This window comes from Haliotis cracherodii, unplaced genomic scaffold (assembly GCF_022045235.1).
Source record: "Haliotis cracherodii isolate W230 unplaced genomic scaffold, xgHalCrac1.p SCAF_10, whole genome shotgun sequence".
In the NCBI taxonomy this organism is placed as follows: Eukaryota; Metazoa; Mollusca; class Gastropoda; order Lepetellida; family Haliotidae; genus Haliotis; species Haliotis cracherodii.
Window position 1 is genome coordinate 34823322 of NW_027266265.1, and position 288358 is coordinate 35111679.

Here is a 288358-nt window from a genome sequence, read left to right on the forward strand (position 1 = left end):
AGCATTAAACACAACTCATGGACTCTGTCAAAACGTTTGGAAGATGTTTGTTTGTTTGTTGTTTAAAACTGCTCTCAGCAGTATTCCAGCAATATGACAGCGGTCGAGTCTGGACCAGACAATCCAGTGATTAACATCATGAACATTTATCTAAGCAACTAGGATACAGTGACATGCATCAACCAAGTCAGCGAGTCTGACCACCCAATCCTGTTAGTTGACTCTTACAAAAGCATAGTCCCATTTTGGGAGATGTATTGAAACAGTGTTATATAAGTATTATAAATGAGGGTGTACATATACTTTAAGGACCGCCTCCGTGGTCTTGTGGTAGAGCGTCCGCCCGGAGAGCGGAATGTCCGGGGTTTGATCCCCAGCCACGTCATACAAAAAGACGTTAAAAGATTGTACTTGTTGTTACCCTGTCTGGCGCTCGGCATTAAGGGGCTGAAACAAGGACTGGTCGGCTCGGAGTCAGTATACTGTGTCTGAGTGGGGTATTCATGTTAAACTGCGGCATAGTATCTCAGTGAGCTAGCACTATAAATCGGCATCAGTCCGGACTAGTACAAGCAGCCACAAACACACATACACCTGCATGCAAGTGCAATAATCTTGGACGTGACGTTAAACCAAATTTCACCTCACCTCGCATATATTTTAAGCTTTTGAGTAATTTTATAATGTTTTACATGTTACAGCAAAAATGATTATAATACAGAACTGTGTTATTTTTGCACTAGTATTCATCATGCCTACAAGGTATAATATTACATTATGGCTTAAGAACCAATTCATTTGACATGTAAATACGTTCTATCATTTGCCTACAAACCAAGAACAAAATATTTCAATATTAATTTTGTTCATTGACTCAAAAAATGAGTAACTTCCTTGTTTTTTTATTACAGGAACTGGATTTGAACACATGCCCAAAGCCAATGGTGTTTGTTCTTCATACATTCTTGTCATCCAAGGTTGCCAGACTGGGTCTCATTGCATAATAAGCATCTCATAAAATCAATAGGAGAAAATGAACAACCCTGCAGTACACAACTGCACATTTTCTGTGTCTGTGTACTGGACTGTACTATGATCTTTATCCTCCCTCTTTAGAATGATCTTATTGAAATCTTTTTACAAGATATTTTAATATTGTTTTTCAGTGATTGTTTCTACCATGGTGATATTATTTGTATGAGGAAACAAATGGATTGAAACAAATGGCTTACTCCCTGAGGACAGGGATTTGTTAATTTGGAGTTTAATTGTAGTTATTGTTTATATGTTTTCATAGTCTTTTGATTTGTAATAAAAAATATGTGAGGGAGGAATATGTACAAATAGTGATTTTTTTTAAGGTGAAAAGGATGATTTTTATACATTTTTCTAAAAACCAAGATTTAGTTATTAAGAGATTTTTTGCAGCATTTATAAATCAATGCTATTGGGTTTTTTGCTTTAGAAAAAACAAATAAGTATTTGTAGCCAATTGTTTGTCTTCAGTTTTACCTTAAAGCTTAGCAATGGCTTGTGTCTTCATCTACTGCTGCTTAATGTCATCAAAACCAACAATCAACCCAGAGATCTTTCATATTATACAAATCCACAGGTCCAAATGTTTCATATTTACATAATGTTTCTTTTATTTGAGCACCATTTTTCAAAGTAATTTTAAGGTAATCATTGCTATTATTTTCTTCTTTACAAGTTGCAAATTCATTAAGTATAGTTATGGAGTTTACGAAATCGTCGCATGTGAGTGTCTGCTATTGTTGACTGCCTGCCTGTAGTGTTCATGTCAGATTCAGTATCCAAATATTACCATGATTATGTTTGCAGCATTCTACTTGTTTATGTGCATAATATAGCATTTTGATTTAGAATTGCCTCCGTTCAGACCTGTTAATACCAAATCTTTTAAAAATCAGATCTTTTATGCTCTTAATATAATGCCTCTCTGCATGAAGGTCAGATAACCACTCCAAAGGAAGTCTCATTAGTTGAAGTGTCTACTCAACGTTAAGGCTTTAACATTCTCTGTATTAGTCGGTGAAGCATTCTCACAAGCATGTATAATTCTGAATCTCGAAAAAAACACTTAAATAGACAGTTCCAAATGTAAATAATAAAAACCACACCATCATATCATTGTTTCTTATCACCATGGAATCTACACCCATATCATGGAAGGAATAATTCAGTTCTGGGCAGGTTTTTTTGTGTGTTGATATTAAAAAATCTGAATTGAAGTGGTAAAACTTGGAAGTGGTCTATGTTCAGTAAGTGTTCAGGGTTCACCTGACTATGTTCTATGGAGGGTTTGCAGATCATCATACAGAGAAGTATCTATATATTATATTGGAATAAAAGATCTGACTTTAATAAGCTTGGTTGTTACCAATCGAAAGATAGATGGCATTCTTTGCAGAACAAAATAAAATAAACAGTAAATGAAAACAGTTTTTATTTATTCCTCGAGTAAATGAAACAATACAGTTTCTTCTAACTATCTTTTGGTTGTGACTATTATTTATGACTTTATCAAATGTATTTACATATTTTGCTTATAATAATGTTGGAAAGAGATCTTGTTATTTAATGTGACAGTGATTAGTGAATATACTTTATAATAGAAAACATAGTACATATATATTTATACTCCAATGATTTGATAAAGGATTAGAACAATATAAAAAATCTAGGTGTATTTCTTTGTGATATATGATAACGTTTTGTTTTAAGAAATTGGAAAATGTGAAAAGCATGTTCAAATTGTCTTACAAAAAAAGCTTGATCATGAATTTGTCAGCACATTAAATATTTATGATACCTGATTGTATTCAAAATATTTTTAGTATGTATGGCCAAACTCCTATTATTATGCTGAAAGTATGGAAATGAATGATTAACAAAAATTAGATGAATATGAAGAGTGTCCTCTTTAGTGTAGAAATACAAGCACATTTTCATTTTCATTAAAGTTGAGAAAGAAATGAACGTAATCCTGCAGGAATGTTAACTGAAGCAGGCTCTACCAGAGAACAAAGATTGTTTTTGTTTTAGCCTTAGTAACCATTTGTAACAAAACGTTTCTCTGCAGAAATTCTATTTTTGTAGATGAATTTGTTATCCCTCTGTATCTGAAGCTTTAACAACTTAACAGATATAGTATTTCGATGTCCGTGGAAGTATTTGCTTGCCAAAGAATATCCCTCTGCCTTATTGTATCCTGCTTGTGCTCTGTCGTGTGCTTTCATAATTATAAGCATCGTCAATACTTCACGGGTTTATTTGTATTCTGCATTCCTCCATCACCTTGAATACTGAAAATCATCAAATTAATGCAGAAACTGTGAGTGTCCTTGCCCACATCAATAAAGTGGCACGTTTCTTTCTGGCCATATTGGTGTATCTTGTCAGGTGCACTGCATATTTCCCAAAATTTATTTAATTTCATGATTTACTGTAAATATGTCCACTTTGTCCGACGAATCAAATCATAACTGGTTCTTGCGAGAAGGAAAACAGCATGTGCTCTGACCAATGAGTGCTCGGTTTACATGTACGAACAGATATATTTCTCCTGCAGTATGCGCTACAGCCTTACGGTCACCTCCTCTCCACATTTGCTTTTTGTTCCTACACTTGTAGAGTTCGGACAAACTTCATGGATGGAATAGAGTTGAGTTACACTTCCTTGTACTTGCATGAGCCTCCGGGGATTTATCTAGACCTGATCAGATGCCTATAGTCAGTTCCAAGTCTACAACAAACGTCAGTAAACACTCCCAAATTGGAATTAAAATTTCTTAATAATAGTCAACTAATGTTATGGCTTTAGCTTTGTATGTGGAAGAGGTGGCTTGCATTATACTGACAAGAACAGTTATGGTATATGCTTTTTTAGTTAGTTTTACATCATTGCATTGAATACAATGTTAGGACACAGTTTCAGAAAAAAAAATGAAAAATTTAAATTACAATTTTTTTACAGTTTTTTAACAATTTGCATTGCAAGGGCACTTAGTTTGAAATTCTAGATAAACCCCTCTCCACATTTCATTGCTTGACTTTAAATGGGACATGTTATTACCACACTGCATATCTGTCATACGTATTCACAGACGGAGGACGTAGTGTGTAGAAACCCATGAAGTATTGACGATGATCTATAAACAGTTTGATGATAGTGTTTTATACTATCAGCTTATGTAAGAAAGGAGGAAAACCTTTCAGAAAGATATGTGACGATCTTTTGATGATATACAGGATATATGCATGCATTTATTTTGTATTTAGTGAAAAAATACTGTAGTCATCTGCAGTAGGAATCATCAGTGAGTGAAGTACCAACCACTAAGGCTGGAACCACTCATGCATGCTCAACATGCTGGACATCTTCCCAAAGCAAGAGAGTTAACTGACTATAAAAGTCCAGTTTCCACCCTTGCTGAACTAGGCTTGTATTATTTCGTTACATTTTGGCTGAACTAACGAATCTATGAATAGACCAATAAAAATCGCGCAACGAAATCAAAATCCGCTTCGTAAACTGATTTTGGTGGATTGCAGGATTTGCAAAACGTGCAGTACCAACTCGTTGTCAACATATTTTCCCAATATTTTCATGTTTTTAATCAAGGTGCTCACGTGATTTGATGCACTTCCCGATGTAAGACCCATTGTGTCACAATATAGATCTTGGTTATCGACCAGATCGTCTTGACTGGGCGCCGTCGTTTTGTTTTAAACAAATGCAAGTCATATGAGAGGTGGAATCTGATTGTTCCATAGGAGAGGCTAAGAAGGGACATAACTTGTAACCACTGGTGGCGCTACGATCGAGCCCAGGAATTCCAGCCTAGTTCAGCAAGGGTGGAAACTGGACTTTTAAAGTTGGTTAACTCTCTTAGCTCAGGAAGATGCATGCTCGATGCCTGTATTGTTTTGAAACTAAGGTTTGCCAGAAAATACTTAATTAATAGAACATTTGGCTTTTCTTGTTCAACAGCATGTGTTTGTCTCATCTTGTCAAATTTGACGTCAACCATATGTGTGTATCACAACAAAGACCAAATGCTTATTTTTGTTTGGAGAGAATGAAGTGAACATCACTTTGCATATTGGAATATTCTTGTGAAATTCCACTTGATTTTTTCATTTGGGGTGTTGAAATCACTGTTTTTAGAGGAACTCTTTCCCCCCTGTGTGCCATTATGGAATATTTTGCCTGCACATTCATGTAACCAGTATTTTGCAGATGTGTTGTGACCATATACATGTGTTGGGTATGTTCGTTATTTCCTTAGCAATGTAGTCATCTGACTCAATGTTAATATGTTGGCTTTCTGCGAATGCTGTGAATTTTTTCCCCTAGAAAATATTTAAATTATTTTTGCATTGTGAACATCAATAGCACTGCATAAAATAGGACGATCAATATTTACTCAAATTTTTAATTTTAATAGTCACCTAAAGATCTCAAAAATCAATAACTATCATTATATGTAATCGTTTCTATTATGCACAAGTCGATTACATATCTGCCAGTAGCCAGTACTCTATTAGCAGCTGTGTGTATGATAGACCTATATGTACTGTTGTATATGAAATATGTAACAATTATGTATTTTGAAGGCTTATATATGCTTAAATCAATCAAGTCCAAATATGGTGCTGAACTACATGTAGCATTTGACTGTTGTAAGGTTGTCTGTATGTATTTAGTCTGGTATTTATTATGCTGTGTTCGTTATACAATGTATTGTAGTGATAAGAGCCTTGGAACCAGAACTGATGGCATATAGAGCAGAGATAAATCTAGGCCAAAGGATTAGGACTGCTCATTTAGACCATGTTATGATTTAATGGGGGATTATCCTGCAAAATACAACTGTCACTTCTTATCCGTGTTTTTAAGAATTGATGTGTTTATGGAGGTATTAAAGTTAAAAACGTGCATACTGTGTAAATATACATAGCAGATTTTACGTTTATACATGTACCTCCATAACTGCAAATACACATAGAAGACAGTTATTAATGAATTAGTCAACATTAATAACTTCACAGAGTTCTTATTTATTCATAGCACAAAAGACCCGTGAAGATCCGGGGTAGAATAGGTCTTCAGCAACTCATGCTTGTCGTTAAAGGCGACTGTGCTTGTGTAAAGAGGTGCCTATCGGGATCGGGTGGTCAGGCTCGCTGACTTGGTTGATGCATGTCATTGTATCCCAATTACTTGGATCGATGCACATGATGTCAATAATTGGATTGTCTGGTCCAGACTCGATTATTTACAGACCGCCGCCATATAGCTGGAATATTGCTGAGTGTAGCGTTAAACAACAAACAAACAAACATAGCACAAAAGTAGCTGCAGACAAAAATGTGAAATCAGTGACATCGTTCAGCGCCTATATACAACACAAGCCATGCCCATCCAAATATCACGCTGTAGACAGGGTGTCATATTTTCAGTATATTGAAACATAAACACAAAGAGAATTGCCAATCAAATGCCATGAAATCACTGGCCATTTATTCCGTAATGCATGACCAACTGACATTGAAATATAAGGAGACATAATATGCTTCCGATGTATGTAAAAATCCACCGCTAAAGTCAATGAGAAGGATATTATCAAAGCAGCTAATATTAGAGGTTAAGATCCTGTGACAATATCATCATCCTAAAATGTGTTTCAGAAGAGAATATTCAGCCGTCAATTTACCAAGTAGGGCGTCTTAAGTGCATCCAAAGATGCTGACGTAAGTTAGGATGTCTCTCTTCCCCTGGTTCATAAAGGAAGTTCCAGAACCTAGACTTATCTCTGCTGGAGGTCCATGATTCCATGGGTCATCAACTCAATCTCATTAAAATCAGATCTTAGTTTTCGCTACTGCTAAGCAAAGATCTGAGGACATCCCATTACGGGTCACGTCAGAACGACCTTTCGCGAACTTTGACCAACCAATGAAATGACTGACAAGAAAGCGACATTAGCCAATCAGAATCCAGCTTTCTTGAGCTTTACGATACTAGTTTCAAACTGGTGACTACGCTTCGAAACATATTTTGACGTATTCTCGATTAATTTTAAAACGGATCAAACGAACATTCTGGAATGGCTTATAGATTGCCTAGATTGTATGGATATAATCATATAACCGGTAACTGTCGTTCAGAATACCCTCTGTTAAATATTTCTTGGTTGCATGATCAGAAAACTCACTCCGACTGTCACTTTCATGATCTGGTAAGCGACGCTCTGATTGGTTGGATTAAAGGTCGTTCTGACGTGACCTGTAATGGGATGTCCTCAGATCTTTGTTCAGCGATAGCAAGAACTAAGAGATCTGATTTTAATGAGATTGGTCATCGACTAGTCTGGTGAAACTGGATCACATATAATCAATGTGTATCACCAGCGTTGGACAAATATACCTGTCAAGTTTGAAAAGAGCATCCTGTCGGGGAATAAATGTTTGGATCAGATATTACTGATCAGATTACCTTTTAAGAGCTGTGTCAAAATACATACATTTGACACAGCTTCAAGGATGGGTGTATGTAAACGATTACTACGAATTCCATTGGAGTTATCTCCTTTGTAACTGATGCCAGGATGTGGATGGACAAGAGAGTATGTTGTGCAAACATTGGTGATACAGTGTAAAGATGTATATTCACATGTTATATGTATTTACTCCACTAGTCAATCAATGAATTTATTGTTCAGATTGTTGTGTTTCATTATATTTGTTTTGTGTTGTGTATTATGCTTTTGTGTCGTTTTGGTTTGGTATTCCGGGACCGAACATTTTATCTGCAGAGGTAGGATCTGGGATGTTCATGCAAGACTATTTGGGGTCATTCTTTGAATGCATGCAATTTCAACATATTCAATATGTTTTAATATGTAATGCAAAAACTATGGTTTTCTGTGACAATATTAAGTCTATTTATTTGGGTTTTTTTGGGGGGGGGAGAGATGTCCCATTTTGTCTTTTTTTAAACTTTGCCTTCTTCAGAATTGAAATGGACAGTCCCTTATGAAACTATAATATTTCATCAATGGTTTCAAATTTTTCAAGAATGACTTTACAGGTCTGTTTGAAAGTATTTGTGTCTTCTAATTAGAACCTGTACTAGCATCTTCCCAAGGCAAGGAAGTTAACTGACTCTGAGATTTCTGAGATCGATCATAGCGCTACCAGTGGCTATGACAAGTTATGTCACTTCTTTGCCCCTCCTATTGGCCTGTCAGATTCCACCTCTCTTATCACTTGCATTTGCTTCAAATAAGACGATCTAATCGATGATCAAGATCTATATTATAATAACACGGGTCTTACCTCGCAAAGTGGATCAATCATGTGAGCACATTGATTGAACACATGAAAAGATTTGTAAAATATCTGTCCTTTGCAAATCATGCAGTCGGCTGAAATCTGCACGTTGAATGCCATGTTGTTTACGAACCAGATGTTGATATCGTTACACAATTTGGATTGGACTATGCATAGACTCACAAGTCCAGCCAAAATATAACTCCATAATTCCAGCCTGGACTTTTACAGTCAGTTAACTCCCTTGCCTTGGGAAGGTGCTGTACAAGATGTACCTAGATCACCTTTATTCATACAATGAGTCAAACTGAATGTATGGCATCTTCATGGCAAGGGTCATATCGATACAGTGTGTCATGTTGGTGATTCATGGATTTATATATCATACGATCATGCATGTGGGGTTGTGTCATCACCAGGAGGATCTCTAACCATCTCATTAAAATCAGATCTGCAGAGAAGTCTCATATAACAGATCTGATTTGAATGCGATTGACATTTTAAACAAGTAGTTGTTTATGAGGTCTGCTCGTAATCAGTGAACAGTTATACACCTGGACAAAAGTTAAGCAGCGCTACATTTTTTTTCATATCTCATATTTTTTTTGTATCTTTTGGAAAAAACTACATGTGACATTTATCTCATGTGATCAATGTTTACGGTACCAGTATTACCACTGATGCTTACTGAAAGGTTGATACAAGGACTTGGTGGTCCCCCTGATGGTTGCAAGTTCTCAGCTAAAGTTTGGAGCAGAATTCTAAATGGTCTCTAATAACGATTGCCATGGAACAAAAACAAATATGGCATGAGAAAATCCATTTAAATTTCCACATTACAATACGAGTAATATTATCAACAAAAACAAATGCGTTTCGTCAGAAAATTAATACATGATCCGATTTTCAAAATGGCTGCAGTATGGGGAAATGGTTAGTCGGTGCTTGGCGTTTCTCCAGGTGCATATGATCAGTGTATCAATGTTCTACAGGACATGCAGGACCTACTCAAGATGTGACTTTTGTGAAACTACACATCATAGCTATAAGTTATGTCTAATGTATATAAGGCATGTCTATATAGGCATTGTTTTCTATTACTTGGTTGATCACCTGTATTTTATGATGGCTGTGGCTTTGTTCCCATATAAAAACGCTAGAAGTTTCCTCACACAGTTCACAAAAATGCCAAATGAATATTAGAGCATAACAAAACAGCATGTGTGGTCACGAATAATAGAGCATTTGAAATTTGATTGTTTGAGGAATGAGAGAGGTGTTTATCTGACAAATCAGAGTTACTTCCCTTACCATGTTGAAGTCCTTTGGATTAACAGCATCTTCAACCACACTTGTGAAATCCATTAACCAAGTAATAGAAAATAACTGCCCAATTGGACATCCGTTAAATGTGCTGACGCAGCTGAAGTGTCTGAGTGTCTGAGTTTTCCCAGCTCTCTGAACTGATGAGCTGGAAGTTGGACTCAATGAGAATTAACAGCCTGGTGAGACTTGTTAATTTGACATCTAAAATCTTTATTGTATATTTAGGTACTGTATGAAATTTTTCATTTTCAAAATCCTTTTATACAATATTATGAAGATTAATTGATTAATTGTCCCAAATATTCAAACCAGTGAAGCATTGATCAAACCAAAACTTGGATCAGTTGCTCAAACATGAATTCATTAGTTGACTGGATATATAACTTCTTTTGCCCTTCCATCATGTCAGTCAAAATGAAAATGTAGAGTTCTGCTATTTGTCGACAAATGGTAGCGTCATATCTTCCACCACATCAGGATGTGTATCGCGGGTTTGTTACTTCCTTGTCTTCCAAATACAGGTAGCTTGTATGCATCATCTGAAAGTTCTGACCATTGTGTACATGTTCACACCTTCGTGCGCGGGTTAACTAGTGGGTCACCTTCATCTGGACTGATGCACAGGACAGTGTACGATGCAGTCCTTGTTGCAGATGTTGCCTCTTGGTCATGGTCATTTCCTAGTGGTGACCACATGGCTTCAATGATGGTCATATTTGGCTGATGATGTGCCATGTTTGGCTGATGATGTGTCATGTTTGGCTGATGATGTGTCATGTTTGGCTGAATATATGCCATGTTTGGCTGATGTTTCATGTTTGGCTGACGATGTGTCATGTTTGGCTGGTGATGTGTCATGTTTGGATGTTGAGATTATGTGTTTGGCAAAAGTGTTCAAATCGTGTACAAAACATATGGTCAGCCAAAAAAGGAAATTATCATGATTATCCTTGCAGTTCACTGCACCACAAACCTGTGATCGTGGGTTTGAATCTCAGGTTTGCACTGATGATGATTCAAGGTTTGTCAGCACTGTAGGTTTCACCAAAGTGATAAACATCTAACACCTGCATCACTGGGGCTTTCCTCAGACATCAAGCTGACATGCCATGATATAACTGAAATATTGCTAGCTGTGGTTATAACCAGCATTATGACCCAGATGAATCTTTTTTTCATCTCAACTTTTCCGGGCTCCCTGAGCTGAGAAGTCACATACAGAATAGTTATTTTATCAGAATGTGTTGACATTTATATTTTCTCAGAAATGTACACAATATGTTCAAATTTTCAGATGAAAAATACATTGTTACTTGATCAAATCTGCTGAGAGGGTTTTTTAATTGCAATTTTTATACAAGAAACATATCAGTTGCACTAAAATCATGTTACTAACGGCTGGTATGGGCAATATTTATTCTAGATTTAGCAAACACCATGGTAACAGATTAACACCCATTCACATTAGAATTTCATTTAGCAGTACTAAACAAATTAAAGAATCACAATCAACTCAGGGAACTCCTTCCGACCAATTGAATAACAACGTACAACATATCAGAAGGGACAATACAATACAATAATACCCGGCTGTTACTAATGTCCAGATATAGGCATGTGAAATAAGGGTAAGACTTTTTATTAATCCGTTCAGACCCTGAAATTAGTAAAGAATTATAATTATTTATGACAATTCTTTTTAATGGTTTAACAACTAGGTGTTGTCCCCCAATAACTGACATATAATTTGTAGCTGTTCATGTGATGAAACCACTACCATGTACCCACTGACAACTCCTAAAATTAACGTTGCTTCTTGAAATCCGAGTCAACACTCTGGCTGATGCTTCGTACATTTGCGGGAAATGGTTGTATAGAATGATGATGTCAAAGCATCAACCAGCAACACTGAAAGCAGTAACCTCCCATTAAAACATGTTTACTCTTCGGTCAGTGATAGTTTATTATAAATAAATATATATGGAAGTTTCCCCCTGATTCTAATCAATATCCAATCTCATTAAAACCACATCTTAGTGCTCCAGCACGTAGATTTGATTTTGATGAGATTTGATGCCGATCCTCACAATACCTGTACTCCTAGGTGTCATCAGTGGTTAACTTCTACAACATGCTTCACTTTGGATGATACCATATTTGCCTTAATATGCACCCTGTACAAAATTGATAAAGGGGTCGCTTAGGCTAAAAAAAATAATAGTATTGGTTCTCGGGCACCGTCCACACCATAAAGTTTTGCTGCATGTTTCTTTTTTATTCCCATTTAATTTATTTTTTTTTAATCCTTAAATATTCCAAGTCCCATGGTAGTCAAATACTGTTTTCCAGTATTTTACTCAAGGCCCTTTTCCAGGTTGATTGTACAAAACTGTTTATTTGGTTACATACTAGTTTGAACAACAACAAAACAAACAAAAACAGTGCCCACCCGCATTATATTTTCAAATGTCATTGCCTGAGAACAAATTCTTTTATTTTTTTAAGCCTTATTAAAACTACTTTGTGTAAAATTGGATTTCCTGAGCAAAAGTAGTTCAAACGTTGAGGAGACTAAAACTTCTTCGATAATGGTCACCTGGCAATCATAATACACTCATTTAAGTACAAAACCTGGAATGTACATGCACAAGAAATATGTTTGATCATAGTAGGCAGCATTTATATAGATTACTTACATATTGGTGTATAAAATTGGTCGGGCGCTTTCTGAAGCAGGGCACTCGATGCGGAGAATATGTTAAAGCTGGTGTGCTATAACTGAAATACTGTCTCAAAGCGGTATGAAACCTTCCTTAATCAAAACTTTCTTTCCAAACTTCTTTAAGTTTTACTAAATATCAACCACATTTCTTCAGGTATGCTCAGCCCATGCTCATAGCTGTGATCTTCAATCAGAGGATTCAGGTCCTTAATGTAAATCAAATGATTTTCTTCCATCCTTTGTGCCTGTATCCTGTCTTCACAGCCAGTTCTGTCAAATAGAAGAGCAGGTCCATGGAAAAGTCTCATTTTTCAAGATGGAATGCATGTATGGGCTGCTAGCTGTAATCATGTGGTAATATTAAGCCTTAGCAGTTTAGCAATAGGATTATAGCATTCAATAACAAACCACTAGTTTTAGGGGTCAATGACCAAGGCTGAGGGGCTTCAACAGACATGTTGTCCAGGACCTGTTGGTTTTAAGTCTGTTAACAGAACTCACCCACTCACTGCCTCAACAAAAGAAGTGAGGTAAATAAGACCAACACCTGATTTTTTTCTTAGTTCCCCATGTACTGGCAAGCACCCACCACAAAGACTAGATCACTGCTACCATGTCACCAACCTCCTCTGACCCATCCTCGTATCCAGGGCCCATTCCACAAAGCTATCTTAGCGCTAAGACTGTCGTAAGCCTATGTTACAGTATGATAACTGTAGCGTTATGATCGCTTTGTGAAACGGGACGCTCGGTATTACTTCTCCATTCAATGTTGATAAATACCTTGGAACCATTTGCTACCATAGATTTATTTTGAGACCCATTTGAGTAACTCAACGCTAATATTAGCCGTTCAACAAGTGAGAATTCTGTGCTATGTTAGATATAGAAGCGACATGAGTAAAATCACTTCCTAAATGAAGCTATGGTGGAGAATGGGTCCAGGTGTTTATAATCATATGGATTTGCTACCCTGGATGATCCAGGACCCATCACAACCAAGGATTGTTTACTTACCAACCATTTTCTTTTGTCTTGTGCTAGTGTTCTGTTGTGTTCACCTGTGTGGTGTTCCCGTGTTCCTCTAGTGTGGTTTTGTTGTGTTCACCGTTTGTACACTAGCCCGTCATAATGATAGCTGTACGTCCCTGTTGATGGCTCAGTGCATTATTACTGCCATCGAGAGAATGAACAAATAATAAAATGTAAACTGGTATAAAATTTATTTGTTTTCTTTTCATCTCTTTCTTTGTACTTTATTGGATAACACAAGGAACATTTGTTTAACGCTGCAACAACGTGCATCACTGTGGCCTGGAAATAATGTGGACCAGGCAAACCAGTGATTGATATTTTGAGCAACAATACATACTGTCAGAATATGATGACCAATCAACTAATTCGCCGAGTCTGACCACCTAATCCATTCAGTCGATCGTATAGTGAATTACGTTTAAAACGAACACGAATTTAATGATTCGATGGATATAACAGGTTTTTGGGGTCCCATCCATTTGCTGTATATATATGCTTTTAACGAACTACAGTTATAAAGAACTAAAATTAGTGGTCTCATTCAGTTTATTATAACCATAGTTTACAACAACCATCCGTTACAACAGACTATGAATATGACGTATGACAACATAAATAATTGCTTATGCTATCAAACACTAACCTAAACCAGAATTCCCAGGGTGCAACATCATGTAGTCATGGAGACTGGTTTACAACACATGATGAGAGCCCAACAATGATTATTGCACCGCAATGGCACTGACATAGCTAGTACTTGGAATCAGGGTTTTGCCAAGTCCGGGTTCGAGTATTTAGACTGGCTGGAATACTCGTGACTGTGACAATAAACAAAATCCACTCTAGCTCCTTAACCAGGAACCCACGAGTTAGAATCGGTCTTCAGCAACCCATGCTTGCTGCAAGAGGCGACGTTTACAGTCAGTTAACTCCCTTGCCTCGGGAAGACTGTGAAGATGATGTACCTAGGTCACAATGAGTCAAACTGAATGTATGGCATCTTCATGGTAAGGGTTGTATTGATACAGTGTGTCATGTTGGTGATTCATGGATTTATATATCATACGATCATGCATGTTGGGTTGTGTCATCACCAGGAGGATTTCTAACCATCTCTTCAGCAACCCTTGCTTGACGTAAAAGGCGACAATGCATGTCGTAAGAGGCGACTAATGCTCGCTGACTTATTTGATGCATGTCATCGTATCCAAATTGCATAGATCGATTTTCATGATGTCAATCACTGCATTGTGTGGTCCAGACTTGATTATTTACAGACCACCATCATATACAAAGCTTCAATATTGCGGAGTGCGGCGTTCGACAACAAAAAACACAAACTTAGCTACATGAAGTGGTTGAAGACAATGTTTATGCTTATACGGTTGTCATATCGTGATAACGATGTATTGGTAAATCCTCAATATCGATACTCTATTGACACAAATTATGAATATCGATACTAAATTACTAATTCATTGTTACAGAAACATTCACATATATTAAGATGACCATAGCAAAGACAGACAATGAGAACACAGAAATTCAATTTTAAACATTTAATGGACTGGCCCAGTTCATATTTAGCACTAAATTCCATGTCTACATGTCATTTGTTTTGTATCTATCCACACACAATAATGAATCCTATGTAATTGATATTGGGTGAGTCTATATATCAATACTAAAATGTCCAATCAGTGACGCCCATATGGGAAACCATCTAGAATTTATGAATACACTAGAGTTCAAACAAGAACGATAAAGACATGTTATCATGGTCCTGTGTGGTGAATAGGACCAGAGACCGATTCTACAAAGCGATCTTAGCGTTACGACTGTCATAAGCCTATGTTAAAGTATGGGAGTTACGATCATCTTACCGTTAAGATCGCTCTGTGGAACAGGGCCCAGGGGATTATCATAAATAGGGATAGTTATATCTCTCCATAAACAAAACTGATTCTCATAATATGTCAAGAGTTTATATAAATAAGATGACATCTGATTATCCCTATCAAAAGTTGAATAGTATATAATACAATGACCCAACAATATGTTTGCTTCATCATGACAACATCTCAGAATCATTTCAATGTTGCCTGTTTCGGTATGGCTTTATCCATATGATACACTGGATAATTGAGGTTCCAAAACAATATCTTCATACAACAATAGACGTAAAACAACATTCGATCTGTGCATTCCCTATTGAATTCCATTGATAGTCTGTCCTACACTTCCATTCGAACCAGGTGCATCCCGGCTTTAAGATTAACTTTCTTCAATAGCACCCCTAACTGGCCTCCTGGGCCGATCTCGTAAGTCTTCGGGAATTGTCTCCCCTGGTCGCGTGCATACAGCACATGCATTGTCTGTTCCCACTTGACGGGCTTGCACATCTGTTTGGGTAACAAGTCGATGACACTGCCGGCGTTCCTGTACCTGGCAGCGTTCACATTGTTGTACACAGGAACGCGAGGTTTATTCAGCTCCAGCCGTTTCAGCTTGGCCTGGAATGGAGCCTTGGCTGGATCCATGAGATTGGTGTGGAAGGCTCCACTCACTGGGAGCCATTTTAGGCGACGGATGCGGAAATCTCGGTGATTCTGCTCTAAGAAATTCAGTGCCTGGATGAAGAGAAAGAAATAGACTTACCTCACAGAACACTGCATGACTATCTGAGCTCGAGATAAGCTGCATTTTGGCATAAAATACGCATTAAATGTGCTTTAAATAAAATGAAAAATATGCAGACAAATCAAATCCTCACGTATCAAATATGCCAGAAAAACTATAAATACGCTATAAATACACTTAGTGACAGTTACATTCGGTGAAAACCTGTGCTACAAACATTGCCAATTGAAAAGCACATCGTGCCTAGTCCATGTACATATTGTGTCTTAAACAGTCGCTGATCAGTGATTAAGGAAATAGTGCCTTTCTTACAATGCTATGTTTCGTAACAAAAATGGCTTCCCGGAGAGGGAGACGCAAGCAGACGCAGACAGATAAACTACTATGAACATAGTTTTAAATGATTTACAGGGATTGCATGAAACTTGCTTTCAAGTAAAAGTACCGAAATATCAAGAAACATGTGGGTAAAAAAATTTGAAAACCCTCTAAAAATTGTGGATACCTGATCAAAATCAAACCCCTGGGTAGAATACCCAAATAACCAAAGGCTTATCTACAGCTCTGAGGTTGGTTTCCTCCATCACCCAGGAGTACATGCAGCCATGTCATGTCTTGTCATGTCTTGTCATGTCTTGAGATAGTCAACATGGTCAAATAATGAAATGAGCAACCTTCGCAAATCACGCTAGTCTGTTAGCCCGAGACTACTAAATTGTGCTTAGGATATGTGAAAACCCAATGATGGTAGTCCTCATTGACTGGTAGCATTTGAGGCCTTAATTGTGAGTGAGTGAGTGAGTTTGGTTTTACGCCTGTTTTAGCAATATTCAAGCAATATCACGACGGGGGACACCAGAAATGGGCTTCACACATTGTACCCATGTCGGGATTCGAACCCGGGTCTTCGGCGTGACGAGCGAACGCTTTAACCACTAAGCTACCCGACAGCCCCCCTTAATTCTGAACCAGTTGCCAATGTTTGAATATTGCTACAAGCTGGAACTTAATAAAACTGACCGAAAATGTAAACACAGCAAACTTCTTTGTCTCGTTCAAACAGGACTAGCTACAAACTCTGAGGCAGTAAGTTTCCACTAGTCCTCTGGACTAGTCTTTTTCTAAATTAAGGGTGTTAACTGACGATAAGAGTCCAGTTACCACCCTTACTGAACTTGGCTGGAATTTCCAGGCTCGATCGTAGCGCCACCAGTGGCTATTACGAGTCATGTCCCTTCTATGTTCTTCCTATTGATCAATCAGATTCAGATGAGAGTGAGTGAGTGAGTTGGGTTTAACACCGCTTTTAACAGTATTCCAGTCATATCAAGGCGTGTCAGCTTAATGTGGGAGGAAAGCCCAAAGTGATGCAGGTCTCAGACGTTTACCACTTCGGTGAAACCCACGGGCATGGGTATGGTGCTGACAAACCTATAAACATAATCGGGGCGAACCGGGATTCGAACCAACAATCATAGGTCTCTGGCGTGCCTAAGGGACGCAACTCTGCACAGCGAATCGCTGCGCCTTAGACGACTGGGCCACCCGTGCCCCCTGGTTGCATGAGAAATATTGCTGTTTGTGCCATGTTATAAGAGTGCTCATTGGTCTTAGCACTCGTTGGTTTCCCTCTCACTGGAACCTTCATTTGTCGTTTAAAATAGCCACTACAACGCAAAGCAGCTGTATGTCTTCACAGGTGATGGAGGTACATAGTATGGGGTACTGACGATGTTCAAAGCTTGGCATACTTTATTTATAATTATTTGCAACTGTTAATTTGTCCAAACTTCAGCTTCACTTGAAATATTCCAGGTTTACTCACCTCCATATTTCCTGCAACAACTTTGCATTCTGGGTAGAGATAGTTGGCGATGCTACAGACGGGGTTCTCCATGTGCAGCTTCACGCGACAGTACTCCTTGGCAGCATGGAGGGCGAAGTTGAGCTTGGTGTCGTGCCCGCAGAACACTGTCATCATACCACTCGGTGTCTCTTCTGATGCTTTCTGCATCGCCTCAGCTCGCACCTTCACTAGTTCTACAGCTGAAAAGCATGGCAAAAAGTAGTAGAAATTTCCCTCCGTGGTGACATTTTAAGTGTGTAGGTTCCACAATTAATTTGCAGTAATAGCACACTTGACTAGAACTGTTTGTCACTTTAAGGCTATGAAAATTTGTAAGTTAGTATCCAAAAATGTAAACGATCAATAACCTCATTTTAGGCAAAATCCAACTTATTGACTTAGAAATGCAAAAACATCTGGTTAACAAAAGGCACCAGTTCAACTCTTGTGTGTATACACAGTTTTATAAAGAAACAATAAACATTTATATTCGGATCTGTCAAACTGGATGTGTCGACCTCCCGGTTGTCTCAAACTCATTTGGGAGTCCCAAGCTTCCAAATTATGCATAAAATTCCCCTGATGTCTCAAACCATTTAAAAAAACAAAACAATGCCCACACACTCGACAAACCTTCAATTCACCTCTCAAACAGTTGACTGACATCACTGCGATTGACGCATCACAAAAATTCACATGCAGGATACCTTCTAACAACATGCCAATATCCAATCAATCCCAATTAACAAGCACTCCTTACATCAATGGTGTAAGCTGATTAATGCATACACATCGGCAAGTTACTTAAGTGTTATCACATGACTGCCGATGACATTAAAATTGAGAAATGAGTAAAAATGATTAATATTATGGTTGTGAAATAACTTGACGTCAGTCCAGATGGGAACAGTGAGATCGATGATGCACCTGAGTCACCTTCCCCTTCACTACCAGCAGCCAGGGCACTTAAAATCTATTTTCGATTTCGGAACTGGCAATAATCTCCCATAATCTGTTTGGTTTTCGAAAATTCACTATCTAAATTGTCTCAAACCCTGGATAACTCGAACTTTTTCCACATCCCTATGAGTTCAACATAGTGAGGTTTGACTGTATGTATAAAACAGCCTGTGATAACATGATACAATGTACCAAAACACTCCCAACTTGGCCCATTGTGACATGACTATCAAAAGTACATCTTATGATCAAATCATAATCAGAAAATATTTCCTGTTGATGTTTCAGGTTTTGCAGATATAATCCTTCTGATTCCAGTTTAGTTTCCCTGTACACAGATATTTACCATCTTCAAATGTGAGCACCTCAGCAAAGACTAGAGCCGACAGCTCTCCAACACTGAACCCAGCTGTGCCAACACATTTGTCATCCACCTGTTATAACAGAATGAGTGAGTATGAGTTTTATGCCACTTTCAGCAGTATCACAGCAATGAGTGAGGTGAAATGGGATTTAATGTTGTGAGTGAGTGAGTGAGTTGGGTTTAACGCCGCTTTTAACAGTATTCCAGTAATATCGCGGTGTGTCAGCTTAATGTGGGAGGAAAGCCCGAAGTGATGCAGGTCTCAGACGTTTACCACTTCGTTGAAACCCACGAGCACGGGGATGGTGCTGACAAACCTAGAAACATAATCGAGGTGAACCGGGATTCGAACTCACAATCATCGGTTTCTGGCGTGCCCAAGGGACGCAAATCTGCACAGCTAATCGTGGCGCCTTAGACGACAGGGCCACCCGTTTCCCCATTTAATGTTGTGTTCAAAATTATGACACTTACATGATATTGATGTTTATGCATGTCATTGTATCCCAATGCGTAGATTGATGCTCATGATGTCAATCATTGGATTGTCTGACACAATTATTTACAGACTGCCATCATATAGTTGGAATATTTGCTGAGTGTGGCATTAAACAACAATAAAACAGTTATTGTTACCTGTTAATGATGCACTCGGCCACAGTCCAGCTATATGATGATGACCAGGAAATAACTTGAGTCTGACCAGACAAACCAGTGTTTGATATTATGAGCAACAACTCACATTGTCAGAGTACAAAAACATGCCATCAAGTAACTGAATCTGATCATCCGATCCATTAAGTTGCATCTTATGACCAGCATAGGTTGCTGGGGTCCTATTCTGACCCTGATGAGGTGTCAGTACAATGAATATTTAAATGACAGATAGATATTTTATTACATCTCACCTCATTACTTTCTTTACACACAAAAATAAATAAAATGTGTATTAAAATAAATCAAATTAAAACAAAAAACCTAAGGGCTCCTATGTTGGGAATTATGAAAGACAAATACATAAATACCATGAACCACTCACAAATAACAAATTGGTCATTATATTCATATCACAGGAACTCGATATTGGTCAGTAAATAAAAATATATACCCCCTATCTCTACTTACATATAGGGGGTATATATTCTTATTTACTGACCAATATCGAGTTCCTGTGATTCATATAAAGTTTGATAAGATATCGCAAGTATTGAGTGTCCCTTCAATAGACATTACCTCTGGATGTATCTCCCTTAACTTAATCAGTGCTGCAAGGGAAGTAACCAATATGGCTGGTTGGCAAAAGACCGTTTTTCTTAACTCCTCAAAGGGCCCTTTCAAGCATATCTTCAAAAGATCATAGCCCAAAATGCTACTGGCTTTATCAAACAGGTCTTTCACACCTGGGTATGGCAGTAATTCCTTTCCCATGCCAACAAACTGACTCCCTTGTCCTTGAAAAAGCACAATTGATGTTAAAGATGGATCGATGACTGGCCTGTACGCTTTGGTACTTTGTAGTCTCTTTCTGTTATCATAGCTCTTGATATCGGATGGAAATTCTGGAGGGGAATCATCTGACAAAGTTACTGATTCTCGAACAAGTTCAGACACTTTTTCTGGTGAGTGCTTCTCCTCATGAATAACAGATGCATCTGGTGTGCTCTTTTCTGAGAAGGATATTTCATATTTTGTTTCTCCAGCATTCAGTTTTGTCAACTTCTTCAAAAATCGTCTTGGAATCCTTGGTTCAGTACTGCCGTGATCATCCTCGCTAGAAAAGGTTCTACTAAATAAAACAGTTTTTTGATTCCGTGATTTTATCAATGAACTTGTGCATCTTAGGTGTAAACAACGGTATGTGAATCTACAACACGATCCCATGTTAAAACAGGTGGGTATACCTTGTTGTTTACAAAAGACCCTCTACAAACATGAATTTGCACCGCATGGTAATCTTCAGTTGGTTGGAGTATCAATATTTTCCATGTGATCTCTTGACATTCACATTTGTAAACACATGTGCGTGTGCCGAAAGTGCGTCGTTATCGTAAAGCGGTTCCATTCATACATTTTACGACATCAAGGTTTATTTGTAAGTGTGCCTCTGTAGATACTTTTACGAGCTTTACGTTACATAAATGTTCATCTAATGATAATGAAGAACTAACAATCGTGAATTGTAAATATTATTTCCGCTATTCTGTTTTGCACTTTACGACTGTCGTTGGGTCAAGTGTAAAAGCAAATCAGGAATTTACACGTGAATAATTCACAAATCACACTTTTTTCGTAAATGCCAAAAATATGTTCTGTATGACCAGTTCCATGGGCCAACATTGTTTGTGGATATTAATAATGTGACTCTCGATCGTAATTACGCACAAAATTTGTACTTAAACGCGTGTTATACGTATGTTAAAATGTTTCTGAAGCATACAATACGACTCATCCTCGGTCAAACAGTCATTTGTTCTTTAGATTTCTCTATGCAGTGATAAATGAGACCATTAATTTAGGTCGTGAACATTTTTTTATCTCCTCATGGCACCAGGGCGGTGGGGTAGTCTATAGCGGTTAAATGTAAATTGGCATGTCAAGCTGAAGGCCGGGTTCGACCCCCCAAACCCCCCCCCCCCCCCCCCCCCCCCAACCCCAACCCCCACCCCCACCCCCACCCTTCACACACACACACACACACACACACACACACACAACCAACAGGGGTACAATATGTGGGAAGACCAGTTCCGACAGAGAAATATACATGATATACATTGGGGAATATATATTAGGAAGAAATAAGGATTAATTTCATGGCAGATTTTTTAATTGTGTTATTGGCGATTTGAATGATGCTCCGTTTTAATGTTTATTATTCCCTATTCGTTTATACAATCAAAACAACACAGATTCGATTTGATATCATACAATATTTATTGATACCACAAACTTGTTTTTTAGATATTTTTAGATCGAAATTTGGGATATCAAACATTAATGCTGAATTTTAGATATAAAAATTCGAATTTGTGATATCAATATATCTCCTTTTCAATTTCCACATGAAATGACCTTGGCTATCTGTGGAGTGTTTTATTAAAAGAATGTCATGTTTAGGATATTTGATAGAAAAATGTGTTAAACACAAACACAAAGAAATATATCCATAGAGTTTCACGCGTGACAGACATCAAAATAAATATTGCTGAGTACACAACACAACTCGGCATTCAGATAAATCATTATTCAATTTTCGTAATAGAATCCCAGTTCGCCCTTCACATGAAATCCTTTTCCCGCGAAATATACCACGTGACAGCTTTGTGTGTATTCCGCGGGAAAGTGTGTCGTGGAAGAGAGGCTGTACGATTTGCAATGTGAGTGAAAGTTAGATTTCTTTGAATTTGATCAGTGATCAATATAATTATATGCCTTCTCTTACTTGATATAGGTTAATTTTGCAAATGGAACTCATCGATCGTGCTTGTCAGTGATCAGTTTTGTTGTGGTAGCTCCAATATTTTCCTCAACTTGTTGATTTTGTTTCCTTCGTCAGCCATCGAGCGTGGTTGGGCTATGACGTGAAGTGCAAATTAAATATATTTCAACTAATAGATTTGTTTGATTGTGTTGGTTCGTTAACTCGTTCGATATCACTATCTCCCTCACTAAGTAATGTCTTTTGAGATAACCGAGAGTGTTTTCATAACTTAACTGTTGCTTTGATACCCAGACTGATGTTTGTATAAGGAAGCAATCGAGACGAATGCGCCACCTCAAGTTAATTCTTGACTCTAACGCTATGCTGTATTCTTGTGAAGATGTGTGAGCTGTTACTTTCAGCATTTATGGTTGTAAATAGAAAACTGTTCACGATCCTATTTGTAGTTCTTTCATGTTGGATAAATAATTCCAACGAATAATTTTTATAGTTTCTCAGACCCCAACCCCAACAAAAATCCTAAGCCATACATCATGATTCGTTGTAATGGTCCAGACCTACACTGAAAATGGATGATAACTTTGTATTACAGAGTTGCATTATGAGTATCATAAGGAAGAGAATTTATGGACGTCAACTTCTTTATTATGAGGAACACATAATAAAGAAGTTAAGTTCCCCCAGAGCTTCAGATAAGCTTTTGGTGTTGTGGGTATTTTACCCATGCATTATAATATCATTGGGTATCAGTAATTCTATCTGGGTATTCAAATTTCTTTTACCCACTAGTTTTTACACATGTGGGTATTTAAGTTAAATATTTAAAAACACTATTCATCTAGTCCAGTGTAGTCCCTGCAAACTGTTGTCGTATGGGTTCGAGAGCTTTATAGGACTAAAAAATACCACGATAATTCCACGAGAAAGTGTGATGGCAAATGATCATGATGTAACTGTCATCATGGAGTTTGGCAAGGTTGACAGAATGCCCGTTTATAATTTCAAAATAAGTTGCTGATTTGCAAATCAAATACGCAGGGTTACTTCACAATATTTTGATAATACGCACAAGTTTTATTTTTGTAGCGTATTTGTAATGTTCGTTGCATATTTGATATGCTTGGATTTTATTTTACTGCGTATTTCTGCATTTCTGATGCATATTTTACGCAGATGCGTGGTTTATCTAGAGCTCTGTCCTCATAATTATGATAATAAAGAAGTTGACATCCATAAATTCTCTTCCTTATAAGTATCACTTCTAAATGCCTTCCAGAGACTTGAGTATTGTTTGTTTATGCTGAGAATAATGAAATTCTAATTGTTTTCCCACCAAATGTAGTTATTGTAGAATAACCACTTGTCCAATATGTGCTGTGGACTAGTTGTATGGATGATCAAAGGTGTCTCCCCAGGATAACAGGTGAAAGAATACCAATTTTGATAATGAAAGGTTTCTTTAAAAATACCAGTATGAATATTCCTTACATTTTGGAGCAATTTTATTATCTGATTAATAGTCACAGAATAGGTTCCTGGTTGACATCGATGCAGGTTGTGATGAGCTTATCATACTTTCAGAACTGAAAGAAAACATGTCATCCCCTACGACACCCCGTCGACGTAGCAAGCGAGGTCGCAGCTCTGAGCCTGGCAGCCCCACTGAGAGCGAAGATGCAGGGCAGAGAACGCGTAGGTTTTCAGCTGTCTGTATGAATACATTGTGTTGGGTAGATGTGATGTCTGTAGTTTCTCATACCAAATAGACGATTGAATAATTTGATTGTCTTCGATTCATAGGAAATATGAGTGACATCCCCTTTACTATACGGGAGTCCCATTGGGATTCCAGGTTCGAATAGGTCCCCACAACCTATTGTTCTTGCAAGAGGCGACCAAATGGATTGGGTGGAAAAAAAACGGGGGGACTTGCTACACAGATTTCTGGAATTTGTAGGTTAAAATAGCTCAAACAAAGATAATATGTGAAATTTATTCCCAGATGTTAAATATGTTTTGTGATGCCTGTTTCCTTTTGTGATAAAGACATTTTGCTCTCGGGTAAAACACTGGGTTAGGTGGCTACCTGACACACCAGTAATTTTGGGCATAAAGAGGTCGGCACCACTTTGTCCAATTTACCCATAACTGACCTCAATTAGATATTAGATTTGTATTTCACCCACAAATATTAGTTGCTGATATATATTGTTCTTTCTTTTAGCATCTCGTAGAAGCACACGATCCGGGGCTAGTACACGTAAGTTGCAAGATCTTTTCTAAAACCTGTTTACTTCTGTAGAAAGGAACAATCTGCATTGAATGCAATGTTGATGTATCTCTGAAAATAAAAAATAGAAATTAGAATTTAAAAATCCCAATTGAAAACAAAATGATTGTTTTTCCGATTAATCTGGCAAGGGAAATTAGTTAAAAATTCTAGATAAAATCCTGCTATGTTTCAGCCTCTTCCACACGAGGCAGCGCCAAGAAGTCTGCCAAGAAGACTGGAGAAGGTTCCTCGCCACCATCCCGCCGCCGCCGAGTTGATGCCTCCCCCGGCAGCGACCTCGCACCCATGCCGTCCTCACCCCCCTCTGGGCAGGCTGGGGACGAGAGTCTCTTCTCAAGTCCTAAGAATGGGAGTAAGTTAACAATTTGATCATATTTGAGAGTCTGGCTCAGACTGCTGTTAAGTGTAGTGTTACGTGATGATTTCCAGATTGATACAAAAAGGTCAGCTCAGAAATTGGTTTGTACAGAACTAAATTGGGAAATCAGTATGTAACCATGACAACCACTCTCTGTTACGAATAATCAACAACACTCTCAAATCTCCAGAATATTTTCACTGTTCTTGTGAATCCAGAATAGAGTTAAAAGCTGGTAGGAATCCTGACTGCATTTGTCGGTAGATAAGATGCAAGTCAAGTCATAAGAGGCCTCTATTCCACCCCTGCCCTGTGTAAATACAGCCAGCCTCTTAGAAACTGCTACAGCACAAAACTTCTTGGAACGATGAAATCTGTGCAGAGTTTATCAACAACCAAGGGCAGATAACTCTAAATCACACTTCATGTCACAATTTGCAACTACAGCGCTTGATATTCTACGAGCCACTCGGACATTTACTGCCACTGACAATTAGATAAACCTAACAGATCTACTGCCACACAACATTTGTTTCTGATATGGCTGAAAAGAACTTGTTGATACTTGTTTGATTTCAAAAGGGCTGACTAAAATTTGGATCTTGGTTAAGCACTTGACTCGACTGACAGTGTCAATTTCAACCTGACTTGCTATCAAACCAGTTTTTGCTCTTGTGATATGATTCATAGTTTGCTGACTGTGTAAAACTCAAGACATAATTTCACAATATTCCTTTTAATTTTCAGTTCCTACAAGCGAGATCGATTTGAGCTCTCCTCTTAACTATGGCACCCCAAGTTCCCGGGGCGGTATTGGCACTCCCCGCACTCCAGGGCTCGGCCAGACCCCGGTCAGACACCGATCGGACATACGGAGCAGCAAGAAAATGAAACAAGTGGCAATTGGAGGGTCCGAACCTTCTGTAAGGAATCTATAGTTCACACAATATTCAGAAAATGTTTTTACAAATTCACTCAATTCCCCTTTGAAACTGTTCTTCACCTTTCTCAACATTCTCTATATCTGCAGGACTCGTATTTTGGAAAACGTACACTAACCCCTGGATCTATTCTCGTGGTTCTCACGATCTAAAATTAGACACCCTTGACCTTAAAAAAAATCGAGGGGGCAGTGGTGGCCCAGTCGTCTTAAGGCGCAGCGTTATGTCCCTTGGCCACACCAGAAACCTATGATTGTGGGTTCAAATCCCGGTTCGCCCTGATTATGTTTCAGGGTTTGTCAGCACCATACCCGTGCTCGGGGGTTTCACCGAAGTGGTCAACGTCTGAGACTGCATCACTTCAGGCTTTCCTCCCACATTAAGCTGACACGCTGTGATGCAACTGGAATACTGTTAAAAGTGGCGTTAAACCCAACTCACTCACTCACTCACTCAAATAAATCGGTTGTGATGCCAACCATTACTCTTTTGGTGTAAAAGTTATACCCTAATCGCGTGGATCATTGCTCATACTATCGATCACTGGATCATCTTGTCCACTTGATTAATTACAGGATGCTGGAATATTGCTGAGTGCGACGTTAAACACCAAACAAATGCTTTTTAACGAATGATTTCAAGTTCCCGAACCCATTCCATGTTTTGTAGGAACCTACTCGTGTGACCAGCGAGCTTGGCACGGACTCGAACAGTGGCCCTCAGTTGGTTATCTGGGGAACGGATGTGGACATTGAACAGTGCAAGGACAAATTCAAGCGTTTCATCACCAAATACATCGACCATGACGTCGCAGATGATGAGCAGTTTGCAGGGATGGATATCAACGAACCATACTATCTGCAGAGATTGGCTGAGGTACAATTGATGTCCATTCAATTATTTGTGAATTCCAAATGTCTAAGAATTAGGTTCAGTTTCAATTTCTTTCTATAGATGTTCACCACAGTGTAAAAGTATCTGGGTTTTGTAAACACATTTCATGATATGGATTCTGTAAACAATTCATTTTAAGGATTGTGTAAGCATTTCATTATATGGATTTTGTAAACTCATTCCTGTTTTGGTGGGGGCATGGGTGGCGCAGTGCAATTCCCTTACCAGAGTTGTGTCCCTATGGCAGTCCAGAAACTTATGATGGTGGGTTTTGTACTCGCATTTCGCCCCGATTATGTTTCTAGGTTTCTCCGCACCATACCCGTTAGCGTGGGTTTTACCAAAGTAGTAAAGTCTGAGACTTGTATCATTTCGGGCTTTCCTCCCACATCAAGCTGACATGACGTGATATAACTGGAATACTGTTCAAAGTGGCATTAAACCCACTCACTCACACATAATGATTTTATAAACATCTTGTTTCAGTTATATAATCTTTTGAACCCATACAGTGAAACAATTTTGTTAATGATTCTGTCCTTATTGAGGAGAACAGGTGCTTGTTGTAAGGGTGACTTAATTAGAATGGTCATCATACGGGGAAGAATGGGGCGTTGCTCATGATATCAACCACTATTTTGCCTGGCCTAGATGTGATTATGTACAGGCCCCCTTGACTTTGCTGGAGTGGTACAGAGGTGCAGTACTAACAAATCTTATCAGGAACATTTTTAGTCTAACATGCAATGCAGCGTTGAACACATCCGTTTCAGATCAATGCAATTGGAGAGCCATTCCTGAACATCAACAGCAAGCACCTGCAGGAGTTCGACACGGAGGTGTACCGTCAGCTGGTCAACTACCCACAGGAAGTCATTCCCACATTTGATATGGCTGTCAATGAAATGTTCTTTGAAAAATACCCAGATGCTGTCCTTAACCATACCATCCAAGTCAGACCGTTTAATTCTGACAAGACGAAAAACATGAGATCACTCAATCCTGAAGGTATGTTTGAAGGGTGGATACTGAGGGAATGTTGAGTTTTTCTTTTGTTTTTTTGGGGTTTTTTTTTAGCTGTGTTTTTTTGGTGGAGACCATTCTAATACATTGTTGAAATGTTGATGTTTGCAGAATAAATTTAGAGTTATGTCCCTTGTCCTTGACACACAGATTTATATAATTTTATACAATTTTTATATACTTTTTATATAATTTGTATTCCTTCTCAGACTATGACTAAGAAAATCTGTGATCCAACAAATAAATGAATCGTGGACTAAGATTAAAAAATATGTGCACTTGTTTGTTTCAGATATTGACAAGTTGCTGACAATCGGAGGAATGGTGATCCGACTGTCGTCTCTGATCCCCGAAATGAGAGAAGCGTTTTTCCGGTGTCATGTGTGTTCCAGCTCCAAGTCGGTGGAGATCGACCGTGGCCGTATCGCGGAGCCGACTCTCTGTACCAACTGCAACACCAACCACTCCTTCACACTGGTGCACAACCGCTCTCAGTTCAGTGACAAACAGATGATCAAGCTCCAGGAATCTCCAGGTAAACGTCACTTGTGTCTGATAACCCCTCACAGGATTCCAAAGCAGAAAGGTTGACAGGTCACCAGTACCAGTGGCTTGTCGTAAGAGTAGTACCAGTATGTGATCTGAAGGATTGCCCTCGTTCCTGCATCCTCCCGAGGCAAGGGAGTTAATTGACTGTTTAAGTCCAGTTTCCACCCTTGCCGAACTAGGTTGGAATTTCTAGGCTCAGTCGTAGCGCCACCAGTTGCTATTAAGAATTACGTCCCTTTCATGTCCCTGCTATTGACCAATCAAATCCCACCACATATAACTTGCATTTGCTTCAAATAAAATGGCATCACACAGTGAAGATGATCTGATTGATTATCATGATCTATATTGTAATGAAACAGGTTTTACTTCATCAAATCACATGAGCACCTTGATTAAAAACATCCTGTTGTCGACAGAAATCTGCACAGTACTGGATGTCAATTTCGCAACACGATTTTGATTTGCCTGTGTATAGACTTGTAAGTCCAGCCAAAATATGACTCCACAATTCCAGCCTAGTTTGGCTGGACTTTTAAAGTCAGTTAACTCCCTGCCTCGGGAAGATGTCAGTCCTGATGTCATGGATCAGCTACATTGTACAAATATGATTATCTACTGACCGACACAAATATGTTGGAATATAGCTGGCATTGAACAACAAACATTCTGCTGTTAAATTTCAAAAGTTAAGGTATGGCTGTCTTGGGCATTATGTCTGTGGCAGTCGGGTAGCCTAGTGATAAAAGCGTTCGCTCGTCACGTCGCAGACCAGGGTTCGATTCCAGACATGGGTACAATGTGTGAAGTTCATTTCTGGTTCTGCAGGGATGTTGCTGGAATATTGCTAAGAATAGCATAAAACCATACTCACTCACTCACTCGTTTCTGAATTATGTCTCCCCCAGAATGGAGGGAGACATATTGTTTTTGGCACGGTTCCCGTCGGCGTCGGCGTTCCCACCGTTTCCGGACCATAACTCAGAAACCGTTTAATATTTTTTCGCGAAACTTTGTATACACATTAACCCAGCACTGAAGTGGTGCCTTTTGTTATTTAGAGATTTTTGACATTTTTATTTTTTCTCGTTTCCATGGAGATAACTTGAACATAGGCTCTGAATGGGGGTAAGCTTTGTTTCCGGACCATAACTCAGAAACCATTTAATATTTTTTCGCGAAACTTTGTATACACATTAACCCAGCACTGAAGTGGTGCCTTTTGCTATTTAGAGATTTTTGACATTTTTATTTTTTCTCGTTTCCATGGAGATAACTTGAACATAGACTCTGAATGGGGGTAAGCTTTGTTTCCTGACCATAACTCAGAAACCATTTAATATTTTTTCGCGAAACTTTGTATACACATTAACCCAGCACTGAAGTGGTGCCTTTTGCTATTTAGAGATTTTTGACTTTTTTATTTTTTCTCGTTTCCATGGAGATAACTTGAACATAGACTCTGAATCGGGGTAAGCTTTGTTTCCTGACCATAACTCAAAAACTGTTTAATATTATTTCATGAAGTTGTAACATATTAACCAAGTCCTGAAGTGGTGCCCATTAGTTGTTTGAAATTTCTAGGAGTTCTATTTTTTCTCTGTTATTTAGTAATGGAGGGTGGGAATGAAGAGATGGGGTTTAACGTGAAGTAAACGAATGAATGGGGGTTAGGGGAGTGGGGGGAGACATACGAGTAAAAACACTTTCTTGTTTCTACTGGTATACTGGCCTACCGGATGAAATTAAAGTAAGCATTTCTATTCCAGTTATTTCTGATGACACGTAAAACCGATCCTGTGCTGTTAAATCCTGAAATGAAATGTTTTGTGTTGACAGAGGACATGCCCCCTGGTCAGACTCCCCACACAGTCATCCTGTATGCCCACAACGACTTGGTGGACCGGGTCCAGCCTGGCGACAGAGTGACCGTCACGGGCATCTACAGGGCCACACCCCTCAGGGTCAACCCCAAGATGAGGAATGTCAAGTCTGTGTACAAGACGCACATCGATGTCGTCCACTTCCGCAAGGTGGATCAGAAGCGGCTGCGAGAGGTGGATGAGGAGGATGGGTAAGGGATTATCAGATACATCCAGGGTACTTCATTGCTAAATTCATGTTGCGCAACATGCATGGGTTGATTTAACTGCCGGCCCGTTAGCCCATGGCCAGTTATAATTTCAAAAGTCTTGCTGAAATGTAAAGTAGATGGCCCATCTGGTCAAACAAAATTTGACCCCTTCTCTGTCTATGGTCTCTGCTCGTGAATCATGAGGTTGTGTGAATGGTTAACCCAACTCAGATATATCCGTATAATCTTGGTAGAATGACACAACTGGTGGCTATTCTGTAATGTATTCAACAATGTCTTTATTTGTTCATAAATCGCCACGAAATGAGGCAATTGTGTGTGGTGAATGTGTTCGCATAATCTTGCTCCATATTTCAGCAATGAAGCCCGATTCCCTGAAGAGAGAATAGAGCTGATTAAGGAGCTGTCAAAGAAGTCGGATGTCTATGAGAGACTGGCCAGGGCAATAGGTACACCATTAACTACTTCCAGTGTTATATAGCCGTGTACTGCCTCCGTGGTCTGGTGGTAGACAACGGAAGGTCGTTGGTTCGATCCCTGGCCGCATCATACCAAAGACATTTAAAGATTGTACTTGTTGTTACCCTGTCTGCTGCTCGTCATTAAGGTGATGTAACAAGACTGGACGGCTCAGAGTCTGTATACTGTGTTTGAGTGGGGTTCTCATGTTATGGCCTGGTATCTCAGTGGGCAAGCACTATAAAACTGACTTTAGTCTGGTCTGGTACAAGCAGCCACACACGCCCACATGTTGCTATATAGTAAGACTGAGGCAAAGGCGCTATGGAAGTTAGTAATTATTGACTCATTGATAGTTACACATCACAAAACTTGAATCAGCAGCTATCAAATTGGCTTTAAAAACTTGAACAAATCTTGCTGGTCTGTTATTGGTCAGGGCTGTTCCCCACGTCTGATTTTTGGTCAGGGCTGTTCCCCATGTCTGATTTTTTCTTTTTTTTTGGCAAATAAGACTTGTTTGGTTTAATGCTGTATAAACAGTATTTCAGTTCTATCAGCTTGATGTAGGAGGAAAGTATGAAGTTATGTAGGTCTTAGATGTTTACCACCTGGTGCTGACCATACCAAAGACGTTAAAAGATGGTTCTTGTTGTTGCCCTTGGTGCTTGGCATTAAGGTGCTAAATCAATACTGGTCGGCTCGGAGTCAAACTGCGGCAGGGTATCTCATTGGGCTGGCATTATTAAGTTGGCATTAGTCTGGTCTAGTACAAGCAGACACGTGGCTGTCTTAAGTGGAATGATCTGCGATGCGACATTAAGCCCCATTTCACCTCACCATGTAGCAGTGATGTATCGAGACATGCTCAATGGCAGATATTTGGACCTAAATCAGCAGCAAATGTAAGTCAAATTCCTCAAGTCCCAGTATCATGTTTATGCGTATACTATTACAGTGGCAACTGAAGAGATGGCTCTGTAGAGTTGACTCTTTGTAGAGGCCAACACTTTCTACACGCAGAATTATTTTAAAACAAAACTATGAAATTTGTGATGCTCAACTTGCCATTAATGTCTTGCCAAAACGTACAGTTGAAGAGTCAGAGTAAATAAATGTAGAGTTATGCCCCTTTATCCTTCATACAGTCTTTTCCAAAATTACTTCCCTTGAAGCCTCCAGCAGATGATTTCGGCAAATTCATTTTTTTGTTAATGGCGAGGTGAAATGGGGTTTATGTTGCGTCCAAGATTATTGCACTTGTGCGTGCTGGTCAGGACTGATGCTGATTTACAGTGCTAGCCCACTGAGATATCATGCCGCAGTTTAACAGGAATACCCCACTCAGACACAGTATACTGACTCTGAGCCAACTGATCCTTGTTTTAGCCTGAGCACCAGACACTTACAACAAGTACCTTCTTTTGGTATAACGTGACCGGGAATCAAACCCCGCACCTCTGCGCTACCACTAGACCAATGAGGAGGTTGTTTTGTTTTAATGATTAGTTTTAAAATTTGTTAATGATTCAGGAGAATGTCCTGTAAAGACATTACCATTGCCTTCAGCAACATGTCAGAACTAATTAGTCTGATTACGGCACGGAGATACTTTTAATGCAAAACCCTGGCGTACTTGTTGTATCCTTGTCTACACAATGTCTTCTCTCTCCAGCTCCCAGCATCTACGAGAACGAAGATATCAAGAAGGGCATCCTGATGCAGTTGTTTGGCGGATGTCGGAAGGATTTCACAAACTCTGGCAGAGGGAAGTTCAGGTAATAAACTCTCCCCCTCCCCATCCAAATCCTACTCCCCTTTAACCCTGGAACAAGTTTGTAAGCATTCAAGGCTGTGTTGGGGGCCTGGGTGGTCCAGTTGTGTAATGTGCTGCAGTTTGATGTGCAGAGTTGCGTACCTTGGGCATACCAGGAACCTATGATTGTGGGTTTGAGTCCCAGTTTGCCCTGATTATGTTTCTAGGTTTGTCAGTACCATACCCGTGCTCGTGGGTTTCACCGAAGTGGTAAACGTCTGAGACCTTCATCACTTCGGGCTTTCCTCCTGGGCTTGAATCCGCCCTGAATATGTTGCTAGGTTTCTCATGCCCATGATCATGGGTTCCAAGAAAGTGGTAAACATCGAAGACCTGCTTCACTGCAGGCTTTGCTCCGACTTCAATCCAAAACATCATATAACTGGAATACTGTTGAGAGTGGTGCAAAACTCACTCACTCCAGACCTGTTGAGCCACGATTCTCACTCCAAACCAACTTGCACACGCAGACAACCATTATCTTTTGAGCTCCCTTTAAATTTACTGCCCCATATCAGATATAAAGCATACATGAAGCACAATACGAATACTTCTATTAAATAAACATGTGGCATACAGTTAAAAATCCAGTGCACAGAATCCTGAAAGCTTTGAGCCTTGAACACAGTGCACTATTTGATATGTGTGCTTAAATTTATCCATGGGTTAGATTTGATTTGGTAAGTTGGGTAGCCTAGTGGTTGAGGTGTTTGCTTGTCGCACCAGTGACCCAGGTTTGATTCCAAACATGGTACAATGTGTGAAGTCCCTTTCTAGTAATCCGAGCTGTGATATTGCTGCAGTATTGATGAAAGGGGCATAAACCCAACTCAATCACGAGATTTGATATTTAGTGTCACCATTAGGTTTACAGTAAGGTCCCATGGACTTTATTCTTAATTTTGAACACAACTTTGATTATTATATTATGTTATTTAACTTTCACTATTGTCTGTTCTTGCCTTCAGATCTGAGATCAACATCTTGCTGTGTGGCGACCCCGGTACCAGCAAGTCACAACTTCTGCAGTACGTCCACCACCTGGTACCTCGAGGTCAGTATACCTCCGGCAAGGGGTCAAGTGCTGTAGGTCTCACAGCGTATGTCACAAAGGACCCAGAGACAAGACAGTTGGTTCTTCAAACGTAAGTTTATTTGCCTCCTTATAAGGTCGGGAACGCAGGGTAGTTTAAAAAAACATGGCTCACACTGTGCTTGTGCACAACATCGTAAAGTACTTGGTGACCCCACATGGAGCATTGTTTAAATATTGATGATAAACTTTTATCACTTCCTCAGAATGATGTAACAAAATACCCTGCAATGTTTACTGAAGATGCAGATAATTTGTTGTCCCTGAATGTTTGTGCTGATTATATGTGATCATAAACTGATAAGATATGTTTTGCAGTGGCGCATTGGTGTTGAGTGACAACGGAGTGTGCTGTATTGACGAGTTTGACAAGATGAATGACAGCACTCGCTCAATTCTTCATGAAGTTATGGTACGTAGTCAGTTGTGAGGAGCATTGCTAGTGTTGTGAGAATTGCTAGTGTTGTGTTACTGTCATCAATAGTGTTGTCAGAAGATATTACTGCGTATTGGCTGTCATAAGTTCAGCTTGCTTGACAACAATTGTACCAGACTTGGTATATTGACAAGAGGTACTAGTTTCTCTTTCGTTTCAACAGGAGCAGCAGACACTGTCCATTGCCAAGGCTGGGATCATCTGCTCCCTGAACGCGAGAACGTCAATCCTGGCTGCAGCCAACCCGGTCGACTCCCAGTGGAACAAGAACCGCACCATCACTGAGAACATCCTGCTGCCACATACCCTGCTGTCCAGGTGAGCTATTGCAAAACCAGGGCGGAATCAGGGGCAGAATAGGCCCTAAATACCCCTTTTGGGGATTCTGCTGTAGAATTGGTCTCCAGTACCCCATGTTTGTCTCGCTGTGGGGATTTCAGGGCAGAAGGGGGGCACGGGTGGCCCAGTCGTCTAAGGCGCAACGATTTGCTGTGCAGAGTTGCGTCCCTTGGGCACGCCAGAAACCTATGATTGCGGGTTAGAATCCCGGTTCACCCCGATTATGTTTCTAGGTTTGTCAGTACCATACCTGTGCTCGTGGGTTTCACCGAAGTGGTAAACGTCTGAGACATTCATCACTTCAGGCTTTCCTCCCACATTAAGCTGACACGCCGCGATATAACTGGAATACTGTTAAAAGCGGCGTTAAACCCAACTCACTCACTCCAGGGCAGAATAGGTCCCCAGTACCTCTTACTTGTCTCCCTGTGGGGATTCTGGGTCAGAAGAGGTCCCCAGTACTCCCTGATTGGTGTATTATCTGTATGAGTCACTCTATCAGGTTCTTTTGCTTTTCAGATTTGATCTGATCTTTTTGATCCTGGACCCTCAGGACGAGCTGTACGACAGACGACTGGCCAACCATCTTGTATCTCTCTACTTCAAGAGTCCAGAAGACTCCCAGGACGAACACCTGGTATGATAAACACAGGGAGGGAAGGGGCACAGTATCCTCGCACTGCGGTTCTTGGAGTAGGGTTGTATTCCTTTGTCCTTCCAGGATCCCCAATATATTCCTGGGTCTGTAAGCACAAAAGACAAAATACTCACGGATGAACAAGCTACGTCACTCTGAGCTGTCAATTTTCCATACGCTGATATGACTGAAAAAAGGTTAAATGAAGCTATAAGCTTGTTCACCCTCACTCTTTTCAGTGCCCTTCTAGCGCTCTGGTCCAAGCTGGCAAACCCCACACATTTGTTTATTGGTCTCCAGGAACCTGTGCTTTTCCTTAGAGGCGACTTGATAGGCCAGGTTCAGAGACTTAGAATATTTACAGACTGCTGTCAGAAGCCAATTTTCCGGTGACCCCCACTGTGATATTGCTAAAATATTGCTAAAAGCAGCATAAAACCATACTCACTCACTCACTCACTCACTCACTCACTCACTCACTCTTTGGTACTCTGATTCCAGCTGGCAGATTATTCAAGTGTTTTGAAAGTCAATTTAAGGAACAGGATTTGATTAAGATTATGGATATGACTCTCAAGGCAGTGTCAGACAGTCATTCAATAGTGATTAGTGAAAAGTCGTAAAAGGTAGCATTGTTACACATGCAATTAGTCTGAAAATGAATTAACGACAGAGTTGAATGGTGGTTCCCCTGATATGGGGGTTCTCGGTTAACCTTCCTTTGGTGTGGGTGCAAAGTCTGTGCTGCTAAAACTCAGATATGATGTGTCTTATTATGTCCCTTGTACGCCTGCTAGGCAAAGGTAGTGAACCGACAAAAAAAGTCCAGTTTACACCTTTGCCGAACTAGGCCGGAATTATGAGATATTTTAGATGGACTAAGTCTATATGCCTAGTCCAAACAAAATCTCGTAACAAAATCAACATCCTGTTCGTAAACTGCAGTGCAGATTTCGGTCGATTTGCAAACCTGTGTTACCGCCCACTCTGCATCAACAAAAAAGGTCCAAATGTTTTCATGCTTTTAATCAAGGTGCTCACATGATTTGATGCACTTCACGAATAAGACCCGTTTTACTACAATATTGATCTTAATAATCGATCAGATCGTCTTCAGCGGGCAATGTTGTATATGAAACAAATGTAAGTGATATGAGAGGTGATAGGGACATAATAGCCACTGGTGGCCCTACGATTGAGCCCAGAAACTCCAGCTTAGTTCGACAAGTGTGGACACCGGACTTTTACAGTCAGCTAATGTCCTTGCCAGAGGACACACCGTGATACAACTATCTGAAATACTGTTTAAAGTGGCATAAATACCAGACTTATTGATGACATGCTGTCACCCCAATTCTGTCTCCAGGACATGTCTATACTGAAGGACTACATCGGGTACGCCAAGCGCTACATCAACCCCAGGATTGACGAGGATGCTGGTCAGGCCTTCATCCAGGCGTATGTCGAGATGAGGAAGGTCGGCAGCAGCAGGGGCCAGGTGTCCGCCTACCCTCGGCAGCTGGAATCTCTCATCCGATTGGCTGAGGCACATGCCAGAATGAGGCTGTCGGAGACTGTTGAGGTGGCAGATGTTGAAGAAGCACGAAGGTGAGGAATCGTTCAGAAGGGGTTTTTTTTACCCGGAAATTTTTAAAACCATTTCATAAAGAGTCAGTTATCAAAAAGAGAAATCACAGGGTTGTGGGCCATTTCAATATGGTTTCAAGAAGAGCATGTGTCTTCAGTTTGTTATGAGGGAATTTAAATGGAGTTTAATGGCATGTTCAAGATCATTCCTGTTATATACAGCATTGTATGTGTCTGCTTGTACTAGTCCAGACTTATACTGGTTTTATTTTGCTAGACAATTGAGATACCATAGTGTAGTTTCAACATAGATACCCCAATCAGACTCCAAGCCAAACAGTCCTTGTTGTCCCTAGAGGTTACACACAACCAAATGTTTTCCCATAGACTTCTTTAGTAATGTTATATCTTTTTAAAGAATCACTAAGCATTCAACAGCTATTACCTGTACGTGTGTGCACAGTTTGGCCTTAGAGCAGCAATAAAAAAAATTAAGAATGACTGGCTTAGCCAGCTCCTTTTCCGAGTACAGGAAGCTAAACACACCACCCCCAGTTTCGCACCAAATGTCACCTACTTGAAAATAGCTATGGTCACATTCAGCATAAGTCATCATGTTGAAAAAGACAGTACTAAATATAGAAAAACAGGGTCAGTTTTAATAACTGGATGGATGTTCATTTGAAAGACATAAAAATCTTACAGAATATCCTCCAATCACAGCCTGCAGATATATCTCGATCTGCACTGAAGGCTCCCTGTGAAAGCCGCACTGTCCAAACTGGTTCTGATTTGGTGTAGTAGAACCTAGAACGCCGAGCTCCTGTCATGGTAACAAGTACCATCTTTTTTTTATCTTTGGGCAGACAATAAGATAACTGGGCAATGGTTATTTTTAAATAGTCAGTTTAGGATATGGCAAACTGATATAGATTATGCAGTATTCAAGGGATACACGTAACATCACATGCTCTCACAAGTGCCCCGTTTGTTTCCAGGCTGTACAAGGAGGCTCTGAAGCAGGCTGCAGTGGACCCGTCGACAGGCAAGATCGACATCTCCATCCTAACCACGGGCATCAGCGGTGCTGCTAGGAAACGCAAGGCGGAGGTGGCACAGGTGTTGAAGAAACTGATTCAGTCCAAGGGGAAGGTTCCAAGTCTCAAACATGGCAAGCTGTATGAAGACTTCAGGGACAAGTCTGACATTGTAAGTTTTATTTTAGCTTCATACAAAATGACGCATTGCTACTGTTTTTTTGGTAAATCTTAAAGAGACTCTTAATCCCTTACTTCGCTTGTCACGCTGAAGACTTGGGTTTGATTTCTAACGTTGTACAATGTGTGAAGCCCATTTGTGGTGTTCCCTGCCATGATATTGCTGGAATATTGCTAAAAGAGGCGTAAAACCATATTCACTCACTCTCTTACAGTGTTGTGTTTGAATTCAGAGGGGCTTTTAACCTTGATTCAAATACAAATAGGAAAAAACTTTGACCTGACAATAAAATCAGCTTAAAAAAATCTTAAAGAACTTGCAACATTTTTATTATGTAAATTATTTAATTTCAGCCAATCACACGAGACATGTTCGATGAAGCTCTCAAAGAACTACAAGATGAAGATTTCTTGATCGTCACCAACAAGGTCATTCGACTGTGCACATAACTGCCATGTCATTGTCACAAGATGACACTCAACCGTGAATTTGGGCCAGTTACAGTGTGACATGTCACATTAAAACGTGTAAATAATTGGAAAGCAGTGACAGCACTATCAGATGCAAGAACTGCTTTTCTCTGTACAGAATCGATCATGAATATTTGGATGTTCTCAGATACCAATTGCATTTACTTGTATAGAAATTGTTACTGAATTTAATGGATATTTGAAGTTTTTCTGATAATGTTGCATTTACCTGTATATAAACTTGTTATGGATGAAGTATTGTGGAGATGGTCCTCGGATACCAACATTGCATTTACCTGTAAAGCACCCAGAGTCTTGGGTATCTGTACATAGCTGTACATTCAAGCACTTTATGTTCCTGTAAAAGCGCTGATTGGAATAAATGACATTTAAATGGAATATGTGTGTTCTTAACATGTTATAACATTTATTTGTTGCTGTAGAAATAGTTGTGCACATTTGTGTTTCTGAAATAGTGCCTTTACTATTCAGAGTTGCATCCCTTGGTCCACCAGGCATGTTTCACCAGATTGCTAGATCCAATCTCATTAAAATCCGACCTAAGTTCTCGCTACTGCAAAACAAAGATCTGGGGACATCCCATTCAACCAATCTGAGCATTGTTTACCAGATAATGAAAGTGACAGTCGGAATGTGATTTCTAATCATGCAACCTCGAAAACTTTTAACTCTGAACGATAGTTGCGGGTTTAACAACTGAATTCATACAATCTAGACCATCTATTAGTAAACTTGGCACACGGACAGGTGAACTTCGAGAAGTTTTCAAATTTCCATGGCTGAAAAATGGTGGTTACTGAACAAACCTTGGCACACAGATAACAGTGACAGCCTTTGATGTGGATATATACTTGCCGACTAAAGAGCTGTAATGTTGTATCACATGCGACTCTATAGCTAATCGTGCACAAGACAAATGGTGCATCTGAAGTTTATAAATCACATGCACTTGAGTGATTGTTAAATTTGTCATTGAGTGTTGGAAACATTCTGTTTCTAAGGTTTGCGTTTCTTTTGGTAGGTGATCAGTTATTTGGACACCATTGCGAGGGATCACACACTACTTTATGTATTGCGGGAGATATTCTCTTGTTATGTTACATATATATTACAGTAACTAGTTGTTTGGGTTGAAATAGAAAGAGGGAAAACATTACTGGTCTACTCCCATCATTGATTCCGAGTTGAGTTACTTGCAAGGTTCGATCCCGGGATTCGAGGTTAGTTGTTAAACGCCACACTCCGTGTATTCCAGCCATAAGACATCAGTCTGTAAGTTATAAGTCCGAACCAGACGACCCAGTGATTGAGATCATGCATGGATCTATGCAATGGGGATATGATGACACATCAAGCAGATTCGCAAGCTTGACCCACCGATCCCGATGGTTATCTCTTACAAGACCTTTTGACCAATTCTAACTTGGATCTTCACAGGAAGGGATATTCCAGGTAAAGGTATCCAAAAACCAACGTTTGTCACAAGAGATGACTAAACGGTCAGGCTTGGTGACTTGATTGTCATCGTGCCATGCTAAGGATCACCACTTTGAAAGGTAATACATCAAATTGTGTGCATTCATTGAAATATCCAAAAGACATGTTTAAGGTGCTACACAATGCCAACACCTGTCCAAACTGTAGCATCAAGTAATCACGAAAACAAATTTATATTTAAAAAAGAACGAACTTGGTAGTGCATGTGTGATCCACGTGATGCAATCGCCGCCCCAACACAAATGTCAAATTGTTCGACTCTTCAGTGAGAGAATTGTAGAGTAGTAAAGGGTAATCTGCAGCTCGTTCCACGTGTTTAAAAGGGTTGAGATCAATGGTCTTCTGCTCTAAATAGGTAACCTGTGAAGATCAGGGGTAGAATATTTCTTCAGCTACCCATGCATGTCGTAAGAGGCAACTAACGGGATCAGGTGGTCAGGCTCGCTGACTTGGTTGATGCATGTCATGTATCCCAACTGCGTGGATCGATGTTCATGATGTCAATCACTGGATTGTCTGGTCCAGACTTGATTATTTACAGACCTCTGGAATATTGCCGAGTGCGGCGTTCAACAACAAACCAACCATGAGGACGAAGTCCGGGCCACTTGCACCAGCAAACAGTCTCACGTACACATCCTGAATGTCATCCCTGTAGCTCACTACCTCAGTACCTGTTCTTCTAGCTCTACTGATCTTATCCATCCACAGTGGTCATGTTCGGCTATAATGGAATGCTGAAATATTTCTCCTTGGGCGTGACGATCTTTGAGGTCTAGACTATGTTGATTCAGTCACAAGTACTGGAGCCTGATCTTCAGCCCAGTCCAAAAAGGTGCCTGACTGATGTCAGGTTCGTGGGATGCGAAGGCATGCCCTCTGTGACTGGATACCAGCCTCACAGACAGTCAGTAGAAACGCTAACACCGCTGGTGTGGTGGCAGTCACAAAGTTATAACGTCTTCCTGCCGTGGAATGCTGTCAATCACATGCATGTCGTTAAGTAGATTATCCAAACGTCTGGTTCCCAGTTTCAAACATGCCAATTCTTCAGTTGTCAAACGACGCTGAGGGGACATCAGTGCATTTAGCTTAGTTGCAAATGTTATGCTCTCTGATAATGATGTGCAAAGAATCTGTCAATTCATCCAAACACAGGTTTTTGAGCACATCTGTCTGTTCATCATGAAATTGAGGGCCTATAGGGACAATCGTGTGTACCGAGATATTTCAATCTTTATTTGTTCAATGATACTTTGAAATCATCAAACCTTGATCCTCAGCAAACTTTGAGGTGTATATTAGAGTAAATCTGGTCTAGACATGGTGATGCTATAATAGACTTGTAAAATTGTTGCTGCATAAGTCAATAACTAACACTATGCTTCTCTTGAGACTTTTATTCTGCCATCAGTATAAAAATATGACAGTTACAGATTATTGCAAAATTTATCATGTGTCTGGTATGAACTCTGGAATAGTGAAGGTGTTTTAAACTAAGACATCACAACCAAACAAAGGAAGCCATACATAACCTCAGTACTCCAGACCCCCAATAATACAGAAACCCTGAAATCAGGGCAAGCATGGATAACAACAAAGGACTTCTAGTTTGAGCAAAATCAACACATGCTGCATTTTGAGAACCTTTAATAAAATATACTACTCATGTTCTGATAAGGATATTGTTTCTCTTTCCATGATGCAACAAATTCTCACATCAGAATGATTATTATGTCTATCAAACGTTGAGTGGTATAATCAAGGGTCACAGCTGTTGCCTTTCTATTGAAGTGTAGTTAGTTAGCTGCCCTTGTGTACTTGGATAAGAAGAAAAATGGATGCACAAAGTGAAAACTGACAACCAATTTCAGTTACAATAGTTATAATGAAGTGAAGTGAAGCATTTTAAGCAATTTTAAATTGGGTGTCTGGTTTAGTGAGGGTTTGCTATACATACCGCAGCCCTCTGATGCCTCTGACCACCATATTACTGTAGCAATAATACAGGGCCTTTTACATAAATGTCACATGGAAAATAAATCCTGTTGACCTTGGTTTTTATGCACAATCCAATATAAAGTAGATAGTTTCTTGCATGGAGTCTTGCAACTGGGAATGTGATGATTTGGTTGTATCTACAAGAACATGGGATGTACATATGTAGGATGCTGATGAGGGCTGGGAGGAGTCCAAATAAATACCCAGGGGCCCTGTCACTGCTTCTCAAACTGACCCCGGTGACTCCTGCCCAGACCAACCCTTCAAAGTGACTAAGTTACCCTTTTGACCTCCTCTTCAAACTGACCAAGATCTCTCTTCCTCCCCGAACCAACCCCTAAAAATGACCAAGATCCCTACTCCACCACCTTTAACTGACCCAAGCCCCTTCTCAAAATGACCAAGATTACTGTTCCACCTCCTCTTCAAACTGACCAAGATCCCTATTCCTCCCCGAACCAACCCCTAAAAATGACCAAGATCCCTACTCCACCACCTTGAACTGACCCCCGCAACTCCTAAAAATGACCAAGATACCTGTCCCACCTCCTCTTCAAACTGACCAAGATCCCTCTTCCTCCACCTGACCCCCGCCTCTCCCAACTGACCCCTGCCACTCCCAACTGACCCCTGCCACTCCCAACTGACCCCCGCCTCTCCCAACTGACCCCCGCCACTCCCAACTGACCCCCGCCTCTCCCAACTGACCCCTGCCTCTCCCAACTGACCTGGATACCTGCTCACCTTCTTGAATCAATCCCCAAGCCATTTCTGGCACTATTCACTGGGCATTCGTTCTGTAATCATCACAGTGAATGCTACTTCCATACTTGTCTTAATAATGATGATTCATAATGAAAAAATATTTTCACAGCAAAGAATGTGCTGAGTCTGCAATGACTTTATTCATAAACATGGAAACAAAATTGTTATATTTCAAATCATTTCAAACTTGGGTGTATATAAACAGTATACATATGGCGACAAATATAAGCCAACTGAAGTCAATTTCTACTGGGTAGTATATTTTCTGAACCGTATCTGGGTCTTTCGTACCCATCCCAGCCCTGACAATCAACAGCCTGTGACAACATTCATTCAGATGTGAGGAACATGGCATCAATGAATCATTTCTCATTCAACAATCACAAATAACAGTGAACAACAATTGATAACAATGTCTGTTAAGAAATCGTAACGGTTAACATTCCATCGGCTAACTATCTGATCAGGCGTCGGAGTAATTCCTTGATTGGATAGTAATGAGGTGAAAATAACATTAAAGAAGGCAGAACGTGTTGCAGTAAATTGATATTTAATCCGTGTCTAAATTTGAAGCTGGGTTATTAGTTTGAAAACAGTTGAATGGGGAATTAGAAGCAGTCCCATCATAATTATTCAGAGGACTTGACCACTCACTACGAGTGAGTGAGTTGGGTTTAACGCTGCTTGCATGTTCTGAGTTCGCCAAGCACATTGAATCATTTCTAATTCCCACCTGTACATCCTGAGTCCAAACCTTCACGTTCTCCCGGTGACATTGCACCAGAGAAGTAAAAAATATGAACTCAAAAACTCCGTTCAAGTACCGGTATGTTGCTTGTGAGACATCAGTTTAGCTCTTTAATTATATCCCACAGCAAAGATTTCAATTTTGAAAATAATAATTAATGCCCTGGTATGTTTACTGGAATTAATTGATCAATTAATCACTTTTGTTAATATTGCCTGCAGTGGGATATGAGACAGCTACCATTTCTGACGCTGTTCACAATTCTCCCTCATGACTACTATTGTCCTAAACAATTTCCTAGTCAAACAGAAAGGAAGTGATTTTTTTATCAGGGTTCATTTGATGTCCAAAAAAACTTTTTTAAAAAATGGTAAAACAAAACTTAACCAATTAAGATGATTTCATATGAAGCATTTTTTTACTTCTGCAATATTTAAGATAGGCTCATCCCAAAAATCTAAAATATAAATTATTTTGGCTGAAATTTAATTGCTAACCCCCTCCTCCTGTCTTCATGGATACTGAACATTGCTGTTGACTAGGATTCTGATGAATGCCAACAATGCGAGACTTCACATGAAGAAAATGATTTCTATATACAGTTGTAAATAAAAGCAAGAAAACCCTTTCCATAAAGAATACGCAGATTCCCACTTCTTGAAGCAGACCAGTCATGTTAAATGTGTCCTTACTATATAGCAGAATCATGTGTGACATGTTTACAGAGAAAAAATTGACTATTTTTTAGCTTACAATGTTACCTGAATGAAGTGTTCACTTTCATGTCGCATTTTTATATACCCGTCTTTTCAAAAAGTTGTACCCTGCTTGCCGAGGCTGTCTAAAGTGCAGAAAAAAATTCTGCTGCTTACTTACCATCCCCACTTGATCTCTGCTGTTGATCTGGTAGGTGCTTCACAGTAGGGAAGGATGTCTAACCAGAGTGAGTGAGTGAGTTGGGTTTAACGCCGCTTTCAGTATTGCAGTTATATCAAGGCGTGTCAGCTTAATGTGGGTGGAAAGCCTGAAGTGATGCAGGTCTCAAGACGTTTACTAATTTAGGTGAAACCCATGAGCACGGATATGGTGCTGACAAATCTAGAAACATAATCATGGTGACGCGGGATTTGAACCCACAACCATAGGTTTCTGGCATGCCCAAGGGACACAATTCTGCACAGCAAATCGCCGCGCCTCAGACGACTGGGCCAACCGTGCCCCCAGTGTAACCAGAAACCATATTCGTTAACTATGCATTCAGTAATTTCACCAATACGGTGTGGAAATATTTTCTCAACTCAGTTCCGAGTCTGAGTGTGTTGGGTTTTATGCCGCTTTTATATCACGGCGTGTCAGCTTAATGTGGGAGGAAAGCCCAAAGTGATGCAAGTCTCAGACGTTTACCACTTCGGTGAAATCCACGAGCATAATCATAGGTTTCTGGCGTGCCCACTCTGCACAGCGAATCGCGGCGCCTTAGACGACTGGGCCACCCAGTCCGAGTCTGAGGTTTGCAAGATATTTATGCAATGCTTCCAGATGCAACAAAACACACCTGACTGCCAACTAACATGCAATTACACACAAAAATATCACATTTGCTTGTTACTTTGTACCCTGATGGAATCCAACATAGCTCTGACACCATGCTGATATTGTGGCCAAGAAAACAAGTTGCTCTGACTGCCGAGACACGTTGAACGTAACCTGTTAACAACGGCCAGAAATCGAAAAAGCGATGGCGAGAAATGTGTGATTTTTTATTTGCCTTCAAGTCTTTTTTCTCCCTCAGGTCAAACACCTATGGTTAATTAAAGTAGCAAGTTTGGGGATATAGTTGCAATATTCCTTGATTCAAATTGGGTTAACTCAGCATTGGGAATAAATTATTTTTGCCACCGACAACATCTTGCCTTATTTATTGATGAGCAGCACGGATCGTGATTTCAGAATTGTGTGCACACGGAATTCACCATACTATACAAAGCATGTGTCACAGACTGGTTCCTGACTGTCTGTGTGCTGCAACACTTTTATAACCTACATGTAGAGGAATTTTTTGTCATGATCTGCATGATCTTACAAATCTATTTTTACACAACACCTGGAAATGCCCTTTGAATCACAAAATATATCATTGCACGTTCGTCAACAATGTTTAATTTTGAATTTTAGTTCACCATATATATATACATAATCAAGAAGCTTGAAATTGAATCTTGCCCATTGGCTTTGTTAACAGGGCGATGTCTGTGCCAGGGCAACAGACATCAGTTGTAATCCAAGTCATTACCCTCACCATGATACTACACATTCTTTCTCAAAAGCTGATTGGCATTTAATTAAAAAATGCATGGACTTATTCTGAGGTAATTGCAGATTATGTTTTTCAAAGTGCTAGCAGAACCAGCTAGGTATGACCTCTAAAACCCCAAAGACCAACTCCTGAACAAAATGGTTCCCTTATTCAAGGTCATTTCCCTCACATGTCAAGGTCATTTCCCTCACATGTCAAGGTCATTTGACCAACAAATGTTCAACCTGAAGCTGTGTACGTATATAGAGCATATTTTCTAGTGTACAACTCTACCTTTTAAACGTCTGAAAAGACTGCCTGAGAAAACTTGAAATTTGGTTTGACTGCAATACTCTGTTAATCATTACTGTTTTGTAGGGAAACATCATTAACCTCACAGCAATTCTTCTGGTAAGATTTTAAATCTGGCGGGAATTTACTGAAAGTGGAAGTTCTTAAAAACTTTCTCCATTTCAAAAATGTTCCTGACAAGTTTTTTGGTTGCAGTCTCAAATTGTTGACATTAAACTGGTAGCTAAAGACCTGTATTCACATGATGATAAATTTCAGTTTTAATACGTTCCTTTCATGTGCTGTGGAAACGTCCCATGAGTTTATTTAATAAGTTGGAAACGTACACTTGTGTTTCAGGTAACAGATGTAACAGATATGGGCCGGTAGGAATTGTTTCAAATTTTATTAAATGGTTAACATGTATGACCAGTATAGAACTGAAGTTAGTTTCAATTTCTCTCAAATTTATAGAACAAAACAGGAAAGATAATATGTAGAAACATTCAATATAAAAAAAACCTTGATAGCTGTTTCCAGCTGTATTGGGTGGTAAGGGAGACAATGGGTCATCGGGTTATCTGTAACACAGGCATTTTTAATCTATGGCAGTAAGATTCATACATTCCCAAACACATGCTGCTCTCCCTTTGTAGTTTTCTACACATGATCTGATCAAGAGAGACAGAATGGGGTAACCTACTGTTACGAGTGTCGGCAAGTTGACCAATCTCGATCATTCTATCATGGATCTGTCTGGACAAAACATCAACAAGCAATCATTTGAAACAACACATCAACAAGGTCAAATTTTCTTTCCAGTTCACCAGAATTCAACAAATGTTTTCAATAAATTATAGACGTGGTACCATGATGAAATATACTACTCAAAAGAAGTTAAAAAACTATTTTTTCATAGGACTATAGTTAATCTGTCATGGTTGGTGGATAAAGCAAAAAGCAGCCTCCCAATGTGGATGTCCTTAACTTGTTTTGAGTAGTATATACTGATATGCAACTTATTAACCTATTAACATTACCCACAGGGCAAGGATATCGTTGTTATTGTTTCCAATTCTCCCCAATAATATTATTTTGGCTTCATAATGTTGGCTGGTACACACAAGTTCCACTGATTTTATTGTTTGCGAAGCAGCCGATGGCAATGTCATCATGTCATTGTCGCAACTAATTAAATATGACATCATCCACTGGCCATGACATCACAGATGGTCCTTGACACGTTTTTCCAACAGACTGACTTGTCATGATCCGGAACCCCATTTTTTAAATATTTTCTCAGATAAGAAATATTCAATAGTTAGATAACCTATTCGTACATCAGAATTATGGATTATCTGTCCCTCATGAAATAATGCTGAAAGTTCATCACCAAGGATCGGAACATACAAAATTAATTCACTTGGGAAAAATCCATAATTCATCCTAGCTGGTAGGTCATTCTGTAAGTCCATAGCTATACAATCTTTTCCTTCAAGGTCAAGGTTACATGGTCTGGAGTCCATTACAGTCTAGTCCATACACTGCCATGTATGAAGGGAGATATTGTTTCATCAAGGCCAGATTTTTCTTGGTTTACCAATTTTGATTTGGTTGTTTGGTAAAAAAAAAAGCATTATACAGGAGTTTTGTAATCATCCTAAAGTTTCATTTTAATCAGGTTATATAAAAAGTGAAAAAAATCTTGGCATGGTTTGGGTGCTTATAAATATTACATACTGGTATCTTAAATCTGACAGCGGCATGTCATTGTCATTTTTGTTGTCAAAGCAATCTTTACCATCTGCAGTTTTCAAAAACAATCTGATTTTATTTTGTTTATGATTTTTCAATTTCTAGGGTCGGTGGATCTGTAATCCAACAAAAAACATGAGGCTAAGTTTGCATAATTTGTACCTGCCAGATATATATTCACTGTAAAACTAGAGTTTGTAGACAATAAAACCTGCTGGGACTGACAATCGACTCAAGCTTTGTCTCCTGTAAGCCTTTTGAAACATTAATACAAACTAATTTCTAAGAGAGTGCTCCATGTTTTCGTGTTGACAAGTTTGAGCTTTAGGTGTGACATCTGTACCAGAACAATTATATATTCATGGTCGGGGTTGTTTTAGGGCAATGGTACCCTAAACCTGAATCCAGTTCTTAGTGCAGGGTGACTTGAATGAGATTATGTACAATCAATGAAAATCAATAAATTGAATATCACATTTGGATTTCTATCAACACAGGATAATTTCAAACCATGATATGTCATCTTGCATAGTGGCCAGTACTGCATAAACTGTGCATAATGAAAATTGGTGATAACAAAATCACATTCAAATATCAACAAGTAACTGCTCAACAAACATTCAAATAGAATTCAAATATGATCACATAACAACATATTCTTTGGCACTTAGTCAAGTCACGTACACGATCTGACTTCTAAGTTAAACAGCAATGGACGTTAAACTATGAAAACTCGAATCGTGTTTGGCGATTAATATATGTCACCATCTAATTCTCTCTACACCAAAAGGAAAAACATTTCTGCAATATGGTGTACACATAAACACAGTGACGTTGTAATTCCAATTCTTCTTGATATAATCTATATATATCATACAGTCTCCTTAAACCAGATCTTTAACTCCAATACGACACCTCTCTGTGTGATGACTTGGGGACACCTCCATATTTCCCATCAGGTGAACGTAGTAATCTTTATCATGTCTTCAAAGTTCTCAGTAGGAGTGAACAAACTCTGTATCTTTAAAATGAACATGACTGGGGAGTTCTGAATGGAAACTAATAAGTCAGCACTATTATGTTGTGGATATTTTTCACACTTCATTTCGATTCTGAGCGCCATAGCATCTGCACCACAAAGGATGTATTAACAAGGGTGTATTAATGATGATATACTTATGTTCTGTGGCGGTATTATTTTGTTGAGAATGAAATTTCAAAGCTGGCATCTGATTGGCTCAAGAACACAAAAATTATTTATTTTGATTGGGTGGTCAAATTTAACTCACGGTTCAACTGACACAACCTTCTATGGACGTGTCCCCAGACCTTCATTAAGAGGTATCAAATCGTAAAAGATCTGATTTTAAAGGGTTTGGTAACATATGCAAGCATTCTTTACACCAATGTTTAACACAGCTCAGTATTTGACAACCAATCTGTCTAAATAGACCAATGAGCTGTTTTCAATCCTTTGATTGGATGACATTTGCAGGTAAATCAAAGACATTCCAGCCTTTTTCACAGAGAAGAATACTTCTTTAAAATATGTGACAAACTGTGACATAAATTCATTTTAGTTAAATCTTGTTATTTAATAAAATGCCCCAAAAGGGAACTTTAAAAAGTATCAAACTCCACAGAAACAAGTCCACTAACCTCCCCTCACTGAGACCATGACAAGTATGATACTCACTAACATGGCCACAGGAAGATGACCAAGGAATCGGTCAATGCTTCCCCAAACCTTGACATAATTAACCAAAGAGGCTGTCTGCAATGTGTTATATCTTATTAGCACTGGAAGTTAAACTGATGTTTTAAACTCACTGGAAACGAGGAATCTAGTCTGTTATCCAGAGTTCATTCTAGGGTGCATGGGGGCCATTCTCTCTTGCTGAGGACGAGGTAGGATAAGGGCCCTTTTTGGGCTGAATGGAAATAAATTTTAGGTTGCTTGTAAAGTCTTTATCAACATCGAAAATATCTGCTGGGTTAAAGACTTGCAGATGTTCAAATATTTTATAAAATTCTTCCCGAAAATCTCCCAAATCTGCAGTTCATCACAATTTAGGCTTACATTATACATTCAGTGTGATGTCTAAACATACATGCGTCAGAAAACATTCATAATTTGTAAAATTCTTGCTAATTTCAACAATGATTTACATCCTGTGGGCCAAAGAGGGCCTATACACCTTGTCCTTTTCAAATGATGCACATTAAAATGACTGATACACCATAGTGACATGTCTCTTCCAACAACTCGACATTAAGTCACTTATTGAACAGACAAGCAGGAGTAGGAGCTTGCTTTCTACAGGGACGAAGAATGTGATAAGCTCAAAGTCATACACTATATTTGCTGGGATACGTTTTTGTTTGTTTGTTTTTTAACGCCGCACTCAGCAATATTCCAGCTATATGACGGCAGTCTGTAAATAATCAAGTCTGGACCAGACAATCCAGTGACTGATATCATGAGCATCAATCTACGTAACTGGGATACGATGACATCCATCAACCAAGTCAGCGAGCCTGTCCACCCGATCCCGTTAGTTGCCTCTTACGACAAGCATAGTCGCCTCTTACGGCCAGCATGGGTTGCTGAAGGGATACGTTCAATAAGGATCTCTGAATGTACAATATTCAGTTGGCCGTGGCCCACATTTAAACAAGTTTAGAATGAACACTGGATATCTAAACCCCAAAAGTTAAAAAAAGGTCCACAGACATGTCGGGATATGCAATACATACTAAACAATTTTTGTTAGGGATCATGAATATTATTGGGGATATTTTTTTTGTAGTGACGACTGACCATACAATTTAAAAAAAAATACAAACAAAATATTCATGATACCTAACTTATGTTCAATAGAGAAGTTATTTGTGAAATTCAACTGATCAGTTACTGTATACACTGTATTAAGCACTCTGTTCCAATAAGCACCTCCTGACCATCTGGTAGACAAATCTGTCACCGTCTTAATCACCCATAACAAGAGTCCGTACATCCCCCTATCTCCTCCCACCAAGTGCTCTGGGTGAATACAGTTATCAGTAAAGGACTATCTATCGGAGAGTGTCACGAAGGATTCATGCCTAGATGTCAAGTCATATTTATGTAAGAGAATACATTAACAACATGTGGAGCCAGAGCCCTCCTCGATGATCCAGAGTATATCTCCATCCTATTATTAACAGGTAAGACAGGGGAAGGAACTTTCGTGACCAACTCAAGTTATCCTGGGACAAGCTGAATAGTGACTCGTGCCCCTCTCGTGGCCAGTTTTGCGACTGGGTTTCGTCTAAGTACAAATGGGCATAGCTAAAAGAAATGTCAAATAGTTGCATAATGATCGTATATTTCCCCCAAATATCAGATATATTCCTCATGCTATTGGAAACTTACAGTATGATACAGTATGAACACTTTTAACTGTATCATGAGTATATTTTTAAAGGAAAGACATATGTAAAATCAAAAATTATTCCTGAGGATCTTTGAATGAAGTACTTGAAGTACACGAATTCCGATTGGTTTGTTGTATTTTCACACATAACATTCATTGATATGGGTTGAGTCTTCCAGGTGGGGCGGCCTAGTGGTTTAAGCGCTCGCACGTTATGCCGAAGATCTAGGTTCGATTCCCGACATGGGTACAATGTGTGAAGCCCATTGCTGGAATATTGCTGAAAGCGGCATAAAACCATACTCACTCACTCTTCTTGCAGGTTACGGAAAGGGGCGAGTAGGTGACGAATGGGCAAGGAAGTCCTTATACGACAAGACGCTCCTGTTGTATTTGAGGTGGCACGCAAAAGTCAAGTGAAGAACTGGTGATATCGCTCATTTATGAACGAACAGTGTAATTTGATTGAATGGTTATTTATAGCATCATGTCTCTTGAACCGTAGTCAGTTATAGTGGTGAATAGATCCACGATATTTATGATATTAAGATAGAGAAACATACCCTGGAAGGTCAAGGATGAGCAAGGACATGACATCTGAGGTTCGGCTTGCACGATCAGTTTTCACAATGTCCTTTGAACAACTTGAAACATTTATCCTCTAGGAGATACCGTACGTCATCACAATGGCTACAAAGACTGTATGACTATACATGGATTGTCAGTTTTCATCAAATGGTTCGGGTGAATCTAAATCAACACTTCATTGGCTCTCTCGGATTCTCTTCACCGCCCAACCTCCCTATAACAGACATCTCCTGTAGAGGAGTCTTAGAAAGAGCATGGGATTTAAATGAGATTAATTTCTGTATAAGTAAGTAGATTCATGACATTCAAGCCAATTCCATTTCCACACCAAACCTCGAACATTAAGTGGCTAAATAAACCAATCTCATTAAAATCAGATCCTAGTTCTCGCTACAGCCAGAGACCATATATGGTCTCTGCTACCGCTGAACAAAGACCTGAGGACACCCCATTATGGGTCACGTCAGACCGACCTTTCGCGAACTTTGACCGACCAATGGAATAACCAATCAGAAGGCAGCTTTCTCGCGCTTTACGGCACTAATTTCAAATTGGCGACTTTGCTTCGAAACATATTTTGACAAATTCCGATTAAAAATTTGAAACCTGAACAAAAAACATTCTGGAATGGCTAAGAGATGGTCTAGATTGTAAGGAATCAGTTGTTAAACCCGTAACTATCGTTTGGTATACCTCATATTGAAGTTTTCAAGGTTTTATGGTGAGAAATCACATTCCGACTGTCACTTTCATAATCTTGTAAGCGACGCACTGATTGGTCGGATGAAAGGTCGTTCTGACGTGACCCCTAATGGGATGTCTTCATATCTTTGCTTAGCCGTAGCGAGAACTAAGGTCTGATTTTAATGAGATTGCTAAATAAACCATCAAAACTACAATGTACATACAAAAATTACTTTCATAAAATAATGCAAGAATGAGTTATAAAATCTGTAAACATTTTTCAATTTCTGTGATGTATTATCTGTGTCTAATTGGGCATTATTACAACTTGTAAATATACAAAGGTAATTAAAAATGCATAACAATAACAAGACAACAGAAAACATAATTGATATATCAAACTATGAAAATTTCAGGAAGATCTAATTCTGGAAATGAAATGTGCAACATACTGACTCACCTTTGAACTGTATACCAATATATACTACTCAACATTTGCTAAGAACCTCACCTTTGACTGAAGATGACTTTTTTCGTCCTTGGCAAATCTTAAGTACATATGTTGTATATATAGTATGAAATGGTTGTGAAAGTTACCAGAACATACGCTAAAAAGGATCTATTTTTTTTTTTTTTTAAATAACAACCTGATCACAACCACAAAGGATGAAATTTTCAAATAAAAAATGTTAAATTATTAAAAGAAGGACTGATATTATTTGTTTATTTCGGACACATGCATAATTAATACACACGTGTATTTGATACTTGAAAACCTTACCCAAATAGCCAATTTCATTCCATATGTATCTCAATAATTTGAATTAAATCGATGATGACTAGGCACTATTGAAAGTGAAGTTCTTATAACGACCCTCACATATTTTTGTCACGAAAAATGCAGTAGAATCGACTTCCTTGCTTCTTATACAAATCACTGTTGTAATTTCCAGCACTTAATATATCACACATCTAATATCACATTCTTATTACAGCAGATTGTTTTCAATGAAAATGAAAAAAGAGTCCATTCTGTCGCTATAAATAATATCTTTATCTGTGAATATTTATTCAAGGGACATATGAAAGGGAGACAACTCTGAAATACTACACTGGAAGGGAAGTAACTCTGGTTTGATGTGTGCATCATTTGGAGGGAAACTCCAAGGATTTAGCTTGTATCTGTATCTAGTTGTCTTCTATCTTCAGATTTTCAATCTTCAGCATCCCATGCTTGGACTCAGCTCGATATTTAGCCAGATCTTTCCTAGTAACCATTCCCAGAGGCTGTGAAAAAATATGTTGATTGTTTGATTATTATTGTTATTAGACCAGGGTTCTGTTCCAAAAAGTGATTTTAGCACCAAGGTGATCGTAACTCCCATACTTTAACATGAGCTTAAGACAGTCATAGCACTACAATTTCTGTGGTAAGGAGCCCAGAACAATTTCTGTTTCAGCAAAACTAATTGTTGACGAGTTGAAAAATATATAAATAAAAATGCTGTGTCTCATTGAAAATATGCTGAACAAATTTGTAACAAAATTTGTAACATGTATATTTTTGTTTTTACTTTAATTTCAGGAGACAACCTTAGGATTTTTTTTCAAATGAATATTTTTATTATCCTACTTCTGACCAAGAAACTCTGTAAATCAAGGAAATTAATTCGTCTCAGTTAAACTAATTATGGTATAAAAATTCACAGTAAAATGATGAACATATCTCATCATCATGGACCTTATTATGGTTCTCACTAAGTGCAAACTTAATGGTGTCACATAATAGTTTCAATTCAAAGCACTTTTATGATTTTTTCCAACTGAACTTACTTCGCTGTTGTCGCTGACAACGAGTAGATGCCTCAGACCGAGACCTCGAAATATTTTAAACACTCTGGGCAGTGAGAAATTCTGAATAAACAAAAATACATATATACATTTACATAATCAGGTAATAATGAGTACCATATTTTGTCTTTTATTCAGCACTAATATATAACAAGTCATCAGAAAATGACAAATCCGTCCAGCCCCTCCCTCCCCAAATTTGAAAGAACAAATCATCCGACAGTTACTTCAAGTCAAACTTGATGAGAGAATTTCTGAGAAAATCTCTCTGTCCTCATACAAATGTAGTTATTGAGCTACCAAACAAATACCATTTAATTTGGATTTGGATCTTTGTATTTCTATGTCAGGTACACACCACTATGAACAGAGTTAAGTCAAACTTGTTGGCATGGAAACAGACAAAAATAAAAATTCTAAAAATCTAAAAAACTAGTTAAAGGCACCATTTGACAACCTGTTCTTTGTGTGTGCAAAGAAGCTTGAAGGAATACCCATTAGTTTTAGAGATATAGTCCAAAGTATTTTTATTTGCCTCACTTTCCCATCATTGATGGATTACAAAAATGAAAAAAATCAATTATAAAAAATATTCTTGTTTCAATTATCTTTTTAAATAATAACTGACCAAATGCATTGTATGTTGCCTCTTGCCAGAGCAATCATCTAATAAACATATCAATCGGTAGTGACCAAAATTAGTTCAAAGGTATTTGAAACTACAACATATTTTAATGATTTTTTGTTTGTTGTTTTACGCTGCTCTCAGCAATATTCCAGCTATATGACATATATATCCATGCATTTGGGATACGATGACATGTATCAACTAAGTCAGCAAGCCTGACCACCCGATCCTGTTAGTTGCCTCTTACGACAAGCATAGTCGCCTTTTACAGCAAACATGGGTTGCTAAGACCTATTCTAACCGGGATCTTCGCAGGATTGTGTCAAAATAGTTACTTGACAATTATATAAGCCTTCTGTGCTGCTGTTTCTGTAAACAAATCTGTTATACCCAAGAACATATGGACTGTCATGTACATATTCAGTCTTAGTAGAAGCCCTAAACTAATGACTTACAGGTTGGTCTAAAAGTTAGTTATGGAGTATTATTGGGACAGGGCGCTTAATACGACAAATACGGTACACATTGGAATCAGTCATGTTGCTTAAGTAGAGGTGAGGTGAAATGGGGTATAACATCGTGTCCAAGATTATTGCACTTATTTAGCGACTTGCATGCACGTGTATGTGTGTGTTTGTGGCTGCTTGTACTAGTCCGGACTGATGCCGATTTATAGTGCTAGCACACTGAGATACCATGCCGCAGTTTAACATGAATACCCCACTCAGACACAGTATACTGACTCCGAGCCGACCAGTCCTTGTTTTAGCCCTTTAATGCCGAGCGCCAGACAGGGTAACAACAAGTACCATCTTTAAACGTCTTTTTGTATGACGCAGCCGGGGATCGAACCCAGGACCTTCCACTCTCCGGGCGGACGCTCTACCACTAGACCACGGAGGCGGTCTGCTCAAGTAGATTCCAGACAGGCAGATAGGGTCAGTGACTTGCTGGTAACTGATGATTCACTGCTAACTCACCGGCCCAACAGTGTAGGGAGTTTTATTCATGAATGGCCGGAGATCTACGAGGTAATCTCTCTCTTCCTCCGAAATGTTGGCTTCAATCTCCTGAAAACAATCATTTTTGGAAATTACAAATCTGTTTCCTGAAAATGCTGGAAAAGCATAGCTATCCTAAAAAATATTCATTCACTGGATGTTGGGAATAATAATCTGTTGTGGATGTAAAACAAATTGTTTGACTCCTTCCTTTCAGAGAAGCAATGGTTTGTCTTGAAGCATTGACTGAAAGATATTCTGCCTCCAACCAAAGTCTCCTCTTCCTCACCTCAAACCCCAACACTGACAGAAACATTGACAAACTTACACTCTAACATAAATCTGATCCAATTTTGTTGAATCTAAACATAGCATTAAATTTCAAATTATGATGCCTTGAAAAACTTTGCCCTTATGTCATTAAAAACAGATTGTAGTGGTCGCTGCACTGAGGACATCTCATTAAAGGTCACAAGAGAATTTCCTTTTCCAAACTTTGACTGGCCAATGAAATGACTTTTAAGAAGTCAGCATTAACCAACCAGAAAGCAGCTTACTCGAGCTATAACTACAACTTTTAAAGTGGTGACTTACATTCAAGACTACTAGGACTAGGATAGGTAACTCAGGTTCTCGTGTCGGGTGGGTCATGAGTAGGACTCAGGTACCCACAGGAATACCCGGATTCGTGGTTAGTCACATGATATATAGTTTAATGACAAAAATGATCTAGAACTCTATGGTTACACTACAAGTCACTAATGTTAAATAATAAAACACACATATTGGAGAAATGTCAATCCCGTTGACAGTGGAAATGTGTACCTCTATTTTGGTTAGCTCAACTGGGTAAGGATCATCAAAATCTGACATCGTGACATCAGATGGCGGCAACATCCCTTCCGGGGCAAAGATCTAATGAAACAATAAACAGGAATAGAGGTTTGTAGTAAGTTTGCTGCTTTTGAAACAAATGATAATCATCCAGAACCTTTTTTATTACCTTTAGATTTGAAATGTATTGATGGCTACTGACATGGGATTTTCCTATTCAAAAATATCCTAAATGTCTATTTCATTCACTGCATAAACATTTAAATAATAGTAGGTCCATATCCTAACTTAAACTTGTCCTTGTTTGTTTGTTGTTTAACGCCACATTCAGTAATATTCCGGCTATATGACGGCAGTCTGTAAGTAATCAAGTCTTGACCAGACAATCCAGTGATTGACATCCAGAGCATCGATCTATGCAACTGGGATACAATGACATGCATCATGCACATAGCCATAGCATAGTCCTAACATGGATGGTAACTGCTCCATAGAAAAAGTGGTCAGTAATAACATATTTTGTTTGCATTATATTGAAAAAGTATGGTCGAAGAGTCAGTTTGAATATATCCAATTTCCAATATATTTTCCTGTTTCCTGTCATGATTCCTCATAATTTGTTGTCATTTGAAGATTTGAAGATTTTTCAACAGGTTTTACTTATAGTATTCTAATAATTCTTTTTGTATTGAGAGCAACAGAAAATTAGTTCATCTTTATAACCTTTAACTTATTTGGCGGAATGAAATCAACACTGCTGTTCACTTATTTATTTTCTCTCACATTTCATTGCTTTGGGGTCAGCAGGTTCAGAAAGAAGTTATTGATTTAAGTTGTGATTGGTAAAATGTACAACTGGCCAATGGTATATGTTGCATGTGCAACAAGAAGTCAATTATACAATATATATTGTATACTGGAAGGCGGTAAAATATATCATTGGAGTATGTTGACAATCAATTGGATAATGGATATAGTCAATAGTCAACCTGTCAATGACATAAATGGGTATAGTCATGGTATAAGATGTCATAATATAACTAGTAATAGTCAATAGTGGAAGCAGTCAATGATATTTACAGGTATGGTTAATAGTGCAAGGTGTCAATGACAGAAATAGCAAAATATAAATGTGCATGCTTTTAGTGATATAAATGGTTATTGTCAATAGTGCAAACTGTCAATTGTATAAATGTTTATAGTCAATAGTGCAAACTGTCAAATATATAAATGGTTATTGTCAATAGTGCAAACTGTCAATTATATAAATGTTTATAGTCAATAGTGCAAACTGTCAATTGTATAAATGGTTATTGTCAATAATGCAAACTGTCAATTGTATAAATGCTTATAGTCAACAGTGCAAACTGTCAATTATATAAATGTTTATTGTCAATAATGCAAACTGTCAATTATATGAATGTTTATAGTCAATAGTGCAAACTGTCAATTATATAAATGTTTATAGTCAATGGTGCAAACTGTCAATTGTATAAATGGTTATTGTCAATAATGCAAACTGTCAATTATATAAATGTTTATAGTCAATAGTGCAAACTGTCAATTATATAAATGATTATTGTGAATAGTGCAAACTGTCAATTATATAAATGTTTATAGTCAATAGTGCAAACTGTCAATTGTATAAATGGTTATTGTCAATAGTGCAAACTGTAAATCATATAAATGTTTATAGTCAATAGTGCAAACTGTCAATTGTATAAATGGTTATTGTCAATAATGCAAACTGTAAATCATATAAATGTTTATAGTCAATAGTGCAAACTTTCAATTATATAAGTGGTTATCGTCACTAATGCAAATTGTCAATTATATAAATGTTTAGAGTCAATAGTGCAAACTGTCAATTATATAAATGTTTATAGTCAATAGTGCAAACTGTCAATTATATATGTTTATAGTCAATAGTGCAAACTTTCAATTATATAAATGTTTATTGTCAATAATGCAAACTGTCAGTTATATAAATGTTTATAGTCAATAGTGCAAACTGTCAATTATATAAATGTTTATTGTCAATAATGCAAACTGTCAGTTATATAAATGGTTTATAGTCAATAGTGCAAACAGTCAGTTATATAAATGGTTGTCAATAGTGCAAAATGTTAATTACATACATGGTTATTGTCAACAGTGCAAACTGTCAATTTACCTTCTTTTTCAACAATGTTAACAATTGGTTCTGTAGAATGAGTCCTTTTAATTTTCCATGACGTAGATTCTGAAATGAAAGGTAGTAATAACCAAATGATCACATGGTGGGAATTACATATCAAGTAGATTGCTTCCAGTTACTGAAAATGAACGAAAGGGGATACCTATAGTTCATTTAGTGACAAATGCATATTACGCCCTGGGGTAGTTGTCACCAACACAGTGGTGGAGCTTTGGAGTCACACAGAACTGGTAGGAGATGAGGATCAGGTTCTGGTTGGGGACTGTTCTGATCATGGGATCAGGTTCTGGTAGGGGAAGGTGGTCTGGGATTAGTTTCTGGTAGGGATCGGTGTGGTCTTATGGATGGGTTCTGACAGGGGATGGTGATCTGGGATTAGTTTTTGGTAGGGATCGGTGTGGTCTTATGGATGGGTTTTGGCAGGGGAAGGTAGTCTTATCATGGAATTGGGTTCTGGCAAGGGATGGTGGTCTTATCATGGAATTTGGTTCTGGCAGGGGATGGTGGTCACCTTGGAGTTTAGTTCTGGCAGGGGATGGTGGTCTTATCATGGAATTGGGTTCTGGGAGGGGATGGTAGTTGTATCATGGAATTGGCTTCTGATAGAGGATGGTGGTCTTATCAGGGAATTGGGTTCTGGCAGAGGATGGTGGTCTTATCATGGAATTGGGTTCTGGCAAGGGATGGTGGTCCTATCATGGAATTTGGTTCTGGCAGGGGAAGGTAGTCTTATCATGGAATTCGGTTCTGGCAGGGGAAGGTAGTCTTATCATGGAATTGGGTTCTGGCAGGGGATGGTGGTTGTATCATGGAATTTGGTTCTGGCAGGGGATGGTGGTTGTATCATGGAATTTGGTTCTGGCAGGGGATGGTGGTCTTATCATGGATTTGGGTTCTGGCAGGGGATGGTGGTCTTATCATGGAATTGGGTTCTGGCAGGGGATGGTGGTCTTATCATGGAATTGGGTTCTGGTAGAGGATGGTTGCCTTATCATGGAATTGGGTTCTGGTAGAGGATGGTGGTCTAATCATGGAATTGGGTTCTGATAGAGGATGGTGGTCTTATCATGGAATTGGGTTCTGGCAAGGGATGGTGGTCTTATCATGGAATTGGGTTCTGGCAGGGGAAGGTGGTCTTATCATGGAATTGGGTTCTGGCAGAGGATGGTGGTCTTATCATGGGATTGGGTTCTGGTTGAGGATGGTGGTTGTATCATGGAATTGGGTTCTGATAGAGGATATTGGTCTTATCATGGAATTAGGTTCTGGCAGGGGAAGGTGGTCTTATCATGGAATTGGGTTCTGGTTGAGGATGGTGGTCGTATCATGGAATTGGGTTCTGATAGAGGATATTGGTCTTATCATGGAATTGGGTTCTGGCAGGGGATGGTGGTCTGGGATTAGGTTCTGGTAGGGATCGGTGTGGTCTTATGGATGGGTTCTGGCAGGGGATGGTGGTCTTATCATGGAATTGGGTTCTGGCAGGGGATGGTGGTCTTATCATGGAATTAGGTTCTGGTAGAGGATGGTGGTCTTATCATGGAATTGTGCTCTGGAAGGGAATGGTTTTCTTATCATGGGCTAATGTTCTTGTAGGAGACAGTGTTCTAATATGAGGTTCCAGTAGGGGATAGTGATCAGAGGTCACAAATATTGCATCTGGTGATTGTTTACACCACAGAATCACGTACCTTGGGGTCCGGTTCGATGATAGGGAAGCCACAGAATGTCTCCGTGGCCAGGACATCTACAATATTGCCTACAGTCTCCAAAGGCTGGAATGATAGCACGGGATGGCTCATCACCTCACTGTGGAGAACAAACACATCAGAACACCATTTTCATCAAGCAAGAGGTACAATGCCCAATTCAGCTGGGAATCCCTGGGGGATGAACAGAAACACTCTTCCATGAAGAGACAAATACACAAGGGCTGGCTGAAAAGTCCTGAACCTAAATACATTTATGTATATTACGCTGTACTCTCTTAACAGTTTGCACATATTTTGAACCATATATATGCAACCAGGATGCATATTTCTGCAGGCATAAACTTGATGAAGTCACTATTAAAGTCCATCAAAGTTAGACTCAGAACGTTCAACCACCCTTGGCATGTTTTGTGATAAAGTGCATTCCACCACTAACCTGGCCTTGACGTGATCACAGAGAGGCGGGGGCTCGGACACAAGGAGGGGGATGCCACTCACTTCCACATTCATGTCATACAAACCCTGAAGACATAAACAATGCATCAACAAAGGGTTCAGGTAGCTCACACTATTATTTTAATCAAGAAAATCAAAAAATTAAAACAAGACAAATAAATTGTTCGTACCCTAAAATTGTAAACTACATCAGTGTATTCTGACTTGTAAATCTGATCCATACAGTATGTAGTACTGAATTTGATGTACATGTCCTGAAAGGCCTTTATGTCTAAATATATAATTGACAGCTACTCTATAATGATACGTCTATGCTTGAAGATCTATGTGTCAGGCGAATCCTGAGTGAAAAAAGCCAAACAGAATACATATATTCCCACAATAGTACAACATCTTTGGTGTAGATACCATGGCATTCAGAAAGGTATAAAATATCCACAACAAAACAGTGCAGCCTTTATTATTTTCCATTCGGAACTGCCTGAATATATTTGTTTTCAAAACAAAAATAATTTAGAAGATTCGACCTTGATTAGCTGATTACAAAGTTTACCTGACGGGACCTGTGGACAGATTTGACAGATCTTCAGGCAGAGAGGTATTGTATCAAAGAAAAGATCCGATTTTAATGGAGATTTCTACTGGAGAGCTGCCGTAACACACTCACAGTTGTAAAGAAATCTCCCACCCACTTGGAGATCATCAAGGCCAGCATGATACAGAGACCAAAGGATATGTCTCCAGTACACTCCACGATGATGACAGTCAGACTGATCGTTGTACGGAGGATGCCACCTAGCTGGGCTGCTGCTCCTATTAAAGCATATTTGCCAACATCTTTGGCCTGAAATAAAGCAACAACTGCAAAAAAAAGGCTTCAAAGCAGATCATCCTTATACACTGAAACCGCTTTAATTCAAAATCATGGGCCATAGAAGATTTGCTTTTTCCATATTCCACAAGCGCAATACTGATATATACTACTCAACATTTGACAGGGATAACCTTATCTTTCCATGATACACAAAACTGACTTTTATATAATGTCAAGTGCATGTTGAAATAGAATGACATATTTGATTATCCCTATCAAAAGTTGAGGAGTATATATTCTTAACGTGATGTTAAGGAATCTTGGGGGACCAAAACGTTTAATGATAAAACAGTTCAAATCAATGAGGTCTCACGGTGTAAAGATATACTACCTTCATATTCAACTATTCAGATGGTTTTTAATCTCAAAATTGACTATTAATTCTGGGGACATGACTACACAAATAATCAATATGATTTGTCAATATATGGTCAGTAAAAGATTGGTTTGCAATATTAGCAATTTCCACATCTCTACTCACATGTTCAGCATGATCAAAGTATATAGAAACAAATCCAATACAGTAAGTGTACCAAATAACTGTTTCAGAGAATTCCCAGTTTCTATCATTTCTGTTCACTATCCCATATCAATTCTGTTTACTATTCCACATAAATCCTGTTCACTATCTGACATCAAATCTGTTCACTATTCCATATCAATCCTGTTCACTATCCCACATCAAATCTGTCCATTATCCCACATCAGTTCTGTTTACAATTCCACATCAATCCTGTTTACTATCCCACATCAATTCTGTTTACTATTCCACATCAATCCTATTCACTATCCCACATCAAATCTGTTCACTATTCCATATCAATCCTGTTCACTATCCCACATAAAATCTGCCCATTATCCCACATCAAATCTGTTCATTGAACTTTCTACATGATATCTTAAACTTTTAAACAAATACATATAAATAAATAGTCTGTACAAATAAATAAATAATATGTACTGAAGTGAAGAGCCCAATGTCGAAAACACCGTAACAGTAAACATGGACCCTGCAAAGAGATGCATGGCACAACCTGATTCAGACACACAATTTCCACAGAGAGTTTAGTGGTTATCTACACACAGTTTTCACACATATAAATGTGCAAGACAAAAACTTGCAAAATTAGGACATTAATGAAAGTAAATTATACTCTTAAATTCTAGGTAGACAGCATATATTAACACCAAAGCAGCTGGAAAACATGATTAATTTTCTTTCAATAATTAATCAGAAGAGAGTACGCAATTACTGAAGTTATTGAGATCAGAAATGTTTAGTGGAAACAACACATTAAAAGCTCTTATATGTTGTTATTAGGAACCTCGTTTAAATACAGTTGGACAATAGCTCTACAGACAACACGCATTAATTTTTCTAATTCATTATACAAGTTTCTAAAATATCAGAATAAAAAAAAGTGTAGCAATGACAATCCACCAATAACTCAGAGTAATGTTACATATTTCACATATTTTGTAAATCCCCATGACGAACAAATATCAAGATGCAGCAACAGTTGGGTCTAATTTTCAAGGCATAAAAAAGACACCTCAAAACTCAAACAGTTCAAGTGAAATCACAACACAGTTCTCAGTCACCTACTCATGCCGAAGACCCAGGTACGATTCCCAACATGGGTACAATGTGTGAAGGCCATTTCTGGTGTCCCCCACCGTGATATTGCTGAAAAATTGTTAAAAGTGGCGTAAAACCATACTCACTCAGTCACCTACATCTATAGGATCTAACCTAATATGAGGGAGATATTAGAGAACTAGGGGAGGAGGCTTCACACAGAAAATAAGCATTTTCCAATCAATTTTTACCTGACTTTTATAAAATTTGCAAAGTTCAGACCAGAAAACCGTTTCCTGGTGGCTCCAAACCACCCTTGCAGCCGAAGCGACATCATCAATATTTCATTGTCCTGCATACACTACACTCCTTCATCTCCTGTGCATAAACACTTTGGGATGTAGTTGCAACTGTTTACCAAGGAATCAACCACGGCCTGGTTCAAGTGGAAGGGAAACCAGAGAGGTCTCAGGCCAGCGAGCGCTTAGAGTAACATCGGAAATGTTTCTTGTGCACAGTGTGCCATAGTTTTGTGGTCATCAACCTAGCACTTTGCTTAAAACGACAGACAATGGTTGGGTTTGCACAAAAGGTTCATTTAACACCTGAGTGAGTGAGTGAGTGAGTGAGTATGGTTTTACGCCGCTTTTAGCAATATTCCAGCAATATCACGGCGGGGGACACCAGAAATGGGCTTCACACATTGTACCCATGTCGGGAATCGAACCCGGGTTTTCGGCGTGAAGAGCGAACGCTTTAACCACTAGGCTACCCGACCACCCCTCATTTAACACCTGGGACTTCTTCATGGATTCATTTCAATACCTGACGGAAAGAGACATGTATATATTTACAGGTGATGGAGAAACATGGCATATACAAGACTGGGAATGACTGACGATGCCAAAGGTAGAGCATGTTTGTTTATCATGCACTAAGCCTCGGATCCCACTCCACAAGTAATCTTGGTGCTACAGCAACATTATTAAGTGATTCCATATGAAGTCCAGTTTTATTCCCCAAAGGCAAAAGGTTTAATATGATGATAATGCATACCATGCTATGATCAGAAAAAAACATCACTGAAGACAGTAAGTCTGAAATTTCAAGGGGTGTGTCAAGAGCATATGGTCAAGGGGCATTTCAACAAGGGGATCAAAGAAGATTATGCCAAGAGAGTATGCTAAGGACTTCATATCAAGGGCTATGTCAAGAACATCATGTCAGGGGTATGCCAAGAACATATCAAGGGGTATGCAAAGAACATCCTATCAAGGAGTATGCCAAGAATGTCATGTCAGGGGTATGCCAAGAACATCCTATCAAGGGGTATGACAAGAGCACCATATCAATGGGTATGCCAAAAATATCCTGCCAGGGGTATGCCAAGAACATCCTATCAAGGGGTATGCCAAGAACATCCTATCAAGGGGTATGCCAAGAACATCCTATCAAGGGGTATGCCAAGAACATCCTATCAAGGGGTATGCCAAGAACATCTTATCAAGGGGTATGCCTAGAACATCTTATCAAGGGGTATGCCTAGAACATCCTATCAGGGGTATGCCAAGAACATCATGTCAAGGGATATGCCAAGAACATCCTATCAAGGGGTATGCCAAGAACATCCCATCAAGGGGTATGCCAAGAACATCTTATCAAGGGGTATGCCAAGAACATCCTATCAGGGTTATGCAAAGAACATTCTATCAGGGGTAAGCCAAGAACATCATATCAGGGGTATGCCAAGAACATCATGTCAGGGGTATGCCAAGAACATCATGTCAGTGGTGTGCCAAAAACATGTCAGGTGGTATGCCAAGAACATCCTATCAAGGGGTCTGCAAAGAACATCCTATCAGGGGTATGCCAAGAACACCATGTCAGTGGTGTGCCAAGAACATGTCAAGAGTGTTATGTCTGCTTAGTGACAGATTATTTTATCAACTTTATATTTTCATACAGTTCCTCAAAACATTCATCCTCATACTCAATCATTACAAGAATGTTTACAACCACAAATGTGTGTTTAATATAACACAGAACACGTTCCTCCCCATCCAAGGATGCACACTAAGAATAGTGATGTCACAAGTTTGTATGTACATAGAATTCTCCAGACTATCTGGCTCTTCTCAGAGTAAGACAAACATGTCACTGGTTTACCCTTCAAAATGGTATCGGGCAATGTTTGAGCTGCCAAATTTTAATGCCATGTTAAAACAGATTTTATTTCTCACTTTTGCTGAGCCCCTTGCAATGTTGAAAAGCAAAAAGTAATAATGCCATATATATATATATATATATATATGTTTTGTTTTATATTTGTTTTTCCATATCTGACAAAACTCTGACAAGAGATGTTAAAACTACTTCTTCTGAACCTTGTGTCTGGAGAATGACTTGTTTGTTTGTTTGTTGTTTCACACCGCACTCTGCAATATTCCTGCAATATGATGGCAGTCTGTAAATAATTGAGTCTGGACCAGACAATCCAGTGAATGACATCATGCAATTGGGATACGATGACATGCATCAACCAAGTCAGCGAGCCTGCACACCCGATCCCGTCAGTCGCCTCTTACGACAAGCATAGTTGCCTTTTATGGCATGCATGGGTTGCTGAAGACCTTTTCTACCCCAGATCTTCACGAGTATCTGGAGAATGAAGAGCTCCAAGCATAATTCTAATATTTGTTACTTTCTTAATAATACTGAACAAAACAAGTTTATAATGATGATGAATATTTTGGGGGATATTTTGATGAAATTTAGAGCTCAGTCTTCACTACAATAAAATATCCCCCCCAAATATTTATGGTTACAAACCTTTTTTGTTCAGTGAGTGAGTGAGTGAGTATGTTTTACGCCGCTTTTAGCAATATTCCAGCAATATCACGGCGGGGGACACCAGAAATGGGCTTCACACATTGTACCCATGTCGGGAATCGAACCCGGGTCTTCGGCGTGACGAGCGAACACTTTAACCACTAGGCTAACGACCGCCCCTTTTCTTTTTGTTCAGTATGGTTAAGATTTTGTTTGTATTGTGAAAAAAAGAATACATGGGGCGTCTCTTCAGTCAGTCAAGAACCTTTTAAAAAAAATAGAAAAATGTTTTTGTTGTAGTATAGAAAAGGATATTAGTGCTAAGATTTTGTGGTAAGCGATGGTGGAAGTTTCAAAGCCTAGGATTTTACGTTTTTGGAAATTATCAATACATTCATTAATGTGGAAGCAAACTCCAAACATGCACAAGAATTCATAAAATGGATCCAATGTATTAATGATTTCATTTATCATTCAATTAGCTGGGAATAAAAACTAATGCAAGTAACTAGACAATCAGGGAATTCAAGTTTAAGAATGAAAAATTTGGTGCCACATATTTCATTTCAAGCTCTGAAAAATTAACTCAATTCACTGGACAAAACAGCAACATACCAATAACATCAGTTAAAATGCTCCATGAAATTAATCAAAAACAAGGTGATTGTACAGATTAATTGCACTAAGAATAAACGAAAAAAAAGAAACTGTCCATTTTAGCACACATACTACCACAACCGAAAAACAAATTTCACCGTTAATATTGTGAACAGGCAAAAAATCAGGAACTTTTTTTGTCAACCAAAGTTTACATACAATACTTACCTCATTTTTCTGCATACCTTTCTTTATTGCCATATCTGTGGCATTGGCAAGTATTGTCTGACAAGTAATTAACAAATAGAAACACCATGTTTAATGTCATACGGAAGGAACCAGCAACAGTTGGCAGGCAAATAGTATATGACAAACATACACATACACGGTTTATTATAAAAATCTGCCTTATCATTCTCGGGTGTTCATGATATGAATGATGTTGGATGTGTTAGAGATTAATCATGTGCTATTTTTTGGTTGGCTGGTTTTAAAAAAAAAAAAAAAAAAAAATGTTCCCAATTACTGGAAAATAATTATTTTCCCTCAGATTTTACACACACACAAAATGTTCACTAGGCATGCTGGAAATATTGAGAAAACATGCTGTGAAAATGTTTAAAACTGTTTGTCTTCTTTCTGAGAAAAATAATTAGAATTTTTTTTAGCTGTGACTTATCCAGTCTTTAACAACAACGCTCTGGGCCCTATGCCCGCCTATCCCTTCCCCTTGCTACAAGCCATGAAACAATAGGTTTTTATTATTTTTGCATCCATTGTATTGTTTAAATATAGTATTTTATGCCAGGCTTTCTATTTTTAATGACTTTAATGATTTTTTAATGATTTATTTTAGTTTATTGGTTGATTTTTCTTAGGCATAAGACGGGGCATAACAAACTCAAAACATTGTCAGCTCTGTCATTTTGAAAGATGAATACTTCTTTGTAAGCTGTAAGATATTGATTTTGGAATCATTTCTTTTCACTGAAAATATTTGGGGGATTGGCTGAATTTAATAAAAAAATCCCTTCCTGGAATAGTTAAAGGGTCTTCAGACAGGCAAAAATAGAATTACACATTTCAGAGGCTGATGATATCCATCCTGGTGTAGATATCTGAACATTTATCAGGTAAGATCAGGAAAGAGATAACTTTCAGTTGTCTTTTACTTCCATTTAGTTCTACTTGTTTCCATGGAAATAGCAAAATCTATCTTATCATCAAACAGCACACCTGAAAGTTGATATCTGAGTTTTGGTAAAGAAGTATTGAGGTTTCGTTATTCTGAGACAAACACCAACATGATTTGAGTGGAAGTCCAACACACAGGAAAAATACATCACTTCTCTTTGGAAATAAACATGTACTCTGATATTTGCAGGTGAGTACTCGATGTCGAATTTCATTTGGAACCGTCAAAGTAATAATTATTGATAACATAAATAAGAAAAGATATTGGTAATTTTCAGTCACACATTTTCCTTGTATTCAAAAAGCTGTGAGAATTATACGTTAGTCCGGAATACTATGACATCTTGATACAAAGGATGATGTCATATGCTTCTATGACAATTACAGAACTGCCATGTTGGACTAACGCAAGCAAAAATCACTGAACTCAAATTTTATTCTGATAAGTATTAATCAAATGAAATATATATTGGATGCAGTAGTCTTGTTTCCATGACGAGTGCTGCATTTCGCAATACGCAGTGAATAGTCTTAGAATTCCGAGCTTTGAGTCCCATTCAACATCTTTCATCCAATCAAATTCCAGCACACACTCCATTTATTTAACAACTAGAAAGATGCTTGCACTACATGCGCACATAGAAGCATCCCCATCTCCACCTTGTCTTGGATGGCTGCAACAGTGCCTCAAGCTACCCTAATAGCACTTCAAGCCTAATGATATCACATCCGTTTTTTCAAAACTACAAGTCTAATGCAAGACAACGTTAACTATGTCGCGACCTTCTACGGAGGAGTCCTCAGAGCTTCATGCGCAGAGGTTGAGTATCTGAGAGGAACATCTCATCTAAATGAGCTTGAGAAATGTCGAACATCACAACACAGTTACACCTCAATATTACACCAAGTTTGTATTCGATCTTAGATTTTGTTTGTTTGTTGTTTAACGCCGCACTCAGCAATATTCCAGCTACATGATGGCGGTCTGTAAATAATTGAGTCAGGACCAGACAATCAAGTGACTGATATCATGAGCATCGATTCACACAATTGGGATAAGATGTCACGCAAGCCTGATCACCAATCCCGTTAGTCGCCTCTTACGACAAGCATCATAGTCTCTTACAACAAGCTTGCATTGATGAAGACCTATTCTAACGTGGATCTTTACGGTTGATGATACATGCTCATCATAAGTAATGTCTTTATGTTGACATAAATAATCAAAACTCACTGTCTGCGTGTATAATGCTGTGTATTTTCTAAAAGTGTGCAAGCGAAGAGGATGACAAGCAGGACACACTGTGGAGACACACAGTAGGAGGGCTGGGACGGGTAACTCAGGTACTGAGTAGGACCCGGGTACCCACAGTACTACCCAGACATATGGTTAGTCATGTGATTATATTGTTTAATGGCAAAAATTATCTTGAACTCTATGGTTACATTATAAGTGACAAATGTTCACATTCCTTCTGACTTTATATGTTTGCATAAAGTTAAGTCAACTTCAGAGTATGCATGACCAGATCGGTTCGTACTCGCATCTAAATACATTTTGACAGGTGTATGGTCAAACGTTTCCCCATCGGACATTTTGTACCCATCTCTTGAGACCAACAGCAGGTACCCGGGTAGTAAATTTGGACTCATCCAAGCCCTAACACACAGTATCACGGCTTCCAGGATAATGAAACATGTCTCTGTTTGATGTTTTAACAGCTTCCTTGAAGCTCAGATACCATTGATGTGAGGTGAGGTGAAATGGGGTTTAACGTCACGTCCAAGATTATTGCACTTATATAGCGACATGCATGCACGTGTGTGTGTTTGTGTGGCTGCTTGTACTAGTCCGGACTGATGCCGATTTATAGTGCAAGCTCACTGAGATACCATGCCGCAGTTTAACATAAATATCCCACTCAGACACAGTATACTGATTCCGAGCCGACCAGTCCTTGTTTAAGCCCCTTAATGCCGAGCACCAGACAGGGTAACAACAAGTACCATCTTTTAACGTCTTTTGGTATGACGTGGCCGGGGATCAAACCACGGACATTCTGCTCTCCGGGTGGATGCTCTACCACTAGACCACGGAGGGGGTCACCTTTAATGTGAATACAATAAATCATTGAACAGAGTACTTGAGTACAGAGCCTTGAATACACACCTGCCTTGAATACACACCTACCTGACACACATGCAAAATGAATGCTTCGAATAGACGCCAGATCAAAATCTCTAATCACAGATATTCCTTTAGGTTCTCAATAAAGTGATATTAAAACGAAAGCCATTCTCATACAAATGAAAACCACACACCTTTCATTCAAATTAAATATCTCATCTTCATGGAAATAAAAAGTGTTTTACCATAATTAAAAAAAAGATGCCTGCATTGAATAGACTGTTTGTGTAAGACAGCTCTGAAACAAACAGACGTCTTGGCAACTATTCAAAAATAATTACGGTATAAACAACAAATTGGATAGTAATGTTTATGACTAGATGCTTATCAGGCTAATGCCCCTTCTCCTAAATACTCATACTTAGGCCTTAGATTATCATCTTCCTGAGGCAAGGGCATTAACTGGCTACAGAAGTCCAGCTCTCCCCCTTGCCGAACTAGGCTGGAATAATGGCGAAATATTTGGACTAATGAGTATATGTGTAGTCCAGTCAAAATCGTGTAAATAAACCAACATCCAGTTCGTAAACTGTCGTGCAGATATTGGTCGATTGAAGGATTTGCAAAGCATGTATACCGCCAACTGGGCGTCAACAGATAATTTCCAAATCGTTTCATGTTTTTAATAAAGGTCCTCACATGATTTGATGTACTTCACGAAGAAAGACCCGTTTTTTTCACAATATAGATTTTGATTATCCATTAGATCATCTTGAATGGGTGCTGCCATTTTGTTTGAAGCAAATGCAAGTGATATGAGAGGTGGAATCTGATTGGTCAATAGGAGGAACATAGAAGGGACATAACTCGTATTGGCCACTGGTGGCGCTACGATCCAGCCCAGAAATTCCAGCCTTGTTTGGCAAGGGTAGAAACTGGACATACAGCCAGTTGACTCCCATGCCTCGGGAAGATGTAGATTATTTATTAGATGGTTTACTGACATGTTGGCCTAAAATTCAAAGTAAATCATATATTAATAACAATTTTCAACTTTTAGCTTAGTACTGCTACTAATGAATGAAAACCAATAGTCTTTACATTGGAAGATACCGAAAGAAAATTCATTGTTTCTTACCAACAGCAGTTCATCAATTTTGTGGGGTTTTATTCATCTCATGTCTTTTGTAACAATGAGACAGTTAAATATTTATCTTGTCATAAGTCATTTTATTATTTTCTAATTTCAGATTATTTTCATTTGGTCTCGTAAACCCCACCCAAAAACAATAAGGCCTTATGGTCTCTCAGATGTCTCAGTTAAGATTATATAAAAGAGTATTTCGATTATTCTCATAATTCTTAGATTTAACATACAGAATGAGATCAGCACACAATAATGACATATGGATAAAATAAGAGTATTTTGGCCTCGGTTTTCTGAAGAAACTGACTTGTTTGAAGATATTTTAATAAAAAATTAAAGGATTTCCAAGTATTTTAGCTTTCCAAATAAGTTACTTATTAATTATACATATTTACTTTATAATTCATGTCACATTTTTCATATATGGATCTTTGACACTATAGTTTTAGATTTAAAGGATTGTGACAGAAAATATCTTATGGATTCATGGTTTTCAATATGTATGCAAACACAACCATAAATATCCATGTATAAATAGTACACTGAACATCTTCTCTAGGATTTTATCCAAAAGATTTCAGAGATCTGTAAAGTCTGGAAGGTAATTTAAGGTACCGACGTTTACTACAATATCTGAAAAACTATTGGACCTACTCCAGTCAAAGTTGGTATGAAATTATTAAACAGTCATACATAACTGGATATTACATTTTAAGACAATTGGTGCATCTGGATGAGACCATTGGTAAGCCACTGTGTGGCAGGCGTTAACCCAGGTTTTGTCCAAATAGACAGGCTCATAGCCTTCTTCTTGTTTCTTTTTAATAGTGCGCAAATAATTGATACGCAAACGAATGATATCTGGTCGTTCTTCCAGACTATAGATCATGATTATTTCTGTTTGAAAGCTAATACAGATGAGGCAAGTTGAAGCTCACAATGCATCGAGTATTTCAATATAAAGTAAATAGAGAATTGCACCCAAGGGTCTTTCAATATCAAATATATCAACATGAGTCTATAAAAGTTTCAAACTCTGGGGCTTGTTGATATGGTTGATATCAAAAGACACGACTGTGGGATTTGAATTATCATTGGCAGAGAGATTAGCGATGTCATTTGATTGTGTCGTCATGGTAACACAATGTCACAATGGTCTGCAAAGCAGAGTGATGCAGTTGCATTGCAGTGAGATCAAATCTCATTAAAAGCAGATCTTAGTTCTCACTCCTGATAAACAAAGATCTGAGGACATTCCCTTACAGGTCACGTCTGAATGACCTTTTCCGAACTTTGACCAACCAATGAAACGACTAACAAAACTCATCATCAGCCAATAAGAAAGCAGTTTTCTCAAGCTTTCCTGCACTAGTTTCAAAGTGGGGATTTCCATTCAAGACTACACTTTGAAAAATATCCATTCAAGATTTAAAAATTGAACAAGAGAAAATTCTAATAAATGGCTGAGATTGTATGGCAGTATTTCCATCTGGGTATGAATTAGCACTGGGACGAGTCCAAATTTACTACCCGAGTACCCCCCCCTATTACCCGACCCTTCCTGGGTACCCACGGTAGGTCTCAAGAGATGTACAAAATGTCCGATTGGGAATACCTAGTTTCACTGTAGCCCTGGAAAAATATACTGTGATCTACACATAAAAACTATCTGGTCATGCAAACACTGAAGTTGACTGAAGTTTTATCTTTATTTAGATATAAAAAAAGACATACAGAAATGTTAACATTAGGACTTGAAGTCTCACGATCAAGTTCCAGATAATTTTTGTGGATAAAAGATACATCACGTGACTAACCCCGGTCCAGGTAGCCCTATGGGTACCAGGGTCCAAGTCGGTACACACCCGACCCGAGTTACCCGTCCCACCCCTAGTATCCATGTCCCTTCTGTTTCAAATCTGAAGTTGAGGATAGACAATGATTTTCAAAAAATCAGTCGTACAAGCCGTAACCATCATTCGGAACACCCCATGTTAATCTTTTCGAGGTTGCATCATTAATACGAACTGTCACTTTCCCGATCTGGTACACAAAGCTCTGATTGGTCGTATGAAAGGTCGTTCTGACATGACCCATAATGGGATGTTCTAAGGTCTTTATATAGTGGTAGCGAGAATTAAGATCTGATTTTAAAGACATTTCAGCGATAGCTCCAGTGAGATATTACTTGATCTCACCGAAGTGATAGTTCCTGTGGATGCCAGTTCTGGATGATAAATTCCCAAATCTACATACTAGATATTACTTCAAGCTGAAGCTGACACAAAGATACTAGTTTCATTCAATAACAGGGTCGGACACTTCACCCTGAAGACATACCTGTGGATGAAGATGATCTGAAGTTGTCGACCAAGCCTACAAAAATGTTTTTTGCTAAAAACCAATACTTACTGAAGTTTACAACTTAATTAATTTCACATGATTTTGTATTTTCATCCTCAAAAAAGGACACAGAATACTTTAAATTAAATTAAATAATAAATAATTTAATTATATATTTATCTCAAATCTCAACACTTTCGATATATAAAAACTTCATATAAGGATTCAAGCAACTCTTATTTAAATATGAGAACATATGAATAATTGTTAGTCACTGAAATGAAAATGGATGGCATTTCTAGTATGAGGGTATACTTAATACTGTAAGAGATATAAAATTATATTTTTATACTTAAGTTTTACAAAGATATGTTTTAAGGGAAGTATTATACTCACTTGATCAGGAAACATCTGTATAACACCCAAGCCGACCAAGCGGCCCCAAGCGGCGCCGATGGCCAGAGACGGAATAAACACACCACTGGATACACTCAAACCATAGGTCCACACTCCGAGCAGGAAAAACACTATGATGAACACAATAAGGGACACAACTCCGTATGACTCTGAAACAGGAAGGAGTTAGCTGAGGTGAAGCTGTTATCAAGAAAAGAGTTAGAGAATGGTGCTACACATAACCTCAAGCAATATTGGAGCTACTTAAGAAATCATACTTGCTTGATAAGTGCCCTGAGTGCTTAGAATATTGGAAAATGGGTCACTGTTTAAATACCTGCCTGACAAACCATCACAGACAGTCAACTCTTAGAGCATGCATGTCAGATGGATTATGAAGATATAGTCAACAAAATTTAGGATATGAACTTATATCTTGAGTAGCATAAAGAAAATAAACCAATATTGATATATCACAAACAAATTGCAATAATTATTCCGGGAAGATCAACGATGCATGTTTTTGCACCACATTCCAACTTTTTGGTCACACCATGCAAGGCTTAGAATATGCAGATTTGCATGATTTTAAGGATTCATGTTTCATGGCAAAAAAATTCCCAAACTACACAGCTTATTCGGCTGCTTGCACAAAGCAATCTTAGCGCTAAGAGTTCTGTAAGTCTATGTTAAAGTATGGCTGTTATGATGGTCTTAGCACTAAGGTTGCTTTGCTGGAAACTGTACTGGGCCCACTTGCACAAAGCAATCTTAGCGCTAAGACCATAGTAAGTCTATGTTTTTATATAAAGTATGGCAGTGATGATGGTCTCAGCACACAGGCTGCTTTGTTGGTACCTGGATAGGGCCCACAGAGTAACCTTAGCGCTAAGACCATAGTAAGTCTATGTTTTTATATAAAGTATGGCAGTTATGATGGTCTCAGCACACAGGCTGCTTTGTCAGTACCTGGATAGGGCCCACAGAGTAACCTTAGCGCTAAGACTATTGTATGTCTATGTTACAATGGTCTGAGCACTAATTAAGATCTCTTGTGGAAGTGGGCCCTGGTCAGTCTGGTGACTTTGTCAACTATCGTGCTTGTACACACTATTACCATTATGCTCAAATAACATAATCCTTCATGATGTAGATTCATGGCCAACAACAGAATTAAAACAAAACTAAAATCCTCCCTCCCTATACTGCCATGAGAAACAAGACACTTATTGTTATGTTGCCATGATGAGGCTGACTGACCTATGGGGTCATGTAGCAAGGCCTTAAGGCATCCCTCTGGCGTTGTAAGGAAGAGAGTGGACATGGCATTATGACCTTTCTCACAGAACATCTGCAAACAAACACACACAAATATAGCAAGGATTAACTGGCTGTTTGTCTCAGCAGAGAGGTTTAATGAGGTTTAACATCACGTCCAAGAATATTGGAACATGCCGGTTTTATAATGCTAAGCCCACTTAGATACGATGCCACAGCTTAACATGGACGCCCCACTCCGACACAATATACTGACTCCGCGCCAAACAGTCCTCGTTTTGTCCCCTTGATGCTAAGCACCAAGCAGAGTAACAATAAGTACCCCATCTTTAGATATTCTTTGGAATGATGCGGCAGGGGCTATCTCGGCAGAATGATTAAGGTAGCGGCATTATGGTTTTGCATCTGTTGATGAGATTATGCTTGGACGATCTCAGTAAAATCAGGTGATGTACTACAACATGATACTTCTCTGTATAAAGATCTGACAACCCTTCTATAGACGGTTATGTCATCAGAGTTCTAAATTCTTGGTACGAATGAGGAAAACATTCAGGCTGGCATATCTGATGTTTTGTATCTTGAAATTGAAGATAACCTATCAGTTCTGAATGTAAATAACAAAGGCTACATAATAACATTGTTGTGGTCTTTTTATACATCCTTTCATTTTTGAGCATCATGGCATTTCAACCCAATTGGAGTACAAATGAAAGAGTATTTGTGTATTGGCTCAAGAACCCACATATCGTTCATTTAGACTAGGTGGTCAAAGTAAACTCAGAGTTTACCAGATGCGGCCTTCCATGGAATGTTTGTCAGATCTTTCTGTAGCCATGTGAAGATCGAAATGAATTTGATGGCGTGGTGACTACAAGTGTTGTATAATTGTGTGTGTCTCACTTTTGATGTGATGGCGTGGTGAATGTACGGGTGTTGAATAATTATGTGTGTCTCACATTTGATGTGATTGTGTGGTGACTGTATCAGTGATGTATGATTGTCTGTGTCTCACGTTTGATGTGAAGACGTAGTGACTGTATCAGTGTTGTATGATTGTGTGTGTCTCACGTTTGATGTGAAGACGTTGTGACTGTATCAGTGTTGTATGATTGTGTGTGTCTCACGTTTGATGTGAAGACGTTGTGACTGTATCAGTGTTGTATGATTGTGTGTGTCTCACGTTTGATGTGAAGACGTTGTGACTGTATCAGTGTTGTATGATTGTGTGTGTCTCACGTTTGATGTGAGGGCGTGATGACTGTATCAGTGTTGTATGATTGTGTGTGTCTCACATTTGATGTGAGGGCGTGATGACTGTATCAGTGTTGTATGATTGTGTGTGTCTCACGTTTGTTGTGATGGCGTGATAACTGTATCAGTGTTGTATGATTGTGTTTGTCTCACGTTTGATGTGATGGCGTTGTGACTGTATCAGTGTTGTATGATTGTGTGTGTCTCATGTTTGATGTGATGGCGTGGTGACTGTATCAGTGTTGTATGATTGTGTGTGTCTCACATTTGATGTGATGGCGTGGTGACTGTATCAGTGTTGTATGATTGTGTGTGTCTCACATTTGATGTGATGGCGTGGTGACTGTATCAGTGTTGTATGATTGTGTGTGTCTCACGTTTGATGTGATGGCGTGATGACTGTATCAGTGTTGTATGATTGTGTGTGTCTCACATTTGATGTGATGGCGTGGTGACTGAATGGGTGTTCCTCGGTGCAGTCCTTGATGAAGAACATGAGGACAAAACCAATGATGGCGCTGATGACAGCTACAACGCCAGCCTCCAGCACCTTCACCCACTTCTTGCGATGCAAGTACCTGAAACAGAACAGTGTTTTCAGTCCAAGACAACCAAATCTTGTTTACCTCATCACAGAACCATCCATAAGTTAGACAAGTGAAGTGAGTGAGTGAGTATGTTTTTACAACACTTTTAACAATGTTCATGGCAAGGGACACCAGAAATAGGCTTGACACATTGTACTCATGTGGGGAATTAAACTGTTACAGTTCCTTCATTGTTCTGTTTGTTTTGTTTGTTTGTTTAATTGTTGTTCAACGCCGCATTCAGCAATAATCCATCTATATGATGGCGGTCTGTAAATAATCGAGTCTGGACCAGAAAATCCAGTGATTGACATCATAAGCATCGATACACGCAATTGGGATATGATGACATGCATCAACCAAGTCAGCGAGCCTGACCACCCGATCCCGTTAGTCGCCTCTTACGACAAGCATAGTTGCCTTTTACGGCAAGCATGGGTTGCTGAAGACCTATTCTATCCCGGATCTTCATGGGCCTTCATTGTTTTGCTTTGAATAGTTGAAAAATTGATCATGTGTCTATTTATCCTTTTTACCCCAGGGGTTGTTCAGAGACAACTATCAAAAAATATTATGCAGTTCTTACTTTTATAACAATTACCGGGGGGCACGGGTGGCCCAGTCGTCTAAGGCACCACAATTCGCTGTGCAGAGTTGCGTCCCTTCGGCATGCCAGAAACCTATGATTGTGGGTTCGAATCCCGGTTCGCCCCGATTATGTTTCTAGGTTTGTCAGCACCATACCCGTGCTCGTGGGTTTCACCGAAGTGGTAAACGTCGGAGACCTGCATCACTTCGGGCTTTCCTCCCACATTAAGCTGACACGCCGTGATATAACTGGAATACTGTTAAAAGCGGCGTGAAACCTAAGTCACTCACTCACTATAACAATTACCAACCCTAAAGATTTGGAAAATATCTGTTGACAATAAGTTGTCAGTACACATGCTTTGCAAATCCTGCAGTCAACCAAAATCTGAACAGCAGTTTACGAAACAGGAACGACAATTTCGTTAAGCAATTTTGATTGGACTATGCATAGACTCGTTAGTCCGGCCAAAATATAACTCCATAATTCCAGCCTAGTTTGGCATGGGTGGAACTGGACTTTTATAGTCTGATAACTTCCTTGCCTCAGGAAGATGGCCAAGAGAACTCTTTTTTTTTCAACTACTGAAACCTAGTTAATCAGTGCTACCTGATGAACAGATTTCTGGTACAGCATTACATCCTTTTGTGCACATAATACAAAATCAGAGAACATCTGGTATCCGAAACAGACTCCATTGCGCACAAAAGGCAAAACAGTGCTAAAAATCAAATAAATGGATCACTGAAAATCAGTGATGACACCAGGTGACTACAAACAATAATAAACAATATTGTCCTGCCTTGTCAGTAGCCACTCACACGATTTGCACAAAAAAGTATATTTGTTGCCTGACACTGCACAGAAGAACTCCTGCCATGTGACGCAGCCAGTAAGCAAACCAGACAATCAAGTGATCCTAAATATGTTCTGATAAACATCAGTGAGGATTTCAGATTAACACAGTCTGGACTTTGGTTGTCACTGTACGCAAATGCCAGAAAAATAAAAATTCCACAAAAACATGGTACACTATATTATAGCAGTCGTTAATTCATTATGTATCGTAATGACACAAGCTTACTAACTAAATAAATATGTTTTATGCAAAATGTGTCTTGTCCTTTGTTCAAATGTTACGCATTTCTCATGTCCCCGCCATGATATTGCTTGAATATTGCTAAATGTGGCATAAATCCATACTCACTCACTCAAATGTTATGACACATCAGTTAGGATTGATTGATGCTGATTTTCCTTACCGAGTACGGTAAACAACATACCTGTCATTAGCGACTCAAGGGCGGGCAACTCTATATTATCGGGTATGGCTATTTTGTGGTATATCACTTCCTGTCTTGGATTATGCATAATTAGTGTGCATACGACCTCGGTTGATAAAAACATATCATAAAAAAGTTAACATGTATACTTACAAGTAGCTGTCACATACCCCGTCCTGTTATCGATCAAGTTATGAAATATTGTCCTTAGATTTTCGTAAGTAAACAGCCGACGGGTATGGATTATGAGATTTACCGATAGAGTCATATTATACCTACTTTTGCCTGAAGACTGTAAGTTTATAGTTGAGCATGACAAACAAGGAGCCAGTAAGGCCTCCAAACACGGCCATCACAAGGAACACAGGGATCTCGATCAAGTCAAATGTTAAATTCTGAAACAAAGGAAAACATTTCTTGTAAGTTTTATGACATTCTTTTATCACCTTGAACATCAAATACACACTAAAAATACCTATCCAAAGTTGTTTTTTTCAAAGCTCTGTAGCTCACTCGAAGATATCCAGGTTCAACTGTAGGAGATAAACACACTGAGCTATGTCACCAGAAGATTTCGTAATAAAATTTGTAAACAAACACAGGAGGTTCCAGATGTTAAAATTAGCAACATCCAGGATATCAATTCTGCATATTCAAACACAACATACTATTGTTGTTTTTGCATTTGCAAAATTTCAATAGGCTCATCTGTAAATAAACAAAATAGAGCCATGGACACTGTAGCTCACTAGGATATGGCAACATTTAAAAATGTTAAAAGTGACAGCAATTTAACAAAAGTAGCAGTCATCATCATATATCCAAATATTTTCTCGACAGATAAAGAGCACTGATGATATTAAAACAAAACAAGAAACTACATTCCGCCACTGCTACATATTATGCAACAAACAAACAGCACTCATTTTCTTTTGGTGAAAAGTAACTTAAATAAATACAGTTTGATAATTTTCAGATTCACCATTACAGAAGACGTTTATGGCTCACAATCGACAATGCCAAAAATAGTTGAGACAAAGACAAAAATGGATCTAGGCCCCGTTCCACAAAGTGATCTTAGTTCTATGAGTGAGTGAGTATATTTTTTATGCCGCTTTTAGCAATATTCCAGCAATATCACGGCAGGGGACACCAGAAAATGGGCTTACACATTGTACCCGTGTTGGGAACCGAACCTGGGTCTTCGGCAAGACGAACCAACGCTTTAACCACAAGGCTTCCCTACTGCCACCTTAGCTTTATGACTGTTTTAAGTGAGTGTTAAAGAATCAGAGCTACTAGTGTCTTAGCGCGAAGATCACTTTGTGAAACGGGTCCCAGGCTTCAATAGAAACATCTACAAAGTCATGCCTGAACACTAATGTGAGCAGTAAACTGTTTCCAAGAGATAGATTAATCAAATTGTACTGCCAGTAAATGTGTTTTTATGAGGCAAGAGCGCAAGCATCAAGCTGGATTAGTAACAAGTACTGTCAGATATGCTTCGCACCATTAGGTGCTGACAAGGTAGATTTGATGGCCAAACGCTTCCGACAACATTGTTTAACACAGTCAGTTCTGTTGTATGTCTGGGTCACCTACCAGGTCGGAAAAATCAATACTGTCAACCGATTATATACTCACCAACAAAAGAAACGCAAACACCATACATGTTGGTTAAGGTACGAAGAATTACTCTTATTCAAGAGACATTAGATTGGTTCTATGCATATAACGAACATACTGTTATATTGTGTGAACCAACGCTCATGAACACATCACATGACTCGAGATGGACCATTTGTCACGTGCAGCATATCGTGATAAGAATAAAGACACGATGTGGTAATACTTTTCTGATTGTTAGTTTTGTCATTAAGTGGTACACATTGAAAACATCTCTTCTTGACGTACATACTTATGTATCTTTCTAGGGTTTGCGTTTCTTTTGGTGGTGAGTATACAATCCCCTATACCAATTTTAGTCCTCAATTTCACGTTCTAAACGTAATCATGTAATTCATAAAGTAAAGTTTTGTGTTAGAGCAATACACAGTTACTCTTTTTGAGACAAAATCTGTTTCATTTTGCAGATGTTGGGTCATTTGTTAATAAGCAGGAGGTCAAATAACTCGGGCCGTGTATTGGCAAAAAATCTAAATGCAATATATTGCGATACTGGTATCTGTATTGCGATATGTATTGCAATATATAAGATAGCTATGGGACAAATCGCAAAGAACGATGAAAAACAAAGCTTGGTCTATTTGACGATAAAACATTGTCATTGCTGGAGAATCGAACGTGTGCTCGCAACTTGATGACGTCGTATATATGACCACATTATTTTTGAGAGGGTGAGTGTCTAGACAGATGTTCCCCATAGATGTAGCTGGACTATGCAGATAAACCACATGGCCAAATGATCGCTTCCCAATGCGTGAGAGATATGACAATCGGTATAGAAAGAAAATATACAGGTAATCGAAGTGAGGATTGTGAGAATTCTAGGGAAATACCCACTTGTGCATAAAATGGACTTATTCGACCTTGCCGAGGTCAGATTCTTTTGAGAGAGTCATTATTACTTAAATACAGGTAAATATTTTTAAAGCTTTTACAATTTATCATCATCCTTAAAGAGGCTGCACATAATGTTGAAATCTCATATAAGAAATAAACGACTCGTGGTCGTTGTTTTTCATGCAATAAAACACACTGCAGGGATAATACACCACTCGGGGCTGTGACTCATGGTTTATTCTCCCTGCAGTGTTTTATTGTACAATAAACAACTCCGTCTCATCGCTTATTTCTTAAATATTGGGGCCTAAAGTGTTTGAAAGTGTTTGACACTTATTATACAGGCAGATCCTTTTGTCTACACACAAAAGAAAACATTACTTAGTATGGTCGCCGCTGTTGTGTAGTCATGGATACAGGGGAGATAACAAATGAGAGAAAAATCATTTCCGCCGTCAATTAATTTTGAAGGGAAACAGCCTTCATGAATGAAGGTTTTAGAAGGTTCTCTGTAGGTTTTAGTTTAAATGATACAACTAATAATGAAACTTGCTATATTTTTTTACCCCCCAAAAAACAGAACACAAAAAAAAATATTGCAATACGTATTGTTTGAATAGCATATTGTAGTATATGGATAATACAGTGCAGTCCTACAAACAACTAAGGTTAACTTCTTAATAAAAACTCTTGAAATATAAGTTTTAACAAAAAATACAAACAATCTTAAAGAATCTTTATTTTAAATCAAACAAAGCTCTCTTCTGTAAAACAACAAATCCATTTGGCTTTCAAAAAAGTGAATCTGTTCTGTGGAAACTCTCAGTGTGTCCAAGCAGCGCATTCTTTCAGCTACCTGGAGTCATAAGTTTCATTTCTTGTCTGTAAGCATCCCTTAAGTGCTTTTAGAGTGAAACCTTAAAGGGCATTATTAAACTACCTTTGAAGAGGAACGGGTTTTTTAGCAACTCTGAAAGTGACGGTCAAAATAATGACGCTTTGGTTTGCCTGAATCAAACATTTTTAATGGAACAACAAAATAAGTACATTTCCAATCACACTTAGCCTTAATATTACTATAGGTCATGGTAATCTTTTAAACAAGAAAATAACATTTTCTGGTCTACAATGCAACAAACAATTTTCTAATCAAACATCAGCTAATAGCTGGGGTTGTATTCTCCCCAGGGAGATGAGAATGAAAATCGCGTGCACACTGATCCATTGACCGGGGTAATAATAATGTAGCGCCATGAGCATTCACTTGGCGAATGGAATGTGGACCTTCATCATCATCATCATCATCATCATCATCATCATCAATAAATGTTTTCCACATCATCATCATCAATAAATGTTTTCCACTTCTTCAAATGAACACAGTCCAGTAACCATGTTCAGAGAAACTTGAAACTGCAATGTCCTTTCATCCATGTCAGCATCCCATCCCACTCCCAAGCAATGGTTGTCCGGTGCCTGTCCGGCCTTCCTACAACATTGCATGTGCAGCCCCTGGGCGACAAGTGCACTGCTACATGGCAGGCATACAATATTTATCGAAAAAACTAATCAACTGGCGACTGACTCCATGGATGTCTGTGAGAACTCTCCGAGAATGTACTAAAACTAACGACCTGTCCTCCCCCATGCATTGGAGCACGTACTTACCGGGAATGTATTAAAACGGACAAGACCTGGCGAGGAGAGGTGCGTGGGATGACCCTCGAAGGCACTTAGGAGAAAGTTGGTGGCAAAACATGCAATCATAGCGGAGAAGAACTGAAACAACAAATTAAGTCCACAACTTTAAAATGATAGTACAAACAGCAGTCTTACATGATGAGCAACTCCTGCGTATTTCACGCAATAATTTCCCGAAAAACTCGCAAAAGTTTTTAATACTAGTCATTACTGATGCAATAAATTTGCTGAGGCAACTTAATTTCAGAGTGAGTATTTACCACAAACCAACTTTCGTAATTAAATGAGATGGAAAACTTTCATAAAATAGAAACTTGGAAGGCATGACTCCAAAGTTCTGAAAATGACCCCTTCCAAAATGTAGTGAGTCATCATGACGCACATCTTTACAAGGCTTCGTAAAACCCTGTGACAGCTCTGTAAACACATTTTCAGGCAGGCACTCACTCACTCACTCATCCACACAAGCATATAAGGCTTTTTGAACTGAGGACTAAATGCACCAATTTTGGACACACTTATTCCTAATAGAAAATATTCCCAGACATACAATCTTAAACTACACTTTACATGCCTTATATTGTCCTGATCCTCTCTGCACATAAAAAAAATCTGTTTATTCCATGAGTGAGTGAGTGAGTGAGTATGGTTTTATGCCGCTTTTAGCAATATTCCAGCAATATCACAGCGGGGGACACCAGAATGGGCTTCACACATTGTACCCATGTCGGGAATCGAACCCAAGTCTTCGGCATGACGAGCGAATGCTTTAACCACTAGGCTACCCGACCGCCCCTTTATTCGATGAAAGGAGAAACTACAAAGTCATGTCAGTCTGGGGTGAGGTGTTAACACTGACCACTCTCCACACAAGTTCTGTGTTCCAGAAGCTTGCTGCCTCCTCCACGCTGAACAGCGTTCCTCCGACCGGGGCGCCGAACGCCGCCGACACGCCTGAGGCAGCTCCAGCTGCTACAAAGTCACGGATTTCGTGGTCCGACCGGAATTGGTCATAAATCTGAAAATGTCCAGAGATGACACAAACATCTTGTTACACTTGTTACATATCTACACATAATTTGTCTAGAATTTCAAAAATATTGACATTTCATTACATGAGACATCATTATAATCATACGTTGGCAATTCTATATAGGATGAGCCCTGGAATTGTGTTTGAGAAATTGTTCATGCCATGTGCGTAAAAACATATTATTAGCGCGACCAATTGCACAAAGATCTTTGTAAACATTAGAAATACTAACTTCCATCTGGGAATTTACTCCTTTTAATATCTTAAATCCAGTGACTGACATCATGAGCATCGAAACATCTTGGCGACTGGGATACGATGACATGCATCAACCAAGTCAGCAAACCTGACCATGCGACCCCGTTAGTTGTTTCTTACAGCAAGCATGGGTTGCTGAAGAACTATTCTCTGCCTGGATCTTCACAGGTCCCTTTTAACATCTAATGGAAAGTAAATATATCTTTATTGCCCACAGAGTACACTTTAGTCCATGAGCTACCTTCCCTGAAGTCTACTACAGTGCTGGAGTTACCTGCCCTGAAGTGCACTACAGTGCTTGAGTTACCTACCTTGAAGTGCACTACAGTGCTGGAGTTACCCACCTTGAAGTGCACTACAGTGCTGGAGTTACCTACCCTGAAGTGCACTACAGTGCTGGAGTTACCTACCTTGAAGTGCACTACAGTGCTGGAGTTACCTACCTTGAAGTGCACTACAGTGCTGGAGTTACCTTCCCTGAAGTGCACTACAGTGCTGGAGTTACCTACCCTGAAGTGAACTACAGTGCTGGAGTTAACTACCTTGAAGTGCACTACAGTGCTGGAGTTACCTACCCTGAAGTGAGCTACAGTGCTGGAGTTACCTACCCTGAAGTGTACTACAGTGATGGAATTACCTACCCTGAAGTGCACTACAGTGCTGGAGTTACCTACCCTGAAGTGTACTACAGTGATGGAATTACCTACCCTGAAGTGCACTACAGTGCTAGAGTTACCTACCCTGAGTTCCTTCTTCTTCTTCCCACACCAGTGTATCCTCCCCTTCCCCAGACCAGCCGCCATGATGCCCCCCGAGTGAGCCATGGGACCTTCCTGGAATAATCGGCACATCTCACTGGTACTGTTTATAAATTTGATCGGAACAGTAACTTTTATTACTTCAACCAACTATGATCAACACCTCCCAGGTCTATGCACACTGCACATTTATTTCACTATCAAGAATTATTTTAAATATTTTTGACAAAGACCTTTATCATGACAAGTTTAATCACATTAGGCTTCTGTTTGCATTTTTAACAATTATTGAACACAATAATGACACAATTTTGACACAAGTGAGTTGCTTTAGGTTTTTGTAATACACATTTTAACAGTTTTCTCACCTTGCCACATGCCAGACCCCCCAGGATGGACAAAATGACCCCTAAAACTTTGGAGATGAACCCCCCTAAGGTTAGCAGTCCTGGAATACGAACTCCGTTGAGGTAGGACTTGATTAATGGAATGCCACTGCCAGCTGCTTTGGGCTGAAAAAAAAACACATCAAAAATGAATAAATTGCTAAAATATACAGATGTTAGGTTCACAAACACATGATCTCTAATTTACTTCTCTGCTAACAAAAATACTATGAGAACAATTTCGAACAAATTGAATACTTGGCTTTCAGATTTATTATTCGATTCATTTGAGAGCATTGCTTTTCTTCAAGATTTTAATTTAGTTTTTTCAAATTTTGATGGAACGAGACTTGCTTATATGCTGTTTTTCTGAAGTATGGTAAAAAAAAAAAATCTAAAATATACTTTATATTAAAAAGTATGTACATCACGAACACGAAATATGTTAGGAGTTACCAGCCCTTGCCAGACAACAACCTATGTTGAAGACTGAAAATGACACAAATGTGACCCAGAACCAAAAGACTTATTGTAGCCTCCCTGAAATATTCTTAAAAATATTGCAAGCAGAATGCATGACTCACCTGGACATATGTTACAAGAGCAGCACCAAGAATTGTGATACCCAAGTTTATTCCACACCATATTAACACTGGAATGATGAGACAGTTCTCCTTGGAGCAGCGGTCTAGATCTGGACATGGCTTAAGGAATCCCAACTGAACTTCAACATAAACACCAACACACACATTGACATTTGTTGCCCCTGTTGTTGGGGGAACAGGTGACCTAGTCATATCAGGAGATCTATTTTTCTCTTCAGAGTTGCAGACCCGTGATGATTCCGGGGTTGAATAGGTCTTCAGCAACCCATAAAATTTGACTATGCTTGTCGTAAGAGGCGATGAGAGGGATCGGGTGGCCAGGCTCGCTGACTTGGTTGATGCATGTCATAGTATCCCAATTGCGTGGATCAATGCTCATGACGTCAATCACTAGATTGTCTGGTTCAGACTTGATTATTTACAGACTGCCGTCATATAGCTGGAATATTGCTGAGTGCAGCATTAAACAACAAGCAAACAAACAAATCAGAATTGTATCCCTTCAGTGTGCCTGAAAGTTATCATTGTGGGTTTGCACTGATTATATTCTAGGTTTGTCATCAGCAATCTGTTCTCATGGGTTTCACTAAAGTGGTAAATGTCTAAGACCTGCTTCATTTTGGGCCTTCCTCCATCAAGCTGAAACGCAGCGATATAACTGAAATACTGTTCAAAGCTGCATTATAACAAATGGACTCACTCCATTGTGGTAACAAAATATAATAATACCATATTTAGCGATCAGCCATGCCTGTTTAGGGTAATATTTACATAGAACAAACATTTGTTGTCAAAGTCTCTAGTATTCGACGTCAACATCATGATGTTTTGAATGGACAACATTGAAAATAGGTTGAATCTTGTTTGTGATCCAGATTCCAATAATTAATTTGACCTACCACAAGTATTCCAATGGCTTGGAGTGGATGGGACAGAGTAGAAAAGTAGTCATTCTTTCATCACATTGAAGACCTGCTCAGATCTGACACACTGCTGCATAGTTTGCATGGTGATCAAGTCTTGGATCTCCTGTGTATTTACTTGTTTGTGACACATTCACAAGACTGATTGACAACACTGAATGACACAAGGCTGAATGACACAAGACTGATAGACAAGAATTAATGACACAAGGCAGGATGACACAACACTGAATAACACAAGGCTGAATGAGTCAAGACTGATTGACACATGACTGAATAAGTCAAAACTGAATAACACAATGCTGAATAACACAAAACTGATTGACAACACTGAATTACACAAAGCTGGATGAAACAAGACTGAATGACACAATGCTGAATAACACAAGACTGAATGACACAAGACTGATTGACAACACTGAATGACACAAAGCTGGATGAAACAAGACTGAATGACACAATGCTGAATAACACAAGACTGAATAACACAAGACTGATTGACAACACTGAATGACATAAGGCCGGATGAAACAAGACTGAATGACACAAGCATGAATGACACAAGGCGGGATGACACAATGCTGAATAACACAAGACTGAATAACACAAGACCGAATGACACAAGACTGATTGACAACACTGAATGACACAAGGCTGGATGAAACAAGCATGAATGACACAAGCATGAATGACACAAGGCGGGATGACATAACACAGAAAAACACAAGGCTGTATGACACAAGACTAAGTTTCTCTACCCTTCTAACTTTGATGAACAAGATATTCAGTTTTTAGCTTTCTTTTTCTTTTCGAGCCTCTCTCATCAGAGATAAATTAACCTTATTCTGCTTCACCTAGCTCTCCTTCCATTATTTCAACAATATATCACAGAAAGTACCGCTAATAGGTTTCCCCACCTCTCCTTGAGTTGTTGCTGAAGCTGGGGCTGTTTACACAACAACAGGGTCTATAATTTCACCACCTCCACCAGGCATCTTCACCAACCATTAGTGCCCTCGTCTACCAACATTGTTCCACCTAACCTGTTAACAATTAGGTTTCTCCTTGTGAAAAACACCCTCCCACACTTGGCAGAGCACAAGGGGATGCTCAAGGTCATTGTTTATCTCCCCGTCTCCCAGAGATGTGCAAACTACTGTTGCTGCAAGAATGTCCCTGGCTCCTGCACCACAGAGCACCGTAAACACACAGCACCATAATCAGTGCCCTGGGCACTCAGAAAATTGACAAAGGAGCGGTCACTTATTAAACTCATACACAACAAGTTAAATTCAATGTCAGGGACCGAGTGGGAGAGAACAAATATCAATGGAACTTAAATTTTGGAGTTACATAATAGTTGAACATGGTGAATGACACCTTTACTTATATTTCCTGTTACAGTAAGCAGGAAATTTTTAAAAGATCCCCCCCCCCCCCTCAAAAAAAAATGTAACCCCTTCCTACACAGCCATATTGTTTGTAAATTAAAAAGAACTAATATATATGCAATAACGTGTCATTCAAAATTTGGAGAGCTAATAAAGATTTCTTGCAGACGTTGGTCGGAGTACTTTTGCTTTTGGAGCAGGGTGCTTAATGAGGCGAATACGGTACAGGTGGCAGGGTGTGTACCTGACACTCACTGGGGGGTGGCATCATGGATCCTCATCCATGTTCTACTCAGTGCCAATGTGCACTCATTACATAAATACCATATTTCCTCTGCTAAGTGTCCTGGCCTTAAACAGCAGTTTACTTTTCAATTTGGCCCAGATTGGAATGAGTGAGTGAGTATGGTTTTACGCCGCTTTTAGCAATATTCCAGCCATATCACGGCGGGGGAGACCAGAAATGGTCAGGAATCGAACCCGGGTCTTCGGCGTGACGAGCGAACGTTTTAACCACCAGGCTACCCGACCGCCCCCGCCCAGATTGGAGGCACAGCTTTGGACCTAGGACAAGGTGGGATGTTTAGTTAAGTTAACACTGTGACATTCAAAAGTAATTGGGGAAAATCGGTTAACAGAGGTCTGGTTCTTATTTCTAAACCTTACAGGGGGTCTGGGGAACTAAGAATTATTAAATATGATAAAATTAATAAACAATTTGTCCTCCGGTATAACAACAAAATCATTCACTGGACTTGCTGAGATGAAAAAATTGTTTGTCTTGTCTTTTCCAGAGAACAAAATTGTACAGTGTATATGTATGTTGTGACATGCTTTGTATCTGTTTGTTTGTTTGTTTGTTTGTTGTTTAACGTTACACTCAGCAGTTGCTGAAGACCTATTCTAACCCAGATCTTCACAGGCATAGACTGTATGTAGGGAGGTGACTTTCTGGTATTGTTGTGCCATGTTGTGTTTAATTATCTGCAGGTGTTGTGGTTAGTGTTGTGCCATGTTGTCTAATTTAGCGTTGTTCAAGACTAAAGACGGTCAGCATTGTGCTAAATGTTGTGCCAGGTTGTCTCATTCAATGTTGTCCAAGACTCAAGACGGTCAGCATTGTGCTAAATGTTGTGCCAGGTTGTCTCATTCAGTGTTGTCCAAGACTCAAGACGGTCAGCATTGTGCTAAATGTTGTGCCAGGTTGTCTCATTCAATGTTGTCCAAGACTCAAGACGGTCAGCATTGTGCTAAATGTTGTGCCAGGTTGTCTCATTCAGTGTTGTCCAAGACTCAGGAGGGTCAGCATTGTGCTAAATGTTGTCTTATTCATTGTTGTTCAAGACTCAAGACGGTCAGCATTGTGCTATATGTTGTGACAGGATGTCTCATTCAGCGTTGTTCAAGACTTTGACATGTTTTGTGTGCACAAGTGTGGGATATGAATGCATGGCATCACACAGAGATGGGTTCAGCTGGCATAGTGTCAACTTGTGCAATCGCTGTCACTGACTCACTGCCATCTTGGAAGGTAAAACATTGTTCCAGCTCCCACAAATACAATCTGTCAACATTGGCAACAGAAGATACGAGCTTGACAAACAGGCAGTCAAATAAGACGCAAATGATGTGCAAGTCCTGCACACAATATTCAATGTCATTTCTTCAAAGCACATGAGAGTTCTCTACCTGATTTGAAAAACACATACACACGACTCTACACTGCAAAGAAATGAGACATTATCAGGGTAATTAGATACCACAGAGTATGTTTGTTTGTGGTTTAACGTCGCACTCACCAATATTCCAGGCATATGACAGCGGTCTGTAAATAATCAAGGCTGGACCAGACAATCTAGTGATTGACAACATGAGCATCGATCTACACAATTGGGATCGATGACATGCATCAACCAAGTCAGCGAGTCTGACCACCCGATCCCGTTAGTCGCCTCTTACCACAGAGTATGTTTTGTGTACCCAAATATGTACTACTCAAAAGAAGTTAAGGAACACCCAATTTTTTCATGACTATAATTAATGTGTCATGACCATTAAAGAACACCCAATTATTTTTCGGAAGATAGTTAATCTGTCATGACCATGACAGATTTATTATAGCCATATGAAAAAAGTGGGTGTTCTTTAACGTTTTTTAGGTAGTATAAGTGGTAAACAAATCTAGCAAGTACATAATGGTGAGAGGAGAATGGCATGTCTTGTTTACTCCATGATGTCACAAGTAGTTTGTCTTCACACACAGTTGCCTTGAAGTTCATGGGCACAATGTCACAAACATAGCACTGTGCCAAGAGATTGTTGGCCATCAACAGTTTAAAATATCAACAAGGCAGCAATTAAAAAAGCTGTCAGCCTTGATAGTAAAACATGGAATGATTTGAGCAAAATATGATGTCACCTAAAGGAGAATAATACATGCCAAATTTCAGCGTCCTCATGCTGGCAATTTAAACTTTGCCAAATATCCCTATTGAAATAATTTAAGTGCAAGGTCAAAACAAAGTCAAAATTTAAAATGAATAAACCTCTACTTACAACACATGTACCAAATTTCATTTCATTTTTAAAACAAATAGCTGAGTAATGGCCATAAATAACTTTTACAATATGGCTGCAGAGGCGGCCATATTGAAAATCAGGTTTGAAACTCTTGAACTAATTGGGGTGTCAGTATTGGTGGGAAAAAGCTTCATAAGTCCATTGGTTTCTGAGAAGAAGATAGTTACAAAGCATGACGGACAATCGTACATGGATGATGGAAAATCATTTGATTTTCTGTCAGGTGAGCTAAAATTCAGTGTTCATTTGAATTTGTATGAAGGTGGATGGTGTGGTATGAATGGCTGCATCTGTCTTCTGAGGTATTTACCCAAAAAACTGTTGAACCATCAACTGAATCTCAAATCTTACAATTTGGACAATCCTCCACTCTCCCTCCCATCAGAGCCATCATCAACAACACGCAATGCATCATGTGCTAGGATACAGCTCTAGCTTGAATTCTCACAGGCAACAAGAAACATTTACCAAATCTGTCCAATAGCGCCATTGATTCCCCATGAGGAATAGATTTGATTCTCAGTTTTTTAAAGACCAGGAAACCATATAATTCACTCCTGCCCAAATCCCATTTAAGATTTATAGAAAGCAATTATTCTGTACAGGTCAAGCATCCTTGCTAATACTGTCCCATTTAAAGTAAAGCAGGCTAATTTGTGCTGCAATCAAAGGTCTAGTCTTGAGAGGCTGCACGTTTCGAGAGTTCAGGGCTGTGCCAAGCTTCTCGCCACGGTGGCTGTGTTATTATTCACCAGGGACACCTATAAGCAATAATTGATTTCCCGCACTTAATTCCCAGACTTGTACATCATTATGCTGGCAAAGTACTATAGTAAAAAAAAGCCTTTTAATAAGATTTTATCAATTCATCCAAATGATTAATCTAGTTTACTTACCACAAGTTTCAACCAGCACTAATCTACATGTTACCATCCCACTTAATCCTATACAACCAACACCTTATTTACCACATTCCTGTGCATTATGGAGAGAGTGAGTGAGTGAGTGAGTGAGTGAGTGAGTTGGGTTCAACGCCGCTTTTAACAGTATTCCAGTTAAATCACGGCGTGTCAACTTAATGTGGGAGGAAAGCCCGAAGTTATGCAGGTCTCAGATGTTTACCACTTCGGTAGAACCCACGAGCACGGGTATGGTGCTGACAAACCTAGAAACATAATCGGGGCGAATCGGGATTTGAACCCACAATCATAGGTTTCTGGCATGCCCAAGGGACGCAACTCTGCACAGCGAATCGCGGCGCCTTAGATGACTGGGCCATCCTTGCCCCCTTATGGAGAGAGAAGACCTGGTGGTTTGCTCCCCGGCCTCAAGATACCAAAAGATGTAAAAAAACTGTACTTGTTGTTACCCTGCCTGGTGCTCAGCATTAAGCAGTTATCATCCATGCAAATAAGACCGCCTCCGTGGTCTTGTGGTAGAGCGTCCGCCCGGAAAGCGGAAGGTCCGGGGTTCAATTCCCGGCCGCATCATACCAAAAGACGTAAAAAAACTGTTACTCGTTGTTACCCTGCCTGGTGCTCAGCATTAAACGGCTAAAACAAGGACTGGTATGCTCGGAGTCAGTATACTGTGTCTGAGTGGGGTATCATGTTAAACTATTCTGGCATGGCATCTCAGTGAGCTAGCACTATAGAGCTGACTTTAGTCTGGACTAGAACAAGTAGCCACACACTCACACACGTTGGTATATAATAAGACTGAGGCAAAGGCGCTATGGAAGTTGGTAATCATTGACTTATTGATACTTACACGTCACAAAATTTGAATCAGCAGCTATTACACTGAGCTATTAAGAATTTGAACGAAATTGGTCAGTTATTGGTCAGTCCTTTTAACCCACTTCAGATTTTTTCTTTCTTGGAAATAGTCAGAGTTTGGTTTAAGGCTCTATAAACAACATTTCAGTTACATCACGGCTGTCAGCTTGATACAGGAGGAAAATATGAAGCTATGTAGGTTTTAGATGTTCACTTCTTGGTGCTGACACACTTAGAAACATAATCGTGGTGCATCTATGATCACAGGTTTGTGATCGCAAGGGAGGCAATTCTGCACATTCTAAATGTCTGGACCACCTGCACAGAGAATCTCACCTACATAGCTTCCAAGATCAAATATATAAAGAAAAGTTAAAAAAGGTTACAAATATCTGAGGCTTGCCAAGCATATGTTATCTTTTATCAATGAGTCTTGATATATTTGAGCTTCGAAGACACGAGGGTGAGATCCTATTTCTTCTCCGAAATCATTCTGCCAACTTCTCAGTTTGTAAACAGTAATAATGTAATGTCATGAGTGTACAAGAATGGAGGATATTTCATGTGACGAGTGAAATATCATGTTCCTCTCATTGAGTGACGGGGGTAAAGGAGATATTTCCACGAGTGGTGTAGCGTCGAGTGATGTAGCCACCATTGATGTAGCAACCAATGAAAATATCTCCTTTTCCACCTCACAAGATGAGAGAAACATGATATTTCACGAAACACATGGTGAGGTGAGGTGAAATTGGGTTTAACATCGCGTCCAAGATTATTGCACTTATATAGCGACGTGCATGCACGTGTATGTGTGTGTGGTTGCTTGTACTAGTCCGGACTGATGCTGATTTATATTGCTAGTACACTGAGATACCATGCCAGAGTTTAAAATGAATACCCCACTCAGACACAGTATACTGACTCTGAGCCGACCAGTCCTTGTTCTAGCACCTTAATGCCAAGTGCCAGACAGGGTAACAACAAGTACCATCTTTTAACGTCTTTTGATATGACGGCTGGGGATCGAACCCCGGACCTTCCGCTCTGCGAGCATACGCTCTACCATTAGACCACGGAGGCGGTCCCGAAAAACATGGAATATCCTATTTATTATATACTTCTTGTGTAGTTGTCTACTGGGGCTTGGATGGGTAACTCGGGTACCCGGTTACCCACAGGTCTATTCAGACCCGTGGTTTGTCACGTGATATATTGTCTAATGACAAATATTCTCCAGAACTCTATAGTTACACTACAAGTCACTAATGTTCGCATTTCTTTCTGACTATGCACAAATTCCTTCTGACTTTTCATATGGTCGAATAAAGACATAACATAAGTCAACTTCAGTGTATGCATGACCAAATTGTTTAATACATGTATCTAAATACGTTTTGCCAGGGCTGTGGAAAAACAATTCCCAATCGGACATTTTGTACTCACCTCTTGAGACCTACATGAGGTACCCGGTTGGGGTCAGGTAATAGGAGGGTAGGTACCCGGGTAGTAATTTTGGACTCGTCCCAGCCCTATCGTCTACCAGAAAATTAAATTATTAGATTACAAATGTAAAACCTAGAAATGAAATTCTCCCTTCCTAACACACAGTGACGGTTCACAACAGCTTCTATTTGAGACAAAAAAAAGTAGTTTCGTGTTTTCAAAATCATAAAAAAATATAAACAAAAGTAGCAAAAAATAATTTGGGTCACGAAAATTCTGTATCATACATATAGATATGATTATATACAAAATCAACCTTAACAAAAAATATTATTGAAAACTATATGAGATCGCTGTTGGAAGCGAAAGAGTATACGCTGGTCAAGTAACAAAAATGGCGCTTTGCGAAATGAACAGTTAACAGAGTTAAATGAAAAATTTACGGTTTAAAAGGAAATGTCATTATTTTGCGTCGTCAATGTGGAGCTAACGTAAAAAGGATGTCAACAGTTGGTGTACGGCTAGACACTTACAATAAAGGGAGACAATCTAAGGGGAGGTAACTCTTGTATGACAATAGCCCCGTCAATATTATGTGTTATGTTCACTGCAATGAAAATATCACTTTTCTCAACTTCAGAAAACTCAGTCTTTCACACTGAAGTATATAATAAATTGCTAACCAGCTACAGTGGCAGAGAGAATAGTGATGTCATTTCATTGGGTTGTCATGGTAACCACTATTATGATGCCACAATGGTCTGCAAAGCATTGTGGTGCAATTTCCTTGCAGTGATAAATATCCTAGAAGACACTGTTTGATCTGACCCAAGTGATATCTCTTGCGGAAGCCAGTTTGAGACGATAAGTAGAGATTTCATCATGATAAGCATGCTGAAAATTAGTTATCATCCATGCACATAAGACAGCCTCAGTGGTCTTGTGGTAGAGCGTCCACCCGAAGAGCAGAAGGTCCGGAGTTCGATCCCCGGCCGCGACATACCAAAAGTCGTTAAAAGATGGTACTTGTTGTAACCCTGTCTGGCGCTCGGCATTAAGGGGCTAAAACAAGGACTGGTCGGCTCGGAGTCGATATACTGTGTCTGAGTGGGGTATTCATGTCAAACTGCGGCATGGTATCTCAGTGAGCTAGCACTATAAATCAGCATCAGTCCGGACTAGTACAAGCAGCCACACACACACAAACACGCACGTCACTATAGAAGTGCAATAATCTTGGACGCGACGTTAAAACCCAATTTCACCTCACCTCACCTCCACTCACCATGCACATAATTTCAGACACTGTTCATACATGGCATTTGCCATTACCAAATAAACATGAATGCCCGTTTATTTGGCTGTTTACATTACATATTGTAATACGAAACTAATGTTTTTAAACAGTAACTATTTTGGCACCAACATCAATAGGGCCTAATGGTGTTGAAAAACTCCAGAGATGCTGTTATTAGCCATACATAACTCAATTACAAGACCACCAGAATCTACATCAGCAACTGATGCTTTGTAAGTCAAGTGGATGGGTTATTGAGGGATAAAGAATTTTTTAAATATACCAAAGGAGTTCAAACTTCGTATTTGAATATTGAAATGTTATAATTTTTTAATACAAAACACCTATATCTATATTAGTAAAAAAAGAGTTAAAGATCACCCGATTCTTTCATATTACTATAGTTAATGTGTCATGCCATAAGTAGTATACACCAGGAGTGAGTGAGTTGGATTTAACACTGCTTTCTACAGTATTCCACTTATATCACGGTGTGTCAGCTTAATGTGGGAGGAAAGCCCGAAGTTATGCAGGTCTCAGACGTTTACCACTTCGATGAAACCCTAGAGCACAGGTATAGTGCTGACAAACCTAGAAACATAATCGGGGTGAACCAGGTTTCGAACCCACAATCATAGGTTTGTGGTGTGCCCAAGGGACGCAACTCTGCACAGTGAATTGCGGCGCCTTAGATGACTGGGCCACCCATGCCCCTTAGATGTAGAAGAATTTGATACATGCAAATGTAAAGTTTCCCGCCTGTAGACAGGTAACCATACCTCAGAAACTGACAATGATATAAACATATTTCACAACAGTCTCATTAAAATCAGATCTTAGTTCTCGCTACCGCTAAACAAAGATCTGAGGACATCCCCAGGTCCGTGTGGTGTGAGACCATCATAGGATAGTGTAAAAAGTCTTTGCACCATATTCATGAGAATGTTTCATACAAATATATGATGAATAATTGCTCAAAACTGACATAAATGTAACTGAGGTTTGATGTGGTAGGATTTCCGAAGAAACGTATAAATATAAATTCCACCCAGATGATTAACTGAAGTAAATTGTGAGTGTCCAAGACATGAACATAGGGACGCAAGGTAGTAGCACCTTCCGAGGCAAGGGAGTTTACGGACTTTAAAAGTCTAGTTTCCGCCCTTGCCGAACTAGGCTGGAATTACTAGGCTCGATCGTTGCGCCACCAGTGGCTATTAGCAATTATGTCCCTTCTAAGCCTCTCCTATGGACCAATCAGATTCCACCTCTCGTTTCACTTGTGTTTGCTTCACACAAAATGGTGGCGCCCAGTCAGGACGATCTGATCAATAATCAAGATCTATATTGTGATAAAACGGGTCTTTTACATCGCGAAATGCATCAAATTACATGAGCACCTTGATTAAAAACATTAAAAGATTTGGAAAATATCTGCTGACAATGAATTGGAGATGCACATGCTTTGCAAATCCTGCAATCGATCGAAATCTGCACGACAGTTTACCAACTGGATTTTGATTTCGGTGCGAGATTTTGATTGATATATGAATAGACTTGTTAGTCTAGACAAAACTTAACTCCATAATATCAGCCTAGTTCGGCAAGGGTGGAAACTCTTATAGTCAGTTAACTCCTTTGCCTCGGGAAGATGGGTAGTAGAGGAATGCGGCACACTTCACTTGATTTCAAACAACTTTACATAGTCACTGCATTGTACATGCTCAGTGCCCCTTTTCACAAAGCGATCTTAGTGCAATGACTTTCGTAAGTCTGAATTGAAGTATGGGACATACGATGGTCTTAGTCTATGTCTATGTTAAAGTATGTGAGTCACAATCGTCTCAGCATTACGACTGTGGTAAGTCTATGTTAAATTATGGTGGTTACAGTCGTCTCAGCGCTACGTCTGTCGTAAGTCTATGTTAAAGTATGTGTGTCACAATCGTCTCCGCATTACAACTGTGGTAAGTCTATGTTAAAGTATGGTAGTTACGATCGTCTCAGCGCTACGACTGTCGTAAGTCTATGTTAAAGTATGTGAGTTACGATCGTCTCAGCGTTACGACTGTTGTAAGTCTATGTTAAAGTATGTGTGTCACAATCGTATCAGCGTTATGACTTTTGTATGTCTATGTTAAAGTATGGCAGTTACGATCGTCTCAGCATTACGACTGTCGTAGGTCTATGTTAAAGTATGTGAGTTACGATCGTCTCAGCGTTACGACTGTCGTAAGTCTATGTTAAAGTATCTGTGTCACCAAAGTATCAGCATTATGACTTTTGTATGTCTATGTTAAAGTATGGTAGTTACGATCGTCTCAGCACTACAACCATCGTAAGTCAATGTCAAAGTATGTGAGTTACAATCAGCTTAGCACTTAGATCACTTAGTGGAACGAGTCCCTGAAGTAGATTGGGATTTCAATGCTAGATTGAAAAAAAATCAATAACTGTCATCCTGTGTGTATTTCTCACAAGAATATAAATGTCAGTTATGTGTAACACGCAATCTAAAAATTTGATAAACTTAATGATTCAAACAGCCATACTTTTTGTGGCCCACATGACTTGCAATGTAAATCATTTGCACCAATTCTCATAGTTTATGAGAACAGGACATAATATTTGCACTGGGGTAAACCCTGCAAACCCTATAAATGATTGATATAAATCGTAAATCAGTAACTTCAATGTTCTCATGTAGGCCACAAGGAAGGCCAGATCATCAAGAGAAAGAAAGAATCTCATCGTGATCATACATCTACGCGCAGCGATAAACCACACGACCAACCAGTACATTGCATCTATGAGCATCTGGTATCCCATTCAACATTCCAGCATACTTCTGCTGGTGGCAAATCGCTTAATAGAATACCACCAAACCCTTTCCGTGTCTGCTAGAAACTGCAGGCTGGCCAATCATAATAAAAGTCATATCAGTGTGGAGATGCTTACACTATAAAGACAAGAAGTGTCGGTGACATGGCCTCTACTCCTGAAACCTGTTACAAAACTATCCAGAATTACCAGCGGTGTGAGTTACTTCTGACAAGAGAAGCCATTATTTGCCTTCATCTGTGACACATACGGCATGAACTGGACCAGCAACAGAAAACTCTCCAAGTTCAACAATTGGTGTTGTTGTCAATCTCTTGGGCTAGAGGCTATATATATATATATATACAAACAACATTTTGCACTAGTCAGGGTCTCCTTATTCATTTCTTATATTTTGCAACTCTTTGATGAATAAGCTTTTAGAAACTACTACAAACAAGTTTTTGAAAAATATGTACATAGGAGAAAATCTCTGTCAAAAACAGCACGTTTTGCTCAATGTTTGTACATTTCTCGCCCAATTTGACCATTTATTATTTTTCTAATGACATTTTTTTCACGTCATTCGATAACTGGTATAATGATCAATAACTGTACTCAATTTTGTAACTGAAATTTGTAAATATAAAAGTCAATGACAGAGAATAACCTGTCTCAATTGATCACTGAAACAGATTCCACTGGGTGTGAAAGGCAAAACAGCAGTGAAAATTTCTATGAATGGATCAGTGAAAAATCAGTGATGACCCAGTGAAATAAACTAAACTAAAACAAAGTGACCCATTTCAAGTCATAACGCATAAAGAAACTTTTGCTTTTATTCACAAATAGGAAAGACTTCCACCCGTGTCTGGCCCTCCAAAAGTTATATGTGTATGCATTGTGGCCCAATCCTTTTATATATAATTTTGAGAGGGGGAAATATGTGCAGCAGTCTTACCCACGAAAATATCACAATATTATTTTCCTTCATTTAAAGGGAGAATGGATATTAGCAGGTTCTGGAGCTCACCTTGATGAACTTGTCTGCATTCTCACTAACAACACTTATATGTTTGCTCATCTATATTGGAAACACTAAATTGTTTTGAGAGAAATCTTAAACCCAGAAATGAAAATTGTAACAAGTGCTCCCCTTGAACACCCTGGGTCCCTCATAAATGAAATATACTCAAAGGTAAAAGTAACTGTGACATGGATTATATTATGAAGTTTTGGATTTGAACCAGAGAACAAAGAAGAAACGCAACAAGCAACCAAGTGAGGGACCGTCCCCTCAGACATTGTTCTTTCTATGTTATATAATTCCATACACAGCAGTACAATTGTACTTTTGCTGTTGAGTATATAATCAGGTGCATTTTGAGAAAGATGATACAATGAACCAGAGTAGTGAGTCAGTATTGTTTTATGCCACTTTTAGCAATATTCCAGCAATATCACGGCAGGGACACAAGAAATGAGCTTCACACATTGTACCCATGTTGGGAATCGAACCCGGGTCTTCGGCGTGACGAGCTAATGCTTTAACCACTAGGCTACCCAACCGCCCCCTGAACCACAGAAAACATGACTAAATGTCAGGCAATTTCAAGCAATCAGTGTTTGCATGTTCTTTTGTTTAATGTGACAGTCAGCAATATTCCTGCAATATCACATCAGAGGAATCAATTGAATTTGGAAAAAACAAACTAGTGATTGATATCATGAGCAACAATCTACTTTGTCAGGGTATGATGACCAATCAACCAAGGCACCAATCCTGACGTCAGATCCATTTGGTTGCCTCTTATAACCATAGATTGCTGGGTACCAATTGAAAACCATTGTTTACCAGAATCTTTACAGGGTCAAGCATTCAATGGGTATGTCATTAGAGTACAAGAGTACAGTAGAGGTGAAGGACAGCTGAATGCTTACTATGTTGGAAAGGATACGACTTTTGATTAACTCAAATTTATGGTGAGCTATGATTTCCACAATGATTTGAACTCCTGCTGCTAAGAGCGCTGTTCCGATCCCGACAAAGAACATAATGACCCAGCGAGACACTGCCTTGATTGTCAGGGCTTTCTGAAAACAATCAGGGTCATCATTACAAGAAGGATCTCTTGAACATATTACAGGAAATGCTTTAGGAACTGTTAATGGTCCCATTCCACAAATCAATCTTAGCCCTTCAACGATGGTAACTCCCATACTTTAACGTAGGCTTACGACAATGGTAGCGCTGAGATCACTTTGTGGAACGGAGACCTGGTATTTATCAGGGAATTCTTAGATGCTGAATTGCTGATCTTCAACCGCTAGTCCATATGAAAAGCCTGGGACAAAAACCCACTGGAAACTATAAATTCTTAAGCTACATAAAATAGTAATAATGGTATGAAAATTATCAGATTTGTTCAAATGATTGACGAGCCATGCTTCTTTCTTACACTTCCAAGTTATAACTTCTAGCATGTTCAGTTAAGTACACAAGAAAGGCTCAATGAGCGAATAAGGATGATTTTTTCAACTTCAAGACAAAATCTAACAATGAGCAATTCCGTGACCAACATGAATTTTTGTAGTGTCTTTATCTACATCCCCCCCAAAAAGTCAGTTTGGCTCAAAGGCTTGTTCATATTTATATTCCAAACACATGCTTCCGAGACCTTTAAAATCAGTTTTTCAATACATTTTTTAGCCTTAAGTTTACATTTCCTTTTGCAATTCCACAACATGCATGTGTTGAAATGAACAAATTCCAGTCCTCTATAATTTGAACATACCTGTTAACTGCCATAACAATTACTGAGAGGTTTGTTCCATAAATTATGAAGATGCTTTGGGCCAAAATGGGCCCTTATCATATTGTCCTTTGAACAAAAAAAATCTCAATTCAGTTTTTCCTAATGATACAGGTTTGTGAAGATGACTTGTGGTTCAATTACTCATGACCGAGAAAGAGAATATGGCTTTAAGTGTTACTTTTACTAATGTATTGAATGGAATGTTTAAAAAATCTCTGAAAATAATAACTTTTCAAACTACCCAGTTTTGCACAAACTTATGCATATTTTGCAATACAACAGACACTTAGTTAAAAAATCCTAGATAAAATCCTGTTGTTGCAACACTTCGTTAATAAAGAGTGATGTTGTTTACAAATTGTACAAAAAGTAATGTGGACCGACCTTGGACTTGTTCTTCTCATCTTCTTCAAGGGCAAGGTCACTCTCAATTGGATCATAATTAAGACTCTGAAGAGACAAAAATTATTTGAAAGAATTCAAACAGCAAAAATCTTTCACCAAGAGATAGAAACAATAAAAAAATTCATCCAAGCACTATGAAACACTGTCAGATGACATCTTTCATCTGTCACAGTAGCTATAAGAAGCCACCATTGATCGATACTCTGGAGAAATGCTTCACTGAAAACAAATGTTTGCTGGATTTACTGGAAGGACTAGAAAAATATTATTGTTCTGCTCTTCCTTTCTGAGAAAGAGGTTATTTGTTTCCACGCCAGTGGATCCTTAAGCATTCCAGTTATCATTCTCAACTCCCTGGGGAGTATACAACCCAATTCGTGTTTCCACCATCTGGTCAACTGTTACCATCGGACGAGTGGGTTCTTTTAAGTGCACAGGGTGTGTGTACTGTCCACTAGGGGTAGTGACAACACTGTAAAGACCTGTAAACATTGTTGATCCATGGGCTGAATAACAAATAACCCAGTCACTAGCGGGATATGATCTCAGCACCTGGCGCTCAAACAGACCGCTTGACAACACCGCCAATGACTGAGAAAAATGTGTTTTTAACATCAAAAGTCCTAACCAACTTCATCCAACCCCTTCTGAATACTAATGTTCCTATTAAAACTACAATACTGTAAACTCATCAGTAGAATTTTTACATCTTTTTAATTTCATTGGAAACTCACCTCCTTGTATCCTCACATTACATAGCTACAATGACTTGAGAAATGGCGGGGCCTGCATTTAATGGTACACTCAAAATATGTTTTTCACATCCCTTACAGCTTAAAATGAACACCAACATCTTTAACTAATACACAACAGCTGGAGAAAACATGCCTTACCTCCCATTTCGACACCAGTCTTTTTCTGAAGCGTGGAGAATTCTCTCCGTACTGTTTCATACGTTTGTGAAACTCCTGAAAGAAACGTAATTTATTATTAAAAATGTAATTTTACTGTCATCACTTACAGGCTGTAAAGTAAAAATGTGTTGAGCTAAAGTGGTTCACTGAAAGAATCAATCTTTCAGGTATTGTTTTTCTCCAACGTCATATACATATATGTGTTTATCATGTGTCATTAGGTGCATCTTCCCAAGGCAAGGGAGTTGACTGACTCTAAAAGTTCAGTTTCTACCCTTGCAGAACTAGGTTTATGCATAGTTCAATCACAATCTCGTAAAAACAATTGAGACCTGGTTCCCGTTCCTCAAAGCGATCTTAGCACTACGATGATCGTAAACCTATGTTAAAGTATGGGACTTACGATCACCTTAGTGCTAAGATCGCTTTGAGGAACGGGGCCCTGGTTCGTAAACTGCTGAGCAGTTTTCAGTTGCTTGCAGGATTTACACGTGTACTGTCAACTTGGCATCAACAGATATTTTCCAAGTCTTTTCATGTTTTTCTTATCAAGGTGCTCACGTGATGCACTCTGCAAGGTTAGACCTGTTTTTCTACAATACAGATTTTGATTATTGATCAGACTGTCTTGACTGGGATCCACCATTTTGTTTGAAGCAAATGCAAGTCATATGATAGGTGGAATCTGATTGGCCAATAGGAGGGACATAGAAGGGACATAACTCATAATAGCCACTGGTGGTGGAAGGATCAAACCCAGAAATTCCAGCCTAGTTTGGCAAGGGTGAAAACCGGACAGCCAGTTAATTCCCTTGCCTCAGGAAGATGCATCATATGCTGATGACAAGGAAAACTGCCTGGTTTGCCTGGCCCACTTTTAATTCTTTGGACACAGCTGGAAATTGAGAGAAATACACAAACGTGCAAGTTTTTATCCATTTGCTTAAAAACTAGTATTTTATTGAACAAAAAAAATGCATAACATGCAGAAACAGAAGCAACCCAGTTATTTTTTTCCATGGCAAAATGCCTGTACCAAGAGCACCAAGCCAGACAAATAGAACGCAACTACAGAAACCTATATACCAGATGGCTGTTCGTCTCCAATGTCATCACTTTACCCACAAGATGGTGCAACACCACGAAAGTAATCCAGAAGGTAATACAGTGTATCGAAAATGCTTTTCAGATATTTCTAGACCTTCATCATGACCTTGACCCTTCATTGGCTCACCTACAAACTTTAGGCTACAGGCTTCAGGAAACCTTGTTCAAGTCACTGGTTTCCCTTCAGTACCTGTGAATGTCTTACAAGACAAGGCGTCATCGTGTAATGTGGTAACCTCAAATGCAACCTTGACCTTCACTGCACACACACACAGAACTTAAAAAATAGGCACATTGCTCTGAAGCTCACCTGAATTATGACGAAATCATGTCAGCCCTGTTTACAATTTGATTGGAATTATTTGTAAACTTATCCAAAAGCATATTCTTTGCTTCTCTTTCACACCACAGACTTGGTGTGTCAAATTTCATAATGAAACATGCAGAAATGGCTGAATAATACATGAAGTTACATTTTCAAGATGGCCACCAAGGCATCCATGTTTAAAATCAGATCAGATCGGATCAAAAAAGGTGTATCCAATCAAACAGTTACTTGCACTCGAAACAAAAGTATCTACAGAAAAAGGTTTAGTTACATAGCTAAGTTCTTGCAAGTATGTGTGTACTGGTCTGGTTTGTTTGTTTGTTTGTTTGTTTGTTTGTTGATTGATGCAGCACTCAGCAACATTCCAGCTATATGACGAGGATCTGGAGTACAAACGTGTATTAACAAAGTTTAGAATTGGCTGTCATTCTTTGGGTCTACAGCATCTACGTAGGGTTGTATCAACAATAACCAAAGATAATGTTATGTCTAAACATTTTACGCAATTGAAGATGAAATTCATGTTGTATAGGTCTGTAAACATTATGAAGATGAGCATAAACTGTTATTACCTAAATTGTCAAATAAGCAGTATTATTCACTTAAAGGTTTATGTACTTCACCTGATATTAATGTATTATTGCCATTTACGAAGTTCATTTTAATAGCTATTCCTTTTATTAAGTAAGTTTGTTTATATAAGTCTGTTTATTATCATGTGGTAAATCAAACTATGAAGTTATAACCTATCTGTATGTTAATTCCATATGCCAGCAGGCTAACAACAACAAGTACCCCCTTGTCTTTCGGTTTGACATGGCCAGGATTGAACCAACGACTTTTGCTCACTGGGCCAACACACTATCCATTTGACCACGGAGCTGGTCCTTAATGGCTAAGTTAATATTTTTCGTTAATAAATAAACAACTCAACCATTGACAGGTGTACAAAGTCATATTCTATGATGTTATTGACATATATGTATCTTAAGTAATCAGGTTAGTGTATCTTGAAACATATACCGTATTCGACGTAATAAGCACCCCGCTCTAATAAGCGCCCCCGGAGATATTTGCTAATATATTGGCTAGTGAACAATCCTAATTAGCACCCCTTCCGATTGATCAATGTACACAAGACTTATTTATTCGTGTATAATACGTGTGTTATATGCATCCTTAATTGTGGGAAATTAGATTCTGGAAAAATATATCTGTCGTATATTAACATTTCAGGCTGTCAGCATAAATCACGAAATTTACGATCTTTTAACCCTGTTGTTTTTCAACCAAATAATATTCTAATAAGAGCCCCCTATTTCTAATTTTGAGAGCGACCTGGGCGCTTATTATGTTGAATATGGTATATATACTATGACTTTTGCATTGTTTTGAAACATGAAAAATATACAATCAGAAAGAAATGTATTGAAAAACACATGTCCGAAAAAAAGTATCCAATGAAAAAATGTGTTGAATAAGAATATCTAAGAACACTTCCATCAAAACTGCATAGTACAAATGAAACATATTTGTGGACGCACAATACATTTGAAATAATATGTTCCCGTTTTCCATACAAACTCAATGTAGTAATGGAGGTTGTTGGAATGATGCGGAGATAGGAAGAAGGTTAAACTGAAAGACTGACCAGACACTTCCTCCTGGATGATTTGGATACCCCCGATAACCTGCGAAACACATATCTGTCCTTCATCAATCGATCACAGCGGTACTTTTGGAATTTTTCCATTCTGACATAACTCTTGCAAAGAATATGATCTTATGATGGCGTTAGCAGTAACTTGTGTGCTGTGTCATTGCCCTCCCTTGACAACAGTGGGTTGTGTCTGACAGAAACTGTCTCAGTGCCAAGTTCCCAATGGCAATTACACCTCTTGTCAATCATGACTGTACCAGGTTTTCCTAACTTCGATGTTTGCTTCAGGAAACTTACCCTAGGACAAGGTTTAGGTTAAGGGTCTGTTTGGCCCATAATTTAAGAATTGCGTTAACTCTAAGAAATTAAGTAAGTTTTCAGTGATGTTATGAATGAGAACAAAATTTTGTTCATTTTAACAATATATTTTGGGCACTTCCCACCACACTCAATGTAACATTAAATGTGTCAAAAAGGATGATCTTAGAGGTTTCCAAGGAGATGCTTTATGTATATTTGAGTGAGTGAGTGAGTACGGTTTTATGCCGCTTTTAGCAATATTCCAGCAATATCATGGTGGGGGAAACTAGAAATGGGCTTCACACATCGCACCCATGTTAGGAATCGAGTGAGTGAGGTGAGTATGGTTTTACGCCGCTTTTAGCAATATTCCAGCAATATCACGGCGGGGGACACCAGAAATGGGCTTCACACATCGCACCCATGTCGGGAATCAAACCCGGGTCTTTGGCATGATGATCGAATGCTTTAACCACTAGGCTACCCGCTCGCCCCTTTAGTACATTTGAACATACAGAAGGTTTAGACCCAAGCCGATTTCTTAGAAGTAGGTAAAGATACAAAAATACGGTAAAATGATGCTCATGGCTAAATTTTCTCTTAAAGTTGACCACTTTTACATCATACTTGTACACATCATGTCAGAACTCTAGCGTGAGTGAGTGAGTGTGTGAGTGACAGTGATTAACAGTTTTTTTACCATTTTTAACAGTATTCCAGTTATATCATGGTGTGTCAGCTTTTAGGTTGCACATATTTTCATACATCTTGAAGGGACCGAGTTGAGTTTAAAGCCACTTTGAACAGTATTCAAGTCAATCACGACGTGTCAGCTTAATGTGGGAAGAAAGTCTGAAGTGATGCAGGTCTCAGACTTTTACCACTTTGGTAAAAATCACGAGAATGGGTTAGGCGCCGACACATAATGGAACCCACAATCACAGGTCAGTGGAGTGCCCAAAGGATGCTACTACGTACAGTGAATTATGGCTCTATCAGACTTTCCAGTGGGCCAAAATGAGTGCAAACGGCTGCATTTATTGAACACAAAACTGCCAATGATCAAACAGATAGCTAATTGTTATGATCAGTAAACAAAATACATATTTGTATCCTGTAGATGAAAGTAGCTTTGTTTTAACTTTATTATTATTTTATACTTTATTATACATTTTAAAATAAAATCTTGCTACAAACAATTAACTAGCCATTAAAATATCAGGAATTTTCAAATCATAATCGGGATTCCTAACATCAAATGAATACAATGATTAGTTTTCTTTCTACTGATATCAACCCTGACTTGTAGCTGGTCTAGAAAACACAGTGGAATGTTGTTATTCTGGATTCCATTCCCTGTGTAATAGTTTGGACAAAGAATATCCTGAATATTAAACGAAGGAATGGTTTCAGTGTAATTATGTCCAGTAGTTGTAATTAACAATTTAAGGTTTCTTTATAAATACCGCATTCACATTAATAAGCCCCCAAGGCACTTTGAAAATTAAGAAATGGGAGCACTTGTTAAAACCATAAACAGCAAGTTAAATTTTTGTCAGAAATCGAGTGAAAAAAATTACTTCAAACTTCAATGCAACTAATCAATTTTGAGAATAGCAACTGGGCATTTATATAAGCCTTCAACATTCATTTTTTAAAAACAAATTCGTAATATACATAAGGAGTTATGGACTGTCAAGGAAATTTTCAGTCTTAGCTGGGGGTGCTCATAAGGATGACGGGGGCACGGGTGGCCCAGTCGTCTAAGATTCGCTGTGCAGAGTTGCGTTACTTGGGCACGCCAGAAACCTATGATTGCGGGTTCAAATCCCGGTTCGCCCGAATCATGTTTCTAGGTTTGTCAGCACCATACCCGTGCTCGTGAGTTTCACGGAAGTGGTAAACGTCTGAGACCTGCATCACTTCGGGCTTTTCCTCCTACATTAAGCTGACACGCCGCGATATGACTGGGATATTGTTACAAGCGGCGTTTAACCCAACTCACTCACTCACTCATAAGGATTACCGTATTCAACGTAATAAGCGCCTCGCTCTAATAAGCGCCCATGGCCATATTTACTAACATATTGGCTAGTGAACAATCCCAATTTGCATCCCTTCCGATTGTATGTACACAAGACTTATTTATTCATGTATGATAAGCACCCTTAATTAATATTAATATCATGTATAATATGCACAGGTTCTTCTTTTATATCATTTCAGGCTGTCAGCATAAACCACAAATTTTACAATCTTTCAACTCTGTTTATGATCTCACCAAAATTATATTCTCATAAGAGCCTCTTATTTCTCATTTTGAGAGCACCCTGGGCGCTTATTACGGTGAATATGGTACTTACAGATTGTTCTAGAAGTTGGTCAGGGGTTTCTTAGTGGAGCAGGGTGATGAATATGGCATAGCAACTTTCTCAATGTCAGATACAGAGCATACTGATTTCAAATGTCTCTCAGAGTTAATTGAAATTGAAAATCAATCTTCAAGGATTAAGACATATGGGTGACAGTTTTCATTGACCATGTTTGCCACTGAAACTTGTACTGGAGAAAAATTAAATATTTTTAAGCATTGTAAATGTCTTTACTTGCAATGTAAAGATTCCTTTAACAATAAGATCAATACTGACTTAAAGGCAAACTAGATTCTGGAAAAAACTGGATTCAAGTTTTAAAAATAGCAACCTTCTTTGTCTGTTAATAATGTATTTTGGGTCATGGGTTGTTGAGTGAGTGAGTGAGGGTGAGTGATAGAGTGAGTGAGTGATATAGTGAGTGAGTGAGTGAGTGAGTGAGTGAGTGAGTGAGTGAGTGAGTATTGCAAAATGCTGCATCAGCAAGTTTGATCAAGTTTTTGGTTGGCATTTAAAGCCGCATTTAGCAATAATCCAGTTTTGATGGCAGCTTGTAAATAACCAAGTCTGGACTAGACAATCCAGTGATTGATATTGTGAGAAACTTCCATGCCGTCAGGATGAAATGACTCGCAATCAACCAAATCCCCGAGACTCATCCGATCCACTTGGTTGTCTCTTACAGCAATATTACCCAGCATCCCCTGGGAGCAGCTTCTATCAAGGAGGGAAGCAAGAATTGTCTGCAACAACCTCCGTGTTTGATGCATTAACGTTTGATTTACACAACACTGGAGGTGGTAGCCCTGTATTTATGATAGCTGTGACTCTACAATAACAGCCCAGCCCCGAGATAAGTCTCTTGTATATGTGTCGGGGAAGGATGTGAATGCCAGTTTCTCCAACAGATGTCAATAAAATATGTTCCCATCCCACCGGTTGCCAAGAACAGTGGTGTTACAAGACAGACTGAGAAATCTAGGTTACCATTATCCTTATACTGTCCATCTTCCCGAGGCAAGAGAGTTAGCCGACTATGAAAGTCCAGTTTCCACCCTTGCCGAACTAGGCTGGTATTATGGAGTTACATTTTGGCTGGGCTAACGAGTCTATGCATAGTCCAATCAAAATCGCGCACCGGTTCGTACACTGTCGTGCAGAGTTCGACGGATTACAGGATTTGCAAAGCATGTGTAATGCCAACTCGTTGTCAGCAGATATTTTCCAAATCTTTTCATGTTTTTAATCAAGGTGCTTACGTGATTTGATGCATTTCGCAATGTAAGACCCGTTTTATCACAATATAGATCTTAATTATTGATCAGATCGTCCTGACTCGGCGCCACCATTTAGTGTGAAGCAAACGCAAGTGATACGAGAGGTGGAATCTGATTGGTCCATAGGAGAGGCTTAGAAGGGACATAACTGGTGATACCCACTGGTGGCGCTACGATCGAGCCCAGTAATTCCAGCCTAGTTCGGCAAGGGTGGAAACTGGACTTTTAAAGTCAGTTAACTCTCTTGCCTCAGGAAGATGTATACTGTCAAAAGAACTCTTTTGTAAATCAGAACTGTTCAAAGATTGAATCTTTGGTGTTGTTTTGATCTCCAACACAATACCTCTCTACTAGGGCTGGAACGGGTATTTCGGGTACTCGGGTCGGGTGGGTACTGAGAAGGACCCGGGTACCCACAGAACTACCCAGACCCGTGGTTAGTCATGTGATAAATTGTTTAATGACAAAAATTATCTTGAACTATATCGTCACACCACAAGTCACTAATGTTGGCATTTCTTTTGGACTATGCACCCAGACGTTTATATATGTTTGAATAAAGACAAAACTTCATTCAAACCCAGTGTATGCATGACCAGATCGTTCTTTTCGTGTATTTAAATACATTTGGTCCAGGGTTATAGTCAAAATATTCCCAATCCGACATTTTGTACCCATCTCTTGAGACCTACAGCGGGTACCCTCGTATGGTCGGGTAATAGGTGGGTGGGTACCTGGGTAGTTAATTTGGACTCGTTCCAGCCCTACTCTCTGCGTGAAGATCTGACCACACCCCCATACTTTCTAATCAGCGTAAAGTCTTCTAATTACTCCGTACGAGTGCATGAAGCATTCAGACATTCTTATTTCTGTATCTCCAAAACATATATAATTGAGGAAATTTGTATGCAAGAAGTGTAATGCCAAGATATTATATTGTTGTGGCTCTCTCATTGTCTCTGAGCACATATTTGTTTTCTGGAGTGATTTTCTCTGGCAGCTTAAAACAATTTGAATTGATAGTAAAGAAATGATGCTGAATTGTGTTAGAAAGCTGACATCTGATTGGCTCACTTAAATTGGATGGTAAAAATTCAGTAAAAAATCTCATTTGATGTGATTTGGTGTTGTTTAAGAAATTGAAGGATCAGGTCTGTGCCGAGATGACCTTGGCATCATGCCGACAAATATGTACATTAGGTTGGTGGTCAAGTGTGTTCGCGTATATCAATCTGATTCATCAGTTCTTATCATCTAAACTAGCTTCCATTGGAGATGGGCGGTGGGGTAGCCCAGTGGTTAAAGCGTTCGCTCATCATGCTGAAGGCCTAGGTTCAATTCCCCACATGGGTACAATACCTGAAACCCATTTCTGGTGTCCCCTGCCATGACATTGCTAAATGTGGAATAAAATATTACTCACTCACTCCACAGGAGATATCCCTTCGGTGAGATATATAGATGATTACAAAATAAATCCCTGTTAGAAATAATATTTATTACAGTGAGTGAGTGAGTGAGTTGGATTTAACGCTGCTTTTAACTATACTCCAGTTATATCGCGGTGTGTCAGCTTAATGTGGGAGGAAAGCCCGAAGTGATGCTGATCTAAGACGTTTACCACTTCAGTGAAACCCACGAGCACAGGTATGGTGCTGACAAACCTAGAAACTTAATCGAGGCGAACCGGGATTCGAACCCACAATCATAGGTTTCTGGAGTGCCCAAGGGACGCAACTCTGCACAGCGAATCACGGCGCCTTAGACGACTGGGCCACCCGTGCCCCCAATATTTATTACAAGTGTATTTGAAATACATGAGTTGTAATAACAACATTATCTAATGATGAAGAGTGTACCAATTTATCAATCACTTTAAAATCAGATCTTAGTTCTTACGACCGCTAAACAAAGATCTGAGGACATTCTATTGTGTGTCATGTCAGACCGACCTTTCATGCGACGAGCCACACCTCGAACATTTAACACAGGGTATTCCCAACGACAGCTACAGGCTTTATGACTGAATCCATACAGTCCAGGCCATCTATTAGCCAAGAATTTGTCAAGATATCTTTCGAAGCGTAGCCGCCAGTTTGAAACTAAAGCCATAAAGCATGAGAAAGCTGCCTTCTGATTGGCTAATGTTGACTTCTTGTCAGTTATTCCTTTGGTTGGTCAAAGTTCACGAAAGGTCGTTCTGACGTGACCCATTATGGGATGTCCTATGATCTTTGTTTAGCAGCAGCGAGACCTAACTTCTGATTTTAATGAGATTGGCAATTTATTCATTATTCACTTGAACTTTTCAAATTATTGAAATTCTACATTGAAAAATGATGTTGCTGGTATAAGGATAGCATATGAATACAACATTCGATGCTGATGATTCGACCATAGACTGTTCTCTCCAAGTGCAACCAGGCAATACAGTGTACATCTGAGATCGATTATATGCAGACCTTTATAGTGATATTGTATGCAGGTAAACTGTAAAGTTTACCAGCAATATAATGCAACAAATGAAACAAAAAGGATTGTGGATGAAAATAGGGCGCGGTGTGGATGGCGCCGACGGGACAGTATGCATGAGCAGCATAGTTGTGGCCCTCCAGCGTGGCATGGCAGACGGGTATAGTGAGTGAGTGAGTGAGTATGGTTTTACGCCACTTTTAGTAATATTCCAGCGATATCACGGCGGGGGACACCAGAAATGGGCTTCACACATTGTACCCATGTCGGGAATCGAACCCGTGTCTTCGGCGTGACGAGCGAACGCTTTAACCACTAGGCTACCTGACTGCCCCCAGACGGGTATAGGAATGGGATGAGCGTGTGGTTAAGAGCCACTCTTCCCTTGGGAGGCACGGTTGTCGTGCGCGGGAAAAACGAGAGTTTAAGAAAGTTTTAAGAAAGAGAAGTTAAACAAGTTAGTAAACAAAGCCGCGAGCGATAGCGAAGATAGTGATAGAATTTAGCGATAAATTTGAGCGATACAAAGGAGAAGCCAAAAGTGATAGCGAGCACGGCACAATGCTTTAGTGAAAGGAAGTGACGTAGGGCAGAGAACGTAACGTAGGGAACATGAATGCAGCGGAAGTGACGTAGTTGCCATTGCTGATAAACACGGAAGTAAATGGCGGATTGCAGGTGCGAGGAGAATTTTGACTATTAGAAGTAGGGTTCCTTATAGGAGGAATAAGTGGTGGAATGTAAGATAAATGCTGCCTATAAACATCTAGCGAATTACTGCTAAATGTTATTATCAGAAAAGATAAGATGCAGATACCAAACACATGTTCACAAAAGCATCATCAAAAACATACCCAAGTTAGAAATATCTGCATTTAACAGAAATATCTAGTATTATAATATCAAACTCGGTTCAGTGTAGGCGAGGGGTGTCCGAGAAACGAGTCTTCGAGTCTTGTCATGCTGGCTTGTGGTTTCATGAGTTAGCAGACACCCCATTTGAATAACCATTACCAAAATTTTTCCCATCACTCTTGCATCATTGGTTACCATGACAACGAAATCAAATGACATTATTTATCTCTCTGTCACCGAAGCTGGTTAGCTGTACTTGACTTGATACTCAATACACTGGTTATTTCTGATTACAAATTGCGAAAGTCTTAACAATAGAATCTCAACCTTGTGTCTTGATATCAAACATATCAACACTTGTTGATAAAAAGTGAACAAAAACACCTCAGCAAGCCTGTTTTAAATTTTATTGAATCGTGTTGATATATTTCATATCAAAATTCACTCAGGGAATATTCTCTATATATTTCAATCTGATCATAAATATTTTATTTTTTGTTTGTTAATTTACTAATGCTTGACATAATAAAATGTGACATGTGAAAATTTATTTATTTTTAGCTGTGTCAGGTGATTTGGTCAGAGCAAATGATCAATACAAGCAGGAAATGACAAGAATGACATAGCTAACCTTACGGAAGTATCTTGTTGTATTCCATGTTAAAGTTTGGCATGTGTGGAATCTGTAGGTGAACAACATCGGAGGTCTGCCAGTCTTTGTGCAGCTGATGCTCTTTCAACAGTTTTTTGTGGAAAGAGTATGTTCATGTACTGTATTCATTTACAGCATGTTTGAGCGATGTTTCAATTTTCTATCAGAGTTATGTCCCTTAGCCATGCAAGGATCAGTTGATCATGGATTCAAATCCCAGATTTGCCCCTTTCAATCCTTGCATTAAGTCTCGCTGTACCCAAGGTTGCAAATGCTTGAATTTGGCAGTACAGCCTTAAAAGGGACTTGAAAATGTTTTATCGTTTAGTTCCAAATTCAATTTAGTGTGGTAAAAATCTACTAGTAGGCTAACCTAGCTCAACATGGAAAACACAGCATGTCTATCTCCTAAATGTTAAAACTATTATGTCTTTGGTAAAAATCTGTAAACTAAGGAATTTTTTTGTTTGAAATTAAATTTTAATGTTTTCTGGACATGTTGTTTGACTTGCTTGACATGTTCATCAGCTGATTAAATTATATTCCATACTTTACCAGGTGCTGTTATTAACAACATTTGAAATTGTCATCGTGAAAATTTACTTTGCAGTTCAAAGGCTCTGATATTACCAAAGGTGGCATAAAGTCTCTGTCAGGACTAAAATTGACTAAAACAGAATGACAAATATTCGTTAAAGCGTTCGCTTATCACGCCGAAGACCTGGGTTCGATTCCTGTCATGGGTACAATTTGTGAAAGCTAATTCTGGTGTCCCTTGCTGTGGTAATGCTGGAATATTGCTAAAAGCAGCGTAAATCCATACTTACTCACTCACTTAAAACTTTTTAATCGACAGGTGCTGATGTATTTCATATCAATAGACAGTTACGCGAGATTCTCTTAATTATAAAAAATCAGGACAAAAAGTATTATCCTAACAACTTCACTATTCACAAACACAATGTTTGAGGGCCCCGCTGCACAAAGCAGCCTCAGCGCTCGGGTGATCATAACTCCCAAACTTTAACATAGGCTTACAACAGTCATAGCACTAAGATAACTTTGCGCAACGGGGCCCAGGACCACTTCTTGCCCTTTCATAAGGTGTCATTCAAGGGGCAGAAAGAAGTCTTAAACAGTTGTGCGACAAAATGGATGTTGTTTTGATAAATATGATCAAACCTAATATATGTAATTAATATGGAATATATTTTGTACATGTTTTTCAAATTTGGAATTGAGAATAACAATATACTCATAAAAAAAGTATCTATACACTATACATAAAAGATTTCTGGGATTCAATCCTATTTCATGAAGTTTTTCAACCAATCAGAATGCAGCACACGCTCTCTTTCATTTTCTGATTTACTTGGTACTTACTTTGAACTTGGAAGACAGGAGCGCTGTAATACTGTTTTGAGTCAAGGTGTCCGTTGGTTCTGTTTCGCTGTCGGCAAAGTCGAACTGGGTAAGGGGAGTCTGAGGTCCGTTTTTGTTACTTGCATTAACAGGGCTAAGTTTGGGCAGTTTCGGAGATCGAGGAATTCGTGGGGAACGTGGAGCCCTGGATAACCTTGGTGACCTTTGATACTCATTCCGGTTCGAGTTGTAGATAGGAATCCGGATATGTGGGATCTGGAGATCATTCTGGTTCTGGATTGGTGATGTCGGACTGAGATCATTTTGGACTGGTGTTACAGTGAACTGAAAACACAATGGAACAGTTTCTTTGAATCAAATAAAACAGTCAATCATAATTTGTGTAAAAGTAAATATTTTGGGCTCAATGCAACTTTGAATAGCATTCCAGTCACATCACGGCATTTCAGCTTAATGTGGGAGGAAAGCCTGAAGTGATGCAGGTCTTGGACGTTTACCACTTTTGTGAAATCCACGAGGACGGGTATGGTGCTGACAAACCTAGAAACATTATCAAGGCAAAGCTGGGATACAAACCCACGAATCTGACTAAGGGAAAGCAACTCTGCACAGCAAATTCAAAAGCCTTCGATGACTAGGGCACCTGTGGCCCCCAATCACAATTAAACAGACAATATATTGAAACAAATTTATATCAAAATGGAATCATTTTTGACAGGTTCCTTTGACAAGGAAATAAAAATGGATTGGAATAATTTTGTTGAATTGTGGAATAACAAACAATCACACACACAGAAACAATACATGAAATGACACATGGGATGGTGTTTTTGGTGAGGTGATAAAAGGATAAGGTACTGGTAAAAAGTCCCTGTGACAGGAAAGTACAGTGAAAGCAATTAGTACTTCTGTGTTATACCATTCTGAATAAAACAGTCAAACACTTACCATAAACCATGCATTCAAACATTTACCCTCAACCATGCATTCACAGCCAACCACTCAGCATCAACCATGCATTCAGTTAACCATCCACCATCAAACATTCAGTCAGCCATTGACCATGCATTCAGTCAACAATTCATCATCATACATTCACCATCAACCATGCATTTAGTCAACCGTTCACCATCAAACATTCACAGTCAACCATTCACCATCAACCATTTTTGTTCTCATTCATGTCAACATATCTGCCAACTTTCAAAACAATTTCTAAACATTTTGCTCAATTCTTAAATTATGCAGATCCTGTGAGCCAAAAGGTTGCCTTATCCCACCTTGTCCTTTCAGGCTCAAACCCAGACTTAACTCCCTTCAAGCTAACACTCTACCTACTGAGCTACTGTATTCAACTTCTGCCCCACTCGGGGGCACGGGTGGCCCAGTCGTCTAAGGCGCCACGATTCACTGTGCAGAGTTGCGTCCCTTGGGTACGCCAGAAACCCATGATCGAGGGTTCGAATCCCGGTTCGCCCCGATTATGTTTCTAGGTTTGTCAGCACCATACACGTGCTTGTGGGTTTCACCGAAGTGGTAAACGTCTGAGACCTGCATCACTTCGGGCTTTCCTCCCACATTAAGCTGACACACCGCGATATAACTGGAATACTGTTAAAAGCGGGGTTAAACCCAACTCACTCACTCTGCCCCATTCATTCATAATGCATGTCTTCAGGTTACTTGAGAACGGACTCCACTTCATTACATCACTGACTCACATTAATGCATTGCATTTCGCCGGTATCAGCTGTTCAGCGCTGATCTAAGTAACATGAATGGAGCGAGTTCACTTTAATCTGCATGTGTTTGATAACAACAACATTTGTATTGGTGGAACTAGAGAGTCTAGTGATGTGTAAGCTTTCAATTGCAAAGAAATCCATTCCTTATCTTAACTGGAGAATATCACATCTGGGGCTCAACTGGTCGATAATAATCATTCAGAACCCCACCTTAGATGGAAGTCAATCTCGAAGAAACCTATTATGTTTGACTGCCAATTTTGGGACATTTTTAAACAGAAGTTAGAAAAAAGTTGATTCGATTTCACTAACTTTTAGCAGAAAGCTTTAGTTTTTCCTTTTAATCAAATTTTTGCAAGAATTTTAGTATAGTTTAGTGCTACATATTGGCCCGGTGTTCTGAATTTAATATAAGACTTTATCATCCAAAGATATATTTGAATGTTGATTGCAGTGATCAGCAGTCACTTGATTGGTCTAAAGGTAAGTATGGTGGTGATAAAATTGAGTTTTAACTACTTTGGTACTGTAAATCATTAAATTAATGCGTCTGCAAAAGAATAAGAATGCTGGCCCCTGGCCAAAAATGCGACTCAATATGAATGCAACACCCCCCTCCTCTCAAGCATTAGTGGATATGTTATCTAAATAAAATATCCTCTGTCAGGACATGCATGCGCCCTGGCTCGTGTCGGCTTTTGACTCAGTCGCAAAGAACAAACACACCGTGTTGCGTGGGTGGCGTCTGTCTGGACTTGCAGGTGTGATCAGTGATGACGTAAGTGAGTAGAACTCTTGTCTTGACCCGAGTAGTGACAATTCACAGGATGTTATTAGTGTCTGAATGACATTGTTTATATACTTGTTACAAGTGCTGCTCAATAAACAGTGATGTGGAATACATAGTTGTTTGTTTCCAGCGTATGTCTAAGTTGGTATTTCTGCTATCCAAAATGTCTTATCGTTGATATAAATGCGATGTTTAATAATGCGAGCCAAGACCACTGGCATTTTTTGCATTTAATTCACGCTCGCGTTAATTTCAAGATTTGCAGTATTTCATGAACCACATTCAGAACTTGGAAACCTTTAAACAACGCTGTAGAGTGCATTATGATCTGGAAGCGTACTCTTAGTAACTCTTAGTAACCGGGTGTTGACAATACGTAAACAATACTTGAACAATCAACAAGAAAACAACATTATCACTATCCCCAGCCATTAGAATTTTGTTTGTTCATATAGTCGTGAATAAGATAGAATTAATTGTTAACTATGAAAAGAATTAAGAGGCCTACATATCTTTAAGAAGAGATAGGATGGCTTCATGTCTGGAGATAATCTTATTTTCGAACTAACATGGATCAAGGGCTGTAACTGTATGCACCAAATCTAAAAAGATGAAGCAAGGGATGGAACTCTAGTAAATGATAATTTATGGCACCATGTGCATCTCTAAGATAAGCATGGAAACCTTCATTCATGTAACTTCAGTAGTTGCTGAGAAAACTTGTCCCCATTGCAGAATGTCCCTGAGTGAGTAAGTTCCTGAGTAAGTTCCTGAATGAGCGAGTAAGTTCCTAATTACACAACCGCAAGGTGTGAGCAAGTTCCTGAGTGAGTAAGTTCATGAATGAGTAAGTTCATGAATGAGTAAGTTCATGAATGAGTAAGTTCCTGAATGAGTAAGTTCATGAATGAGTAAGTTCATGAATGAGTAAGTTCATGAATGAGTAAGTTCATGAATGAGTAAGTTCCTGAATGAGTAAGTTCCTGAATGAGTAAGTTCCTGAATGAGTAAGTTCCTGAATGAGTAAGTTCATGAATGAGTAAGTTCCTGAATGAGTAAGTTCCTGAGTAAGTTCCTGAATGAGTAAGTTCCTGAATGAGTAAGTTCATGAACGAGTAAGTTCCTGAATGAGTAAGTTCCTGAATGAGTAAGTTCCTGAGTAAGTTCCTGAATGAGTAAGTTCATGAATGAGTAAGTTCCTGAGTAAGTTCATGAATGAGTAAGTTCCTGAGTAAGTTCCTGAATGAGCGAGTAAGTTCCTAATTACACAACAGCAAGGTGTGAGTAAGTTCCTGAATGAGTAAGTTCCTGAAATAGTAAGTTAATGAAGGAGTGCGTAAATTTCTGAAAAAGGAAGTAAGACCCTGAATGAGAAAGTGAGTGAGTCTTTGAGTGAGTGAGTATGGTTTTACGCCACTTTTAGCAATATTCCAGCAATATCACGTCGGGGGACACCAGAAATGGGCTTCACACATTGTACCCATGTCAGGAATCGAACCCGGGTTTTTGGCTTGACGTGCGAACGCTTTAACCACTAGGCTACCCGACCACCCCTTAGAGTGAGTCTTTGGATGAATGAGAACTTGAATGAGTGAGTGAGAATCTGAGTTAGAAAGTGAGTTGATGAATGGATTTCCTGAACAAGTGAATGAGACTCGTGAGTTTGTGAGTGAGTGGGCGAGTGGGCGAGTGGGTGAGTTCGTGAGTGAGTGGTTCATTTCCATGTGATCTTCAAACTGAAATTAAAGCTTCTCTTGCAGGTGAATGTACAAGAACGTGCCCCAGTTTCTGAGTATGTAGTAAAATACACACACACACACACACACACACACACACACACACACACAAACAACTGAAGTACAACGGAAACAATGCCACGAATAGCCATGGGAGTTAGTAATCAAATGAATTTTAAAAATTCTTTACAAATTTCAAAATTTCATTCAAAAAACGAATTCTATATTTTCATCACCATCAAAAGGAAAATCTCCCCAAGAATAAAACGATAAAACAAAGAATAATACACAAGGGATAAGACATTTCATAATCAAGGCAGTAATCATGCACTCAAAATGCCACATGGATAGAAAAACTCTGACTACTTCTGATGCAGGCTTGAAAACAATGTTATCTATAATTTATCAATTAATTATCGACATTGCCACGCAATACTCTACGCAATGTACAGATAACACGATCTCTACCAGGGATGTCCTTAGTCTTATCTCAAGCTTTTATTTAACACCAAATAATACATAAGGGACTCGGCCAATGAAAACAGAAAGCAGTAGGCAAAGACCGAAATACATTCCACTCAGCTGATCAACAGCTGATAACACTACCAGTTGGTGTCCCATGCATGTGAAATTAACAACTGTCATTCCATCAGCCGGGCCAGGGGAATATTTATTGTTTAAAACTTTACAGCTGTTTCAGAATTGTCTTTGATGATTTATTTCTGGTGATGCAAGTTGATTTATTGATATCTAAATGAAAACGATCTAATTTATTTTTTGTTGATATGAAATAAATGCTCTTTTAACTTTGATTTTTTTTCAAATTCGCTGCATTGGCACAATGTGTTAGAGCAATAATATTTGAGCTGAAGGTGAGGTGAAATGGGGTTTAACATGATGTCCAAGATTATTGCACTTATATATGGCGACGTGCATGCACATGTGTGTGTTTGTGTGGCTGCTTTTACTAGTCAGGACTGATGCCAATTTATAGTGCTAGCACACTGAGATACCATGCCGCAGTTTAACATGAATACCCCACTCAGACACAGTATACTGACTCCGAGCCGACCAGTTCAGTCCAGACAGGGTAACAACAAGTACCATCTTTTAACGTCTTTTGGTATGACATGGTCGGGGATCGAATCCCGGACCTTCTGCTCTCCAGGCGGACGCTCTACCACTAGACCAGGGAGGCAGTCTCAATAATATTTCATAAACAGCTTAATTCAAAATAAACAGATCAGCGTGAGGTTTAAAAAATCAAATCTACAGTTAACATACACTTACATAAAAATAGTTCTGTATTGATTGTTCAGTGACATTTTGTCTTTGTAGCGAAGTAAATCATAAATATGATCAATTTCTTGTTAATTGCCAGCATCATCCATAGTCTATGTTTGATAATATGCAGCCACACGCTAAGAAAATTTTTACTTATTAAAACTATACACAAGATAAATTTGTCGCTGATTGAGTGGTAGTGAACAAACTTTAATAGCTAAAGCACTGGTGAAACTTAAACACTGTTTTGATAATAGTCACCCGGCAATTATATACTCTATGCTGTTGTAAAATTTCGGTTTTACTAAGTGGCGCTTATAAAAATCACTTCCAAATAAATCAAGAAGTTGGACAGAAGGTGCTTATTTGAGAAGGGCGCTTAATAGAGAAACTACGGTAGGTGTTATTGTAGTCGTTGAAGAACACACACAAAACTTGCTTTGATCCAAAAAGAAAAATTAAAAAATGATATTTGATAAAATTGACAGTGATTTATATCAGCAAAGAGATAATAACAATTTCAAATAACTGTCCCTAATACAACTTTCTCAATACTAGACTGACCAAAGTGAATGAAGCAGCAAATGGGTACCCGGTAGGATGAGATGTTATTGTGAATGCAGAGGTGAGGTGAAATGGGTTTAACGTTGCATCCAAGATTATTGCACTTATATAGCGACCAGCATGTACGTGTGTGTGTTTGTTTGGCTGCTTGTACTAGTCCGGACTGATGCTGATTTATAGTGCTAGCTCACTGAGATACCATGCCACAGTTTAACATGAATACCCCATTCAGACACAGTATACTGACACTGAGCAGACCAGTCCTTGTTTTAGCCCCTTAATGTCGTGCACCAGACAGGATTACAACAAGTACCATCTTTTAACGTCTTTTGGTATGACGCGGTCGGGGATCGAACCCCGGGCCTTCCGCTTTCTGGGCGGACGCTCTACCACTAGACCACGGAGGCGGTCTGTGAATGCAGAACCTTCTGGTGCCTAACTTGAATGTATTGAGGTGAATAGAATATGAGCTGCTTGAACTGGTGTGTCATTGACTTGTGATTCACGTCTCACACTCACCAAGTAGCGCCAACTGAATGAACAAATACTCCAACTCATAACAATACAATTGCCAACAAAAGCACAAATCCCCATGCATTCGCTAAAACGTGATTTTAATATTTGGTTTACAAAGTGTCCCTTAAATTCAATTTCATATACAACGACAGCTCAATTAGTCAAAGAAGGTACATGATAACGAGGAGTTCACTGAATGCATCAGTAGAAGATTCAATACAAAGCACTTAACTCAAGTGTTCATGTAATCTCCAAACAATTACCACTTGCAAACAGTAGAGTCTCATATGCATGCAGAGTGTTTAATGTGATTTTGATGTTTGACAAGTAATATTGTCAATCCTTGGCAAACTCGAAATGGATATTGCGAAATCTCAGTTTCAAGAAGTATATTTTACGTGGAAATCTATAAAACCACAAGTTCTGTTTCAGGAAAGTACAAAATCAATTCCAACCAGTACTCATATCAGATGTTTTGAATAGTCACAAGCATCACAACATCCAGTGCCTGTACAAGAAAAGACACTATAAAATAAATATCATGAATTTTCAGCAGTTATAAAAAAGGAATTAGGGGATTCTGCTGCCTCACTGCCTGAACACAGACATATTGTTAAACTATGCCCGGCGAATTCATTAGTCTTGTTCTTGGAATAAAGTTATGAATAATAATAACATTAATAATCTATGATAGTTACAGACAAAAAGTATTGGACTCTGTGAACCAATATGAATTATTTACTGAAAGGAACAACTTTTACAGACAACCGGAGCCTTAACTTGACCTCTACATGACCTTGACCTTCAATGTTCAAGTCCATGAATATGATGCATGACATATGTAACAAATGAATTCACTTGAAAAAATTCAGCTAAAATGGGCAGATAGACTTGCTCATAAGTCATATAAAAAATCTATCATGCAGATACTATTTTCCTGATGAGTATCTATATATAGTGCTGAACACTGGAACATGCTGACAAGCAGGAAATACAGGTCGATACAAGTTGGCGAGTTTAGATTAAAAGTCACTTCACCATACACAATGAAAGCATAGACGCTACAAATCAGGAATAAAACCTGGCAGGTGCATGATTGCAGGAACGTGGAGGCAATCTTGTAAGTACAACTGGAGAATATTTCCCTAATAACTATTTATGAATAAAGGTTAGGATCAATTTTATTTCCATATCAATGAAAACTACCATTACGGGCCAACGCCAAAAGACATCATTACAAGGATTCGTTGTTAAGTTGGAGGACTGAATTTTCTCTAATTTCGTTTGTCTGAAACACATTTAACATCATTAATCAAATGTTTTTAAAGTTTCTATTACCGATGCTGTCTGTCATAGAATTTCAGCAATCAATTTTGATTTATCCACAGTCAAAGATACATATTGTTTGTCGAACATTTTCACAAAGATGTATAAGGAAAGTCATGACAGAGATCATTCATTCTGTAATAAGCAGTGACAGAAAGGAAGAGAGGCATCAATCAAAACAGCCTGATTTTATTATTATCCATAAGGAAATGTGGCATCTGACAGTATGGACACATTCACAAAGGGTTTCTTGATGTCCCTGTGACATCATTAAGACAGAATTAGGGGTTTTTCTTTGTTGTTCTGACAGAGATTGACGGAGGGACTTGACGATGAAATGTGATCATGACAAATCTGTGACATATTCGTGAAATATGATCACACCAGGCAATTGTTTTAATGGATCCGGTATTTGATTCTTGTGAAACTTGGACCTTCATCACATTATAGCTAGAATCAGAGGAATTTATTTGGATTTCTGTTTTGTTGGTGTGTTCAAGCCGTACAAGTCAATACAATAACCTTCCAAAACCTCAGAGGGATCTTGGGTTGTATAATCCCCAAGGAGCTGAGAATGAAAATTGAGTGCAAACTGATCCATTGACCAGGGTAATAAATGGGTTTATTATCATTATATTATTAATAATCAACCCTTTGGCGTGAAAATACTTGTATATAAGTCATTAGGACAAGAGACAACTAGTGTTGAAACTGTTGGCGTGACTGTTGAAATACAGACAACGAAAATATAAGAAACACTCCATCAGTTGTTTCTGAAGGTGTCGGAAGCATCACTTTAAGAACAGAGCTTAACCAGAAGCTCTTCTACAGCAAAGAAGGCTGAAGTCTGTATTCAATTATGGTAATTCCTGACAGGTGTCACCATGATGGAACATTTAAAGAACAAAATTACCATCCACACAATCTAAGACACTGAACGATTTTACAGAGACTAGTATTTATCAAGACATCAGCAAAACCAGGGTCTGTTATTCAAGGAGAAAGATGGAAACACTGTGCCGATCGATCTGTACACGCAAGTACACCTCTGGGAATATTGGTGATTATTTGCTCACGTACACTCGACACAAGGGAAACTGACTCGCTTAATTGGTTACCTCCCTTTGAAATAGTGATTAGCCATTATCAGGTTAATGTCTATCACATTGAACCACGTTGTGAGGCTTGTTATTTTGAAGTCCTCTTTAGGAAAGTAGTTTCTAATAGTGCACTTTCACTGAAGCCATCTGCTTTCTATGAAATCCATATTTAGGGATGTATATTTTTTAAAAACATTTTTATAAAATATCGGCAAATTGAGATTATTGATCTTGAAAACTATGTTTTGGTAAAGGTATGTATAAATAGAGTTACAAATTTATAAAATACAGTTTAATCATCAAAATTTTCAAATATTTCAAAAGTTTCAAACATGGATTCGATACCTGTAAACTTCATTCAAAACCAAATATGTTATGGAGAATTACAGCTATCAATCAAATCATTTAAACTGTGCCAGCAGAAAATACCATCAACATCTATCAGTTTGGTCAAGCGACCTGGCTGGTTATTGAACAGGTTTCAAAAAGAGAAGGAATTGAAAAGTCAAGTCTTAAATATACTCAACCTAATTTAGAATTCAAATTAGAAATCAACCAAGAGCAATGCTAAGGGACAAGAGGCACATGATGAAGGCACAAGATTGATGCTGAGTACCACCTGGGTTCTGCATCCCCATGCACACAAACCGCCTCCGTAGTCAAGTGGATAACTGTCTGCCCTGAGAGTGGACAAGGTCAGTAGTTCAATCCCCCTCCACATAATACTGAAAGTCATTAAAAGATGGTACTTGTTGTTACCCTGCCTGGCACTCAGCATTAGGGGATAAAACAAGGCCTGTCAGCCTGGAGTCAGTATACTGTGTGAGTTGGGTAGCCATATGTTGAACTGCAAGGGATAGTAGAAGGAACATAATCGTTCTCGCAGCACATGCTGTCATTAGAGATGTGGTGTGGTGAAATGGAATTTAATGTTGTGTCCAAGATTATTGCACTTATATAGTGACGTCCATGCACATGTGTGTGTGTGTGTGTGTGTGTGTGTGTGTGTGTGTGTGTGTGTGTGTGTGTGTGTGGCTGCTTGTATTAGTCCGGACAATAGCCAATTTTACAAAGCTAGCCCAATGAGATACCACACCGCAGTTTAACACGAATACTCCACTCAGAAACAGTATTCTGACTCCCGAACCGACCAGTCCTTTTAGCCCCTTAAGGCTGAGCACCAGGCAGGGTAACACTAAGTACCATCTTTAAATGTCTTTTGGTATGACATGGCTGGGGATGCTCTTCCACAAGACTACTTGTGCCCTTAGAATCGGGGTGATGACACGGCTATGGCAGCGAATGGGTTAGAGCACAAATGTTTTCAGGACATCAATTATATCCAGCAAACAGTTTCATTTCTTCGTAAATCATGAGGCAAAAGAATTTTTCCAGTATTTTGAGAAATAATTTAAAATATGTAACGGTCAGTCCCTATTGCTGTGAAGAGTATAATCTCCGACTGTAATAAATGCTTTGTAAAAACCATCCTGAAGCCATCTGACAACCTTGAGCTACAAATATCCATGTTCCCCAGCCTAATCAAACTTGAGCCTCTCTGTCCAAGTCAGCTGCGGTAATCAACTCGCAACACGTACATCACACTGTACAGAAAGCCAGGTTTTGTTCCAGTGATTAATGCCCAGTGATAACCTGCTCACATTAATCGTGTCTTTGTGTTGTCTGAGACAGCGTCTTCAATCACCAATAACTTGCTGCATTCTGGGTAATATACTGGGATTGGTGATACATGAGGGCGCCAGTGGCGATGTTGGTGGTGTTGAAGTTGGAGGATGTGCATGTAGATGATCCTTGTAACTCAAACAGGCTGATAGTCACACTAGTGGCAGTTAAATTTAAAGTTGATTTCTGAGATTATACCAATAAATATGAATATTGGCCAACCCTTAGTCTCTGAAAATATATCATTTTGATAGAAACTCCATTTAAATTAAAAAAGAAGTCCCAGTGAGATGGCAGATTTTGAACCTGAGAAAAATCTAGACTTGCTTCAAATAGCTTTTCCATTATCGAAAGGGCTAGTTGGGAGGCACAATAATATGGTAAAGGGACTAGGAGACAGAAAAATATGAATATATTAAATATTTGAGTGAATTATTTATTCTTGAATATGCCTGAAGTCTAGAATGAAAACAGACTTTAATGATTTTGTTTCTAAAAAACATTGGGTCAAATTGGAGCAAAATGTCCCATTTCAACATACCAATCCCACCATCTCCCACCACCCATCATCCAACCCTCCTACAACAAATGACTCACCCATTACCAGCTGTTTCAGTATAGTACCTCACTATCAGACACCAATAAGTGGAAATGCTTTGTATGATGAAATAACCATTTGCCATTTCCAGAATTCCTCTACACCTCCCCTCGAACACAAAACCAAGATTCTGAGAATCACCCACCTTTAATCAATTAAGCACTCCATCTACATGTTGTTTCTAAGGGGCATCCTGCCCTTGCTAAGTACAGACAATTCCAAACTAAACAGAGAAGTCTAACTCAATAAACAGAAGGGAATACCCTTGGTCTCCAATGAAGCTACTCTTCTTTCTGGAGGCGGCATCGACTGCTCGCTCTGTGCCTCCCAGCACAGCATCTCCAATACCAAGCTAACATAGACTGTATTAGTCGTGACATTTCACGGCATCAACACTGCCACCAAGATAATTTGAAACATTTCTGTTGTGATATCTCTGTATATTGAATCTTGATCAGGGATAAGCTCCAAGGGAATTACGGACCACTCCCAAGATAACTTAACACTTTATCATGACCAAAATCTTCATGGAGAATAACAAGGCTTCAGATAGTTTTGAGGATTACCCATAGGTTAGCATTTGCATAGGGTATTGATATTGTCTTGAGGTATTCAGCCAATGAGTCGTCCTTTTTTAAAAATAATTTTACTTATATACTGTTTCAGACATTTTCCTTGGCAAGGGAGTTAATTGACCATAAAAGTCTGGTTTCCACCCTTGCTGAAATAGGCTGGAATTCCTGAGTTAGGATTTGTCTGGACTAATGAGTCTATGCATAGTTCAATCAAAATCGTGTAAGGAACAAGGCATCCTTTTTGTAAACTGCCATGCAGATTTCACCATTTTCCATCAAATACAAATGAGATCAGAAGTGGAATATCCGGTCAATAAAAGTGAGTGAGTGAGTTGGGCTTAACACCGCTTTTAACATTATTCCAGTCATATGGCGTGTCGGCTTAATGTGGGAAGAAAGCCCGAAGTGAAGCAGGTCTCAGACGTTTACCACTTCTGTGAAACCCACAAGCAGTATGGTGCTGACATACCTAGAAACATAATCAGGGCAAATCACGATTCTAACCCACGATCATAGGTTTCTGGCATGCCCAAGGGATGCAACTCTGCACGGTGAATTGCGGCGCCTTAGACGACTGGGCCACCTGTGCCCCCGGTCAATAGGAGGGACATAGAAGGGACAAAACACATAATAGCTAGTAATGTCACTAAGATCGAGCCCTGAAATTCAAGCCCAGTTCGGCAAAGGTGGAAACTTGGCTTTTACTGTCAGCTAACTCCCTTGCATCAGGAAGATGGTTTCTGATGAATTTCGATAATTCATGTTGTTTGTTTGTTTGATTATTGTTTAACACCGCACTCAGCAATATCATAGCTATATGACAGCAGTCAGTAAATAATCAGTTTTGGACCAGACAATCCAGTTATTGACATAGTGAGCATCAATCTACACAATTGGGATACGATGACAAACATCAACCAAGTCAGTGCTCTCACCACCCAATCCTGTTAGTCTCCTTTTATGACAAGCATAGTTGCCTTTTACGGCAAGCATGGGTTGCTGAAGACCTATTCTACCCCGGATCTTCAAGGGTTTCTCTGTTCATCAGCTGCCCCATCCACATTCAAAAGTTCGAGAAATATGACAATCGGTATTAGGAGAAATGGTACAGACAATCGGCATCAGGATTGTGAGAATATGTGGGAAATACCGAACTTAACCCACTTGGTCTTAAATTGGATTTGTCTGACATTGCCAAGGTCACATTCTATTCAGGGAGTCATCATTATTAAATTTAAGGTAACTATTTTTAAAACTTGCCCATTTTCTCGACATCCTTATAGAGGCTGTACATTATGTTGATATCTTATATATTAACGACTCAAGATCATTGTTTATCATACAATAAAACACTGCAGGTAACAATAAAACATGAGGGGCTGCCCTGAGTGGTTAATTCTCCCTGCAGTGTTTTATTGTACAATAAACAACGACCATGAGTCGTTTATTTCATAAATAAACAGTGATACATGACTAAGTGACAATAAGAGAGTAGAATGACAGATTGAGCTGGGTTTAACGCCACTTTGAACAGTATTCCAGTTATAGTACAGCATATCAGCTTAAATTTGGGAAGCCTAAACGAATGCAGGTCTGAGACGTTTTCAGCAACCCATGCTTGTCGTAAAGGCGACTATGCTTGTCGTAAAAGGACAATAACAGGATCTGGTGGTCAGGCTCGCTGACTTGGTTGATGAATGTCATCATATCCCAATTGTGCAGATCGATGCTCATGATGTCAATCACTGGATTGTTTGGTCCAGACTTGATTATTTACAGACCGCCGTCATATAGCTGGAATATTGTTGAGTGTGGCTTTAAAAACAACAAACAAACAACATCATTCAGGGAATAGAGATCTGTAAAGTAACACAGGTGTGTAGGCTGAAAAGGTCAAATTTGGCAATAACAGTGTTGGTTCCTTAGTTTTTTTGTTTTATTTGCATATTTGTTCACAAGAAATTCAAAATTAATTGGGTAATAGTGATTTATCTTGTTTATGTTATGCAAACACTGAGCTTATCTGGAGCTCTGGAATACAGAATTAGTTTCATGATTAACGCTATAAAAGTAAATCGCAATTCACACTGCACCTCTCCTATAGGTATAAAAAGTGTTCACCAAGTTTGAAAAGAATCTCTGCAGAAGATTTCAAGTTATAGGTCACAAAAAGGAATAGCCTCAGATGGACAGACAGGTATAACTAGGATAATAATAAAAATAATAAAAATAATAAAAATAATAATAATACAAATACTACTACTACTACAACTACTACTACAACTACTACTACTACTACTACTACTAATAATAATAATAATACGCTTAATCACCCTGGTTTTGTAGTGCTGCATAATTTCAACGGTCGTCCAACCCCAACCCGCCAACTTCTACCTTGGATATTTTAATCACATTACAGAGCTTTTCCGTCAGCTCATCTGTTTGATTACTGTGTCAACATCTCACGCCAAGAATTATTAAGTAACAACATAGAAGATGCCCTCAGTTCTCTACTTAGGGATTAAGCCCTGGCAGAATATTTGTGACGTAATCTCTAATCTGCAAGGGCAACAGTGGGTTGTGGTAACCAAACAGGATGTTAGCAGTGCCGTACCCAGCCGGGGAGGGAGGAGATCCCCCCTGGATTTTTTATAGAAAACAGTTTTATTTGATTCATGAAAATACAAGTTGGTTACACTACGGCCTTGGTTAGTCATAAAAAGTAAGTAATAGTCATGAATTGTTATATTAATTATTCAAAATGTCAAGATCAAAGGTCGTTCCAAAAACTAAATGTATGCAAAGCTGCTGTCTAGTCTGTGATGGGCCAACATTTCAGCATCAACTGCGCTTGAACTGTTGGCACAGTGGAAACAGACAACATTTCTTAATAAACAGCCCTCTTCATAGCTTCTTAGCCAACTGTAGCTGCCAGTTGGGTCATCTTACCAACACGAACTTGATCCATTCATCTTGGACAGACAGACGAGGCGGAATCTGATGTAAGCTAACATTACTGGATCTAGTGGTTGTACATTTGGTACCATTACAGCAAATAATCGTACAAAATCAACAATCCATGTAAAATACAACAGATGCAACAGTTGCTCCTAAAGAGGATTGTGTTGGAAGCCATCGTGCAGCATTTGATTTCAGCTCTTGGGACTTTAAAATACTTTATTTGAATGTTATGAATTTCTTTCTTTCGGAAATGGACTTGATATATCCAAGAAAACTGATATTCCTAAAAATCAACTTTTTCACTATACTTGTTCTTTAAGAAATTCATTCTCAAAAACACTGTAGTTTACAAACACAAGTTTTTTTTCCATTACCTTCAAAAAGAAGTTATTTCACGTCAATATCATATTTTTGTGTTCCTCTTAAAGGAACTTAAAAAAAGTAACATAAGAAATCTTTGTCAGTTTTCATAAAAAGGTAGAGGACAAAGAACCTATATAAGTTAGATCTTTAATGAGCATGTTGCTTCAAGTAGGTGAGGTGAAGATGAAATGGGGTTTAACGTCGTGTCCAAGATTATTGCACTTATATAGCGATGTGCATGTACGTGTGTGTGTTTGTGTGGCTGCTTGTACTAGTCCAGACTGATGCCAATTTATAGTGCTAGCTCACTGAGATACCATGCCGCAGTTTAAAATGAATACCCCACTCAGACACAGTATACTGACTCCGAGCCGACCAATCCTTGTTTTAGCCCCTTAATGCCGACCGCCAGACAGGGTAACAACAAGTACCATCTTTTAATGTCTTTCGGTATGACGCGGCCGGGGATCAAACCCCGGACCTTCCGCTATCTGGATGGACGCTCTACCACTAAACCACGGAGGCGGTCCTTACTTCAAGTAAACTCAGGCCCACAAAACCCTAAGTGACATGTGTCTCTCTTGTCCTACGCACAAGTAAACAGCTGACTTAGCATTTTTTCTTCCCAGGTGCCCGAGGCCCTGAATTTGCCTTAGGCACTGCAGTTCAAGAAGGACTCTTAGACATCCTCATATCTGTCAGGATTCCTGGTAACGTGATCAGGTCATTGGGTACAGTGATGTGACTGTCAACTTTGTGGTGCTGAATTCTAAAGGTTGGCTCAACCACGTCACAGACCTGGCATTTCGTACTGTTCAGAAGGTGCCAGAGGCCGTGGCTCAGGCCAAAGGCACTGCAGTTCAAGAATGGCACTCTCAGCAATCTCAGAACTGGCAGGATTTGTTGGTAATGGGTTCGAAAATTAGATTAACTCTGATCCTCAGGGCTGGGAGTTTTTGTTAGTTTTGTTTCGTAAACAATCTCATTAAAATCTGATCTTAGTTCTCGCAATCGCTAAACAAAGATCTGAGGACATCCCATTAAGGGTTACGTCATAACGACCTTTCACCCAACGAATCAGAGCATCGCTTCCTAGATCATGAAAGTGACAGTCGGAATGTGTTTTCTAATCATGCAACCATGAAATATTTAACACAGGGTATTCCGAACGACAGTTACGGGTTTTATGATTATATCCATTCAATCTAGGCCATCTATATGCCCTTCCAGAATGTTCTTCTTATCAGTTTTAATTTTTTTGATTGAGAATATGTCAAAATATGTTTCGAAGCGTAGTCGCCAGTTTGAAACTACTGTTGTAAAGCTCGAGAAAGGTGCCTTCTGATTGGCTAATGTGGATTTCTTGTCAGTCATTTCACTGGTTGGAACAAATTTGCGAAAGGTCATTCTGAGGTGACCTGTAATGGGATGTCCTCAGATCTTTGTTAAGCGGTAGCGAAAACTAAGATCTGATTTTAATGAGATTGGTTTCGTAAATTAAATGTCTTCCATCACTGATATATAATTTGACGTTTAAGAAGGCATATATAACTTCTTTTCACAATAGGGGTGAAAGGATACATCGGTGCACCGGTGCATCGTGCGTTTTCATGTGATGATACGACACAGGATAGGTTTTTCTTTGTATCGATACAAGATGATACACTTGCTGAAATAAATTCCTTACTACTCATTCAATGACCCTGGCATTTTTGTCAGTCACATATAGCAAAATGTGTCATAATTAGCATTTCAAGTTCAGTACTAAAAATAGCCCTTACATGTGTTTACAGATAGCTTTTCCTTTTGAACCTGCTTTGAAATATTTCTTGTCAAGAAGTTTCCATGCGATTTGACATAAATATGTGTATGGCGATATTTATCATATCGTGACCTTGAATCGTGACCTTGCTGTATCACCCCTATTTCACAACCCACTTATTTTTCATGACATCCAACAAGATCATCTGTCGAATCCAGCTTTGGATGATCAATCCAACTCACTCACTCACTCATCACAGTAACACATGGAAGAAATAACGCATTCAAACACTCTAAAAAAAATTCTACATGAATTTGGAAATTAAATTCTGAATGGTAATCAGAGGTTTCAAATCACAACAACCATCTCTGTTTGAAACAGTTGAACTGGCATGAGTATCACCACAGGAGCTGATATTTATGGAGGATGATGATTCACCAAAAGTGTAATATGGTGTGACACCCAATTCTTTCCATCCTTTTCAAACCGATGAAGGTTAAAGACGGTCGTTTCTTCCAAGTGCTTGTCAAAAAACAAACAAAAGCAGATCAAAGGAAAATCAACAGAAGGCCACCCTTTCTACCAAACATCACTCAAGAACTTAATATGCCATCAAAACTAAACCTAAAGATGATATGTCTGTGCCAAGAGTTTGAAACGAGAGATGTTCCTATACAAGGTTCAACAGAAACCAGTGGGTTTTGTAACTAACACGATGGCTTACTTTGGCCATCTATTGTAGCCTACAAGGCCAGATGCCCCAGCTAAACGATTCCAGTAGAAATCAATACTTCACTTCTAGGGAACAAATAGAACAAATAAGTGAATTACACTGAAAAAAAAATACACCTTTTTAACGATAATGTGCTGTTTATTTTTTACTGAATATATACAAAGGCTCCTGGCAAATCCATTCCAGAAAGCTCTTCACCATTGCTTTCTTGCACATAACAAATCTGATCTGCTGTTTAAAGTCTCAGAAGTATCATGTCACATCCACTGTCAAAAGTGGAGCAGTATATATTTAAGAAATATTCTTATATGAGATATCAACATTATGTACAGCCTCTTTAAGGATGTTAATAAAATGTAAAACTTTACAAATATGTATTTGTACTGAAATAATGATTGAACCCTGAATACAATCTGACCTCAGCAATGTCTGACAAGTTCAGTTGAGGAACAGTTGGGTTTAGTTTTCGGATATTCTCACAATTTTCATGCTGATTTATTTGTACCTTTTCTGACAACAACAAATGTCATATCTCTCCTTTTTTTGGGTGCAAGTCTGCCAAGTCTGCATCAATGCCCAGCTACTTCAATGGGGAACATTAGACAAGTCAAAGAGCCTGACCACATGCCCAGTGCCCAATATCAACCAAATCAGTCTGACCACCCAATCCCCAATATCAGCCAAGACAGTCTGAACATCCAATCCCCAATATCAACCAAGTCATAGAGTTGACCACCCAATCCCCAATATCAGCCAAGACAGTCTGACCACACAATCCTCAATATCAACCAAGATATAGAGCCTGACCACCTTATCCCCAATATCAGCCAAGACAGTCTGATCACCCAATTCCCATATCAACCAAGTCATATCATATCAACCAGAGGTACTGGGGGCCTATTCTATTCCAAGAACCCCACTACAGGCACATGGAAATGACAAATTATACCTGCTTGATATTAAGGTGTTTCAAGGAGCTAAGCTATCACTCCAAATAACGGTAACTGCAGAGCTGCTGAGGAGCACAAGGCCACGCACACTCCTTCCAGCTCTTGTCTGTATAATTGTACCGTGAGTTACAAGGACCAGCAGGTCAGATGATAACCAGGAAAACGGTCTTCAGAACTCCTCCAAGCAGTCATAAAACATTAATAACTTTCTGAGATTACATGACCTTTTCTTCCAGACGAACAACTCTTCAAGTGGCAATAAAATCTGATCAGTCCTGACCACTATCAAAAGTTGGATCACTGCTCACTGCTGTGTCTAAGTACTTCCCACAGGGGCAGGGAGACATGAGAGCGGGCATCCCTGTGTTGGCGCTATCAACAAGAAGCATCACATCAGATAGCTCTTGATGAGATGAAACGAGGATATCAGATTCAGTAGGGTCTATGATAAATTTCATTCTTTGTACGCTTTATCAAGACAACAAGCACTGATTATGCTACCTGTGTCTCAGAGATCAACGTTCAAAAGCATTTGCTCGTCATGCCAAAGGCGTGGGTTCAATTCCCAACATTGGTACAATGTGTGAAGCCTATTTCTGGTGTTCCCCACTGTGACATTGCTGGAAAAATGCGAAAAGTGGCGTAAAACCATACTTGCTCGCTCAAGGAGACACCAGAAACTGTGTGACATAGTGAGTGAGTGAGTGTGTGATTGAGTGAGTGAGTTGGGTTTCACTCCGCTTTTAGCAATATTCCAGCAATATCACAACAGGACACCAGAGAAAAGGCTTGTCATTGTACCAATGTGGGAAATCAAAACCAGAACTTTGTCATGATGAGCGAACACTCTAACCACTAGGCTATCCCACTGCCCCGAGAGAATACTGGTAATGGATGCTACACACTCTACCATGTTACTATTCTGAATTTGTATGAACTGTGACCTTCTATGTGCAAGATGAGATTTGCATTTATTTCCTGTGGCCGATGTACAGGGTCCAAAATAGCTGCTGGCCCATTATCTCAAAGTTAGTAACATTTCTATCGGGATAGGTGAAATTTAATCCTACCTGTCAGGTAGAAAATTGAACTACCTGATACTGTATCTACCTTAACAGAGTAGATTTACTGTATTGAGAAAACATTAAGTTAGCTTCACTGAAAATCATTACAAGCACCACCAGCCCATCACACCTGTGGGGAGAAACAATTATTTGCGACACTGGTTATGTATCATGTTTTCACTCATTTAGATCTTTTTACCACCACAAAGTATGGATGGGTTTCCAGGGCTTCGGTCCTGCCCAACACTGAAGGACAGTGCACATGTATATTGTGTCTCCTCAGGCAAGTGACTGTTTGAAAAATGCCTCTTTTCACCCAGCAGTTAACGAGATGGTAGCATCTCACAGGCAGCTTGGATTGTGTACTCCCCAGGGAGCTGAGAATGAAAATCGAGTACAAACTGATCCATTAATGTAGCGCTTTTAGCATGCTTTAGGGTGTGGGTGTGGCACATTATAAATATGAATTCATATTATTATTATCATACTGACTCAATCACACAATCATGATCTGACTGTCCAATGTTCCTCACATACCATGATAACGCCTTCCCTGTGTGAATGCATGAGAAAATTACATTAACCACATCAGCAGTATTCATTTATTTCCTTTCCTAATGTAGCGGCCATAAAGTTAACAAGTCCCATGATGGGATTCTAACCACAGACCTTCTGATCAGAGGTCGGATGCCTTGTCCACATGACCAATGAGGTAAAATTGAGGTTAACCCCATCAGCAAGCAGACAAGGTAAGGATGTCATCTGTGGGATAACTCCATGCCCTGCTACACTGACAAGGTAAGGATGTCATCTGTGGGATGACTCCGCGCCCTGCTACACTGACAAGGTAAGGATGTCAACTGTGGGATAACTCCACGCCCTGCTACACTGACAAGGTAAGAATGTCATCTGTGGGATGACTCCATGCCCTGCTACACTGACGAGACAAGGATGTCATCTGTGGGATGACTCCACGCCCCGCTACACTGACAAGAGCATCATGAATGTGGATGAAGTTACACCATTCTCCATAAACTCATTCTTGTCATGCTAGGCGGACAAATCTATTTTTAGCCGACACCATCATGGGACATCCCTGTGTATGAGCGATATGTATGCACAGAGCTGGGTAATGAATGCAAAGTTGGAGGATATTCCTCACCATAACAAATAAATATAAATAAAAAACAAAGGATGGACAATAATTCATGCATTTAGTGAGTGAGTATGGTTTTACGCCGTTTTTAGCAATATTCCCGCAATATCACGGCAGGGGACACCAGAAATGGGCTTCACACATTGCACCCATGTCAGGAATCAAACCCAGGCCTTCAGCGAACGCTTTAACTGTTCATGCATTTAATTTTCCTTGACAGGAAGTAGACTGGAACAAGGTCCTCACCAGCAACCTTTCGGAAATTTCCCTGACATCCACTCCCAATGACTTGATGTTTCATGGAGAAGGCTTCACCCGTAGATGTCAGCCTATTACTGTAATAAAGTTACCCAAAGGGCTACACTGATCAGCCCTAATCTGTAGGTTTAAAAACAGGTCAATTGAGCAGACAAACCAGGGAAGTATTAAAGTCCATTATCGGTGCACTTTATGTCGTCCGTTAGCGTGTGGCCGGGGTCTACTCACACAATGTTCCTGGAATAAGGGGCTAATTCCTTGTATGATGGCCTGAAAGTGAACATCATCTTTGCACCACCACATGCAATAAGCAATGCTACAGTGGAATGTGTCAAAATGGACTTTGTCTAAGCCAGTTATAAATATTTCAGGGTTTAACCTTGACTTACAAAGGTCTGGGTCAAGGGGGCCCATAATAATAATTTTAAGGGTCCTTGCAGGCAATATGAGGGTTCTGTAAAGTAATGAAATGGGGTTGTGTACCGTATATTTTGATAATTACTTCAGTGCCTGGAATGAATGAATTATGGTGACTGGTCATGATTGATGGGTCAACTGACAGACAACCATATTAAACTGTTGATGCGCTGTAGGTACAATAAATATTATTGTGCATCAGGACGCAGTATTTTCTTTAAATTCTTGTCCATTCTCGATATTTGGGCGTGGCGTAAAACCCTGTTATTTCTTTCAACCTTATCTATTTTTCTCATTTCTGTATCCCTTCTATAATCTCATTAATCGGACCTGTTGAAATTAAGAAGTCTGGTTGTGACAGAGTTCACTGTATTCCAAGTATGGACAGTCTACCACACAGCCTGACCACGCAGTTCCAACCTTTGTCTGCTCTTACAACAAGCATGAGGTTTTAGGGTTCTATTTAACCCAGAATCTCCACATACCGATAAAAGTTAATAATCAATAAGAATGGCAACTAAAAATTGGAAAACTAAATTTTGAAAAAAGTTCACAAATGCCTTTCTTTATGATGCAATAGTTATAACTTGTTTGTTTGATTGTTTGTTGATTAAAGCTGCTCTCAGCAATATTCCAGCTATATGACGGCGGTCTGTAAATAATAGAGTCTGGGCCAGACAATCCAGTGATTGACATCATGAGCATCAACCCACGCAATTGGGATACAATGAGATGCATCAACGAATTCAGTGAGCCGATCCCGTTAGTCACCTCTTACGACAAGCATAGTCGCCTTTTATGGCAAGCATTGGTTGTTGAAGATCTATTCTAACTTGTATCTTCATGGGTTGGATATAACCAGACAGACAGGATGGAGACTTGAATAAGATGCATCCACTTGAAGAACTCCTGGATAGTGGTAGCTAGGGAACTGACAAGTCGACAAACATGGACTCAAGTGCTCATATCACAAAACAAGATCTGGACTTGAGTACCCCAATTTCAATGGTGACAATCGTGTTTTTCTCTCACTGTTACGAAAGTCAGTATGTATCCCCAGACACTGTACTCTTTATGGTATATAGGCTCCTTCAAGTTTACCACATACCGACTTAGACAGGACAGAGATGGGACAAAGATAATGACAGACATAGACAAAAAACTTCCGTGGTGACTTACAAAGAGGACAGAAGGTCCGGGCTTCTATCTCAGCCGCGTCATACCAAAAGACGTTAAAAGATGGTACTTGGTCTGCTCATAATCAGTATATTGTGTCTGATTGGGGTATTATGTTAAAACTGTGGCAAGGTATCTCACTGGGCAAGCAGTATAAAATCAGCATTCGTTCAGGCAAGTACACACGCAGCCACACACGCACATGCACGCATATCACAATATAAGTGAAGTAATTTTGAATGCAATGTTAAGCCGCATTTCCCCTCAATGTTAACCCATGAAGATTCAGTTTAGAAAAGGTTTTCAACAACCCATGCTTGCCGTACATGATGACTGTGCTTGCCGTAAGAGGTGACTAATGGTATCGGGTGGTCAGGTTCGCTGACTTGGTTGATGCATGTCATGGTATAACAATTGCGTGGTTAGATGCTCATGATGTCAGTCACTCGATTGTCTGGTCCAGATTTGATTATTTACAGGCCGCTGTCATATCGCTAGAATATTGCTGAGTGTGGCGTTAAACAAACAAACAAACAAACACTTCATCTGTCCAGCTGGATGTCTGACTGCACAAATAACAGGACATGGATATAATATGAGAACAGGGCACATACATACTTCCAGTACATTATACTTGTAATATTTGTAACACAACTTATCATACTGTTACAAATACTTTGTCATTTCTCTTCGCAGGGATTTATCTAGGATGCTCAACTAAGTGCGCCCCTGGCAGGCAAATTTGGAAAAATATTGTCATTTTGTACAAAATTGGGATTTTTTTAAAGTTCCTATTTAATTAAATTTCAAAGTATTTTGAGGTTTCATTTAATGCAACAATATGAAACAAGGCATAAAAACCTGTTCCTATTTATTGATCTTGCTGTAAGTGAATACAGGTTACTTCTACAAAGCCATAAAGTTAGTTATTAGTTATAAATATCAATACATTGTAACATGAATTGGGAAATGTTTAGTTACAAATTGGGAATTTCTAGTGACATTTGTTGCAGCGTTGGGGAATATCTGCCTCAGAGCAGGTCTAGATAAATCTGTGCTTCTGTTTACAACAGGCGAGTTTATTAGGGAATAGGAAATGGAAGTTATCTCCCCTGGTCGAGTACTTGACATGGGACTCATCTAAACCTGACCTGTACTTGAGTACTTGAGTACAATCTGACCTGCAATTTTTTTACATATGTGTGTAATAAAGTTCCTGAGGCAAGGGAGTTAACTGACTACAAAAGTCCAGTTTCCATCCTTGCCGAACTACGCTGGAATTGTGTGGCTTCATTTTAGCGCCACCAGTCTATGTCCCTCCTATTGACCTATCAGATTCCACCTCTCATATCACATGCATTTGCTTCAAATAAAATGACAGCGCTAAGTCAATACAATCTGCTTGTTAATCAAGATCTATATTGTAAAATACAGGCCTTACTTCGCAAAGCGCATCAAATCATTTCAGCACCTTGATTTAAAGCATGAAAAGAATTGGAAATAACTGTCAATGCCAGTTGATGGTACACATGTTTTGAAAATGCTGCAGTCAATCGAAATCTGGACGTTGAAATCCATGCTGTTTATGAACCGGATGTCTAGTTTGTTAAGCAATTTTGATTGGAGTATGCACTGCCTCGTAAGTCCAGCCAAAATGTAACTCCCAGAGTTCCAGCCTATATCGGCAAGGGTAGAAACTGGACTCTTACAGTGGGTTAACTCCCTTGCCTTGGGAAAATGTTGAACATATTCATAAGATTATACAACTTCACCAGGCCATACAATAAGATCCCTTAAATAGTCAACCATTGTCAGCATGACACTGACTAATTAATACACTACACTCCATCACCAATATCACATGTTGGTTTACTGAATGATGGTGACATGTGATTATTCTTAGTCAACTAATAAAATTAGGCCCTTTATAACCCAAGGAAGCAAATGAGATCTATTCCTTGCATGCACTTTATGCGAACCCAACTGTTGTCTGATATTGTCACAGTGAGTAGAGCAAATGGATGCAAGTTCAAGATTCACAATGCACCTAATTCTCCCAAGTGTATAATCATGCCGCTATACTATTATTACCCTGGGGGGGGGCGGTCGGGTAGCCTAGTGGTTAAAGCGTTCGCTCGTCACGCCGAAGACCCGGGTTCGATTCTCGACATGGGAACAATGTGTGAAGCCCATTTCTGGTGTCCCCCGCCGTGATATTGATGGAATATTGTTAAAAGCAGCATAAAACCATACTCACTATTACCCTGGGCAATTGGATCTGTGTGCACTTGATTTTCATTTTCAGCTTCCTGAGGAGTATACAACCCAACATCACCACCTCTTTCTACCAGGTACCAATTCAGGGAGGGGTAAGCAGTGGCATATTCTGAACAGTCACTTCCCTAATTAGACATCACATGATTACACATGCTTCAATGTCGGGCAAGACTTAGAACTCTCAGGAGTCATGCTCCCGAATATTCGCAGCCATCGAACTACTCTCCGCAAACAACATCGCCAAACAACATTCTCTTCCTTAACTTCACCTTATCTGTGTTCTGTGCTAAGGACTACATGCCATCACAACTACACCGAGTATACAAAACCAAAAGTTTGAAGGTAAGCTACTGAACCCAGGGAATATGGATATTTGGAAGTTTCATGTAAATGCTATTACTTCAGTCAGAGAAGAATATGTTTCGAAGCTGTCAGCAATAAAAACAATGCTTTTGATCACTTATTAAAAAAGTTGAGTTACTTCTTATAAGATGTTGCATCTAAAACCATCACATTGAGGGTGTTAGAGTAATTTAAAATAAGGTTTATATTATTCTGCTTATCTTATTGTGATTTTTGGCTCTGGTTGGTTGAATTCGGAAACCAAAACAATCAGTGTTGCATAAGTGTTAACCTTGAGGTCAATCTTGTCCAAAGAGACATTGGGAGTGCAGCAACTAGAGTTACCTCCCCCTGGATCCAATATTTGTTTGGTGTTCAAACATGCGCAATATACCAGCTATATGGTAGCAGTCTGTAAATAATCGAGTCTGGACCAGATAATCCAATGATTGATATCATGAGCATCGATCTACGCAATTGGGATAGGATGACATGCATCAACCAACTCAGGGAGCCTGACCACCCGATCCTATCCAATATTTCATACTAATTTCAAATACAGTTTTCAAATAAGAAATCAAACATACCAGAACCCAATATCTCCTAACACATCTGACAAATTCACAATGTAATTATTCTCAAGGTTCCCAACATTTAAAATATGAAGTAGTGTCAAACAACCTATCTGCAAGTCATCATTTACATATTCACTGTCATATCTATGCAAGCTCCTGTTGTCTTACCCTTTAATATGCATGGTATTTTTTCACGGCCGGCAAGTCTTCCCACAAAATATAACCATGGTAAGCTGTAACTTCATGTAATTGGTCCTGTGTGTGCTCTCTAGCTGTTCAATAATTCATCAGCTGTCACACAGCAGATCGGAGTGCACATCACTGAGTGGTGACAGATTTACATTATAATTTGGTGCTTGGCAGTTACAAATTACTGTAAATATTGACAAAACAAGACAATAGTCTGCTTTCTCTCAGCTGTACTGGGAGTCTGAGTGGGTTGTTACATTCCTGTCTACAGTTGTGTCCGTATATTCATGTCTGCAGTCGTGTTTGCATCTTCATGTCAACAGATAATAATTGATTCTGTTCTAACAACCATAGTTAAACAGACTTAAGACAGTCATAACAACCACACTTAAACACAGACTTGGGACAGTCTTAACAACCGCACTTAAACACAGACTTGGGACAGTCATAACAACCGCACTTAAACACAGACTTGGGACAGTCATAACAACCGCACTTAAACACAGAGGTAGGATGGTCATAGCAACCGCACTTAAACACAGACTTAGGACAGTCATAACAACCACACTTAAACACAGACTTGGGACAGTCATAACAACCACACTTAAACACAGACTTGGGACAGTCTTAACAACCGCACTTAAACACAGACTTGGGACAGTCATAACAACCGCACTTAAACACAGACTTTGGACCGTCATAACAACCACACTTAAACACAGACTTAGGACAGTCATAACAACCACACTTAAACACAGACTTAGGACAGTCATAACAACCACACTTAAACACAGACTTAGGACAGTCATAACAACCGCACTTACACACAGACGTAGGACAGTCATAACAACCACACTTAAACACAGACTTAGGACAGTCATAACAACCACACTTAAACACAGACTTAGGACAGTCATAACAACCGCACTTACACACAGACGTAGGATGGTCATAGCAACCACACTTAAACACAGCCTTAGGACAGTCATAACAACCACACTTAAACACAGACTTGGGACAGTCATAACAACCACACTTAAACACAGACTTAGGACAGTCATAACAACCGCACTTAAACAAAGATTATTCACACTACTGATTTACAATCTTCGTTGATATTGTTTATGTTTGTGTTGAGTATCTTGTCACAGACCATTAATCCATGCATCCATGCAAAATGGACTTTTGTCGCAAAAGTTTTATACAATATTTCAGTTCATCAATAACAACACTTATTGAGTATGCCACAATTATCTCCTTCCTCTGCAGTGTTGACAACACAGGTCACCATGGAAACCACAGCATGATTTGTACTTCATCTCAAGAGCTGCTCAGTGTCATGTGACCAGATGAACACAAGTCATGTTAAAATACAAACCCTTAATGGGCAGGTTTTGTTTGAAGTCTGAATTTTGAATCCAAAGACCATAAAATGACTGTTTGAACATGGGGTTCAGGGGGAGAATTCGACGCTAATGACAAATCAGCTTGACAGAGAATCGCTCTTTGATTGTTAATTCTGCTGGAGACACAAGAATTACATTTTACAAGTTCGTGATTTGTTAGGATCCATTCACACATGCACTTGTTTTTGATCTCCTGTTTTTTATGTCTTGGCATGATTGCTTTGTTGAATATGTGCAAACACATGTTGTGAGTGTGATGGATTTAACATCACCTGGAACACTATTTAAGAAATATCACAGCATGTCAGCTTTATGTGGGAGGAATAAACAAATTAAATGGGACAAAGTCATGTTTGTTTGTTTGTTGTTTAATGCAACACTCAGCAATATTCCAGCTATATGACGCCAGTCTGTAATCAATCGAGTTTGGACCAGACAACCCAGTGATTGACATCATGAGCATCGGTCCACGCAATTGGGAAACGATGACATCTATCAACCAAGTCAGCGAGTCTGACCAACCGAGCATGAACAAAAAAATGACACTTCTATTTTATCAATACTTTTTTCATAAATTTGAAAATTAATTAGAGACTACAGTAGTCTTTTATTTTATTGAGATTGGGTCATAAAAAAATGTTACATAAAATGGGGTGTCAGCAAGACCAATCCTCGCCACACACACTCCCCCAATGATAAATGGCCAGTCCCTCACCAGAACCCGAATTGTTATTTGCTAAATTAAAAATTATACAGAAACAGAATATAATAATACTTCAAACAATTCACTATATGTTAACAGATATTCAAAGGACTTGAAAAAATAAATTATCAATGGTGCTCTAAAATATTTTTAACTTTGTTTTTTTAGACTGCACTCAATGTCTGTTATTGATGATATTGATGCATTAAGGCGAGTAGTCAAACTACTAATGACACTAAAATAGGAAAATAATTACATTCAACACAATCAGCTTTGATAACAACTTTTATCACAAATAACTGTTCACACGCAACAATGAAAAACATTTCATTTCTGGGATAATCATCATTGCCGTGTTGTCAATCAGTCGAAAAATTTGTCATTTACATCAAGCAAAAGCTGTTTTCATCAATTAACTTGATAATGGATGTCGACCAACAAAATCTGAGAATGTTCCACAAGTAATATAGTTTTTTAGTTATGATTTAGAGGAATCTTATACATTCACATTGCATGAAAACAAAATCTTGTGATATCAATTTGAGCATGTTGTTTTTGCTGACAAGATACAAAAATACAAAAACTGCAAATTATAAAATGTCAATAATTCATGACATTGGATATTTCTCAAATAAGAATTAATAGAAAATCGAAAGCACTCACAATCAGGAGCCAAACTCCAAATGTATCAGAATGAGGTTTTAATCTGCAAGACCAATTATTTCTGGCATTTGCTTAACAAATATATAGGCTGAGAATTCATGATAGACAATCAGAAGAAAAACCAAAAAACTTAAATTTTAAATTAGGTTTCTATTAATAAATGCAAAACAAACATTTAACTTGTCAGAACAGAGTGCATGGGAGGTTGATGGTTTAATCTCAGCAGATTCCATTGTTTGTATACACCCACAAACATTTGCCGCAACAATTGGTGAGAACATTAAACAGTGTCGATTGGGGCCTGCCTGCTGGCTAAACTCGATTCAGGAGCCACCGGTTTGAGAAGTGTAATGGGTTTGTCCTCCAAACAGTTAACATACCGTTTTCGACGTAATAAGCGCCCAGGGCACTCTCAAAATTAGAAATAGCGGGCACTTATTAGAATATTATTTGGGTGAAAAAAAAAGGAGTTAAAGGATACATTTCGTGGTTTATGCTGACAACCTGAAATGTTAATATACGACAGATATATTTTTCCAGAGTTTAATTGCCCATAATCAAGGGTGCATATAACACACGAGTGCAAATTATACGCGAATAAATAAGTCGTGTACATTGATCAATTGGAAGGGGTGCTTATTGGGATTGATCACTAGCCAATATATTAGCAAATATAGCCATGGGCGCTTATTAGAGTGGGGTGCTTATTATGTCGAATACGGTATATACCACTTAAGTGTCCCAAGAAGAAATCCTAACTGTGAGCCTGCAGGGATCAAAGGTCATTTATGAATTTACTTATTGTTAACACAGTAAAATAATAAAATCACTGGCCAAGCATAATCTTTACTGACCAGGGTACTTTTGGCTCAAGACCACCCTTTAAGAATACCATACCACATAAAGACGAAGCCTTCTCAATTGAGATCATGTCAGTCATTTTTAAAACTGATAAATATTAAAAGCCTTAAACAAATGATATTTTTTCAATACACTGAGTCCAAACTAAGAATATTTGACCTAAACATCCTCATCATTATGAACTGATCAATTGTCTTCAATGAAAGACTGGATGGAAGTTCCTCTGAAACTTAAATCATTTCCTGAAAACAAATAGAAGATATGATGTTTGATGGTGATGTGGGTCAAAAGACGTGAAACCCGTGAAGATCTGGGGTAGAATAGTTCTTCAGCAACCCATGCTTGCCCTAATTGGCTACTATGCTTGTCGTAAAAGGCGACTTACGGGATGGGGGATCAGGCTCGCTGACTTGGTTGATGCATGTCATCGATCCCTATTGCGTGGATTGATGCTCATGATATCAATCACTGGATTGTCTGGTCCAGACTTGATTATTTACAGACCGCCGTCATATAGCTGGAATATTGCTGAGTGTGGCGTTTAACAACAAACTAACCAAAAGACGTGAGGTGAGGTGTGGTGAAATGGGGTTTAACATCAGGCTCAAGATTCCGTTCAATCAGACTGAGTATACCGGATCCAAGCTGACAGTTCTTGTTTCCTCCCCTTAATGCCGAGCACCAGGCAGGGTAGCAACAAGCACCAAATTTTAACCTCTTTCAGAATGACAGGCTGAGGATCGATTCACTGGCATTCCGCTCTCCGAGCAGACACTTCACCAGACTACAAAGGCAGTTGGGTTCCTATAAACCATGCTTGCTAACCTCACTTCTTCAATGCTTGACCATTACAAATAAATCATTCAGCTCCGTTGCCAGTGCTGGAGAGAGAGACGAAAAAAACACTCCATCAAAGGATGGGGTCAGACAAGCATGATATATAGATATAATTCATACAGAACCAAGCGTATCTGCAGATGCCAAATCCCCTCGCCTATTCATCACTTAATCTCAGCAACACATAAACACATCTGGAGACTATGGATTGCCTGTCAGAAAAGTCTGCTAAAGGGAGCTGTAGGATTTACGAACCACTTCTACATTTCCATTGATCTTAGAATGACACAGGAATTCATTTTGCAGAGTTGTGTCCCTTTGCTGCTTGGATCCGCTGACCATAGCTACAAATACCAGGTTTACCCTGATTATGATCCTTGGTCTGTCAGCACCGTACTTGTACTGGTCAATTCAGCAAGATGGTAAACGTCTACGACCTGTGAAACGTTCAGGCTTCCGTCCCGGACATGATACAACTAAATACTGTTCAATGCTGCATTAACATCTGCTCAATCACACTCACTCACAGCAACCCATGCTTGCTGTTTAAGGCGACTATGCTTGTCGTAAGGGGCGACTAACAGCATCGGGTGGTCAGGGATCGCTGACTTGGTTGATGCATGTCATCGTATCCCAATTGCGTGGACCGATGCTCATGATGTCAATCAGTGGATTGTCTGGTCCAGACTCAATTATTTACAGAGACGCCGTCACATAGCTGGACTATTGCTGAGTGCAGCGTTAATCAACAAACAATCAAACAAACAAGTTATAACTATTGCATGATAAAGAAAGGCATTTGTGAACTTTTTTGGAGGGTTAGTTTTCCAATTTTTAGTTTGCATTCTTAATAATGATAACTTTTATCGGTATGTGGGGATTCTGGGTTAAATAGAACCCTAAAACCTCATGCTTGTCGTAAGAGCAGACAAAGGTTGGAACTGCGTGGTCAGGCTGTGTGGTAGACAGTGGACTCTGTCCCAACCAGACTTCTTAATTTAAACAGGTTCGATTAATGAGGTTATAGAAGGGATACAGATATCGAGAATGGACAAGAATTTAAAGAAAATACTGCGTTCTGATGCACAATAATATTTATTGTACCTTCAGCGCATCAAGAACAGTTTAATATGGTTGTCTCTCAGTTCACCCATCAATCATGAACACAGTCCACATAATTGATTCATTCCAGGCACTGAAGTAATTATCAAAAAGTACAGTACACGACACCATTTCATTACTTTACAGAACCCTCATATTGCCTGCAAGGACCCTTAAAATTATTATTATGGGCCCCCTTGACCCAGACCTTTGTAAGTCAAGGTAGAACCCTGAAATGTTTATAACTGGTTTAGTCAAAGTCCATTTTTGGAATATTGCCGAGTGCGTCTTTAAACAACAAACAAACACTCACTCACTCCTACCAACCTGACGAGCGGCGAGTGTGTAGGGGTCGCTGATATATCATGGCTGCATTATTTTTGTAAATAATGTAACAAGAGACGGAAACCAGCAGCTGCATGATGTCACATAATTAGTTGATGAGAGAAACTAGAACGGTACATAAATAATCCATGCGGAAGCTCTAATTATCAATATGGACATTCAGAGTAGCGATCAACCCAAACACGCACACTAGTGAGACTAAGAAGATTGTTCTTAGATTTAAGGCCACACTTTCTTAATTCAATGTTTCACAAATTAATTCCAGCTTTTCCACGAAAGGTTGGTTGAAATAAAAATAAAAATAAATACCTATGCCAATCTTTTATTTATTCATATGAAAGTCATTCTGCCATGGAGTTAAAACTGCAGATGGCTTCTTGAATCACTAACAGTTATGTAGACATGGAATTTATATATAACATTTTATATTGCATAAGAGGATCTATACTACTAGAGGGAGACATAATAAAAATAAATCTTTTTATGATTGATTTATTTCTTTTCCAGCTGCTTTTCAGTGATAAAAAATATAAAATGTGTGGTCTAATCTTTTCTAAATCTTTAAGCAGAAGCATTATCAGGAAAAAGATAAAGACACCAGAAAAGGTAAATTAAACAATCATGTCTTGACTTGAACAATTAATTGTTGACATTTCCTAAAATTTTCATACTTAATGATCTTACATCAAACTAAATATTTGAGAAGTCAATTTAAGGGACAAGTCTGTATACGTTCAAATGTCTTTTGTGATTTGTTTTTATTTATTTGTTTTCTTAATTTTAATTAAAAAACAGCAAAAAAAAAAAAAAATCTTCAAACTCCATCCTCCAACGAAATCTATGAAATAAGAAATAATAAGAAACAACTATTCAGCTTTGTACTTTTTGAAAACAATGATGATCTTCTTTAACGTGTTATAATGTTCCAGGGGACGCTGTGAAGAGTTGTGTCCCTTAGGCGTGCCAGAAACCTATGATTGTGGGTTCGAATCCCGGTTCGACCCGATTATGTTTCCAGGTTTGTCAGAACCATACCCCTGCAGGTGGGTTTCACCGAAGCGGTAAACATCCGAGACCTGCATCACTTCGGGCTTTCCTCACACATGAAGCTGACACGCCGCGATATAACTGGAATATTGTTAAAAGCGGCCTTAAACCCAACTGACTCACTCACTGTTATAATGTTCCAGGATGTTCTGACTGTAGATGTCCGCAGATAGAAACATGACACAAGTTTAGACCAGCAGTGACCTTTGTTCCAGATGAGCTAACCTCCATTTCCAATAACCTTTTACCCAGTGTTATTCTGAATAGGTGAAACATTTTCATTGCTCATTTCTGTCTTTCACTTGTTTGCAAAGCATCACCGGCTGTCTAGACCTGGCTTGTGTTCGTGTGAAGCACATAATACAACCTATAATATATAAATTACAGCAATTTACCAGACTGTGAGACTAATGGACCAGACCAGCTAGTGTTCCTTTCCTGCCAGACAGTATTGTGTAAGTCCATTATTCACGACCTTGACACAAGAGACCGTAATTCTTACAGGCAAGAATAGTGATAATTGTAAGACTGCGAAACTGGATTTGTCAAAGGTCGCCTTCCAGCTTCACATAACTCATCGTTGAGCCTATCGTATTAAAAGGATCTTGAATGTTACTCCCTTATATAGATACTTCCGATTCTCTTTTTCTGAATTGTCTCATTGACAAGAACAAACACCTGATACCGGCACTCCTGTACATCATCAGACAGAGGAGCTAGCTACAGCTACGCTCGACCATCACCAGTCGGACACTTTGGTTTTTTTCTTTTCTTGAAAACAGAAATTGGGTTGGTGAAAAAAAAAAATGAACAAAAAACATGGACCATTCAATTATTCATTTTTTTTTTTAAAAGAAATATGTTCCCTATTGCGTCGACCATTCAATTTTTTACATTTTGTTTGAAAAGAAATATGTTTTTGGATGCAAAATCTATAAAAATTAAAATCTAATATTTTTCATATGTCATTTTTGTGAAATGTTACAAGGTTTTTGTAATCACACTTTTTATATGAATTATTTTTTGTGCCAGTGATTTGAGTACCGGTGTAACAGGCTGAAAAATCCCCCTAGCCAGTTCTTCCCCAGAGGAGGTTTAGCCTACGCTATTTCATCCCCGAGGAAGAACTGGCCTCGGGCAGACCTTCCTTTTGGAAGAAGTGTTTAGCCTGGTACACCAGTGAAGATATGGATAATAGTCATCATGGCTGCTTTTCTCACTTTGTGCCATCACTTTGTATCATCAGGAACACAAATTGTGATTCTGTTTATGTCTGATTACCTAGTTTGGTCATAATGAAAAGGCTTTAACTGGAATTTTATTTGTTTCCACATCCATGAATCTTAGGATCAGAGGCCTGTGAAGATCAGGGGTAGAATAGGTCTTCAACAACTCATGCTTGGGACGTGAATGAATGGATTGGGGGGTCACTCTTGATGACTTGGTTGAAAGCGTGTCATTGTTTCCCGATGGCAAGGACCATTGGTCATAATATCAGTCACTGGATTGTCTGGTCCAGACATAATTTTTACAGGCCATTGTCATATTTAAGCTGGAGTATTGCTGAGTGTGGTCTTAAACAACATACAAACCATCTAAGACCTGCATCATGGGCTTTCCTCCCACATCACTCCATGATATAACTGTCATACAGCTAAAAGCAGCATAACTCACATACTAACTCTCAGATCAGGCCAGCCCTAAAAATCTACACAGAATGATGCAAAGAGCAGTGTTCAGACTTGGAGATTCAGGCATTATTTGAACAGGTCGGCGGTATAATAAAATCACTTAGAAGAAAATATGTCCACCTCGGCTCCCATGTGGTCACGAGGCACATTGTTGTCATCACCGAGATGTTTCAAACATGATGTAAGCCAAACCCTGCACTGATCTGGAATAATGTGTTGTTTCTCTGTAAACTGAGCCAGCATTACCAGCATATGCATCCTTTAGTATGATCCTTCCATGAAATTTTCTCTCACAACATACCATATTCGACATAATAAGCGCCCCACTCTAATAAGTGCCCACAGCGATATTTCCTGATATATTGGCTGGGGAACAATCCCAATTAGCACCCCTTCCAAATTATCAATGTACACAAGACTTATTTTTAGTGTATAATACACACTCGTGTGTTATATGCACCCTTAATTATGGGCAAATAAATTCTGGAAAAAATATATCTGTTGTGTATAATACACACAGGCTTTTCTTTAGTATCATTTCAGGCTGTCAGCATAAACCACTAAATTTTCAACTTTTTTTCACCAAAACTTTATTCTAATAAGTGCTCCCTATTTCTAATTTTGAGAGCGCACAGGCGCTTAATGCAATTCTCCCCAAAAAGAGCTTGTGTCAGATATTAGGAAAATTAAATGTTTGAAGCTGCACTGACCAGATTGACATCATGAGTATCGATCTATGCAACTGAGATACGATGACATGCATCAACCAAGTCAGCAGGCCTGGCCACCAGATCCGATTAGTCGCCTCTTATCATGCTTATGGCAAGCATAGTCACCTTTTACAGCAAGCATAGGTTGCTATTAGGAATGGCAGGTGATACAAGCTGCGACTCTTTGGATCGGGTGGTCAGGCTTGCTGACTTGGTTGATGCATGTCATGAGACGTTTCCCAATTGGGATGCTCATGATGTCAATCACTAGATTGTCTTGTCCAGACTCGATTATGTACAGACCACTGTCATATATGACTGATTGTCTTGTCCAGACTCGATTATGTACAGACCACCGTCATATAGCTGGAATATTGCTGAGTCTGCGTAAAACAACAATGAATCGATCAATCATTACCAAAAGAACATCCTTAACTAGAACTTAAAAGACAAGCTTATTAGAACTCCCCACATGCCAACATATTCAGCTATCTTTTATAGAACCAGAACATCAAGGTCAACTGTTTGTTTTATTTACTGAAAATGAACCTCATATTTGACAACACCAGAAGTGGTCTCTACTTTTCCCGCAGTCACAATTCATGCACAGGATTCTGCTGAGTCAACATTTCCGTGAATAGCCCACCAGACGACTGACATATGCAGTTATATAAAAACTCATGCAATATCTATCATGCCACCAATTACTTCAATTACATCAATTTATTATTATTGTGCACTGGCGTGTCATAACAGGCTATGAGCACCCTCGAGGTATAACAAATACATAGTTGATGAGCGATATCATTCTTAATACACAAGCCACAACTCACATGATGAAGGTCTATGAACATCCCCACCTGCTGATACTGGACTGTCATTTGTCTAATAAACTCATCATGTTAATCAACAAATCACTAAATAATCTATCCATAGCAAAACTAATTTAGCGTAAAGCTGCATATATATACACCCAAGGGGTCAAGGGGTCTGAGGTTGGAGGTCAGGCTTTCATCGTATTGCGTTACGTTCAGTGCTCATATGAGCGAGTAACCACATGAGGGGATAAGTTAATTTGCTTGCTGTCATTGCCCAAGCATCTCCAGGGCTTCAACTTCAGGAACAGGATGATGCTTTGGGAATTTAACCCAACGCTAAACAGATTCCCTGATTGTTGCAGATGCTGATTGAACTGATACAAAATATTTTGCCATGATGTTATTGTTAACAAGTGGGTGTGAAGATTGCTTTCTAAATAATGAAATAGTGTTGCAATAGTTAAATCCACTATTGCGGTATGTTTGGAAATGTTGTATAACCATGGCAAAAGTTTTGTGATAGAACCGTCTGTACCGTCGTTTCAAATAATGCCTGAATCTCCAAGTCTGAACACTGCTCTTTGCATCATTCTGTGTAGATTTTTAGGGCTGGCCGGATCTGAGAGTTAGTATGTGAGTTATGCTGCTTTTAACTGTGGGTGAAAATCTCAACACCGTAACAATTTCCCACTTGACCTGTACATCAGTAGTTTGTTTGCAGAAATGTATTTTAAAATATTTGATTTCCTTTTCAAGACTATTCACAAGTAGATTACCTTTCTTCAAATGTAAAATGCTAAAAAAATGTACTTTCAAGTTAATATTTGTTTGTTTATAAGCAAATATTTTCTGGATTTACTAAAAACATGGCTGTCCCTCAGCTGGACCAGAATAAAAAATAATACCTAATCTATATCTAAATATTCTAAAAATGTAACAAATTTTGTTTTTCACACTCTCAAATGAACATTAATTACACGTATCCTATCATTATTATCTAAAACCTAATTGAAAAAAAATAAATTAGGAAAAAAAAGATGTCCCTCAAAAGGCACTCAACTCCGTTACAACGTACCAATACTAAAAAAATAACTGAGCTATGGGAGATAACTCTCATACGCTTCCTCTTTTGGCAACATGTGTATGAAGATCACCTGCTGGTGATAGATAGATGCCACATTTAGGTACAATGTTCAAGCCAATGACATCAAGATATGTCTGTTAAGTACAGTATGTTTTCTGAGCCTCAACTCTGTTACACTGTCTATAGATCTATATCTCATTCTAATTTCCTTCACTTTTCCAAGAGAAATTGGTTAGCAAGACCATGTTAGCAGTGAGTATTTTAATTTCCATAAAAAGCAAAGCATGCTGGGATATGAGCCATTTATAGTAAGGTTTCTCAACTCTGTTACACTCAACTCTGTAATGCTCTACAGCGTAACGGAGAGGAAAAATTTGTGTCATCTGCACAATTTCGATAGTTATTGTCAGTACATAGCTTTGTTCTTCAAGAATATTTTATTTTATTTTAACCCTATACCTGGCAAATAATTTTCCCACAGTCTGTAGTAAGAACTTTTTTTAAAAATAGTCACTCAGACTGCTCTGATGTTTCGGATGAACAAGATGTTTGGACCTGTGCAAAATGTGGATTTGATACTATTGATAACACTCTTTCAGACAGTGGACTAATTATTGAAGACAGAACTGTTGTCTTTTACATTGATGGGAGTGCCTGGCTATTGTGTTTTGGCTGCAGAAGGCAATTTCATTATGCATGTATAAACAACATATTTTCTGACAGTGTTGATATGATTGATCTGAGATTTGATCTTGAAGTTTTGTAACTATATTATAGTGATCTAAAATAGCATTTTAAGCAACTTTGTACTTTAGTACATTAGTAATTTAGTAGACCCATTTTTGTATGCCATTACTGCAGAAACTGGCTCATAAACCATGAGTACCAAAGTCCTGACAAGTAACACAACACAGTGCATGTGTTTTCACATTTCATCTCAAAAGGGATGAAAAGGTTGTTATTTTATGCTAGAGAGCAATAACAAAATATATGAGTTACAACTCCGTTACAACAAACTCAACTCTGTTACGTCAGAATTTTTTTAATAGATGACTTCTTTTGACAACTGACGGAAAACTTTGTTGTTTTTATGATTTTTAACTTTAGATTAGGATTAATGATAATATATGTTGTGACAAAAGATGAAAAATACTATATTTTGGATACCGTCTTTCATGTAAATGACTTTGTTGTCTAGGCAAACTTTTGAAATATGGAGCGAGCACTTACAAATGTCCAATCATACATTTTATTTAGCCAGTTTCCATTTGTTTAACACTGAATTGTATTCACACTTAATGTTAATTGCTGAATATGATTTTATATTTCAAAACAACCTAGCGCTATTAAAATTACTTTCCATTTTGTGATCCGTAACGGAGTTGAATGTCCTAGCAGATTAGGCTAATTCATTAATTATTTTCTAATTAATTAAACACATCACTGCACTGCATTGAACTAGAAAGTACTTCTCAAGTATCATATTCTCTAATATCGGTTTTGAGATTTTTACCCCTGTATCACAGTTATATCATGGAGTGATGTGGGAGGAAAGCCCATGATGCAGGTCTTAGATGGTTTGTTTGTTGTTTAAGACCACACTCAGCAATACTCCAGCTTAAATATGACAACGGCCTGTAAAAATTATGTCTGGACCAGACAATCCAGTGACGGATATTATGACCAATGGTCCTTGCCATCGTGAAACAATGACATGCTATCAACCAAGTCATCAAGCCTGACCAGCTTAGGTTTCTAGGGACCTATTCTTACCCAGAATCCCACAGATCAATTTTTACACCTTTATTACCAAATATTTCATGATATATTGGTGAAACTGCAAGAAATTCCATGTCTAGTTAAAATAATTATCATATAATTCACTTAAGTTGGCAGGCTCTGTTGGTAACTTCCTGTTACAGTCTAACTAAACACAACAAAATGTTTCAAATAGTCTTGACATTCCACAAACTGCATCTTCAAAAAAAATGTTCTGCTCACAGACTAAATAAATTCTGTTTTGTCATGTTAAGAAAACAACACATCCTTTAAGTGCTGAAAATTCTCTACAGAAACTCTTGACTACCCAAAACGCCAAACTGCTATCAACATTCTACTTTGTCTCTTATTCCACAATGGCTTAATTTGCCAAGACCTGGTTCAATGAGGCCCATGTCCTTCAAGTCAACTGTAGTTAATGTATTTAGTCAATTACAAAGTCCCAGCAGTAGACCTGTTCCCTGAGCCGGAAGTTTGCCTCTAAAGAGGGAATTTGAAACCAGAACTAGATATGTTGAAGAATAATGATGGCAATTGAAGCAAGCCTTGTGGAAAATGTACAATGTCCCTGGACTACCTTTCCTGTCCATTCATAACTAACAGTGATCAGCACTCGGTGTTCTTGGAAGGCAGAACAGTGTATTTAATACACTTTTATTAGACTCACCATGAGTCTTTTCCTTAGAGAACAAGGGATGATGGATCAGCTTAGTGTCCAGTGTTCATTAGTCATGCCAGAGGACTGGGTTTGATTCCTCACATGAGTACAATGCGTGAAGACCACTTCTGGAATACTGGGAAAAGCGGCGTAAAACCATCCCCATAAACTCACTTTAGTGCGTGAGTATGGTTTTACGCCGCTTTTAGCAATATTCCAGCAATATCACGGCGGGGGACACCAGAAATGGGCTTCACACATTATACCCATGTCGGGAATCGAACCCGGGTCTTCGGCGTGACGAGCGAACGCTTTAACCACTAGGCTACCCGACCGCCCCTAAACTCACTTTAAGAATAATACTTGAAGACATGCTCCATCTTGGACTGGAAAGCAATACTTTGTCTTCAAAATATTATTGTGAACCAAAGAAATATTTTTTTCATTCCTGAAAACAATTGTTATAAAGTTCTGTTGATCACCATCCCTTGGCTCTGGCTGCTATAAATGATATTAAATAATGAATCAGATTTAGTCTTGATTCAGATCCTTATAGTTTGTGGCGACTATGCTTGTCGTAAGAGGCGACAAAGTGGATCGGGTGGTCAGGCCCGCTGACCTGGTTGAAGCATGTCAACGATCCCAATGGCGTGGATCAATGTTCATGATGTCAATCACTGGATTGTCTGGTCCAGACTTGATTATTTACAGACTGCCGTCATTTAGCTCAGAAACAATATAGTCACTGACAAAAGAAATGTGAATACCATTGGATAATATATAAGAATTACTCAGATTCAAAAGATATTAGATTGGTTCAATGCATAAACAAACACACTGGTATGTTGTTTGAACAGACACTCATGAACGCATCACATGTGTCATCAGTAAGTTCATTGACTCGAGATGCACCATTTGTCTCGTGCAGGATTAGCGTGTAAAGTTTGGAAATCATGTGCAGCATATCGTGATAAAAATTGAGCCACTGTGGTAACACTTGACTGACTGTTAGTTTTGTCATTAAGTGGTACACATTAGAAGCATCTCTCCTTAACATAGATACTTCCCTATAAGGTGTATGGTTTGCGTTTCTTTTGGAGGTGAGTATATTATTTCCTGTTAGCATGTGGACAGTGTTAAACTGTTACCATGATCCAATAAATATGCAAATGAGGTCACAGAAACAGGTATCATATTTAGCAAGTTCTTGATCAATATGTGATGCCTATTTCCTAATGTTCACTCACTCACTCACTCAACCTGTGAAGATACGGAGTAGATAGGTCTTTAGCAAACCATGCTTGCTAAAAAAAGCGACTATGCTTGTCATGAGAGGTGACTAACAGGATTGGGTGGTCAGGGTCATTGACTTGGTTGATGCATGTATCGTATCCCAATTGCATGGATCGATGCTCATGATGTCAGTCACTGGATTGTCTAGTCAAGACTGGATTATTTTTGAGTGCGGCATTCAACAACAAAAATAACACTCACTGACTCCATAGCACCTGAGTGAGTGAGTATGGTTTTACGCCGCTTTTAGCAATATTCCAGCAATATCACGGCGGGGGACACCAGAAATGGGCTTCACACATTGTACCCATGGCGGGAATCGAACCCGGGTCTTCAGCGTGACAAGGGAACACTTTAACCACTAGGCTACCCGACCGCCTCCCGGTGCACATGAACTGAACAAGTTCAGACAATCAGATTTCCCACATTCTATCCATACCATCACAGGAAGATAAAATGTCTACATTCTTGATGAATCTAGTGTCACTCCACTTGCACAAAATCTTTAATATGTTTAACAGTGGATGTTTGTTCTAATTTCCAAAGAAAACACAGGTAAATTGATACGGCACTAATGAGGCCGAAATCAAAGGCTCCCGTATAGAGCATATCAATATTCCAGCTTCCTGTCAATCTTGCTCTTTATTATATCGCCCATCTACGGAGATCTATTTCAGGAACGACACACACAAGATACCGGAACATGCTGTATAACTATATGTACCATCACTGTAAGTAAATCAGATAACCAGGATCTGACAGCTTCGTCAATAAAAGCATCTCACAGGCTCTCTGTACCTGGTCTAGGAGGCTGGATGCATAGCTGGAACTCAAGGACTTGTCTGGATCAGGGCAGATATGAGGTCTGTTATATCTCATCTACACAATAAATTGTGAAATTAGGTTTATTTTAGAGATTATGGAGTCAGTCTGTTTTGGCAAAAAAGATTTGTGATGATCAGCCATTTTGAACTAAGTGAACTTCAACATGGCCTTGGCCTTTACATGTGAGTGAGTGAGTGAGTGAGTGAGGTTTTATGCCATTAGTAATATTCCAGTTTTATCATGGCATGTTATGGTGTCACATGGTCCTGTGTAGAGTGTTCAGATCACAAAATCGGGTGAGCGTGGGTCATGGAGTGTAGATGACTGTGTTCAGCAGCTTGAGTCTTGAGAGTTTCTAGGGCTTCGGTCCTGCCCCCACACTGACACACATGTTAGATGTGGTGTCTCTTTTGGCAAGAGACTTTGTTAAAACTATGTCTCTGTTCACCCAGCAGTAAATGGGTACCAGGTAGGATGAGATGGTAATGTGACTGTTGAGCTTCTCGTGCATCACAGACAGCTTGGGTTGTATACTTCCCAAGGAGCTGAGAATCAGAACCAAGTGCACACTGATCCATTGAGTCTGGTACATTATAAATACACTTAAAAAGACTTCTTCTTCATTATTAATATTGTTATTATCATTATGATTATTATGATTATGATTATGATAATTATTATTTACAGATTAAAATAACAAATGCAGCAAGGAGGATTTGGGTGATCCTGGCAGTCGGGCTGGTTAGGCTCATCATCAGCTCAGGGCCCTTGCCCCCTCTTCACGCAGCCCAGACAGCGAATGGGACTTCTCCCAGGAAGCGCTGCCTATTCAAACCCAGAACTTTTTGGAGAATGTGAAGACTCGCCAACACTGCAGCCTTCTGCATTATCCAGATTGTCAGAAATGCTGTATTCCTGGTAGCAAACCCGGGTACTCTCCCAATGTCAGTCAACAGATTGGAAGGTACCAAACCTGAGGCACCAAGAACAATGGGGAGTCAGACAACCTGGTCCTTGGGATGCGAGTGTGACACTTCAAAAGCGAGGTCCACACATTTGCCATGTTTTTCCTGAATCACATCAGCATCAAAAGAGACAGAAAATTCAATGATATAAATGATTTCATTGGATTTATCAAAAAGGACAAGATCAGGTTTGTTGGCCTGGATACATCTGAGGCTGTATACGGGCCTATTCCAAAGAATTTTGTATTTATCATTTTCCATGACGCCCTCTACATATTCTGGGTCGTACCATGGATGGACCTCTGTGTAAAAAACATATTTTTATTATTATTATCATTATTATTATTATTATTATTATTTGCTCCATATTATAAGCAGAGGACACTACAAGTCAACCTTGGAATACCCATTGAATAAAAAATCTGGCATTTACTTTTTGAAAGCAAGTCATTATCGCTTGCCAGTGTACTGTTATTATGTTGCAACCTCTTTCATTATCACATACTTAATTTTCACATGCTGACCAAAAATGTAACATATTGTTTTATTCTATATTAACTCTGAATATAAGAAATGTTCATGTTATAAATTATGTATCATGAATCAAATGTACCTGATGGCAAACATTTACAAAAAAAATAAATGAAACAAAAAAGTAGCCATGACACTTCAATTAAAATAATAAAGAAGTTTATTCCATAAAAAAAAATGTATACGAGACCAATAAGCTACACGATACAGCACGATAACGTCATCTTGATCGACAACAAATATACAATAATTAGTACCGATATACGTAAAGCAGAATAGTCATTAAATATGATCAAACTGTGAAGAAAGAAAGAAATTATCCATGATCAGCTGTGAATGTCTTGGAGATTGTTTGGTTACCATTTTTTACACTCAAATTGGTGGCAATTGGCTTTAATGTAAACAGAAACTCTGTCAATGCCAGCATAAGAGAGTAACAATTGTGCATTGTCGGAGCCTCAGGACCAAATTAACAAATCTGACAGAGAACATCCCCATCCGATTCCCAGGAATCAACACCAGTCCGTTATTGAACAAGGGTAACATGTGTTTCCATTCTGTGCAAATTGCATCTAGCATGCTGAAGAGCTTTTCTCAGACCCCAATCTCCAGGAAAGAAGGTTACAAAACATTTCAATATATCGATTCATTTTTTCTGATGGAAGCAAATGGCCCTGGAATGCAGGTGTAATTTGTTTACAAGCAAGTTCTTTCTTCGTTTCTGAGGTTTATGCAAACAATTACAGTTTATGGAACAGTAATGATTTTCAATTTCCTGTAACCTCTATTTTGAGAATCAGGGTAAATCAGAAATCAACCAGCCAATCCACCAGACACCTGAATCAAATATGCACTGGAAACAATTATTGGACACAACATCCGTCCTTAATTACCATTACCAGTGCAACCTATTTTGTGGAGGCAGGTCACATTGCTTGATTTTTAGCATGAGTTGGCAAACTGTTCTTGTCTATTTCTGAGTCAATGTTGTGCACCAGCTTGACTGAAAAATGGCAGACGTCAAGAGTCTGACAATTACTGACAAAAACTATTAAAATAATTGAACAAAAATTAATGATTAAACCAAATTTGTTTCTTTATTTGATATGATAAATTTCAGACATATTTTTAATGTCAGTCAATGTTATCTGCTGTTTTGTTGGCAAACCTCCTCTTAATTCTTTCACGGGAAAGTTAATAATGATGTGTTTGATTTGTAAACATCTTACATGATGTGTTTTTGCTTACTTACATTTTAAGAGTTTATTTTAAGAAAAAAAATTTAACTCAGAACTTGCACTACTTTCCCAAATCCTTATTTCAGGGAGTATTACAATCCCTTCTGTGTCTGAAAATGCTTCTGGATGTGCCAGGGGTTTATAAAATCTCCTCAGGTTACTCCAGATCCACCTCTGAGTTCTTCTGCCATCTCCCTTCCTTTCTCAGTCGTGCAACCAGCCCCCTAAGGTTTTTCACCATCTCCCTTCCTGTCTCAGTGGTGCAACCAGACCCCTACGGTTTCTCCGGCATCACCCTTACCGGTCTCAGTCGTTCAACCAGCCCCCTACAGTTTCTCCGCCATCTCCCTAACCGGTCTCAGTGGTGCAACCAGCCCCCTACGGTTTCTCCGCCATCTCCCTTCCTGTCTCAGTGGTGCAACCAGCCCCCTCAGGTTTCTCCGCCATCTCCCTTCCTGTCTCAGTAGTGCAACCAGCCCCTAAGGTTTCTCCACCATCTCCCTTCCTGTCTCAGTGGTGAAACCAGCCCTCTAAGGTTTCTCCACATCTCCCCTTCCTGCCTCTCTGGTTCAACCAGCTCTCAAAGGTTTCCGCTATCTCCCTTCCTGTCTCAGTCGTTCAACCAGCTCTCAAAGGTTTCCACCATCTCCCTTCCTGTCTCAGTCGTTCAACCAGCCCTCTAAGGTTTCCGCCATCTCCCTTCCTGTCTCAGTAGTTTAACCAGCTCTCTAAGGTTTCTCCACATCTCCCCTTCCCTGTCTCAGTGGTGCAACCATCCCTCCATGGTTTCTCTACCATTTCCCTCCTCGCTGGGTTGATGGCAAAATCAACTCCTCTCTGTTTGATGTTTGTTAATAAGATTACCTATGAATTATTTCCAACCTGCAATTGTCGCACTGCCCTCGCCCTGCTTCAGAACTCCCCAGCGACACCATAATTGCATGCATTCGTGATGAGCTCGTAACGGCACAGACCCTCAGCATAGCATGCACTAAGTGAGTGCAGGGAGGCCTCGGTTAAAAGCAACTTACGCATAATTTCTACTCTATATAAACATTTCTTCACGGGATAAAACTGGACACACAAGAGTCATTGATTGGATAATGAATTGACAAGTTCATGAAAGTGCACATTCCCAGCTACTTCTGTTTACATCATCATGTCAATATTTAGCTTCAGCAGAACTCAAGATAAGCTGTGTATTTGTGTAAAATACTCATAAAATAAACAGAAATATGCAGACAAATCAAATCCTAGAGTATCAAAAGAGCAACAAAATCTATGAATACACTATTGAAATAAAATTAATGAATATATTACATCTGTTAGATAAAATGATTGTGTATCAGCCGATTGCCAAATTCACTTACCGACAGTTACATTTGGGTGAGTGTGAGTGAGTTTGGTTTTACGCCGCTTTTAGCAATATTCCAGAAATATCACGGCAGGGGACACCAGAAATGGGCTTCACACATTGTACCCATGTCGGGAATCGAACCCGGGTCTTCGGCGTGATGAGCGAACGCTTTAACCACTAGGCTACCCGACTGCCCCGTTACATTTGGGAAAGCTTCTGCTACAAACATACTGATAGTTGCAAATTGAAAAGCACATCCTGCCAAGTCAATGTAAATTTTGTATCTAAATTAGTCGCTGATTGGTGATTACGGAAATAGACAAATTACTAAAAATGGCTTCCCGGAGAGGGAGCCACAAGCAGACGCAGATGGGTTTACTACTATTCACATAGTTTTAAATGATTTACAAGGATTGTTATGAAACAGGTTTTCAGTTAAATACCCAAATGTGAAGAAACAGGTGGGTAAAATAATTTTAATACCCTCTAAAATTTATGGATACCAAATTAAAATCAAACTTCTGGATAAAATACCCAAATAACCATAAGCTGTGTGGCTTCAGTGCAATGGAAATCCACAAGTTCTCTGATTCAGATGATGGAATTCAATGGAATTTCCAGTCAAGTCAAATTCCCAGATCGCCTGTCTCCATCAAATTCCATTCAAGGGCAAGAGAGTAAGATTAATTATGCTGTTTAGCCTAACTGTTTCAAATAGTGCAATCTTTTCAACATTAAAACAGACATTGTCAAAGACAAATTACCTCATTAAATTCATCAACTATTATGGGTACTGATGTTGGTTAGACAAATTGATTCTGGACACACACTTCTTACCGTTTTTCTTCAATGAGCCATTCAAAAGTTGGAGCCTAGCGGCACAATAATTGCATCACTTATTTCCGTACTAGTTGATTTTCTTCTCAGTGCTTTAAAGAATCCCAACAATATAACTTATAATGTCTGTAAAATACGACATAATAACACCCTTCGTGTGAAGATAACAGTATCATTTATCACCCACGATTCATTGTTGAGTCGAAATATTAAGCTGGCAATGATACATACTTTTACAATGGAAAGCAAGTCAGCTGTACGCATAATGGTGCTCAAATGTCATTGAAAAAGTGATTGACATGAATAAATGACGTTTGAATTATGCAAATTATACCAAATTATGTGTGTTAAAATCTAATGTCTCCATGACCAAAGCTGTATGTGTGACAGTGCTTGTGAGGCAGGATATGCTAATCTTTTCGCGAATATCTGGTGTCATCACTTTTGGATAGTTACTAATAAAAACATACCTATGATACAGTCGGAACAGTTCAATGGATACTGCTTAAAGTAGAGATTTCTTATGACTACGTACATGTATTTTGTTGCTTTCAATTACTCCATTTTTTGCAATATTCCAGCAAAAGGAGGCACCAGGAATAAACTTCACATTTCCTACCTGTGACAGGAATTGAACCCATGAGCCAAGTTACTGTGACGACAAACCTAGAAACACAATCAGGGTGATCTGGGATTTGAACATTCATACATTCCTGAAACACCTAAGGGATGCAACTCCGCATATAAATATGATGCCATAGGGACTAGGCTCCCCCATGATAATATTAGGGAGGACAAGTGAGTGAATTTTAATCCTAATGTTTGATATGTAATCAAGTAGTATAACATGTACCTTGGTACATACATGTACATTCGATTCACATCACTTCAATATATCACATCCTGACCTTTATATACTTCATAGGCTGATGACCCATGAAGATCCGGGGTAGAATAGGTCTTCACCAGCCCATGCTTGACGTAAAGGGTGACAAACGGATTTGGAGGTCAGACTCGCTGACTTGGTTGATTCTTCTCATCGTGTCCCAATTGGTTTGGATCCAGGCGATCATCGGATTGTCTGGTCCAGACTCAATTATTTACAGACCACTGCGGCGTTAAACAACAAACAAACAATCACAGGCTGCCTTTCATATTCCTTGTGCTGACTTCCTTATTTCACATGCTGACTTCCATATTCCTTCATATTAAATTATTGTCCTCACATCAGACATAACCATAACTTTTGAAACTATAACTGCCTTCACTCAAACACCACGCACACACACAACACCAATAAACGGCAGCTCAGTAAATAAACCATGGCAACAGTACCAACCACATGATGGAGTCCACATGGACATATCAGAATTTATATCTGCAGAATGTCCCACCATGGTATGAATTTCCCCCTCCACGATGCTCTCGAGGTCTGCATTAAATCAACACACTGTGGCAGAAGCTCTCAAAATTAGAAAGTCGGGCAAGCTCATATACTATACTAGATGCCACTAGCATCTCTCTCGCTTTTTGTGTTTTTTCATCATTCACAATGATGGTAATAAAACAATCCAAGCTGTTGTTATAAATTTTCACTTGGCTCCAAACTAATTTTTGTTGTTCGTTGGTTTGTTTGTTGTTTAATGCCGCACTCAGCAATATTCCAGCTATTTGATGGTGGTCTGTAAATAATTGAGTCTGGACCAGACAATTCAGCGATTGACAACATGAGCATCGATCCAAGCAATTGGGATCGATGACATGCATCAACCAAGTCAACGAGTCTGACCACCCGATCCCGTTAATCGCTTTTTAAGGCAAGCATCTATTCTACCCCAAATCTTTACGGGTCAGTTTTCTTTGTGTATTAGTCAGTCAATATGATAATGTGAAAAGAAATGTTATATTTCATATGTTTGTCAAGTTTTTATAAATGTTATCAACAAAGTACCTTTGTACAAATAGGTCTTGGAATCGTTTCAAACGATAGTCATTGACCTTGACCTTTAATAACAACAATGGTTACCAAAGGTTGGCCGTAAAAGTACATCTTTTTCCAACATGTGGAATTAACACATAATCGAAAAGTATTTTTTAACTTCAATAAATATTAGGTATGAGGAATATGGGTTCTGCTTTCTGACAAAGAGCTTCCCTTTCCTTTCATATAGTCTGCAGAACTTTCCGAAAAAAAATGACCCCCATCTCTTGTAAGTGTAACAGCTTATCAGCTTGCTGATTGGTTAACGTCTCTGGTCATATTTACAAGGCATCCACTCTCAGATCAGAAGATCTGTAGTTTGATTCTCAGCACAGGACTATTTTATGGCCACTACGTAAGTTGTTGAGTTCGACTTGCCCATTGACAGATGTGTTTTTCATTTTCACACAGACAGAAGTACTTAAAGTGTGGTTGATCAAACAGTGTTTAACACTGAGACCCTCACACGATGTCAACTATAAATCAGAATCCTGTATAAAACTCAAACTTCCTGTTGTAATATCACCAAGGGAGATAACCAGGGGAGATAACCCAAATCACAACAGGAAATGTAAAAAGCATGTACATTTCACCAGGGCTTACTGGTAGTGGAGGTCTCAAGTAAAACGGACAATCATTTGATGAGATGCATCTTTTTTGGAGAGCCAGTCTACATGTATGAAAAGTATCAAAACCAACAAACACCCCTAAACCCCACTGTCCGCTATGATAAGTGACCACTCACAAACAGGATTCGGCTGCTATGGTGGTTGTCAGTTAAAGGTCCTCATCATTCGTCTTCTCTGATTGTAAAATACCTAACATTCTGGCACAATGCTTCGGTTCTAAGACAAAGAGAGGCATCCAGACATCTGGTTTGCACCACTATAAATAGTCATTCCCTTCCTGCATCCCTTTTCAAATGCTATTTCCCCAACAACCATTTATTTTAATTTCTTCAGATTTACAAAGCACCTGCATGGTACAAACTAATATTAAATGTTTTTCCAGAATAACAAGTTTTGAATTGACAAGATTCCATATTTAAACTGAAGGTATTTTGTTGATAAAAAAAAGAAATATGGTTTCATTTCCAAACTAATTCTCTTTTTCGATTCAAACAAAAGCACTATAAGAGAATTCCTCTCAGCAAATTGTGCAAAAGTGAGATACGAGATATCACATAAACATCTTCACACAACAACTAAGTATGCAACAAACAAGCAACATAAAACAAATATCTTCCATAATGCAGACATGTTATAGTAATTTTCTCAGGCCAAAAAAGAAATGTATGTTTTCTATTTCAAACCATCCAAATTATTAGTAGCTAGTTTTTTACAGTTTTTGTTTTTTCCCCCTTTTTCCCTTTGAAAACAGCATTTCGCCGTGTGTCTTTAAAAGCCTGATGAAGATAATGACTGGTTCATCTTCAGTGAAGTGCGTCACATTATGGAATATGGACAGTGTCTGGATGGTGATGAGAGCTTTGATGCAACTCGAGAAGAGTGACAGTGAAGGAAATGTATTTTATTCAGTATGACACAGGGCACTTACAAAGATGTTCAGCTCTGCCCTTTTGAGTCTAAGTGAGCCAAGAAGAAGAATATTTCACCATTAATCCATCTTTAGTCAGTTCCACAATCACTGACCCAGATTATTTCCCCCTCAGCCCAGCCCTTACTGTAATGCATCAGCTCCAAAAGAGTGAGTGAGTGAGTTGGGTTTGACACCCCTTCTAACAGTATTCCAGTTATATCGCGGCCTGTCAGCTTAATGTGTTTATCACAGACGATTATCACTTCGGTGAAACCCACAAGCACGGGTATTCTGTTGACAAACCTAGAAACATAATCGTGGCGAACCGGGATTTGAAACCACAGGCTCCCATCCCATCTCACTGGGGCTCCCATCTCACTGGGGCTCCCATCTCACTGGGGCTCCCATCTCAATGAGGCTCCCATCTCACTGGGGCTCCCATCTCACTGGGGCTCACATCTCACTGGGGCTCCCATCTCACTTGGGCTCCTTTTCAATCTAAATGAAGCAGCTTGTTTCTATCAAAATAATTTATTTTCAGAGTCAAATACATCCTTGACCTTGAGCTTGATAACATTTAAATTCTAAATCAACACGGGTGTTTTCTGAATCATACTACACATTTTGTATGTTAATTTTACGTTAATCTTCATAACTTTTGCAGAAGAACATCCATCATTGGCTTCATCCTCATAATCATCATCATCATCATCATCATCACAAGGTACCATATTCAACATCGTATATAAACATTTCAGGCTGTTAGCATAAACCACAAAATTTATCATTCCACTGTTTTTTTCACCAAAATAATATTCTAATAAGAGCTCCCTATTTCTAAATTTGAGAGCGTCCTGGGCGCTTATTACTTCAAATACAGTATATCTTTTTTAAATTAGGAAGTTGAAGCTTTCCCTTCAGGCACCTCTGGAACATATTTTAACTGTTCCATTGGCATGCTAACACAAGCACCTTTGAGTTGGATGAGAATAAAGTTTAGGATCGGTGTGGTGAGGTGAAATGGGGTTTAATGTCGCGTCCAAGATTATTGCACTTATATAGTGACGGGCATGTACATGTGTGTGTTTGTGTGGCTGCTTGTACTAGTCCGGACTGATGCCGATTTATAGTGCTAGCTCACTGAGATACCATGCCACAGTTTAACATCAATACCCCACTCAGACACAGTATAATGACTCCGAGCCGACCAGTCCTTGTTTTAGCCCCTTAATGCCGAGCGCCAGACAGGGTTACAACAAGTACCATCTTTTAACGTCTTTTGGTATCACAGGGATCAAAACCCGGACCTTCCGCTCTCCGGGCGGACACTCTACCACCAGACCACGGAGGCAGTAGTTTAGGATCGGAGATTCCAGCTTAGATCAGTAGGGATACCAGAAAAACAATTATTATTTCATATGGCCTTAAGGTTTTTCCAATTTCAACATGCACATACAAAATTGTGTCATCCCTAATGCCCGCTCAGTGATAAGGTTTACGACTATTGCTCAATGCTCCATATCTTGGGGTGTTACTATCCAGAGCTCCTCTACATCACTGGTGCACCTGAGGGTGTATGGATAATTAGCTGGCGATGTTAACGAGCTCAAAGGAACAACATGGCAGATGAAATTCTTATGGCAGCAATCTATCAAGGCAATAACTGCAAAGATCAGAGGCTTGGACGATCTGAAGTCTATCTTATACACGTAATTAGTAATTAACCTCCTAAAACTATTTTAGAGATGCCAAGGTGTAGCTTGAAATAGACACTCAAGTGATTTGATAAACACCCTGATCACGGATGATGGTTAATTACAGAGATAGCATTTGTTTCGTGTGCATCAAAAAGTGTCAGAATAAAATGTTCAACAATCTTTTCTAACAGCTTGAGAAATTGGTATATTTTGAAATTAAACTTTCTCTAAGGTAATGCAATGAAAACAGAAAATTAATTTTGTATCAACATTTCACAATTAATTAACTTTTGCTAAAAATACAAAAGTCATGTATCCTACAAATATGTCAAAGAAATACATTAACAAAAATTAATGAATTTAAATCGGAGAACAAATTCAACAAACAGAATATAGTAAATAGGTTGAAAATAACTTTCTTGTGGAAAAAGCGTAAAGATTAACTTCCTTTAATGAGAAAGCTTGACATTGGAATATTATTCTCAAATGGGTTCAGGCCACAAGAAAACAAGATTCCATACGCTCATAAACATGAATAATTTTATTTTACAAATAATGTCTGAGTTATTAAGCTCTTGAACTAAATCGGAACTAAATTTAGTCCTCATAAATGTAACCAACACACAACATGACTACAAGAGACTTAATCAGAAGTAAGACAAGGAAACTAAAATTCAGAACTGAATTTCTCAACTTGATAGTAAATAAAAATATCGAAATAAGAAATCTTGAAATTGCTAATGCCAAAATGCTACAATAAACCTGTATAAGATCAATGTTCAATAAGCAAAAAACCTTTTTAAATTAACTTCTTAAATTAAAAGTTCATCTCTGTTAGACCTGTAATGACACCGATCTCACGTTATCACCCCAACCACAATTCTGTTGCTCCCTAACTAAATCTCACCTCATCATGGACCAGCTTCACCACAGAGAATGTTTTCAGTTCCATCTTATTGTAACTGTCCACCGACATGGTACCATTTTCCTGGCATTCACAAAAATGCTCCCATCGTGAGCTATTATCTGCCTTTAACCATCACAAACAAATGAAAAGATCACATTTAGATCCAGAGGAAGCGATACACCTCTGCTCAAACGTAGATCCATTATTAACTAGATGGTCCACGGCCGATTACGCGGCACAAGTGAATTCAGAGAGAACGCTACTGAACCCCAAGACAATTGGCCTTTGACTTGTCTATTTCGCTGCCAATCACATGCATCCCTCATCCATGGTGTTGTCATTCTTACCTCGACTCTTGTATATATCACAAATGAGTCTAAACGGAAGCGTGGTTGGAGTTAAAAAGATGTTCAATTTGCATGCATTCTTATACCGCTTCTCAAATCAATAGCCGCCGCTAATTACCGACATGTTTGATTTCAGAGGCATTCTCTTGAAGTTTACCACCGTGCATGGCACTGCTTCCTTGTCCATAACTGACCTATTCTGCAGAATGCTACCAACGAGGTAGATAGCGCAGATTGACTGACAGCAGTTTTGTTGCTCGTCACAAAACACTGAAGGAGTTATTAGTATAGCGTTGGAGGTATTTCAGTAAAAACCTATTGTTCCCTTCGGTCTCAGGGGCATCAATACACTAACATCATTTGGAGATGCAGGGAACTGATATAAAGCCTTTGATGACAGTAATTTCCTCAGAATTGGAAATAAAGTTGTCACTTTCATCAATAATGAAAAGTTACATTTTTACAAAATGACTCCAATCCAATTATGAAATATTTTTATAAAATTCAGGTATTAGTTTCTTTTAACCAATTGTGTTTAAAATTAAATTACACTCTTTTAAATTTAGGGGTATTTCAATAATTTAATCCCTGGTTGAAATAATATTCTTGAGATAAATTGTGAACAGCTTCTGCAACTTTCCTGCAATGTAATCAATTTCACTCCATTTCAATCAATCACACATACCTCCACTTTCTCCTGAAAGTTGTAGAATACGGCTGTCTGCATTCTGATTAAGAGAAACTCCTTCCTTTCACATAGTCCCCCAAACTTGGAATCCAATTTCAGAAAACGGACAAAATTTGAAGCAATCAAACCTATGACAAGTGTTACCGAGACTCAAAGTTTGTACAACTCCTAAAAAAATAAAGATACATTTCACACTGATTGACAGCTTTTTATGCACATGAACATGATCTTCAAGCCATGCCTTGCTCCAACAGGTTTCGTCAAATTCCAGTCAGCCAGTGACGCATTGTGCATATATCAATATACAGACATTCCCTTCACTATGATCCTCGGTCTGATGTGAAAAGCCTGCCTGGGTTGCATAAAAATCAATTCATTTTTTCCACTTCATCTGCGGTGAAAACACTACATACAAATGCATCTTTCAGCTTGCATTACCGGTATCACCGATTCAGAGTGAAACTGATCACTCTTTTAGATAAGTCCATTTCACAAGAACCATGGTAAAAACAGCCATTCATATAAGAGTTCAGATGAACAGGCACCTATGTTCCAAGTGTTGCCACCATTCCATATAAAAGAAAATGATCTCTATCGCTGGTAACGGTATGTGTTTATCTAAGATGGCTGTCAAGCCTAGCAAAGCACATAAGAGATACTACTTTTATTACTCCCCAAATATCAAAGGGGATCACAATTCTCATATGAAGAATTTTCTGTTAATGATGACACTAATGGCAATTGATACCATTATTTAAACTATTTAATAATCCATATAAAACTAACAGCAAAATGGTTACAATTCTCCGAAGAATTCATGAATTTTATGATATCAATTAAGACTTATGATACTTAGCAATTGTTTTCAATCTTCAATAAAAAAAAAAAAATTATAACTTTTATTTTATGAATGGGAAAACCAGAACAGTTAGTTACAATCCCACAAGAAAAGATAATTCTTATCATATGACTAATAACATCCGATACCTCAAACACATCCACTGAAAGAGTCACTCGAGAATGGCAAAAGTATTTGAAAATGCAACTAATATTGACAGGTAATTGGCATCTGAATTTCATCCCCCAGTTAATTAGATTGCTGGGCAAAAGAAAGTAAGTATACACTGGAACACTGGATTTGACCCAAATAGGACAATCGTTATCAAAACGTTACTAGGCTGAAAACAGTTGCTAAAAACATTTGCAGAGTTGAGGTTCAAAACACAACTATGATACCTGTATCAAATACATCACCATCGAAAAACCATTTTTTGTTTGTTTCATTTACCAAACATGGGTGTATCTTTTCTTAAGTTTACATCAATCCATCCATTACCACTATGCCCACAAATCTATATAAAAACTACCACATATACCACAATCTCATATGAAGTAGATGATAAACATGTTGTTTTTTTAATTTGAAAAATAATCTGTTTCAAAATTGGTCTTTTGCAACCCATGCATCGTAAGAAGCAACAAACAGGATCGGGTGGTCAGGCTCTCTGACTTGGCATGTCAACATATCCCAATTGCGTAGATCGATACTCATAACGTCATTCACTGGATTGTGTGATCCAGACTTGATTATTTACAGCTGGAATATTGCTGAGTGCATCATTAAACAACAAACAAACAAATCTTTTAGCATTGTGCCATTCAAATCAGGTCAAAACCAAAGCTATGGTAGCGCACAGGACCATGTAACTGATAATAATCATAAACAAACACGCAAAATTTTGTGCCTCGTATGCAAGTTTGTTTGTTATTATTATTTACATGGTCCTGTGGGTAGCAACACATCAGTGAAGGAATTGGTTACACACCATACTTCTGTTACTGGCGATGTACATTTCACAAGCAGCTGATATATATATCTGACCGCTCTTTCAACAATAGAGGGAGTATAGCATTGTTACTGAGCATTGTACAAATAGCGATAGAAAACATACCACCAGTGAATACGACCGATATACCCCGACAAATACGCCATGTACATAGGGAGTGAGGTGAGGTGAAATTGGGTTTAATGTCGCATCCAAGATTATTACACTTATATAGCGACGTGCATACACGTGTGTGTGTGTGTGTGTGTGTGTGTGTGTGTGTGTGTGTGTGTGTGTGGCTGCTTGTACTAGTCCGGACTGATGCCGATTTATAGTGCTAGCTCACTGAGATACCATGCCGCAGTTTAACATGAATACCCCACTCAGACACAGTATACTGACTCCGAGCCGACCAGTCCTTATTTTAGCCCCTTAATGTCGAGCGCCAGACAGGGTAACAACAAGTACCATCTTTTAACGTCTTTTGGTATGACGCGGCCGGGGATCGAACCCTGGACCTTCTGCTCTCTGGGCAGACGCTCTACCACTAGACCAGGGAGGCGGTCATGTACACAGGGAATTCTACATGGCAAGCAATATATAAAGGTAAAGAAAATTGCAGTCTTGGGGACAAATCCACCTGTTTGCAATTCTTGATCAAAATAGGTCCTCGTTGCCTCATGTTTCCATTAGCTAGAACCCTCATTTAAAACGAGTCGGCAGTTTCTTCATTCACACATTATATTCTTCAAAACATTCCCAAACCGCCTCCCCACTCCCAAAACCCAACTCCAAAAAAATACTTCAAAAAGACTGATCACATGAAAAATATTTACATGTACTCAGGGAATAAATTCAATATGAAAACACTTCAAAACCTAAAATAGTAAAATAGCCATGGAATTTAAAGTTAATTATTGTTTAAATAACAAACTTAACCCTTGGTATTTTGATAACTGTCCTCTGGCGACGTCAGATTGACATGGTATTTCTGTGTATGTCAGACCGACACAGTAATCACACATCTCAGAACAACTGCCAGTCTGAAATAACCAATCCTTTAAAAAAAATATAAGCCTTTCAGTATTTCAACAAACTTCAGATGAAAATATTGAAAAATGAGCACATATGCCTGAACGACAACAGAAAATGTCCATTAGCTCTTCAAAATGAATATTTCCATCAGGTAAACTGGCTCAATGAACAGCTAATTGAATAGAGTTACAATGTGTTCCATCCCATCTTCTGTCTCTAACACCATATTTTGACACCTTGCACCTAAAACCAACCTAAAAAGTCTGGCATTGATTGATGTACCAGGAATGCAATTCTCAGAGTTGAGTGAGAAGGGTGCTTCAGATCAGCAGGAGAAGATTGTTCTTCTCTGACAATGCTGATAATTATCCCAGATAAAACCTTCAGATCTTTGTTAACTAAAAAGAGTTATTTATTGTTTTTTCCTCCATTCTCAAAATCTCATAAAAAGATAGAGTATATCTAAAAAGTGCTTCTCGTGCCATTTGCGACCATAAGGAAAGAACCATTGATTATTTTTTGTTTACACAATATACCTGTGCAGCTCCATGAAAAGTGAGTATCTTTTTACCGGCTTCTATAAAACCCAACATTGTTCTGATGAATTGTTTTGCTGCTGAATCAGACTACCTGCCAGAGTGATTGCCAATGTACCTGTTAAAAGCTTCAATGAAAACAGGTTCTCTTTTTTCATCCATGTTCCTTAAAAAAACAGACAATGTATTGTAAGAAGTAATTCTTTTTCCATACAAGACCATAAGATTGTAACAATTGTCTCAAAACGCTTCACCATGATGAGTCTTTGTAAACACAATAAAACCAATTAGGTTATAGAAAAAAAGAAAAAAGAAAACCATCTCTGGTTTCAATGCATTTGCAAATAATATTCTGAAATTATTGATTCAGATAATGATTAGATTGTTTTCCAATGATGTCGTTAAAAGATTCTTTTTAAGACCATAACGAGCAGTATGAATGTTAATCCATGCACATTTAATGGTGATTCGCAGTCAATTTTCAAATAAAATGTAATCATACCACCGGTAATTCACTTTGACACAAACATTATTTTAATAGGAAATTTTTTTTGATAGGAGTTACTTTTTGATGATGGCTAAATTCTTTTATAGTCTCCACTGTCCGGAACCTGAACAAATGAATGTTGATAAAAGATATGCCTGTATGAAATACTTTTGGTCTAGGAATAGATATCTTGGTGTCAAAAACAAACACTTTGTTGTTTTGGAGGGAGGAAGCATATACCATCAGCATAAGAGCCATACACTGATGAATAAGTTCGCAGAATTGAACATATAGTTTCATGAAATGAAAAGTCTCTTTGAAACTGTAATCATTAGTTCCACTATAACTGATATAGATATGGCATAATGCAAAAGAAAAATGGAAGTTTCCACATAAATGTGAGGGATTTAGTCATTTTGCTGCAGGTAACAAAAATATTCCAAACCCTCCATACTGAGGCTTCACATGTGAGGGTCTATTTTGCTTGAGGGTATACCGCAAGAGTTCACACCTGGTAATATTTACATCCTGATGGGAACACACCTATTACTCTTGATCCTCTGGTTTCCAAACACAAACATGTTTTGGCATCATCAATACCCAGTGCCTCTGCATCTGCCATAACAAGACTTTCTTGACAACCGCTTACAGGAATGTTTATAACATTGGTAGGTAACTTTGATAAGTAAAGGCAGTTGTTGGTGTAACAATATTTACAGTCACTCACTGACTACATCTCAACACAAATGTTTAGTATTAATATGTATGTAGTCAGTGTGCATATCTGCCAATCAAAATACAAGCTTTTGGAATAAGTTCTAAAGAACCCAGCATCTCTCAGTAACTGTCAAACAGAAACTAGAGGAATGTTGATAATGATATAATTATCAACCACTTTTTGTAAAGAGTACTTTTGCAAACATATTACAAATAAATACTGGAAAATACTAAAAGAAGAGCCACAAGGTGTTTTAGCTTATCTACAATTCAGTAAGTGCACATAAATCTTCAAACACCTACACACAGACTCTGATAACAATGGGTTTTTGTGTAAAACAGGATATAATTTCTGAATACAGTTTGTTTCTTTGTTGTTTAACGCTGCACTCAGCAATATTCCACCAATATGCATCGGTCTGTAAATAATTGAGTCCGGACCAGACAATCCAGTGATTGACATTATGAGCATCGATCCATGTAATTGTGACATGATGACATGCATTAACCAAGTCAGTGAGCCTGACCACCAGATCCCGTTAGTCGCCTCTTATGACAAGCATAGTCGACTTTTTACTGCAAGCATGGGTTGCTGAAGACCTATTCTACCCTGGAACTTCACGGGTCAATTCTGAATTGATTATCGTCCAAGCAAGAAAACAATTCTTTCTTCAAATTTTATTTGATAAAGTCAATATGGCTGCCATTTTTAAATTTGAATCAGAGTTCCATGATCAATGTTAAAGATACTTCATGCGAAATGAAAGCACCAAAGGTGTTGTCATTGCAGAGCAGAATTAAGCATTGTTCAGGGCTCCATTCATATTTTATTTTGCATATATTTGAAACATCAAATTTAATATACTACCCAAAAGAAGTTAACGATGTGACCCCAGTTAATCTGTCACAGCCTTCCAAATATGGGTGTTCTTTAACTTGTTTTGAGTAGCATACCGTATTCGACGTAATAAGCGCCCCGCTCTCATAAGAGCCCACGGCGATATTTGCTAATATATTGGCTAGTGAACAATAGCAATTAGCACCCCTTCCCATTGATCAATGTACACAACACTTATTTATTCGCGTATAATACGTACTCGTGTGTTATATGCACCCTTAATCATGGGCATTTAAATTCTTGAAAAAAGTATCTCTCATATATAAACATTTCAGGCTATCAGCATAAACCACGAAATTTATCTGTCTTTTTCACCAAAATAATATTCTAATAAGAGCCCCCTATTTCTTATTTTGAGAGTGCCCTGGGCGCTTATTACGTCGAATATGGTAATGAAATTTGATGTTTCAGTGAGGTAGAAATATTCAATCGTACATTAACTAACTGACAGAGATGACAGCATTAATGAGTACCGATTTCCCCATTCTGCTCGTGAATTGGGCCAACTCTACTTAAACAATATAGATCTTGTCGAGCTGGTGTCCTATGATAATATCCCATGGGAATTGCCAATGATAGGTGACGTGCCCTTAACTTTGGGCAATCAGATCTATAAAGGAAAGAAGATAAGCCTTGGATGGCAGTAGGAATAAATTCCAGGTGAAAAACGTTTCCTATGCTTTGGGTGTAACAAATGAGTTTCTTTTGTTAACAGGCTAAGTTTCATGTCTGCACGACATGCTACCTTCAGGATTCTACTGCCGGAGGAACAAATCAAACAATCTGTTCAACTGGTCGAAGCTGATTGACTTAAAAAGGTTTTAGAGGTTGTCAATGAATGGATATATGCAAGAACAATGGCAGAAAGAAAAAACACAAAATAACCAAACAATACAGCGCATAAGCTTTTAATATGTATCAATGAAAAAATCATATGAAGTATCGCTAATAATTGAACCAAAAAAAACATGCGATGTCAAACTGAGTTTCATAATATGTCTTGTGATAAGGAAACTCACATTTTTTCTTCATTTCTCTCAAAAAAAAGGACAACCAACAGCCAATCTTAAATCATGGATGGTCCCTAATGAAGAAATGCTGAAAGTCCCCTGCCAAGATGTTGGTTTGGTTTGTTGTTTAACGCCACACTCAGCAATATTCCAGCTATATGACGGCGGTCAGTAACCAATCAAGTCTGGACCAAACAATCCAGTGATTGACATCATCAGCATCTATCCGCGAAAATGTACTTGTCGTTGTTTGTTGACATCATGGACAACGATCCATGCAACTGGGATACAATGACATTCATCAACCGAACTTGACCACCTCATCCATTCAGTTCCGACCAGCATGTAAGGAAAGGATTGTGATCATTTTGTGTGTAATCACTTGTACATGGAGGTACATGTAAGCATATTTGTGTATGGTAAATATCCCGCATGAGGATAAACATTGCATTTATAAGCTTTGACAATTATTTACCATCCAAAAGCACTCATCGTGACAACCTCTATTATTTTTGGTTTGTTTATGTTTGTTTGTTTGTTGTATGTTGTTTAACGCCACACTCAGCAATATGACAGCAGTCTGTACATAATCGAGTCTGGACCAGACAATCCAGTGATTGACATCATGACCTCTATTATTCCCCACAGGGTTAGAAATAACCGAAATCATAAATAACTGTATGTGCACCAGCGCAAATATCACTTCACGCGGGCCAGTGTATTGTTTACGCCATCCAAATGGCATTTTTGACGTCATTCGACAATTGTGGTTTTCTAAGATGGCAGTCGTGATCAGTGCATTTTTCTATAGGGGAGCTTTAAAGGATTAAGAACTAATGGGTATTAAGAAATTATTAAACTCACATATGTGTCATACTGATTTCACAAAACTTGTATAAGAATTCAGTAATTCCCTTGCTCTCGCTCGGGAAATAGAAGAATTCTGACACTCATTTCGTAAAATCAATATGACACACATGCTGGTATAAAACCTCTATTCATACAGGGATTTACTCTTGAATTCCAAACTAAGTGCCCTTGGCAGGCAAATTGAGGGGAAAATTGTGATATTGTTCAAAATTGGATTTTGTTCGTTTCTTCTTTAGTAGAGTCTGAGGAAATTGGACATTTTTAATTCAAACTTGGTATTTGTACTATCATTTGCTGCAGACTTGGGGAAACTCTGCCCTTGAGCAGCTCAAGAGAAATCCCTGTCCTATAATATAATTCTTAAATTCTATTTTGAAAAAGTATTCTCATCTCTCACAAACAGTACCTTTTGCAAGTTTTCCTGGAATGAGTGAGTGAGTTTAACGCCGCTTTTAGCAATATTCCAGCGATATCACAGCGGGGGACACCTTAAATGGGCTTCACTCATTGTACCCATGTCGGGAATCGAACCCGGGTCTACGGCGTGACGAGCGAACGCTTTAACCACTAGGCTACCCAACCGCCCCTTTCCTGGAATGAGTGCATTGATACATTATATCACAAGTTCGGTGATAAGTCAGTTAGACAACAGGCAATATAGTTCCTGTTGAAACTTGTGTTATATACACAGATTTCGGGTATTGTAGACTATTACTTTGATAAGGATAAACACATAGGAGTGAGTGAGTTGGGTTTAACGCTGCATTTAACAGTATTCCAGTTATATCGCGGCGTGTCAGCTTAATGTGGGAGGAAAGCCGAAGTGATGCAGGTCTCAAGACATTTACCACTTCGGTGAAATCTATGAGCACGAGTATGGTGCTGACAAACCTAGAAACATAATCGGGGCGAAACGGGATTTTAACCCACAATCATAGGTTTCTGACGTGCCCAAGGGATGCAACTCTGCACAGCGAACTGCGGCGCCTTAGACGACTGGGCCACCCGTGCCACCCTTAACACATAAGATGTAACAATATACTTCAAAGATAGACAAGAGCAATGACATGTATGTTTCTAAACACTGCAACTTGTACCTTCTTGACCTTTATTTGCATATGTATGAGCAAATGAACCAATCAGATACCGTTTTAATCAATTGGTTTATTCCAGCAGATAAAGCTAACCACAACAAAATACTGTACATACATTTGCACCAAACATATCCTTTTTTACTTACGATATACCCTCATGAGGATTTCAGGCTTATAATATCAACTAGTGGTTGTCTTGTTCAGACACGATTATTTACAGGCCTCCAACATATAGCTGGAATGTTGTGAGTAAACAACAAACAATTAAGACATAATGACAAGAGTCATCAGAAGACGACATATCCCCCCCAACCCCCACAAAAGCTTAACGCCGCACTCAGCAATATTCCACCTCTATGACTGTGGTCTTTGAATAATCGAGTCTGGTCCAGACAATCCAGTGATTGATATCATGAGCATCGATCCACACAATTGAAATCAATGACATGCAGCAACCAAGTCAGCGAGTCTGACCACCCGATCACAAAGTTGCTTCTTACCCGTGGTAATAAATGTACCAAGTTTGGGTGCAAAATCTTTCAGTGTTTTCAAGTTATGCTCTGGAAACAAAATACAGATGGATGGACAGATAGACAGACAGACCAGATGATGACTATATCTACCGCATTATATCCCGGGGGAATAATAATCGACTCAATCACACAAACAGTTAATTTATTTCACGAGGACAGTAAATAAACCAATAACATACAAAAGGTGATCATAGCTCATGCAAAGGACAGTGATCCCATTTACAAATGTTCACAATTGAGCTCATCCATTTAATCACAAAACTTGGAATTTTGAAATGATAAATTGGATTACAGGTCACTCCTTAAGCTGAGGTATTAGAAGTCGGCCATCTTGTAATGTCTCGCTTTCAAACTCAACTTTCAGACACTTGACTAAAATGCTAGTTCTCTCGCTAGTTTTTCTTCTTCAAATGTTGACTGTTCTTCTGGTGTGAATCCGCTTTGGCGAGATCTTGATGTATTGATCTCATTTGAACAAGATGAAGAGTTTGAAGCAGCTACGGTTTTAACAATGGTGTGACACTTCAGTCAAACCGATTTTTCTACAAAATGGTTGTTTTCGAGTACTTGCCTTTTCAGCAATTCATGTTATTTGATTATCAATTTTGGCGGCTGTGTAAGGAGCATGATTTCCGAAGATGGAGATTCAGCAATAATTGTTGTAGTTTTTATCAGAAATTTCTGTAAGACCCTAATGCACTTTCCTAGCTTAGCAGAATGACGACCTGAAAGTGATCAGGTGTATGTCATTCTTGAATGTCACTTGCATCAATCATCATTGTTGCCATGACAGCAACCATCATCAGTGTTTAGATTCGTAACCATGAAAACAAGGGCATCAGATCAAATTACGCTGTGTTATAAATATAAAAATCATTTACTACAGCCATGTGTTTATTATAAATACATCAAGGACTTGCTCGGATGAGTCTGTGATTTTGAATGTAGATACATGGCAAACTCATAGAGGCATTTCGATTGGTTGTTGTTTTCAAGCTCATGAGAGAGAAATTCTGACCTCGGTTAGTTATGAGAGATTGAGATGGTGACGACACTTCATGAGTGGTTAGTTATGAGAGATTGAGATGGTGACGACACTTCATTCATTCATTCATGAGTGAGTGAGTGAGTGAGTGAGTGAGTGAGTGAGTGAGTGAGTGAGTGAGTGAGTGAGTGAGTGAGTGAGTGAGTGAGTGAGTGAGTGAGTGAGTGAGTGAGAGGTTTTACACCACTTTTAGCAATATCCCAGCAATAGCACAGCGGGGACACCAGAAATGAGCTTCACACAATGTACCCATGTGGGGAATCAAATCCAGGTCTTCAGTGTGATAAGTGAATGCTTTAACCACTAGGCTACCCCACCACCCCTCTTCTGAAGTAAATCTAAGATGGTGAACGGGTCCTCGGTATATATCATACTAGAATAGAGATATGATACATTGGATGATCGTGGTTACACATTGATGTTATCTACGACACAGACAAGCAGTAACAAAATTAGAAAATCAAAATCTGTTTGTTGTGTAACGCCACACTCTATAATAGACATCTATATGACATCTGTCTGTAAATAATCAAGACTGGGTCAGACAATCCACTTATTGATATTATGCGCAATGAATCACGCTGTTGGGGTACAATGATTTGAATCAATCAAATTACCGAGGCGACCACAAATACCATCTGGACACCTCTTCCATAGGTTCTGGGTATCAATTCTAACCCATCTTCCCGAGGCAAAAGTGTTAACTGACTTTAAAAGTCTAGTTTCCACCCTTGCCGAACTAGACTGGAATTACTGGGCTCGACCGTTGCGCCACCAGTGGCTATTACCAATTATGTCCCTTCTAAGCCTCTTCTAAGGACCAATCAGATTCCACCTCTCGTATCACTTGCATTTGCTTCATACAAAATGGTTGCGTCCGGTCAGGACGATCTGATCGATAATCAATATCTATATTGTGATAAAACTGGTCTCACATCGCGAAATGCATGAAATCACGTGAGCACCTTGATTAAAAACATGAGAAGATTTTGAAAATATCTGCTGACAACGAGTTGGTGGTGCACATGCTTTGCAAATCCTGCAATCGACAGAAATCTGCAGGACAGTTTACGAACCAGATTTCACTTTCGGTGCGCGATTTTGATTGGAGTATGCATAGACTCGTTAGTCCAGCCAAAATGTAACTCCATGATACCAGCCTAGTTCGGCAAGGGTGGAAACTGGACTTTTATAGTGAGTTAACTCTCTTGCCTCAAGAAGATGATTCTAACCTGGAATCCAACCAAGATCTGTAATCACGATTCTGGCACAACAAAAAAAAAAGAGTAAGCAAATCCATGTATTTTTAGAGACTTACATCAGCAGAAGCACCAACCAATTCTGTCCCCTTCCCAGACAAACACACACTGCCATCACAAGAATCCCCCACAGGAAACGTAGGGCATGAAATCGACAAGTTTGGTGATTATCTTACGACTGACGTCTCTCGAGGAGCAATCAAATGCCAGGATACCAGATACACAATTAAAGTTTTTAGGAGGCTGAAGTCTTTTTTCCACAGCTTGGATTGTTTACAGGTTACTTAAATTAGGACTGTGTTAAATTATTCATGCTCCGATATCTGTGGGTCTTCATCAAGAGAGTTCCATCACCCTGTACAGTGTACACAGTACAGATGGCACATAATGTCACGATGACACCCGGCCATGACACTGCCGTGTTGCACTCAACAAAAGTTAAGCAAGGCCATGCCAATATATTTCTTGTTTTACAATGAGCTAACCTGAAGGATGTTTGTTTGTTTGTTTGTTTGTTGTTTAATGCTGCACTCAGCAATATTCCAGCTAGATGACAACGGTCTGTAAAATAATAGAGTCTGGACCAGACAAACCAGTGATTGACGTCATGAGCATTGATTGAGATCCATGACATGCATCAAATAAGTCAGCGAGCCTGACCACCCAATACCGTTAGTCGCCTCTTACGACAAGCATAGTCGCCTTTTATGGCAAGCATGGGTTGCTGAAGACCTTTTCTACCCTGGATCTTCACGGTTCTTCTGAAGGATGAGAAAGGCAGTGTTCATTTCAGACACTGGTAAAGTGGGGCTCAATGACTCCAACCTTTCTATGAGTTGGAGACATTCGATGAAACTAGGGGGCACACAAATATTATTTGACCATGAATTTGGAAATTACTTAGTTCTCATTGGTCAATCAGAGACTATTACCCTCTCTGATTCAAACAGCTGGTTTGATGGACACATCATCACAGAAGCTAATATAGATCGAATAGTACTTTTTTCAGTCATGGTCGGTAGGCATATTCAAATAATTATATCTACGATTATAAGTTACAAAATGCATGCTTGGGGTTACTACAATATTCAAAGGATGGGTGGCAATACATTTCATGCAGAAAACATGATAGAAATCTACAAAGAGAATGCATTTAGTTTTGAAGACAACAGAGGGCTTTTCTATATACGACAGTGACGTCATCTTTTGCATTACCGGTATAATTAACCGCGCTAAATTTAACATTTGAAACCTCACCCTGCACGTTCGGTTCCAAATTCAATTTAGTGTGTTTGGATCTACAGTTTACCTAGCTCTACATTGAAAACACGGTATGTTTATCTCCTAATTAAAACTTAAAGAATGTTACTGTTTTACTGTCCTTCACAAATTCAGTGTCACTTAATGTATTCCCATTTTCACTTATCACATTTTGTATATTCAGTGTTCTAGTCGAGTTAAAGAATTACACTTTCTTAAATTATTTTTTATCTGCAGCCATATTCTGACAATTTTTACATACCGTATTTTCTTGAGTATAAGGTGCACCCAAGTATAATGCACACCCCCCTCTAGTGAATTCAGTATTTTGGAAAAAAAAATTCAAATATAATGTGCCCAAAAAAATTTAAAATTACACCGTACCCTCTACAGCGAATTCCAGTGAACAGGTGATAAGAAACTTGGTCAGTACAAACAAGTTGATTTACTGTTTGAATTGTATTTTTTGTTTTGCTAGGCATTGTTTACATCCAGGGATTAACATTACCTTGCGTATTTTCTCGTAAACTAAGCCGGAAACAGCAATCAGCTGTCACTGTGCACAAGAGGATACCAAAAGCTATAGAACAACGTTGTCAGTCAAGAATGCCAGATGAAGCTGCAATTTCTGCAACATTCTGATTTTAGTTGGCTTGTTCTGCTGTGCATATGATAAATGCATGCAATGAGCAACACGACAGCGTGAGCACCCACTGTGTGATGTCATCACAGATTTATCTACGATGCTAAACTTACATGAGCCTGTGGCAGGAAAATTGGGAAAAATCCGTATTTTGTTCAAAAGTGGAATTTTATTACATTTCGGTTTTCTTAGGTTTAGAGGTAATTAGAAATTGCATTTAATGCCACAATATACAACAAAGCATTGTAACCTCGTCCTATGTATTGATCTTGCTGTAAGTGAATACAGGTTACTTCTCCAAAGCCATAAAGTTAGTTATTAGTTATAAATATCAACACATTGTAACATGGATTGGGAGATGTTCAGTTACAAATTGGAATTTTTTAGTGACATTTGCTGCAGACTTGGGGCCGAAATATCTGCCTCAGAGCTGGTCTAGATAAATCCCAGGTCGTAATACATGTTGCAGCAGTAGTAGCAGCATACAATTCCAGACTCCCGTGATTGGATTCGAGCCACAGACCTTCTGATCAGAGGTCGGATGCCTTGTCCACATGACCAAAGAGGTTAACCCCGTCAGCAAGCTGACAAGGTAAGGATGTCATCTGTAGGATGACTCTACATCCTGATATATAGTTATATCAAGCATTTAGTCATCATCAATTCCAAAGCAGGTTGTTTTGAAAAATATATATCGTTGTTGTATGTATTAAGGCAAATATTGGAAGTCGGACAAATCTGGACGCTTCATCCAATCCACCAATAGTTCTTTGTTATAATACTGACAATGAATATAAATGCAAAGTGAGTGAGTGAGTTGGGTTTAATGCCGCTTTTAACAGTATTCAAGTTATATTGTGTCGTGTCAGCTTAATGTGGGAGGAAAGCCCGAAGTGAAGCAGGTCTCAGACGTTTATCACTTTGGTGAAACCTACGAGCACAGGTATGGTGTTGACAAACCTAGAAACATAATTGGCGAGAAACGGGATTCGAACCCACAATCATAGGTTTCTGGCGTGCCCAAGGGACACAATTCTGCACAGTGAATCACTGTGAGCGCCTTAGACGACAGGGCCACCTGTGCCCCCACAATGCAAAGGGAAAAAGCATGGAAATTAATAACAAATAGATCTAATTGGCCACCGACCTGTTTGCGCAATTACAAACTGAATGCAAGTACCCGACATAAATATGAATGATATCAAGGAATAATCTGATAAATGTCGGCGCGTTGTTCAAAGTGTAATGCCATCTGGTGCTTTCACTCATCACATTTGCGTATATCTTTCCATAAACCAATAATAAATAAATACACCCAAGCCTGCTAACTGTCCATTGTTTCCTGATTTGGTGATAACAGAATGGGTGTGGCTTGTGTTGCACTTGTTAGCTTTGCGATATCACTGATTTCGTATATGTGTCAACAAAAACTAAATTGTTCTTGTTTGTTAAGTCTATCCTATGTTTGATGTAGCATTGTTTTGATTACAGTGAAGACTAATTGTTAAGTTAAGTGAAAGGTATTTGTTATCATGTCAAATAAATTTGTCTTCTCATAAATATTTTTTTTATATCAAGTTTGACCATATAAGAGCCTAAAAATTAATTTCAGGATTATGTCTAAAAAACTTGATGTTAAATCAGGGAATATGTATAATACCTGAAAAATTTAGGGATTATGTATATTCCCTGAGTGAATCAGACATTAAATATATTCCCTAAAAATTTCAGAGATTATATATATTCCCTGATTATACATATTCTCTGTAACACATATATTGTCTCTATCTCTTGTGTGTTAAAAATGAATAAATAAGCAGTATGTAAAGCTATTACTGTTGACATATTTATTTTTAAGAATCAACTTCAATATGTTTTTGAGTTACAAACTTAAAAACCTATGAGCACACTTTACCGTAAATCCTCATGTTTATACTTCCTTAATAAATGTGACAAACACACACGTACGTGCATGCATGCTGCTTCAGAAAAGCAATGACCTTGAACACGACATTCAACCTCACCTCCCCGCTTGCATGACTAAATACATAAGAATGGCTAAAATGAACGAAAAAGACCGATTTTACCACCTTCAAGAGAAAATCTAACTATCAGCAAGTGTGTGACCCAAGATGAATTTTGTACCATATGCTTGTATTGATTTTGTCTGCCTCTCCCAGGAAAATTAGCTTAGGTCAAAGACTTGCTCATGTTCAAGTAATAAACTACTGCTTTGTGAAAACCTCTGGAACGAGCCTGTCCTGTACATGTTATCCTGTACAGTTTTTGGTGCATGCAGTGTGTGAAAGAAGCAGCGGCTTGGTAGCACATTGCTACTTGTTCTTTCTGGCTAGTGAATATAAGATAGATCTATGTTGTCCAACTGGCTATTAATTTTCTATCTAGTGAGCTGCAATATATAATAAACCTTCCTGTTCCCTTGAAACAAGAGTTGAAAGAATACAACTATCCTAGCTCTATAGTTAACATAGACCTACGACTATCATAGCTCTATTTGTTAACATAGACTTACAACTAACATAGCTCTATAGTTAACATGACTTAAGACTATCATGGCTCTATAGTTAACATGACTTAGGACTATCATAGCTCTATAGTTTACACAGACCTACCACTATCATAGCTCTACAGTTAACATGACTTAAGACTATCATGGCTCTATAGTTAACATAGACTTATGACTAACATAGCGCTATAGTTAACATAGACTTACAACTAACATAGCTCTACAGTTAACAGACTTACAACTATCATAGCTCTATAGTTAACATAGACTTACAACTATCATAGCTCTATAGTTAACATGGACTTATGACTAACATAGCGCTATAGTTAACATAGACTTACAACTATCATAGTTCTATAGTTAACAGACTTATAACTATCATAGCGCTATAGTTAACATAGACTTAATACTATCATAGCTCTATAGTTAACATAGACTTACGACTAACATGGCTCTATAGTTAACATAGACTTACGACTAACATAGCTCTGTAGTTAACATAGACTTAAAACTATCATGGCTCTATAGTTTACACAGACCTACCACTATCATAGCTCTATAGTTAACATGACTTAAGACTATCATGGCTCTATAGTTAACGTGACTTACGACTATCATGGCTCTATAGTTAACAGACTTACAGCTATCAAAGCGCTATAGTTAACATAGACTTACGACTATCATAGAGCTATAGTTAAGTGAAGTGAAATGGGGTTTAACGTTGCATCCAAGATTATTGCACTTATGTAGTGACATGTGAGTGTGCGTTTGCAAGCACTTGTACTAGTCCTGAGTGATGCCGATTTATAGTGCTAGCAGACACATGAATACACCACTCAGTCACAGTATACTAACTCTGAGCCAACCAGTCTTTGTTTTAGCACCTTGATGCCGCCAGATAGGGTAACAACAAGTATCATCTTTTGGTATGACACGGCCTTGTTTCGAACCCTGGACCTTCCGCTCTCCAGGCAGACGCTCTACCACTAGACCACGGAGGCGGTCCTCTGTAGTCAACACAGACCTAGCTCTATAGTGAACACAAAATTAAAACTATCATAGCTCCATACATAACACAGACGTACAACTACTGGCTATTAACTACCAACAGTTTGTGAATCAGGGGTCTCTCCATCATAAATCTAAGAAGCATCAATCCTGACAATTTATCATGGTGTTTAAGGTGCAATAATGGTCAATAAGGCTACATATTCTATATTTTTCGTTTCACAGGCCTGCCGCCCCGACTGAAAGTAGCTTGAAAAGAAATAAATTCAACATAGAAAGACCCATTTTTATTATGTCTCTCGCTAGTAATATAGATCCTTATATGCAATATAAAGTGAGTGAGTATAGTTTTACGCTGCTTTTAGCAATATTCCAGCAATATCACAGCGGGGGAAACCACAAATGGGCTTCACATATTGTACCCATGTTGGGAATCGAACCCGGGCCTTTGGCGTGACGAGCAAACGCTTTAACCACTAGGCTACTTAGTGGTAGCCCTTATATGCAATATAAAAATGTATATATAAATTCCATGTCTACATCACTATCAGCGTTTCAAGAAACCAGGTTTAATTGAACTCCATCGCAGAGTGACTTTCACATAAATAAATTATTGTCATAGCTATTATTTTTATTTTCATTTTTATATTTAATTCGACCGACCTTGCATAAAAAGCTGGAATAAATCTGTGAAACATAAAATTTACAAAGTGTGGCCTAACAGGGCATGATGTATATACGAGATAGTTCAACTGTATAAAGGGGTTGTAATTAGTCAGGCAGAAAAAATATATTCCTCCCATCACTTGACTAAATTCTAAGACATGATGGAAACGGTTCTTGATGATGGAAACGCTCCTCCAAGACTATTCACCTCTACATTGTGACCTTGGTTCCTATTGGAGATGTTTTATTTCTGGGAAAACAAAATATACAAAGATTTAAATGTCAGAGTTTGATAGTCTGAGAGATTATGCTTGTGCCAAGAACGGCAGTACCAGGTCAAACATGATCAAACTGCTGTGTTAGCTGGCTTCGTAACCATGACGATAACTCATGGCTTCCCATAATATTTTGGGAGGAAGATCTACATACCAAGACAAACCAATTTCAGTTTGTATATAACATATGGTCTATAACAAATCAAACTTAAGAAAACATAAAATATAGGAATATGATGGTTGTTACAAGGTTAACTTCCTATACAATTGTCTTGAAAGAATGCCTAAAATGAAATTCAAAGTAACTGAGTTTCCAGTCAAAACCATTTTCACTTTTGTAATATTGACAGGAGGATTCTCAAAAAAACATGGAACTGATTTGCTCTGGTCAACTTTTATCAGTTCAATGGAAAGGGAATAGATTGGTTCTAATGTCAAGTCTCAAACATGTCACTGGTGCCAAACTCTGGACCTGTTGGTGCCAAGATGACGTGTTGCGTATGACAGATTCTGCCATTTGTCACTTTTGCACTTTGTATACTAGAGAATACTAGAAAATAGTTTTTTTCTATCACTTGGTAATTTTTTACACAGGAGATATAAAATATAAAACAAAACTCTACAACACAACTCTGTACACATTAAAACTGGTGTCAATCTCATGGCAGAGCTACTTTATATTTTCCATACGTCCAGCAGGCATTTGCCTGCTTCAATACTTTAAAAGGTGTAATAAAAAAAAGAAAGAATTTTTTTCTCTGTTGAATTAAGAAACAGTTCTTAAAATTTCACACAAGGCAACACACTTATTTTTTTTTGGAAGCTCACCAATAGGAGTTAAAAACTACGAACAAAATTTTTAAATAACATCAAAAATTAATTTCTTTTTTAAAAAACCATAAAAAATGAATTATTTCTAAAATATTAAAGATGTGTAAAGAGAAGAAAAGGATAAATGCTTTGTCATTGTTTCAGCTGTTTTTCTTGTCCAGTAAATTAAAGATAACAATTCACTTATTTACTTCACATTCCATAAGATTGTCCAACTTGAATCAGTTTGTTATCCAAATTATAAAAGGAGAAATATACACATGGCAACTGGAAAAATATAACAATGGCTGCTCACACTGAAACCAAAACAAGTTTCAATGCGGCGGAAATATTGCCAATGTGACTTTAAATTTTAACTCACTCTCTCCCGGTAATGGAAATATACTATAAAGTTTGAAAAAACACTATCACTTTTTACTTATTTAATTTACAAGAGCTGTACTTTGAGTGAACAGCACAAACCTGTTCAATTTAAGTATGGTACAATCGATTAAAGTCTTGTTCTGCTTCCAAACCAAGAGATTAATTGAACCTTTAAACCTGAAGCACTCACTTTGAAGTGCAACTTGAGAATGACAACACAATTTCAGCATCAGCACCAAAGAACTAAGGTAGATGAGGTCAGTACTGCTGATGAGTGAGAGTGAGTGAGTGAGTGAGTGAGTGAGTGAGCTTGTCTGCTTGATGTGGGAGGAAACCTCAAAGTGATGCAAGTCTTTGACATTTACCATTTGGGTAAAACCCATGACCAGTGGTATGGTGCTGACAAACCTAGAAACACAATCAGGGACAACCAGGATTTAAAACCAAACTGCAGATGAGTGAGTGAGCATGGTTTTACTCCACTTTTAGCAATATCAAGGCAGGGGACACCAGAAATGGGATTCACACATTGTACCCATGTCGGAAATTGATCCCAGGTCTTCAGCGTGAGAAGCAAATGCTTTAACCACTTAAGGCTACCCAACCACTCCAAACTGTAGATGAAGAATGACAAAATTACAGATAGAGGGTTCCTTATGTACAAGCTGAGCTAACTGCTGATATATTGCATCCTAATATATCTACAGATAATTAAAAATCACATTTTCTTCTAAGGCCAGTAGATAAAAAATAAAATAAACAATTCTCTTAATCAATATGGTAACGTGGTAGGCTTAAGCTAAAGATCATGGTGGATTTGAGGTTAATTTAAAAATATAAAAAATTTGCAATAAAACAAACAACACAACTAAAAAAGGTTCTGAAAATGCAGATGTACAAAGGTTTTTTACCTTTGCGAAAGTATCACTAACAAGCACAGACTCTGGTTCATAACCTTCAAATCAACAACCAATCAGACTCTTCTCAAGGAAATGTTTGCACAGATCTACATTGAAAATCATGGCTTCAGCCGAGCCCTCGTCGTATATTAAATGAAATCATGTGACTGTTATAGATGAGTTATTACATGTTTTCCTGGGTACTAAGATAGGGAGGGAAGTCCATAAGCTACAAGACGTTCCAGTTGTATTCGAGATGACAGGCAAAAGTTAGTTGATATAAGTAATATCTCTGCTGAATTCACTCATGCAAGAACAGTGCCATTTAAATGGACACCTATTTTTAGTGTTGTTTCATTAAAAGCAGATTCAAAACAAATTATGTTGGCTAAATGGGACTAAGGTAATTGAGATATAGTACACTGGATAATTCAACATGTGTTTCATTGTCGACTGTGAATTTAGATATAAGCTGCTTAATAATTGTGCAAGATAACCAAATTTTCAGTTTCATTAAGATTTCACATGCTTCCAACAATGGAAATCCAGGGACACGGGTGGCCCCATGGTCTAACTGCAGATATTTGCTGTGCAGAGTTGTGTCCCTTAGTAACAACAGGTTCCGGTGATTGTGGGTTCGAATCCATGATTCTCCCTGATCATAAACTTTGTTTGTCAGCACCATACCCATATAAGCCCATAAGAGGTATGGAGTGAGTGAGACAGTGATAATTAAACTTGGTATCAACAATTTGTCATCCGTTTGAGATGAACAGAAACAAAAACTTCAAACACATGTATCAACCATCCAAAGCTCCAGATAACTTTATCATGTTTATGAGCAATTGAGTATTTACTCTAGGGTTTCTATTTTAATTGGGTTATTACATTTTTCATTGGGTAACCAATATTTTTTCACTCATCTATTCATCAATCTATTGGGTTTTCCCCAAATTAGTTAACATTTTAAGATTTAAAAAAAATAATAATAATGTTTTAGATGTGTATAACTGTTTTAAATAAATAAGCTTGACCAAGAAAGCAAATTAGCTCGTAATTGTGTGTCGGAAATTAGCCCCTTAGTACGCATGCTGAAAAGGCTTCATTGGGTATTTACGCAAGCTGTTTTTATACATTTGAGTTTTTCATTTAATGCATGCATTTCTGTATGCAAGTTAATTGAAAGTAATTTGGTTTTGAATATATTTGGGGGGTATTTTATGCAAATACGTTGCTTATCTGTAGCTCTGACCATCCTAAATAAAAGCCCATTTATTATTACATTCAAATTTCACACCTATTCACAAGTCACACAGATTTCAAATGTTCTAAATAATTATTTGAGAGAGATTTCACTGCATATTTCCATATAAGATCACAAGATCAGAAGATTCAGCAGAAGCCAATGAAACTGGGTACAAGATTCCAACAGATATCAGCCCATCTCTTGGCTGTTAAGCCTTATTCTCACTTCCAAGCTCACAACAAATGAATCTTTGTCAGATTCTGGTATCACAAGCTTTGAACTCAAAAACACTCATCCTTGGAGTTAAATCCACCCATTGGCACTTCTCAGATAAAACAGTATCCCATCGTGGCTAACAGTATTACAGGGGGACCAAACACTATCAACAACACTGACTACAGGTTCTTAAAAGATGAAAATAGATAAACAGTTCATTCTTTATGAATTTCCCCTCTTGGCAGTTACATGCAGAGTTCCCGTACTCTAAAGATGGCCTCAATACTGCTTCAACTACTACTTTGACAGATTTAATGTTTAAGATGCTAGATCACTGTACCCTCGGAAATCAATAATTGAGATACAGCCAAACATCTTGAAAAGAGCCAGGCACATTTTCTAATAAGACTGTGGTTCGGTTTCCCATATATCAGACGTTTCAGCATTCCTGACCAACTGGTTGCTGATGAGAGAAGCCCTTAGATATCCTGTGCCCTGTTCAGAGAGGGACTTGTTATGTCAACACACTGACATTTGATGAGATTACCTTGGTGGAGCTGCTTAGGTTCTGGAACTGTTTGAAATCTTTTTAAGATTACCACCGTAGGAGAGTATGGTGAAGGTTAGATATTTATTGGTAGATGTGTTATATCATAACCATGGTCTTAAAAATATTACATCGTTCAGAGTGTTGTATGTTTTAGTCATGGATTTTGAAAATAGTAAAATTTATTTTCAAAATAGGAAATTTCAAGTTACTAAGTTGTAATTTCAAGACAATAAGTTGAAATTTCAAGATATGTATCGTTGAAATTTCAACTTAATATCTTGAAATTTCAACTTAGAATCTTGAAATTTCAAAACATCATCTTGAAATTTCAAGATTCTAACTCAAAAATTAAAAAAACCCAAATGGCCCTAAAAGGCTTCCATAGTTACCAGGAACGCTGCCTTAAGAAATAAAGTTTGCACCGACATCAAACATTTGAAATATTCCCTAAATGGTAAGCTTCAGCCAGGATCCACACGACAACCTGGTTCCTTACACATTCATATCAACTACTGTCATGTGGAACTTATTCTCAACGGTTCGTACCTGTCACAATACTCGTTCCCTACGCCCTTTGATATGGGCTGCTGAAAGCATTTGTTATGTTTACCTACCATTAGATGGATTTAAACAAGCGAAACTGTCATCCGACTTTGATGGAGATATTTGCTGCAGAACCTTTTCATCTGAATTTAACGCAATCGATAGGACAAACTAAGTGTGCCAGCTCGATCGACATAATTGCATGTCTCCGTCTGAAGAATAAATAGAAATGTCCCTTCAACGTACACTTAGTCTGTTTATTTAATAGCTGTTTTAAGGTAATCGCTCAGTGTGGTCAGCACTCTCTCCGTGAACAGCTTTTTGGGTTGTTGCATGTAATCGGTAGGATAGTTCGTGCAGTATTGATTTTTGTCTGTGCCGAGAGTCAGAGGAACGGCAGACGAAGATAAAACACATCCTCCACGGCTGATGAATGAACAACATTAACAACGACAGGCAATAGGAGACTGTCGATAAACCTGGGCCAAAGTTTCACACTCTGCATGAACATTTTTACTTTAAAAAACATCCAAACATGATTGATTTCAACTCTGAAACAGATTTTGTCACGAATGTACACCATGTAATATTAAACACAAGATTTAATGTACTTCTACATCCATAATATGTTTCTGTATCGTCTGGTTTGTTTGGGGGCCATGTTGCAAATGAAGTAGCAATTAGATCAGGCAAGGTGATTGTGTGAGGGCTTAATATTCCTTGCATTATATATTGTAACGGCATAACCGAAATAAGCCTGATGGTAAATCCTAATTTGAAAATAAATACTTTGTGATGTTGTACATGTGTATACTAAACAAAAAGAGTTAGGGATCATGAATATTTTATTGAGTGAGTGAGTGAGTGAGTGAGTATGGTTTTACTCCGTTTTTAGCAATATCCCAGCAATATCACGGTAGGGTACACCAGAAATGGGCTTCACACATTGTACCCATGTCAGGAATCGAACCCGGGTCTTCAGCATGATGAGCGAACGCTTTAACCACTAGGCTAATTTTTTTTTTTAGAATTTTTTTTTATAGTATTTTTTTATTGTATTCAAGATTGAGCACATAATTTCAATAAAATATGCCCAATAAATTCATGATCCCTTACACTTTTGTTCAGTATATTATAATAAGCCAAAGATAAATGTTCCTTCACAAAAGTAATCTGTACAAACATGCCCAAACATATGAACACACTTAATGCACAGTTTGAATCATGAAATAAAATTGAATGGGATGTGATAAAGTCTTGATTTATTAAAAAGAGGCAAACTGTCTAAATTCAATTCATCGAAGTCATGGCGAAATGACATTCAACTCATTTCAATCATGGAAGAACACTTCTTGATTGGACATCTATTTTAGCATCATGTCATTCACCCCTTGTTAGCACGACTCAAAATGAAGTTATGATTGTGAAAGGGTCCAGGATATATGCCTTTATAGAATGGAGATTAATACAGTGGATAATCAAGTGTTCCCTCGCCTAACATTCTTGTAAATTGCATAGGCGGTACACTTATACGTTAGTCTGGAAATCTCATCCCTAGATGATTACTTTGGGAAAGCCTTTATATGATCAAAGCAATATTACTGTGAATCCTTCATTCGTTCATCTGGAAACTTGTTAATCCAGATAATTGGGAATGGTACTGTCTGGATAAACAGGTTTCAATCCCACGGTGGGTAGTTTATAGATCAGGTAGCTACAATAAATTACGTCAATGCATATCGGAACTAATATGTGTAAGTAATATGTTGAATGGTTCAATGGCTGGAGACACAGGAGCAACAATGTATGTGAGTTATATCTAAATAAATATACAGTAAACTACGTTCATAACGAACACGTTATAATGAACTGACAGATATAGCTAACTGCTTTTTGGCTTGTCTATTTGCTGTATATCAATCTCATTAAAATCAGATCTTAGTTCTCGCTACCGCTAAACAAAGATCTGAGGCCATCCCATTACGGGTCACGTCAGACCGACCTTGCGCGAACTTTGACCGACTAATGGAATGACCAATCAGAAGGCAGCTTTCTCGTGTTTTACGGCACTAATTTCAAATTGGCGACTACGCTTCGAAACATATTTTGACAAATTCTCGATTACAAATTTGAAACCTGAACAAAAGAACATTCTGGGATGGCTAATAAATGGTCTAGATTGTATGGATTCAGTCGTTAAACCCGTAACTATCGTTCGGAGTTAAAGTTTTCGAGGTTGCATGATTAGACATCACATTCCGACTGTCACTTTCACAATCTGGTAAGCGATGCTCTGATTGGTCGGATGAAAGGTCGTTCTGACGTGACCCCTAATGGGATGTCCTCAGATCTTTGTTTAGCGGTAGCGAGAACTGAGGTCTGATTTTAATGAGATTGGCTGTATATATGCTTGGAATGAACTATGGTTATAACAAACTAAAATTAGTGGTCCCTTTGAGTTTGTTATAACCGTTGTTTACTGTAGTTCATTAAAAGAGCTTTAGGCAAACACTTTTGAACATTTTGAAGCAGTAGGCATATAGCAGTTAAGCATACCCCAGAACCAATTCTGAGCAACCGTAGTTAACTGTATTTTAATTATATTTTTATATTTTATCAGTATTTGGGAATATTTTCCATACAAGAATATCTCTAACAATCAAGCGTATATTATACATTGCACAACTTTTTCTGACATAACCTATCAAGACATTCATAAAACAGACTTCTTTATGCATATACATGGAATATACAGCGTATACACAACATACGTATACATAATCATGATCATGTATATCAGCCGATTATCTGCTGACCTTCAGCACTGTTTCCGTGTGGGGACACAAACAATGCTGACCACGCCGCCAGGGGTCAGATAATCAGGGGTCATTTAGTATTCTCTTTGATCTTCTATAAGCCTATTGTACATTCTCTTTGCAAGGGGCCTACTGTTGTAACTTCCAAGGACCTGTTCTCTCAGGTATATTTAGTACAACCTAAAATACCTCATGCTGTGAAGTATTAATATCCCTACTTCGGTCAGACCTAATTTGTAACATAATTTTATCAAAGAAGTATGCCTGCAGGATGACACTGTGTCACTTGTAATTGTGAAACTTTATACCTTCAGGATGACACTGTGTCACTTGTAATTATGAAACTTTATACCTTCAGGATGACACTGTGTCACTTGTAATTATGAAACTTTATACCTTCAGGATGACACTGTGTCACTTGTAATTATGAAACTTTATACCTTCAGGATGACACTGTGTCACTTGTAATTGTGAAACTTTATACCTGCAAGATGACACTGTGTCACTTGTAATTATGAAACTTTATACCTTCAGGATGACACTGTGTCATTTGTAATTATGAAACTTTATACCGACAGGATGACACTGTGTCGCTTGTAATTATGAAACTTTATACCGACAGGATGACACTGTGTCGCTTGTAATTGTGAAACTTTATACCGACAGGATGACACTGTGTCGCTTGTAATTATGAAACTTTATACCTGCAGGATGACACTGTGTCACTTGTAATTATGAAACTTTATACCTTCAGGATGACACTGTGTCACTTGTAATTATGAAACTTTATACCTTCAGGATGACACTGTGTTGCTTGTAATTATGAAACTTTATACCGACAGGATGACACTGTGTCACTTGTAATTATGAAACTTTATACCTTCAGGATGACACTGTGTCACTTGTAATTATGAAACTTTATACCGACAGGATGACACTGTGTTGCTTGTAATTATGAAACTTTATACCAACAGGATGACACTGTGTTGCTTGTAATTATGAAACTTTATACCGGCAGGATGACACTGTGTCACTTGTAATTATGAAACTTTATACCGACAGGATGACACTGTGTCGCTTGTAATTATGAAACTTTATACCTGCAGGATGACACTGTGTCACTTGTAATTATGAAACTTTATATCTTCAGGATGACACTGTGTCACTTGTAATTATGAAACTTTATACCGGCAGGATGACACTGTGTCACTTGTAATTATGAAACTTTATACCTTCAGGATGACACTGTGTCGCTTGTAATTATGAAACTTTATACCTGCAGGATGACACTGTGTCGCTTGTAATTATGAAACTTTATACCTGCAGGATGGCACTGTGTCACTTGTAATTATGAAACTTTATACCTTCAGGATGACACTGTGTCACTTGTAATTATGAAACTTTATACCTTCAGGATGACACTGTGTTGCTTGTAATTATGAAACTTTATACCGACAGGATGACACTGTGTCACTTGTAATTATGAAACTTTATTCCGACAGGATGACACTGTGTCACTTGTAATTATGAAACTTTATACCGACAGGATGACACTGTGTTGCTTGTAATTATGAAACTTTATACCGGCAGGATGACACTGTGTCACTTGTAATTATGAAACTTTATACCGACAGGATGACACTGTGTTGCTTGTAATTATGAAACTTTATACCGGCAGGATGACACTGTGTCACTTGTAATTATGAAACTTTATACCGACAGGATGACACTGTGTCGCTTGTAATTATGAACCTTTATACCGACAGGATGACACTGTGTCACTTGTAATTATAAAACTTTATACCGACAGGATGACACTGTGTTGCTTGTAATTATGAAACTTTATACCGACAGGATGACACTGTTGCTTGTAATTATGAAACTTTATACCGACAGGATGACACTGTGTTGCTTGTAATTATGAAACTTTATACCAACAGGATGACACTGTGTCACTTGTAATTATGAAACTTTATACCGACAGGATGACACTGTGTTGCTTGTAATTATGAAACTTTATACCGGCAGGATGACACCGTGTTACTTGTAATTATGAAACTTTATACCGACAGGATGACACTGTGTCACTTGTAATTATGAAACTTTATACCTTCAGGATGACACCGTGTCACTTGTTATTATGAAACTTTATACCGACAGGATGACACTGTGTCACTTGTAATTATGAAACTTTATACCGACAGGATGACACTGTGTCGCTTGTAATTATGAAACTTTATTTGAGAAAGATAAAACTTTGTCACTTTGCGATTATAGAACTGTTTTCACCTGTGGGTTAACACAATGTTAAGGAGAATTTGATACTAGTATTAAATAATATTGCCAGTCATCTGATTTTTGGTTGCATCATATCCAGATCATTTGTATTTTTACAAATATATGTATCAAAATATTTACTGATTTATGTCAATCAACATTTGCTTTCATAATTAAAAAGATGTGAGAATATTACTAAATGGATAGCTCAAAGTGATAATTAAAAATGGTAGTAATTATTATTGTTATAATTGTGATATTGATTATACCCGGAATGTCTGCAGTATACATCTTCATCTTCACATCATACAGATTCATTTTCACATGAGAAGTTCATTCCTTGATTGCAGTTTGACAAGTGTTGTGAATACGCCGTAGTACTTTACACTTTAACGTGTCTTACATTGGTAAAGAAACAAGAATTTATTTCCAGATGAGGATTTTACCCCACTTCGGTATTTCGCTACCTAACTTAAACATTACCATTATTATACCACATACATACAAATCTGCACAATACTCTTGACATCCCATACACAGGATACAATATCCACAAAACTGCATCACAGCAGAGCAGGAAGTGCACGTCGGCCTCCATCCAAGTTACCATCTGCAGTCTTGTGTACGTGTGTGTCATACATATCACAGGCGCACATTGTGTAAGGGAGATAACTGCATCTGGCTTATCTCCAGCCCATGCCATCGCTCTGGTGTAACAGTATTTGACATGTATATGATGATATCAGCAAATGCTGCCCATCTGAGTACATATGCACTTGTCCTATAATTGCGTAAAAATCATTTTGTATGAGGATGGGCGTTTTGTAAGAGGATGGGCGAAGATAGTAAAGGAAGTTCTTGCAAACATGAAAGGAATTTTGATTTCTTTCCTGTTGAGTCAAAAGAATAATAATTGCCTGACGCATGAACTGCAAGTTGTTGGCTGACATACTTTACTAAACGCTTGGCTGCACTTGAGATGGTATTGTACATTTTTTAAAGCCTTAAATGTTGAAACAGGAGTAAATGAAATACACAAGCCATTACTATCCTGAAAAATATATAAATTTTAGTCCTTCAAACTGCCTGTGGCCCCTGAAAAAATTACTCATAATATCTGAGTAATATAATCACTCAGAGGGCATTATGGGTCCGAATAGGTCAACACGAAGTGAGGTGAAATTGGGTTTAACATCGCATCAAAGATTATTGCACTTATACAGCGACACGCGCGTGCGTGCGTGCGTGCGTGCGCGCGCACTATCCGAACTGATGCTGATTTATAGTGCTAGCTCACTGAGAAACCATGTCGAGTTTAACATGAATACCCCACTCAGACACAGTATACCGACTCCGAGCCAACCAGTTATCGTTTTAGCCCCTTAATGCCGAGCGACAGACAGGGTAACAACAAGTACCATCTTTTAACGTCTTTTGGTATGACACGGCCGGGATCAAACCCCTGGACCTTCTGCTCTCCAGGCAGATGCTCCACCACTAGACCACAGAGGCCTACAAGACATCATGCTAGTTCATTTGTTTGTTTGCTTGCTTGTTGTTTAACGCTGCACTCAGTAATATATGGCAGCGGTCTGTATATAATCAAGTACAGTAATCATACAGTGATTGACATCATCAGCAACGATGTACAAAACTGGGATAAGATGGTATGCATCAAACAAGTCAGAGAGCCTGACCATCCGATCCTGATGTAGGATATGGATCGGTCGTGGCTGGGCTCAGCGACTTTGTTGTCATAGAACCCAAACAACATGGGCCATGAACAGGCTGTTATGTGGTATGTGAGATTGTTGCGGATTTACCGGTATATCTTGTTTGTTTGTTTGTTTGTTGTTTAACGCTGCACTCAGCAATATTCCAGCTATACAACGGCGGTCTGTAAATAATCGCGTCTGGACCAGACAATCCAGTGATTGACATTATGAGCATTGATCTAAGCAATTTCAATACGATGACATGCATCAACCAAGTCAGGGAGCCTGACCACCTGATCCCATTAGTCGCCTCTTACGACAAGCGTATTTTATGTCTAGTGATTGTCTGTGGCAGCAAATGATTGAGACACTTGTAAAATATGAAGTGATATCGGGCCCAGATTGGAATAGAAGCTTGATTTAGAGTGACAAATACAGAACAGCTTGATCATTCACATCTTCCCAAGGCAAGGGGAGTTAACTGAGTGTATAAGTCCAGTTTCCACCCTTGCTGACCTAGGCGGGAATTTCTGGGCTCAGTAGCGTCACCAGAGGCTTTTATGAGTTATGTCTCGTCTGTGTCCCTCCTATTGACCAATCAGATTCCACCTCTCATATCACTTGGAAAATAGCTGTTAATGCCAAGTTGTCGGTACTCATGTTTTGCAAATCCTGAAATCTGAATGGCAGTTTACAAACCGGATGTCATTTTGTTACGCGATTTTGATTGTACTATGCATAGACTCGTTAGTTCAGCCAAAACATAACTCCATAATTCCAGCCTACTTTGGCAAGGGTGGAAACTGGACTTTCATAGTCAGATAACTCCACTGCCTCGGGAAGATGGATCATTCAAAGATTTTCATGATGTGCCTGAGTTTCTATAACCCGTATAAGGGCAACACAAGGGCGGTTCAGGGGTTTTACGACCTGGCGTGCTCTTATAGATCTACTTTTCAAGCATGGAAGTTACACCTATCTAAAGCACTGTATTACTGTAAGCTTCCAACTGCATTCAAGAACGGAGCACATGCCTCTTTCAAGACATTCCACAGTAATTTGTATCTAAACGTGAGTGCACTGACATATTATAGGGCCCAATGCAGTTTGTGAAACCTGGAACTGTGTGTACAATACACACAATACAGTTTCTTAATTATCTATTGATATTGTAAGGCCATTTACTAACCTCCCAATTTAGTTCTCTACACACTAATTTCTGGATTATGCTTCATGTTGGAGGTAAATTGAGGTTTAACGTTTAACGTCCTGTCCAAGATTATTGCACCTATATAGCGGTATGCCGATTTTGTAGTGCTAGCCCACTGAGATACCATGCCACAGTTAAATACCCTATTCAGTCAGACACAGCATACTGACTCCGAGCAGACCAGTCCTTTTTTTTGCCCTGTAAAGCAAAGCGCAAGACAGGGTAACAACAAGTACCATCTTTTGGTAAGCCGCAGCCAGGGATTTGAACCATGGTTGAACCTCGGAGCTTCCGCTCCCCGGTTGGACACTCTTCAATTTGGAAATCACCAAATGCATAAACATGAGTGAGCAGTCATCAACACTGTAGGGCTGGGACGGGTAACTCCGATACCCGGGTTGGGTGGGTCGTGAGTAGGACCCGGGTGCCCACAGGACTACCTGGACCCGTGGTTAGTCACATGATATATTGTTTAATGACAAAAACTATCTAGAACACTATGGTAACACTACAAGGCACCAATGTTCGCATTTCTTTCTGTCTGTGCACCAATTCCTTCCGATTTTTCATATGGTTGAATAAAGATAAACCTTAATTCAACTTCAGTGTATGCATGACCAGATTGTTTAATACATGTATCTAAAAACGTTTTGCCAGGGCTATGCTAAAGATGTTCCAAATCGGACATTTTGAGACATCTCCTGAGACCTACAGACTCCTACAGTGGGTACCCGGGTAGTAAATTTGGACTCGCCCCAGCCCTAAAACACTGTCTTACTTGCTTTACTATTTTTTTGTTTCCAGGTTTCTACACTTGTGCAACTTGGATGGGTTAAGATTGTATAATTTTCGGCAAAGTCAAGTTGTTCTTTTTCTCAGCAACCCAAACATGAAACATCACTTGACCCATTATATTTATCACAAATGCCAACAATGTATCTAAAAGGGTGGGGAGTCCCTATCGATCTATCAGGTACTCTGTGCTTGTCAAACACAGGCACAACATGTGACGATCAGGTAGTGCAGAAACTGTTGGGGGCCAAGTACCGGTACTCAGTGGGGAGGAGCTTCATGTCAAAGTTGGCAACTGGACAGTTCAAGCAGGGTTTCAGATCAGTTCATTTTCTGGGACATTGACCGATTGTCATCCAAACACTTCTGAAGTAAAAGTAGTAACATAGAAGTCTGTTGTCAAAAGTTGATAAAATCTTTAAATTCCTGAGTCGTAGGTCTGTGAGAGAAAGCATCTCATGGTAGCAAATGTATAGTTGCATCATGGTTGTGGGGTTCGGGGGGTTCGGGGGGTTGGGGGGGGTTTATAGCGTTATCAGCTTGGAAATTGCATTGTGATGGGTTTGAGAAGTTGCATCATGCAGGATGACAAGAATTGGATTTGGTGTGAGAGTGGTAACTGAACAGCTGTACCATGCATTAGGGTAGAAAGGATTTCATGTGAAGGTCAAAATCTGCTTCATGTTCAGTGAAGGGGTTTTCACATGGTAGATCGTATTATAGTCTGGTGTAGACGTAAACTCGAAGTATTTTTTAGAGGTGATTGTTACATCAAGGTTTTTGATGGTATTTGACCCACTAGCTGAAACTATCCATTCTGCTGAAGTCATCTATCTGAAATTAATATCGGCACCATGCATTGAAATCAACCGACACTTGGAATTCAATCAATAGGATTTCCCTATTGGCCAACATGCCTCTTAGATCAAGCTCAACAGACGTGCAGTGTACAGCACAAACATAACAGTAAACGTATAGCAGTAAATGTATTACTGTAAACATAACAGTAAACGTATAGCAGTAAATGTAGAACAGTAAATGCATAATAGTAAACCTATAACAGTAAACCTATAACAGTAAACGTAGAACAGTAAACGTAGAACAGTAAACGTAGAACAGTAAACATATAACAGTAAACCTATAGCAGTAAACGTATAACAGTAAACCTATAACAGTAAACGTATAACAGTAAATGAATAACAGTAAACCTATAGCAGTAAACCTATAGCAGTAAACGTATAACAGTAAACCTATAGCAGTAAACGTATAACAGTAAATGAATAACAGTAAACCTATAGCAGTAAACCTATAGCAGTAAACATATAACAGTAAACCTATAGCAGTAAACCTATAACAGTAAACCTATAGCAGTAAACCTATAACAGTAATAAATGAACTTTAAGGTTATTGCGGCTATCAATATTCTGCCAGACAGTCCCAAGTAGCACCACAGCTTGAAACCACATCAGCACTTTTTACCTACTTCAGTTGAGCGTCGCACAAAAAACAGAAATACAAAGTGCAATCTCAGAAGATTGACTCCGTTCACTTCACAGACGCTTGCAAAGTGTTTAAATGTGAATCTCATATCAAAACTGCCCAGCAAAAGTTCTATTTAATATCTATTCCATTACATAGACTACATGTTGTCCTAGTGTGAGAAGAGCCCTGATAAACATCTGTGTCAGCATACGTCTTATTGGCCACGGTGGAGGGACACATTCCTGTGTCGATAGTAAATTTCTATCAAAGACACATCACTCCACGGGGTGTTTGTCTTGAGTAACCAAACTGATGACTATTTATTCCCAGCTCCTGGAGTGAGTGAAAAGTCTAAGCTTGTTCACAACTTTCTGAATATTTACACTCAAGATGGGTGTGTATCGCTTAATCACCAATAATAATAATAATAATAATAATAATATTAATAATAATAGTTTGTTTGTGTGTTGTTTAATGAAGCACTCTGCAATATTCCAGCAACATGATGGCAATCTGTAAATAATCGAGTCTGGACCAGACAATCCAGTGATTGACATCATGAGCATCGATCTACGACGTTGGGATATGTTGACACGCATATACCAAGTCAGCTAATGGGCTTCACACATTGTAACCATGTGGAGAATTGAACCTGGGCCACAATTAGAAGATCCTGGCATGGCTAAGGGATGCAACTCTGAAGAGCAAATAATGAAGACATAACTTACACATAGGGTGTGCTTTGTTTTTTTCTTTTATTTGTTGTTCAACACCACACTCAGCAATATTCCAGCTATATGATGGCTGTCTGTAAAGAATCGAGTCTGGACCAGATAATCCAGTGATTGACATCATGAGCATCGATCCATGCATTTGGGATGCCTGACCACCCGATCCCCTTAATCGTCTCTAACGACGAGTACAGTCGCCTTTTATGACAAGCATGGGTTTTTGAAGGCCTTTTCTACCCCAAATCTTCACGGGTAGTGAAGTCATTATAATCCTTAGTCAGTTCATGCTGTGGCCGACAACCCCATGTTCAGTGATTAGTTCCGCAGTTGTCACTTCTAGTTGCATCATGAAATTATTACTCAGTAGTTTTAGAGGGAATTTTCATCAGGCAATAATGCATAACCACTTAGGTCTGGTTTCCAGCGGGTGATTCACAAAACATATGTTGCTGAATAAAATTAATCTGAAGCAAATGATGCCGAGGAAATAATTTCCAGCCAGCATCCATGTAACATATGACGAGTTTGTATGGATATCTGCAGGCTATCACCTGACTTATGTAGACTGGAGTTGTCATGACTTACTGTACAGGACTCTGTCTGTGCGTGCATGTCTGTGTTGACTCTGTGTGTGTGTGTGTGTGTGTGTGTTGACTCTGTGTGTGTGTGTTGACTGTGTGTGTTGACTGTGTGTGTGTGTGTGTGTGTGTGTGTGTGTGTGTGTGTGTGTGTGTGTGTTTGATACATATCTCATGCTCACTCACACACCACACCCACACAACACAGACACGCACGCCACACATATTGACACATAGACACATACACCACACATATTGACAAATAGATACACACACACACCACATTGACACATACACACATATTGACAGACACACACACACACCACACATATAGACACACACACCACATATTGACACAGACACACACACACCACACATATAGACACACACACCACACCCACACAACACAGACACGCACGCCACACATATTGACACATAGACACATACACCACACATATTGACAAATAGATACACACACACACCACATTGACACATACACACATATTGACAGACACACACACACACCACACATATAGACACACACACCACATATTGACACAGACACACACACACCACACATATAGACACACACACCACATATTGACACATAGACACACACACACCACACATATTGACACAGACACACACACACCACACATATTGACACAGACACACACACACCACACATATTGACACAGACAAACACACACCACATATATTGACATAGACACACACAAAACCACACATATTGACACAGACACACACACACCACACATATAGACACACACACCACATATTGACACAAACACGCACACACCACACATATTGACACATAGACACATACACACCACACATATTGACACAGACACACACACACCACACATATTGACACAGACACGCACACACCACACATATTGACACAAACACACACACACCACACATATTGACACAGACACACACACACCACACATATTGACATAGACACGCACACACCACACATATTGACACAGACACGCACACACCACATATTGACACAGACACACACACCACACATATTGACACAGACACGCACACACCACACATATTGACACAAACACACACACACCACACATATTGACACAGACACATACACACCACACATATTGACACAGACACGCACACACCACACATATTGACACAGACACGCACACACCACACATATTGACACAAACACACACACACCACACATATTGACACAGACATGCACACACCACACATATTGACACAAACACACACACACCACACATATTGACACAGACACACACACACCACACATATTGACACAAACACACACACACCACACATATTGACACAGACATGCACACACCACACATATTGACACAAACACACACACACCACACATATTGACACAGACACACACACACCACACATATTGACACAGACACGCACACACCACACATATTGACACAGACACGCACACACCACATATTGACACAGACACACACACCACACATATTGACACAGACACGCACACACCACACATATTGACACAAACACACACACACCACACATATTGACACAGACACATACACACCACACATATTGACACAGACACGCACACACCACACATATTGACACAGACACGCACACACCACACATATTGACACAAACACACACACACCACACATATTGACACAGACACGCACACACCACACATATTGACACAAACACACACACACCACACATATTGACAGACACACACACACCACACATATTGACACAGACACACACACACCACAGATATTGACACAGACACGCACACACCACATATATTGACACATACACACCACACACTACACACACAGAGGATCCACCACTGCTGCATACTATTGTTTAGAGTGATGAGCACAACTCATACACGACAAGATTAAAGGGATTGGGGTAATTGGAAGTCAAAGCCAGTTTAAATCACATCATTCAAAACGCACATTATTTGTATGTAAATTGTATTATATATATCTATCTTGCAGTTGATGACAGCCCTAATTACCTAGCAGTGAATGGGTACCCGGTAGCGTGGTTTCACCTTGACCTAGAAAACTAGGGGTCCACAGGACCCCCAATTAGTCATTTCAAGGGTCCTACAGGAAATATGAGTGTCCTGTAAAGTAATGAAATGGTGTACTGTACTGTAAGATTTAGTAATTACTTTAATCAAAGGAACTTTATATATTCTTGTCAAGAGTTTGGTATAACATATATTATTTTCTGCATCCATTCTATATGTTTGTGAGTAATGGACGCATATATTTCTGCATCGCATAAAACCCACAGGCAGCTTGGGTTGTATAATCCCCGGGGAGCTGAGAATGAAAATCAAACACTCATCCATTGACTGAGGTGATAATTATGTAGCGTCATGAGCATTCGCTTGGAGAATGAAATTTATCGCAGTATACATTTTAATGACCATTATTATGATTATCATCATCATTATTATGATTATGATTATTATTTACAGACCCACCAGAGACAAAAAATAGGTTCCAGCTCATGGAACATGGACCTCCTTTAAACTACAAGATATTAAAAACAAACATAACATCCGAAATATTCTGTTGAAATGTTATATTGAAAACATAAACAATTTCTGTAACAAGCCCTTGGATGTTTTAGGAACTACATATAAGTATGTATACTGAAAAAACCATGTTGTGTCATACGACTCAGGAAATCAGATTATTATGGAATATGCTGGATTCATGCATCATCACAGTGAAAGCCAGCATCTGTTGTAGGCTCTCTCCATATTATCATGGCATTGACTTATTCATGTTACATGTATATTCTAGCATATGTGGTATAAAATTAAGTTAATTGTTGTATCAATTTTCATCCCACTTGTTCAGAACAACCTAAGGCCTTGTATTCATTTGATGTAAGCACAGGTGTTCCTTGAATCTATACCCCTGGCTATTCTGTTAGAAGCCTCATACCCATTCTATTGCTTCTATCTGAACAATATTTGTTTGTTTGTTTGTTGGTTGGTTAAACGCTGCACTCAGCAATATTCCAGCTAAATGACAGAGTTCTGTAAATAATCGAATCTGGACCAGACAATCCAGTGACTGACATCATGTGCATCGATCCACACAATTGGGACCAATGACACGCATCAACCAAGTGAGCAAGCCTGACCACCCAATCCCGTTAGTCGCGACATAGGTTGCATCTTAGTTGCATCTTACGACAAGCATAGTTGCCTTTAAGGCAAGCATAGGTTGCTGAAGATCTATTCTAATCCGGATTTTCACGAGTCTGACTCCACCCATAATAAACAAAGTTCCACATATCTTCATCTGCTAATCATTGCTACCTAATTATCACACAGAGTGAGTGAGTGAGTATGGTTTTATGCCGCTTTTAGAAATATTCCAGCAATATCACAGCGGGGAACACCAGAAATGCCATGGGCTTCACACATTGTACCCATGTTGGAATGAGAACCCAGGTCTTCGACGTGACGAGCGAACGCTTTAACCAATAGGCTACCCGACCGCCCCTATCACACAGAACTATTTTCACTATATCAACCAGATGCAAAATATGGACATAAATTGTAAATGGATCTAATAAAGCACATTTTTCAGTCCTGAAGGATGACAAAAGCAGGGCTTCATTTAAAGAACCTGACCAGACTTGCACCAGGTGCATGTTGATAAGAAAAAAAAACAGGTTCTTGTGTGGAAAAGTAAGGCCTAGTCAGACACAAATTTGAATGTTTTACCATGCACTGGGTGCATGTAGACATAAATATTAGGCATCACTTGTCAATAAAGGTTTGCGCTGGTGCAAGTTTTATATAGTTAAATTGAGCCCTGTAGAAGTAGGACTGTTTAAATCGTTAAAACTAATTAAAACTGTGGACTGCATGTTACAAACACTGGCATTTTTATTCTGGTAAATATACAACATCAACGCAAGAGAATAACCAGTCTTGATTATCCACCGAAACAGATTCCATTGGCTGTAAACAATAAATACACACTAAGTGCAGAATGTCTGTTGTGTATTTTTCCAATCTAAAATTGAATCTCAACAAGTTAAATTCTTCTAGCATGTTTTCATGCCCTGTACCATCTCAATTTATTGCTGAGAGTTAATTGTACCTAGGTAAATCTCTGATTATTATTTAATTCAACCAATGACTTTTAAGAGCCAAATTATGTTTCCTTTGAAAACAGTGTAATTCTTTCTTATAACATTAATTGTATCCTATTCTGTAGATTGAGATTCATCAAGGGCCTTCCATAATGTCTTCATGTAGAGAGAGTGAGTGAGTTGGATTTAATGCTGCTTTGAACAGTATTTCAGTTACATCATAGCGTCACCTATAACATGAAACCTGAAGCAGAAATTAATCTGAACCCACAATATATGCTTGTAAATAATCAAATCTGGGCCAGACAATTTAGAGATTGACATCATGAGCATAGTTCCACACAATTGGGATGTGATGACATGCATGAACCAATTCAGCAAGCCTGACCACCTAATCCTATTAGTCGCCTCTTACGACAAGCAGGGTAGCTGAAGACCTATTCTATCCCAGATCTTCATAGGTCCAACCCAATGAAGACATCAGTATAAACATGAACATCATTAACCACCCCAACACCATCACGTCATTGAACCTTGTAAACATAGATACTTAAAAAAGAATTCCAAAAATGATGACATTCATTCCCTTTTGAGCCAAATCCTAAAAACAAATCCCACAAATCACATTAAACCCTTACAACCGTTCAATAATCCAGGCTCACAACCATATCCTGGTTACACAGCTACCTTAATCTATGTCGAAGTATGGGAGTCCTGTCAATTGTAGGGCCACAATTGCCTTGTGAATAGACTCAGAATACTGAGAATTAAGGAACCGTCACCAGCAGTCTTTGACTGAAAGCCCTTCACTGTGGAACAGAGATAATACCGTATCTTCTCTGTACAGCCCCGACCAACTACCCACAGATAACGGCCATTGGTTTCAAGTGTTTTTGAGTGCTCCTCAAACCTTGATCCATTTATACACTGAAGGGCTATTTGCATTAAACATGTCACAACTATTGGCCTATATCTAATAGGTGTATATCACTGTAAGTGTATGCGACATCAACTTTTACCATAAGGGTGTTTACTTTCCTATGTTGGATGTTGATGGTGAGGTGAGGTGAAATGGGGTTTAATGTCTCATTCAAGATTATTCACTTATATTGTGACGTGTGTGTGTGGCTGCTTGCTGTCCAGACTAATGCCGGTTTTATAGTGCTAGCCCACTGAGATACCATACTGCAGTTTAACATGGATACCCGACTTATACACAATATACTGACTCCTCCCTGTCCTGTCTTTGTTATATAAAAAAATACCATGCATTAGAGAAGGAAACAATAAGTACCATCTTTTGGTATGTTTGTTTGTTGCTTAACGCAACACTCAGCAATATTCCAGCTATATGATGGCAGTCTTTACATAATCAAGTCTAGTACAGACAATCCAGTGATTGATATCATGAGCATCGATCCACACAATTGGGATCAATGACATGCTGCAACCAAGTCAGCGAGCCTGACCATCCGATCCCATTAGTCGCCTCCTACGACAAGGTGAGGTGAGGTGAAATTGGGTTTAATGTCGCGTCCAAGATTATTGCACTTATATAGCGACGTGCATGTACCTGTGTGTATGTGGCTGCTTGTACTAGTCCGGACTGATGCCGATTTATAGTGCTAGCTCACCAAGATACCATGCCGCAGTTTAACATGAATACCCCACTCAGACACAGTATACTGACTCCAAGCCGACCAGTCCTTGTTTCAGCCCCTTAATGTCGTGCGCCAGACAGGGTAACAACAAGTACCATCTTTTAACGTCTTTTGGTATGACGCAACCGGGGATCGAACCCCGGACCTTCTGCTTTCCGGGCAGACGCTCTACCACAAGACCACGGAGGCGGCTCCTATGACAAGCATAGTTATAGCAAGCATGGGTTGCTGAAGACCTATTCTACCCGGATCTTCACAGGTTAAACAGTCATGTAGATGGTCAGCTTATCATCCTGCAGGATTAGACAACAGAAACATCTCTACCTTGCATTCCATGGGAACTCGGCAGTCAAGGAACTATTCCATGACTGTCACTGATGTAGTTGAAAGATGTCACCAAATTTCAAAAATACAAATCCTTTAACTTTTCTTACATAGATAATTGCATTAGTGTAGTTTTAAGTCCTATTGTTATTGATAATCATCATTCTAATGACCAATTCACCAAACAAGATTTTGTGATATTTGTTTTAGCCATGATTTGCATAACAGAAACATGTGATAGTGAATAGCCCTTCATTTACAGACTGCACTTGATACCATATGACTGTGTCAACAGTCTTTTTGATACATTGAATTTGGTTACAAATCTTTCATTTGCAGTTGAGTAAAATATTGTTTTAAATATCTAAACATTATTGCAAATTTACCCCAGTCTTTACTACTCTTAACTTAGTTTATTTTCATTTGGTTTTTCATATTTAATCACAATTCTAATTAACAATATAAGTAAATCTTGATTCATATATCTAATTATTGTACATTGAAATGAAGCAAAATATTGCCACATGAATATAAACAGTAAACAATAATTTAACATATTATCAAGCTGTTGTGAGACATATTTTCTCAGCACTCAAAGACAACACAATTCCAGGCTTACAGATTCCCATACCAAAGAGCATGAGACCGTTTTGTTGATAAACAGATGTCTTGCCACTTTGGCAAAACATGGAACACTCAAGTCTGGAATACTTCCATGGCGAAAAACATACCTCATGTCACCTTAAACATTCTTATTTCACTATTTCGGTCTACTAGTGAATTTATGCACCTAACAATTACCTGCAAATACCGCCCCGTTAAGAATTATTTCAACCGACAAGAGAGTTTATGCTTTACCTCCGTATGCCACCATGCGTGTGCACTGTTGAAGAAAAAATATTCATCAACGCTCCCTGTATATTTCAACACGTCATTTAAACTGCGTGTCAATCAGCTGTGAAATGACTTTATATCTTCACAGTTTGACACATTCGGATAGTCCTTCCTGCATAATATTGATGGTGCCTTTCATACAATGTGTTTAACAGGGCGTTGAAAACGTGCACAGAATCACGCGAGGACGATAAAATCACCTGGCTATAAATATCCGTCATGATTTGCACGCTTTTCATGCTTGCCAAACAGTGTGGCAATACACAAACAAAAACAGCAGGAATTCTTGGATTCCACGTACAAACTATTTCTGTGTTCATACACACAACAAGCCTGGCTTCAAATAAACTCAACACTTTTAAATTGCGATGTCAATGTAGCAGATTGGCGGCTTTTGATCAACGCGGAGTTCCGATTGGGACAGAATATACTGCAGTGGCACCAAAGGGGTACGGAAGTCTTGGCGCCTCTTGCACGTGTTGCGAAGTGGCACGTCCCGCACGAAGCAATGACGGTTAAAAGCATGAATACAAAAGCACCCTACCTTAACTTTTTTGGGATCCTCTGCGTCGACAAGACTCGTTTCCCTGGTATCGGAATTAAGAAACTCAGTAACAATTGTAGTAGGAATGTCCCCAATTGACGCCATATTGTATATAGTCGATAGCCAAATCCAGTTCTGACATCTACACCTGAGTATTCATATCAGCTGTAGGCCTATAGTCCTTTTCATAATCACGGTCCCATATCAGCGATACAGCACTGTCGACTTCACTGTCCATTAAGAAGGGAAAGTACGCACACGTTTACGAAAGATAACAGTTCTAGGCCAGCGGTCACATGCGGCTAGCTGGGAAGAGGTAGCCCTCTTGGAGACACGTTTTGGCAAAAATGGCTGTGCAACTGTTGGTGTGACTTTCTCTGACAGGGCCGGATCATGGAGAGTCCTGTTCGTGCTTGGTAAAGTGGCCAAATCAGAACAAATGTTAATTATGATCATATTAACTTTGACAACGTAACAGTATTAGTTGCGAGAAGTGATCCATTTTGAAAGTGCTTAGTATGACTGACTTACACTAAGCTCTAGGCACTAATGCAATATTAGGTCATTTACATACATATCTAATGGCGCCCAACTGAAGCATTACAAAGAACATTTCGAACTCCCTATTCCACCATATGTCTGATGGATTTTGCAGGTACTTTCCAAACGTAAGCTTTGTGTTTCTTTATTTGTTGTTTAACGCTACACTCATCAATTACAGTTATATAACGGCGGTCTGTAAATAATGGAGTCTGGACCAGACAATCCAGTGATTGATATTATGAGCAACGATCCACGCCGTCGGGGCATGGTGACCTGCCACCCCTTCTTACGACCAACATTGGTTGTTATGGACCAATTCCAACCCGTAACCCATACCGGTTTCGACACATATACCTTTGTCGTGTGTTGGGTTCTATTCACTGCACTCTGAATGAATGCTTTTCGAGTTGTGATTCCGTGTCATTGCTTTGTATTGAAAATCGCATTGACCTTCAAGTGTCTTGCTTCTAAACAGAGCAGTGTTCGATCTCTTCCACATGTGTATAGACTATGTGAGTAAGTGAATGTTGTTCCACGCCCCACAGCACAGATATTAATCAGGGATGATGGGGTAGCCTAGAGTGAGTGAGTAAGTGAATATGGTTTTGCGCCGCTTTTAGCAATATTCCAGCAATATCACGGCGGGGGACACCAGAAATGGGCTTCACACATTGTACCCATGTCGGGAATCGAACCCGGGACTTCGGCGTGACGAGCGAACGCTTTAACCACTAGGCTACCCGACCGCCCGAGGTAGCATAGAATCTAAAGCGTTCGCTCGTCACGCTAAATGCCTGCGTTCGATTCCCGACAATATTTGAAGCCCGTTTCTGGTGTCACCCGCCGTATTATGGCTGGAATATTGCTTAAAGCGGCGTAAAACCATACTCACTCATCATAACTAAAGAATCTAGCCCCGCCTTTTGTTTTTATCTGATTAAGTGAATTTTGTATGACACCGAGTTAGCAATATTACAGACATATGACGGCGACCTATCCCTTTGATCGAGCTGACGATGGTTGATCTCGACTCGGCTACAAACGAACCATGCCGCCGTGGCTCTGAAAAACAATCAGCCATTTTGACCACCCGATCTCCATAACTCCTAACACATGCATGGATGCTGGGAACCTATTCTCACCCCGAATGCCAACTATGTTTGAATTAGGACAAAACACGCCGACAATTTACCTGGAAACATTCCCCGGTTCTGACAGTAGTATGCCATGGTGCAGTATCTTTGTTGATGCAGATGGCGTGTGCTTGTTTGGTTTCAAAATAGATGCGCAGCACTCTTTATGATCGTCACAAGTATGCATGTAAATATGATCAAATGACATCATACAGTGCAAGAGGGAGCATCTCAAAAATAGGTTATCAATAAAATTGCTTGTTAAACGGGATATTTATGAAACGTTTTTCTTCTGAAACCCTTGCCACTCGGATCCTCTCGGGTCCACTCGGCGTATTCGCTAACTACATAACAGCCCAGTTACAGTTGGACTGGGACGAGTCAAGGAATAAAGTAGCCGGAAGCGGTGATGTTGCATCGTAGGAGTCACTTGTTAATGCTAAATTTTACATTAATACTAATGAAAATTCCAAACAGGAGCGTCTTACCTTGTTTTCTGAAATGTTATCTCAGGTAATATATTTACCAGACGTTGCAATATATCTTTCAACGTTCATAAATACATGGATCTGGAATATACTTCCGGTACACGCCGATTGTGATTAAAGGCAACCCGAATCACAAATTAATAGTGGAGTTAAAGAATGATTTTTGCCGACACGGCCCCTTTAACTCATTTAAATGATATCAGAGAGTGCGTTTGATTTTTATTAAGGAAACAATGAGAGAGTGTTGTTTAATGCCGCTGCAATATTCCAGCCCTGTCAAGGCGGCCTGGCAATCCAGTGACGGAAATCATGAGCAGCGATCCACGAAATCGAAATGTTAATTCATCTCTTAACACAATTAACGGTTACATGGACACCATTTTTAATAAATACAGACTGACGCCAAGGGAAGACCATCGTTATGCCTTGCGCTGACAGATCAAGTATTATAATCAGAGTGAGTGAGTGAGTATGGTTTTACGCCACTTTTAGCAATATTCCAGCAATATCACGGCAGGGGACACCAGAAATGGGCTTCACACATTGTACCCATGTCGGGAATCGAATCCGGGTCTTCGGCGTGACGAGCCGCCCCGATTATAATCAGACTGGAGCTTGGATTCGGAACAACGGGTCTGGCGCAGAGAGTTGCGGCGCCGTTGACCAGAGGTAAACCCCGTCAGTTAACAAAATGACGTGAAAAAAAATCCTTTTTATTAGTGATCTTTGACATCCTGTCATCCGACATAAATCAATTGCATGCGCTCCATAGACGAAGAAGAAAACTGTTCGTGATGACCCCGGTCTAAGTGAAGATTATACTTCATGCACTTTAACTATGCCAAGGTTCACAAAGGCAAAGGTCAACAACTTCTGATACGCATGTAGTTCAAAGTTATCGAATACACACGCTAATGCTTATGATAGTAATCTGATCAACTGTAATACAAATCACTGACCACACGTAAACACCAGTCAGGGTAGAGGTAGGCTAAGAAGTAAGTAACACTAAGCTCATCCTATAATACCTTGGTAAAGCTATGTTGTTTGTTTGTTGTTGAACGCCGCAATGTTCCAACTACATGACGGCGGTCTGTAAATAATGGAGCCTGGACCAGACAATCCAGTGATTGACATCATGAGCATCGATCAGCGCAATTGGGATACGATGACAAGCATCAACCAAGCCAGCGAGCCTGACCACCCGATCCCGTTAGTCGCCTCTTACGACAAGCACATTAGAGTTGCGAATATAGCAATTGTATTCATCCTAATATAATGGAGATAAAATACACTGAATAATGTAGAATGCCGAGTTTTACTGTCGTGTTGTATGTGCTTAGCCGGGTATCACATTTTGATTGAGATCACATGTAGCAGACAATAATATGGACTCAGGATAGTTATAATTCCACGTGTATCGGCTTCGTCCTTATAGCGAGGAGTATGAGATAGAGGCATACTGTTTCGAACAGGTTTATCGTGATGTAATGTACTCCCAGGGTAAAGCGACAATTTCGCGTTTGACAAATGTGCTTTATTGATACAGAACTTAATGACTTTATATAATAATACTGGTGGCACATTATAGGTCAACGTTGAGTCAGTGAGTGAATATATGGTTTGCGACGCTTTTAGCAATAGTCCTGCAATGTCATGGCGAGGGACACCAAAAATTTTGCTTCACACCTTGTACCGGTTTGAGGAGTCGATCCCGGGACTTCGGCGTAACGAGCGAATCAGATAGTTGGGTTTAACGCTGCTTTGGAGCGGTCGGGTAGCCTAGTGGTTAAAGCGTTCGCTCTTCACGCCGAAGACCCGGGTTCTATTCCCGACATGGGTACAATGCGTGAATCTCATTTCTGGTGTCCCCCGTCGTGATATTGCTAGAATATTGTTAAAAACGACGTAAAACCATTCTCACTCACTCACTAACGCTGCTTTGTGCAGTATTTCAGTCATAGGGTGTCAGCTTGATGTTTGAGGAACTTATATCTTCTGTATCTTCAATCGGTCTCCGTGGTCCAGTGGATAGAGCGTCTACTCGGCGGACGGAAGGGCGGTGGTTCGATACCCTTGTCGCATCATATCGGATATCCTTGTTAAACTGTGGCATGATAAACCCGGACCAATACAAATAGTTTAACGCCAGCGCGCACACGCGCACACACGCACGCACGCACGCACACACACACACACACACACACACACACACACACACACACACACACACACACATATAAACGCATATGAACCTGCATCTTCAAATAATTCACATTCCACAGGAAAAAGGGAAATGACATGTTGCGTTTCTTATGTATTTCAGTATACGTTATTTATTTTGTATAGGTAACACCGTCCCAGTTACTCAACTATACATAGCCACCCGCTAAATATACACACAACAACGTGAATCATTTAGAAGCAATGAGATCGGAATTACTGAAGCCGAACGCCTTCAGTGATCAATAGCATTGACACTGCCAGCGAAAGACCGACAGTTCTCGCTCAACAAAGGTCTTGTGTGTACAAATCACAATATAATTCCAATTCAACGGCATTCCCACCTGCCGACAATGCTCTCAAATAGCGAATGTTTCATGGTAAGCAGATCGCTAGACTGTCTCACCTTATCATTTTCCCTCTCCCCAGCCCTTACTGTAATGCTATAGCCATACATGAAGCAAGTCTAGATTTTCCTCAGGTTCTGAATCTCCCATCACACTGGGCTCCATTTCAATTGCATGTAGATGCGTGTTACTATCAAAATTATATATTTTTAGAGACTAAGGGTTAGTCTAGCAGATCGCGGGGAAGATCACACATTAAGCTCGACAGGGGTGTAATTCGTGAGTGAGTGAGTTGGGTTTAACGCCGCTTTTAACAGTATTCCAGTTATATCACGGCATGGCAGCTTAATGTGGGAGGAAAGCCCGAAGTGATGCAGGTCTCAGACGTTTACCACTTCGGTCAAACCCACGAGCACGGGTATGGTGCTGACAAACCTAGAAACATAATCGGGGCGAACAGGGATTCGAACCAATAATCATAGGTTTCTGGCGTTCCCAAGGGACGCAACTCTGCACAGCGAATCGCGGCGCCTTACACGACTGGGCCCCCCGTGCCCCCCGTGTAATTCTAGATCTTGAAGTGGTTCTAGTTTTCACATAATGACAAGAGTGAGAACGTGAGTTTAGCATAACGCCACTTTGAACAGTGTTTCAGTGATATGACGGCGTGTCAGCTTGAGGCAGGAGAAATATCCGAAGCGATGCAGGTCTCAGACATTTACCACTGGCACGGCTATGAGCAAATCGAGGGATAATCAGGGATCCGAGATTCGAACCCAAGACTATCGGATATTCCTGATTAATACAAACACTTCTTGACTGAAACTAGAACGACACGAATACGTGTACGTTTGTACTACTGATTGTGTGACACTAGAATAACACTAGTATGGTTGTAGTATTGGTTGTGTGACACTAGAATAACACTAGTATGGTTGTAGTTATGATTATGTGACACTAGAGTAACACTAGTATGGTTGTAGTTATGATTATGTGACACTAGAGTAACACTAGTATGGTTGTTGTTATGATTATGTGACACTAGAATAACACTAGAATGGTTATAGTACTGATTGTGTGACACTAGAATAACAATAGTATGGTTATAGTACTGATTGTGTGACACTAGAATAACACTAGTATGGTTGTAGTTATGATTGTGTGACACTAGAATAACACTAGTATGGTTGTAGTTATGATTATGTGACACTAGAATAACACTAGTATGGTTGTAGTTATGATTATGTGACACTAGAGTAACACTAGTATGGTTGTAGTTATGATTATGTGACACTAGAATAACACTAGTATGGTTGTAGTTATGATTGTGTGACACTAGAGTAACACTAGTATGGTTGTTGTTATGATTATGTGACACTAGAGTAACACTAGAATGGTTATAGTACTGATTGTGTGACACTAGAATAACAATAGTATGGTTATAGTACTGATTGTGTGACACTAGAATAACACTAGTATGTTTGTAGTATTGATTGTGTGACACTAGAATAACACTAGTATGATTGTAGTTATGATTGTGTGACACTAGAATGTGTGTAGTGTTACAGGAATGACACTAGTAGTCGTATGGTTGTAGGATTGGTTGTCTGAAGATAGAATGACACTAGTATTAGTATGGTTGTAGTTTTGTTTGTTTGTTGGGTAACGCTGACATGCATCAAACAAGTCGCGAGCCATGACCACCCGACCCCGTTGGTCGCCTCTTTCGACAAGCATAGGGTCCTTTTACAGCAAGAATGGGCTGCTGAAGACATATTCTTCCCCGGATCTTCACAGGTCCTCAGTTTATATCCCGAAAAGCAGACTGCACGCACGGCGGTCTGTAAATAATCGACAATCCAGTGATTGACATCATGAGCATGCATCAACCACGTCAGCGAGCCTGAGCACCCGATCCCGTTAGTCGCCTCTTACGACAAGCATAGTCGCCTTTTATGGCAAGCATGGGCTGCTGAAGACCTATTCTACCCCGGATCTTCACGGGGGGACAAGCATGGGCTGCTGAAGACCTATCCTACCCCGGATCTTCACGGGGGGACAAGCATGGGCTGCTGAAGACCTATCCTACCCCGGATCTTCACGGGGGGACAAGCATGGGCTGCTGAAGACCTATTCTACCCCGGATCTTCACGGGGGGACAAGCATGGGCTGCTGAAGACCTATTCTACCCCGGGTCTTCACGGGGGGACAAGCATGGGCTGCTGAAGACCTATTCTACCCCGGGTCTTCACGGGGGGACAAGCATGGGCTGCTGAAGACCTATTCTACCCCGGGTCTTCACGGGGGGACAAGCATGGGCTGCTGAAGACCTATTCTACCCCGGGTCTTCACGGGGGGACAAGCATGGGCTGCTGAAGACCTATTCTACCCCGGGTCTTCACGGGGGGACAAGCATGGGCTGCTGAAGACCTATCCTACCCCGGATCTTGACGGGTCCTCAGTTTAGTACGCGGGCAGGCGCGTGATGTAATACATGGACAGAGTGCTATTTCCAGCTGCGCTAATGCCAGACTATTGTTGCAATGAACTCGTCTCAAGAAATCAGTACTTGTGTCATTCTAGTCTCAACCAAGTTTTACTGGAGCCATGTTGTACCACCGACATCTTCGAATGAAATCTAGCAGTTGTTTTGTAGTATCAATGCGGACAGGATTGACAGAATTTTAAGAAAAAAGAAGTTGAAATGTTGAAATGTCATTTGTGTTGCACAATCAGTACTAGTACCATACGAATACTTGTGTCATTCTAGTGTCACACAATCAGTACTACAACCATACTAATACTTGTGTCATTCTAGTGTCAGACAGTCAGTACTACAACCATACAAATACTAGTGTCAGACAATCAGTACTCCAACCATACTAATACTAGTGTCACACAATCAGTCATACAACCATACAAATACTAGTGTCATTCTAGTGTCACACAATCAGTACTACAACCATACTAATACTAGTGTCAGTCTAGTGTCACACAATCAGTACTACAACCACACTAATATTAGTGTTATTCTAGTGTCAGACAGTCAGTACTACAACCATACTAATACTAGTGTCAGTCTAGTGTCACACAATCAGTACTACAACCATACTAATACTAGTGTCAGTCTAGTGTCACACAATCAGTACTACAACCACACTAATATTAGTGTTATTCTAGTGTCAGACAGTCAGTACTACAACCATACTAATATCAGTGTCAGTCTAGTGTCACACAATCAGTACTACAACCATACTAATATTAGTGTCATTCTGGTGTCAGACAGTCAGTACTACTACCATACTAATATTAGTGTCATTCTAGTGTCACACAATCAGTACTACAACCATACTAATACTAGTGTCAGTCTAGTGTCACACAATCACTGGATTGTCTGGTCCAGACTCGATTATTTACAGACCGCCGTCATATGGCTGGAATATTGCTGAGTGAGGTTTAAACAACAAACAAACTACGTCACACCTGCCCACGCGTGCGTGCAGTCTACTATACGGAATGTAACCCACGGATAATCTGAAACACACCATGATAACTCCGTCAGGTCTGAGCGCGCTGCGCTGTCGCAGCAAGCAAGCCGCATCGTTGGAGTTACATCCTCTATTTGCTGTTGTAATCCAGTTATAGATCTGTTGCATATCAGACCCAGTGACTACACATGGATAAACATAACGTTGGAAGTGTACAACTGCCGTCCGGTGTAGATGAACAGTATTCAACGTGTCTCTGGTTTCTAATATGGTTATCGGCTTATCCGTTGTTCGAGACAAGCGATATGGGTTGCATCGGGTCACTATAGTTATAGCGTCTTGACAGCTGTACATCGAGTTAAGGGCCTTTCGAGTTAACGATGGTACAGAAGTAACAAACTGTTGACAGCTACAGTATTCATAATGTTAAAACTTGTAAGTATTTTAGATTGGACAATATTATGACAATAAAAATTTACTTGTGCATTCAATGTCAATTTCATGTACATGACAACATCAGCATTGGACGCACCTTAGTCTCCAGCATTCGAATTAACGTGGGTTGTCAACCCTCGTTAATTCGAATGCTGGAGACTGTCGGCAAATGTCGATCATTGGTGGTTCGAGACAAGCAAGAGGCGGTCTTAGATCATCACAGCAAGTCAATTCAGAAAAGGCGAGTGACGTCCCCTTGTTCTCATGGGCAGTCCCCATAGGGCTTCCAGGTCATCTAGGCCATCTGACACCTATGGTGGTCGTAAGAGACGAGTTACTGGATCGGGTGGTCATGTGACTTGGTTGATGACGTATCAGTGTACCTCGACTGGGTGGATCGTTGCTCATGATATTAATCACTGAATTGTTTCGTCCAGACAGGATTATTTACAGACCGACGTCATATAGCTGGAATATTGGAGTGCGGCGTAAATCAACAAACAAACAAATCCTATAGCTGTAACATTGCTGACTGCGGCGTCAAACAACAAGCACTCACTATAGTACACACACACGCACAATGACATAGTAAAACAAATGAGTTCATATCAACGAGGTTTACTTGTCCGACTCTTCAACCCAACAGATCCACATCCTTTTTGTTGTAACACATAAAGGTTTCATCAACATGACATGTCGAGTTCGAGTTAAAAAGTGTACACCAAGCACTGGAGTAGCCGAGTGGTTAAAGCGTTCGCTCGGATATCCGAAGCCTGGGTTCTGTTCTCAATCATGTGTGAACCAAAAGCTCAGCGCGTGATAGTGTTGACAAGGGGCCGGGGTAAAGCAACCTTTTCACCGTACAGACCCGTGAAGATTCCTTGGTTGGATAGGTCTTCAGCAACCCATACTTGCCGTAAAAGGCGACTATGCTTGTCGTAAAAGGCGACTAACGGGATCGGGTGGTCAGGCTCGCTTGATGGTTGATACAGGTCATCGATCCCAATTGCGTGGATCGATGCTCATGATATTAATCAATGGATTGTCTGGTCCAGACTCGATTATTTACAGACCGCCGTCATATTGCAGGAATATTGCTGAGTGCGGCGTTAAACAACCAACCAACCAACAACCAACCTTCACCGTACAATCTGCTGCAGCATTACATGAAGCAGAGACCATGGTCTCTGCATGAAGCAAACGTGCCTCCTTCAACCCAGCTGATGTCACCTTCCCAGGTGCAGTTACCGTTATCAGCTGACCTGCACACATAACGGGTTATCAGTGCAATGTACATGACTCCGGGCAGGGCCCGCTACACATGCAGCCGCTTACAGTGAACCAGCGCCATCTGGATTACATCACGATCTTCACACTTCTGATGTTATATTCTGTCTCGTCTTGATTTATGCGGGGTCTGTGAAATGTTTGGTCATATTCATCTTCATCATCTTTATCATCATCGTCGTCGTCGTAACGGGAGCAGGGGTGGCCCAGTTGTCTAAGGCGCCGCGATTCGCTGTGCAGAGTTGCGTCCCTTGGGAACGCCATAAACCTATGATTGTGGGTTCGAATCCCTGTTCGCCCCAATTATGTTTCTAGGTTTGTCAGCACCATACCCGTGCTCGTGGGTTTCATCGAAATGGTAAACGTCTGAGACCTGCATCACTTCGGGCTTTCCTCCCACATTAAGCTGACACGCCGTGATATAACTGTAATACTTTTAAAAGCGGCGTTAAACCCAACTCACTCACTCACTCACTCGTCGCCGTAACGTAAATGAACTTGTAACAGCCATTAATAGGGCGGAAGTCATGATTGGACACTGCTGGACAAAATAAAGTATACACTTGAAAATTGTATTTGTCTGAACAATACAACGTTATCGAAACGTTACTAGGGTGAAAACAGTCTCCGAAACGCTGCAAACTTCAGGTCACAACTATGATACCTGTATCAAATACATCCCCACCGAACAGTCATTTCTTGTTTGTTTCCTTCTTAGTGACCCATGAAGATCCGGGGTAGAATAGGTCTTCAGCAACCCATGCTTGCCGTTAAAGGCGACTATGCTTGTTGTAAGAGGCGACTTACGGGATCGGGTGGTCAGGCTGGCATGATGGTTGATGCATGTCATTGATCCCAATTGCGTGGATCGATGCTCATGATATCAATCACTGTGTTGTCTGGTCCAGACTCGATTCTTTACAGAACACTGTCCTATAGCTGGAATATTACTGAGTTAAACAACAAACCAACCAACCAACCAACCAACCATTTTATAAATATGTATATTTTCTTTTGCCCGGCGGTTTAGTAATTATTATGATGGTTGTTAAAATTTTAGCGGTAGTAAGATAAGTAGTTGGTATGTCAGGAACCTATGATCGTGGGTCCGATTTACCCTAATTATGTTTGTAGGTTCGTCATTGCCAGCCTTTGCTTTCCGTTGTGGGTTTCGCCAAAGTGGTAAACGTCTGAGACGTGCGTCTTTTCAAGCGTTCCTCCCATAACAAGCTGACGCGCCGTGATATAATATAACACTGTTTAAAGCAGCGTCAAACCCAACCCACTCACTCGCTCACTCATCAGTCGTGTGGCAATGATGACTAGTTTAACACATCAAAATAGTTGTAAAATAAGTTTTATTAACTCATTTCTCATTCGTTTTGAGCAAGACAAAAAGCTTCACGTGGATCCATTTCAATGACCTTTTATTCCAAGGTCATGACGCCAGTGCTGGTCGCGGGTTATTAGAATACCCTGATGTAAGTCACCAAACATATTAATCCATATTTACCACACTAATTAGAAACACAATAGCCAGATTTACGCGCAGGTATACATCGTGTACAGGCGTATGGTATTACAGCGAGTGGTCAAGTGGCCAGCGATTGACCCTGTTGTATCTGTCGTAAGATACACTGGCAATGACTGACGTGTACAAACAGCAGGCGTCTGGCAGATAGACAACACAGATTACAACAAACTGACTCGGGTAGCTGTCCTTTAGTTAGGCCACTGCTACCGTGTTTTGTTTCTTGGTGTTTCGAAATAGTCAATGAACTTCTGATTTTTCATTATGTGTGTGTGTGAGTTGAGTTTAACGCTGCTTTTATCAGTATTCCAAATATATTTCACGGCGTGTCAGCTTAATGTGGGAGGAAAGCCCGAAGTGATGCAGTCTCAGACGTTTACCACTTCGGTGAAACCCACGAGCACGGGTATGGTGCTGATAAACCTAGAAACATAATTGGGGCGAACAGGGATTCGAACCCACAATCATAGGTTTCTGGCATGCCGAAGGGACGCAACTCTGCACAGCGAATCGCGGCGCCTTAGACGACAGGGCCACCCGTGCCCCCTTTTCATTATGTGAATGAGTGAGTTGAGCGACGGGGGGCGCCAGAATGGGCATTACAGATTGTACCCATGTTGGGAATCGAACCCGGTGTTCGACGTGAGGAGCCAACGAGTTATCCACTTGGCTGTTCCACTGCTCCCATATATGTAAGTGAGTGAGTGGTTATTGCTTAACGCCGCATATGCTATCTTGAATCTATATTTGCGGTGAGCAATATGTACTTTGTAGCAAAAGTTGTAATGTAGTATTTTATTCACGTATGCCAGTTTTATAGTTTTAGCCCACTGAGACACCATACCACAGTTTAACATGAATACCCCACTCAGACACCGTATACTGACTCCGAACCGACCAGTCCTCGTTTTATCCTTTAATTACAAGAGTCAGGCAGGGTAACAACAAGTCCCATCTTTAACGAATTGGCGTATAACGCGGCCAGGGTTTCGAACAACCGGTCTAGAAGGAGAAGTAGTAGTAGTAGTGGTAGTAGTAGTTGTGGTAGTAGTAGTTGTAGTAGTAGTCGTAGTTGTAGTAGTAGTGGCAGTAGTAGTGGTGGTAGTAGTAGTTGTAAATGTAGTAGTAGTGGTAGCAGTAGTGATAGTAGTAGTAGTTGTTGTAGTGGTGGTGGTGGTAGTCGTGGTAGTAGTAGTAGTTGTTGTTGTTGTAGTAGTAGTAGTAGTAGTGGTAGTAGTAATAGTAGTAATAGTTGTTGTAGTGGTAGTAGTGGTGGTGGTAGTCGTAGAAGAAGTAGTAGTAGTTGTAGTGGTGGTAGTCGTGGTAGTAGTAGTAGTAGTAGTTGTTGTAGTAGTAGTAGTGGTAGTAGTAATAGTAGTAATAGTTGTTGTAGTGGTAGTAGTGGTGGTGGTAGTCGTGGAAGTAGTAGTAGTTGTTGTAGTAGTAGTAGTGGTAGTAGTAATAGTAGTAATAGTAGTAATAGTTGTTGTAGTGGTAGTAGTGGTGGTGGTAGTCGTAGAAGTAGTAGTAGTAGTTTTAGTGGTGGTAGTCGTGGTAGTAGTAGTAGTAGTAGTTGTTGTAGTAGTAGTAGTGGTAGTAGTAATAGTAGTAATAGTAGTAATAGTTGTTGTAGTGGTAGTAGTGGTGGTGGTAGTCGTGGAAGTAGTAGTAGTAGTTGTAGTAGTAGTAGTAATAGTTGCAATGGTGTCAGTGAGTGAACAAGTCTGATGCTATGACTCTCGACACGATATGGCTGTACTACTGCCGATGGGACATTAAATCCCAACTCACTCACTCACTCTAGCCACGCCCGACATGCGCAAGAGTGATTTCCACACATATCCCCCATGGGAGTCGAACCCAGACTTTTCGCCGTGACGAGGCAACACCTAAACCACTCGTGCACGCCACAACCCCTGAAGTAGCGGAAGCAGAAAGTGTTCCAGTAAACACAAGGCATGTTACGTGCATACATACATGTCGCCATAGCAGCAGTCAGATAAACTGTTAACCTTTGTTTCAAGTATACGCCAATATCAGGTAGATCCCAACTTGGTTTTCCACTACAGCAGATCAACAAGAGAGGTGTGGGTCTCCAAGTAACCACAGCAACAGCACTAACAGACACAGCACCTTCCACTGACAGACACATATGAACTCATAATTACATCTAGACGCTACAGAAACAACGATAATTGGAAACATTGACTGAATATCGTTATTCCTTTGAAGCGTGAAGTGTTGTCTGTTTCAAACGCCTTTGAACTTATTTAGGTTCAAGAATGTCCATGAACAGGCTTCAGCGTAGGGTTTCAGTTCAGAATGTCCAAGAGCGGGACGCAAGGGCTTGAAAAGTTCACCTGGTGGCAACATCGACAACGACAACTCCCAAGGAACGTTACTTCACCTAATTGGTCATAATTCAAAATGGCTGGTTAGAGTCAACATATGTTTGTTTAGTTACATATGTGGATTGTAGAATACTGATCCTTTTGGTCATTCCTGTATCAATGGCCTGGTCAGTCATGAGGAAACTGAGTAAGTAAGTGAGTGAGTATGGTTTTACGCCGCTTTTAGCAATATTCCAGCAATATCACGGCAGGGGACACCAGAAATGGGCTTCACATATTGTACCCATGTCGGGAATGGAACCCGGGTCTTCGGCGTGACGAGCGAACGGTTAAACCACAAGGCTACCCGGCCGCCACTTGAGGAAACTGAAAGGAACCACGGGAGTCGCCATTTTTAAAAAAAAACCAGGGGTGCTTCTTGGCCGTCACCAGAGTTTGTTTGTTTGTTTGTTGTTTAACGTCGCACTCAACAATATTCCAGCTATATGACGTTGGTCTGTAAAATAATCGAGTCTGGACCAGACAATTCAGTGATTGACATCATGAGCATCGATCTACGCAATTGGGATCGATGACATCTATCAACCATGTCAGCAAGCCTGACCACCCGATCCCGTGAGTCGCCTTTTACGACAAGCATAGTCTTTTACGGCAAATATGGGTTGCTGAAGACCTATTCTAGCCCGCAATCTTCACGGGTCCCGTCACCAGAGTGTCACTCTGCTCTCTGTTACTGAACATATCCTATTTCCTGTACATTATCGAGTCTGGACAAGACAGTCCGGTGATCGATATGACGAGCAACGTCCTTCGCCGTCGGGGCACGATGACACGCCAACGAAGTCTCCAAACCCGATCTATTAGGTCGCCTCCTGCGACAAGCATAGAGGACGTATTCAACCCAGTATCCCTTCTTCGAACAAGATGAACATATTCATATTCGTATATCTGTCACATAATGGAAGTCGTCATGTAGCTGGAATATTGCTGAGTGCGACGTTAAACAGCAAACAAACAAACAAAAACATAATAGAAAATCTAGATAAAGTTGATGCAACAAATCCATAAATTTCACATCCACGTATGATTGCAAACGTACAAAGACAAGGTGAGGTGAAAATGACTTTAACGTCGCGTCCAAGATTATTCCATTTATATAGCGACGTGCATGCATGTACATGAATGTGTGTGTGGTTCTGCTTGTGCCATTCGTGACCAACTCGTGTTATTCCGGGACAAGCTGAATAGCGACGCATGCCCCTCTCGTGGCCATATTAGCGACCGGGTTCCGTCTTAGCGCAAACGGGCATACCTAAAACAATTGTCAACTCGTTGCGTAATGGTTCACGCATATTTCCCCTTATGTCATATATATTTCAGATGCAATTTAAAGCATATATTGACATGCGGAATTATACAGTATGATTGAACACATGTAACTGTGTCTTGGGTATATTTTTAAATGCAAGACATATGTAAATTCACAATTATTTCTGAGGGATTCGTTGACGAACAACTTTTAATCAAACGCGCATTCTGATTGGTTTGTCGTATTTTCGCACATAACATTCATTGATAGGGGGACGAGGCTACTTGCAGGTTACGGAAAGGGGCGAGTGGTGACGAATGGGCTTGTACTAGTCCGGACTAATACCGACTTCATAGTGCTAGCCCAATGAGATACCATACCGCAATTTAACATGAATACCTGACTCAGATAATACTGACTCCGTGCCGATCCGTGCTTGTTTGAGCCTCTTACTGCCGAGCGCCAGGCAGGTCAACAACAAGTACCATCTTATAATGTCTTTTGGTATGACGCGGCCGGGGATCGAACCCGGACCTTCCGCTCTCCAGTCAGACGCACTAGCACCAGATCACGGAGGCGGTCGTAAACATACAAGACACCAGGAAGCCGTTCCACAAAGCGATCTTAGTGCTAAGCTTGTCGTAACTGCCATACTTTATCACAGGCTTCCTCTGAAGCAATTTGTGCAGGAAGCTTGAAACAAACTTTAACACATCGCGAAAAAAAGGGACAACACTGACAGAAAAGTAATAAAAATTATCGATTTCTCTAAATAGCAGCTTTGTGGGGAATTCTTTCTTGTTTATTTGTTTTGTTGATTTTATCAAGCGTCGCGTTGCGGCAGAACCAGTCAGGTTTGACTCGGTTCTGTCACAAGTAATTGCTCATCACAGGTCACTCAGCACTGTGTACTATGTCACTCAGCACTGTGTACTATGTCACTCAGCACTGTGTACTATGTCACTCGTACTGTTTACTCTCAAGAACCAGATCATCTTTTAATTATCTTATGATCGACGGTGTTTATTGATTCGGGTTTATTTCATACCCCAGTGTGTTTTGTTGAGAGTATTATGTTACGCTGTTTATTTAACAATCAATGGCTGCTTTTGATTGATGGCAAATGGTTAATGGATCGGATGAGTGCAGGCAGTTAATGTTTCCATTGCTTTACCTAATCCTGGTTAAAATACCACCATCATAATTATTATTCTATTCCATAACGAATTTGTACAGCGCTCTTTACAATTTATAACTACCTCAACGACCTTGGACCATGATATATTTTATTATTACCCCGGTCACACGATTGGGTGCACTCGATTTCCATTCTCAGCCCCTTGGGGAGTATACAACCCAAATGACCTGTGAGGCACTTGAAATTTAACAGTCACAATATCATCTCTTCCTACCGGGTACCCAATCACTGTTGTGTGAACAAATACATATATTGAATTGCCACTTGCCCAAGAAGACACCTGATGTGCAACATGTGCTTCAGTGTGGGGCAGGGCTGAATCTCCCGAACTCGTCACCCATCCAACTACTCTCCGCAACCAGCGTTGCTTTACTTCACGTGATGTATATACAAGACCAGGTGCCACTTTGATTTATTTTTGGGAGGACATTGATCCCAGTATAAGAGGAATTGTTGTTTATCGCCGATGGAAATCATCAGCATCGACACCCGCATTTGGGACATGACTGCCTGCATCAACCAAGTTACCGAGCCTGACCGCCCGATCCCATCACTTGCCTCTTGCGTCAAGCGTGGGTGAAGACCTGACCAAGCCTGACCACCGATAAATTTTGTCGCCCCTTACAGCCACTGGTTCCATCTTACTCTTCTTCACAATGGCCTCTCGTCTACCAAATACATCAATAACAATATTCCAATATGAACCATTTTTAATCCTCTGTCAGCAACGTCTGAACCAGAAGCCATAACGGAGAGTAACATGTATCTACCTTTGATCATAAGCCACAAGCTCCTCACAGCGATAGCCCATTCGTGGAACTGATACCGGTAGTGTAACGAAGGTGTCACGCGCTGGGTAGGAGCTTGCAACAGCCAGGATTCAAGACGTCATCGATAAAACCTCGTCTCGTGAAACAATTAGTCTCGCGTTACATCCTGCGACTTGTCAGTCTCTTGAAATGACACTTGCTTACTGATTACAATGAAAGCTGTCGACAGGGACACTTGTCTGTGTCTAATCGCTGATATAGGGTCAGAGACAGAGACATGGCGTTCAGAGTAATTACATATTGATCATGATAACTCACACAGGATTATTTGGACAGCGTGACAGGGCTAATATTAGGTAAACATTGGACATAGGTTGGAAACAATATCGGCGTTTATGGCGCTCATTATAATTATTTATCTTATTATCATGACTATAACTCAATCACACATGTTGACAATCAGTGGCTGACGTGCTGATAAAAAAGAGTATGCCAAGAATTGGTTCGAAATGATGTTTCTTAAACTAACTCTTCATACGCGTCAAACTCGCCGCAATTCGCCGTGCAGTTGCGTCCGTTTGACACGCCAGAAACCTACGATCGTGGGTTCGAATCCCGGTTTGCTCCATTTATGTTTCTAGGTTTGTCGGCACCATACCCATACCAAGAGTGGTAAACGTCTAAGAAGTGAAGGACCCCCAATTTTTATGACCAGTTAATGTGTCACAGCCTTCCATTTGCAGATATTTTCCTAGCTCAGTCATACTTGAAAAAGATTATTTCAAAATCAAAAGTACATGCATGTATTGTACATTACATATCAAAACGCTTTCTATTCATTGTAGGTGCGGTCGGGTAGCTTAGTGGTTTAAACGTTCGCTCGTCACGCCGAAGACCCGGGTACGATTCCCGACATGGGTACAATGTGTGAACCCCATTTATGGTGTACCACGCCGTGATATTGCTGGAATATTGCTAAAAGCGGCGTAAAACCATACTCACTCACTTGTTTAGAACTCCTGAACAAACTTTAAAAACATGGAAGGTTTACTTTTGGGTGAATCCATGTGGCGCATTGGAGAATTCAACAAGAGCATGATTTCCACGTGCATCACGTCACGCTCTTTGTGTGGCTGCTGTCGTGTAACTGCTGTGATGATCTTGGTTCAGTAACAGTGGGTAGAAACAGTGAAGATCCGGGTAGAATAGGTCTTCTGCAACCCATGCTGGCCTTAAAAGGCGACTGTACTCGTCGTAAGGTGACTAATGGCATCGGGTGGTCAGGCTCGCTGACTTGGTTGATACATGTCATCGTAACTCAATTGCGTACATCGATGTTCATGATGTCAGTCACTGGATTGTCAGGTCCAAACTCGATTATTTACAGACCGGCGTCAAACAAACACACAAACAAACAAACGCAGAGGATGGTACCCGCTCGTTAGGCCAAAGACAATATGCGTTGCCAATTTCAGTCATCCAAAAATAGGGTAGGTAGTGTTTTTTCGTGGTGTCTTCTCAAGGGTGGATGAAGGGTAATTGAATGATTGCGCTGCTGCAAAACACACGTCATAATGGTTTTTGTGTGTGTTTTTGTTCAACACTGCGCTTAGCAATATCCCAGCTATATGACGGTGGCCGGTAGATAATCGAGTCTTACAGGACTTATTAATATAATGAACAACGATCCCCGCCGTCGGGATACGATGAAACGCAACAAACCAAGTGACCTTGGCTGACCACCAGACTTATTAGTGAGTGAGTGAGTGAGTTGTGTTTAACGCCGCTTTTAACAGTATTCCAGTTATATCACGGCGTGTCAAGCTTAATGTGGGAGGAAAGCCCGAAGTGATGCAGGTTTCAGACGTTTACTACTTCGGTGAAACCCACGAGCACGCGTATGGTGCTGACAAACCTAGAAACATAATCGGGGCGAACCGGGATTCGAACCCACAATCATAGGTTTCTGGCGTGTCCAAGGGACGCAACTCTGCATAGCGAATCGCGGCGCCTTAGACGACTGGGCCACCCGTGCCCCCTTCCCAGGCTTATTTAGGCGCCTCTTACGGCCGTCACACGTGCTAACGTGTGCATTAATGGACGGGCATGTACCCGTCCTTAACACAACCCGCATGATGACGTCAAAATGTCTGGCTGAGAGAGAAAAGGTCAAGGTCAACGTCTATACCTTACAGTACACCACACAGAACTGTATTGATTACTTTTCAAAAACCTATAGATTGCATTAGCAATTATATCAGCCAAAACAAATTGGTTTTGAATATTAATTCACTACTTGCTGATCTGGTTACAATAGCCCAAGTCAACACGATCTGACATATAGACCGTTTAATCAGGTCTCCTGTTGCCTGGCAGCGCTGGACGAGTCGCGGTCTTCGAACGCCGGGCGTCAGCGTGTGCCCGGATCGCCGAGTTCATAGTGAGGTCAAGGTCAAATACCTGCATATCAACCGAACAAACAGTCTAAGATAACAGATGCAGTATGATTATATTCACGCGTGTACATATCTGAGTAACATGTATGATAGATCACCATGTGTTAATTATTTGTTGCCGTGAAATTCCGGGTTAGAAAAGGTTTTCAGCAACCAATGCTTGCCGTACAAACCGACTATGCTTGTCGTAAGAGGCGATTATAACGGGATCGGGTGGACATGCTCGCTGACTTGGTTGATGCATGTCATCGTATCCCAATTGCGTGGATCGATGCTCATGATGTCAATCACTGGATTGTGTGGTCCAGACTCGATTATTTACAGACCGCCATCATATAGCTGGACTATTGCTTCGGTGTTAAACAACAAACAAATATACAATGAGTGAATGTTGTCTTACGCCGCACTTATAATGTAAATAATCTAGGTTGGGCAAGGTAAACAAGTGACTGATAGCATAAGTAACGAGCCACGCATGGAGGACACGTAATCAACAATGTCATCATACATTGTGACCATCCAATCTTCATTACTTTTCCGTTGACTCTAACACAAACAAAGGGAGTAAGTATGGTTTTTCGCCGCTTTTAGCACTATTCCAGCATTATCACGGCAGGGGACCCCAGAATTGTATCCATGTACCGCACCGTCCATAAAAACCAATGGGGAACTGGGGACTTCTGCCTAAAAATCCCACACAAGAAAGGTTATCGATGATTTCATTGACAACTTTCATTATGTGGAGCAATTCGCTGTCAGGATCTGCTGCGTTTCCAACAGCGGCAATGCGGTTTCGCCATTTCATTAGTTCATGTTGGCAGAATCAGAATCAGAAGTCGTTGTGCAAGAAAATGTTATTGCTTATATAATAATAATTATTATCATCGATAGCTTTTTATGTTTCCCTCTTAAGATTTGCAGAACGCCAAATCGACATGTTTGTTTGTTGTTTAACTCCGCACTCAGCATTATTCCAGCTATATATTACGGGGGTCTGTAAATAATCGAGTCTCGACCAAACAATCCAGTGCTTGACATCATGAGAATCGATCCATGGAATACTCAAAAGAGGTTAAGGAACACTAGATTCCTTCATTTTACTACAGTACCATGAGAGATTAACTATAGTAATGTGACACAATAGGGTGGTCCTTAACTTCTTTTCAGCAGTATATAAGACAACATGCATTTTCCGTTGAAGGAAAAAGCCATCTTTGTCTGCCCGGCTTTCATTTCTAGCAAGTCATGTTTAAAGTTTTGTGATATTTTTGGTCTCATGTCTGCTTGTGCAAAACCACTTTGACGAAACTGATAAACATATTATTACTTTGGTGTGACTTTAAAAAATCTTCAGACTAGACATTACAGGTCAGGGTTTACAACAAAGTTGGTTTTGCCAATTTGTGAATTTCACCTTGCACTTTTGTCACGAGACACCTTGATTTAATGTTTGCTGGGAGACTTTAGAATTTTATCTTCAGCGGGTGTTCAGTCCACGGTGGCCATGTCATCGTGGTTTGTAATAGTCCTGTTAAATAAATATTGTTTATGCCGCATCAGAAAAATAAATTGCAAAGTCCATGTAAAGCAGCATTGGTTCATAGGGGAAGCAACATGACACGCTGACAAACAACACACATTGCACTGACACAAGCAACTGAACGGAAAGATTGTGTTTCTTTTTATTGAGTAAGTGTATGATGTTTTACGCCGCACTCAGGACAGTCATGGAGATGGCACCCAAACACAGAGTGAAACAAGTCAGCTTTAGTGTATCGGTACATTTAAGTCAGCTCTTACACTAAACGTGAGGTGGCTCGGACCAATTCTGCCCAGGAATCCATACTGTAATTGTACAGGAAATTCATGCATTTCTAATTTTGTCTACATTTGCCTGTGACAATTCATTTTTGGGGCATGCGTTTTACACATTCCCGTTATGCTGTTACTTGTTTAGCTTGATTTTTAACGAAACCCCTAAATTCATCAAATGTGTCAGAAAATTTGTCAACAATGAAAGGGAGACCCGTGACCTGAATAGTCTACCGCGCTTATCCCACGGGGTTCCAACACAGTTTATGAATTCAATAAGTAAGGGTGGTAACTGCATATGAGACAAAGCAATATAGAGGTGAAACGCACAGAAGTGGAGTGAGTGAGTATGGTTTTACGCCGCTTTTAGCACTATTCCAGCAATATCACGGCGCGGGACACCAGAAATGGGCTTAACACATTGTACCCACGTCGGGAATCGAACCCGGTTTTCGGCGTGACGAGCGAACGCTTCAACCACAAGTCTACCCGACCGCCCACACAGAGGTGGAATTAGTTAAGAAATACTGCATTCAAAGGGGTATTCTTATTTTCTTTTTAATGTGTCTGTGTTGATATAACGTTCTGAGTAACAGTTTTCTGAAAAAGCCTTTGGGACTTACGGATCTGAAATGCGGTCTTTAGGGAAACTGAATAGAAAGTACATGCATTTCTATTTTATTTAGACATGTGTTTATAACATTAACATTAAGTCTAGTGGTTTTTAAAATGCTCGATATTTTGTTAGTTGTTCAGTTTTAGTTTTACCCTGAAATGCATGACAGCACTCATCAACTGCTTCGGCGGATATGCTTATAACGAACTACGGTTATATCGAACTAAAATCAGTGGCCCCTTTGAGTTTTATATAACCGTAGTTTACTGTAGTACATTAAAAGAGCTTCAGGCATAAACTATTGAACATTTTGAAGCAGTATTAGGCACATGGCAGTTAAGTATACCCCAGAACCAATTCTTAGCATATGAGTGAGTGAGTGAGTTGGGTTTAACGCCGCTTTTAACATTATTCTTAGCATATGAAGATATGTATATACAATCAGGTTTTTCACTTCCAGTGCAAATGTAACTGTCGCTCTTTAAATACAAATTTCGTATTTATTACTGCTGCTAGGGCTCAACAGATGTAAAACAAATATAAGGAAGATAATTTATGGATGTCAAATTGTTTTTATGAGGCATGGTATCTCCTGATACCATCCATTCACCTGATGAAGGGGTAAGCATATACTCCGAAACGTTGTGTGAGGTGAGGTGAAATTGGGTTTAACGTCGCGTCCAAGATTATTGCACTTCTATAGCGACGTGCATGCACAAGTGTGTGTGTGCGTGCGTGCGTGCGTGCGTGCGTGCGTGCGTGCGTGTGTGTGTGTGTGTGTAGCTGCTTGTACTAGTCCGGACTGATGCCGATTTATAGTGCAAGCTCACTGAGATACCATGCCGCAGTTTAACATGGCTATCACACTCAGACACAACCGGACCTGACGCTCCCCGGACGGACGCTTTACCACAAGACCACGGAGGCGGTCTCCGAGAACGTTGTGATCCTCATAATAAAGAAGTTGACATCCATAAATTATCTTCCTCATGTGTATCAGTTCTAAATGCCTTTCAAAGATAAAATGAATAGTTTTATATTAATCTTTCATAAACATATAATCGCATCAACATCACTCAAAATAAGGTTAGACAGCTATGTTTTATCTACTTATACTTATAGGTACTATTAGTTTGGGACTGCTTACAGCTGAGCAAACGACTACCCTCGTCGGCGTAAGACTGCTGAATCGGCGGGGCTCATACTCGTATTTATTGCAAATAACACTCAGTTTTACTGATCTATAACCAACATGTTACAGGCTTCAAAGAGAAAACATCATATACGCATATTACACCATTATGATGGTCGGTATGTTTGTTGTTTAACGCCGCACTCAGCAATATTCCAGCTGTATGGCGTGGGTCTGTAAATAATCGAGTCTGGACCAGACAATCCAGTGATTGATATCATGAGCATCGATCCATGCAATTGGGATCGACGACATGCATCAACCAAGTCAGCGACCCTGACCACCCGATCCCGTTAGTCGCCTCTTGCGACAAGCATAGTCGCCTTTTACGGCAAGAATGGGTTGCTGAAGACCTATTCTACCCCGGATCTTCACGGGTTACACCTTTATGATATTTGATTAAGGAATAGATACGAGTTTTAAGATCCGCTTGGCTTCTGTAGCTCGCCGTTCATGAAGCTGTTCAAATGGAGCATGATCTGTCCGTAAGTCAAGAGTGAGTGAGTGAGTATGTTTTACGCCGCTTTTAGCAATATTCCAGCGATATCACGGCGGGGGACACCAGAAATGGGCTTCACACATTGTACCCATTTCGGGAATCGAACCCGGGTCTTCGGCGTGACGAGCGAACGCTTTAACCACTAGGCTACCCGACCGCCCCCCGTAAGTCAAGCAGTACTTTAGGGCGACGGTGAACACAACAATGCAAGCATTAACTGAAGCGCTAGTAAAATCATTCGTTGCCCGCATTATTTAACGCCACACCCATCAATATGCCATCCATATGACGTCGGTCTGGACTAGACAATCTAGTGATTGACATTATGAGCATAGATCTACGTAATTGGGATACGTGACATGCATGAACCAAGTGAACTTGCCCGAACACCCGATCCCGTTAGTCGCCTCTTACCACAAGCATTGTTGCTGAAGACCAATTTAACCCCGGTCTTCAGGGGGACCGTTGCTTGCAGGGCGTACCCTAAGGAAACTGTTGCTGAAAGCAATAATTTAAATGTTATCCAGTTGAGCAAATCCTCTAGTCGGCTCGACTCTGTCCCATATGTTTTCCCAACCAGCATTTCTGGGAATCCATATTGAAATTGGATTCTCTAGTTTCACTGGTTCATGTGACTATACCATTACACACTAAACCCGTCGGTGGTTGTGACGCTAAATGTTCCTCGATCGAATTGTATATCTAATATATTTTGACCAAAAACATGTTTTTCTCATGTTTTCTGACCGAAGAATACGATCTCGCTCGGTATGCAGTCAAATCAGGCAATATCGTCGAGATATTACACACGTAACGGAATAAGCCGAGAGGATCGGAATGTACACAACATCCTTTTCTTGTTAAAAATGCACAAAGGTATCCTGTGTAACAGCAAGCTCGCACGTGAGTTAAGTTCAACACGTGGGCGAGAGTTGCACGTGCAGCACAAGTTAATCGCCTTCTCCGTGAATATGTTTGAAGTTGCTTTCTGCCCTGCAGAACAGATGGCAATTTCTCTCTCTGCAGATGTGATTAAAGACTTCGGTCGATTATCAAACACCATGCAATCGACAACGGAAGACCCCGAAGAGGTTGAAATTACATTAATTCAAAGTAATTAAGTTTTGTGATAATTAATTCATTTGAGTGGCACAGGGATCCAGATGGCTTACAGTATGACAGTACCCACCATGTTGAGGAAATGTACGAGTCGTGATAGTTGCGACTTGCGGTGTAAAAAATACTGTGCGATAGATGACATTGCGTGTTCAAAGCGAAGTTCCTGACCAAAACTCCTCAACAAAGGTCTCCAAGGGAGATAGGGTTCCTGAACAAATGACTAATTCATTAACGTCTATAGCGAATGAGTTTGTTTAACTTGGATATCGGATTGCGTGAGCGGTATTGAAGCCGGGAAGAGATCTTTGGGATGATTTTTGGGGCGCATACTATAATTTGAGTTTGAAAACTTGAACGTCATATCATGTTTGGTTTTTCATGGCTACCATAGAGCACTAGTTGATTACAATGAGCTGAGGTTATTTATTGGACGAGCGTGTAGCCAAGTAGTATAAGCTAGGTAGCCGAAGACCGGGTTCGATTCTCTGCAATGTGTGATGCCTTTCTTGATGTCCCCTGATGAGATATTGCTGGAGCATTGATAAAATCGCCGGAAAATCATTCATGTCCATTTGTGAATAATGAATTGATGTGAGATTGTATTATTTTCTAACCATCATGCCTTTCAGCAAATGCCATACACAGATAGAATCTTATCACAAAACACTATTTCAGGGAAAACACTAGTTGGTCTCACAATCCCTGAACCATGTCATCTTCCATTCGCCCACCCCGTACACCCCACCCCCTTTACCCCACCCCTTTTTGAAGACCAAATGTAGTGTGTTGTAGGCAGTAAAAGTATCTGGGAGAGGATTTTGATATTTTGGATCCCTGCCTTTTAAAAGTCTGGATCCGCCCTTGTATTCACACAGTGAAAGTGGTTGGTGAGTAGAGTGTTTATAGCTGTTGTCTTATTACATACTAGTACTTTCCGCTATCTGGGTGACCCACGTGCAGCTGGGATTCTCCACACACAACTGCAGGTGATCACCAGGTACGCGGAAATACACCGACTGTTCCACAACCATGTGCACGGGGTCAAGGTGAAGGTGACTCGAGAACCCATGGGTTTCCGGTGACCTTGATGAGGAATCATTGGTGTCGAGCGAGGGGTCAAGGGTGTAGGAGTGACGGTTAAACAGATTCCTTAGGGACCCACTACTTTATATAGGGGTTGGGGTTGGTTGGGGTATGCTCAGGGATTTATATATTTTTTAAATATTTTGTTATCAGGACATGTCCCTGGCATTGTTGGTTGTTTATCATCACAGACTGTCTTGTGTTTGTGTTTTTCTCAGAACTGGGCTGCAGTTGTATGTACGTGTGGCTAAGTGTGATTTTACGGCCGCTTAGTAATGTCAGTATTGGGGACACCAGAAATTGGCTTCACACATTGCACTCATGTGGAGAATCGAACCCGGGCCCTTGGCGTGACGAGCTAACGATTTAACCACTAGGCTAACCCACCGCCATTTATATGTGCTAAATAACAAGTGAAATAAATGTCCTCGATTAGGCACTTATTATCTCCAGTAGGGGGCACGGGTGGACCTGTCGTCTAAGGCGCCGCGTTTCGCTGTGCAGAGTTGCGTCCCTTGGGCACGCCAGAAACCTATGAGTGTGGTTTCGAATCCCAGTTCGCCCCGATTATGTTTCTAGGTTTGTCAGCACCATACCCGTGCTCGTGGGTTTCACCGAAGTGGTAAACGTCTGAGACCTGCATCACTTTGGGCTTTCCTCCCACATTAAGCTGACACGCCGTGATATAACTGGAATACTGTTAAAAGCGGCGTTAAACCCAACTTACTCACTCACTATTATCTCTAGTGCTGTAAACGATCTGTCAGCTTTTGAATTATATCATTGAAAACCTGATATCACATTCCCAGACACTGTAAAATAGCTGGTCATTGTAAAAGAGACATATAGTATGCTTTAGGAGACGCATTGTTTGGCGCAAATTAAAATGTACATAAACTAGAACCATTGAAAGATAGAGATTTCCGAACTCGGATTCGAAAAACGTGGTTCCCTTAATACGTTTTAGCCAAGTGACCAGACGCGTCGTGGACTATATACAGGAAAGAGATCGGCGAGTATCGCCAATACTTCACGGGTTTGCATATTCTACGTTCCTCCACCCCTGAACAAATTTGGACGCTTGCAGTGTCGTTTATTCTACTCGTCGCTTCAAGGCCCCTGAAGATCCGGATTAGAAGAGGTCTTCAGCTACCCATGCTTGCCGTAAAAGGCGACTATGCTTGTCGTAAGAGGCGACTAACGGGATCGGGTGGTCAGGCTCGCTGACTTGGTTGAAGGATGTCATCGATCCCAATTGCATGGATCGATGCTCATGATGATAATCATTGGATTGTCTGGTCCAGACTTGATTATTTTACAGACCGCCGTCACACAGTTTGAATATTGCTGAGTGCGGCGCATGACAACAACCAAACAAACAAATCATTTCATTGCCTGGCTAAAAATAGAGCACATCACAACAACACCGTCGACTGTAATACTATGTATTCACGGGTGATGAAGAACGTCGTGTTTACAAACAAACTGAAGTACTGACGATGCTGTCTACAGAAGCACGATCTGCCTGGATGCATGGTGACGTATCTTTGACGGTCCAGGAAAGTTGGAAAAGTGTAACCTGTCCCGATCCGACACAGAGCCTTTGCGACGTGTACGTTGCTCTGGGAGTGTTTATTTTTGGTTTTGTTTTGTTGATTGTTTTTTGTTTGTATTTACAAGAGACCACGAGCGGAACCACATTAAACTGTGGCATGAATGTAAAACTATATTTGTCAGAACAGAACACAATCAATTCAAAATAATATTAAGCCATATCAACAAGATGTTGAGCCATACAACGACACACAATCAGCCGGGTCACACGTTGTCACCAACTGATGACCAGCAGATGGCTTTGGCGACAACCTAGGAGTACTGGGAACTGTGGCCAAGCCAAGATGGACGAACTGTATTAAACTTGGTATACTATATGTAAAAACTAGTTTGACATGCTAGTGTTTGGGTACATGTAATCCCTTATTTTACAGATTCAGCTAGAAAACTGTAAAACCTTTGCGAGACATTAAACAGGGTCATAACTGAAGTGAGTGGGACGGAGAGCTGGATCAAGAATACTGTTTCTACTGTAACCACGTTGACTCGTACGCCATTAAATCCATGTATCGTTCAGATGACAGGATCCTTGGTTCTGAGGGCCCTGGTGATTTCGAGTTAGTGGGTGAGTTGGGTTTGACTCTCTTAACAAGTAGACGGGACAGCTTGATGTGGGAGGAAAGCCCAAGTGATGCAGGTCTTAGACCACTTTGGTGAAACCCACGAGCACGGGTATGGTGCTAACAAACCAAGAAACATAATCCTTGCGGATTTGGGATTCGAACTCAAGAGACGCCCAAGAGACCCAAATCTGCACAGCAAATCTACACAGTGAATTCACCCGTGAAGATCCGGGCTAGATAGTTTTTCAGCAACGCATGTTTGCCGTAAAAGGCAACAATCAATGCTTTTAAGAGGCGACTAATAGTATCGGGTGCTCAGACTCGTTTGATTGTTTGATGCATATCATCGTGTCCTAACAGCGTGAATCGATGCTAGTGATGTCAATCACTGGATTGTCTGATCCAGACTCGATTATTCTCAGACCGCCGTCGTATAGCTGGACTATTGCTGAGTGCGGCGTTAAACAACAAACAAAGCACAGCGAATGGCGCTTTGGGCCACAGTGACTCATTTCAGTAAGCGAAACTTTAAGGTAGTTTCAAGGAGTATTGCCAGAATAAGATGACCTTATTCGACATTTGCACAAAACATTCCTTTATAGGATCAATATCATACTGGAGGACCCAAATGTAACGAGAGACATGCAAACATTAATTCCAGTATCAATATTAACAGAATAACTATTTTGTCAGTAAAATGAAAACATCATTTCTCTGCTGTGTGCTTAGTGCTGTGATCTAGGGCCCAGCTCTGATGTGCGTCTGTTGTATCAGAACACTTCTCCAACGACGTGTGTGATAAATAATGCATGGGTAAGCAGCGATCTAAGCCATTCTGTAGTGGATGGTTAAGATTGTAAACTGACGGTTGTTGTAACAAACCGTACCGTGGTGGGATATTATCGATCCATGACGCGCAAGCAGGTTGTTATCCTTCCATAAACAGATGATGTTAATATTGTGATGACATTTTTCCTTAAAGATGTATTTCAGAAATCGATATATTGATTACCATTGAGGTGAGCTAAAATTGGGATTATCTCAAGATTATACAGCGATGTGTGTGTGTGTGTGTGTGTGCATGCGTGCGTGCGTGCGTGCGTGCATGCGTGCATGCGTGTGTGTGTGTGTGTGTGTGGCTGCTTGTACTAGTCCAGACTAATGCCGGTTTTATAGAGCTAGCCAATACCATGCCGCAGTTTTAACATGAATATCCCACACTGTATACTGGCTCCGAGCCGACCAGTCCTTGTTTTGGCCCCTTAATGTAGAGCCCCAGGCAGGGTAACAGCAAGTACCATCTTTTAACGTATTTTTGTATGACTCTACCGGGGATCGAACCTCCGACCAACCGCTCTCCGGACAAACGCTCTACCACTAGGCCACGGAGGTGGTCATATTGATGACAGTTTTTGATATATGATAAATATTGATAAAAAGGCACATTGCGGGCAGCATAACATCCCAGACGATGAGTGAGTGAGATGGGTTAAACTCCGCTTTTAACACTGTCAGTATTCCAGTTATATCACGGCGTGTCAGCGTAATATGGGAGGAATGCCTGAGGTGAACAGGTCTCAGACGTTTACCACTTTAGTGAAACCCACGCGCACGGTTATGGTGCAGACGAATCTTGGAGCATAATCGGGGCGAACCGGGATTCGAACCCACAATCATAGGTTTCTGGCGTGCCCAAAGGGACGCAACTCTCCCCAATGACTTGTGGCGCCTTTCAATCCGTCAACCATCATTTTGGCACCCGTTTTGTTTCACAATTATTTTCCATTAAATACACAATCACGAAACGAAAGTTGGTTATTATCACATGAAACTAGAAATACCAGTTTTGGAATATTTTGTTTTGTACATGCTATTTCATGCATGACCCAAGGTCACCCTACACCTATCAGTATAGGCGAGAAATCTTTTGTGGGGGGTGTTGTCAAAGGACTACGTGATATTATTCGTAAGGTTTATTTTTTTAAAGGTGAATCAAAACGAGAAACTCCCTTGATATTTGTTCGTTGTTTCACTAACAGGAAATTGCATGCAACTAGCACATTTCGAAAGGAATATTCCAGCTATATGACGGCGGTCTGTAAATAATCGAGTCTGGACCAGACAATCCAGTGATTAATATCATGAGCATCGATCCACGCAATAGGGATCGATGACATGCATCAACCAAGTCAGCGACCCTGACCACCCGATCCCGTTAGTCGCCTTTCACGACAAGCATAGTCGCCCATAATTCTATATTATCTCCCCTGATAGTTTAAAACCTGCAAATGACGAACCAAAGGGGCCATCCCAAATGTCAAGAAGACAGTGTAGCTAGACAGTTTTGACAAGAGGGAATTGAGAGACGTCATTCCACCTATCGTTATTGATTTAATGTATATTGATTTATTGATTTAAATATACAGACATTGAACACGGATTTTCCGACGAATGCCCATCAGATTTAATGTCCTGCTACTCGGAAGGTGTTTTGATCAGCAGTTCTGGTATAACATTCAGGCTTTCCTATCTATCCGGGTGAAATGAAGAAAAGCGGAATTAATTACCGACACATTTGGACCAGGGTCGCATTTTTTATTAAATAGTTGTAAAAATGTGAACGCAATGAAATAGTATAGATATCAAGCCATCTGCAGAAGAACACACTCATAACCACTAGCGGACCAGCGCCAGCCGCGACGCCACCAATGATGATGATGATGATGATGATGATGATGATGATGATAGATATTACCTTCATGGTAACACTGGCAGAAACAGGCCATCGACAGAATTTACAATTAAGCATTTGCCCAAATCCTCATGGCCCACATGAAGCGAAGACATTAGATAAATATTTAACTGGTAAGTACATAAACACGATGGTTTCACACTATAACGAGCTTCACAAACTCGGTCTGTCCCACTGAGAGAAGTGAACACTCCACTGCCAGACGGTGGCCGGAATAAAATCAATAGTTCATCAACTGAAACTAATGATAAAAATACAAAGTCAACTAACCTGGTGTTCTTTCGGCGACTCCGAGATGATTTCCGCTTCCGCCATGTTGGTCTAACGGTAAATTCCGATTGGTAATTTTGAGCACTGCTTGTCAGGAATCTTAAAACGTGCCGCTTGTACTCGGCCGGCCCCCCGGATGTTTATCAAAGGCGAGAAATACCAGCTGACAAAGATCCCAGATTGGTTAATACCCGTTCCACCAACTCCCGAAGAAATTATTCGAAAATTGGTTGGTGTGTCCAAAAATGACGCTGAATCCTGATATCACCCGAGCCTTCTTTGAACGGTTTAATAACGACCTCTTCCACATTGAATGATGCTACTACCTCAGTTCCTCGGTGAAGTAACTTTGGTTTCTTTACATCTGCTGTAATATCCTCCAGAGTCCTTGTGCAAAGGACATTTTATCCATACATAATTACCGTACATATGCTTATATACCTTGAAAAGCATATAAAAGTATAAAGGCGATCAAAGCATCATGGCCCAAGCACAGAATCAGTTCTCCGATGTAAAAGAGAAAGTTATGCACGTGCAGAATATGTACACCGAATCGTTGGGGATGTCCTGGTTGTCAAAGGAAATATGGACACTCCTTGTACACTCGATAGTCTGTCCCCTGTCCAAAGGTCCGTTCTATCCTATTAATAGAATGTAAATGCAATACTAAATACCTGTATGACAGTTCCTTTCTGGCCATTGGACACCTGCATCACTGCCGGAAATACACAAAATTGAAAAAGGCCAAGTGGTCGTGGAATTGTTTCATATAACTTACAACGCCACGCTAAATCTTGAACCAAACTATGTTAAAACATATGCAAAATCGATAAGATAGCACCAGACTGGGGTTGTAGTATGTCCACCAAATACATGTCAGAGAAGGCCCCAATCGAAATTAATAGCTTATCTCACTTTGTAGGATATTAACAAGAAAAAGGGTTTAATATCTATTTCCAGGAATACAACGTTATTTACACACGCGTCCAAGAACACGTCCATTTATCCCTGTCATGTGTGGCTCAATGTCCAAACTTTGAATATGGAAACATTTCTCAAACTGGTATCAACAATCTCTCTCAGATACAAGACGCCAATCCTTCTAAGCCAACAATTACAGCCCATCCGGTGAGAGCCAAGAGATGCTTTGATGCGTGTACCTAGTACCCGCAAACGCCGTCTCTCAAAAATCGTTAATCCACAACCGCAGGTTTTCTTAAAGGCATGAACCTAAATCAAGTTTCATATTTCGTATAAATCCATATATTGACACGTGCAATACTCTCCACGTGCGAGGTTTAAACACACACACAATCACGGACAATAAATAGCATTTTTTAGGACTCTCCCCACACACATTGCTAGGATTACCAGTTGGTTTCAACCTTCTTAAGTTGTACTATGCTGTGTGTTCGCATAACGTATTTCCGATAGAAAACACATCTCGCGTTAAGATACATTTGCAAAAATCCATATGCATTAAGTCGATGCGTTACATAAAACATGGACTTTATCAAGTCTTTCCAAACAGATCAAGGAACATATATTCACCAATAACGATAGTTACTTGGAAATGTCGCTTGTGGTTATACGTTATTTTGTCGGTATCCGGTATCCGTTGAGAAGAACAGAGTTCACCACTGTAGAATATTAATTTATTTACCAACCGAAGGAATCATAGATGCATTGACCATACATTATCCTTCCTGTGTTCACGTAGTATCCGATGTTGTGGTCAGAATGGTTGAAATGTGTTTCTTTGCAGACCGGAAGTCCGGATCCCTGTACCGGAAGCTGATACCATGGATCTTCTCGTATGGAAACACCGTTCAGAAATAATGACGTTTGTTTATGCTGGTGTTTTAACAAATACTATGGTGTCCTTGATCCACGGAACTGAAAAAATTCGTTGAGCATGATTCTTCAGATGCGTGCGTCAGACAAAACGATACTATGGTTCACAATGAAGCAATGTTCCTCTGTCACACAAAAAATGGACAAACAATAAACTGCTTGCATCATTGGTAAACATGGATGTTTGCTTAAACTACCAGTCTTTTTTCCGGATCATCTCCTCCAACACGACTTTTACATCCACCTATGGACGGGAAATCAATGTCAAGAGTCAATTAGTGCACTAAACATCCATTGTTTCAGGTATTCGAAATCAGGTACACATAAAAACCTGACTGGAACAATTGTCCGGACTCGGTAAGAATGTAACAATTCAGCTGGATCCAAACACCGTCGAATAATTCCGATAAATAGCTTTAAGTGAGATCACAACATTCGGTGGAGAGAAAAAAATCGTAATTGGCGTATTACGTAATTGATTTGCTTTGCGCAACATTGAACATGCTTGTTTGTGACATGACGTAGGCTGGTCCGTTTCCTGTGAGAATGCAACAGTCCTGATTCAGATAAACCCATACATTCGACACATTAAATAATGACACTTGGTTCCCTTTGATATGACATAGTTGCGTATGTATCCGTTGGAGTGCTGTCAATGACGTTGCATGTTACGACGATGGTGTGGTGCTGTCGAGGACATTGTATGTTAACTACGACCATGCGTGGTGGAAACGACGGGGGGCGGGGAGACGTGGCCATCAATAAGCTGGGTCTGTTTATTGTCGTCGTGTGATCTGATTTCTATCTCCCCAGCTCGATCACGTAAAATATTCATCACATCGGCCACGGATCTTTTTCGCCACTATCTCATTAACAATGGAAGATCGTATGTTTTATAGAACCTCCGATCACATCCAATACATGCTGTTTTCAAAGAAAGAGGCGTTCTGAATAGTCCTGTGCAGGATATTAACTTTTTGGTGATGGGGTTAAGGTGGCAACGAGCGTGTGGGTGGTGTTGCTTTAAAGATGTTTCACAGTTGTGCAGACAAGTGTCCAACCGTGCGCCGAGCAGCTATGGACGGAGAGATGTCGCAGCCATAAGAATTCGGCCATATTGCGACGAGAAGAAGTTCATATAATTTAACAAAAAGTGTCATCAGTACGTCATAGTTGAAAAGTTAAAGTAAAGAGGTAAACGTAGCGTAGCCAAAGTATTTATATTTTTGTAAAACTCTGGATGGAGGCGACAACAGATATGGTACTCTAACATTTTGATACATCATTTAACGACAACATGTCTGAAATCATCTATTAACATGTCAGAATTCAGATCTAATTCAGATCTAACCTGCATTTCATGCATAATGAAGACAGATAAATATTTTATTAAAGTTTCACCCCATGTACAATAGTGTAAACACTTTAAAACACAGATAAGAGTACACAGACCGTTCCCAATGGTACTACGAGAGACTATGTTTGTTTGTTTGTTTCTCTGTTGTTTCACGCCGCACTCAGCAATATTGCAGCTATATGACGGCGGTCTGTAAATAATCGAGTCTGGACCAGTGTCATTAATTGACATCATCAGCATCGATCTACGCAATTGGGATACAATGACATGCATCAACCAAGACAGCTAGCCTGACCTAGCGACCCCGTTAGTTGCCTCTTACGACAAACATAGTCGCCTTTTACGGCAAGCATAGGTGGCTGAAGACCTTTTCTAACACGGATCTCAACGGGTACGAGAGACTATGTAAAATTGATATACAGTATAACATTTACATGCATTAAACAATGCTCGAGGGTACATTTAATAAAAGTTTTTGGCAGTATTAACCGTTATGTCCCTGTCAAAGCTTTTGTACATCAGATAAAACACAATATTCGTCATAATAATATATTGCTAAACAAGCTAAGTTAAAACTTAATGAATGTGTATCTGCATGAATGTTTAATTTGTAAGATGGGCGGGAAATGGCTCAAGGTTGTGCTTCTTCAACATCTGATTGCATTTATACATTCATCTTCAATGTTCTTGCAAACAGTAATGGGGCCTAGACTGAAGGCAAAAGAAAGTATACACACACGTGTGATGGTTGTTATAGTGAAGGGGGCACGGGTGGCCCAGTCGTCTAAGGCGCCGCGATTCGCTGTGCCAAGTTGCGTTCCTTGGTTACGCCAGAAACATATGATTATGGGTTCGAATCCCAGTTCGCCCTGATTATGTTTCTAGTTTGTCACCACCATACCCGTGCTCGTGGGTTTCACCGAAGTGGTAAACGTCTGAGACCTGCATCACTTCGGGCTTTCCTCCCACATTAAGCTGACACGCCGCGATATAATTGTAATACTGTTAAAAGCGGCGTTAAACCCAACTCACTCACTCACTGTTATAGTAAAACAAACCCACAATAAATATTCGATTATGTAATTGATTCGGTTACCGTACTGTTTGCCTTTGGCCTTCTGTTTGCATTGTTTCGGCGACTGTTTTCAGCCTATTGATGTTTTGATAACATTTGTAATTTTTTGTCAAATCCAACTGCACTTCCTTTTGGCCGAAACATCATCCTTGTTGCTTTGACCGAAGCCACCAAACCAGTTTAGGAAATCTAAAACCGAAACTAGAATGAGTTTGCTAGCAACAGATTTGCCTCACTGAGCTATCAGTGGGTGAGTTGGTTGAACGCTTCTTTTAACTGTATGTGCTTCCACCAGTTGGGTAGGAAAGGATGAAGTGATGCGGGTCTTGGAAGATGACCACTTTGTAGCAGTGGTAGTGTGGTGACAAAACTGAAACGATGATTGGTTGGTTGGTTTGTTGTTTAACGCCGCACTCAGCAATATTCCAGCTATATGACGGCGGTCTGTAAATAATCAAGTCTGGACCAGACAATCTAGTGATTAATATCATGAGCATCGATCCACGCAATTGGGATCAAGTCAGCGAGCCTGACCACCCGATCCCATTAGTCGCCTTTTTCGACAAGCATAGTCACATTTTACGGCAAGCATTGGCTGCTGAAGACTGAATTTACACATGCAAAATTATGTGACTCGGTGAAATTGGGTTCACACAGAGAGTACGCCACACCATATACCCCTCGTTTTGCAATCCCCAAGCCCGAATTTATCTCACCGACATTCATTCATACAGACTCGGAATATACAGTATGTCCGACGTTTCACTGAATAAAGACCCGTGAATATCCGGGATAGAATGGATCTTCAGCAACCCATGCTTGCCGTAATCACATCAGCCAAGCGTCCTGGGAGGACCTGGATGTAGTGATTCCTGAAAAAGATGGCGTTGTCTTCTTGGAAACTGCGTGTAACGTTGTGCCGTTAAAATTCCCAAGAACTTGCACCAAGTCTGTTCTACCAGTGTATGAGGTAATGTCCACATCATCACAAGACCACCGCCAAATCTGTCCACTTCCTGTATGCAGTTTCGTGCATAACGTTCCCCGCGGCGCCTGTATAAACGATGTCTACCATCCGAACGCGAAGCATAGAACATGACCCGTCAATAAATCAGACTTGTCTCCATAGCAATAGTGGCCATACGATATGACCTTGACACCATTGACGTCGCAGTGGACGATGTAGGTCTGAACTGGTCGTCTAACGTGAATACATTCAGCACGTTAATGGTTCCTCATTGTCTGGCCTGATATCCTAGCAATCCTGGTACTTCCCTGGTGGTTCTTTCACGTAAGTGACGTAGCCGTATTATTCTGGCCTGTGCTCTAGTAGTGACACGTGGTCGACCGGATCTGGAAAGATCCCGTGTTGTCCCGTGTGTCAGATAACGGTTCTAAAGTCTTGTAATGGTGTTCGGTTCTACGTGGAAAAACCTGTCTACGGCCAAAGTTGATTCTCCTCCTTGCTGTCGATCGATGGCGTTGTTGCGTTGGGCTTCCGTCAGTCGTGGCATGTTTTCGCTGTTCACTTGCTGTAAGATTGTGATGGCACGTGCGTGTCATGTTCGACGCCAGGCTCTCACGTGGTTGTGCTTTTGCGATGTTTCCATCCTTTCAGTAAATTTCTGCAATATATCATTCTTTCAACACAAATCAATCCCAATCCACGCAGAAATAACCAATTCATTTTTGGTATTAAATTTGTATGGATGTCGGCAACTATATATATATATGTGTGTGTGTGTGTGTGTGTGTGTGTGTGTGTGTGTGTGTGTGTGTGTGTGTGTGTGTGTGTGTGTTGATTCCGAGCCGACCGGTCCTTGTTTTGGCCCCTTAATGTAGAGCCCCAGGCAGGGTAACAACAAGAACCATCTTTTAACATATTTTTGTATGACGCTGCCGGGGATCGAACCTCCGACCAACCGCTCTCCGGGCAAACGCACTGCCACTAGGCCACGGAGGTATTGATGGCAGTTTTTGATATATGATATGTGTGTGTGCATCAGGCCTTGTGTGTTATAGCGTCAAATAAATTCTGGAATTTGATTCTAGGGGAAAATTGCTCTTTCATTAACTATGCATGAAACCCATCTAAAACCATTTTTTTTTCGAATCGTTCAATACCAAATGTTAAGAATTCATTTTTTTCTGCGGGATGAGACGGTCAATGCGCATGCCCGCTCCCAGAACAGACAGACATATTCTAACGAGGTCGGCACCAATACCTCGTGGATTCGCAATATAGCCAGCAGATAGGGTTCTGTCGGGACTTTGTGAAATGTTCACTGCCAACGAGAAAAATAATGTGATTTTCTCACTCGCTTGTTGAAAAAATGAATGTCTGCTTTCAATAAAATCGCTTCGCGCTGGCAGTCTAAAGGTAAGAGTTTTTAATCATTCCTGATCGATATGCGTGGGAAAAAATGTGCCGCCATCATGGACCAGACACGTTAATCCTGTTTTTTGTATCCAAGAGAACGTTTAAACCAAGACTGGTCACAATTTTACTTCAAATGAGATATAAAGGATTTGTGTAGATTATATATTTTGATATAACGGAGATTGTTCGCCATTTTCATATATGCATTGTGTTTGTTTGTTTGTTTTACGCCGCACACAATATTCCAGCTGCAGACGGCGGTCTGTGAAAAAGCAAACCTGACAATCCAGTGATTGACATCATGAGCATCGATCATACGCAGTAGGGCTTCGATGACATGCGAGCCTGACCACCCGATGACGTTAGTCGCCTTTTACGACAAGCATGGGTTGATGAGGACTAATTCTAACCCGGATCTTCACGGGATTATATGCACCATAACGACGTTGAACAAGGTTGTGCAAGACAAATTATGACCAATCCGGGGATCACACAAATTATGCTAGGAACGTGGAGGTGTGTTTCTTGTTTCTCTAGCAGAGGGAATGATTTAACTGCCTACCTGTGAAAAAATGTTAAACGTATAATTTTATTTAGTGTTGTCAAATAAAAAGCGGTCCATGTGTTATTTTCACAGTAAGTGTGTGTGTGTGTGTGTGTGTGTGTGTGTGTGTGTGTGTGTGCGTGTGCGTGCGTGTTCGGGGGGTGTTCACAACGCACTGACTCACCCACTGACATTGATGAATAACTCAGTGCCTGTATTAATAACGTGTTTCTTAAAGATGGTGAGATGTAATGGCGCGCCTGTTTTATAGTGCTAGCTCACTGAGATACCATGCCGCAGTTTAAAATGCATACCCAACTCCCAGCCGGCCATTCCGTCTTTTGTCCCATTTATGCCGAGCGCAGGGTAATGTTTTCTTTCAAATCCACATGAAAAATAAATTAAGAATCCCCAAAGTAATATGGAGTTCTGACGATTTTTATAGATAATTAAAGTTGATGCGGCTGTAATGATATATGCAAATCCACATTAAACAATATCAGAGACGATCCAGCGTATAAAAAACACCATACTCGTACTCGTGGGTTTCACCAAAGTGGTAAACGTCTCAGACCTGTATCACTTCAGGATTTCCTCCCACATCAAGCTGACATACCATGAAATAACTGGAATACTGTTCAAAGCAGCATTAAACTAAACTGACTCGCTTATATTACTTAACCAAAACGAAACATTCTTCCTATTTTCAAGTCGCTTGTGCTTTTCTGCTGATATCTATAAAATAATGACTTATCTCTGAATTCTCTCAAAAATAGTGAATCCAAATTCGCAATCAAACTGAAACATCTCAAGATATCTTTTCTTAACACCCCTGTGTAGGGAATAAGAACAGAGGAGTGGGTAGCGCCGTTATTTTCGGTTAACACTGTACTGGATCGAGTCCATCCCCGGCTTTTGTGCGTGCGTGCGTTTGAAGAAAAAGGGAAAAGGGGGCATTTTTCAGTAAATCCCCCATCCTCATTTTTTACAATATAAACAAATCGACCTGTGGTGATTCTTGTTCAGAATCAGGTCCCTCGTGTCTCGTGCTTAGCGTTAGAGTTGACTTAATGGGGATCGGGCTCTGTGACTCGGGGGGCGGTCGGGTAGCCTAGTGGTTAAAGCGTTCGCTCGTCACGCTGAACACCCGGGTTCGATTCCCGACATGGGTACAATGTGTGAAGCCCATTTCTGGTGTTCCCCGCCGTGATATTGCTGGGATATTGCTAAAAGCGGCGTAAAACCATACTCACTCACTGTGACTCGGCTGATTGTGGTGTGAATTGTTGCTCTTGCTTTTCGGTCACTGGATTGTCTGGTCCAGACTCAATTATTTACACAGGCCGCCATCGTATAGCTGTATTATTGTGGATTGCCGTGTTAAACAACAATCACTCACTCCGAATACGAACCTGTGAATATCCGGGTAAGAAGAGGTCTTCAATAACCTATGCTCCCCGTAAGAGACGACTATTAGGATTGGGTGGTCAGGCTCGGTGACATGGTTGATGCATGTCATCGTATCCCAATGGCATAGATCGATGCTCATGATGTCAATTGATGGATTGTCTGGTCCAGATTCGATTAATGTCAGACCGCCGTTATAGAATATTTCTGGAATATAACAAACAAACAAACAAACAAACAAACAAACAAACAGACGCTCCGAGTACGTATCGTGTAAAGGGACTCTTATTACATACCATATCAAAAGATAAGGTAGGGTAACATACAATGTCAAATTCTAAACTGACGAAAAGTTTTAAATATAGATGTGATAATTATAAGACATGTTCAGATAGCAGATAAGGGGCCCTTTGTCTTTCTCCCACGATGAAGTATTGTTCTTCTTAATTCTGGCCCGTGAAGATCCGGGGTAGAATAGGTTTTCAGCAACCCATGCTCACCGTAAAAGGCGACTATGCTTGTAGTAAGAGGCGACTAACGGGATCGGGTGGTCAGGCTCGCTGACTTGGTTGATGCATGTCATCAATCCCAATTGCGTGGATCGATGCTCATGATATTAATCACTAGATTGTCTGGTCCAGACTCGATTACTTACAGACCGCCGTCATACAGCTTGAATATTGTTGAGTGCGGCGTTAAACAACAAACAAACCTTTTTAATTTTCCGCATAATCAAGCGTATAAGAATGTTCAAAATGCGCGAAAAGTCCGAACTTGATGGAAAAATCTAAATAGCTAGGCTATGACCCCAAGATGATGTATTTTAGCAACATATCATTACCGCCTATGCATATCACCTGAGAACATAAGCTTAGGTCAAAAACCTGCTCAGTTGTTCAAACATTTTTAATGTTTCTTAAAACCTCCTTCAAACCAGCCTTTTGGATATATTTTAGTTTTACTTCTACATTTTGTGTTATATTTTTTTCAAAAATGCAGGTTTGGAAGCGAGAAGTATTAATCTTATCATATTACAATTCTTATAAGGTGTGTTCATTCCAATAAGGCACACACGACTCCTTATCACATATCGTCCTTATTCACTTTGCATTTGGACAATACCTCCGGTCAGAACACACGCACCTAGCTTATCTTGTTCAGATATAAGGGGTTCTCATTCACACCACCTGTGTTTTCCGCACGGCACTGAGGGGGCGGTCATGGCGGTTCACGACACGTGAAAATGTCACCACGTTATCGTGGCCGTACTTCTGTCCAGGAAAATGTCTCGTACTATAGAATATGTTAAGTCTCCAAAACAAAAATACGTACGGATCGTGTTATAGTCCGTACCAAAATAGGATAGTATGATCAGTTTTATAAAAAAGATTTTTTTATGAAAACGGTAATTTGCAGTATGTCAAAAAATAATAATATAACAAAATAATGACCGGTTAGTAGTGGACACCAACGAAGTTACGCTGGTTGCATTGTACGGACAGAGCAGGGACAATGCAACTAGAGAAAAAAACGTAAAAACATATATGATAAAACTATGGTATTCATTTAAGAGTTGTATATAAAATAAATAGTCCTATAACCATCTCAAGGTTGCAATTACAATTGTACAAAAAGATGTTCATTTACTGAAAACACAATTTATACACTGATGGATCTTTCTGTAGTAAACTGCCGGGCAAAAGAAAGTATCCACTCATGTTTGATGGTGGATAAAACGAAACAAACAAGAAATGGTTACTCGGAGGCGATGTTTTTTATACGGGTGTCAATGTTTTGGATCTAACGTTGGCAGTGTTTCGGCGACTGATTTAAGTAACGTTTTGATAACGTTTGTAATTTTTTGGCCAAATCCATTTTCCCAGTTTGTGCTGTATTTTGCCTGGCAGTGTATTCTGGAATGTACGTACAGTCTATACCTATGCCAGTATTTATGGAGGGATTGGTCTTATGGAGAAATTGGTTCCACTAGGTGGTGGACTCGATGCAGGTTAAATACTATCAATATACAGAAAGGATATTTAATTTATTGTATACTCCCAGGCCAAGCTGAAAATGCGATTTGAATGCACACTCATTCCTTGGCAGGTGTAGTAACGACATTCGCTTTTAACATGCTCTGGTCGCTACCTTGAACTCACATGGCCCAAATTAGTGATATTAATAATGTTGGAATAGGTAAACGCTTGGGGTCCCTTACCCCTGAAGATCCGGGTTAGAATTGATCTTCAGCAACCAATGCTTGTCATAAGCGGCAACTTACGGGATCCGGTGCTCAGACTCGCTGACTTGGTTGATGCATGTCCCCGTATCTCATTTGCGGAGATCGTTGCTTATGATTGGGTTTGGTCTGGTTTGTTGTTTAACGCCACACTCTGCAATATTCCAGCTATATGACGGCGGTCTGTAAATAATCGAGTCTGGAACAGACAATCCAGTGATTTACTTCATGAGCATCGATCCACGCAACTGGGATCGATGACATGCATCAACCAAGTCAACGAGCCGGACCACCCGATCCCGTTAGTCGCCTTTTACGACAAGCATAGTCGCTTTTTACGGCAAGCATGGGTTGCTGAAGACCTATTCTAACGTCGCAATAATCCAGCTATATGATGTTGGCCTGTGAATCATCGAGTCTGGATGAACGAACCATTGATTGATATTTCGATCACTATTGTACCGTTATACAGCTAGTGTGATGCTGACTGTTGCGTAAAACAGCATTCACTCCATCACTGCCACAACGATAGTTTGTTTTCTTGTTTGTTGTTTAACGCCGCACTCAGTGACATTCCATCTTAGTGACGGCGGCCTGTAGATAATCGAGTCTGGGCCAGACAATCCAGTGATTGATATACTGAGCAACGTCCCTGGGCGTCGGGTTGTTTGTTTGTTGTTTAACGCCGCACTCCGCAGTATTCCAGTCTGTAAATAATCGAGTCTGGGCCAGACAATCCAGTGATTGACATCATGAGCATCGGTCCACGCAAACGGGACATGCATCAACCAAGTCAACGAGCCTGATCACCCGATCCCGTTAATCGCCTCTTACGACAAGCATAGTCGCATTTTATGGCAAGCATGGGTTGCTGAAGATCTATTCTACCCCGGATCTTCACGGGTCCCAGGGCGTCGGAGTACGATGGTGATCACAGTTATAATACCTGACCACCCGACCCATTAACATGCCTCTCACAACAAACAGAGGCAGCTGAAGATCTATTCTACCCCGGATCTTCACGGGTCCCAGGGCGTCGGAGTACGATGGTGATCACAGTTATAATACCTGACCACCCGACCCATTAACATTCCTCTCATAACAAGCAGAGGCAGGTGTGAAAATGGTTGAATGGTTGATGCGTGAGTGAGCGAGTGTATATGCGAGTGAGTGAGTGAGTTTACTTGTCCATAAAATATTTCGAAAATAAAAAAGATTCAAACCAAATCGTTGAACTCGTTTCTACCTATCCGATAAAAATAAATACGTGTATTGAGATAAAATGGGTTCTCAATGGTTCCTGGCAGTATATTTTACCAAGTTGAAACAAAATAAAATTTATACCAACCTTCGCGTCACATTCACGTGGAGAATTCAAATTGAAGGAAGCGCGGGTAAAATATGAATAACATGCCCGCAACAGTCAGCCAATCTCATTAAAATCAGATCGTTCACTCCGATACAATACCCCTCTCTGCCTCACACTGGGGGATACCGTGTCGAAATAAAAGATCTGATTTTAATGCGATTGCACTGCAAGTGGGACCCGACCTTGGCTAAAATATACATTTGTTTCCTAAAACTCAATTTCGCTAAAAAATATCCGTTCACGACAGATCAATAATGAAATGTTCAACGTTTTTCATTTTGCACTGATCGATCCCACAGAGAAGCTCGCCAGAACAGGTGAAATGAGATCTTAATTGGTGTACTTTTTTCAGTGTGGTGCCGATTTATCTTTCTAAAAACAATAATGAATTAATACCAAAAGGAATGAAATCCATGCGTCTAAATGAAATACGATTTCAAATGAAGAAACAAAGTTAGCACTAAACCGAAGGCATTTATGCAAATGAGGTTTATTGGGAACTGAGCAGTTTTGAAGCGTTCATAAAATCCTCTTTAAGATCCCATAACCATTACGAAAATACATTGGCGGTACCCTGTGACAAGACGGGCGTGGAATCCTATAGGCCCAATAGGCACAATCGTTCCTACACTTACATTTTTAATTTTTTAAAGTATGTTTCTGTGAATGAATTACCCCTATGTGTGCACAGATACATCCTTGTGAGCATTGATAGAGTCATCGAAGACCCGTGAAGATCCGGGGTAGAATAGATCTTCAGCAACCCATGCTTGCCGTAAAAGGCGACTATGCTTGTCGTAAAAGGCGACTAAAGGGATCGGGTGGTCAAGCTCGCTGACTTGGTTGATACATGTCATCGATCCCAATTGCATGGATCGATGCTCATGATATTAATCACTGGATTGTCTGGTCCAGACTCAATTATTTACAGACCGCCGTCATATAGCTGGAATATTGCTGAGTGCGGCATTAAACAACAAATCAACCAACTAACTAATCATCGAAGAGTTTACTGATCTAGAAAAGATGTACCTTGACTTGCTGTTTGATTAGCATTCTAGATGTTGGTGGGCAAGTGAGAAAACGTATCACTTTAGGGATAACATCTTCTATTTTATTGCATAACGACGCTTCAATGTAGGTTCTCGCACCATAATCAAGTGGAGTGGTGTAAGAATCTACATCGAAACGTCGCTATGTGCAATTACCAGAAGTTGTTACCCATAAAGTTGTACGTTTTCTTTAGCCTTGACTTCTGTTGAGATGAAGACAGACAATGGGGTATTGGACCATCGTGAACTGATCTTGATCTGAGCCTCGAATTAAGACTCGTCAAGACGAGACTTTCCCAGCAGGAAACACTCCTATGACATTCTACCGTTATATCTTCATCTACCCAAACAATTGTGCACTAAACTTACCTTTATAATGCATAAAAGTTATTCGTGATTTTAGGGTTAATGTTCCTTAACATTCAAACTATCACTAAAGAACCTGATGCAGAAAACAGCCGGTTTGTTTGTTTGTTTGTTTGTTGCTTCACGCCACGCTCAGCAATGCTCCATCAATGACGGCAGTCTGATAATAATCGAGTCTGGACCAGACACTTCAGTGATTGACAGCCTGAGCATCGATCCACGCAATTTGGATACGATGACATGCACCAGATAAGTCAGCGTACCTGACCATCCAATTCCGGTAGTCGCCTCTTGCGACAAGCATAGTCACCTTTTACTGCAGCATGGGTTGCTGAAGACCTGATCTTACCCAGATCTTCACGGGTGAATTCGCTTTGCAGATTTGCGTCTCTTAGGCGTGTAAGACACCTACGATCTGAGATCGAATACCAAATCCGCCATGCTTATGTTTCTCTCTTTCATAGCACCATATCCGTGCTCGCTGGTTTTACCAAAGTGGTAAATGTCTAAGACCCGCATGACTTGCAGAAGACCTATTCTCACTGGGATCCTCACGGTTGCCTTTCCGGTGAGGCAGTGAGTGAACATTAGTATATCATATGCATACTGACTAGCAACTAATATATATATATATATAATTTTTTAATTTGAAGTTTACACGATATACGGCATTTCCGACGAGAGGTCGGTCACATGACTAGCAACTAATATATATATATATATATATATATATATATATATATATATATATATATATATATATATATATATAATGAAAAATTAATTTTACAGTCTGTATGTTTGGTCATATTTGTTACATGATGTATCAATAAATAACAGTAAACTACATATCCTGCTATGGAAGCGCATAAGTGCGACAGTCAAGATTTTTTATCATCTACGTAAGTAATACTTACATCTACGCAGAAGATCCTTTCATCTACGTTGGTATTATAATCGTACGGATAGTTAAGACAGTAAAATTACCTGGTGAAGTTCTGACCCTAGTTGTATACTAGTTAATACAACCAGTTATGTTTTAAGGTGATTACTTAATGAATGTTTATTTCATTAAATGTTTGGGGGAATATTGGTCGTTTATGTTCATTTGATCTTTCCTGTATTTTCGCAACATTTTGAGATCAAATTGTCAAACTATCAGCGCTGAAATAAAAAACACAAACTGCAGAATTGTACTTTATGTGCTTAATAGGACGAGTATTAGTTTGATATAGTTTTTATGGTTTCAGTGAATCTCACTCCTTCTTATTCACGCTTTAGCTCTTAAACCTAATTTCCGTAATGGAGACATCATTATGATCAACATATTCGAGTGATTTCTCTGACTTGGTTTACTGTGTTACGGTTTGAACATTTTTTACCCTTTTCTCTTTACAGTAAACTACGGTTATGACGAACACGCTTATAACGAACTGACCGTTATAACGAACTTATTTTTTAGTCCCGCCATTTGATGTAGATATGCTGTATATATGCTTATAACGAACTACGGTTATAACGCACTCTAAAATTAGTGGTCCCTTTGAGTTCGTTATAACTGTAGTTTACTTTATGACGGTTGTAAGAGTGCTTCGTGTCATTCTCCAGTAACGTCGACACATTTAAATGAAGACGTGCTTTATTTAATGTGTTGATAGTTCCTAAATAAAGATCTGCCAAGGTAGAAAGTCTAACAAATCGGTCATTATTATTTAAGCCAGAGGTTATACATAACTGATCCGGAACTAGTATCGATTACTCGAGACAATGCTGTTACAATAGTCGATAATTCGATAGAAGATGATACTTTCTTCTACGTAGATTATATAATCATATACGTAGATGAAAGTATCTTCCACGTAGATGGGAGTAGTGTCGTCTACGTAGGTGAAAACGCCATCTACGTAGATTGTATTTTTTTAGACTTTGGGCTTATGCGCTGAATCTGTAAAAGCAAGATTTTTTCTGTGCGTGCGTGCGTGCGGGGTTATGCCCCCAATTCCCTAGTTAACTCTAGTGCTTTGCGGCCTCACATTTACGGTATTCAGTTTGGTGCCTACACCTGTTCTTAGTCTTAGCGCTAACAGAGACTTTGACAGTACATGTGTTAAAATATACAAAGTGCATGTCTTTGAGATCAGCTGACGTGTCTTATAATTACAAATAAATACAAGTCAAATTGTTCATCAGATTCATCACTGAACGAAATATTTGAAAAGTCAATGTATTATTTCTGGTTTCCCCTTGTAATTATCATAAATCCAGCCCAAGGTGTCGTGTAAAACCACTGATAATTGATAATTATCAGACATTCACATGTACGGAGGTGGATCGATGCTCATGATATCAATCACTGGGGATGCTGCATATGCCGGCATGAAGGGAGCTCATACAGTCTGACTTTTTTCAAAGCGTGCTAGAGCGTTGATGTCATGATGTAAATGTCGTGTGTGATCATAAACAATGGTTCCGAATTTATTCATGCAATTGGAAGCAGTTCTTCAGTGTTTATGTCATTTCTAGCGTAAGGTCGCGTGCAACACGTGCGAAGGTCAACATGTGACCTTCATACTTTTGTGACCGTCAGTTTCGCGGTCATGTGACCGGCCTCTCGTCCAATGGGAAATCCGTATATCGTGTAAACTTACGTTAAAACATTTTCGGTGATATCATTTTTACAATAATTGACGTGAATTGCCAAGCTTACAAAATAACCGTTCCTTTCCTCCAAAATGTTACGCGCTTGGTTGTGCGAGTAAATGAAAGAGGTGAGGTGAGGTGAGGTGAGGTGAGGTGAGGTGAGGTGAGGTGAAGTGAAATAGGGTTTAATGTCGTTGAACAAATCGCACATATGTGTGTGTGTGTGTGTGTGTGGCTGCTTGTACTCGTCCAGACTAACGCCGATTTTATAGTGCTAGCCCGTTGAGATGTCATGTCGCAGTTTAACATTGATACCCCACTCAGACACAGTATACTGATTCCGAGCCGACCAGTCCTTGTCGAACCCCGACCTTTCGCTCTCCTGGCAGACGCTCTATCCAATGGACCACTAGCAGGCGATCGTATATGGAAGAACTTGTTTATTTAAGAATTTTACATAATTTTAAGGAGTGCAAAAACCGATGTGCGCACGGTGCAAATTGAAGTCAAATTTTATCAATAAATAGGTCAACAACAAAATTATTTTTTAATTATTAACACAAAAACCTATTGATAACGATACTAAAACAGTGCAAAAACTAAGAACAAGCGGCGAATGCAGTCAGTTAATGGGCACGGCCAGATTGTTTTAGGTTTTTTGATAACAAAATTGGTAAACCACTAGACATAGGCAGAAAGGTTTTCATAAGAGTATTATCTCGAATATTATCTTAACGGTAGTAAGTTGCATCCGTCTTCACCCCACTGGGTGAGAGAATCTGCCATTTTATTTGTTTGTTTTTTTGTTTAACATTCAGCAACATTCCAGCTATATGACGGCGGTCTGTAAATAATAGAGTCTGGACCAGAAAATCCAGTGATTAACATCCTGGGTACCGGTCTACGCAATCAGGAAACGATGACATGCATCAACCAAGTCAGCGAGCCTGATCACCCGTTAGTCGCCTCTCACGACAAGCATGGGTTGCTGAATAGTAATTCTACCCCGGATCTTCACGTGTGAAATCTGCAGTGCCCGATAGACCAATGTTGGTCCGTTACTACCCGCCACCATATTCAAACAAGATGCAAGTATCATTCAATAAGATGTGATTTTGTGCTCCCGAACAAACCCTTATCAATTAAATAGCAGTACTCTGCTTGTGAGGTTATAACTCGTTTGATCTTATAATGGTGAGGCTACCTAAAAGGATAAATCAAAGCCAATGGATAAAAATGTTTTCCGTTGGGGTCCTCTGCAGAAGATTGTACATACATTAAAGGTCAGATTGCTACGATTCAGTGTTTAAGCTGCGACTATAGGGTTAGCAATGCAGCAGCATAACAAATCTAGATATATCTCAAGAAAAAATACGTATACCTGAAAATATGTACGTATTACGTATGCATGATACATATGTACGATCCGTAGTGAAAGTTGCGTTAGAGGTAGGGAAGGTTACCCCCAACTCTCTTCTTAGCCCTTGGATTCTTGAATGATGATAGTAGCATACATGTTCTATGGCCTCATCGTGTTTACAAACATGGCGTCGCCCATGTCTATCGGCTGGCAGGACGGAATTGGCCATCCGCCATCTGGACAAATTGCGGAATACTTCTTATCATTATCAAAATAATAGTCTTAGATATCGAAAATCATTGTCTAACAGGCACGTAGCTGTGGCACTTGACAGGTGTAGGCAATATTGGACATATTAATTGTGAAGAAATTTAGCGAGGAAGGAGGTGGTGTCAGTTTCCATCCTGTGTTCCTTGTGCTCTGCGGCTTGGGGTCTTTTCCTGAATTTGAAATAGTAAATTTGGCCGAAATATGTCGTGAATTTTAATTTGTTTCATTTTATTGCGGTGTAGGACATCTGACTGCATTTCCTAATGTTGTGACAATGAAATATGAGATTAACACAGACAAGAGTAGCTTCCCTTGAACGAAGTTATTTTTATGAGTTAAAAAATGCCCCTGAAAATGTGAGAGCAAATGACTTTGTGCAATATGGTAGTTACGCCACTGTCTAAAATACAAATTTCAGTTGGAACTATATTACCTAATCCCTGATCTTGTGACGTAATATTTCACACACACACACGTATGATTCGTTTTATGTATATCTCTCTCTGTCACTCTCTCTCTCAAATTATCTATTTAACACTCATTTTATGTATCTCTCTTTTTCTCAAAGTATGAATTTCATCGCTCAATTTTTTGTCTCTCGAAATATGAAATATGAAATTTATCATTCATTTTATGTATATATATATATATATATGTATCTCTTCTCTCTCTCTCTCAAAATATGAACTTTGTCATTAATTTTATGTTTCTCTCTCGCTCTCTCTCAAAATATGAAATTATCAATAATTTTATGTGTCTCTGTTGCTCTCAAAATATGACATTTATCATTCATTTATGCATCTCCCTTTCTCCCTCTCTCTCTCCAAATATAAAATTAATCATTCATTTTTATGTATCTCTTCCTCGAATATAAAATGTATCATTCATTTATGTATCTCTCTTTCTCTCTCTCAAATATAAATTTGTCATTCATTCTGTTTTTTTCTTTCTCTCAAAATATGAAATTCATCATTCATTTAATGTATCTCTCTTTCTCTCTCTCTCTCTCTCTCTCTTTCTCAAAATATGACGTTTATCATTCACTATATGTATCTCCCTCTCCCTCGAATATGAAATTTATCATTCATTTTATGCATCTCTCTTTCTCCCCCTCTCTCCAAATATGAAATTAATCAGTCAATTTATGTATCTCTTACTCGAACATGAAATTAATCTCTTTCTCTCTCTCTCAAAATATAAATTTGTCTTTCATTCTGTTGTTCTCTCTCTCTCTCTCTCAAAATATGAAATTGTTCATTCATTTTGTGTATCTCTCTTTCTCTATCTCTCAAAACATTATTAGATTATTTATTTGATGTATCTCATTCTCACAATATGAAATTCAACATTCAGTATATGTATCTCTTCTCTCTCTCTCAAAATATGAAATTTGTCATTGATTCTGTTTTTTTCTCTCTCACACACAATATGAGTTTCTCATTTATTTTATGTATCTCTCTTTCTCTCTCTCTTTCACAATATGAAATTTATTCATTTGATGTATCTCTCTCGCAAAATATGAAATCTATCATTCACTTTGTGTGTATCCCTCTCATTTATCATTCATCTTATGTATCGCTCTCTAAATATATGAAATTATTATTCATTTTATGTATCTGTCTTTCTCTCAAAATATGAAATTAAATGATTTGATGTATCTCTCTCCTTCAAAGTATGAAATGTATCATTCATATAATGTATCTCTCTTTCTCTCTCTCTCAAAATATGAAATTTGTCATTCATTCTGTTTTTCTCTCTCTCAAAATATGATATTGATAATTCATTTTATGTATCTCTCTCACTCTCAGAATATGAAGTTTTTTCATTTAATGTATCTCTTTCTCACAAAATTAAATTCACCATTCAGTATATGTATATCTCTCTCTCAAAATATGAAATTTGTCATTGATTCTGGGTTTTTTTCAGAGTTTCTCAGTCATTTTATGTATCTCTCTTTTGCTCTCTCTATCAAAATATGAAGCTTATTCATTTGATGTATCTCTCTCTCAAAATATGAAAGTCATCATTCACTTTATGTATCTCTCTCTCTCTCTTTCTCTCTCTCTCTCAAAATATGAAATTTATCATTCACTCAATGTGTATCCCTCTCTCATTTATGATTCATCTTATGTATCGCTCTCTTAAAATATGAAATCAATATTCATTTTATGTATCTCTATTTCTTTCAAAATATGAAATTAAATGATTTGATGTATCTCTCTCTCAAAGTATGAAAATTATCATTAATCTATTGTATCTCCCTTTCTCTCTCTCTCAAAATATGAAATTATCATTCATTTATGTATCTCTCTTGTTCTCTCACAAAATATAAAATTTGTCATTCATTCTGTTTTTTCTCTCTCTCAAAATATGATATTGATCATTTATTTATGTATCTCGCTCTCTCTCTCTCTCAAAATATAAAGTTTATTCATTTAATGTATCCCTTTCTCACAATATGAAATTCATCATTCAGTATATGTATCTATCTATCTATCTCTCTCTCTCTCTCAAAATATGAAATTTGTCATTGATTCTGGGGCTTTTCTCTCACACACAATATGAGATTCGCATTCTTTTTACGTATCTCTCTTTCTCCCTCTCTATCAAAATATGAAATTCATCATTCACTTTATGTATCTCTGTTTCTCTCTCTCTGTCTCTCTCTCTCTCAAAATATGAAGTTTATCATTCACTTTCTCTCATTTATCATTCATCTTATGTATCGCTCTCTAAAAATATGAAATTATTATTCAGTTTATGTATATCTCTTTCTTTCAAAATATGAAATTAAATGATTTGATGTATCTCTCTCCTTCAAAGTATGAAATTTATCATTCATTTAATGTATCTCTCTTTCTCTCTCTCTCAAAATATGAAAGTATCATTCATTTATGTATCTCTCTTGTTCTCTCACAAAATATGAAATTTGTCATTCATTCTGTTTTTTCTCTCTCTCAAAATATGATATTGATAATTCATTTTATGCATCTCGCTCTCTCTCTCTCTCTCAAAATATAAAGTTTATTCATTTGATGTATCTCTTTCTCACAATATGAACTTCATCTTTCAGTATATGTATCTCTTTCTCTCTCTCTCTCTCTCAAAATATGAAATTTATGTGTATCCCTCTCTCTCATTTATCATTCATCTTATGTATCGCTCTCTAAAAATATGAAATTATTATTTATTTGATGTATCTCTCTTTCTCTCAAAATATGAAATTAATTTATTTGATGTATCTCTCTCTCTCTCAATGTATTTGTCATTCATATAATGTATCTCTCTTTCTTTCTCTCAAAATATGAAATTTGTCATTCATTCTGTTTTTCTCTCTCTCAAAATATATTAGTCATTCGTTTTATGTATCTCTCTCTCTCTCCAAAAATTATGAAGTTTATTCATTTGATGTATCTCTTTCTCACAATATGAAATTCATCATTCAGCATATGTATCTCTTTCTCTCTCTCAAAATATGAAATATATCTTTCATTTTATGTATCTCGCTTTCTCTCTCTCTCTCTCTCTCTCACTCTCTCAAAATATGAAGTTTATTCAATTCATGTATCTCTCTCAAAATATAAAATTGATCATTCATTTATGTATCTCTCTCTCTCACTTAAATTATGAAGATTATCATGTAACCTTTTTTTCTCTCTCTCTCTCTCTAAAAACATGAAATTTGTCATTGATTCTGAGATTTATCATTCATTTCATGTTTCTATCTTTCTCTCTCTGAAAATATGAATTCTATCATTCATTTACTGTATATCTCTCTCGAAAAATATGAAATTGATCATACATATTCAGTATCACTGTTTATCCCTCTCTATCAAAATATTAAATTTATTCATTTGATGTATCTCTCTCAAAATATGAAATTTATCATTCACTTTATGTATCCCTGTTTCTCTCTATCTTTCTCTCTCTCAAAATATGAAATTTATCATTCACTTTATGTATCTCTGTTTCTCTCTATCTTTCTCTCAAAATATGAAATTTATCATTCATTTAAAAAAAAAATCTCTCTCTCTCTCTCTCTCTCTCTCTCTCTCTCTCACAATATGAGTTTCTCATTCATTTTATATATCTCTCTTTCCCCCTCTCTCCCTTTCTCAAAATCTGAAATCTATTCATTTGATGTATTTCTCTCACTCAAAATATGAAATTTATATTTCATATTATGTCTCTCTCTCTCTCTCTCTCTCTCTCTCTCTCTCTCTCTCTCTCTCTCTCTCTCTCTCTCAAAATATGAAGTTTATTCATTTCATGTATCTCTCTCTCAAAATATATGAAATTGATCATTCATTTTATGTATCGCTCTCTCTCTCATTTAAATTATGAAAATTATCATTCATTTTATATATCTGTTTCTCAAAATATGAAATTCATCATTCAATTTATGCATCCTTTTTTCTTCTCTCTCTAAAAATATGAAATTTATAATCCATTTGATGTATCTCTCTCTCTCCCTGAAAATATGAAATTCATCATTCATTTTATAAATTTCTCTCTCTCTCTCACACACACAGTATGAGTTTCTCATTCATTTTATGTATCTCTCTCTCTTTCTCTCTCAAAATATGAAGTTTATTCATTTCATGTATCTCTCTCTCAAAATATATGAAATTGATCATTCATTTTATGTATCGCTCTCTCTCTCATTTAAATTATGAAAATTATCATTCATTTTATGTATCTGTCTCTCAAAATATAAAATTTATCAATCATTTTATGCATCCTTTCTCTCTCTCTCTCTCTCTCTCTCTCTCTCACTCTCTCAAAATATGAAGTTTATTCATTTCATGTATCTCTCTCTCAAAATATATGAAATTGATCATTCATTTTATGTATCGCTCTCTCTCTCTCATTTAAATTATGAAAATTATCATTCATTTTATGTATGTTTCTCAAAATATGAAATTTATCATTCAATTTATGCATCCTTTTTGTTCTCTCTCTCTCTAAAAATATGAAATTTATAATCCATTTGATGTATCTCTCTCTCTCTCTGAAAATATGAAATTCATCATTCATTTTATAAATTTCTCTCTCTCTCTCTCTCTCTCTCTCTCTCTCACACTATGAGTTTCTCATTCATTTTATGTATCTCTCTTTCCCCCTCTCTCTCTCTTTCTCAAAATATGAAATCTATTCATTTGATGTATTTCTCTCACTCAAAATATGAAATTTATATTTCATATTATGTATCTCTCTCTCTCTCTCTCTCTCTCTCTCTCTCAAAATATGAAGTTTATTCATTTCATGTATCTCTCTCTCAAAATATATGAAATTGATCATTCATTTTATGTATCTCTCTGTGTGTTGCCTACTGTTTTCTCCGCTTACAATGTAGAACATAAACACAACGCATCATGCACACCCATCCGTCGAATGTTTGTTTGCAAGGAGATTTGATGATATCAATCTATCGTTATTAATTATGCTCTGGCCATGAATCGAAAATAAGGTTTAACATTTACTATCCTGTATAAAACAACAGAAAGTGCATCCCATTAACCTGTGTGTGCTTGGTTTATTGATGTTTGAAAATAGTTACCCAAGTGGAAGCAACAGATACTATGTAAGCCGACGTACGATATCTCCTATCAAGGGTCTTCTGCATGACCCGGCCTGACGCAATTGCACAATTATTTTTTCCATGTAGGGTTTACCCCGAGGAGATGGGATCACTCATCTTCATCTAAACCAACTCACAATGACTTCGTCGGAATGTAAAGAGTATGCTTGATGTTTTTTTGTATTTTTTTTAGAAACAATCCGCTTCCGAATTATCACAATGCATTACAAGTAGGTCATATACTTTTATTTATAAATAACCACGAGACCTGTCGCTTAGACACCACTGTTTCCCTGGTCTGATTGAGACATTAATATCATGAACTGGACGCAGTCAATGAAGTGGAAAAGAAAGTATGCATTTGAAAATTTGATTTGAGCCAAAAATTACAAACGTTATCAAAACGTTATATAATAAATAATGGAGCGTTCAAACAATAGAATGACGTCACAGATGTGTTTTAAGTAGAGGGGAATGTCCGAGTAACTCTCCATTCCTTAAAAATAATCTAGCAGAGGCCCTGCAGGGGCCGATGCCCATTATTTTAAGGAATGGAGAGTTACGAGGATACTCCCCTACTTAAAACTCATCCCTTCTTTTACACTTTGACAAAATATTCTGTAGTTGAAAATATTTGAAAAATTCAAATGCTGCTTCAAGATAATGTACAGTTGACAAGCAACTCTCCATTCCTGAAAAATAATGGACCGTTCAAACAATAGAATGACGTCACAGATGTGTTTTAATAGGCTGAAAACAGTCGCCGAAACAGAACAAACTTAAGGTCCAAAACACAACTCTGATACCGTATCAGACATTTCTCGATCGAACAACAATTTCTTAAAAAATTCATTTTAGCCACCATCATGGGTGTATACTTTTCACCCCGGCAGTTAAGTTATACAGAAACTGCTATAAGTCGGACGGTAATGGATAGTACCAGTAAAATCGCCAAGATTTATTTTCCGGATGAAATGCATGATATGGAGTAACGTCTCTTTGTATAAACATACGTATAACAGTAATCGAACAGAAGGTGGGATCGGACTGTTCAATGTAACAGTTCATTGATTATGCCGTATGTTTGTTGCATCGCCGATGTCATTACGACAACGAATTGCCTGTAATTAACTCCGCTAATGTTGGGACGTAAATGAGTTCAAATGAGAGTTAACACGTTAACACATACCCTCATTACACGTTCAGAAGTGAGACCCCCCCCCCCTCCCCAGACAAGAAGCTGAGAGGCCAGTCATTATTCGCCATGACACAAAGGAATGATAATGTAACGCATGTAGACAATGTATTACTAATATTAAAAGCTATTTTTGTCTGTGGGATATCGATCTCGGAGTTGTTAGCAAAGAGATGAGGCATGAGAGGGAGGTCATTAGAGATGCCATTGTGAGGAGACAGGTGCGTTACTACACGGGGTTTCCATTGGAATAACACTGGTCAAGTTTAAATCCTCATAATATTCAATATTTGATATGCAGCTGTCCCTGTTTGAAAAATAATATACATAATTATATATAAAATCAGAGGTGTATTTATTCCTCGTCATTGGTGTGTTCCGATTGCATTCAAAGGAAGCATATTCCAGGGTAATTCAGCGGATAAATTACCGTTTTGATGGAACGAGAAATAATAAAAATATACTAAAAACCTCACAAGCATAACATAACAATTGTCATATAATAAACACAAATGTTAAACTTTAAATCAAATTTGATGTGTAAGTATGTTGTGTTTTGTCCTAAATTGAACAGCTTTCAGCTCTCGATGGCAATAATACACAATATCACATTCATGTGTGATAAACTGTAATTTACTAAAATAGGGATTTTGCGTACAGCAAATAATTGCGTGTGCCCCCCCAAAAACAAAAACAAAACAAAACAACAACAAACAAACCAAAACAATAACCGATCCGCATTTAGAATATACAGTTAAACTTTGTTTACTCGAAATATAAATGCAACATCGAACATCGAGTTATCCGAACATGTACTTTGAGACTAGTGGAGTTTCAACAGAGACATTATTAAACATTCCGATACGGACCCACATAGGAGCCTCCCATGAAGAGATCGTGGAGCTACGGCTACCGTAAATTGCATTCAAGGTCAAGATTAGTGTTCAGCTTTCTTGTGGGAATTTCAGGTAGCAAGATGTGTTCATCGTATGTTGTTCTCGTATCTATGACAAATGAGGATTATTTAACATTAAAAAGTACCATAATATCGCCCGTTATGTGAGTGAGTGAGTTGGGTTTAACGCCGTTTTGAACAATATTCCAGTTATATCACGGTGTGTCAGCTTAATGTTTGGTGGAAATGCCGAAGGTATTACACGTTTACCACTTTGGCGAAACCCACGTGCACGGGTAGGGTGCTGACACTTTCCTTTTGATGAGGCAGTTAGCTTTACATTCAGGAGAAATGAAAACCAGGAGGATATAAATGGTCTTTTTTTTGTAGAGTTCAAGGTTTTGCTGAAAGAAGAATGTTTCTTATTTAAGGATCTATTTGAAGGAACTTGAAATCGAGCTCTATTCCACAATCAGATCCTAATTATACCTCATTTGATTCGGAGTATTTATTTCGTTCTGTCCTTTGATGAGGTAGAAAATAGAACTAAAGGCCTTTTAAGGGCTCGCCATTAGACTCATAAGCATGCCTCACTTTGTCCTGTCGTGAGCGTTGAGAGAACATCAATTATGGTCTCTGTCGGAGTCCCGAACCAATTCCACAGACATAAACATGGTACTCTTGACCCTTGGTGCCAGACGCGTCTACCGAAGACTTTCGGATTTCTATATGTTCACTGGAAAATGTTAAGCGCCAACTCTTCTCTATTTTTTTTTATTTGCGAACTTCCATGTATCTTTGGGAAATATCTGGTATGACCTTGACCTCAAATATCTAGTATGACATTGACCTCAAATATCTAGTATGACATTGAACTCAAATATCTGGTATGACATTGACTTCAAATATCTGGTATGACATTGACTTCAAATATCTGGTATGACACTGACATTGACCTCAAATATCCAGTATGACATTGACCTTAAATATCTGGTATGACATTGACCTCAAATATCTGGTTTGACATTGACTTCAAATATCTGGTATGACATTGACATTGACCTCAAATATTCAATATGACATTGACCTTAAATGTCTGGTTTGACATTGACCTTAAATATCTAGTATAACATTGACCTCAAATATCTAGTATGACATTGATCTCATTGTCTCAGATACCGCAGAACCGAAGAACATGTTGCATGTTGCCCAGTAGTACCAAGTAGAGGTACGGAGTTATATGTTAGAATGTGTTTGTTTGTTGTTTAACGCCACACTCAGCAATATTCCAACTATTTGACGGCGGTCTGTGAATCATAATCGAATCTGGACCAGACAACCCAGTGATTGATATAATGAGCATCGATCTACGCAGTTGGGATATGATGACATGCATCAACCAAGTCAGTGGACCTGACCTCCCGATCCCTCTAGTCCCCTCTTACGACAAGCATGGGCTACTGAAGACCAATTTTGACCCTGATCCACACGGGTCATATCTTTCGAAGACGCATATGCCAGGGTGGCCATATACGTAGATACCAAATGGGTAATTACATTATCGATTTCGGTTTCTGTATTCCAGTACGATAGGGATGCCTATTTGTCACCCATCGGTACAAAGGTAAATTCCTAACTGACTCTCTCCGGAGATGGATTTTTTCCCACATTATTTCTCTGTTAGAGAAATATAAAAAAATATTTCAATAACAACACAAAAAATATTTTGTTGCCATACAAACACGAAGAAAGGAGCATATACTGTTTCTAACTTCCTCACATATATCTCGAAAAGCACATTATGAGTTTTTGCAAATGCCAGTTTTTTGGGTACAGAAAATATTTTTTGTCGTCTTTGCTTTGATTTTTTTCTCTACGGGCCTAAAGTAAATTTCTTTATTTGATATACATGTTACAAGAAGGTAATCAGCACTTTTCATGACGTTGTCAATACATATTATTGCACGATAAATCAAAATTTGATGTATATTACAACCAGGCCAGGTTATGAACACGTCATATTTATTATCAATTCTTAAAATATTTCCTATCAGATGGCAGTTATTATATCCCATAGATTATACTTTATTTGATTATCGTTGAGAGGGGAAAAAATCCTATTGTTTTTCTACACATCTGTAATAGAATAGAAGGTCGTGTGGTGTTTTTCTGCCACTGAGGAATTGGCAGGGTGATGTAGGTCATTAAGTCTCTGTGAAAGACAAGCCAGAGTTTCACCGAGACGCCTCTGCGAGACATTAGTCAAGTGTCTCCGTCTTTCATCTCAACAAACTGTTCATACTGGAACAAGATTATTTCGAAAAGTCGCCTAAAAAATGTTACGAAATATGATCCGAGAGAATCGTGAAAATGAAAAATGTGAAATCTAGTTTTTAGGAATCGATGAAAAACGTTATTTTGGAGTTAAACTCCGAAAAGTTATCAAGGATGATTAATATTTTTTTAAAAATATTTATATATTGGTGTAAATCTAAACTCCTGCGCTTAAGTATACACAAACATCATCTCCAACTGCTATTTCTGGGGACTCTGGGGACTAACAATCATCACATGTTAAAACAGCTTCATCATTTATCACCTTGTAGTTTTCGAACTGGCCTTTTTTGACGGGGGCTGTTAGAGAGGTTAACGCGTCTGCTCGTCACGCCGAAGACCAGGGTTCGATTCCCTTATGGTTACAATGTGTGAACCCATTTTACTCATCCCATTCTAGTCGTGAAATGTCTGGATTGTGTTAAATGCGTCGCACAATTATCAATTAGTTTGAACGTCTTTAACAAAGGATACGTAGATAAGGAAACAGTTCCATTTTACTTTTAAGTCTCGAACATTGGTTGTTATGTGATAATGCGTTAGAATTATAGTTAGGTGAAAAATTTTGGCCCCGGAAAAAAGACCACGGAAGCCGAATCCAAGCGACGTTTTGGCCTGAAAACAGGAAACTGCCTGACAAAAGAAACTACACCTCTCGCTTGTTTGATATTTGTTTGATTTTCAATTGAAAACATCTTAAGTTCGCGACTTTATATCCACAAAATGAACTGTACTAGGGCTTATTAAGCACTCAAAGAATATTTCTACGTGGTTTTATTTTTAAAATTTTAATTTTAATTTTAAAGAATCAAATAAATAGAAATCGCTTAATACACCACTTCTGTTGGGTATCTTAGACGTCTTATATTTGGAAAACAATAAAAAATATTTTTGGAATAAAGTTAAAATATTTCAAACATGGTGGGGGTCATGTGGTTGCAAATTCAGTTCTTACCCCAGTCCTCATGGAACCCAGTTCATCCATTGAACATTCCCGGTATCCTTTCTTTTACCTCTCCGTTGATATCAATCGCCCGAAGACATACGTATTTCTGTTGAGATGGTGAGCCCTATGTGTATACATATGTAGTCAGATATATTTACATGAAGTGCTTAATACAACAATTCCTTGTACAACAGAAGATATTTAGCTCACCTGAGAACTGGTGGTGAGAGGTTACAAATAAATAAATGTTGTTGGCAAAATGTTCGCATAATCTTCACTTAATAATACAAATATGATTGAAGGTGAATTTCATGTCATATTAAAATGTCCATTACATTATTAAATAAGAAAGGATTATATGCCAAAATAAATATCACTAAGTGTTCATTCAGTTCATTTCGTATTTTCCCTTGGGAACGCCAGAAACCTGTGATTGTGGGTTCAAATCCCGGTTCGCCCTGATTATGTTTCTAGGTTTGTCAGCACCATACCCGTGCTCGTGGGTTTCACCGAAGTGGTAAACTTCTGAGACCTGCATCACTTCGGGCTTTCCTCCCACATTAAGCTGACATGCCGTGATGTAACTAGAATACTGTTAAAAGCAGCATTAAACTCACTCACTCACTCATTTCGCATTTTAATGTGTGAAGGCCGAACTTAAGTTGTTAATCAAATGAACTTCTCAAACCTTGTCCTTGACATGTGTAACAGAACCACGAAATATAGCGATGATTAATGACGAAGATAGCTTTATATGTGCTAATACTTACAAAGTGAAACAACCCATTCCGCACATAAGGAATATTACTTACAGTGGTGAAAAAACCCTGCAAAGTGCGCTTTTCTAGAAATGTCCTTTTTCTTTAAACATCATCACTGTATACGCAATATAAAGTGGTCAAATGTAACAAATATCATATTTGGGATAACTTTCTTTCTTAGTAAAGTACAAATTCTATTTCTTTTTAGGGTAGATTCCCATTCAAGATTCAAACCTACTCTCTGAGTGTGAGGCATCTACACGCCAGCGATCTAACCCACTCAGCCACCGAGGCTTTCAGAGAAAATGGAATTCCGACAACTGGTAGTCTAGATCACGTACTTTGTGTATCCCATGGCCAAAAGCTATGAATACACAATGCCATTTAGAAAGTGGCCAAATGTAACGCTGGCTGAGTTCAACGTTAAACAACAACAACAACAACAAAACCAAACAAACAAAACGGCGAAGTTAACATGACAAATATGTCACGGCTGGATGGATATAATGTAATCTTGAACAGGCAGATTTGGTTGATATTAGTGAGTGAGTTAAATTTAACGTCACATCGGCAATATTTCAGCCATATCGTGACTGGTTGATATTAAGATGTAACACGGTCAAACAACTCACAAATATAAACACCCAAACCTCATTAGACACACCGATGCCCATTAGTCACGACTCGATCACCATTAGTCACGACTCGATCACCATTAGTCACGACTCGATCCCCATAAGTCACGACCAATCCCCATTAGTCACCACCAATCCCCATAAGTCACCACCAATCCCCATAAGTCACCACCAATCCCCATTAGTCACCAACCGATCCCCATTAGTCACCACCAATCCCCATAAGTCACCACAAATCCCCATAAGTCACGACCCGATCCCCATTAGTAACCCGATCCCCATTAGTCACCAACCGATCCCCATTAGTCACCAACCGATCCCCGTTAGTCACCAATTATTCCCATTAGTAACCCGATCCTCATTAGTCACGACCCGATCGCCATTAGTAACTACTGATTCCCATTAGTCACGACCCGATCCCCATTAGTCACCACCCGATCCCCATAAGTCACAACCCGTTCCCCATTAGTCACCACCCGATCCCCATAAGTCACGACCCGATCCCCATTAGTCACCACCCGATCCCCATAAGTCACGACCCGATCCCCATTAGTCACCACTGATTCCCATTAATCACCCGATCCCTATTGGTCACCACTGATTTCCGTTAGTAACCCGATCCTCATTAGTTACCACCCGATCCCCATTTGTTACCACTGATTCCCATTAGTAACCCGATCCCCATAAGTCACGACCCGATCCCCATTAGTCACCACTGATTCCCATTAGTCACCCGATCCTCATTAGTCACGACCCGATCCCCATTAGTCACCACTGATTCCCATTAATCACCCGATCCCCATAAGTCACGACCCGATCCCCATTGGTCACCATTGATTCCCATTAGTCACCACCCGATCCCCATAAGTCACGACCCGATCCTCATTAGTAACCACCAATCCCCATAAGTCACGACCCGATCCTCAGTAGTCACCACCCGATCCCCATAAGTCACGACCCGATCCCCATATAGTCACCACCCGATCCCCATTAGTCACCACCCGATCCCCATTAGTCATGACCCGATCGCCATTAGTCACCACTGATTCCCATTAATCACCCGATCCTCATTAGTCACCTCTGATTCCTATTAGTCACCACCCAATCTCCATTAGGCAAGACTCGGTCCCCATTAGCCCCCTCCCTTTCCTGATTAATCGGCTCCTCTAACTTGAGCTTCTGGGGACCTATTCTGGCCCATGCTTGCCACAGAGATTGTAGCACGTCAGTTATTCTCTTATATGATTAAACATACAAGATCTTATTTTGAGTGGAATTTTAGAGGCAACAGGGGATGACATCAATTACTTCATTTTGACTGACAATCGCCGAGAAGCGACACAGGGGCTTAAGGTGAGAAAATGCGAGAAAAATAAATGTTCATAATCTATTCTATAAAGACACATAAAAAATCCGTCGATAAAACAATGTTATGTGTATGGTCTGCATTGATGTAGCTTGTATTGATGCGGGCGTACAGTTCTCGATACTTATTGAATAAGGAACTCTGAGCGTAAATTCATTTACAGAAGCTCAGAATCACCTTGAAATTTCCATACAAATGCCAAACGTTAGGAGCATAACATTATCTTAATCATGTTGAAAATCAAACTGGGATTTTTGCCGGACCCTTTAACCACTTGGATATCTTCACGACAGCACCAATCTAATGAAGACTTGTGTGTAAGGGGACACCTTGTAGGCATGGAAACACGTGATTCTGTGAAGACTGATGTAGATCTATAATGTAGCACCTTGTTACCATAGAAACCAGTGATTCAGTGAAGACTTATGTACAATGTAGCGCCTTGTTACCATGGAAACCAATGATTATGTGAAGACAAATGTATAAGGTAGCACCTTGTTAGCATGGAAAGCAGTGATTCTGTGAAGACTTATGTATAAGGTAGCGCCTTGTTACCATGGAAACCAATGATTATGTGAAGACACATGTAAAAGGTAGCACCTTGTTAGCATGGAAAGCAGTGATTCTGTGAAGACAAATATATAAGGTAGCGCCTTGCTAGCATGGAAAGCAGTGGGTCTGAGAAGATTTATATATGGCAGAATTTGTTGCCATGGAAACCAGTAATTCTGCAAGAACGTTTGTGTGGCACAGAACCTTGTTTTCTTGGAAACCAACCATTTTGAGAACCAAGAACTCTACACGCTCGTTAATTACAGTCGTCAACGCCCTGTTTGATCTGTAAAAAGTCTGTGATACTCCGGACACCCGTTGATCCATACATGCTTTTGCAATTGTAAGCACGCAGCCGGGTGAAGGAGTTGTCTCTGACACAGGATTCCATGGCGTTTCTCTTCAACGGTTGAATAATTTTGATTCGGTCCTTCGTGAGGGGAAACATCACTTCCGATTTAATTTCCTTTGGCGAACAAGATTGCGAGCGATTTTAGAAGAAAACATTAAGCAAATGAATAGGGTTTTTTCACCACAGCATTTATCATAGACCCCCAGGAGAAATGTTGTCCATGTGCAATGTATTGTTGGAGTCAACTAGGACAGCTAAAATCACAAGAATGGATAAGGGCCCTATTTGGAAAATTAGAAATGTCAAATGTTAAAATCACGGACAACTTTGACATATTGGCATGGAAATTATCAGACATGTTTTTGGTCGAAAAACATAATTTGTCCCCGAAAATTGTAGTATCTATAAACTGCCATATATAGAAGATTAATATATATTTTTACTCATTTGCAATAAATATCAACATTGCGACGTATAAAATTGTATGTATATCCAACAATACACAAATTTCAGATGTTTTTGTTGTCATCAAATGCATCTTAAAACATGTATCAGTTTATATATAAACAGTAAACTACGATTAAAACGAACTCGAAGGGACCGCTAATTTTAGTTCGTTATAACCGTTCGTTTTAACCACATATACATGTATGTATATCCAACAATCCACAAATTTCAGATGTTTTTGTTGTCATCAAATGCATCTTAAGACATGTATCAGTTTATATATAAACAGTAAACTACGGTTAAAACGAACTCGAAGGGACCGCTAATTTTAGTTCATTATAACCGTTCGTTTTAACCATCTATACAACAAATGATCGGGACTAACAATAAGTTCGTTATAAGCGTGTTCGATATAAACGTAGTTTACTGTATATATAATTGTGTATATATATGATTTTGGGTTCGAATCCAGGTTCGCCCTGATTATGTTTCTAGGTTTGTCAGCACCATACCCGTGCTCGTGGGTTTCACCGAAGTGGTAAACGCCTCAGACCTGCATCACTTCGGGCTTTCCTCCCACATTAAGATGACACGCCGTGATGTAACTAGAATACTGTTAAAAGCGGCGTTAGACCCAACTCACTCACTCACTCTGAATACACTACTACTCGAAACAAATATTTTAGCCTCATGTTTTCTACAAATATAAAACTTATTCGTTGAACATTCTGAATCATAAATCAATTTGTCCTGCTTTCAGAGACTTAGATTTGTATGTTTAGAAGTAGCAACTGAAGTAATGTCCTGTCTCAAACTAAAATCGACCCGTGGCGATTACGGGCTAAAGAAGGTCCCCAGTAACCTATGCTCGTCGTAAGGGATGACTAAATGAATCGTGTTGTCAGGTTCGGTGACTTGGTTGATTGCATGTAATCCTATCCCAATTCCGCGGAGGTTGTTGAACTGTCAGTGACTGCAAAGATGAATGTATTTGCCTTTACATAGGCCTGTTGTGCGATGAGCACTGAGTGTGTCAGCGAAACCCAAGGGCACGTGTATGCTGCTGACAAACAATACATAATAATCAGGACGATTCCGGAATTAGAACAAAGGATCCTGACACGCCTAAGGGACATAACTCTGCAGTCCGAATTGCAGCGTCTTAATATTTCTTTTTTTCACTCAATGATTCAAGACATACACGTTTTCTACTCTGATGGAAGCGGTCAAACATTTGGTTTTTTTTACCAAAAACAAACTATTTCCAGAACGTCCAGAATGCAATTATTGCCCAAGAAACGGGAACATCCGGGTACTGCCTTGACCTCTAAAATGTCCTGACCTCAAACCCATTGAACATCTGTGGGATGAACTTGGCCGTTTTGTTGGCCAACGTCCAATGCAGCCTCACGATACTTTGCAACTCTGCAGGAGTTGCTCCGGATCCCAGGGTCTACCACCGGGACCCCCATCCAGCATCCTCATCCAGAGTCACACTGTGTCAGTCGGTTGCCCGGGGGACGGCATGCATGGCAAGACCATTGAATACAGGGATAGGCAGAACAGATTTGTAAGGGAAGTGAGGTATCCTAGTGGTTAAAGCGCTCGCTCGTCACGCTGAAGTGACGGGTTCGATTCCCCACATGGGTGAGATGTGTGAAGGCCATTTCTGGTATCCACCGCCGTGTTATTGCAGGAATATTTCTAAAAGCGGCATAAAACCATATTCCCACGCTCACTTTCCTAAAGAGGGGCGGTCGGGTAGCCCAGTGGTTAAAGCGTTCGCTCGTCACGTCAAAGACCCGGGTTCGATTTCCAACATCGATAAATTGTGAGAAGCCCATTTCTGGTGTCCCCCGCCGTGATATTGCTGGAGTATTGCTACAAGCGGAGTGAATACATACCCAGTCGTTACAGGCATATACATGTATAACAAGTGAGTGAGTGAGTGAGTTGGGGTAAACGCCGCTTTTAACAGTATTCCAGTTATATCACGGCGTGTCAGCTTAATGTTGGAGGAAAGCCCCAAGTAATACAGGTCTTAAACGTTTACCACTCAGGTGAAACCCACGAGCACGGGTATGGTGCTGACAAACCTAGAAACATAATCGGGGCGAACCAGGATTCGAACCCACAATCATAGGATTCTGGCGTACCAAGGGACGCAACTCTGCACAGCGAATCGCGGCGCCTTAGACGACAGGGGCATCAAGATCCCCAAGATCAGAATTAGCGAGAGTTGCCTCAATAAAATTTGCTACCCGTTGCATTCATCATTGTTTAGTTCATAGTTGTGTATAACCAGCCAGTTTGGACACATTATTTCCATTATATAATGAAATCACAACTTCCAAGAATTAGTAGTCATGTATCGCCCATGTTCTGGCTAATCCGATAACGAGGCTCATATTAACAGGGCTTTGTACCCATACGTCCTTGTTCAAGGTGTTTACAAACAATAACGGATGTCGTGTGCAAACAGAGAAGCCATCGTGGCGTAGTCAGGTCGCGTGTTACTCTAGGTCAGCCAGCCTTTGAGTATTATCGATGAATTCCTTACGTGAAATGTGCAAAATGACGCGGTTACGAGTTACAAGTCACAAGCTCATCCCTTCATGCGGTTGTGAGAAAATGTGTAAAATTAACAGACAGACGTCGGACAGCATTGCGTCAATCATAATCCGTATAATAATTTCTGACATCGAAAGATTTAAATATATTATTTCTCTGTAGATGTGATCAATGTAAGCGGCCTCCTTTCGCGATAACAGAATATTTTGCAATCACCATTAATCTGAGAAAAGGCCCATTTTCTTGCACCTCGGGTTATGAATACATATTCAATAATGATGCCCATCAAAAAGATAGTTATTGATAAAAAATGCACCGCGCTTTGTAATAAATGATATTTTGGGGACGTAAATTCTCAAAAGCGGAAAAGAAATGGACGCCTTGTTTACACGGTAGTTAGAAGGATTAGCTGCGGGCCCCCGTGCGTCGCAACGCCAGGATCAAAGAAGATTATCGTTATAATTCATGGAATCGCCATTAAACAGTGTAAAACGCCTGGATTTCATTCTTTGTGCCGAATGTGGCAAATATTGACAATTCTTTAGTCGTCTATCATGTAATATCCAGCGATGCGCTTTGCATGAATAGAGTGATTAAAACCTAATTGACATGGACGAAATGTAAAGAATCGCGGCAACCGGCGTCTCCACCTCGAGACTGTGTAACGACATATTGGCAGAGACGTGGGAACGAGTACCTGTTGACTGAACGTTATCACGGGGACGGGGTCTTGCAAAGGATGCGATGTGTTTAAGTTAGAATGTGTTTTAACATTATTTATCTATTTATGTAAGTGTATGGACATGTTAAGCGGTATTTGTTCTCTCAAATGGTTGGATAACCCAGCATGCATATTATCTTATGATAAGTATCGAATTTTTCCTTATGCTTTGTCATGTTAAGTCAACTATACGTGTCGCCATATTTACCTTACTATACGTAGCATCGTATTTACCTTACGATATGGGTCATCTACTTTACCTCCCTATAAGTGTCGCAATATTTACCTCACTATACGCATCGTCGTATTTACTTTACTATACGCATCATCGTATTTACCTTACGATACGTATCATCATTTTTACCTTACTATACGCATCATCGTATTTACCGTACCATACGCGTCGTCTTCTTTACCTCCCTAATCTTGTCGCCATATTTACCTTACTATACGCGTCATCGTATTTACCTTACGATACGCATCATCGTTTTTACCTTACTATACGTAGCATCGTATTTACCTTACGATACGCGTCATCTTTTTTACCCCCCTATACGTGTCGCCATATTTACCTTACGATACGCATCATCGTTGTTACCTTACGATACGCATCATCGTTTTTACCTTACGATACGTTTCATCGTATTTACCTTACGATACGCGTCATCTTCTTTACCTCCCTATACGTGTCGCCATATTTACAGTACTATACGCATCGTCGTATTTACCTAACTACACGCATCATCGTATTTCTCTTACGATACGCATCATCGTTGTTACCTTACGATACGTTTAATCGTATTTACCTTACGATACGTGTCATCTTCTTTACCTTCCTATACGTATCGCAATATTAACCTTACATATAAACATGTATTGTATTATAAACTGGCAAAACCCTTGCTGTAATCATAAGATATATCTTTCAACAGCAGAGTCCAGTGTACAATTCCGACTATATCACAATCACGTGGTTATAATTCACTATCAAATAGTCCAGATGTGAGCGCATCCTATCTCACCGGTGCCATCCCTCACAAACACATGCAAAACCAAGTCAACTGTTCACTAGAAAATAACACGGTAACATATGGTACAAGTCAAAATAAGGAATTGTATCACACATATTTGTTATCACTGATGCGTCAAATTTGGTAATGTCCTTTAAGCCTTTTGAAAGCTTTATTAAGGCCACGAGTGTTGTAACCCTGATCAATAAAGCTTAGAGCAAGAGTCATATGGCTCTCTTTTCGTAGAAAGAGCGTGATCGATTGTACATCAAAACTTTGTGAAATGAGAACACCAAAGGTTGGAACTTGCTCGACATAAGCAATGTGCGATCAGTGAGTCTGCACTCTCCAGACATCACAGACCTCGGTTCTAGTCAAGGTCAAGGTTGAATTGCAATAAGCCCGTTGCTTTTTATCGTGCAATATTAAAACGTACGTGTTCGGTTTCAAAATTAAATAGACGATATCAAATGGTTGATAACACTGCTCTAAAAAGTTTATCTACAAATCAGAACAAACAACATAAACTTACGGGCAAAAGAAAGTATACATCCATGTCGGATGGTGGCTAAAATGATACGAAAAAGACATTCAATGGTGATGTATTTGACACGGTATCGTGGTTGTGTTTCGGCGATTGTTTTCAGCCTATAGACTATAGTAACGTTTTGATAACGTTTGTAATTTTGTGATCAAATAAAATTTTCTTTCCCTTGCAGTGTAGTTTACATTTTTGTTTGTTTGTTTGTTTGTTGTTTAAAGCCGCACGCAGCAATATTCCCGCTATTTGACGAAGGTCTGTAAATAATCGAGCCTGGACCAAACAATCCAGTGAATGAGCATCGATACACCCGATCCCGTTAGTTGCCTTTTACGGCAAGCATGGGTTGCTAAAGAACTATAGTGTTCTATTTCGGATCTTCACGTGTCGAAATCAATTATTAATCAGGTATGTGAGAAAATTAAATTTGTTTCGTTTCATCCTGTGACATATGTTTTTGCTATTGATGACTAACCAAGATGAAAGCTTATATTAATGGTATAACTTTTATTTCATAGTATGTTTAGAAATATAGTTCCACGTGTTCTTATATGTATAGGAGGATGGTTACTTACCAATGACACATATACTCCCGGAAGAAGCTAAGCATCGCTCACTGTATATTCGCATATTGAAGTAGCCATTCATAATCGTATTTGTGTTAATTGTCTGAAGAAACATTTATTTTAATTTAGAAAATGAAATATTCATAAACAAAAACCGAAATTGGTCATCTGTGGACGTGTTCCATGGCAATAAATAAAAGAACCATTTTACTTGATTGATGTGCATCTTATATAAATCAGTATCAGCAACAATTTGAGTAAGATAAAGTGTCCTGTGTCAGTTTACATCCGGTATACGAAAGCTCCTATCTGTCATGGTAAAATAACGCTCCCTCACAAAACTATCGTGTTCCCTTAACACTAACTCTCGAGTTCCGTCTCTGCACTAGTGGGATTAATGCGAGGGGACGCGATGTTTATTCCGATGGAACGCGATAGCTAAGCGAGGTAACGCTGTATATATATTATTCCCTTGGCATATATAGGATCTTCCTTTGGTAACAGTGATATCTTTGACATTTATCAAATGTTATATGTAGATACATCCATAGAATAATAAGATAGGTACAAATGATAACAGAGAAGTGAGTGTTATCAACCTCTTTGCAGAATCTCTGCTACTGAAGATGTTAGCAGTACTTTTTACACTTTGGAAGAATGATGTTGGATGATAAATAAAATCTCATCCTCGTGTCTTTTGATATCAAATATATCAACACTAGTTGATAAAAGTGGAAAAAAACTCCCTGTCAAGCCTCGGGGTTTTAAACTTTTATCGACTCATGTAGATATATCTGATATCAACTCATGTAGATATACCTGATATCAAAAGACACCTGGGTGAGATTCTCCATATATATTAATATACTACTCAAAAGAAGTTAAAGAACACCCGATTCTTTCATATTACTATAGTTAATCTGTCTTGAATGTGAGATTAACTATAGTAATATGAAAGAATTGGGTGTTCTTTAACTTCTTTTGAGTAGTATAGTTAAATAAGTGGAGTAATATTGGGCCGGACCCAATCATAACTGAAGAACGGACATAGACCGGCAGCCAAGAGCACTTTGGTCAAACGAACAAGGTACCAATATCCGAGCACAGGAACATTTACTGAGTAACCAAACATATTCATATATGGATATCTGCCGGGGAATCCCTGCTGCGTGTGGCCCCTGGCCCCCCAAAAGTAGGGACCATTCAAGGGCTGGATCAAATATTGGATGTACCACATGAAAGTAAGTGTAAATGAACTGGTTCATCTCACAGAATACAGAATGCGGCACACCAGACAAATTATCCTCTGCATAAGGCCTGCCAGACACACACACACGCACGCACACACACACACACACACACACGCACGCACGCACGCACGCACGCACGCACGCACGCACGCACGCACGCGCGCACGCACGCACGCACACGCACGCACACACACACACACACACATATATATATATATATATATATATTCCCTCAGCGTCATATTTGAGTTGTCACCTAGATGAGATTAACATTTGATTTTTGGTATGGTTTGGTTTGTTGTTTAACCCCGCACTCAGCAATATTCCAACTATATGACGACGGTCTGTAAAAATTCAAGTCTGGACCAGACAATCCAGTGATTGACGTCATGTGCATCGATCCACGCAATTGGGATACGATGACATGCATCAACCAAGTCAGCGAGCCTGACCCCCCGATCCCGTTAGTCGTCTCTTACGACAAGCATAGTCGCCTTTTACAGCAAGCAAGGGTTGCTGAAGACCTATTCTACCCCGGATCTTCACGGATCGATTGACATTTGAAGACCATGTTGGTTATGCCTGAATCACACTGACTGGATGCTTTTGTGAAACTGGAAAAATGGACAACGACTATTAAAAACAATGAAAAGTGTAAGATTGAAGGAATTTGAAAAAGCTACCCAAAACGCACGACTGAACGCAACTAGTGAGTGGTTCAGCCCAGGCACGTGTAATCCATGGCAAGTAACAGTAAATGTGGGTATAAAATGGTTTCTTTACAGATGCAACTGAACTGCTCTCATGGAAGTTGAAAATGCGAGTTTATAAAAAAAATGCTTTTATCTCTTATATCTGCACGACCCCTCAATAATGATGCTAAGTAATATCAATAGGTACACCTCACACACCACTGGGACAAGTGGCAGCACCTTGGACGCGGTTACATAAATTAATCTTTTCATTACTCATCGTGCTCCAATTCTGAACGATTCCTTCTTTTCTATAACTCCGTACCACATCGGGAGACAAGAGGGTCGTAGCCGGTGCAGACATAGTAATCTCAGACGGCCCCTGTGCGACCTGGCATCTCTACGAGGTCATCAACCTCTCCAACATTGACGTAAGTTCTCGGCGGAGACTGGTTTGTCCGTCCGGCCTCGTCCGTTAGCAAGAATAGTGGAAAACCGTTCAATAGTTCAACACAAAATGTTCACAAAGGTACGTTTGGCGGCAACGGAATTGAAACTGGGGAATGAAGGGTTTTTTAATGGAATTATAGAGACATGGGTTCCTGTACTGAGAGGTTACTCGTTTGGAAGATTCGTGTTCAGAACCGTTGTACAAAAAATGTTCAATGAATCTACGTTTATAACGAACATGCTTATAACGAACTTACCGATATAACGAACTTATTTTTTAGTCCCGTCCATGTGTTGTATATATGCTTATACCGAACAACGGTTATAACGAACTATAATTAGCGGTCATTTGGGTTCGTTATAACCGTAGTTTACTGTATTTGATTCGGTGAGTGAGTATTGTTTTACGCCGTTGGTTGCAATATTTCAGCAATATCACGGCGCGGGATTTCGGAAATGGGCTTCACACATTGTACCCATGTCGGGAATCGAACCCGGTTCTTCGGCGTGACGAGCGAACGCTTTAACCACTAGGCTACCCGACCACCCCTGTATTTGATTCACACATTGTTGAAAGAAACTGGTGACAATAACCCGGAATCATTAACGCGCGTGCGTGCGTGTGTGTTTGCTGTATTGTCGAGTTATTGCGTAATATATTTATCAATATATCTGGCCAGATCAGCTTAATATGTGTCAATTATTCAATTTATGTAACGTTATGAACTTAAGATCTGACTAGATATATTGTAACTGTTAAATATAATTGAAACAGTCAAATTGACAATTTTACATGTATCTGCCATCTTGATGTCAATTTTGTACAAATTGTATATACTCGTGTACTACCGTTGTTGGTTTGGAGAATAAACTCGATCAACTGATGGTTGACATTAAGGCGGGAACTGGTTGTCTGACAGTTGCTGATGTTATCGGCGTGGCAAAAACTCGAAAAAGAAGTTGTTTTTTTGTGCGTGACATGCGTTACAACATCAATCAAGATGGCAACATATGAAATATTCACATATGAACTATATCTAGACATGCCAACAAAAAGGTAAATAGCTTAGCATACAACAGAGAAGTGGCATTATCTATGATCAATGTAGATTTGATACATGACGCACTGCGACATATAAGAAATAATCCCATATACTGGCCAATAACAGAACTCTGCACGGAATGAAGTGCAAAGTATAGGTGAAATGTTCCAATGGTGAGAGAGGAGGAAAAATTACGCTATTGTTCCTATTGGTATGTGAGGTGAGGTGAAATTGGGTTTTACTTCGCGTCCAAGATTATTGCACTTATATAGCGACGTGCATGCACGTGTGTGTGTGTGGCTGCTTGTAATAGTCCGGACTGATGCCAATTTATAGTGCTAGCTCACTGAGATACCATGCCGCAGTATAACATGAACACCCCACTCAGACACAGTATACTGACTCCGAGCCGATCAGACCTTGTTTTAGCCCCTTAATGTCGAGCGCCAGACAGGGTAACAACAAGTACCATCTTTTAACGTCCTTTGGTATGACGCGGCCGGGGATCGAATCCCGGACCTTCCGCTCACCGGGCGGACGTTCTACCACAAGACCACGGAGGCGGCACCCTATTGGTATATACACTGAACAAAAGGGTTGGAGATCATGAATATAATTGGGGATATGCTTTTTTGTAGTGAAGACTGAGTACATGAAAATATCCCCCCAAATATTCATATCTTACATTTTTGTTCAGTATATATTGAGAGATTATGTTGACCACCTGAAAATCCAAGATGGCTGCCACATTCCGAGATGGGCGCAAATTGTCACCATTATAATCTATTTGTAACGTAGAAGTTTATACAATTATCCAGTTTGGGCGAACTGAGTGTTGTTGTCAATGCTGATGCTCTTATTTGAAACTTCTCACTGTTCTTTTTATTATCTATAATAAAAGCTTTAAAAAACGTTCCATAATCATATATTTTTTACCGACCGCCAGTGACTTGAATCGACGTGACTTGCAATAATGACTAATATTTCTTTTATTACATAATGGTTTTGAGACAATGAAAGTCCACCATGTCCACCAAAATAGTGTTATGTCTTGCAAGCAAATTGAATGTTTCTGTGATCAGTGAATGTAATTTCTGCCGATAAATCATTCATACTTCAGTGATATCGTGCCATCATACTTCAGAGATCTCATACTATCATACTTGAGTGATATCATTGTATACTGAGTCTGAGCTGACCAGTCCTATTTTCATCCCCTTAATGCCGAGCGAAAGGCAGGGTAACAATAAGTAACATCTTTCAACGCATTTGGGTACGACGAGGCCGGGGATCAAAGCTCCGACCTACCTACTTGATGCAAGTTTCAGACGTTTACCACTTCGGTGAAACCCACGAGCACGGGTATGGTGCTGACAAACCTAGAAACATGATCGGGGCGAACCGGGATTCGAACCCACAACCATAGGTTTCTGGCATGCCCAAGGGACGCAACTCTGCACAGCAATTCGCGGCGCCTTAGACGACTGGGCCACCCGTGCCCCCGTTGACAAGTACGAAGCATCATTAGTTCTATCAATCCGTAAACTCCTGTTCATAAACAAATAACAGCGACAAAACCCTTTCCATTATCATACAAGTGAGTGAGTGAGTGAGTGAGTGAGTTATTGCTTTACGTCACATCGGCAATATTTCAGCCATATCATTATCATACGAAATCCATTGTAGGATTCGAACAATATGATAAGCATGTGTTCATGAATCACAACATAAGTTTATATTAGTATAAAGGCTACAGCTCCAAGTACCGTATGGATACATGGATTATATACAAATAGTGATGAAATGGCTCGCGAAAAGATGAGAGGAACGATTGTAGTGTCCATCATGCGCTTTTCAACATCTTCACAACAAAGAAAATTTCATGGCTAAAATACAGTAGAAGCCATTTCAAAATGCCATTTTGTCTCTTAACATTCATTCGTTGATCTTAATAGTATTTTGTTTTGATTTATGCGAGTTGTTTTATTCTGCTTTACATAACGTCTTAATGTCAACGCTGAGTATATGATGCTGGTGTTGTTTGTCAACCATTAGGTTTACGATAGGCATTACCAAAGCAACACGGGTGTAACGCTGAGTATATGATGCTGGTGTTGTTTGTCAGCCATTAGGTTTACGATAGGCATTACCAAAGCAACACAGGTGTAACGCTGAGTATATGATGCTGGTGTTGTTTGTCAGCCATTAGGTTTACGATAGGCATTACCAAAGCAACACAGGTGTAACGCTGAGTATATGATGCTGGTGTTGTTTGTCAGCCATTAGGTTTACGATAGGCATTACCAAAGCAACACAGGTGTAACGCTGAGTATATGATGCTGGTGTTGTTTGCCAACCATTAGGTTTACGATAGGCATTACCAAAGTAACACAGGTGTAACGCTGAGTATATGATGCTGGTGTTGTTTGTCAGCAATTAGGTTTACGATAGGCATTACCAAAGCAACACAGGTGTAACGCTGAGTATATGATGCTGGTGTTGTTTGTCAGCCATTAGGTTTACGATAGGCATTACCAAAGCAACACGGGTGTAACGCTGAGTATATGATGCTGGTGTTGTTTGTCAGCCATTAGGTTTACGATAGGCATTACCAAAGCAACACAGGTGTAACGCTGACTCCAGACGAGCTGCATCATTGTAGCCTTACATTAGATATGATGATGCCATATTGCCCGTGAGGGTCTTCTTCTTACATCAGAGGGGGCACGGGTGGCCCAGTCGTCTAAGGCGCCGCGATTCGCTGTGCAGAGTTGCGTCCCTTGGGCACGCCAGAAACCTATGATTGTGGGTTCGAATCCCGGTTCGCCCGATTATGTTTCTAGGTTTGTCAGCACCATACCCGTGCTCGTGGGTTTCACCGAAGTGGTAAACGTCTGAGACCTGCATCACTTCGGGCTTTCCTCCCACATTAAGCTGACACGCCGCACATTAAACCAAACTCACTCACTCACTCTTACATCAGAGCATCATAAATGCTACGTAAAACATAATACATCATGGGATTTACACGAATACAAACACACATTTAGAACATATTCGTAACATGGAACATATAATATTAAGAGCATAAAACTGTTTCAAGATAAACGACACAAGCACTGTAGATATTGGTCTAAAAGCTTTAAACACTAGGATTTAACATTTGTTTGCAAGTGTAATGCTAACTTAGATCGTTTTGATTTTAATTTCGGAATCAGATATCTTCGTCTAGATGGTGAAACTAAATAATAAGAGTTTTAAAAGTGAGATGCATCGTCTAAAATTTGTGAGGCGAAATTAGCATTTATTTCGTATTAAACGTCAAGGTTCTCACATACGCATCCAACAATCTTTCCTCCTTATCTTAAATTTTTCTATGTCTCTTCTTGTTTTGTAGTGAAAGGCAACTGTACCAACATTGCACATGGGAGGTTGGAAAGAACTGAATGAGGTGAGGTGAGGTGAAATGGGGTTAAACGTCGCGTCCAAGATTATTGCACTTATATAGCGACGTGCATGTACGTGTGTGTGTTTGTGTGGCTGCTTGTACTAGTCCGGACTGATGCCAATTTATAGTGCTAGCTCACTGAGATACCATGCCGCAGTTTAATATGAATACCCCGCTCAGACACAGTATACTGACTCCGACCAGTCCTTGTTTTAGCCCCTTAATGTCGAGCGGCAGACAGGGTAACAGCAAGTACCATCTTTTAACGCCTTTTGGTATGACGCGGTCGGGGATCGAACCCCGGACCTTCCGCTCTCCGGGCGGACGCTCTACCACTAGACCACGGAGGCGGTTTGATAAAAAGAACAACATTACTGTGGAGTAAAAAATTAAAATATCTCAGTTCCGTGGCAATTGAGATACGATGACATGTATATCAACCAAGTCACCGAGCCTGACCACTCGATCCCTCTCACGTCAAGCAAAGTCGCCTTTTACGGCAAGCATGGGTTGCTGAAGACCTTTTCTACCCCGAATCTTCACTGGTCGTGGAAGGAGGTTGACACTTGCTACATGTGGAATCTGGTTTTTTTAGGGCATGTAGTTTCTTTTTTTGTAGGGCATCTCCATTGATCAGCACTGGTTTAATGTTTGACATCGTTCCTTCTGTAGTGTCTGGC

The 288358-nt window shown here is 39.3% G+C and overlaps 4 protein-coding genes across 7 annotated transcripts in view; 2 read left to right on the plus strand and 2 right to left on the minus strand.

Annotated features, from left to right (window-relative positions):
- The window catches only part of LOC139454338 (beta-1-syntrophin-like), an 8375-nt gene extending 5773 nt beyond the window's left edge, over positions 1-2602 (plus strand). For both annotated transcript variants that reach the window (XM_071235967.1, XM_071235968.1), the window contains exon 6: positions 912-2602. In XM_071235967.1, the coding sequence (XP_071092068.1) occupies positions 912-1004 (93 nt within the window). In that variant the 3' untranslated portion in view covers positions 1005-2602. The remainder of the gene's footprint in view (positions 1-911) is intronic.
- A 12477-nt stretch (positions 2603-15079) lies between these two features.
- LOC139449778 (probable malonyl-CoA-acyl carrier protein transacylase, mitochondrial) lies at positions 15080-21280 on the minus strand. Its single transcript, XM_071231310.1, has 4 exons — positions 20485-21280; positions 19234-19321; positions 17907-18127; positions 15080-16071 (listed from the first exon to the last, which is right to left on the minus strand). Exons 1-4 carry the CDS (start codon positions 21130-21132, stop codon positions 15676-15678), a joined length of 1353 nt encoding a protein of 450 aa, XP_071087411.1. The 5' UTR covers positions 21133-21280; the 3' UTR covers positions 15080-15675.
- A 1278-nt stretch (positions 21281-22558) lies between these two features.
- On the plus strand, positions 22559-39282 carry LOC139449788 (DNA replication licensing factor mcm4-A-like). Its single transcript, XM_071231321.1, has 18 exons — positions 22559-22628; positions 24275-24385; positions 24918-24953; positions 25159-25338; positions 26092-26267; positions 26955-27161; positions 27953-28187; positions 28495-28737; positions 30591-30825; positions 31204-31295; positions 32981-33083; positions 34090-34266; positions 34533-34626; positions 34814-34968; positions 35509-35626; positions 36993-37234; positions 38212-38422; positions 38785-39282. Exons 2-18 carry the CDS (start codon positions 24289-24291, stop codon positions 38878-38880), a joined length of 2697 nt encoding a protein of 898 aa, XP_071087422.1. The 5' UTR covers positions 22559-22628; positions 24275-24288; the 3' UTR covers positions 38881-39282.
- Positions 39283-47489: 8207 nt separating this feature from the next.
- Positions 47490-211506, minus strand: LOC139454339 (H(+)/Cl(-) exchange transporter 7-like). Of its 3 annotated transcripts, none has more exons than XM_071235969.1 (23): positions 211331-211506; positions 115761-116084; positions 103334-103408; positions 102420-102485; positions 101178-101313; positions 86964-87073; positions 86362-86505; positions 85976-86068; positions 84804-84962; positions 83912-84022; positions 80000-80115; positions 77695-77839; positions 75990-76080; positions 74730-74899; positions 74331-74366; positions 62310-62486; positions 61623-61708; positions 61166-61283; positions 59451-59519; positions 57269-57358; positions 56423-56512; positions 54797-54877; positions 47490-54250 (listed from the first exon to the last, which is right to left on the minus strand). In XM_071235969.1, the coding sequence occupies exons 1-23, from the start codon at positions 211433-211435 to the stop codon at positions 54152-54154; spliced, it is 2691 nt and encodes an 896-aa protein (XP_071092070.1). In that variant the 5' UTR covers positions 211436-211506; the 3' UTR covers positions 47490-54151. The 3 variants fall into 3 exon arrangements, with proteins under 3 accessions (XP_071092070.1, XP_071092072.1, XP_071092071.1); XM_071235971.1 differs by lacking the exons at positions 74331-74366; positions 211331-211506 and adding exons at positions 67750-67806; positions 169806-169878; XM_071235970.1 differs by lacking the exon at positions 74331-74366.
- Between the last annotated feature and the right edge of the window lie 76852 nt (positions 211507-288358).

Excerpts from the sequence above, each read along its gene's own strand:
- LOC139449778 (XM_071231310.1), bottom strand. The coding sequence starts at position 21,132 with ATGGGATCGTGTTGTAGATTCACATACCGTTGTTTACACCTAAGATGC. Across the intron at positions 19,322-20,484 it reads TAAGGGAGATACATCCAGAG|GTGGATGACAAATGTGTTGG; the intron begins GTAATGTCTATT and ends CTGTTATAACAG. Across the intron at positions 18,128-19,233 it reads GGTGCTCACATTTGAAGATG|CTGTAGAACTAGTGAAGGTG; the intron begins GTAAATATCTGT and ends CATGCTTTTCAG.
- LOC139449788 (XM_071231321.1), top strand. The coding sequence starts at position 24,289 with ATGTCATCCCCTACGACACCCCGTCGACGTAGCAAGCGAGGTCGCAGC. Across the intron at positions 24,954-25,158 it reads ACGATCCGGGGCTAGTACAC|CCTCTTCCACACGAGGCAGC; the intron begins GTAAGTTGCAAG and ends GCTATGTTTCAG. Across the intron at positions 33,084-34,089 it reads TCTGGCAGAGGGAAGTTCAG|ATCTGAGATCAACATCTTGC; the intron begins GTAATAAACTCT and ends TCTTGCCTTCAG.
- LOC139454339 (XM_071235969.1), bottom strand. The coding sequence starts at position 211,435 with ATGGCGTCAATTGGGGACATTCCTACTACAATTGTTACTGAGTTTCTT. Across the intron at positions 86,069-86,361 it reads GGGGTCTGGCATGTGGCAAG|GAAGGTCCCATGGCTCACTC; the intron begins GTGAGAAAACTG and ends CGATTATTCCAG. Across the intron at positions 76,081-77,694 it reads ACCACGCCATCACATCAAAT|ATGTTCTGTGAGAAAGGTCA; the intron begins GTGAGACACACA and ends GTTTGTTTGCAG.